The sequence below is a fragment of the Macaca mulatta genome, chromosome 13 (assembly GCF_049350105.2).
Source record: "Macaca mulatta isolate MMU2019108-1 chromosome 13, T2T-MMU8v2.0, whole genome shotgun sequence".
NCBI lineage: Eukaryota > Metazoa > Chordata > Mammalia > Primates > Cercopithecidae > Macaca > Macaca mulatta.
The window spans coordinates 75,611,659-75,900,016 of record NC_133418.1 but is presented as its reverse complement, the minus strand read 5'-3'; the positions used below and the strand labels follow the sequence as shown (position 1 = coordinate 75,900,016).

At 39.4% G+C, this 288,358-nt stretch overlaps 1 protein-coding gene and 1 pseudogene across 3 annotated transcripts; both read right to left on the bottom strand.

The window, feature by feature from the left end:
• Positions 1–14,142: 14,142 nt before the first annotated feature.
• Positions 14,143–15,465, bottom strand: LOC718352 (C-terminal-binding protein 2 pseudogene; annotated as a pseudogene).
• A 41,871-nt stretch (positions 15,466–57,336) lies between these two features.
• FSHR (follicle stimulating hormone receptor) lies at positions 57,337–248,256 on the bottom strand. Of its 3 annotated transcripts, none has more exons than XM_015112328.3 (10): positions 247,981–248,256; positions 157,541–157,612; positions 112,474–112,548; positions 109,861–109,932; positions 86,357–86,428; positions 84,768–84,845; positions 79,231–79,299; positions 79,048–79,122; positions 64,800–64,985; positions 57,337–60,308 (listed from the first exon to the last, which is right to left on the bottom strand). In XM_015112328.3, exons 1-10 carry the CDS (start codon positions 248,130–248,132, stop codon positions 59,075–59,077), a joined length of 2,085 nt encoding a protein of 694 aa, XP_014967814.1. In that variant the 5' UTR covers positions 248,133–248,256; the 3' UTR covers positions 57,337–59,074. The 3 variants fall into 3 exon arrangements, with proteins under 3 accessions (XP_014967814.1, XP_001114171.1, XP_028687517.1); XM_001114171.5 differs by having other exon boundaries at positions 109,861–109,935; positions 247,981–248,250; XM_028831684.2 differs by lacking the exon at positions 112,474–112,548 and having other exon boundaries at positions 109,861–109,935; positions 247,981–248,242.
• Between the last annotated feature and the right edge of the window lie 40,102 nt (positions 248,257–288,358).

Here is a 288,358-nt window from a genome sequence, read left to right as displayed (position 1 = left end):
AATGATACAAAAATGCCTACCTTGTCTTTAAATAAGGTAATGTCTGTTATGGTGCTGGAAAGGACAGGCATAGAGCAGGGGTGGGATCTTTGCAGACTCTTCTCACTGAAGGGAGTTGGGAGGGGCTCTCTGTAGTGGCTGGGAAAGAGGGAGTGAGGAGAGAGGCTGTTTTACTGAGAGGCTGAGAAACAGCCTCAGGACCACACTTCTCCTATAAGATGGGTCAGGATGCCCCCAGCAGGCTGGAGCCTCCTTTAAAGTTGAGGATCAGGCTCCTCTTGTCAGCCCAGGGACACCAGGTATGAGCTGCCATCCATTTTCTCTGGATCCTCCCAGGACTAACTGCCTCCAGGAAGGAGGAGACCTTCCTCCTGGAGCCCTGTGCAGCTCGGCTGTGAGACTTCCTTCTGGGAACAAAATTGTCTGAACAGGGGAGGGGCCCATCCTGAGACAGGCTGGAGGCACCTGCTGGGGCTACTGAGGCTGCCACCTTGGGCTGTAGATAAGGAGAGATGGCAGAGATAGTAGGAAGCCTTCCTGTTAGTGCCAACAAAAGAACAGCTGGGCACAGATAATGCAGCCTGTCATTTCCTAGCCTGGAGTGTGACAAGACTGGCTTTGTGTGACTCAAATTAATTCTGTGTGTGTCTGTGTGTCTGGTATTCAGTGGGGAAAGGCCATGGGAGGAGGGAGAGGCTGGGGCAGGACTGGGAATCTGACAAAGATAGTGTTTTGGGGCTTTCCCATTTCCTCTTTCTATGCCTCTTTCCCCTTCAGCTACCCAGCACCTTTGGAATTCCTCCATATCCCTTCCTTCAGTTGACCTGCAATGAGCTGGGGGTAGGATTATCCCAAGTTCTTCCTAGAATGATTATCTCTTAAGAGCCCAAGACAGGAAAAGTGAAGCAGCATCTGTTCAGGGGCCACCGCTTGCCAGCTGATGCTATCAGTGTGTCTGACATTCCAGGCAGATGGTATCAATACCCCTTGGGAAAAATCTTGCTGACATTGTAGTTTATCTTTTGGGGCCCTGAAGCCCTCATCTTTTTGCTTCTCTTGTTATACAGAGTTTGTAGGGAAAGCTTGTCATACAAGTTGCTGAAAATGATATCAAACACCTACTGTGTGCAATGCATTGTGCTCAACATACTTTCTAGTGATGGTTCAAGCTTTCACAGCAGATGTTTGGGATATCTATTTTTATCCCATTTTACCACTGAGAAAAATAGTCTCGGAGAAGGTAAGGGATGTGCCCAGGGTCATGCGGCTTGTTAAAAGGTACAAAACTGTCTGGTTTCAAAGTTTCCTCCTGCATGCTCTGATTTCTAGCTGGTTTTCTAAAACATCTTTGTAGATGAACAATGAATTATTGTATATAAGAAATGGGGTGCTATTTATGAGACAGAGTTTTGCAGTGCTTAACTCAAACATACCGTTCTCTATCCTTTTGGAAAACATTATGGTTCTGTATCAATAGTTAGAAAACCTAAACTGTAAGATCCCTACAAGCCTACTGTGCCTCCTTGACATAAGATGACACCCTATTGTTTTGGTACCATCATCAGCAAGCCTGTTCCCTTTTCCCTGCTCCCTCTGACCATCCAGTGTGAGTCAGTCTTACTTTTTTTTTTCCCCCCAAAACTATGCTATCTGCCATTTCTAAGCTGATATTCCACCAGGAGGATGTGGCAGTGGAGGCGAGAACCCTCAGATATGGAAGGATCAGAATTTCTGGAGAGATACATTTTTTTTAAAAAAAAAGCATATTCAATACTATAATTTGGCTTTAGTCACGATACTTAAATTGTGGTGATAATGTGTATGTATTAGTCCATTCTCACACTGCTAATAAAGACATACCCAAGACTGGGTACTTTATAAAGGAAAGAGATTTAATTGACTCACAGTTCTGCCTTGCTGGGGAGGCATCAAGAAACTTACAATCATGGTGGAAGGGGAAGCAAGCACATCCTTCTTCATATGGCAGCAAGGAGAAGTGTACAGCAAAGCTGGGGAAAATCCCGTTATAAAACCATCAGATCTCGGGAGAACTCACTATCATGAGAACATTATGGAGGAAACCACCTCCATGATTCAATTACTTCCGACCAGGTCCCTTACACGACACTTGGGGATTATGGGAACTACAGTTCGAGTTAAGATTTGGGTGAGGACACAGTGAAACCATATCATTTAAATAACATTAAAGGAATACATGAAATATCAGTTTATCAGAAAGGACCACGGATTAAAATTTTAAGAAGTATAGTAATTTACAACAAGTTTTGAAACATGAACATAAAGTGTCTTGCCTTTCTCAGAATATTTTAATTTTAACATGTGGCTATGACAAAGGAATGATGGGATTTCTACGGTGGGTCAGGTCAATGAGAGAAATGGAGGAGAGACATTTTAGGAGTCTCAATCAATTTAAGATCCTTCTATGACTCAATTTTGTATCCTTAATCTGATTGAGGGGTTTGTGCCTCATGGAGCAGGTTTGTCTTCATTCTCTTTGTAAATTATTACACTGTGCATATCTGCCTGGGAGATTTGCCTTCCACTTCCTTTGATAAACTAATATCTATCATTTTGGTCTCTCTATCAAAACTGAGGCAGATGAATTCTGTTCTAATATCCTGTGTCCTGTGCATGATCCATCTGATGTTGGCTGTTATACTTCAAGTACACTGTCTCTCTGAGTAGAGACACAGGAGTCTTAACAGTGATATGAGGATATCTACCACACCACACACCTGCCATAGCAGTGGGGTTTGGGGATGGCACAGCTGAAAAGGGCAGAGGATATCAGAGTGGGATGGGGGGATAAGTGGATGGAAGAAAGGGGCCTCATATCTCCCATGGTGATAGAGTTCTTTGGATGAGACTTTGACCCCATAAGAGCTGACTGCAGTATCCTAGGGACGGGGTATGATCTTTGGATCACATCAGCCCAAATCCTAAACCCACTGGCACATAACAAGGACAAGCTGCCCACCTAGAAAGAGCAGGAGGTGGCTTTCTGTGATGCTAATGCCTTGGCTCACACTGTGGAACCTCCAAAGCCTATCTTTCTCCTTGGCCCTGATTCAGCCTTTTCTCAGCTCCTTGCTGAGTTACAGCTCTATGTCCTGTTGAAGTAGAATATAAAGATGGGCTGAGCTGCCTAGGCTTATGCAGCTTTCAGAGGCAGAGCTCAGGCAGGAGCATAGGTTGCTTGATACCTGATGCTGGAAGTTCCAGAGAATGTTCCCATTGCCAAGAAATGCCTACCATAGTGTACACATTCTGCCTAGTGGAGAACTTCACTTACCCATTAGGGTGAGGGCCTCAGTGCAGAGCTCCAAGGCTCATAAACTCCTTCAGAACCTCAGCTTTGGTCTGTTGACTCCTTGCCTTTGAAGCAGCATCACACAGGGGCTGGGAAGCCTGTCCCTGGAGTGAGGGGACCGACATTTGAATATCTACGTTTAAATTGCAAGTTGTAACATGGTAAAACCCCATCTCTACTAAAAATACAAACATTGGCCTGGGTGTGGTGTCAGTTGCCTGTAATCCCAGCTACTCAGGAGGCTGAGGCATTAGAATCGCTTGTACCTGGGAGGCAGATGTTGCCGTGAATCGAGATCGTACCACTGTGCTCCAGCCTGGGCGTCGGAGTGAGACCCTGTGTCAAAAAAATATAATACAATATGTAAATTGCAAGTTGTATAACCTTCAGCAGGTGATTTGTTTCCTTGGCCTTAGTTTTCCTATCTGTAATTTGCGAGTAATGGCAACATGATTATGAGATAATCCATGTAAACCATAAGGCACATAATTAACTCTTTAACTGTTACTTTTGTCAAATTACTTTGTGGCAACCCACAGAGAGATATACTTGGCACTTAACAAACACAAAACCACAACCAAACACACATACACACAGACATACACACACACCACACACGTATACAAAACCTTCTACAAGTGACGGAGGTAGTGTGGGAGAAACTGTGTTGGGAACAGACCCTTAATTTGACAAACACAGAGTTAATAATATTCATGCTTATGTGATTTTAATACAATGAAGCACTGTCCCCTTCCAACGGAGTACACATTGTTCTATCTTCCTTGAAAGTATATTTTCCTAAAAGTAGCTTGGATTAGTGAGCAGGGGTCAGTGATAAGGAATCTCACTTAACTGGATATCCTGTTTGGGAACCATGTCTGATGTCCAGTTTCCTTACTCTACACCTCCCAACCCTTCGACCCTATCTACTATCTTGTTAATATTTACAGTTGCAGTTTGCTGTTCTGGTACAAAATGCCAGAAGTGTTCTCGAATTGCCTCATAAAATAAACTCAATTTAGAAAGCCTTATTCCCTAAGGATTTATTAGCTCTTCACACTCTGGAAGCCTAAAGTTTTTTTGAGCCAGTTAGTTGTGCACCCAAACCAGCTGAGTAATTCTACCCTTGAGATAATAGGCCAGTTGGAGGCAAGAGTTTTTAAGCTGCCAACAACTTCCCCTTTGGCTTAAGGTCACGTGTGTGTGTGTGTGTGTGTTTGTGGTAGAGGTGGGTGCTACTTTTCCCAGGGTGTAGCCATCCACGTATGCCCTGAAAGTCCAAAGGCTGACCCAGAAAGCCCGAAGTTTTAACCACTAGATGTTGGGAATAGGGGTGGGGCAGACATTTCTACAAATTCATTGCCCAAAATGACTTCCAGTAAAATTTATAAATTTTATAAAAGCTCTATATGTGGTCAGAAGGAGGATGGGGGTAAAGAGGAAAGGTCACACGTGAAGAGTTAAATCCCAGTGAGAGGGAACCTTGCTAATGTGGTCTCAAGGGGCTGGATGAATAATTGAGCTGAGAGCAGAGAAGGACATGTCAGAGTGGGTTGGTCAGGGAAGACTTCATGTCATAAAAAGACAAGATTTTAGTGGACCTGCAAGCTTGGGTTTATTTGGACAGGCAAAGAGGAAGAGTAAACACTTTGAAGATTATTAAAAAGACCTCCCTTTGGTTTGGATTTCAGCCAGGCCTTGTCTGCCATTGTAAGGTGAAACTTACCGATTTTAGAACTATGTTCAGTTTTAGCTACATACACTCAGATCAAGCATCTGGGAACATAAGGAAAAAAGGAATTATCAGAAAGCTATCTCTATCTCTTCCTACTTTTTACTCTCCCACCTAAGGCTTAAAAACTAAGTAACTAATGCTGGCTAAAGGAAAAATACTTGTAAGTTACGTATGTATTTAGTAGCAACCTATCTCCTGAATTTTTTGGGAGGTCGGGAGGTCCTTCGACATCTGGAAAACATCCTCAGATATGGAAGTCAGCTCCAAAGACCTCTGAGGGCAAAGGAAAAGAGCTGCCACAAGGCTTGTCTGTGAGACGACTCTGCAGGAAACAATAGCAGGGCCATCTTCTGACCAGAATCTATTTTGAATTAGAGTTTTGTGAAAATTGAGGTTGCTGATGTGGCAAAGCCCAGGCAGGGGAGGAATGAGGGTGGAGGGAGGGAGTGCTGCTTGAAGCTGACACTCCGAAAAGTTCCCCAAAAGAGGAAGAATATAGCAGAATCTATAGTCTGAAGCCACTCAGTGTAGAAGCAGTGTTGCATCTCACTGATGACCCTGGAATATCAGGAAAAGGCTAAAAGATGTACATTTTGTTCTGTGTAGTGAGTTAGAAAAGAGTCGTAGAAAGTTCTATAAAAGTTGGTCAACAATGTTGATAAATCAAAGGGGAAGTTTCAGATGTCCACATCGGAGAGAAGGGAGTGGGCCCGTGCTGAGAGCTTACTGTTAGGTGCTCTTAGCCATGGTGTCATTTGGTCATCACAACTCTGGTGAGGGATTCTTACTCCATTTTTCCTTTGGGGAAACTCAGGCTCAGAGATACTAGGTAACTTGCTTGTAGTCAAATAGTAGCTGAGGAAGGATTTGAACCCACTTCTTAGGACATTAGAAATCATGTCACCATTTATGTAGAAACTTTGTTTTTCAATGATGTGCAGGACAGGTTTTGTTGTTCCACTTTGTGGATCCTCTTCCAGGCTGCTTGAAATAATGCCATCTGAGGACAGGCACTGGCTTGGTTTAACATGATTAATCAGTGCCTTGTGCCTCCTGATATTTAATAAATGTTTTCCAAGGCTAGAAGGGGAATGAGAAGTGGTAATTCATTTACAATGACTTGCACATAATAAGAATTCAATAAATGTTATCTCTTGATGATAATGAAGATGACTAAATAATCTCTGCCCAAAAGGATTTCCTCTGACAGACTATTGATTTCTGCCAAAGAATCAGCCTAATAGGATAAAGGTTGTCATCTCAGCATTGTTAGTTATGAAGCATTTGTAAAATGAAGGTGAGGAAACAGGCTCTGTAGCCCAGACCTTAACTCCCTGTTCTGCTGTCTCCCAATAGTGCTAGAGGGCTCACCTCTTATGTAATGGAGGGAAAAGTATATCTATTAGTAGTTTTTGTTCTTTTAGGCAATGAGAAACATTAGAGGTTCTTCTCCTTCTAGAGCTAGGATAACTTTCTAAATATTCCTGTGGAAGTTTTCTTTAGGAATATACACAGCTTTTCAATTCTGCTGAGTGACAAATGTTCTCTTAGTAACAAGCTGTCCTTTTGCATAGCTGAAGCTCATCCTCACTTGACCAACCCCTCCATTCCTTTTGTGAAGACAAAATACTAGGCATAGTGAAGTTCCTATTTGCGGCTGAAGGAAGATGAGGGGACAGCATCTTTTAGCCTTGACTTCCACACAAGAACACCAGAAGGGGAATTAATTACCAGTTAGATTGTGCTGAAAGTAATTGCTAGAAAACTTCAGAGTGGGGACAGAATTGATGCTTGGGATAAAGTGGTCAGGTAGGTTTCTTGGAGGACACACTCCTGAACTAGTGGGGCCCAAAATAGTCCTCAAAGCAGATAAAAGCCAGACTTAAACTGTCTGAATCTCAACTCTACCACTTACTAGTGACCTTGGAAGCTTTCTGCATCTTTCTGTGTATCAGTTTCTTCATTTATAAAATAGGAATAATAGTAACACCTACTTCATAGATTGTTTTGAGGATGAAATGAATTGGTATATCTCAAGTGCTGAAAACAGTGCTATATACCTAGTAAAAGTCGAATAAATATTAGGTAATTTTATTAAAGACTGGGGAGGTTTAGGTAGTCAGAGAGGAGAAGCCAGATCTCAGAGGCAGGAAAGAGAATTTAGGTTAAATTTACCTTCCCTCCCAGCTGAGACAGGAGACCTGACTCTTCCCCTTCTCTGGTGACACAACCGAGGGCAAGATGTTTTCCTATTGACATCCCTGAAGACACAAGTGAGTGACTCTGGGCGGCTGCAAGCTGTTAAACAGTTTTCAGAAGAGCTTAGTTTGTTTTTTTGGAATATATTTGAGCCTGGGGAAATGCTGGCCCTGAGGGGCACGTTTGTTTCTTGTAGAAAACATGGCTTGTTGGAATTTCAAAAGACTTGACTACTCAGCTTCACTCAAAGCCAAGCTTGAGCCCAGCTATTGGTTTCCATATGAGACTTCAGGAAAGACCTGGGTCTCGCCCGAGGTTGGATCTGTTCTTAAGACACCATATGGGATCTTTTAAACATGCAATAGGCATTTATTGATCATCTTCAATGTGCCATGTTTCTGCCTTTGTGGAGCTCACAATTTATTAGGTGACATAGACAAGTAAAGAGGCAATTGCATTGTAATGTGACAAATGTTCTCATGTGAGAAGCGTAGGACACCATGGAAACAGTGGGAGATGCAGCTGGTCCAGTCCAGGATGATGGAAGAAGAAACATGTAAATGAAGACCCAAGGGAGGGCCAGGCATGGTGGCTCATGCCTGTAATTCCAGCACTTTGGGAGGCCAAGGTGGGCAGATCACCTGAGGTCAGGAGTTTGAGACCAGCCTGGCCAACATGGTGAAATGCTGTCTCTACTAAAATTACAAAAAATTAGCTGGACATGGTGACGCATGCCTGTAATCCCAGTTACTTGGGAGGCTGAGGCAGGAGAATCACTTGAATCCAGGAGACAGAGGTTGCAGTGAGCTGAGATTGGGGCACTGTACTCCAGCCTGGGCAACAAGAGTGAAATTCTGTCTCAAAAGACCTGGAGGAGGAGGATTTAGCCTAAAGCTGAGGGGTTTGGGGAAAGGGTGGGAGTGTGGAAAGTAGAAGGAATGTCTATGAGGCTGTGAGTACTGACCTGCTGATGTGGGCCAAGGTTAATACTGTGTGTGCATAGATGCATATGTGTTATATATATGTGTAAGGGGAAAGAAAGATGAGATGGGGTGGGGCAGTGTAGGATAGTCAAGAAAGACCTGATCTGGATTAAGGAGGAAAAAGTCAGTTTTTGTGTTGTCTTGCTGGCCAACTTTGGGTAAGTCCCTTCACTTATATGGAACTTGTTTTTTTTGTTTTTGTTTTTTTTTTTTTGAGACAGAGTCTCGCTCTGTCGCCCAGGCTGGAGTGCAGTGGCCGGATCTCAGCTCACTGCAAGCTCCTCCTCCCGGGGTTTACGCCATTCTCCTGCCTCAGCCTCCTGAGTAGCTGGGACTACAGGCGCCCGCCACCTCGCCCGGCTAGTTTTTTTTTTTGTATTTTTAGTAGAGACGGGGTTTCACCATGTTAGCCAGGATGGTCTTCGATCTCCTGACCTTGTGATCCGCCCGTCTCAGCCTCCCAAAGTGCTGGGATTACAGGCTTGAGCCACCGCGCCCGGCCATAGACTTGTAAAATGGAGAGAGTAATAATATAAATCTGGCCTATTTCCTAAGGCTATCTCATAATAGTACATCTGAAAGAGCTTAAAACATATAGTAGTACACATATTTAAGGAATTATCATTGTCATGTTACTATTTCATTTAGGAATCATGTTATGATTTCATTTAGACTATAAATCTGTAGTACTAGGAATATGTGAATGTGAATGATTAGGAATCATCATTATGAAGAGTATCTTTAATATTTACACTACTATCATTAGAGGCAGAGAAATAGAGCCTCTGTTTATGATGGTGGGTGGTGTTTGTAAATGGTTGACCAAGCTGTCCATTCCTCCTGCCCCCACTTCCTCCACCTACTTATACACAAAGGTGGTGACAGAATATATTAAAAAAATGGAGGCTGTGTTTCTCCAGATCCAATTTATAGAACAGCAATTCTTGTGATTACTTTTTCATTATTGGTTTATAGTTATTACTTGGTCAGATGGGTCAGGCAATGGCGGGAGCATTGTGGATGGTGGAATAATATGTTACAGCAGGGAGACTTCCCTGCAGAGGGATGATGGGGAGGACTTCAAAGACAAGCTCCAGAAATAGGGCATATGGAAGCCAATCTGGTTGTCAGAAAAGTCTATTAATCTTCCATTCTGACTGGAAGGCCACAATGTGAACTTGGCACATTATTCTCTTTCTCAAAGCCTCAGTTTCTTTATCTTTAAATTGGAAATAATAATACCAATTTTATATATAATAAGTATGTCAGATTTTATATAACTCATCAATAAATGACAGAACCAGTGAGATGACATAACTGGCTTACAGGATAATTCAAAGAACCACACGTAATATAGGCAATAAGGAATGCCGAAATGAATGTACAAATAAGTGCAAGCTGAGTCTATTAAAAGGCAACAATCGATTGCATTCCGCTGGGCAGATTCATTTGCATTTCAATGTATGAAAGTTATTTGCATCGTTGTCAGTTTTCTGCATTTTACAGTGTTGGGGAATAGCTAAAAATAATCATAACCCAGATTATGGCTTGTTTTCCATTTATAATACTCAGTAATCTTTTTGGTCCATTTTAGTCTTTTTTACAATTTTCCCTCAATTAAGAAGAGATAATGCATACAGAGTGCTTGACAAAGAGTAAGTGCTCAATCAACGCTAGCTATTATAAAAATCATTTAAATAATAGTAATAATAAAATTTTTCTGCACTGCTGGCAGAGTTATCTCTCCAAAGTACAGCTTTGGTCATGATAGCTTCTTCTCACATTCAGTGACTCATCATTGTCTCTGAAATAAATTCCACACTTCTTAGCTAGATATTTAAAGTTCTTTGATCTGTCTCCATCTAAACTTGCCAGTTTATTTCCTACACATAACTCTTTGCAAGGTCTGTCATGATGCCTAGAATTTCACCATTTGGGATCAATCTTTTTTGATATTGAAGAGTTTGGGGTCTTTAGGTGCTGCCTCTGTAGATGCAAATGTCACCAAGATAAGATTTTGCCCAGAAATGATCTGGCAGCAACATAGTCACCCAAATTAGCAAGTGTATTAGTATGCTTGGGCTGCCATAACAAAATGTTTAAGCTTGGGTGGCTTAAACAACAGACATTATTTTTCTCACAGTTCTAGAGGCTGGGAAGTCCATGATCAAGGTGCTAGCTGATTCGGTTTCTCATACTGGCTCTCTCCTTATGCAGATAGCCATCTTGTTGCTGTGTCCTCACATGGCCTTTCCTCTGTGCATGGGCAGGGAGAGATTTCTGATGCTTCTTCCCCTTTTGATAAGGACCCCAGTCCTATCATATTTAGGCCCCCACCCTTATGACCTCATTCAACCTTAATTACCTCCCTCAAGGTCTTATCTCCAAATACAGTTACATCAAGGGGTTGGCATTTCAACACGTGAAGTTTGAGGGACACAATTCAATCTATACAGCAACATACTAGAAGATAGAGTGTAGTCAAGAATGGAGACTGGGGGCTGAGTGCAGTGGCTCACATCTGTAATCCCAGCACTGGGAGCCAAGGTGGAAGGATCGCTTGAGCCGAGGAGTTCAAGACCAGCCTGGGCAACATGGCAAAATTCTATCTCTACAAAAAATACAAAAACTAGCTGGGCATCATGGCACATGCCTGTGGTCCCAGCTACTTGGAGGCTGAGGTGGGAGGATCACTTGAGCCCAGGAAGATGAGGCTGCCGTGAGCCGTGATTGTGACACTGAACTCAAGCCTGGGTGACAAAGTGAGACCCTGTCTCCAAGGGAAAAAGAAAAAAAAGAGAGAGAGAGAGAGAGAAACTGGGAAGGCTGACTTCACCATTGCTCCACAAAATTATTCTGCTGAATTTTCTTTGTGATGAGATCAACACACTCTTACTTGGAGGATTCTGAACCTGACTCCCATACCCCAGAACAGGAATCCTAGCTGGGGAAGATGAAGTGTGGGATTGGGTTCTCTTCTGCCACTCCCTCAGCCTCCAGTGGGTGTCTCACTTAAGCTGAAAACTGGGGACAGCTGCCTAGGACTGGCTGGGATTTTCACTGGAAGACAAACGCCCAGAAATGCTACTACGTTCTCTTAAAAAATTCTTCAGGTTCTGTAGTTTGCTCTTTTGAGTGGCTAAAACATATGATTTTCTTTGTTCATACATTTGATTTTTGTCCAGATGTGTTTATTTTAAAGTTTTCCATTCATACCACTCTTTAGGGACATTATAGGACATCATTTGGCTTAATTAAAACATCTAATCCATCACAACGCTAATAGGTTACAAAAACTGCAAAATAGATGCATGATTTAGGGGTAGCAAAACACTTGGAATTAACTAATGAAGTGTTCGATTTGGGAAAAGTATTTTATTTTTCAAAGTGTGTTATGTGCCAAACTCAATTACTAAGGTTTACAGGAAGACATTTAGGTAATTTCAGAAGCAATTTCAGTAGGTACTATCATATGAAATTGTCTGCTGAGTGGGTAGATATCACTTTCTGTTATTATGGTTTGTTTATTGGGAGCCAAGTGGGATGAGAGTGTTAAGTGGGGTGCACATGACGTTGAGGCAGTGAAACATAGTGAAAAAGAAAAAGCAACTGGATTTGGAGGTTAATAGACCAGAGCTTGTCACTAACTAGCTCTGTGACATTGGTTAAGTCCCTTAATTTTCTAGGCCACAGTTGACTTATCTGTAAAAATAATTGTTGATGACCTCTAAAGTTCTGTAGTAATTAGGATAGTTTTAGCTGTTGTAATAAACTCTGCAATTCCAGTGGCTCAATCTGATAGAAATAAACTTAAAAATACTTTTGACTGTTGAAGTTTTTTCTTTTGAAAATGAAATTTTAAATTGAAGTATGGGATGCATGCTGAAAAATGCACAAATCAAAACTGTGTAGCCCAGCTAACTTATGAAAAGGTGAATGCTCTTGTAACAGCATCCCAGGAACATTTTCTATAGCTCTCCAATCACTCCCCCTCCAAATTCTTCAAAGCAACCACCATCCCAACTTTGAAAATCATAACTTAGTTTTGCTAGTGCTCATATACTGTATAAATGAAATCATGTATTGCCATTGATATGCATAAAGTATGTATACTTTTGTGTTTAGCTTCTCTGAAAGAGCTATAATCAGATTCATACATACTGTTATATGTAGCAGCAATTCACTAATTTTGATTGTTCTGTAGTATTATATGAATACACCAAAATTTATCCATCCTCTGTTAATGGATATTTGGGTTTTTATGAATAATGCTGCTATGAACATTCTCAGACATTCATTTGGGGTTGTGTGTGTGTGTGTGTGTGGTCCATTTCTATTGGTACAGATTTAGGCATTGCATTGTTAAAAAAAAAAAAAAAGAAAAAGAAAAAAGCACTAACAGATTTCAAAGTGGTTGTGCGAGTTGATTCTTCCAACAGCGGGATATGAATGTTCCTGTTCCTCCTCATTCTCACCAGTGCTTGGTGGTGTTGACCTTTCTAATTTTAGCTACACTGATGGGAATAAAGTGACATCTCATTGTATTTTTAACTTACATTTCCATAAGGAGCTCATAAGGTTAGGTAAATTTCATATGTTTAAAAGCCATTTGAATATTCTTTTTGTTAAGTGACTGTGTAAGCTCCTTACCTATTTTTATGTTAGGTTGTTTATTATTTAGCAATCCAATATAAAAATAGGCATTCCTTATCTATTTGGCGTATGAGCTGTTTGTCAGCTCTAAGACACTGTATTTTAATTTTTACTGAAAACGGCAGTGAATGCTAAATGTCCAGCTTTACAATAAATACAGTAATGGCAACTCACACTAAAACAAAACACTTCCGATAGCCATTATTTTTCTGTTTAGGACAATTTTAAAATCTCTTTGGTTAAAAAAACAGGAATGTATGTATACAAAGGCTCAAAATAGGCCATCCTTTTAAACAGAAAGGCAAATGATTCACAGAAGACTATGAATAGAACATGTAACTAGTTGACACAGATCTAATAGGATTTGTTAGTCAGTCACATCTAACACATCTGAAGTGTTCTTGTATGAAGTATCACATGAAGAAAAGAAGACTCTATCGGTATCTAAAAAAGTAGGTTTGCTCATGGACAATCTGACAAGTTACCAGAAAAAGTATTTCCTGAGACATAAGGAAATGCAACATGATCTTCTTAAACCTTTTAGTTCAAGTCTTTCCACTCAATAAAATAGTAGAGGATCTGAAACTGAGAAAATATATTTGAGTACAAACAGCTTGTGAAACTCAACACTGTTTTTGCATCATTAGAGGGTTTTACTGAACAACCAACTTGTCTGCTCGATATGCATTTCAGATGTGAGAGACACTTCTCTGAACAGGAGCCTGTACTGTCTTCAATCCTGTGCATCGAGTGTCTACCACAGGCAAACAGTTTTCTCCCTATTTTGTAGTAATGCAATCTTCCTATTAGCAAAAAGAGGTAACCAGCCCCTGTAGACTGAAGGGACCAGAGTCACAGGATAAGGATTTCCTCTTAATTTTTATTTTGATGTTTGAACTCCTGATGCAACATTCTAGAACAGGGTGTTAGGACCTGCTATGCCCAAAGGACTGACAAAGGAAAAAGCTCTGTTTATTTTGTGTGATTTGATGGACAGATGAAAAACTTAACACACAATAACAGAAGTTGGTTGTTAATAAATCACATCCTAGTCTTTCAGCACTTCCGTAAGCAGATGACATTTTCAGTTTTCTAGCTCTTGTAGTTTTAACACTGCAACATCAATGATGCATATGTCCAGAATCAGTTAAAAAGACTGTCAAATTATTTTATTTTATCTATTTTTTTCACTGTCTCTTGGTCCCAAGTGTATCAGAAGGATTACCTTTTGGCATTCTCCGCTATTGCGTGTTGGGGTGCTCTCGATTGTCCCTGTGTTTTGTGGGCCGGTTGGGAGAGGGAGCTTGGGAAGGATGTGCCACTGTGTGGAGGTTGTGAGTCACTGGGATGCCTCCAAGGATGATCCCTTCCTTGGCTGCAGGGAGAGCTCCTGGAGCCACGCCCACGATGCCTGGGCAGATACCTGTATGTGGCACCACTGAGCTCGAGATGAATTGCTTGCTGTTCTATTACTGACCAAGGCGCTGATGTGACAAAGAATTCCTTGTTCACACAGTTTCTTAAGCTTTCTGAATGCAACCTGTGATGGCTCAGCAGATCTCGGTGGCAGCTGCCTCTCATCTCCAGCGACGCCTGCTTTCTGTACCAGGCAGTATGGGGAGTACAGATGAAATTCGGTACATCTTTCAACGGACCCTGAATAAAGCTAAAGGGCTCTGATTCCTGCATGTCGAGGGCTGCCCCTCTATCCTGCTTTCCTTGGGGGCCTGTCCTAAGGCTTTCTTGTCCACCAAGTTACCACGGGCTGCCTTCACAAGGAATTCTCCCTCCCTCATCTGATTTATAGTAAAGTCATTGGTGAGGTTGTGGTTATGTTCACTGAAACTGCAGTGCATGGAGAGGTGGTCACTCTGATACAGCAAATCCTGCAGGGCATAGACCCTCTGCAGGCCCAGGGGCTGCTCTATCCCACCTGCAAGTAGGGGTTATAAAATAAGACACTGAATCCGAAGGCCTTGGCTTGAACTGCAATCGCCTACTCCGTGCCACTGAAGCGGATGAGGCCCAGCGTCTTCCCAGGGATGCCGGCCGCTCCTGATCCACCTCTGCTCCATGCTCTGTACCTGCGTGCCTTCCCGCAGTGCCTAGTATAGCCACAGTTCCTCTGGTACAGATTGAGAATGTGGCAGATGGTGGAGTTGGCTGTTTCTTCCTTGGCTCGGAACGGATGTTGCACACAGCAATCCCGAGCTCACAGGCAGCCTTGATGTCCACATTGTCATGGCCAGTGCCTATCCGCAACAGTCACTCTCAGGGCCTTGAACTTCTCCAGGTCCTCCCTGGCGAAGGTGATTTTGCGGCATGTCATGGCGCCCACGGCTTCATTTAAAACCTTATGGTGGATCTCCTGCGTGGACTGTACATAAGAGAAGGCCACGGTGGCCAGGTCCTTCAGGATGGGCATGTCCACGGTGCAGTTGCGGTGGTCCAGCAGCACCACAGGGGGTGTGGTGCCCGGGGCCGTTCAGGACCTGGGGGCGGATACCTTCACAGATTCTGTCCAGTCACTGCCTCTTGACCTTGTGCTTATCCACAAGGGCCATTCTTATGGAACTGTGCAAATCTCAGATCAACAGGCAAAGCAATCCTGTAAGAACTTAGAGGAACTCGCGGGAGTCTGCGTGCATGACGCCACTATGAACCCAATATAAACCTGTCCACTAACTCTGTAGCCTGATGTGATTTTTCTCTCTACTTCACTTTGAATGTCCTAAAGATTTTGCTTTGTATTACTCTAGAGCTCATATATATTCACATTATTTTATCCTCATTGAAATTTGTACCCTATGGTACTATAAAATACCCTTCCCTGACTTGTTAAATACTTCTTAGCCTGAATTTAATTTTGTATAATATTCAGATTGTGATTTTCTTCTTTTTGTATGCATTTGCCTAACATGCTTTTGTCCATTCTATTATTTTCAGCTTTTATGAGAATCTATATTCAGCACAGAATTCAATTTTATGTTGTGGTATATTCTGAATGTCTTTATAAAGAGGTGGGTTTAACTCACATTTATTAGTATAACAAATATAACATCCCAATCCTCTATTTCTTTATTTAGTACCTATTGATTTTCTCCTATGGCCAATGGATAGAATGAGGGCATATCTTTTCCTCTCTGTTTCCTGCTCTGCCTCCTGGTACTACAATTATATTATCTTCTTACTATTTGCTTTTGTATTGTTCTATATAATTAGGTCTTTGATTTGATTTTTTTAAAGCTTATCCTTTATCCTCAGCAGAATCACTGTATCTACCATGCCTCTCATCTTTTTTTCTTCCTCTGTTGATTTTTGTTAGTTATAATAATTCTACATTGTCAGGGCATATAACATTCGCATTTTGTTCTGTCACTTCACTTGGCATTTGTTTTAAGTTTGGTAATCCATTTAAGCAAAGGGGTCTTTGTTTTACTTGTCTTTTTGTCATAACTTTTCTAGTAATCTTTTGGTTGGATGGCGTTTGGCTTCTAGTAGATTCCTCTTGCAAATAAGAGGGCTTATGCAAATAATCCAATTTGTCCATTTTATTTAAACCTAAATCACAGTTTCAAAGAATATAAAAATCCTTGGATCTCACCTTCTTTTCAGAAGGTTTCATAGGTGTTGTGCTACTCTCTTCTACCACTGAACATTGCTACAAAGAAATGTGAGGCCAGGCTATTTTCCCTCTTGACTTTGTGACTCTATTGTTGTTGTTGTTGTTGTTTAACCTAGACAGTTGCCTAACTAGAAGTGATGTGTTTTGTGATTGGTTTGGGGAGTGTATTTGACTTTCTCAGGCTGTTCTTAATTGGAAGTGGGTGGGGAGGGTTGCAGGGGTGGAGGAGAACACAGAATTAAGGAAGCTGATAGTTCTTGACTAAGTCCTAGCTGTTTTGGGCCAGTTCCTACAGGGGTTGTTATTTGGTTCCCTGGTCACTGCAGAGTGTAGGTCATAGTTGTGTTTGTATATATGGTCTTGATATTGTCCATTTGTATATTAAGTCTTTCAGTTTTTCTTTGCTCTTTTTTGGACATTCTCATTCTTTATTCTGGATATCCTTTAACTGTCTTCCATATCAATTTCCTTCTCTGAAGTCTTTTAAACTTTATTTCCACTTTTTTTTTTCTTTCCTTCATGTCTCCTTTTTATGTCTCATACTGTGTTAACTGGTGTTTATTTTCCCTTTTGCTCCTTCTAATTTTGCTTTTATTTCTGTGAGGGCTCTATTTTTTTTTCTTCTTTTCTGAATGCTTCCAGCCCATAATTAGCTCTTCCTGTTTTGCTCTTTCTTCCTTGAGTTCTTGCATATGAGCTTTGTGTTCATGTCTAACAGAGAACATTGTTTTTTAGTTCTTTTAAATTTCTATTACAATTTTCCTTTTCTCCGTGGCACTGTTCTATATTCTTTGCTTTTCTTTAGAAAGCATTTGCTTTTCTTTATTCTTTTCTTTTTTCTCCTCTTACCTTTGTATAAATTCTATGCTTTTTTAAAAAAATTACTCAGCTTTAAAAGAGGCAAACATTTCTTGACCCACTAGATGTGTAAGGGAGGAGCAAGGCTATTCAGATTAGTTATTTTTTTCTATGATCCAGGATTTTGTGTGTAATTTCATTTAGTCTTCACTCAATGAAGATAGCTCTATTACTTTTAATTTACTATTATTTTAAATACATTTCTCTATCTTCTTCTGATGCCATAGACACAGATGGAAAACATATGTTTCTTCATTTATCCCAGCTTCCCCTGTTTCTTGGATCTCACAGGTATACCCTCAGTTTGCATATCCCTGTTCTTCCTATTACAAACTAAAATTGGCATCACAGTGTGTGCCCCTCACTTTCAAGGAGTATATGTTGTTTCACACTTTTTGGAAGCTGCAGTTTAGTCTTTCTCTCTGGAATCTGTTTTCCGGCTCCTTCCTGCATGGCCTCTTCTAAATTACAATTGTTGTTTGCAGCTCTTGAATTTTTGTAGGGAGAGGTGGTGTGTATATCGGTGTCTGTCTGTGCTGCTATCACAGAATACTTGAGCCTGGGTAATTTATAGATGATGGAAATTTGTATCTCATAGTCTGGAGTCTGGGAAGTCTAGGATCAAGGCACCGGCAGGTTCAGTGTCTGGTGAGAGTCTGGTCTCTCTGGTCTCTGCTTCCATGATAGCTTTTTGTTGCTATGCCCTCTGGAGGGGACTAATGCTGTGTCCTCACATAGCCAAAGAAACAAAAGGGCAAAAAGGGTCAAATGCTGTATAAAGCCCCTTTAAAGGCCTTAATTTCATTCACAAAAGAGGAGCTCTCATGACCTAATCACCTCCTAAAGGCTTTACCACTTAATACTGCTGCATTGGAGATTAAGTTTGAACATGATATTTGGAGGCACACAGACTTTCAAACCATAGCATTTCACCCCTGGCCCCCCAAAGTTGAAGTCTTTCACATAATCAAAACACATTCTTTCTATCTCAGTAGCCCCTAAAGTCTTAACTCATTGCAGATTGAATTCAAAAGTCTGAAGTTCAGAGTCTTATCTAAATATCATCTAAATCAGATATGGCTGAGACTCAAGGTATTATTCATTCTGGGGCAAATTCCCCTCCAGCTGTGAGCCTATGAAATCAAACAAGCTATATGCTTCCAAGATACAATGTTGGAACAGGCATAGGATAGACATGCTCATTCTAACTGGGAGAAATAGGAAGGAAAAAAGGGGTAACAAGTCCCACGTAAGTCTAAAACCTAACAAGGCAAACAGCATTAAATCTTGGGGCTCAAAAATAATCTCTGACTCCATGTCCTAATTTTTAGATACTTGGATGGGGATTGTGTTCCTAAGGCTTCAGGGGACTCTGTTCCATGGCATTGCTGGGTACAGTCCATGCTATAGCTCTCATGGGTTGAGGCCTAGAACCTGTAGCTCTCTTGGGCTACACTTGGACATTGGTGGATCTACAGTTGTTCAGTCTTGGGGGAAGCCACACCCCTAAGGCTTCATAGGGAATCCCCTTAGTGGAGGCTCTCTGCAGTGGCCCTGACCCCATAGCTGTAATGGGCATTGCCTTAATGGGGATGCTCTGTGGTGGCCCATCTCTGTGGAAGTTCTCTGCCTGCGCCCCAGCTCTCTCCAAGGCACCATTTGGAATCTAGGTGGTGGTAACCATGCCTCCTCAACTTGTGCACTCTGCACCTGCAGAATCAGTACCTTGTGGACACCACCAAGGCTTATAGCTTGTGCCCTCTGGAATGGCAGCCCAAGCCACACCCAGGGTAGCTAAGGATTGCTGCATTAGCATGTGTGGAGCAGAAACTTGGGGTGGCTCTAGGCAGCAAGTCCCAAGTCCCATGCTACCCTGGGCTCGCCCCTTGAAACCATTCTGCTTTCAAAGCCCTGGTACTCTGACCTATGGTGAGAGTGGTAGCCTCAAACATCTCCAAAATACCTTTCAGGTCATTCTTCCATCATCTTGATGAAAGCACCCAACTTTCTTCTATTTATACTAATCTCCCTATCAAAATGTTTGCTTAGCTACATCCTTGGTGTTCTCTCCAGAATGTGTTTTCTCATTTTTACTTTACAGGCTGAGAATTTCCCAATTAAGTTCAGCATCCCTTTTGGTTAAAAATTGTGCCTTTAGTTTTTCTCTTTCTGCATTTTACTATAAGTAGTGAAGTAACAGCCATGCAGCCCCTTCAATACTTTGTTTAGAGATTTCTTCTGCCCAGTATCCTAGTTCTTCACTCTTAAGTTTCATCTTCCACAAAACACTAGGACAAAGACACCATTCAGTCAAGGACACAATTCGGTCTTTGCCACTTTATAACAAGGATGGCCTTTCGTTCAGTCTCCAATATCATATGTTAATACTTATTTCCATCTAAGACCTCATTAGAATGGTCTTTAGTGTCTTTATTTCTACCAACATTCTGTTCACAACCACTTAGATAATCTGAGAGAAATGAGGCTTTTTCTACAACTCTCCTCTTCTGAGCCCTCACCAGAATCTCCCTCAATGCTCCATTCACAGCAATTCAGGCTTTTTCTTGCCTGTTCCTCCAAACTCTTCCAGCCTCTGCCCATTACCCGGTTCCAAAGGCACATCCATCCACATTTTTAGTTATTTATTATAACAACATCCCACACTCAGTATCAGTTTTTATCTTAGTCTGTTGTGTTACTATAACAAAATGCCCGAGACTGGGTAATTTATAAATAACAGAAATCTATTTCTCACAGTGTGGAGGCTGGGAAGTCTGAGATTAAGGCACAAGTAGGTCTGATGCTTGGTGAAGGCCCAGTCTTTGCTTCGAAGATGATGCTTCGTTGCTGTGTTCTCACATGATAGAAGCTGGAAGGGCAAACTAGGCCAAGCTAGTTTCCTCCATTGAAAAATGTTCCTAATCCTATTCACAAGGGAGGAGCCCTCATGACCTAATCACCCCCTAAAGCCCCCACCTCTTAGTACTGTTGCATTGGAGATTAAGTTTCAGCATGAATTTTGGAGGGACACAAACATTCAAGGCAGGGATCTGAGGTTTTAACTGTCTTCCAGTTTTGCTGAAAGTGGATTTTCTTTTTGTTTCTCTTTGTTCTTGCCACTTTTGCATAATTTTGTATCTTTTTTTTTTTTTTTTGCAAGACAATTAGTAGGAAATGTTGCAATCTCTGAGAGTAGGAAATGTTGCAGCCTCCTCTGAGATCAAGATGGGACCACTATGCTCCTGCCACTCTTTGCCATCATGTTCAAATGATCATTTCAAGGTTCCCGTAGGAGGGCCAGGGAATGATGGCATCTGGCAGTGACTAGGAACGTCCCTCAGCGTGGCTGACTCAGAAGAAGAAAGTCTACCACTCCTGTGACTAGAAAATTTCCCTCTCTCATTTTTCTCTACTTCAGCTGGCATTTAAGTGATCACATCCATAGTCTTCATTTTTAAAAATCTGATTTATAAGATGTAACAATCTATTGTTTTCCCCTAGAAAAAAAAGTAATATTCTCTTTAACTTTTTGCTGTTAAATGGTAGAAAACAGACTACAAATCAGTGTTTGAGATAACATTTTGGGGAAAACCTGGGAATAAAGTTTGAACTTTGGTCATGCTTGATTGGTAGCAATGATAGTGAAAATATTTTATGATTTTTTTTTTCCTTGAATCAGCTTTTCTTATAAAATTATCTCAGATCTAGCCTGAAAAGAACAATGAAGAGATGAAGAGAAAGATGAAAGTAATCTATGGTATGTGATTTTTGAGAGGCTCTTGAAAACCCCCCTGGTCAAAAATGTGTCCTACGTGGGCTTTTCTTCCTGCTTGACTTTGCAAGGATAGCAATGAATTCCTTTGAGCCTCCTCCTGCAGTCCTTTTTCAAAATGCAGATTTTCACAGGTGAGGCAATGCACCAAGGACACGATTTTAACCAGCAGTGAGCTGATGATGAGCCTGTCTTCTCATCTGATTCACACAATGGTTTTTTGAACAAGATTTTCCCAAGAGTTTTTTGGCTCTTCCCTCAAGGGTGACAGCCACATTTTGTGACTGATACTGGATTAGCCCATCAATCCAATGGATTAAGCTATAATGCCAAGTTTGGCAACAAAGATGGGGTTGAATACTTTTACCTCTCTCCTTGTCGGGTTTGCGGTTTCATCTCCCTTCTGCTCAGGTGATTGGTCAAAGCCTGAGACTTTGATTAGCTTCAAAGGGAGGGGTGGAGTGGGGTTAATTATGTCTAAAAAGATCAGCACCCAATCTTTTTACCCTTTTTAATGGTCTCAGCTGTTTATCTCATTCGCACTTGTTAGTATGAGTATCTTTGTTGTAATATTTAGAAAAGGGAGAGAGTAAATAGGGGTCCTTTCTTTGACCTTGAACATTGATCCAACTCAGCCTTTAATTAGAGCTATGCACAAGCATAGAGCATTCTTATGCAGCTGAGAATAAAATGGTACCCTGATTTCCATTCTGCATTTGTTTTCTGTGAATACCTTCCTAGAACTTTGTTGGGAGGGACTAGGGGTAATTAACTGGGCAATATGAGGTCATTCTCTGGTTTCTGACCAAAATATTATTATATGTAATAATGGCAGCTGATACTCTCATCTTAACTTCTAAAGTAATCTCATTGAGAAATTGAGAAATAAAGACCAAGGGCAGGAAATGCTCTGTAGAAAGGGGGGTAAGCCCACCAGCTGAGCGAGAAAGGAGTCCTGGAACATGGGGCAGTGAACTAGGAGAACCTTTGGGGCAGATGAATGTGTGCGAGGATGTGGGTGGTGGGGTTGATTGCAGCAGAGGATGAAGTTTTTAAATCAGTGAATCGTCTTGTGATAACATATGGCTGATAGTATATAACTCCCTTGTTTACAACTCTATAGTGCCTCCCCATTGCTTGCTCTGATGATGAGGTCCAAACTTTTTAGCAAGAAACCTCAGCCTGGGTGCAGTGGCTCATTCCTGTAGTCCCAACACTTTGGGAGGGTCATCTGATGTCAGGAGTTCAAGACCAGCCTGACGTATCATGGCGAAACCCCATCTGTACTTAAAAAAAAATTAGCTGGGCATGGTGGCATATACCTGTAATCCCAGCTATCTGGGAGGCTGACGAAAGAGAATCTCTTGAACCCAGGAGGAGGAGGCACTGCATTCTAGCCTGGGCAACAGGGCAAGACACCATCTGAAAAAAAACAAAACAAAACAAAAAAAACAAACCTCTGCCTGATGTGGAGTCTGTCTCATGCTATGCCAAACCTCACACTGTTCCAGACTCACTGACCATTGATTCTTAGGCTAAGCAAATCCTGCATTGATTAAGGACCTCAAAATCATTTGTGCTGTTCCCGCTCAGAATTTGATCCCCCTGCAAATATCTACTTTTCTAGTATGTCCCTGTTTAATGTCACATTTCAGAGAAGTGTAGTAGATGTCCTCTGTTTAACCCACATAACTCAGGTGTGCAACACATATGAACTGCTGTATATTCAGTTTCTCAGCTTTCTTACTTTTAAGCCTTGTTTTGTCTAATGGTGGGGAAAACCCCCACAATCTTGCTAATCCATTAAACCCAATCACTTCCAAGATTTTCTCTGTAATTCCAGAATTAAATTTAGTCATTTGGGATGCTTCTTCTCACCTTTGGGTCTCCCTGGGGATACGTCTGATTCATGGGGGTGCTTGCAAAGTGTTAAGGCATTTGGGGGGATATCAAGTCCTTGGTCTCTAGCCACATAGTGTTTATTTCTGTGACTGCTTTTAGGTTTATCTCTAGTCATGGTGTCTGTCCTTCTGGTTTCTATCAAGGTGTGCCATCTTATCTGACCATGGAGGGGTGATGATTGTCAACAGAGACTTAAGAATGTTCTCATATCCTCCGTAGCAGGGCAGTCCACCACCCAACCTCTGTGAACATGTTGCTTTTCCTGGTGATAAGACATCCACGAAATATGCTGACTTTCCCTCTTACAGCTAACCCCTGGGACCATGTAAATATGTGCATTCATTCTTCAATTATTCTCCTTTTGAAGCATTATCATGGAGTAATCTGATACTCTGATTCCTTCAATGTTTTCTGATTGATCCTCAAATGTAGGTTTTGAGAACTCAGAAAGCTCTTACTTCTCCAGAAACCCAGCTCTTGCCAATGAAAGCTTTGGTTTCCAAGTCAGTTTGCTCTTATAGCAGATTTAAAAGTGTATTTTGGAACTCAAAATCTGTGAATGGACTGTTTCTTTGTCTTTGTATTCTTATTATAAAAATTCTGTTCATTTTTTAGAGTATAGAATTCCTTTGACTGTATAGGGGAGAGTCACTCTAAGAAATTGTGGGATATGGGGAGAAATACTTTGTTCAGGAAATTAATCCACCATGGAAGGCTGCTTCAATGTCAGGACTGGATCAGGCCTCACTGTTTTAGTCTGAAATTATGTATTGATGTGACTTGGGTGTCTATCCGTGTAACATTTGTGCGTCCCAACAAACTCTGAGCTTCATGAGAGATCTAAGACTGTATCTGTCTTGCTTACCACCAAAGCCTGAGCTTCTGGGTACAGGACTCGGCAGAGAATCGGTGTTCCACAAATTCCCAGTGAATAGTTGAATACTCTGGGGAGAGAGGAGAGATCAGTGCGGTAGCAGGAGGGTTCTGGTACCCAGGGGCAGAGTTGGGAGCTGAATGAATGGCTGCAGGTTAGTTTCTCTTGATGAGTGTGGTGGTGCTTGTAGTGCAGTGAGAGCTGAAATATCGCTGTGGAGCCCAGTGGTTCAGAATCTTTGTGCCCTACACAGATTTCAGACAGGCATTGGATTTCAACTGGGAGCACATCCTGGGGTAGTACCCGTGTTCATGTAGTAAAGGACAATAGTGGAAAATACCTCATCTGCATGTAAGTAGCACTATTTGCATCCAAATGTGGAAGTCTCCTTACAGACTACTCCCCTCCCCCCCCATAAACATGGACCTAGTGCAGTTCTGGCCCACTACAGAGGGAGCTGTAGGTTGTCATGGTGGGGAGAGGGCTTTGTAAAGTTCTGTGCTCTTCTGGGTAGCCCTGAGGTCAGAGGTTCCCTGCAGAACAAGCAGGCTTGCTTGAAGAAAACAAATAAGTTAAAAATAAGTGGATAATTCTTTTTCCTTATATCAGGTTGTCAGGAAATTGGTGAGTGTTGTGTGTGTTTTCATAATTTGAAAAGGATATCTGACTTTTTCTTGTCAGAATTGATTATTTTGGGATTTAAAAGGGAATACACTCCATCAGGGAGCAAAACTGTGGAAATTCCTGACGTGAAAGCAGATGGTGCAATTTCTTACTCATTCGGTTCTCAGGGAATCCTGGCACATTGCTGGTACTCCAGACAGAGGGATAATGTCATTAGAGTCACTGTGTCAATTTATTTTTCCCAGAAAAGGACACAGAGGAAAATGTAAGCATGGCTTAGCTAAATCTCTGCGTGACTGAAGCTCCAGAGGTAGGTGGCATGACATTGGCCTTGGAGCTTGACATCAGAGAGAGAGATCATTAGAAAATGAATTCAGAGACCAGGAGGGGATCTTCAAGGCCAGGGACCCAGCCTTAACTGAGGACCCAGCCACTCAGTTTACAGTGAGGAAACTGAGGCCCATAAAGTGAATTGACTTGATCAAGATGGCACAGTTACTTAATTAATGGGAGTGCTGTGATATTTTAATTAAATCATGGCTTCTCAAACACGTATTTTCATACAAATCGCATGGAAATCATGAAAAATGCAGATTCTAATTCAGGACATTAGAGCCATGGCCTAGAATCTGCATTTCTACCATTCTCCCAGGTGATACTGATGTTTCTCTTCCCTGGGCAATGCTATGATTTTAAAAAAATTATGTTACAGGGACCTAATCGCAAGCCATTCCTGAGTACCTCTTTCAGGAAGGATTGTTTTAAGACTTGGGAAGAAGGCTTAGGTGCCCAAGACGACTGACCTGGTGTGGATTCTCGCCACAGCATGCCCACTGAATAGAGGATGTCCTGTAAAATCAGAGAAGCCAGGTCTGGCTTATAAGGCTCTGACTGTTCAGCTCAATTTCTTCTCTTTCATTGTTGACTTTATCACTGTTTTCCTGCTTCTCCCATGGAATGCAATCTGAGAAAGATAGGATATATGTTAATTGTATAAAAGACTTTGCAATAACTCCTCCCCCCCACCAAAAAAAAAAAAAAAAAAAAAACAGAATAAAAGAGAGATTACTGGGTATTCAATGGGATTCTAGGTATTGTCTAGCATACTCATCTGGATTATCTGATGCTATAATGGTCTATTCCTCTCATTGTTTATAAGTGGTTTTTAAATCTCTTTAAGTTGTATAATAGAACCTAAGCATAATGCCAATGATTCTTTTCTCATGAAATGCAATGCATTATTGCCATGTGGATATTGACCACATCTATTTTAAAATTTATTTTAGCATTCCTGTTTGTCTATATGTTCTTTGAATTATTTGCATTGAGTGTAACATTTTACTGTTCTCTCATCAATTAATAGGTCATATAAAATATTTCACACAGGTTCCTTTTATGTTTTATATTTGTGCAAGAGTTATAATTTTACCCTTAAATTGTCCTTTAGAATGAACTTTGATTATTTGGCTGAATCCCTTCTCCAAAAGAGGTAAAATTGAACTAGGGTCTTAATTTTTCCACACTTATGTAACACTTAGAGTCACACCATCTTGTGGAGTCTCAAAGAATCTTACGTTACTGATGAGACAGCTGAATCTCAGAAAAATGAAGAGATTTACCCAGGCACACATGGCTAGGATGGGGTAGAGAAAGGAGTCTCCTTTTTCTCATACTACCCTTTAGTTATTGTGTATTTGAATGACTCAAGTCTTTCTTCACCATTGTCCTAATCAGTGAGTTGACCAAAGGTAGGAGGAGCATAGACATGTGGGAAGGGGCCCAAAGAACTGGTGCTCTTGGCCTGTTTTATTGACCCTTCTGGAGAAGAGGTCAAGAAAAATGTGAAGGCTTGTGCCTTGCTGTGGATAGATTTGTGTCTGCAGTTGTTTACCTGAGGCCTGTGGCCTGCAAAGATGCAGAGAGTGACCATGAAAAGTCTCTCTACAGCTAAATGGCTCAGCCCTTTTGCAGGTGGACATGGCCATAATGACAGTGGTGGAAATCATAAAAACTCTTGGAATGAGCATATGCTCTGGAGTCAGATTGACTTGAGTTTAAATTATGCTCTGTTTATTACAAATTGTATACCCTTGGTAGAGTTTCTTAACCTCCTCAGAACGTTGTGCTACCCCATTTTACAGATTAAAAAATAATCTCATAGAATTATTGTGAAGAATTTCTGAGATAACATGAAAAGCACAATGTAGTTCCTTGTCAGTATTCATTGAATGTTCTTTTCCTTTTTTTATCTTAACTTTTGCCAAGAAATATATTCATTTACATTCAACTCTCTTTACCCAGAAGAAAGTTAACCGCTCAATGACATTTATTGAACACTTGTTATGAATCCAGCCTGTGGCAGGGACTACAGGGTATACAGAAATGTAAACAGAAATGTAAATGTATTTGACCTGGAACAAATAAAGACATCAGTGCCTTGAGAATTTGGAGACATGAGGCATCAGTGAAGGTTGGAAAAGGTGGTTGTGGACACAGCATGGACAAAGGGAAGGTGGTGGGAACGAGCGTGACATGGGGAAGGAATTGGTTTAGTCCTCAGAGAGGGTATTGGTGGGGAGCAGTGGGAGCCCAGGTGGCGAAAGCAGGCCTGTGCAGGTTTGGAGAGAACCTTGCTTGCCAAGCTGAACAGCTAGGCCTTGCTACAATAGATGGCAGCAGCCCCTGGCGGGTTCTGAGCAGAGGAATAAGTAACATGCTTGGCAAGCCCAGATATTGTCCTCTGGAGTTTCTCTTATGGGACTCTTTGTTGTTGAGCTCCCTGAATTTCTCCTGGAGGTCAGAGATGTCAGTTGCTGCTCTGACACTGATTCAAAGGTTGACTCTGAGGAGTGATGAGGAGGCTGATTTTTTGTGGGAAGAGATGACGATTTAAATGCCCCATAGAGGCAGCTCCTCCAGATTCCTCTACATCACAATTTTTTTCTCTGAGTATCCATACTTTTGGTTACTTTGAACAGGAATATGTTATCTGTAATTTTTCATTATAAGTCTGATTATCTTTTTTTTTTTTTTTTTTGCTTTGCAGCCTTAATTTAATGAAAAAATATAATCTTGACTGCTAAAAAATTGAGCTTTGATACTTAAGTCCATGTTTTTCATTACCATTGTCATTTCCAGACAAGCCTCTTGATAATGGAATTTCATATGAGCACTTCATGAAGATTTTGACAAACCTCCATTCAAAACCAAGGCAATTTCAATGACTTAGGGAGCAAGCAGATGCTCTGGGCCTTGGGGAAAAGGGATAAGGGCGACCTCCTTTTTTTGTTTTTTTGAGTCTTGCTCTGTCACCCAGGCTGGAGTGTAGTGGCCCTTGGCTCACTGCATCCTCTGCCTCCTAGGTTCAAGCAATTCTCCTGCCTCAGCCTCTCGAATGGCTATGATTACAGGCACCCACCACCATGCCCGGCTAATTTTTGTAGAGATGAGCTTTCACCATGTTGGCCAGGCTGGTCTCGAACTCCTGACCTCAGGTGATCTGCCCGCCTCGGCCTCCCAAAGTGCTGGGATTACAGGCATGAGCCACCGCGCCCGGCCCTGTGACTTCCTTTTCATGGACATATAACTGCTGAGGGTTAGTGTCAGTGCAGGTATAGCAGGCAGATCATCATGACCTTGCACACATAGTTATCAGTGATTGAAGTGGGAGACACTGAGCCCTGGAACAAGGGGAGATAGAAAATATACATGAGCCACTTGGGAGGGTAGATGAGGAGCCATTTATGGAGATGAGATGTAGAATGCAACTGATAAATGATATTGATGGGAGCAAAGCCAGTGTAGCTGCCAGTCCCTAGAGTGACCAAGATGATAATGAAAAATAAAAATAACAGATATCCTTGCTGAGTATTTTACATCTACTATTTCATTTTTATCCTCACAACAACTCTGAAGGGTCGATATTATTAATTTGATTTTATAGAAAATGACAGATCTGCATTAAAACCCTGGTCTTTGTGAGGCTGACAGCTGACCTCTTCACGGCATTGCACTGCCTCCCTACGGAGACTTCTTCTAAGTAGAAGGGATCTTGACTTGAGATTAAACTCTTATTCTAGGGTTCAGATGAGTCCTAAGGAAAGGTGGGTTGTGCTTGCTGATAATCTATTTGCATGGGAGACTGGAGAGCGTCTGGGAATGAACAAGTGCTCAGTGAAAGAGCGAGCTGAGACCTATTAGCCAGATCAGAGTCTCCAGCTGAAATGGGGGACTGATTTGGAGTATAGAGACAGACCTCAGGCCATCTCTGGCTCAGTCTCCATGGAATGATACCTGGATATGAGGAATCGTAGGCTGATTGGACATCATCCTACGATGATACCAAGATCTGAGGGCTAAAAAATAAAGACTGGGTTAAATGAATCATCAAGGCCACCATAAAGTGATGAGGGAAATAAGATTCTTGTAACAGAGGTGGGAGGAGAGTTTTTTGAAAGGTTTGGATTAGAGAGGCACTCTGTGAACTGCCCATGAGAGGAAAGTGGATGGGGAGGGAAAGGGAATTTTATGAACCATGTCCCCATTCAGTGTTTGATAAACACAAGCGAAATTATTTTGAAAATACATTTTGGTTTCCTAGGCTGTATCTCTTTAACTGTGACTTCTCTCTGAGGTGTCTGCTAGGTTGGTCATGGTTTTTGTAGCTTTTATGCCAACAAACTTGATATTAGCCATGATAACTCATGTCTGCAGGGCACTTTTGTTTAAGTAGGCATTTTTAACCAGGAAAATCGGCCTGGTTCTTAGTTCAAAGAGTCATTAAATGTGAAGTATCCACAAAATTGAGAAAACAGAACCCTGTTATTTTTCCTTTTAACTTTCTATTTTTTAATTTACCGTTTCAATCTCTGTCTTTTTTTATTTTTCTGAGATAAGATCTTGCTCTGTCACACAGGCCGTAGTGCAGTGGCATGATCATGGCTCACTATGGCCTCGAACTCTTGGGCCCAAGTGATCCTTCCACCTGAGCCTCCTAAGTAGCTGGGACCACAGGCCTGTGCCACCATGCCCAGCTATTTTTAATTTTTTTTTTTTGGTCGATATGAGGTTTCCCTGTGTTGCCCAGTCTGATCTCAAACTCCTGGGGTGAAGTGATTCTCCTGTCTCAGCTTCTCAAAGTGCTGGGATTATAGGCATGAGCCACTGTGCTGGCTTTCCTCTCATTTCTCATAGTGATGTTAGTTCATGTTGCAGTGTAGCAGCAAGTTACAAAAGTTTGCTATTGCTTGAATTTCATCGAATTATAATTATACTGGCCATACCTTACCTGCTCTGGATACAAGAAACAATTTGTCTTTTTCTTGGACTCGACAAGAGGTGACCAGGACCAGTTTCGCATCCCACCACCAATCTTCCATCCCTGTAGAAAATATAACCTTGACCCAAATAGAAAAAGTTCTAAGAGATTCTTGAATGAGTGACCCAGTATTCATTAAGTCCCTTCTCTATTTGAATACCAGTCTCTGTGCCTCCCTTCTTGCCTGAATATTGGGGACCACATGTTAGTCCTCTGATAAATAACTGTACAGCAAAAGAGAAGAGACCTTGACAGTCATCAGAAGCATCAGAAGGTGGGACCCATCTCTGTCTTTCATATATGCCATTCCCCTTGTAACAAATATCCTTTTGCTATAATAAGATACACCATTTGGGTAACTCAATATCCCTAGATTCAGTTTATCTGTAAAATGAACGGGCTGAACTAGATGACTTCCAAACTATATTTTAAAGCTTTAATGTTCTAAGAGTCCATGGTTTCGGGCATAAACAATAGGCAATGAAGGTCTCCCCCTCATCTTCCATTATGCCACAGCCTATTGTAATTCTGGCACTGGTTTTGAATCCTCTGTTTAACAGAGTCCAACTTGATTCTTGATTCAGAGAGAACTCGATTCCATAGAGAACTGGAGTGAACAGTTCTCTCTCCTTGAATATTTTGACTAATTCAGATTTCTCTGTAAGGACACCCAGCTATCCAAATCGCTCCTGGGTCCTAATGGAAATATGAGAGCTCACGTAGGCAGAACAGGTCAAAATTAGTAGAATTTAGTTGAATAAAGGCAACTGGTGGGACCAGCCATTGATGTTGGTTGACACTGGTCACTTTCCCAGTGATTGTGGCAATAACTTGGGAACTCCACAGAACCAAGATCATAGAACATATGGGCACTAGGAACCTGGGATGGGAGAGGTGATGCCACAGAATGTTCAGCGGGAACGCAAACACAGGTGCTAAAGGTAAGAGTCTCTGGCTTCCTGTCTTGCTGAGGGAGAGTTAGGACCCACTGACCCAGGACAATCCTGGGTAGCTCGTGTCCTATCTCAGTCTCTTTAGGTCAGCTCTACCCACATGAAACCAGGGACAAGACCAGCTGTGTGTCACCTTGAGCAGTCTGATATAACTTCTCTTTCTAAGTCCTATGGTGGTCACTGAAAAATATCATCCAGGCATTGAGATGTGTAAATGCTATTTGAAAACTAGCACTTATTTTCTGGTGATAAAAGAATTGTCTTTTTTTCATTATTGTTCCATCAACTCCAACTCACAAAGGGGCTCAAAGAGCACTCAAATAATTGCCTGCTGTAGTAATAAAGAAGTTATAGTCTCTTTTGTTGTGATGGCAACAGAACATTTTAGGAATTTCAGCTCCCCTCTGGCTTTTCCACTTGTGATGTGTTTTGGGGGAGGGATTCTGGATCTGACTCTCTTTGTCCATTTTCTACAATTAAATTCCCCTGTAACTTTGTTCCAAGTAATTTAGATGAAGGGTCAAACTCATGTGCTAACTGGTCGATAGCACTAAAGTTTCTCTATGGTTTTGCCGGGAGGCACTTTTAAACAAGTTTCTGGGAGAATCCGGGGTTTAGCTGTTGTATTTGGTTCTGGCTTTTTGAAATACTTGCCTCTCCCCAGTCTTTCTTTTCCTGTTTGTTTCTCCATACTGTCAGGACCTGTCCTTAATTCAGCTCACCACACTTCATGCTGGCCTGTCTATCTTTCCAGCACACACACTGCACCATCACCAGGCCCTGGGACCTCAGCATGGATTCCTTTTGCTGCAGAAAACAGGTGGTTGGGGGAGGTGGTCACTCTGTCCCTTTAGGTTCCCTTCCAAGTTCTGCCAGAGACCACATAGGGGACACTTTTTGAGACTGTCTATTGATAGTTAGGTATTGATAATTACACCTGGACTGTAAGAACAAACCAGGACCAATCCAGGCAAACAGGGATGTATGGCCCCCACACCAGTGGACTAGGCATTCTTTGGCCCTAGGCCTTTAAATATGCCATTCTGGCTATCTGGAGTGATCTTCCCATATCTTATCCTGGTTAGTTCCTGCTCACACATTCTTCAGGTTCACTCCTGCTCACTCATTCATCACTCTAGATGATGACATTTCTTCTAAGAAGACTTCCCTGATCCTGCTGATTAGAGATCCTGCTTCCAAAATTTCCCCTTTCTCCTACCCCCTCCCCCCAAAAAATAATTAGAATCAATAAAACTTAATATTTGCTAGCAAAACAGGGCAACAATAGTCAATAATAATTTGATTGTACATTTACAAATAACTAAGAGTATAATTGTATTGTTTGTAACACAAAGGATAAATGCTTGAGGGGATGGATACCCTATCTTCCATGATGTGATTATTACACATTGCATACCTGTATCAAAACATCTCAGGGCCGGGCGCGGTGGCTCAAGCCTGTAATCCCAGCACTTTGGGAGGCCGAGACGGGCGGATCACGAGGTCAGGAGATCGAGACCATCCTGGCTAACACGGTGAAACCCCGTCTCTATTAAGAAATACAAAAAACTAGCTGGGCGAGGTGGCGGGCGCCTGTAGTCCCAGCTACTCGGGAGGCTGAGGCCGGAGAATGGCGTGAACCCGGGAGGCGGAGCTTGCAGTGAGCTGAGATCCGGCCACTGCACTCCAGCCTCGGTGACAGAGCGAGACTCCGTCTCAAAAAAAAAAAAAAAAAAAAATCTCAGGTACCTTGTAAATATATACACCTACTGTGTACCCACAAAAATCAAAATTAGAAATTAAAAATCAACAAAATTTCCCCTTCCCTATCACAGTCATCACACTATCACACACGTGCACATGTTCTTTCATGAGTGTGCACACAGGGCTCTGGGGCTGGGCACGATTTACCTTGTGTCTGCGGCACAGCAGCTAGCTTGTTGATTGCAGCTTAGTAAATATTTATTGAATGCTACACTGATTTCCCTCCTTCCTTCCCTCCCTCCCTCCCTCTCTCCTTCCTCTCTTCTGGTGCCTTGAGTCTTTAGTGTCCTCTATAGTATTTGCCGGTATTTAGTTTTGCTTTGGCTTACTTCTGGTTCCGCTGTTCCTCAATTTTTCTCCTCACCCTTCTTCTTTCCACCAAGCTCATCCTTTTCTTTTCTCTCCTTCCACTGTGTCCTGTGCTATGTAGCTTAAATTCTCTTCTATTTCCCCATCTTAAAATAGTGCCTAAGCTGAGTGGCTGGCTCCTTTTGTGAAAGTGCACTCCAAGAATACAAGTGTCTAGGCTATATGACTTTGGAATAAGAAAAATAGGATTCCAGAATTTGCTAGCTTGTAAGATCTCTGCTTCTATTTTGAGTCAGTGATGAATTCCCTTGAGCAGGTGTGCTTGTTTGTAAGTCTTTACCTTTGCTATCTCCCATTACAATTTGGTCCTTTCCATGACTGTACGTTTGAAGCAGGATGGCTGCTGGGATGCCTTCTATTCCTAATGATAAATGTCATGTGAATCTTCAAGCATGTTATCCTGCTTGGCATAGATATTCCTCGAAAAGATGAGGCTTATTTGGAAGGAGGCTATTCTGTAGAAATTGAGCTTTCTTCCCTGTGCTGCCCCTTTGGATTACACTTTCTTCCTTAGTAGAACTCCCTTTTTGAGTAGTTGTGCTCTTCGTTTATGTTTTCTTTTCCTGCCTTCATTTAGAGCCACAAATGAATCTGGTATTTCTGCTCACTTCTGGCTTATCTGAGCTTCTTTGCCACCTTACATGTTTTATCATGCGTGACTAAGAAGCCTGTATCCCCAAAACAGAAGGCTAGACATTGGTTTGCTGCAGCCAGCTGGCATTGGCCCATGAGCACCAATCCTGTGTATCTCTCAACTCAGCATTTGGTGACATCACATCAGTGGTTTGAAATCTGCCATAGTGGGAGTATTTACACCACGGAAATCAGCAAACTTGGCAAACGTTACAAATCGAGGGGGACGTGTGTATGCATGCGCCCACCTTGTTATTAAACATTTACCAGAAAACCACTCATTGGCTAAAGCATCAAAATTCTAGCTCTGTGCTGTCCAATATGGTAGTCACTAGCTATATGTGGGTATTTACATTTAAATTAATTAAAATGGAATACAATTAAAAATTCAGTTTCTCAGTCTCCCTGGCCATGTTCAAAATGCTTAATATTACAATCACATGTGGCTAAGTGGCTACTGTATAGGTACAGATATGGACTGTTTCTATTATGACAAAGTATTGTTATGACACCCCAGACTAGCTGTTTTGTATGTTGGATGTTTGGTATCATGGTCCAGTCTAAGGTATTAGGATTAGAATTGGGTGTGTGTTGTCTCCACAATTCACATATGCCAAAGGCTGTTTACAATCTATAGATTGGGGGTCAGCCATTTTTTTCTGTAAAGGCATACGAGTACATTTTTGGCTACATGGGCCATATAGTCTTTATTGAATGGTGTGTAACTATTCAACTTTGGTATCATGGTACAAAAGCACCTAGAGATGATACATAAAAACATAAGCCTATCTGTGTTTCAATAAAACTTTGTTTACAAAAGCAGGTAGGACACCAGATTTGGCCCATGGGCTATAATTTACTAACCCCTGACCTATGCAGATACCTGGTTTTTCAATGGAACTTAGAAATATATTTGAAAAATCCAATTTGGGTACATTTTAAATTGACCAAATTCATTCTATTTTAAAAATTCAGTATGCAAAATTTCAAACAGATACAAAAGTAAAGACAATAGTATAGTGAACCCACATGTACCCAGTCACCCAGTTTTGACAATTATCAATACAAGGCAAATCTTATTTTGGCTACCCGCCTTGTTATATTTTTCTTATGTATGAGAACATTGTATATTAAAATACAATTAAAAATTCAAAGATCGGTGGCTCAAGCCTGTAATCCCAGCACTTTGGGAGGCCGAGACGGGCGGATCACGAGGTCAGGAGATCGAGACCATCCTGGCTAACCCGGTGAAACCCCGTCTCTACTAAAAAATACAAAAAACTAGCCGGGCGAGGTGGCAGGCACCTGTAGTCCCAGCTACTCGGGAGGCGGAGGCAGGAGAATGGCGTAAACCCGGGAGGCGGAGCTTGCAGTGAGCTGAGATCCGGCCACTACACTCCAGCCTGGGCAACAGAGTGAGACTCCGTCTCAAAAAAAAAAAAAAAAAAAAAAAAAAAATTCAAAGATCATTTAATAAAATAGCCCTTTTAATCTACACAAATCAAACTTTGCATATTTTCAAAAGCAAGCTTATCTTATGCTATTTGATTATCATCAGTGACTCCTGGGAACCAGGCATTCTGAACTCATGCTCTAAAAGCATCTCTGCCTCCCAAGACAGGAGGCTCTCTCCACCTCGGGAGTGTGAGGCAGAATTGCACGTCATGGGGTTGCTTGCAGTATTAAAAATGAAATGGGCTCTGTGGAGCTTGCAGCAAAATGCTTCTGCCTCTTTGTATTATGTCAGCCCCTGGGCTATTCTTAAAGCCCAGTCCTTGTCTCTGGGGAGCAACACAGGCATATTACAACCCTGCTGTGAGCTTGGCAGCTGTTCAAATGCAGAACCCTCCTCCTCTTCTTTCCCTTGCACACCCTCCCCACTACTTTTGCTATGGAGAGGTCTCAAGGATGGGCTTTGAGTAGAGAGAATCATAGAGTCAAAGCAAGTTAGAATGGAAAAGCACGTTCATGAGCATATAGTTCAACTCTCACAATTTACATGTGCTTCAGAAAGGGCTCAGAGAAATGAATGATTTCCCTAAGGCCACACAGCCAGATTGCAGCAGAGCAAGGTCTAGGATTGAGTCTCCTGATTCCTAGTTCAGCATCGGGAAGGAAAAGAATGTGGAAGAGGGAGTCTTGTACCACATCACCAGCTACTTATTTACTCTGAGTTCTACTCACTTGGGCCCTGCTACTATCTTGTTTTCAGCTGGCTGTTAACTACCTAATCCCTGGCTAAAGCATGTCACCAACTCAAATAGCAGCTGATGGTGTTACATCTCTCAAAGAAGATTATGTTATAATAGCAGAGGCTTGGGCATAAGATCGATGCACTGATGCTAAGGAACAAGTGAGGCCTTTTAGTTGGTCCTTCCTTTTTGCAGTATCTGTCTCTCCTCCCGGCTCAAATCAAGATCTTTGAATGAGAAAACCTACCTCTTCTCTACCACATACACACACAGATACTACCCCACTGATAGCTTAGGAAGCTTCTTGTAACTCTAGGATAAGCTCTGTTTCCCAATGAATGATCCGCCCCCTCCCCGAATAGCTAGAGTCAAATTTAAATGACTCATGTCACGTTTAAACTTAAATCCAAGTGGCTTCTTCCTTCTCTGGACTTCATTTCATTAGAGAATGGATCAGTGACTGAATCAGCAAATTTGATGAGTGATTCCCAGTGTCCTATGCTGTTAAAACGTTAAGCCGATGATGACACTGCTCTGCTTAAAATGCTCCAAAGGCTTTCCATTTTCACTGGAATGAAAGGCAAATTCCTTCCGTTGGCCTCAAGGACATGCATGCTGGGCCCTGCCCACCTCTCCATTTTCCCCTCATGCCTGCTCCCCTTTGCAATGTATCTTCAGGAACTGAAAGCTGTTTCTCATCTCCGACTTTGCGCATGCTCTTCCTCTGCCCAGAACATCACTCCCTGGCTTTTCAACGGACTAATGTCACGTCCTGAGAAAAGCCTACACCAGATCCAAAATTAGCTTCATTAGGCTACATGACACATGCTCTTTTTGTGCCACTTATCACATACACTTGTTTGTGTTTTTGCTGACTTAACATTTTTTCTTCCTACATAGACTTCAGCTCCATGAGGGAGAAGGGCCACAGCTTGTTACTAAATACCTAAGCCTACCATTATTCCTGGCCAATCGATATTAGATATATTTTTCTAATTGTCTAATCTCTGCCCCTTGCAATTTTTAATTTTTCCCAATCAATTTGTAAACTCTTTGTGTTTAGGGACCAAGATTTCCACTTCTTGTGTTTTTACCACAGTACCTAGCACAGGGCTTATTTAATAATTGAACCTACAACTTGAGGAGAAATATACCCCCAACCCCACAAAAAAAGTAGACATTTCCTGACAATTAGGTACGGAGATATGTGGGGCAAGTAAATTCATTCTCAGTAGAAATGAGTTCATAAGACCTATATAATGTACTCCCAAAGCCAAGATTTGGTAATATAGTCCCCAAATATCTGAAAGTTGTGTTTAAAAATGCAGGTAAGGCTGTAACTGAAAAAACAAAACAAAACCCAAACACTGTTCTTACCATATAGAGAAGGGACCTTGGGAATCATAGCTCAGTGAGAAGATGTTCCTCTAACTTTGTAGTTATTCTATGTAGAATATAATAAAAATTTTTTTTGAAAAACTTTAATTTTTAGATCCATTTTAGATTCACAGCAAAATTAAGCAGAAAGCATAGGGCAGTATCACATACCCTCTGCCCCCCACACCCACAGCCTCCCCACTGCACCCACAGCTTCCCCCACCAGAGTGGCACATGTGTCACAATCGGGGGAGCTACATCAACGTGTTATCACCCAAGCCCATGGTTTACATTAGGGTTCACTCTTGGTGTTGTACATTCTATGGGTCTGGACAAATGAGTAATGATGTGTCTGCCATTATGGTGTCATGAGGAGTAGTTTCGCCGTTCCTAGAATCCTCTGTGCTCTTCCCTTCATCTCTCCTTCATCCCTAACCCCTGTTAAAATCTCCATAGATTTGCCTTTTTCAGAATGTCATATAGTTGAAATCATGTGATATGTAGCCTTTTAAGATAAGCGTCTTTTGCTTAGTAATATGCATGTAAGTTTCTTGTTGATACAAATTTTTAAAGCTTTAAGATTATCTAACCCAGCATTTCTTAAATGTGTGTTTCATTGGAAGGTCACTGAGCCTCTAGGTGAAAAAGTGATTCACGGCCAATTAGGTTGGAAAACCTGACTACCCTTTCCTCCTTTGGGAGGGTCAAGTTCATGCTGGCATTATTAGCATCATTTAACCCACCATTTGCCTCAGAGACTGTTCCAGAAAGAACTATTGATCACTTGCTACAGGACATGGTACATGAAGCTCTTATCTAACCCAGTGCCTTATTTTTTATCCCCCTTTCCGATTTGATTCCTGCCCAGACAGTGGCTCCCCTACATTATCTTTGACTATCCTGGTGGAAATAGTACCAGAAAGTACTTCATAAAGCAGTATTTTAGCAGTACCACATGTTCTGTGCCAAATTTATATGTCCAAATGTTGCTGTGGTAACAGCACAAACAGCCAAACACTAGATAACACAAACTGGCAGGGAGAACAAAAATTCCTTTTAATAAATTCATGGCTGCCTTAGACAAACCGAGCACTTTCACGGTATGTTAATTTAAGGTTGTGGAGGAATTGTGAAATGGTTAAAGACAGACTCACAAGTCTGAAAGTTTACCAGTGACTTATGCTATTTGAATAGATTTATGCATATGTCTATTCATATTGCATGGTTGTTGGTCATTTGAGTACGTGTCAAACAAGCTAACGCCAGAAACTGGCCAATATCTGCTAATTTTGTGCAAGTCTGACACTGTATTGATATTTCTGCTCAAGTCTGGTAGCTGGTCCATTCCTCTCCTGTCGTCTGAAGTGGGAGCTCTCACCATGTCACCTATTAGCAGTTGCCCCAATGGACAGTGTTCTGCTGTTCCGTGCTCTGAGTACATCCTCTTCCTTCTGTCTGCAACATCCTTCTTCCTCTTGATTGAAAAACATTCATCCTTCAAGGCCCAACGTAGGTGTCTCTTTTTGGTGAAGATTTGTGGGACTCCAACCTACCGTCTTCCACAGAACCTTCTGTGAAGAACCTTGTCTGATTTGTAATTACAGCTTTCATCTTTCTCACTGTTTCACAGTTTCTTGTCATGCTAGAATGCAAATTTCTTAAGGATAATTACAACATCATATTTCTCTACCCCAGAAATCAGCCCCATGCCTGGTGCACAGTAGACATTCTATAAACATTTGTTCAGTAAATGGATGAAAGAATGGATAAATCAATCACTCAAGTATATAAGTCCTTAAAATCAGCAATTAATGTTGGGACTGTGAACAAACACAAGTCTTATTGATTGCTTTTTAGGCTCAATAAGCATCAATTTGATGAGCTAATCCTTTCAAGTATAAGCATAATTTAGATTTTTAGGTTTCCAATGAAATGATCAAAACAGGCACACACTACTAATTCTCCTCCTAGTAACAAAAGCTGGTTGTTTCACAGTTTTAGCTAATGGCAAGGCATGAGTACACTTTTTTTTTCCTAATTCACTCCATCTTCCCTCAAATGTTTAGGAGTTGTTTCTTAATGTATAAAAATGACTTTATAAAGTTAAGCAAGAGTTGAGGTTTAGGGAAACAATATAGGCATTGGCTTTGCCTCTTTTTTACTAATAGCTATGTAACATGTCTCTCAAATTTTCTGGGTTTCATTACAGTTCACTTTAGTGCAGAATACGGCATGAGATGGTAATAGAGCATCTTGTTCTGTTGAATAAAAGAGATGAGGATAAGAATGTTGAAGTTTTTCTTTATGCCTTTCTTCACTCCCCCTTTGTTTTTTCTTCCCCTACAATAACATATAAGGCCCATCAGAGTAAGGCTATTGTCTTGTTTGGTTCCTGCTATATTCTCAGTACCTAGTCACTGTCTGGTATGTGGTCATTTCTTCAAAAATGTACTTAGAACAAATATGTGCTGACAGATGTGGTCAGAGTAGGAGAGAAGAAGAACATGAATCAGAGTAGTGACCTTGGAGAGAGAGGGAAAACTGGGATGATGAGCAATCAGTGCAGATGTAGCGCTGACTGTCTTGGTAGCTGATTAGATAGAGGGCATTGGGAAAGGAAGGAGTTAAAGTAGCAGCGGAGTGTGGAGCCTGATAGATTGAAATGATGAACAAAGAGAAGTGAAGTTGGGAGCAAAGTTGTGATCTCTGATTTGGGTATGTTGAGTTTGAAGTTCTAGTGGGAGATATCCACAAGACAATTAAAAATGTGAAACAAGGCCGGGCGCAGTGGCTCAGGCCTGTAATCCCAGCACTTTGGGAGGCCGAGGCGGGCGGATCATGAGGTCAAGAGATCGAGACCATCCTGGCCAACATGGTGAAACCGCATCTCTACTAAAAACACAAAAATTAGCAGGGTGTGGTGGCGGGCGCCTGTAGTCCCAGCAACTTGGGAGGCTGAGGCAGGAGAATCGCTTGAACCTCAGAGGTAGAGGTTGTAGTGAGCTGAGATCCTGCCATTGTACTCCAGCCTGGTGACAGAGCGAGACTCCATCTCAAAAAAAGAAAAAAAAGAAATGAAACTAGAGCTTAGAGTAGAAGTCAGGAGTGGATATACAGATACGATAGTTGAAATCATAAATGTGGTAGATTGTCAAAATAAAGCCAAAAAAAGGGAGCCCCAGGTTAGGTCCTTGGGAGATATATACGTTGTTGTGAGGCACGGGGAGATTAAAAACTAGAGGCATTGTCAGAGGGGTACAGGTCAAAGAATTAAAAATGGGAGAGGGTTTTAGGATGAGTACTTCGTCAATGGTGTTTAGGGCAGCAGAGAACCTCATGGTGTTTGCCTTAAAAAATAATTACAGAATTTTGTGTTTAAAATATGTATATTTGTTTACTATGATGGTAGCAGTTTCCATAAAATAATGAGTAGTGGGCAAAATCTAGATTGCTAAAGGACTGTTCAATGCTTATCTAAGATACTTCATATTACTTTTTGTAGCTTATAATAGATGTTCAAGAAATACTTGTTGTTTGAGAGTGAAATCAACATTCACATTCTTTTTAGAAGCAGCTATTTTTGTTTGGGGAGTACTTTCTAATATTGCCTCTGGAACAACTTTAATGAAAATGGAGTCCAGCACTTACCTGAAGTTGTGATTATTTACAACTATCTGCAATGTGGTTTGTCTCTAGTTTTCACTTAGAGCCTCACTGGATGTCAAGCTCCAGGCTCTAAGAGCAATCAGCTGACAGGCTGAAAATTATGTATATGTGAGTCTAAGTATATTTATATCGACTTAGTAGATGCCTAAATCTCAAAAGAATTTTAAAATTATGTCATGTTTTATGTAATGGAAAATTAACAATTTTATTTGTAAATTATTTCTGGAAGTTTGCTGAAAATAACATAAAGCCCATAGGCCCATAAGCCCATAGGCCCATAAGCCCATAGGCTTTAGCCCATAGGCTTGGGGTTAGATGGGGCGGGGGTGGGGGGGGGGTGGGGAGTGCAGTGCAGAGAAGAATGTAAGATTTACTGTGTAGCCTGCAGTTACTTGATTTCACCACTAGATGGTGATCTTGTATTAGCCTGGCAAGCTGCCCACTAACAAAGGATGGCATAAAGTGGACTACAGGTGGTTGAAATCTATTACATTGACACAGAAGCTTTTTTGATGTTGTGAAATAAAATGGCATTTGAAGTAATAAAAATTAGGGAATGGTAGTGTCCTTCTGACTGTGCAGACGATGATGAACTGAGAACACTTGAGTATCTAGTTAGAAACCTACAGTGGGGGAAATAGGGAGAATACTGTTTTAGGCAGCACAAAATCTACATCCTGGTTCACCTGTTGCTGCTTGTATCATATTTGGGAAATCATTTTCCTTCCAAGGACTTCAGTTGCTTCACCTGTAAAATGGGAGATGATGATATCTACCTTGTCAGGGGCTGTGCCAGTTTTCCCAAGACCTTTTTCTGTTGTTTTAGTGGTGGGGAAAAAGGTAGAGGTTTACTGTGTCTGCAGTGGGCAGTGGGAGAAGAAAGAAGGCACTAAGGAACCTTGGTTGGTCTTGGTCTACTTTTTTTTCTAATTTTCACTTTCTTCCTTGATCAGCTGGATGGAGTCTTAGTAAAAGATCTTTCTCTCACTAGGAGAACCTGGAGTGAGAGTCTTTGCTACAGACTGAGAGTGGAGAAAGGAATAGAGGAAAAAGCTGAAAGGGGAAATGTCCTATAAAGGCATTGTAGTGTGTGTGTGTGTGTGTGTGTCTGCATGTGTGTCTACTTAGGTCTAGAGCCACAGAAAGGCGGAGAAGTAGAACATGTTCATTGCTATTGGGGATTCCATTATTATTGATTAGTTGAGCCCCCTTAGTTGTCACTGAAGCCTCATTAAAAAGCCATGATGATGGTCTTGTGTCCCAATTTTACAGTTGAGGGACATAAGGAGAGCTTGTGATACAACTTTATTCAATGTTAAGGCCTTATTTTCAATCTGAGAGTCAATATAATTAATAATGGCAGTGGGTTTTATTTCATGCTTCATCAAAGGGTCTTGTATGTGGGACATCTTAGCCCATGTATGCAGACATAAATTATTTGGCTTATAAATTGATACTATTTTACTAGGAGAAAATAATGTCTTCAGTGGGGTAAATTTCTTGGAGGCTCAAGTTACAACTGTTTTTCTCAGTTTTTCACAGGACGTTATTCAAATGATAAATTGCCTTTGACAGAGAAAATGAATTTGATTCTGTCCTCTCTGATGCTGAAATTCCATAATGGAGCCACAGAAAGTGTCTTGCTCAGTTTCAGAGTAATTAGTGATTACCCAGAATTAACTGAAGGAACTGGATTGTATCCTTTCTGATAGGAGAACCCATGAAAGACTTTATCCTAACCATTGTCTATATCTTCTTATTAGAATAGAATAAAATAAAAATAGATGAAGATTTGATCTTTTCTGAAAGGAAAGGAACAGATACAGAGAGACGGGAGTTTGAAAGCATATGCTGAGAGAAAAAAATGAATTAGATTAGGGCAGGAACTGTACCCTATAGAGGATATGGTTTTGTAACTGTCTATTCATTCCCCTTATGAGTTTCTGTCTTTGAGAAATTTTTGTTGTTTTGTTTGTTTTGAGATGGGGTCTCACTTTGTTGCCCAGACCAGAAATAGACTGCAGTGGCATGATCATAACTCACTGTAACCTTGAACTCCTGAGCTCAGGTGATGCTCCTTCTGCCTCAGTGTCCTAAGTAGCCAGGAATACAGGCATGTACCATCACAACCAGCTAATTAAACAATTTTTTAAAAGACAGGGTCTTCCTATGTTGCCCAGGCTGGTCTTGAACTCCTGGCCTCAAGCAGTCCTCTCGCCTCGGCCTTCCAAAGTGCTGGGATTATAGGCATGAACCACTGTGCCTGTCCTGAGAAATGGCTAAAAGTAGTCAAATATTCTCTCTCTCGTACTCCTGGTGGAGTTTGATCAAATTTGATTCTGAAACTCTCTCTTCGGTTTGACGATGGTCAGGAAAGCTGTGTAGACTGAGTTCAGCTAGAATATACTTAGTTCTGTACTTAGCCAAGATAAACTTTTTAAAACAAACTGTGAGATAGAGATTATTAATGACCAAGTTTTTATTATGTGGCCTTACTATTTTGGAGTCCCATATGGCTCAAGTGTTTGCATATTGTTGGTTTTCTTTTCTGAACCCAACAATGGAGAACAGCAGCAGGAAAACATTGGCAGATCTCAACCATTTTCATGAGCTAACGTGAAAATGTGAGAACTCTTAGGAAGATGAATGTGTTTGGCTGCCAGGCTGGGAGAAATGACAGCCTGGAGACGAGGAAAGCCAGAGACATCCAAGGGATTGGGTGGCAGAAAGCTTTCTAGTGTTTTCTTTCTTTTCCCCACAGTACTCTGGGTGACTGGTTGCCTCGATCTGTGGCAGGAAAGCAATAGAATAGGCAGAAGTGGCAGGGCAGCATCAGGGCTGCTCTGGAGCCAAAATGTGAAGCTAGTAGTGACGACACCTGGATGCCTCCTGAGCATTCTTGCCTTCTCTTTCCACCCAGTGGAGGAGGAAATTACACAGGCTTTTTGTTCTTAAGAACATGCCTGGTGATGAGAGGCCAGAGAATGTCTGGTGGAGTGGTGGTGGGGTTTGGAGAATGGCTAAATTCATATTGCAACCTTTGAGACTTTGTACCTTGAAGACCATCCTCCTCCAACTCACACAGAGAAAGGGCAAGTCCTAAGTTTTTACCCCTCTCCCACGTAGACGTTATTTGCAAAATCAGTAGATAGTCTAAAGAAATAAAAGATAAGCTTACGAGAAAAAATGGTAAGATGTGAGTAGTAAGAGTTCCTTGAAAGTAACTTAACAAAATAAATAAGCTCAACCAGAGGAAATGGAATGGGCAATAATTTAACAAACAAGAATAGTAATTATTCTTAGAAACATAAAGGAGAATCTTGAAACAAACAGGGAGAAGCAAATATGAAGAACAAACTGGAGATATTGAGGGTCTAAACATAACTGCTGAAATTACTCAATAGATGGACCACATATCAGAATGCATACAGCAAAATAACATATCGGTAGACTGAAATACTGAAACCAGGAACTTCCTCAGAAGACATTGGAAAAGGATAGAGAGATATAAAGAATACAAGTCAACAAATATGGAGGACTGAAGTTGAAGTGTAAATACCCTTCCAAGAGCATCATGTAGGAAGAAAAATAGACCTCAAATGGAAAGGACACAGGAGTGCTGAATAGGAGAGGTGACCTCCTCACAGAGATGTTCTACAGTAACATTAAAGTATATTAAAGAAAACTAGAACATTCTAAAAGGCTTCAAAGATAAAAAGCATATTACCCAAAAGGAACATGAAAATTAGATTACAATCATAATTTTCAACAGTTATGTTAGATGTGGGAAAGCAACAATTTAATATCTTCAAAGTGTTGAAGAAGAAAAGACAGTAAAACTAAAATTTCATGATGGGCACAATTATTACTATAATGTGAAATTGAAATACAGATATTTTGAGGCATACAATGTAGCATAATAATTGCTACCATTTTGAAAGAACCCTGGAGTTAAGTGAATTAAGTGAATTTTGGATGAAGCAATTAAATCCAATTAAATCCAAAAGGATGCAATGACTCCAGGAGGAAAGGTGAATAAATAATGAACAAACACAGAATGCACATTATTTTGAGTACACAAAGATTTATCTTTAAAAATTAACCATGAAATTAGCTCACAAAGGATTTATTGAATCCAAAGTCAGCCTCAGACCAGTTTTTCAACTATAAGGAAACAGTTCAACAATCAAAAATAATTAAAAGCAACTTATATATTTATTGGCATTTCTTAAAGAATGGTGCAACGGTCATTCTTATATGTATGTGTCTTCTTGTGCATAAGACTAAGTCTTCCTTGGGGCATATTCCTAGAAGTGAATATTCTAAGTCTTCCTTGGGGCATATTTGGCCAGAGTGCAGTGGCGTGATATCGGCTCACTGCAACCTTTCTACCTCTGCCTCCTGGGTTCAAGCGATTCTCCTGCCTCAGCCTTCTGAGTAGCTGGGATCATAGGCACACACCACCACACCTAGGTAATTTTTGCATTTTTAGTAAAGACGGGGTTTTACCATGTTGGCCAGGATGGTCTTGATCTCTTGATCTCATGATCTGCCCACCTTGGCCTCCCAAAGTGCTGGGATTACAGGCGTGAGCCACCGCGCCCAGCCGGTATGTGCATTTTTACTATAGCCAAATTGATCTCTAAAGTTCTACAAATCCCTACCCATGAACTAAAGTTTGGAATTTCATTGCATTGTATTGACTTTATACATTCATTTGGGAGTGAATTGATACGTTTGTAATATTGAAAATTCACATTGATGAAAATAATTTATCTCCTCATTTATTTACGTCTTCTCTCAATAAGTTTTACATTTTCTTGTGAGAGTCTTGTCCTTATTCTATGTACTCTTATGTTATTGTATGTACTCTTATAGTTATTGCTATTGTGAGGATTTTTCCCTTTTTCTACTGGATTTTCTAATTGTTACTAAAGGAACACAGATTTCTTTTGTGGATTTAAAATAAGTTGAGGTATAATTTACGTACAACAAAATGCATGGATATTAAGTGTTCATTTGATTGGTTTGATAATTGTTTACATCTGTGTAACTGCCACACAAAACATAGACTATTTCCATTATTATAGAAAGTTCTCCTTTTCAGTCAACCCTTTATCCCTGAGATGACCCTTTTGGACTTACATCATTGTGCATCAGTTTTTCCTGTTCTTGAACTTTATATTTATGGAAAAATACAGTATTTACTCTTTGGTTCTGCCTTTATTCACTTAATATAGTATTTTTGAGATTGATTCGTCATTATGTGGTGTATATCGGTAATTTATTCAGTTTTTATGACTGAGCAGTATTCCATAGTATAAATATACCACAATTTATTTATCTATTCACCTTCTGATGGACATTTAGGTGCTTTTCCAGTTTTTGGTTTTTATGAGTAAGACTGCTGTATACCTATCTTTTTGTTATGTATATTCAAAATTTCTCTTGTATAAGTAACTAGAAGTGGAGCTGCTGGGTCCTATAGTAGATGGGTTTGCCCTCCCTTATTTGTTGGGTTATCTTTCTATTGTTTATTTGCAGGAGTTTTTTATGTATTCTGGATATGAATCGTGGGTTAGAGGTGTCTTGAGTGTGTTTTTTTTTTTTTTTTTTTGGCTTTGCCCTGCCTTTTCATTTTCTTAATGTGTCTTTTGATGAACAGAAATGTTTAATCTTGATCAAGCCCAATTTATCAATTTTTTTATACATTATTGCTTTTTGAGTCCTGACTAGGAAATCTTGGCTTGCTATAAACTTGTAAAGACAGTTTCACAGAAAAGTTTTATAGTTTTAGCTTTCAGAAGCTAAAAGATGTATTTCTGTCTTTATTGTGTTTTCATTCAATCATTGCCATTTCATTTTTAGCATATATTTCCTAAAATATTTTTTCTACATCTAAAGTTATTACATCTCTTTCCTTATCTAAAGCATCACAAGGACTTATATCCTTATCTCTTATAGTCCCCATTTCCCTATGGCTTTACTTCTCTTCGCAGGTCTGAGGCGGACAACTCTTGTAGTCATTGCATTCTGGAAAACCATCTCTGTCCTTGCATTTGAACAATGTTGGCAGAAAGGGGTCACAGTTGTGCCCTCTAGGGTTATAGCTGCATTTTGCTAAGCTATTTCTGTTGATAATCATGCCTGGCTGCTGGGTCCTCTGTGATTGACTGTTAGACAGGGGCTCACACTGGGCTCTGGCGCAAGAGGAGTGTGAGTCATGTGACGTGGCTGGGTTGCTGTTTAATGCTCCTTCATTTCCTTTTGACTGTTTCTTCTCCTTAAGCACCCATGTCCCCAAAGCTTTAATGCTGCCCATCTGCCTACCCAGTAAGCGCTGATTCCACGCGAGTTCACTCTGGCTCCCCAGTGCCCAGACTCTTCTACCTGCATCACATAAGCCCTGTGTGCACCCATTCCCTAAGGGTAAAGCGGTGTGGTGGAAGGAGCTCAGCTAATTAAATCACATTAGTTAGAGACCGTTCCCAACAACATTTGTATTTCAGCTGCACCCATATTCATGATGATTAGGTAGTTTTTGACATGCTTTCATATACTCCAACTCACACATTCTTTCCAAAACAGGGTGAAGGGTAGAGTTCAAACTTCAAACTAGTTCAAACTATATCTTTGGACATGTTTCATGCTCTTTCCACCAGCATGCATCTGATTGATAAGATGGGGATTTCAGGTGTTGTAAGGTACTGATATGAAGGTGATATGAAGGAGATTCTGGTTTTTTTTTTTTTTTTTTTTGAGATGGAGTCATGCTGTTGTTGCCCAGGCTGGAGTGCAATGGCGCGATCTCAGCTCACTACAACCTCTGCCTCCTGGGTTCCAGCAATTCTCCTGCCTCAGGTTCCTGAGTAGCTGAGATTACAGGCACCTGCCACCATGGCTGGCTAATTTTTGTATTTTTAGTAGAGACAGGGTTTCACCATGTTGTCCAGGCTGGTCTTGAACTGCTGACCTTAGGTGATCCACCTGGCTCGGCCTCCCAAAGTGCTGGGATTACAGGCGTGAGCCACCACCCCCGGGCCATGGAGGAGATTCTGAATCAGTGTGAGGAAGCAGGTAAGGGAAAGAGGAGAACAGGGGATGGGGAGTAGTGAGCTTCAACCTCCTTGGAATCTCAAGTAGAGGACACTGCTGAACAGACATCTAATCTGTAGGTCACAGTGACCTAACTAATTCATCCACAGTTGGCAAAGTGCACATTAATTGTAAATTTCCTTCCTCTTTGGTCATTAAGTGATATAAGCACAGACCTCCTTTTCATTCTGTTGAGGCTCAGAAACGTAAGGATTCTGCAGCATCTTAGGAAAATAATCTGAGAGTTGTAGGCAATGGTAAGCTTTGTAAATATTTACTAGACTTGGAGTAAGTGGTAGAATACACGAAACCAGAATTTGTTGCCATATATACTGCAGAGGCACACTGGAAGGTAGAAGGGATTGTGGAAAGTATAGTGCTTTGCAACTAGACAGATCCTTGACCACCCTGTCTCAGGTAGCATCCACTCCTTCCCAGATCCTCCTGATGACATCCCTCCTTCATTTACTTATATTAAGAGCAGTGTCCCAATCTGTTATATAGCTTCTTTCTTGTTTATTATCTGTCTTTCCCACCAGAATGCAAGCTCCATTTGGGCAGTGGCCACCTTGTTTGTTGTGTACCTGTCTGTATCCATGAAGTCTGACATAATGCCTGGCATATACTATGAGCTCAATAACTATTGAGTGAATGAAATAATGAGAAAATCCTGTTTGATCACTTGCCAGCCATATAATGCTAGTCAATTTTTTCCACTTCACTTTCTGCATCTGTGAAATTGGATAACACAAATACTCACCTTGTAACACTGTTGGAATAAAATGGCATAAACTCGTAGCATAATATTGGAAGTGTTAGGGCTCAGAACGTGATAGCCCACAGTATGGTGTCTTGGTGTGATGAATGCTTTGAACTGAAGGAAACTGAAAGAGCTTCAGAAGCAAAGTCTCTCTGGCCTTCTCCCACCTTTCTTTCTCCTGCTCTCCTTTCTTCCCCAAGGCAGACTAGAGAAACTAGAATTCCTCTTTCTCAAGGTGAGTCACAGAAACTAGAACTCCTCTTCCCTAAAGACAGCCATAAAGCCTAGGCATATTAGTCTAAACTTCCCCTGCCTTTCTGTGTAGGGGCTGGCCATAAAGAAATTCTCTGACCTATCTTGTCTGATACATGATCACGAGACCCTCATTCCAGAATGAGTCCTGCCCTAAACCCAGGAGAAAGAACTGTCACAGAGAGAGGCAAAGAAGAATGTGAACAGACAGATCTTGCTGGGTTTCTTCCCTCTGCCTGCTACCATTAGACCATACCCTTTTTGTCCAATCAAATTTGACATAGCTGTCCATTCTTCACTGAATCTGAGCATACAAATGGACAGTTTTCCTTGATATTTGGGTCTTAATTTCTGAAGGCTCCTGTGACACGTACAACTTTGATCAAATAAATTCTTATGTTTTCTCCTATTAATCTTTCTCTGCCAACCCTAGGCGGGTTGAGGAAACTTTCTCTTTGATAGGCACATCATAAGAGCTGAACTAATATTAGCTCCTTTACTTCCTAAGATGAACCTCTGTTTGAGTGCCTGTGCCAGTCAGTAGAAGAAATCAGATGGGCTATTCTCATTTTGCCTCCAATGAATATATTGTTTTGAAGCAGGTAAATGCATGTGTAAAACTCCAGGCAGGGCATCCTTCTCTCTCACCAGGCACAGTGCCCTGCCTGGTAAAACTGAATTTGGTAAAACCCTCTGTGCTCTCATAGTAACTTGCTCAAATGACCACACAGATGGAATTATGTTTACTTGTCTATTTCCTGAGCTGGTCTGTGTGGGGGAAAGAAGACATTTTACTAATTTTGTAATCCTGCTGCCTAGCACGGTGCCTGCTTCCTAGTGCTTAGTCAGTGGACCTTCAATGAAAAGTGATATTTGAGCTGAGTTTTATAGATAAAGAGGGCATATGCAGGGTGCATGGCATGAGCAAAGGCATGGCAGCCTAAAAGGCAAGGCCTGCTCCTGGAGGAAAGTTGAGGAGGTTGGTAGAATAGCAAGGGAGGAGGGAGTTGGCTTCTGAAGGTGAAGACTTCAGAGGTGATGGGGCGATTTCTGGACATTTCAGGATTGGGATTGTGGCTACAAGTTGCCCAGGTCTATGAAAGTGTAAAGCACTGGGAATGGGTAAGTCAAAGTATCGTGAAGCTGAGGTCCAGGCTGTGTGATCCATGATAATGCTGAAGTCGTCAGGAAAGTGCAGAAGTGGGGAAGGAGATGGCAACTGAGTTAAGTGCCAAGGGTTCTAATAATAAATATGGAATGATCTGAATGGCAGAGCCATGGCCAAAGTGCATGTGTCCCAGGTGAAGGTGACAACACTGGCCTGCAAGCTGTGCTTTGAATGGTTTTCTCAGTAGTGGGGGAAGAAGAACACTGACTCACCTCTACTTCTTCATGAAGACCACCACTCACATCTGCAGGACTCAGACAAGGGTGCAAGTGGAAGTCCTGCCCTGTGCAGTTCCTTTTCTCTGTGTACCCTGGTTGCACTGAGCATGCATTATGCCACTCCGGCCTGCACCTCTGAGTTCCATTTACACCCTGCAAACAGCCATCCTTAGGCCTGTGAGGTGCACACTGAGGGCATAATGCATCCTTGGGTGGAGAGAGTCAAGGCAGACTTTGAGTACTCAGGAGATTTTGTGGCCTCAAGTATCAGAGCATGTTCAGTGCAAATTTGGGTGCTCATGTCCCCTTGGCCTCATGGTCTCCCAGATTCCTTGCCTGTGGGTGAGGTATGGCTAGAAGAGGGCAAGAGAGAGCAGGATCCTCTAAAGTATGGTGTCTAGGAAGGGGACCACACGTCTGCCCTCAACTTTCTTCACTTAGAAACTGACATCTAAATGTGAAATGCCTGATTGCAGCAGAGAAAATAGCCATGGCCATGCCATGGTCTTATTCTTTCCCAGCAAATGGTCTCTTTTAGGGATGAACAAAGACACACTTAAATTAAAGGTTATTCTCCTCTGGAGGAAACACCTTAGGGCTGTCAAATTCCTTAAACACACTGGCTCACAGTCAAGTTTGGCCCATGAGTTAGGGCTCTCCTGAGCCATAGTACATTTCATGGACTCTTGTTTTTCTCTCTCCCTGGCTTCTGCTGAGCTCAACCGCATGCCAGTCAGAGAGTGCCCTGTGCTTGGAATCAGGAGACGAAAGGTATTACAGGGAATTAGAAAAAGCTCTGCTCACTGGAGCACCGGGCTTTGCTTTGTGACTCTATTTTCCTTGTTCATCTGATTAAATTCACACCATCAAGGATTCAGCAAGGACAGTGAGCATCAGCTGTGTAAGAATACAGTCCCTGGTCAGCTGCTGGCCTAGTCTTGCTGCCAGAAGTGTCTGATCTAGGTTGCTGCCCTTATTCATGTTAAGGCTGGTGATTTGAATTCTGCACTTATTCTGCCATTGTTTAGCTGCACAACCTAGGTAGGTCACTTAACCTTTGAATGGTAATTTCTTCTTTTATAACAAGGAAACCCTATCCTCCTTTCTACCTCACAGGAATGTTTTGAGGACCTAATGAGCCAATGCAAGCCAATGTCTTCTGGAATGTGTAAAAAAGCCCATCGCAATATAGGAGATTATTATCACTGTGGTGTGAACCATTTATCATATTCTTTTGAAAGTGACAGCCCCACAGGAGAGCAGCTTTGCTGTGGGGTGGGTGGAGAGATGGTGGCAGGAAAGAGTTAGAGTGAGGGCTGGGAAACCAGGAGAGTGGAAAAGGGGGAGGATGAGGTACAGCAAGCTGTTAAAGGAAATGAAAAGTGACTGAAATTCAAGATCTCCTAGTGTTAAATACAAGGCTAGGCAATCTACACACACAAGCTCAATTAATACTTATTACAACCTTTCAGGTATCTTTTTTTATTCTTCATAAGCCTGCTTCCACCCTTTTAGAAATAGAGAAATTGAAATGATCTAGCTTCCTGTATTTTTCTTGTCTTTATTTCTTGCTACTCTCCCTCACCCCCTTTTCTCTGCTCCAGCCACACTCATCTTGTTTTTCTGGAGCAAACCAGGTTCACTGTCCCTGGGCTTTTGCACTTGCTGTTCCCTTTGCCTGGAACACTCTTCCCTCAATATCCACATGTCTCACTTTCCATTCCCTCCAGGTCTACTCAAGTCACGTTCTCAGGGAGGCCCCCAATGTCGCATATCATATCCCTCTTCCCTGATTTATTTTTTGTCACCAGCACTTGTGACTGCCTAGCACTAATGCATTTTACTTAGTTTGTATGTCATCGGTCACCTCTACTAGACTATAGAGTTTCCAAGGACAGACATTTTTATTTACTACTTTGTATCCAGTGACTGGAATAGTGCTTGGTTTAAAGTAGGCACTCAATAAATATTTGTTGAATAAGGGAACGCATAAGTGGAAAATAGAGTTGTGTGGGCTTGTTCAGAGTTAGTTTTTGATTTCTCTAGGTGGCTCCCAGTGATATAATTTACCCCAACACCAAATATTTGTATAGTTCCAAATACTGACCCGTATGTCTTTGGTTAGATTCTGTCTCACAAATAAGTTTCTTGAATGTTGATCTAAAACTATTCACTGAAATACACAGAAAACTGCCTTACACATTCCAGACTTCCTAGGAAGGAGGACTTGGCACACCAGCCCAACTGATCCGTAGTCGATGCTCCAACAGTGCAAGGTGGACGGAGGGCTTCCTGGCTCATTTCCTAAAGAAGCCTTGGCTTGTGGCACCAGGAAGCCTAGGCTGACTAGCTCACACTGCACGGGGAATAGATGGAGATGAGAATTTTTCAGGGGTCTCTGTGAGGATGTGGTATATGAAGGTTTCCCATTACTTCACACACAGAGGCAGTCTATTCTTCATGATATTTTCCACATTTTCTTTTTTTTCCCCTCCCTCCCTTCCTTCATTCATTCCCTCTCTTCTTCCCTTACCCACTTCTCTTATTCTTTCCTTTTTGCTTCCCTTCCCTATGCTTTCTGTGAAAAGGAAATCACCTAAATCTCTTTTGGACAGAGAGCATTTGCATTACCCTATGGATATTAGAGGAAAATGCAAGAGTGGAGTTAAAGGCCAGGAGTTCTGTACCTCCTATGGTGGTCACCAGGAGTCAGTGCACCCAACTTTTTTCCTCCCAGTGGCACATTCAGAGATTAGAAATCAATACAAATGGATGTGGAAGAAGGTGAATTCTCATAGCTCTTTCAAAGTCTTAGAAAATCACCCCTGGTATTAATTACTTAAAATGGGAAGATTTTTAGGCTGACTCCTCAATTCAAAGGGGCTGGCTCTGTTTAAGTGTGGACTCTGTGTGTGTGTGTGCGTGCGCATGTGTGCATGTGCATGATTGATGTATGTGCTGCCAAGTCCCATGCTTTAAGGGGAGAATTATAAGGAAGAGCTCTGGTTTGAAGTTACAGCTGAGTTCCAATCCTTACTCGATTACTATGAATTATATTACCTTGGACAAGTCATTTCTCTTTATTCTCCTGATTTCTCATCTTTGAATGAAGGCCTTGGATAAATAAGTCACTGGTTTCCTTCAGTCCTGAAATTCCATGACTGTGCATTAGAGAGTTAAGCCAGACTGTCCTAGGTAGTGGATGCTGCTGGTCACAGTTTTCACACTTGATAGGCTCATCCTCCAACCCAACTTGCAACGACAGATAAGAATAATTCTTCCAACTCCTGAACCACCATGTCTTCTAACTTGTTCAGGTGCAGGAGGCAGGTAGTTATTTGGGTGGCCAACTCTCACTAGGTGCCCTGGATGTCCTTCACCTTCACATTCCGCAGGCTGCCTGATTTCCAGAATAGGAACACAAAGCTGTTTGGTAGCTTCATTCTTTGGAGATGGGAATCTTGTGGTACAGGTTTTGCTGCCTGTGAAACAACAACTTTTAAATATTCACTGGCCAAACTACATCTTTGAGCAACTCATTAATACCTGGCAGTTTAAATGGCCCTTGCTAATGATAAATGGAGGGGAAATTGCCTGAAAGTTCTCTAAGTGCAGAGCTGAAAATGTCCTTTGCTTCTTATTATGTGGACAGTATAACTACAAATAAGATAATTGTTTATATTCTTCTTTTGTGTGTGTTTAAGGAATGTCCCAGGATTCAAGGAATCCTGTGATATAAAATAACAAAAGGAAAGGAAGCAAGAGCATAACAAATCAATTGCTCTTACGAACTTTGGGGTTTAGTATATTTTTGAAGCTTATATATTCCAGAACAAAATGATCAGGGGCCGTGACTGATGCTGTTGGGAAGGATAGAATACGATGAAGACCTTGTCTCATGCAGAGGATCAAGCTGTCTTTACATTTTCTGAGGTCTGACATGGGGAGGCTTTAAATATCTTCAGAAATATTTTTCCATTACTCACTTTTTGAACTAGATGTGGGGATCCCAGACCATGGTATGTGGAGCCATGGGAAACCTAGACCATCATGGTATGTCTATTGGGTTTTTCTACTGGGATCTAAGACTGAGCTCATTCAGTGTTCTGAATTGAACTCTTTGCAACAAGTTGAAAAGATTTTCTTAAGACAAAGCTAAACAAGTAACTGCACAAAGGACATGGTCAGGGCCTGGCTTTCTTTCACATTGCCCCTTTCCTTGATATTTGTCTTGCCATTCTTTCTTTTCCTCATGTCTCTTCCTTCCTATCCTAGTGCATTTCTTTTATTTGTTACTTCTTTTTTCTCTTGTCTCTTTTCTTTCTTTTTTTCCTTTTCCACTCCTATTCCCAAATAGGATTTCATGGACAATGTATGACTCTAGTGGTTGCCTTTAGATCTAAGTAGTCTCTAGGGTTTGTATCAGGGACAGACTACAAGGAGAGGAGCTGCACTGCAGGCTATAACGGAGGGAGGGTGACAGAGGGATGAAGACGGGAGATATGAGGTGTAAAGATGCCATATGTATCCTGACCTTGAATACCACTGGCTTCATCCCATGAGAGAGGATTTGGGTTGACTCAGGTTGGAGGATGAAGTTGCCTACCCATTCATCCCCCTCTTCTAGTACCTGCTTCCACCTTCCTGACCGACAGAACTTGCCTTTCACTATAGAGGCTGATTGTGGCAGAGGCTCATTTTGTGACCTCTGTTGCAACCAGGGCAACAATCTTAGATAATGAATAGAAAGGAAGGCATTCTTGTGGCCTTTAATGAGACATTTTATTCCCTTTGAAAAGAGAGATGCACAGAAGAAAAGACATCTCTTGTTCCTGGATTTGGTCATGTCTGCTTGGGGCATCTGGAACTGCTATAGCAACCTACTATCATGAGGGAAGATGTGGCTGAAGACTGCAAAGATGGCAGAGCAAAAAGATGGAAAATGTCCTGGGTCTTTGAGATCATCGAGCTGCCAATCCAAGTCTGGAGCATTTTATGTAACTGACCTTATTGTTTAGGCTTTTTTTTTTTTTTTTTTTTTTTTTTTTTTAAAGAGTTCTCCTACTTGCCACTGAAAGCACCTTGATGAGGGCCAGCGAAAATAACCTTATAGTTGAGCTTTATTTTGTGTGGACATTTATTTAGTCTCTTTAATGGATTCAGTTATAATTTAAACAACACATCTATATATTAGTCTTCTTTCTTCAATGTCCCTTAGTATGCAATAGCTGAAAGTTTATTCTCTGCTTATGCCTTTACAAACTTTTGTAATAAAATACTTTATGAACCTAAAGGTGTGGCCATTAGTTTCGATGATCTTTTTCGGATTTTTCTAATGCCACGTGATACTGACTAAATAAGGCAGAGTGCTGCCTGTGATAAGAGTTGCGGTGTCTTGGTGGTGCAAGTGCAGGGGACTTTTCCTCTTACTCTCTTCCTCCCTCCGTTTACTCTTCCAGAAACAAGGTATGAAGGGTTCCCCATGATCAGCACATGAAGCCGTGTAGTGAAATACTACTCTCCAGTGCCCCCCATTCCATCCCCTTCACCAAAACTACTTCATCTGTATGCGACAAGATAAAAACTGTTGATCAGCTTGTGTACCCAGTTCGTCTCTTCACTCTGTCCCATTCACTCTGGACTTACCCATTCAGTTGCCTTGCTCCAACCCTGCCAAGGAGGATCCTACCCTGTCAGATTTTCTTGGGATTTAGTCAAAGGAGTATATGGAGGAAAGTGCGGGGAGAACGGAAGACAAAATGAGAGGCTTTCCAGGATGGGGCTGAAGGAATTTATGATGGGTGAAAATTTGAGGAAATAGATATGGGAGCAGATCCAGTGTGTGGTCAGGGATAGGAGGCAAAGATTTCATTTTGTACCAGGATGGCCAAATGAAATGTTCACAGCCAATATCCATCCTGAGAGATCAGTACTTGTTATTGATATTTTCAGTATTACACATGGAGATATGGGTACTTTAAGGAATCTCTGGGAGCTATTGTACTCTTCATGGTTTTTGAGATTTGCAATACAAACTTAAAAAATAGAAAAAACTAACTTGTATTAATCTGAAACTTCTTGCGTGGCCGTGTGTGTGTGTTTTCCCTCTGGGTCACCACTATGGGACTGAATTGCCACTCCAGGAGGTACAACTTTAAGGGTGTTACCTGTATAAACACCTTTAGGGGGAAGAGTGATTGATGTACTGGATTTCAATAGCTTTTATTATAATACAGAAAGTGTAGGATGTTTTTCTTTCTCTTCAGATTTGTCTAAAGGATTTAGAAGCACTGAATTTAGCTACCCATAAATATGTTTGCTCATTTGAGAAAAGTCTCATCTCTTACCAGGAAGTATTATAGTGATGGAAAAAATGTCTTCTGAGTGTTTCTTGCTGTATATTTGTCTCTGAACACATTCTTGCCTCTGAGACCCGTGATTTCTTAAACCGATGTGTCATCAGCAGCTATGTTGTAGAATAATTAATACTCTATCGTATTTTTAATTTAGCTGCAACTTGCTTTTGAGTCCAAATTCAGAAATACATTGCCTCTGGTCAAAAATAAGGAAGATGAATGACTGCAGATGGAGCTGGGACAGCCCAGCAGTGCAGCAAATGAGTGTGTGGGGGATGGGGAGAAAACGCTAGCTGAAAGCCCTTTATTTTTGTATAGTTCTAGATCAGTGCCCTCCAATTGAAAAATACTGCAATCCATAAATGCAAGCCACGTATGTAATTAAAAATTTTCTTGTAGCTACATTAAAAAATGTAAAAATAAATAAGTGAAACTAATTTGTAAATGTATTTGTCCTGATACCTCAAAAACAATATTGTCCTAATATGTAATCAATAAAATAGTTACTGAGCTATTTTACAATTTTTCATATGAAGTATTTGGAATCCCATGTGTATTTTACACTTACAGCACATCTAAATTCAGGCTAGCCATGGTCCAAGTGTCTAATAGCCACACGTGGCTAGCAGCCACTGTGCCAGACAGTAAAACTCTAGATTATTTACAAGGACAATTATTTTATTTTGCACTTGATGCTCACAGTATATCAATATGGTGCCAGGTCAGATGGGAGGAGACGATTGCTTTTTCTTCTGGCTCTGTAAGAACTTCCTCATTAATGCTTTTGGGATCAGCTTTTAAAAAGGTTGCCAAACGGTAAGAGGAGGAAGGACTGGCTTCTGACATTGAAAGAGCAGACTCAGAGCTTTGTGTGCTAGCCAAGGCTCAGAGCTTGGTGGAATTTATAGTTGGTATTTATGACCGAAAATATCCAGATGGGGTCATTTATAAAATAGATGTGGGTAGTATGGTTATTTATCAAGAGCAATATGCTATAATGGAATGAGTTCTAGACTGAGGTTCAGGAGAAGGCACTAGACCAGGCACAGGTCTGGGAGGAGAGAAGTGAACCAACATTTACCACACCAGTTACAGCACTAGGCACTTCACAACCATTTTCTTATCTACTTCTTACAATAAGCTCAAAAGTTAGCTATATAACCAGCTCTAGGTTACAGAAATGGCAGCTGAGCCTAGTGAGGTCAGGTCCTGGCTTATTGTGGAGTCCTAAGAAAATCTCAGTGCTGTCTGATTCCAAACTGCTGTGTTCTTAACATTACAATCCATATGCACGTCATATAATAGGTGTTAGGGTTCAAGCGGAGAAGCAGAACCAGTGATATATTTGCATGCATGTAAATACATATAGGTGGTAAATATTTGTTACAGGCTTACACAGTTGTGGGGAGCTGGTTAACCTGTCTTTGTAAGGATGTCTCCACAGCTGATGCCAGAGCTAGAAGTCCTCAGGGTGGGCGATCATAAAGGGAAGATCACAGCATGCTGGAAGCAGCAGCACAGGTAGAATTCCACAAGCACACCCTGAGCCCTGCTTACTTTCTTGTTGCCTCTGACCTTGGTGATGAAAGTGCCCTGCAGAGGTTGGACCCTTTTTCATGGAACTTAACAAATATACCTGGCCCAGGATGAGTCTGAGAACCTGAAGGAGGATCCAGGGAAAGGTGGAGCAATTGGAGACCCAGCCGCTGCTTTACAGCAGTAAGCTGAGTCAGCATCAGCAACAGTGTGCTGAGCTACAAAATGGCTGCCGTTTTCCTCTGCCCTCCTGTTTTCCTAGAGTCTTCACTATGGCCCACTCTAATTGGAAACACATGAGGAAGGGAATTCTGGGAAATGTATTTTAGCCTGTCTACACTGATGCATAACAAAGGCTTCAAATGGGTGTTCAGTAAATATTTGTTGAATGAATGAATGAATGAATACCATGGTGCTTCTCTTGGAAATTCTCTGGGAGTTGGAATACCTAATCCTGGCTCTGCCTCTGACAAACCAAACAATTTTGAACAAGTCACTTAACTCTGAGTCTTAGTTTCCTCATTTGTAAAACTCCAAGAATAATCCCTGTCCTGCTTATTTAACAGGGATCAGTTGAGATAATCTGAACAAAAGCACTTTGTACATAATGTTCAAAAACAACATATATAAGGATAAAACATGTAATATAGTATTGTATTCTTTAATTATTGTTGTTACTAATAATTCAGCTTCCCAATGTATCACATGGAATTAATAGTTCCTGACCAATTTACCTTAAAGGTATGCCAGGAAGCTTAAATTAGATGAGATATGTAGAACCACTGTCAGCTATCTGTGGCATACCCTTCAAAGGCAAGGCTGAATTATCATTCAACACTCAGATACATTTTCACATTGTGTTTTACTTTTGGGCTAAATGACTTAGAGGGACAAGTATGTAACTGGAACCATTGGTGACTCTGTGAGCTGAAGAGCAGTGGCCATTCCTTGGATGGGAGTTGTGGGCAGTGGATGAGGTTTCTGTCCTATAAATTTGGGCTTGCATTTCATAGCAGCCAAACTTGCTCAGCAGAATGAAGAAATCTCTGCGAAAGTTTTTGGTAAAGATGGCATAGAGGAAGGGGTTGGCACAGGAGTTGATGGGGTAAAAGAGGACCAGCAGGATCTTCGCTTTGGACACAGTGATGAGGGGCACCTTGAGGGAGGCAGAAATGGCAAAGAAAGAAATGGGTGCCATGCAGAGGAAGTCAGTGAAGATGAGCATGGCCATGCGCTTGGCGATCCTGGTGTCACTAGAGGAGGACACGATGTTGGGGTTCCGCACTGTGAGGTAGATGTGGGTATAGCAGCCACAGATGACCACAAAAGCCAGGACATTGAGCACAAGGAGGGACATGACATACAACTGTGACAAAGGGCTGTCAATATCCATGGGCAGGCAGATGCTCACCTTCATGTAGCTGCTGATGCCAAAGATGGGAAAGAGGGCAGCTGCAAAAGCAAAAATCCAGCCCATCACCATGACACTGGCAGCATGGCGGAGCTGCACCTTGCAGTCCAGCTGCATGGCATGGGTGATGGTATGCCATCTTTCCAAGGTGATAGCTGTCAGAGTGTAGACTGACAGCTCACTGGCAAACACAGTGAAAAAGCCAGCAGCATCACAGCCTGCCCCAGTTTGCCAGTCAATGGCATAGTTGTGATACTGGCTTTTGGTGTGGATATCAACTGATGCAATAAGCAGCAGGTAGATTCCAATGCAGAGATCAGCAAAGGCCAGGTTGCACATAAGGAACCTGGGGACCGTGAGTTTATATTGGCTGGTAGTTAGGATCACCAGCACTATGATGTTCCCAGTGATGGCCAGGATGCTGATAAACCATATCAGGACTCTGAGGATGTTGTACCCCATGATATCTTCACATGGGTTGAATGCATCTGGCTTAGGGGAACAGGTCACGTCAGCCACTTCATTGCATAAGTCATAGTCAAACTCACTGTACATCATGTCAAATCCTCTGCTGTAACCGGGCTCATTGTCTTCTGCCAGAGAGGCTCTCCGACCCCTAGCCTGAGTCATATAATCAACTTCTTGCCTTAAAATAGATTTGTTGCAAATTGGATGAAGCTCAGAACTAGAAAAATACAAAAAGAAATAGAATCAACATCTCAGATCCAGAATAGCAAATACATCACTGTCTTTGTGCAGGGTAGAAATGATGGGTTTCCTCCCGAGATTTTTTGTTTCTTCTCACATCGTATCTGCCCTTGAGGCTAAGCTCAAGGGTTAATGCTGCTTACTGTAAATGAATATAACAACTTGTATATATATTACTAGAGTTGGATGGCCCACTGGGGAAACCATCTTGCCACAACCTGAATGTGGGGAGGAAGGCGCCTGAGACTAAGCCTTGCTGTTAAGTGAAAATAATTTACAGACCTGGTATCAACTCTACCCTTTTCCTTCTCTCATCTTGATCCAGCTATCTCTTAATATGCCTGAGTAGGAGATATTCCTATTCTTCTACACTCAAATCACTGGAAGATCCAGACTGTTCTCTCACTCAAATGAGAACTTATTTGCTTCTCTTATCTACATAAATTAGGTGATCAAAATCTAGTTAGTTCCCAGCCAGCCCCTGTTCCCTGGCTCTTTGGTTCTCAGGCTATTAGGAGGCCAGCTAATTTGCCTGCAATGCTACCAGGGTCTTTCCTGTTCTTTATTATCTCACTTTCTGGGGGCTACAATAGACCTCAGACATGTGTTTGTCTGCAAGGTAAGCCTGGCTGTCTCATATTAGTTTCCTAGTGAGTGCCCCAAAGAGCAAGTGCAAGTTGCAAAAGGACCTAATTTATTCTAAGAATGTAACTCATCCTCGGGGCAGCCTAGGTCTCCTTGGGCTCACTTTGCTGTCTTGGTTTTCCCTTTAAACACAAATGTACAAGGGGCCTTGTGAACAGCATAGAGGTACTTACAGAGGGATTTGAATGAAATCCAGGTGATAAATATTCAATCCATGAGTATACCTATAAATATTCTACCCCAGAGTAGTCTATCAATACTCTGGATGTAGAGACATGGAAGGTATTCAGTTTGGAAGTAAAGGCTTATGGAATGGGAATAACCCTTACATTGGGACATTTTTGGATGAAAAAAAAAATCACACATACACAGGCATACCTTTCCCTCCTTCCCCAAGGGGCAAGTTCACATCTATATTAAGTTGACTGTATTTTTATTAAACCTTGACATAACCTCAGATATAAGCGGGGAAGTGAATATTAAAACCCTCATAAGGAGGAAAGAAGTGGCTAGGGGAGTGGAGGAGGTAAAGACTCCATTTGATGCTAAAGGATGAGTCTCACCAGGTGTTCCAACCTATTATACATGGACTGAACTTTTCCCCATCTCTGCCCATCCTCTCTTCTCTCACCCCTGGGAAGTGAATTGAATTGCCAGGAAGTCATTTTCCCTTGGCCTAAGGGATTCTTTTTGTTTGTTTAAGGCTCAATGATGAACATATACAGAATTGAAAGTCAATGGAAACAGAGCCCAGAAAATGTTTTGATTTAGTCAGTGGTCTTCCAAGGAAGGTGAGGCAAGCTCCATAATGGGCGTAGAGGGCATAAGAGGGTTATCTTGTGGTCCTTAGTCTAATTCCCAACTCTTAAACCCTGTTATGAACTAGCTGCAGCCTGATTCCAGGAAGAGAAAGTAAGTAACCTGGTACTTGCTGACTGCAGTGTGGTTCATTGGATTGAGATCTTACTTAACTCTCTAGAAACAGGCTTCACTTCCTGGGACTTATGGTTGGCGTCTGTGAAGATTCTTATTGTTGTTGCTGCTGTCCACATATTTTAAATATTGTGCTTCCCTTTTCTGAAACAGAAGTGACCCACTGACATGAAGTAAGGAAAAAAGTAAATAACTTATGTCTCTGAGATAAGAACAGAAACAAAAGTGGAAACCGAGGGACATCAAACCTTGCCTCCACAGTACTTTGGAAAATCCTAACTATCATAAGGATTTGGAAATTCAGTTTAGGGCCAGTTTAAAAAGTGGCACTCTTGGACTCTGATCAGTCAGTGAACAGATGCTTGCGGGTGGTGTAGCAGTGTCCCAGAGCCTGAGCTTTGGAGGCAGGCAGAGCAGATCTGGATTTGTTTGGTCAGTGTAGGTCAGGTTATTTAGTATCTCTGAGCCTCAGTTTCTGTCTCTGTGAGAAACGAATAATAATCATGTTACCTTTGTGGAAATTAAATGAGATAAAGATACAAAGTATTACAGTGCTTGGCAGTGAATACTCAGCAAATGTCAGCAGTATGAAGACAAATGGTGGTTATTTATGGAATTCTTGTGGAGGTATAGGCCATGTGTGGGTACTTAGAAGCATATGCCACAGCATGTCAATTTAATATTGAATCGTGAAGAAATGGCCTTCACAGCATTGTGTTGTGAAGAAACAACTTGTATTGTTAAATACAATAAAAATTGAAGAATAAAATGAGAGTAAAGTAATGCAAACTGAATACAGAATTATGACAAGGAAATATCTGGTTCAATGACAAATGAAGAGTGTAGTTGATAGGAACTTTTGGGAAGAGCCCAGGAAGAGTCCAGGAGGACCACTGGCCAAAGTTTTAGTCACAGGGGCCTCATGTTTATACTCTGGGCATTATTTCCAAATGAGGATCAGAATAATTTCATCATACAAGTTAAAACTTGAATCCCACTACTAAACCACACCTACTGTGATATACAATGAAATGATACTATCAAAGGAATAAATCTGAAATTATCTTCTGAATAACATAATTATTTTGTGGTGTTTGTGTGTGTGAATTTGATGAATACAAAAATCAAATACCCATTGCTAAAAATAAAAAACGAAAACCATCTATCACAATTTTTGTTACTCCATTTTGGCACGTTGTGGAAGAACCACATTCCCCTCCTTGCTGTACCCCAACAGGCCTGGATGGTGAGTTACAGCAGCAACCTAGAGGGATGAGAGCAGAGTGGTCTGGAGGGATCAGAGAAGACCTCATGTCCTGGGACAATATAAGGCAGATGTGGAGATGCCAATTGGGAGAGCCTTGAGGCTATGTCTAGAGGAGTCTGAGTAATACGATGAGATAACAAATTATTGGGGTGTGTTGGAACTGGGCCAAATAGCACACTGCAAGCTGCTCTCACAGTGATCTTAACATTTTCTTCTTTTTTTTAAAGACAGGGTCTCACTCTGCTGCCCAGGCTGGAGTACAGTGGCACGATGATGGCTCACTGCAGCCTCAACCACCTGGGCTCAAGCAATCCTCCCACTTCAGCCTCCCGAGTAGCTAAGCCTACAGGCATGTGCCACCACACATGGCTAATTTTCTTCATTTTTTTGTAGAGACGAGGTCCCACCACATTACCCAGGTTGGTCTCAAACTCCTGGGCTCAAGGAGTTGTTCCGCCTTGGCCTCCCAAAGTGCTGGGATTACGGGTGTGAGCCACCTCGCCTGGCCAATCTTAATGTTCTTTATTTCTCCTTCGGGGTATTCAGTTCCAGGGACTTGGTGCAAAATTGGTATCTTTCTCACTCTGGATAGAATAATTCTTACGTGGAATATAAAAGAGGCAAGCCACTGCTTCAGCCCAGGACCTTAAGAATTCTGGTTGTCAGGGAGAAATTTCCTGGCTCTTGAGCTCATCTATGAAGTGTGCCCATTCTGGATAATATCCCAGTGATGCATGCAGATTCTGAAAAACAGCTATTTTTCTACAAATCCTTCAGAAGGGTCTGAGGAGAGACTCCCAGCTACTTGGAAAACATTTTGAGTGCAACTACATGGTGTGGCTTATGTAGGTGAGCTCAGAGGAGAGTGAGAGCTTTTAGAACTTTCATACTAAGTAAATTCTTACCTCCAATGCATCGTTTAAATGTCTGGGGCGTGCATACAATCTCCAAGGCGACTTTCTGTTTACTCTCTCCAGATCCTTTCTATGATTACCTCAGTTTTTTAACCAGTTAGGTACTAGGACTTGTCTCTGTTTAGATCATCCTCTTTAAGTCTGGGCTTCCTTGAACCTGGCTTTCTTTGAAAGCCAAAGTAATGAGATGTCTTAATCTTTCTCCTCCCTGTGAGGTAGTAAGATTCCAAGGTGGATTAGAGAGGCTTAGAGTGATTGGGATGTGCTGCAGATGTGTACATCAGTCTCTGGCATGGCATTTATGCATCTCCCTGCCAAACATGACATGGATGGGGCATTTATGAAGTGCAGAGTTTGGGACTTGAAAGATTAAATCTATAAAGGTACAAGGGTAAGAGGGAACAGATATTATGCACCAACTCTGAGTCAGGCACTATGCTTAGTATTTTTCATGTTTTCTCATTTAGTACTTGGTATATGTTCTGCCCCATGGGTAGCCCTGTCCTGTGAGCCCATTTTCAAAGAAATGAAAGAGTGCAAGCATTCCTCACTCTCCACAAAACTGAATTTTTGACCCAAAATGTGCCAAAGGGCTTGAGACAGGGAACTCTCTGCAAGTAGATTCTCTTCATGTCGCAGATATGTAGAAATTATGGACTAAGTTCAACATTGGGGAAATCCCTGAGCAGGGCTCAAAGGATAGACTCACATTTGCCGTCTCCAGTTTGCAAAGGCACAGCAATGGCTGGGATAGGTGAGGCTGGCTTCCATGAGGGCAACAAGCTTTTCCAGACTAGGAAGCTTTTTTAAGTTGTAAGTCGACCTGGCCCTCAGCTTCTTAAGATTTTCTAAGCCATAGCTAGGCAGGGAGTGGATCCTTGTTCTTGAAATATCTCTATAAAGAGAAAAGGTAAATATAATAGGATTACTATGGACCTGAAATTTTTTGCTCTTGGTTAGCAGGCAAAATAGCAGACACTCTAGTGGTATTCTTACGTGGATGAGGAGAGAGACTCCAGTTCCTCCAACACACCTTGGCCAGATCAATACTTGGCTAATGGGACATTTGGTTCTGTAGGAGTCCTGGTCCTTCTGTTCCTGGTAGGAGGAGTTAGATAATAGGCCATTCTGATTCCTGGATATACTTACATCCTGGCTAATTTGGGATGTAAGTGTTGCTGGTGAGTAGAATTAGCCACCTTCCCTTCTACAGTCTATTTGTACCTGCTAATTTGCATGGGACTAAGGGATTGAGACCATTTGTCTGTACCATAAAACTAGCTATAAAAATATTTCTGATGAGCTAGAGTAGAATCTGTGGCCAAATTTCAGGAAAAAGGACAAGAAGGAAATATACTACAAGAGGAAGAAGAGTCTGGCAGGCAGTAGGGGCAGTGTTGGCACAAAGTCCAAGTGGCAGTGCAGAGTGGTGGTTACGAACTTGGCATCTACAGCAGACCTGCCTGCACATCTACCTTGCCCCTCTGCCTGTTAGATTTATGACCTTGGTCAAGTATGTCACTTCTCCATGTTTCAGTTTCCTCAGCTGTAAAATGGGAAGACAAAAATCCTATCTACTTCAGAGGGTTGTTGTGAAAATTAGATGAGTTAAAGTACATAAAGAATGTCCTGACCAACAGAAACACTTAATGGCTGGCAACTATTCTTCATAAATATAACACAGACAGAAAGAGAGAGAGACAGTTATTCTTGTTTGGTAGGAAAGTCTCTGTCCAGTAGACCTCAGCACAAATGACCAGTTTAACCAGGTCTCTGCCCCTGATGGGCTGCAAGTTCCATCCTTCCTGGCAGCAGCACCAGTGATGTGGGTGCTTTTCTGGCAGCACCACTGGTAGTTGCAAACTTCAAAACCAAGACTGGCTGGTGAGAACAAGGAGATTTAAATGGCACCAGCTTGGACCTGTTGGGGCCAACAGCTTGGCCATGAGTGGGTGCTTCTGATGGGGGTGGTAGCAAGTGATGACCAGGATGAGTTCATTTCAGCACCCTTGGGGACCCTTGTATATACTTGAGGAAGAAGAATCTTTAATGTTGGCACTCCCTGTAAATCAAAGCAGTAGACACTCAGAGTAATGAAACTTGGGGGTGTGAATATATATTTGCTACCCCATATGCTCTCACAATCTGGTGAAAATTACATTTTCAAAGTCTTGTTTTCATTGTATAATTATCTTGCTCAAAAATTTATAATGCCTTCCTATTGTCCAGTGAAACCCATCCCTAACTACTGCCTTATTTGTCACTTCCATTTCCCAAGCACATTTATACTAGTTGTTTATACTTGATGTCACTGTTTCCTCATCTCACAATTCAATTGAGTTTCTCTTTAGCCTCTGGGGAAATAATATTCACTAAAGCCATGTCTTAGTTCTGATCTCCTTTATTTTGTAGTTACATTTCACAGGTAGAATGCTCCTTCTTTCTGAGATACTCTCTTTCTTGGCATTATATTCTACTCAACATATTTTCCTCTGATATCTCCGTTGACTTCTTTCTGATGTTTTTTTTTGTTGTTGTTTTACTTCTCTTTTATCTGTTCTTTAAATTTTGGCATTTCTCTATACCTAGACCCCTTCTGACTATACCCAATCTTTTCAGGTGATCTCTTTCATTCCCTTAGTTTCACATACCAGGCATGTGCTGATGGCTTCCAAAATGTGTATCCCTATTCAGATCCTACTCCTGAACTCCAGGTCCAGATAATCAGTTGTTTTTTGAACTCCACCATTTTGATGATTTGCATCAAAACTGAACTTACCATCTTTCTTGTAAATATGTTCTTCCTTGTTTTCTCCATCTCAGCAAATGACCCTTCCAATTTCCCCTGTTTTTCATAATGGAAACCTGGGTGCCATCCTTGACTCTCTCATCGACATCGGTGTCTTGTTCTCTCAAGCCTAACTTTTAAACGTGTTTCAAATCAGCCTACTTCCCTCTTCTTCTGTTACTTTGGTTTAAGTCACCACAATCTCTGCCTAGACAAATGCATTGGTCTCATAACTGTCCTTATGACCATCTATTGCAATCTTAGTACTGCAGATGGAAAAAATGCCTATGAGATTACCCTTTAATGATTCCCCATTGCTCTTAGGATGAAGAACAAGTCATTGTATACAGTGTGTTGATCATTTGCCTGTTGTCTCTCACATCCATGTCATGCCCTTCTCTATGCTCTTCTTAGGAGGGATGATCCCTGCAGTTCCATTTCCCAGGTACCACCTTACCAATCAGCTTTCAATTGTGTTTAGCAAATGGCACTAGCAGGAGATTGGAGGGTAGGTAAAAGAGCATATCTCATCCCTCCTCTGTCTCAGGCAGCAACGGAGTCTTCTCCGTGACTCCAGCTCTCGTTGAACAGATCCTTGGAGGATCCAGCTTCTACTAGTTGCCCCAGTTTCTGGACATCAGTAAGATGACTTCCTCATTTGTTCCTCAAGTCCTAGAGTTAGTAGTGGTTACTATTGCCAGTCTCTGGACTGCTGATCCCCTGTTTGATATTCAGGAAGATTTACATTTTCAGAACAATTACCTTTATGTTACGTGTGTGTATGTTTGTATGTGTGTGTATTGTACACATAGTCCCCTCTTTGTTAGCTGTTAATTAGATCAAATCTCCTATATACTTAATGATTTTTTTGCTTTGTTCTGTCACTACTGAGAAAATTATATTAAAATCTCCAACTATGATTTTGGATTCCTATACTTCTAGTTTTGTCAATTTTTGCTCTATGTATGTTTGATGACTTCTTAAGGCTCATACAAATCTAGAAATTTTATACCTTCCTGGCAATTTTCTGTATATCTAGTAATACTTGTCTCCTAACTCCTTGGAAGTTTCTTCTTATTTGCTGGTTCCTCCGTGACCTCCAACTTGAGGAGTGCCCATGAACTCAGTGCCCAGACTTCTTTTCTCCATCTTCACTTATTCTGCAGGTGAGCTCATCCAGTCTTATGACATAAATACAACTTATATGCTGATGGCGCTAAAATTTGTATTTCTAGGTTGCTTCTTTTTCTTGAAATCCAGACTCATATTTACTTGCCTCCTTATCTTCACTTAGTTGTCTAATAGGCAGGTCAGACTTTGGATAATAAAAATGGCCTTCCTGATCTTTTCTGAAAATCTGTTCCACCTTTCCAGTTGTTCATGCAAAAACTTTGATGCCTACCTTGACTCCTTTCTTTCTCTCATACCCTACATCAAAATTCTCAGAAACACTTCTTGACTTTATATACCACATACATCTGGAATCTAATTACTTCTCACAACACTCATTGCTATCACCACAAGGTAAACATTCTGGTGGTCCAGGGCATCTTGTCTAGCTCCCTCCCTATTATGATTCTTCAGATTTGGGGTCCCTGGAGATCAGAGTCTGGTCCATGAACCCTTGTGTCTGTGATGAATCTTTGCTGTCTGCTGCTGTCTCTGCCTTCTCTCCATTTATACTTCCTATTGTTTTAGAGATTTCCAACTTTTTTATTGGCTGCAGGAGATCTTGTTCCTCTCTTTTGGCAACCCCTCTTCTAGCCAGTTCTGTTAATGACACTTGCCCTGTTTTCTGTGACCAAGTTCTTATCTGGCATTTGGGTTCCTCTTTTTTTCTCAAATGTGGAAAGAACAAAGGCTGAGACTCAACTCCCTGTTTTGTCTATAACAATTCAGGCAGGACTCACTCCAAGAAACATGATGAAAAAAACATTTTAGAAGTCCTTTAGGAACAATTTAGACCAAGGCCATCATTGCCTCTCCTGAACATTTTTCACATTTTTCAAAATAAGCAATACAAAGCAGATTATTTTTCTTAATTATGCCTCCCTCTTAGGTTTACAGCATAAAAATTGGATTAATTGAAGATTGTAAAGAGAAACAAATTTTTATACTACATAGAATATCATTCTGTTATCTCATGTACTCTGTGGTGGATTAAAGATGACTGCAAATTCTTTGACACTTTTCCATCGAGGGTCTGTTTGTTCTCCCCTTGAATCTGGGCAGAACTGTGATGTCTTTGGATAAAAGAATATGATAGAAATGTTGCTATTCATTATAGATCTAGTCTTTAAGAGCACTGACATCTTCTCCTTGGTCTTACAGAGTCTTCAGCTGCCATGAAAAATCTCTGAATACCCTAAGGCTGCCATATTGGTAAAAGCCTAAACCATGCAGAGAGGTCCTGGAGAATGAGAAACCGTATGGACAGAGTTAGAGAAGACACAACACAGACACACACACACACAAACACACCCAATAAACACAGATGTGTGAGGCACATAAGTGATGGGGACAACTTGGAAGTGGACCCCCCTCCCGGCCCCCACCCTGGCCCCAGTCAGCCACCCGAGCTGACATTGCATGGATCAGGGCCCGCCATCCAAATGTCTGACACACAAAATTGTGATCAAAATGGAATGGTTGTTTTAAGCCATTAAATTTTAATGAGGCAATAGAGAACCAAAACAAACCCCATTGAGGTCTCCATAATGTTTAACAGTTGAAGAGATAATTTTTCCTTGAAAACCAGTAAGAGTGCAATAGGATATAGTCTGTATACTTTTTGCCTCTCTTACCACTGACTATCTTTTGCTTTATGCACTATTTGTATTTTATCTCTCCTTGAAGGTAGAAGTCTGTAGCATTCTCAGCAGTGCCTTTCATGTAGTAAGTACCCAGAAACTTATTGCTTTGTTTGAAGATGTACTGGGGAGTGACACTGGAGAAGGATTAGGAAAGGAAATAGATCACCCCAGCCAACTGTGATATTCTCTGACTTCCACAAATTGCAGAATCTTGCACCTTGTGTTTTGTCTTCTATTGTTTCCTATGATTGTCTTTTCATTTATATTTGCTTGTCTCCTCAGCCAGATTTCAAGTGCCCTGAGAGCAGATATTATTAAGGGACTTTTGTCTTCTGTATCATTTCTGGCATGGATTTGGGCTCACGAAATCTATTCAGTAAGTAGTTGTCTCAAAAGCAGACATGACTCACCATTGTACTAAAAATGAGAGGCTGGAAAAAATTTTACGAAAGAGCTAATTCTAAGGGGAGATGAATGAAAGGCAGACCGAGAAATCCAGAAATCTAGACTTAAAGTGAGCTCAGGAAAATGGTGCCTCTGCAGCAGGTAAGTATGTGTGGCTGAGAATATCAAAGTTACCAAGAAAGGGAGCAACCTTGTGCAGTGTCAACAAGGAGGCAGACATGCCTTGGGGAGTAAGCAGAATGATACACTGGATGGATTGATTTGAATGCAATCCAGTGTTTAGGTGTTAGATTGGGAAGCCTCCTTGGTAAACTTCATTGCCTTTCCATTGCTTGGTGTTCTGGAGCTAGCTTGTTATTTTCAATTCCTTCTTACCACAGCTAGAAGACATATGTGCTGCTGTCATTTGCACATGATGGCTTTGCTGCTGTGAGACGAATGCATCTTGTCAGTGTCCTGGGATTGAGATCTTTCATTGGTGGATGCTGATGAGGGAGCTCTTGTTAGGAAAGAGGCAAAGTCACTTAAAGTTCAATAAAGCAAATTTTTAAGCAAAAGTGGTTCCTGGATGACAGGGAAATAAAAGTCTTTGTGGAGGTGTTTACTTAAAGCTTACTGTCTGAAGGGATCAAACATGGAACCTGTCAAGACTTCCAAATTTTGAAATGACAGAAAATACAACATATCTCTAGTATCTCCATAGATTTAGAAAATTCCATAGAAATTTATATTACCAGGGACAAAGATGGGGTAAGTAGATCTTGTTCAGATCTTGGCTGGAGACTTACCTACAGTATATTCCCTTTTTTGCTCTCTTCTCTTAAAACATGCACACTGTATCATACACACACAGGTCTATTTGCTGGCTACAGTTCTTCCACATGGCCTAAAAATCTGATGTTTGATTTTAATTCCTTTATGAAAACACTCTCCATTTTTATGATGCAAATATACATGGGTGTTGGGGGGAGTAACAAAAAAAGACCTCAGTTATTCACATCTTCATGGGAGTACATTATTGTGACCATGATAATTAATTTTAAGTGTCAACTTGAGGGGATTAAAGAATATTCAGATAGTTGTTAAAGCACTCTGTCTGGGTGTCTCAGAGTATTTCCAGAAGAGACTGGCATGTGAATCCATGGGCTAAATAAGGAAGATATGCCCTCTCCCAGAAGCTGGGACCCCCTTCTTCTCCTACCCTTAGACATCAGAACTCCAGGTTATCAGGCTTTTGGACTCAGGGATTTGTACCAGTTTCCCTCCCCAACCCCCTTGGATTCTCAGGACTTTGACTTCAGACTGAGAGTTTTACCATCAATTTCCCTGGTTCTCAGGCCTCTTCCCAATCTAACACCTAAGCATTGGATTGCATTCAAGTCAATCCATCCAATATATCATTCTGCTTACTCCCCAAGGCACGTCTGTCTCCTTATTGACACAGGCATGTCAGACCTCTTGCTTGGACTGAGAGTTAGACCAATGGCCTCCCTGATTCTGAAGCTTTCAAGTTTGGACCAAGCCATGCTATAGCTTCCCTAGTTCTCCAGATTGCAGATAGCCTATCATGGACTCCTCAGCCTCCATACTCATGTGAGCCAATGCCCCTAAGAAATTCTCTCTTCTCTTATTTCCTTGAGCAGTGGTTCATAGTTCTCCTTGAAGAGGTCCTTCACATCCCTTATAAGATGTATTCCTAGGTATTTTTATTCTTTCTGTAGCAATTGTGAATGGTAGTTCACTCATGATTTGGCTCTCTGTTTGTCTATTGTTGGTGTATAGGAATACTTGTGATTTTTGCACATTGATTTTGTATCCTGAGACTTTGCTGAAGTTGTTTATCAGCTTAAGGAGATTTTGGGCAGAGACGATGGGGTTTTCTAAATATACAATCATGTCATCTCTCTGCAGACAGAGACAATTTGACTTCCTCTCTTCCTATTTGAATACCCTTTATTTCTTTCTCTTGCCTGATTGTCCTGGCCAGAACTTCCAACACTATGTTGAAGAGGAGTGATGAGAGGGCATCTTTATATTGGGCCGGTTTTCAAAGAGTAAGCTTCCAGCTTTTGCTCATTCAGTATGATATTGGCTGGGGGTTTGTCATAAATAGCTCTTATTATTTTGAGATATGTTCTCTTAATACCTAGATTATTGAGAGTTTTTAGCATGAAGTGGTGTTGAATTTTGTTGAAGGCCTTTTCTGCATCTATTGAGATAATCATGTGGTTTTTGTCATTGGTTCTGTTTATGTGTTGGATTACTTTTATTGACTTGCATATGTTGAACCAGCCTTGCATCCCAGGGATGAAGCCGGCTTGATCATAGTGGATAAGCTTTTTGATGTGTTGCTGCATTTGGTTTGCCAGTATTTTATTGAGAATTTTCGCATTGATGTTCATCAGGGATATTGGCCTGAAATTTTCCTTTTTTCTTTCTTTTTTTTTTTTTGTCTCTGCCAGGTTTTGGTATCAGGATGATACTGTCCTCATAAAATGAGTTAGGGAGGAGTCCCTCTTTTTTCTATCATTTGGAATAGTTTGAGAAGGAATGGTACCAGCTCCTTTTTGTACCTCTGGTAGAATTTGGCTGTGAATCTGTCTGGTCCTGGGCGTTTTTTGGTTGGTAGGCTATTAATTACTGCCTCAATTTCAGAACTTGTTATTGGTCTATTCAATGATTCAACTTCTTCCTGGTTTAGTCTTGGGAAGGGTGTATGTGTCCAGGAATTTATCCATTTCTTCTGGATTTTCTAGTTTATTTGCTTAGAGGTGTTTATAGTATTCTCTGATGGTAGTTTGTATTTCTGTGGGATCAGTGGTGGTATCTCCTTTATCATTTTTTATTGTGTCTATTTGATTATTCTCTTTTCTTCTTCATTAGTCTGGCTCGCAGTCTATCTATTTTGTTATTCTTTTCCAAAAGCCAGCTCCTGGATTCACTGATGTTTTTGAGGGTTTTTTCATGTCTCTATGTCCTTTAGTTATACCTAATGTAGATGATGGGTTGATGGGTGCAGTAAACCACCATGGCACGTGAATACCTGTGTAACAAACCTGCATGTTCTGCACATGTATCCCAGAACTTTAATAATAAAATCCCCTCTCCTCTCTCTCTCTCTCTCTCTCTCTCTCTCGTTTCTGTCTTTGAAGAACCTTGACTAATACAATGGCTATTTCCTAAAGATAGGCTTAGAGAGAGGCCCAAAAAATAAATCATTACACAGTGAGGGGTATTTAGAATAGTTATTCTGGGCAACCATACTTCAAGGAGTAAAGAGAACCATGGGATGGGATTAGATCTCAGAGCCTTGATAGTCAGGCAGAAGAGTTTAGTATTTATATGAGCAGAAGAATGGTTTTATTCAAAGGTGGATTTTTGTAAGATTACTCTTGAGAACCCTGATACCAGCATATGGTATGTGTTCAATAAATAGTTGGTAAACTAATGGAAGGGGAAAGGATTGAGGGTAGGAAGGGGACAAAGTGGCTATTGCAGAAATTCAGGCCTAGGATGACAGAGGTTGTCTCCTCCCACACTATCGCTTCCCATGTTAAAAGTCATTGTGTGATATGATGACAAGGATTTATTAGGCATCTGCTCTATGTTACTGTAGCCATTTGTGAAAATTTCTGCAGTGCTTATTGTGCTGGGAAGTAACATTCATCCCTTGGCCAGATGCATTACAGTAGGTACTGTTTTTCATTTTTACATCTATTTCTTACCCCTTGCCAGACACACAGTAGGTGTTTAATCAGCATCCACTAAATGTATGTCATATAAGACTTGATGCCTTCAATGAGTACTTGAGAATGTTTATTTACTTATTCCTGCCCTTGTTTACTTACTTATTCCTGCCCTTGTGAATGTTTACTTACTTATTCCTGCCCTTACTTATTCCTGCCCTTGTGCCTGGAACTGGCGGGCTGGAAAAGGGGGAAGGGGTAGTTGTGGGCTGGTGTTTTTAAACTTTATCTTTCAGGCTGGTCTGTTCTAATGATTTTGGTCTTTCTTTTAAAAATACCACTTTTAACATTGCAACGCATGCTATATTCAGACAGTGAGTAGTTTTGAGAATTTAAATGCTGAAAAGACCAATGGAGACCCCATGGGATTATGACTTGCACAGAAGAGATTTAGTAATTTAAAATTGTTTCAACATTGTTAGGACTTCCTTTTGAGATACAGAGTAGCAAGAGAGACTGCATGGGTAGGAAGGTAGTAAGAAGCCGAGGCAGGAGAGGCAGGAGTTAAAAAGCACTCTGTGCCCCATTTAATAAAGTGTGTTATAGCCAGTGCCACAAATTTGATTTGAACAATTTCTATTTTTCCCAGCAAAGATGTTATTACAGGTCAATCATTTCCATAAGTGAGAGCACATTTTTGTGTATACTACACTGACAGATGGTTAGAAGACCTCTCTTTCATGATCCCAGGCTGGATAAAAAGGCAATTTACTATCTATAGAACTGTGGGTACACTGGTAATGGAAGAGAATCATTCTTATACAAATAACTCAGTGTTTGAATCTGAACTATCAAATGAATCTGAGCTATAGCCAAATCAATTTGATAAACCATCAGAATATGATTGTACTGGCTCCAGTCTGCAAAGGCAATGCATTAAATTTTCCCCACAGGAAACTGTTTCCTAAAGAAACAGCAATTGCTCGATTGCTTAAAAAAAACAACCTTGAGTGAGTTCAGAATATCAGGTAAAAACTCAGATGGCTGCTGATGTTCAAGGTCAAGACTCGTAAGGGGGAAATGAGGATGCTGAGCTGCTCCTCTGAAGCTTGTTTGTGTGCTGCTGGCTTTCTCTGCGTCTATCTTTCTTTGCAATGGAACAGTGCACCCGTGCACCTTCAGGTGTTCAGAGGTTCCCTATTCTTCACTCAACTAGAAATTTTGCCTTCAGGAAAGGAACTATCATCAGTTTGAGTGTGTGCCCCTTAGTTTTCTTAGAATTCCTTGCATATATCCACTGGGGAAAAAGGCCTGAGCCAGTGATGGGGGAAGATTCACCACAGTTGGCTTGTGGAGGAGATATTTTGGAGACTGAGCAAGGCTTCCCAATTCCCAACACTGGTCCTAGGGCAGCGATTCTCAGAGAGCACTCTGGACCAGCAGCATCAGTTTTACTAGGAAGATGTTAGAGATACAAGTTATCAGGCCACAACCCTGACCTACTGAATCAAAAATGCTAAAGGTAGGGGCTGGGTGTTACAACTCACACCTGTAATTCCAGTGCTTTGGGAGTCCAAGGCGGGAGAATCACTTGAGGCCAGGAGTTTGAGATCAGCATTGATAACGTAGTAAGACCCTGTCTCTACAATAACAGAAATGGCCAGGTGTGGTGGTACACGCTTGTAGTCCCAGCTACTCAGAAAGCTGAGGCAGGAGGATCGCTAGAGTTCAGGAGTTTAAGGCTGCTGTGAGCTATGATGGCACCACTGCACTCCAGCATGAGTGATTTAAAAAACCCCAACCCCCCCACCCCCCAAAAAAACCCCATCCAACTCTGAAGATGCTGCTCTAGGGCAGCTGAGAACCACTCGCAGCTGAGGTGGCTCATAGCCGAGTCTACTCTGGGAATTGCTCTCAGCTGACTTACTCCTCCCCAGGAGTTTGGCTCCTCCCCAGGGACAGCCTGCACCCAGTGATTCTTGATATGGAGGACTTGCCCCTTACCTTAATTCAGTACAATCTTGAAGGACCATCTTAACTCCAGATCTCCCCATGGGATCAGCTGAGCCTTTTGCTGCAAATGCATTACCCTGATTCTGCTTCCATCAAGCATTCCCTGTACATTCTGAAAGCACCCTCCAGTAAACCTCCTGCATGCAGATATATCACAGTCTTTTTTGGTGTATGTGGGAGTGGGGACAGCAATCTGACCCAAGGTACAGTCAAGGTCAGCATGATCTGCACCTACTGTGATCTGAATAGCCTACGCATACTCCTGTTCTCACCTCTTACCTCGTCACCTGAGTGGGCTGGTCTACTGCACACCTGCACAGGCACCTCTCAGGCCAGGCTTTAGATGGTTTAGTGTATCTGGTTGCAGAAGTGGGATGTGGAATAGGTTATTCGTCTTCTTGCATCTCAAGTCAGTAGGAGGAGAGGCTTGAAGAACATCTATGGACTAATCTGAAAGCCCCAGAAAGGGTGGCTTGATGTTAAGGTGAACAATTCTTTTGGCCCCAGAGGGAGGAGAGGAAATTAGAAATTATAGGCCGGGCTTCCAGCCAGGATCCTGCACTGAGATGAAAATATGTGGGAATGTATTATCACTCTCTACCTTTTTAAGTCATGGAGAGTGCTTCCTAATTCCATGGAATTTCTGTAAATTTTATTCACTTAATTCTAGACAGATGTGTTCCTGTGGTAAGAAGGATAAAACAATGGGCCTATAACTTGAGGACCGTGCAGAATTGCTTCCGATGCTTTCACAGAGGTTCTCTTCTTGCCTGTATTCACAGTGGGGCTGGATGGGGGATTCAAGTTTTGTGTTCTCTGTTAAACATTCTTATGAGATACATTGTGCAGTGTCTTAGCCTGAAATCTGCTTGTGCAACCTCAGGAGATGTTCTTCTGTGCCATGTTTATGTAACATTGACTCGTGTTCTTAGACTGGGAGGCTGGTGTTAATAGTTATTTTCCTCTCTATTTTAGCTCACAACCAGTTGCAGGGGGCCTCACCGAATAACTTTTAGATGTTGAATTAAACGTATTTATGGCAACATGGTATGGTGGGAACACATGGAATGTGAGGCAGAAGACCTAGTTTCTGGTCCAGACTGCCCCTTCTAGTTGCAGTGTGATCTTTAACAGATCACTTCCCTCCTCTGGTTCTGATTTCTTCAGCTGGATAACGAAGGAGTTGGGGGATCTCATCCAACTTCACTATTCTCAGGAGCAGGTAGTAGGTTAAGATGCTATAGATTCAATATTGTACCTGGTACAGGTCACATATGGAAACCCACCCATCACTTAAATATTCATCCATGAACAGATAGAGATGCCTACTTAGGAACATTCAACACTTTTAGGGCTTTTTGCTAAGTGAAACTGACATGCTGCTATTGTGGGGGTCAAAGACATCGAAAGTACTTGTCAAAATTCATTTGTCTCCCAAGCACTCTAGGAACAGGGAACATGAACTAAGCAGTACAAGTTTTGAGTATTTTGTATACTTGAGTGCACTTGAATCCATGGACTATATGCCCAACACTCTCCATTTGTTAGCCTTGGGTCCTTCCTTGTACTTCATAGATATATCATGACTTGATATATTAAGTTGTATATTTAATGTATTGCCTGACTCCTCTCTATCCCCACCTCCAATGAGAATATAAGCTTTCTATGAGGAAGAATTTTCCTTTGTTTCCTGCATGGCACAGGATCAGTCTTGCTTAAAAATGTATTTGATGAGTGAAAAAATATTAATGTGTTTGTGTTTTATGCTTCAAATAATAGGAAATAGGTATTTTTTGGCCGTTTTTTAGGTGAGGAAACTGAGGCTTAGAGAGGTAAGAATTGGTCTAAACCAAGGAAGTCTGCTCTATATCTCTGCTTTAATCACACTGATACTCCATTTGCATAGGTTGTCTATCTCAAACCAGGCATTCTCAAATAATCTTTGAACATGGTCAGGATGAGAAATCTACCCTAAAGTGTATATTTATTTCTTCAAAGCAGCAGAATCTCACGTATGGATCACAACACACCCTTTATCATTAATAATAAATATTTAAAATTCTGACTCTCCATACGAGGTCTAATTCTAGAGGTATACAGGCTCCAGCCTGAAGGAGAATATTAGCTATTTGGTGAAGACAAAAGTGACACATATAGATGGTTGGTGGGTAGGTGGGTAGATAACCACACATAGTAGCATATGCCAACTGCCAAATAAGACGTTCAGGTGGGTGGCTCCTAAATGCCTGACTTGACTTCAGGCAGATTACGTAAGGATCCTTTAGTAAAATTGTAGATTTATTAACATGCTTATCTATTTCTCTGCTCACCATTCCTTCTTGTACCTCATTCTCTCCTTTTGGGTTCCTTTCTTCATTCTTGAAGTACTTTCTTCAGTAAATGTAGTAGGTCTTGCTTAGAGGCCAGGAACACATTTTTAAAAAGCCTTTTTGTGATTGTGATGCAGATTGTCCCCCCACCAAAGAAGCCATAAAGGCCATGAGAGCCACGGGAAGAAGTCGCTGATGGTGAGGTTGTCAGAGAGACTTGCGGAGGTAGAACTTTGGAATGATCCTTGATGGAAGGGGAAGTATAGGCAAGAAGAGAAGATGGGAATGTCACTTTTGGAGGGAAAGATGGAAGTAAGGAAATGACAAGAGGAGAGGTGCTGATGCAGGACTATGAGGCACAGAATGTATCACAAGGGATTTGGAAAGAGGATCCAAAAATAATGTATATATAGGTCTCATTGGATTGAAGGAAGCTCCTGGGTGTTGAGGATGATGGAGAATTGTGCTTTCCTTTCCAGGGAAGAGACACATAGTCGAGTGGATGTGGGTCTGTACCATGAGTTAGATCAGTTTAAATCCCTGCTGTAACTCTTGTATAACCTTGAGTGAGTGAATTAACCTCTCCAGGGAAGCCAGTTTTTCCTTCTGTAAAATGGGAATAAGAGGTCCTACCGCAGGGGGTGATTATAAGGATTAAACAAGAAAATGCATCTTAGCTTCTTAGAACATCATCTGACACTCTGTGCATGCTCATTACATGTTATTATTAGTATTGCTTTTTTATGGAGAGTTAGACTGTGGATAAGCCTTAAATTGTCTCTCTAAATCGTGGCAGATGACATGAATAAAAATTGAACTTGATGGCCAGTGGTGCCTTGGAAGCTTCTCCCCTAGCTGCAGAGTTGACTTCTAACTTACACAAACTGAGCTCTTACACACAGAAATGGGGAAAGCTACTCACAGAATGACTGGTCCAGAGGCTCCGTGGAAAACATCATTAGGCAATTCTTCTAAATTATTATTATCGCTTAGATTCCTGGGGATGGGGTTGAGGAAAGAAGGAAAACACAAAGCCACATAAATATTGCTGTTATAAGAGCCATTTCCCTTTAAATGGGCTGGAAGAATAGTCAGGGCTACTTACAGCTCATCTAGTTGGGTTCCATTGAATGCACAGTTGTGTATTTCTTGAATCCCATTCTTATTCAGCCATCTGAAATAAAAGGCTTATTATAAAACCAATAATGTCAGATGCAAACAATACAGGGGTTTCATAATTGGAAGCACTGAGCAAGGGCAGACAGCACAGGTTAGAGGCATAAAGAAAATGCCACCTTTAAAGCCTGGGGACACGGGTGGGAGGAAGACTGATTTATTGCTGTATAATCTTTTGTAACTTTTGAAGTTTGTATTATGTGCATGTATTACCTCTTCAAAGGAATAAATGAAATTTAAGTTTGAAAAGGCACACTTAGGCAGAGCAGCCTGGATTCTATAACTAAGGTCTTTACACACATCATTTGTGTATAGAGAAGCAATGCGGGGAGCGACAGATCTTTCTCATCCTGAAGGACAGGAATCATACAATTATTGAACAAGTGTTTATAAGACAGAGAAAGAACGTTTTGTGTCACCTTTCTCTAAGGCCTGAAGCCTTTCACCCGTGATCACCCACAGCAGCAGGCCTGGCTGTCATCAAAAGTGATCTAATTAAGTTGTCAGACAACCTGAACATCTCCTGTGACCCATAGGGACCTGGTTATTGGAGGTTTGTGGAGGTGGCTCTGGGTTAAGCCAGAAAGGAAGAGAAATCAATTACAGAGAATGTGGGCTGTGGCAGGGCAAGGTGATGTGAATGGGCATGGGAGGAGGTTCTGGGGGAGGTGGAGATGGGTGTAGAACAGCCATCCTGATTGTGCTAAGAAGGTCAGTGAGCAGGGTTCCCTGGACAGTGGAGCCCAAGGACACCTTGGGCTATAGCTCTGCCTTGCTCTGCTCCTGAGTGGATCTGAAAGCAAAAACAGATACCAAGGTCAGGAGAGCTTAGCCCGAAGAGCCTCTGACCACCTGCTCCTGTTTTGCTGTCAGGTTCTTTACCCTGTCTGGCTTAGTGGGTTTGCAAATAACACTGTTCAGAAAGCTGACCCAGAGAAGCTCCTGTGTGTCCAGGACTCTTTCCTGGCCTGCCATGGGCAGCCAGAAAACACTTAAAGTCACAGCGGAACAACTGTATGTCTTTCTCCTCCTCTTGAAAATTAATTAGCTAAAGAAATCCAGAAAAGGGCAATGTAAATCTTTTAAAACATCCACAACCAGTTGGTGGGTTCTGATGGCAAAGAAGTTGCTATGCACCCCCATGCCATTTGAGAAAGCCTATCCCAGGCACATCCGGACTCCTGACTGTTGCAGGATAGTGGAAGTTGCTGGGGCAGCTGTGGGATGTGGATCCCTGGGGGATTTGGATCAAATACAGGATTCAGCAAACTTTTTCTGTAAAGGGCCTGATAGTAAAGTTTAGGTTTTATGGGCCAAAAGGCAAAAATAAAAAATATTATGTAAGTACTTTAGGTACTTATGAAACAATTTCCACAATTTTTTATTGACCAAATTCAAAGTGTAATAATTATTTTTTTTGTAATATAGGTGTAATATTAAGAGAATTTTTACTGGGAGATAACATTTTGCTTAACTTAGATCCATTGTTAGTGTTTGCTGTCTTAGCTCATGAGCTGGATTTAGCCTCTGGGTTATATGTAGTTGGCTGATCCTTAATCCATACAGGCTCCACCTATTTGCCTGTCGATTAGATAATTGATATTTCTTGCATATAACTGTCCTGTAAATCGATGTTGCTATAATCAAATAAAACATAAACTAATTTTAAATAATTATTGTATTCAAATTTCCCTTTGTCTTTATGGATTATCTCAATCAACAGATACCATCATGTGGGGAGGAGGATGGTATTTCATGCTATCAACAGTGGATCATCACACGCATAAAAAATTATGTTCAGAACTGCTGCCCTTGGGTTTACGTTAGTCTGTGGGAATCTAAAACTAGTAACGAAGGGAAACTGACATTTATTACATGCACCCCTGGTCTCTTAAGAGAGGAAGTACCTATATGAAAACCAGATGATGATGATGATGATGACCACAACAACCTCGGCAGAACATCAACTAAGGAATAACTGCATCACAGGCTTACCTTAACCCTTTTGTGTCCTTGGGAACGAGGCCAGTGTGCTCACTCAGCAGAGGCTCAGGAAGCTACAGAAGCACACTCTGCTCTCACCCTAAAGAGTAGAGGTGCTGGGGACTTGGCCCTTTAAAACTCATTGAGGGGCAGGCAAGGGAGATGGGCTGACTGAGGAACAGAGGAAGCATGTATGAAGCAGGCCTCTCCTGAGGCCAGAGTGCTGGGAGCTGTCATGCATGTCGCCTCGTTTTATTTCTTCTGAATTAGGACATTCTCCTGGCTGGCCATAGCTGAGTGCTTTCCCCATTCAGGCACTCTGCTTACCTGGGCTCAGTGCGGGTTGGGAAGGGCTCAGAAGCCTCTACATAGTGGGTTTTTATTGCTCACTTCTCTGATTCACTAGGCTAGTGTCTGATAATCCTTCACTGCTGGTTGCTTTAAAAATATATTTACTTTTAGAACAGGGCCTCAGAATTTTTTTCAACTTTCAGTTGCAGGGGAGCATGTACAGGTGTTTTACATAGGTAGTCTGCATGTCATGGGGTTTGGTGTACAAATAATTCCATCACCTGGGTGATAAGCGTAGTACCCAATAGATATTTTTTCTGATCCTCTCGCTCCTCCCTCAAGTAGGCCCCAGTGTCTGTTGTTCCCTTCCTAGAATCCATGTGTTCTCATTGTTTAGTTCTTACTTATAAGAGAGAACATGTGGTATTTGGTTTTCTGTTCCTGTGTTAGTTTGCTTAGAATTGCTTAGAATTGACCTCCAGCTCTATCCATGTTGCTGCAAAGGATATGATCTTGTTCTTTTTTATAGCTGTGTAGTATTTCCAGAATTTTGAAAATGGCTATCCATAGAATACTTTGACAGTCATCAGTGCCATTTGCCATGCTTTTTTTTTTTTTTCCCCTGAGTGTGCTTAAATGTCCCCATAGGAAGAAAGCACCCCTGCATCGAAGCTGCTAAACTAGAAACGATTGGAGACTTAAGTTGTGTTAAGTATGAATTACATGATTTTATTGTCTATGGATTAAGGGACAGCCAAAATAAGAACAATAGATACTGTTTCCACAAAAGTGAATTTATCCTTTAGAGAGATGTTTGAGAAACATTCACTCTTGAAAGAAAACTCCTTTCCTGAAAAGTGTGTTCCTAAATTCTGAGAAATTAGGGTACATGAACAGGAGTTAGGAAAAAGCAGACAGGATCTATATGTTTCTTTTGTAGCTTTGGGTTTGCAAAGCTATGTCAGAAGTTCTTACTTCCTCGGGTTCTTTGCCTCTACTTGGGGAGAGTTGAGACCAGGTCACTTAAAGTGCTTTGCCTTCTGTCTTACGGTTGGACAAAAAAATCAGGTCAGTGATACTGTGAGAGCAATATAAACACACTATGCAAAACTACGAGAATGATATGAGCATACTCCCACTTAATTATATATTTTCTATAAAAAATTGAATGTTTGCCACATTATAACATTTATTTTAAGTCTCCGTATTTAAAATAAACATAGATGAACATATTTTAAGAAAGACCCAAATAAACATAAACATCCAGGTATAACTAATTACATTTATCACTAATCTCCCTCTGTGAAGTAGCCCGGGAATCTTTTACTGTTACATTTGTTTCACAATTCAGCAGGTCAATACGACTTATGTATTGACTGTTTTGCACAAGCTCTTTGTATTATTATTTTTTTAATTTTAATTTTTTATTTCTATTTTATTTTATTTTTTATTATTATTTTTTGAGACGGAGTCTCACTCTGTTGTCCAGGCTGGAGTGCAGTGACGCAATCTCCGTTCACTGCAAACTCTGCCTCCCAAGTTCAAGCGATTCCCCTGCCTCAGCCTCTTGAGTAGCGGGGAATACAGACGCCTGCCACCATGCCCAGCTAATTTTTTTTTTTTTGTATTTTTAGTAGAGATGGGGTTTCACTGTATTAGATAGGATGGTCTCAACCTCCTGACCTCGTGATCCGCCCGCCTTGGTCTCCCAGAGTGCTTGGATTACAGGCATGAGCCATCGCGCCTGACCAATTATTTTTATTTTTATAAAAGGTGAGTGGTCTTCATGGTCTTTATTATTCTGTTCCCTCTGCCTGCCCCTTGCCAACTCCCAAGCTAACTACCCTCATCTCTAAAAGCCTATTTTAAAAACATTTTCTTAGCTTGCTTTCCCTTATTTAACTCTTCCTTTAACTCTTGCATCACAGACCAGTCAGATTAAATTATTCCTTCTTTACTCTTAGAATAAGTGCTTTTTTTCCCTTTGTATATCATTCATTCTGATTGCATTTTAGTTTATTCCTTTTGCTTTCTCTTGCTCACCCTTTCTGTACCCGATCACCTCATCTCAACACACACACACACACACACACTTCAAATATCATGAGCTTACGTGAAATGATTCGGTATCACTCACCTATAACTTTTGTTCTAATTATGTATTTTGAATACATTCCTTTGATTTAATTGTATTGTTCCCTGCATACATTCCATTTCTATGCTAATCTGTTTTCAAACTTTTTCCATTGTTCTCTGTAATTAATTTACATCAAATACAGAGCTTAGCTTTACTCATCAAAGTGTCATAATCTCTCTACTATTTCTTTTTTCTTTTAACAACTGGGTCTCTGAATCATATAATTGAAGAGGGCTAAAATTCTTTATGGGCTGGAATTTACCTTTTGTACATATAGGCATATTTTAAAAACTCATACTGTTGTATTTTTTAAAAAACACAACAATTTGTGAAATCGACAAAATAAATGCTTTTCATATCTTACGGAAGTGATTGCAATTACTGGGTCTCCAAATGCCATTCTGTGCATCTAACTTTCATGGATCCCAGGCATACTTAGGTAAGCCATACTGTCCTATTTCTTGGCCATCCTGGTGAGTGGATAAACTGCTACAGGGGCTACTGGCATAAATGACTAGAAGGTCTTTCATTAACAACACAGAGTGCATTTAAAAGGATTTCCCAAAAGTCGGAGAGAGGAACTCAAGCTCATTAAAAAATGTGATTGTTTCAAGAAAATGAGAAGTCATCTTATGCTCAGCATGGGCCTCAGCAGGAGCTGCTTGACATGGTTATGAGGGAATTGCCTTATCTTCCTGATTGGGCCTCCTTCCTGATCTTTTTCTTGGGGCAACAAAAGCCTTGCCAGGCAATAACTAGCTTTGTTGATGCATGAGTTATTCTGTCCTTTGGAACAGATGTTGTACACAGGGGACCATCATTCAAACAGCAATTTTAAATACTTGAATCACACCACAGAGTCATAAATTATTAACATGACTCCACATTGTGATTCTGAAATGTAAAGACGAGAGAAAAACGCAGAACCGGAGAGTGATTTAAGTGGAGAAATGCCAAAGTTACCCAAACACAAAAGGAGCATCCAATTATGAGAAAGAGATCACTAAATGAAAAATTAAATGTTACTCTGTTGGATTTTTTTTCCCCTTACTTACAGAATCACACTTTCAAAACTCAGCCCCACGAAAGAATTTCTTTCAATTGTGTGGATGTTTATGTTATCTTGAATATCTCTAGAAGAAAGTACAGACAAATAAGATATATACATCAGCCCTACTCATGTAACCTTCCAACATTTAGTTTAACTGGCATGATGTGGTCTTTAGCTGAGGCAATGTATTAATATAATTAGTTGTTGTTAAGAAGATGGTCAGCTCATCAGCTCAAAGTTGGGAGAAAAAATTGTCTCTAATTTATCTTTAGTATGTTCTTACAAATGGAATTGCAGACATTCAGTCTTTTTTTTTCTTTCTTTTTTATTTGAGACAGGGTCTCTTGCTCTGTCACCCAGGCTGGAGTGCAGTGGTGCCATCACAACTCACTGTAGCCTCAACCTCCCAGGCTCAAGTGATCCTGCCACCTCAGCCTCTGGAATAGCTGGGACTACAGGTGTGCACCACCATGCCTAGCTGATTTTTGTATTTTTTCGTAAAGTCAGGGTTTCACCATGTTGCCCAAGCTTGTCTCAAACCCTTGTGCTTAAGTGATCCGTCTGCCTTGGCTTCCCACAGTGCTGGATTATAGCCATTGGCCACTGTGTGTGGCCCACTTTTTTCTTCTGAAGGTTTTCTTAAATAATTTCACCTTAATGTAACAACACTTAAGTTGACCTTTCACCTCCTGTCTAACTTCTTTGGTTATCTTAGTTGGGCCTTCTCCTCATGTCAACCCCCTTCTTACAACTAGTTTCCTTCTGACTATTTTCCTTGGGTCTCCGAATGGTTTTATCATTGATTTTTATTTTTCTGAATGAAAGATGAGGAAAGTCTCATTTTCTGTTTGTATTCCTTATTTCCCCCATCAATCTTCCCTGTTAGGTCTGATCTAACATGTAGAAGTAAATATGGAAGTAACAGCTGTAGAAGTAATGTAGTGAACAGCTTGGAACAATTTGAGAAATTCTGAAAGATTTTCGTATTTTCTTCTTTCTCTTCTCCCTCCCTGCTTAGCTCCTTCCTCTCTCCTAACTCCTTACACCCCTTCCGCATCTCTTCCTTTTGGATCTGTCCATATTCTTACAATTTCACTATTGGAAATAATTGCCATTATATGCTACCTTTCCTCTTTCTTTTTCAAAATACAAATACCTTGGGAAAAGGCAAACACAACCTGTCATTAACTCTTTAATGTGAATGTGTTAGATAGTTTCTTTGTGCCCAGGGCAGCATAGAAATTCTAGAAAGGAGAGGATAGGATGCTGGCATAGAGGGGGTGTTGTGTATGTGTGTGGAGGGCAGTAATTAAAGCACCAAATAGTGAAAAAATGAGCAACTTTTTGATTTTGCTATATGCTGGTTTTGTGAACAATACTCTTATTGAGGGGTCTGTCAATTTCCTCCAAACTGATATTGACTGGCCTGCAGGTGAAATCAAAGACCTCACTTCTGGCCTCCCTATCTTTGCTAACTCAGAGCAATGCCTTTGGAGGCTGTAGACGACACAACGCATATTAAAGACCCAGATGGCCGTTGGGCAAGACAGATACTGAGTAAACAGTTGGTAGTCGCTCAAGGAAAAAACTTACAGTAAAACCTTTTGGAAAGAATGAATCTTGTGAACATCTGGAAGGTGCTTAATACCTGTGTTGGATATTAACCTAGAGAGAAACAAAATGAGAGTTAGTGAAAATGAATGGCTCTAACAACTTGTTAGAGCATGAACTTTCCAGAATAAAAATATCAATTTTGAACCATCAGAAAAAACCTGTGAGAAAAGCCCATATATACCTGAATTATGCTCATGTTTTCTATTTTAAGGTTCATTCCAGGGTCTTAAAAGCTGTTGATTCCTTAGAGAAAAGAAACTTAGACTTCAGTCACAAGAGGATTAGGATGCCACAGTATACATTAAAAAAAAGTAAAGATTGATAAGTTAATCTGACCCTAAAGCAACTTCCAACTAGTAACAACATTTCTTAAATTTTCCCTTATTTCATCCTACTTGTTGGAAAACTCCCTTCTCCACTCAAAGTGATTCTCTTGGGATTACAGCATGAGATTCCATGCCCTATGACCCTAGGGTATGCATGTGACCTAAGTTGGGCCAATCAGACTCTCTCCTGGGAAGTAGTTAGAGATTGGTTAGAGCTTCTGCTGTCATTATCCTTAAGAGGTGGTATTAAATTTCTACAGCTGAAAATTTCAGACCTACCCTGGATCCTTCCCAAGGTCTGGCTGTATTGGCCTGGCTTCCCCAGGAAGCAGAACCTGAGAAGAAGGCTAGCTATTGGTAATATAGTTGATAGCATGTTTTCAGAGCATTCAGGACAGGGAGTGAAACTGGAAGGAGGTGAAGCTAAGCAATACTACCGCTACTGGTGATTAGTTCCTAATCCCAAGGCCTTGATTTAGGATGTTTAAAAAATGGACCTCAGAACTGTTGATCTGAGTGAGGGAGAGTAGTGAGGGAAGGATGTGTCCATAGAATTCCTATTTCCTATTGGTGAAAGGTGATCCTATGGTGTTAATTCCTCACTTATGGCTTGCACATTTGTAAGCACCCAGTGAGTTCCTGATGGGCATCTCTCACAGTGGTGCCCGAGAAGCCCCAGAGTAGGAAGTGAGAGGTCTACAAAGATAGGCTGGGTGTCATCCAGTTGCACTTGAATGAAGTTGGATGAAATTTGGGTGGAACTGGCTGCCACAAGAATGGTGAGGGTTTTTAGAGGCACACACGAATTATTGGACACATTGTTCTTTGTCATTTCCCTCACTCCTGTGAGTTACCTGAAATCCTTATACTACCTCTCTACTCCCATTTCACTTTTCCGTATGTGACTTAAGCTGAAGGTGGTGATAGTTGCATGCAACCTAAAGAACCCTCATTGATATATTCATCATTGTGAAGGGCCATATGTCCTTTTGGGCTTATGACTCAAGAAGATTTGGTGCCTTGTTCTCTGCCTCTGTATTTAGAGAGGAAGTGAATGCAGTCTGTGGGTTCTCAGTGATGGTTCTCAGATTTGTTTTTTCTTTTTTCCTCTCTTGATTCCCTAATGTCCACATAGAAGCTGTCTTGGGCAATTCTTGTAATTACTTCAACAGACCTTGAGTTGGTCTCCTTCTGCTTTTTATCCAGGAAAAGAGGTTCTTTTCTGAAGGATTTGTTGTGTTGTTAATGTGCTGAAAAATTATATACAGAAAAATAAACTCTTTTTCAGTGTAGAGGTCCATGAGAGTAAGACAAATACATATAGCTCTGTAACCATGAGCTCAATACAGACATAGAATAGTGCCACCACTTTCTAAATTCCCTTGTATTTCCCCTTTGTAGTTCATCTCTTCATCTACTTCATATCCCTGGCAACCACCGATCAGTTTTCTGTTTCTATAATTTTGCCTTTTCCAAAATGTTACTTCAATGGAATCATCTACGATGTCCCCCACTACAGCCCAAAGATGCTGTCCACACCACACAGCCACTGCCCGGGCAGTGGGGAGGGGTGGTGTCAGTGATTCAGGACTGTCTTTTCTATCTTCAGTGCCTCTTTCAGTGATAGGAAGTTAAAACCAGGTACTGTGAGTGCTCACTTTATTTTTAGTTCTCATGAAGGTTTTTTTTTTTTCTTTTTTTTTTTTTCCTGTGTAGAGAGCTGTTAATTTGGTGTCTTTGCACGGGAGACAATTGGTGGAGCTTTCTATTCACCCTCTTGCTCTGTCTCTATCAGTGGAATCATCTAGAGTGCAACTTTTGGGTCTGGCTTCTTTCACTTAGCCTAACTCCCTATTTCTCTTTCTTCTTTCACAGCAAAGCTTCTAGAAAGAGTTGTCTGCACAGGCTGTCTTCATTTTCTCATATCCCATTGATCTTCAACCTGCTCCAATCTATTTTCATCCCATAACTCGTAACTGAAACTGTGATCGTCATGCCAAAGTCTACAAACTCACTAACTACCAAATGTAACAAACACTTTAAACTTTAAACAGTCACTTTATTAGCCTCTCTGGATCATTTAGTATTTTTTTCCAGACTCTTTTCTATTGGTTTCTGTCATTTTGCACTCTTTTGTTTCTGCTCCTTCTCCTATTACTCCTTTTTAGCATTCTTTGTTGATTCCTTTTCCTCTATTTGTAGTCTGGGCCTTTTGTTTATCTTCTCTATAGTCTCACTACATAGATCTTGCTTCCTGTGATTTTAAGTAGTATCAATATTGTGACTCCTAGATTCATACTTGCTCTCTGACCTCGCTAGTCTATTGCTAATTAAAGCTTACTTTGCATATCCTCCTGAATGTCTCATTGACATAGCCAACTAAACTTGTTCCCCCCATTATCATCTCCACCAAATGACTTCTTCGCAATTATTCTCCATAGATTGAATTGCCATCCATCAATTTTAATTTGACAGTTAAAGTTGGCTTGGCTTCTTCTTTCTCACGTTCCGATATCCAGCCCATCTCAAAGTCCTCTTAGATTCCATTTCCAAAATATGTCTTGGCTTTATGCAGTTTTGTCCATCTCCACTGACACCATTCCCAAAAGACCCTCTGAATGTCTGCAATATTATCCTCCTCTTCTTTTCCAATGCATTCTCCATAGAGGGCTCTGGGCATTCTTTTCAAAAATGTAAATCAGATTGTTTTACTCCTTTGCTGTTAAGGCTTTAGTTCTTTCCCATAAAACTTAGAGTAAAATTTATACTCCTTACTGCCTACTCTTGGACCTTTATATTATGCGATTTCTCCAGTGTGTTTTAGCCCCTGTGGCTTCCTCTCAGTTCCTCAACTATATTAAGTTCTTTCCTTTCTCCAGATATTTGCATGTACTTTCTCTAGAAGGCTAACCATCCATTCTTCACCTGGCCAACTTCAACTCACCCTTCAGAGTTTAGTTACACATGTCATTTCTTCAGAGAGGAGCTCCATATATTCTAATCTAAATTAGGGCTCCTGATTTATTCTCAATATGACTGCATCTGTTTTACCACTCCTCAAAAGTCTGAGCCATATATTATTTTGTGTTATTTATCCAATGTCTGCCTCTTCAACCAGATTGTGAATCATATGAGGGCAAGATTCATGGTTTTCCTGAAAACCCAATGTTGGCACAGTAGTTGATGCATATAATGTGCTCAGTGTTTGCCAAGCTCTTTATGCCAGGTAATATGCTATGTGTTGTCAAGAGATGAACTCACAAGGAATTATTCACTGCCTATGTTTATTACAGCTTACTCATTCAACGTTATATGGGTAGCAACTTCCCCATCTCTCTTAGTGAATGAATAAGTTTCATATAATTGAAAGAATGAAGAATTCATGATTGCTCAATAATAAAGTTACAAGTGCATCATTTAACATCAATTGCATGAGCTTCCGTAGCCACTGTACTTATGGAATATCTATAGATATCTGTAGATGCACATTGAGATCTTTGGTCTTTATAGGAAAGAAAACACACTGCAAAAAATGACTAAAATTATTCCAGTAGTGCTGAGTTTAAGGCACTTAAAAAGATCTAGTGACCATCAAGTGAGATGGATTATTGGTGATAATTCTGTAGCTGAGACTCTCTATAACCCCAAGATAATACAGGAAATGGAGTTCGGATGAACACTTAGTTTTCAATTCATTTTTCTCCTCTGATCAATAAATTCATGTCTGATGGAGGCTGGAAGTGGGTAATCAGCTAGGAACTGTATGTCTCAATGGGTTTGCTTTTGTCAAATGACTGTTTGCTGCAAAATTATTTTGATTCACTCAACCGTGGTTTATCTTCAAAAAACAGTTAAAGGCCTGAGGGTAAAATGTCAGTGAATTTAAGTTCTGCCAGTGGGTCTTTTAAGGAAAGGTAACTGACTCAGAGTTTTCCCTCTCTACAGTCAGTTTTACATTCTAAGCTGGTGTTAGTGTCTTTCATGTCTGATTGTCCTTAATCTTTAGGTTGTAATAATTAAAGTGAGCTTCTCTCCCATCAGGATAAACTTAGTGGGGTCCTGTAATTGCTGGGAACCATTCTCACCTATTGTGCCATAGGATAATATGCTTGCCTTTCATAAACAGGTGACCCTGAGACTCTGAGGCTCGTTGTCCTAAACATCATTAATGCTTTTATTAAGCTTCAGTAGTGTTGATGGGCTCTTATTTTTTCTTGAGTTAACAGGGTCTGTGTTTGCTTGTGTTGCACTGGACTATGTGCCATCCTTCCAATAAAATCTCTATTTTATCCAAGGAGGAAGCCAGAGACAATGTGCTGGTTTCAGGGAGTTTGTGAGTGCGTTAAGACTAGCACAGGTGAAACACTCAGAATGGTCTAGTGGCAAACTGTATGCTACTGATTGTGAATGCCTTATGAGTTCAGAGAAGGGGCTGGAGGAACAATATGGGCTGGAGTATCCAAGAACTGCTTATAGGAAGAGGAAAAAAGTCAGGTGTCTTAGAAAGTACAGAGCCTTTTGGCCTAAACTAAGAGTAGCAACTGTGCATATCCAGACGACACAAGGTGGATGAAAGGACGGGAAGCAGAGAAAAATAAAATTAAAAGGCAGGGAGGAGGCAGGATTCCAGAAAATTTAAAGCTAGGTGAAAAAGCATGGTAAATAAACCATGGGCTTGATGGGCAAGCATTAGAAGCCACTTTATGAAGTTGCAAGGGGAAGCAAGAATACTTTAGGGTTCCCTGAGCAGAGGTGGCCCATGTTTTCACCAGCCCATCACCTCAGGACTTCACAGCAGTAATCAGACCAAACTGATGGTGGTTGAGAACCAACTGTGGAGATGAATACTTAAACTACTGGAGTAAGAAAAGTAAGCCAGGAAAAAGGACAAGACATCCTGTCTTATCACATATGTCAACCAAGAATACATTTTTTTTTTTTTTTTTTTTTTTTTTTTTTTTTTTACCTCTGTTCCATACCAAATCTACCATGGCATGGAATGATCAATTCTGAGACTGTGTGAAACAGCTCTCTCTTAGTCTAGGACTTAAGTTCAGCCACAGAGTTCATGCTATGGCTTGAATAGATCATTGAGATGCTACAGGCAAATTTGATTAAGGGAGAGGATGCTGCCAGTTGCATGTCCAGTTTATCCTTTTTGCCAAAGCACATTTCCCAGTAACCAAGGCTGAGGGTTTGAAGTGAACTCTTTTCTCTACCTACTAATTGGTTTCCTATGATACAGGATTTGTTTGCTTTTAAGCCATTTGATTCTTTTATTCTTTTACATTTTTAATTACATTTTTAAAGTCTGTTTCATAGAGTTGAAGTTGACTCCTTCCTCCTGACCATTCTGAGAGAAGTTACGGCAATGATGGATAAGACTAGAAAGAGTGGGCTGAGCTTAATTATATACAGTTGATTCTCATTATCCACAGCAGTATGTTCTAAAAGTCACCTCAAACATGGAATTAGTGAATCACTGGCCCCATGGGAAATTCAGGGTTCGATTCCTATGAGCCTTTGGTGGCAAAATTTTTGTCATGGCTTGATCAATATACAACCTGGTTTTATGTGTGTTTCTATTCAAAGACACCTTATTTAATACTTGTTGATTCATTAACACAACTCATGTTCTGGAGTATATAACTTGTGTCTGAAGGAAGCTTATCTAACACATATATTTTCGGCACATCACAGCCTTCTTGAAGTTAGGAACCCTAGACAGCACTTCAGCACTACACATGGAGGCCATTTTAAACAATGACATCACCAACAAAAAGCACAAACATGGAGATAAAAGGCCCTAGATAGACCATGCAAAGGACACCTGCTTTTCAGCATGACAGCTGAAACAAGGCGGCAGGATGCGAAGTCGTTCAACCTCAGTTGGGAACCTATGTCAAGACACTGAAATTTTTGTCTTTCTGCACAAGCACATGTCCAAGAATAATGCAAAAGTGTTTCAAGTATTGATTTTGGGTTGCAAATACATTTTAGCAGTAGATTAATTAGCAAATACAGAATCTGCAAATAATGAGGATCAACTGTATATGAAGACTCCCTACTTTACGAGGCTTGCTAATACTGATATTTCTATTAATTACAGATCCTTCTTAACTGGGAATTTGTATGTCTATATACAACATAATAAAAGATGCTAACATATGCTTTCTGAATCATTAAATAAACATTGGGCTAGGTATAGCATCACAGAATCGTGGAGTTACATGGCAGAGCATGTAAGAAGGTGTATGAAAAAAGTCTTCAATGTAAGGTTTAGAGACCCTGGGTTCCAGTGGTCTCCCTAGCTACTGGATAATACCAAACAGTTCACTTATCTTTTTAGAGTCTCAGTTTCTCTCTATAAAATGATTTTGTTTAAGAAATTATGTGAGATAGTAGGAGAGCCTGGTTTCGTGCCTTTTCAATCTCGTGTTTTCAAAACTAGAACTATTTAATTCTCATATTTAACTGGAACTCTTTGTCTCAGTCTCCATGGAAACCAAACTCCGTAGTAATCAGGGGAAATTTAAGGAGCTCAAGGGTAACATTTCCTAGAGGTCAGTCCTATCGGCTTGGCTACAGATTCTGTTCTGACCTAGCATCCTACATTTGCAATCAGCCTCTGTTTTTGAGCAGGGCATATAGCATAGCTTCAAAGATTATAGCTCTGGTGCCAGATGGTCTGGTTTCAAGTTCTCCTGGCCTTACCATTTTTAAAGAGGTGTAGCCTTAGGGGTTTGTTGAAGTCCCCAGGGCTCAGATCTCTTATATTTTACACAGGGAAATAAGATTTACCTTGTAGGAAAACTTAGCCCCACGTCCAGGAACTGTTACTGCTGTGGTCATGCTCCAGCCTTATATTCCAGTCGCCATATCTGAGACTCTGATTTCCTCCATCCACTAGGAACTGGGTCATGTCTTATATCTCCCTATATTTCGGGTGCCGAAATGCTGTTTCCCTGAGTCCCTGGGGGACCTACATGACACTTGAGTGGGCTGGTCTGTTACCTTCTACCTGAGACTCCTTGAGCTCTGCTGAAAACATGGAAGCCACAGTGGACTTTCCCAGATTCCTCCTGCCCTTGTTCTCTAATTGCCTTCTGCTTTCTTCTGATAAACCTACCTGGATCAACCTTTTTACCTGTCTCACTCTGTTTAGCCTCTGGCTCCTGGCTTTTCTGATCAGGATCATACTATCACTTAGAGGTTTGTTGAAGTTAACGAAAATTACTACCCAGAGTTGATAAATTAAAGATGACTTACACATTTTTTTTTTTTTTTTTTTTTTTTTACAAAAAGACAAGTGATCTAAATTTGTTGAGTTTTTCTATGACAAATGGCTGTCAGAAATAATGGTACAAAGCAGATATTTTCTAATTAGACACACTTGATTTGTCTTGTTAAGTGAAAGGTGATATATTAATGAGGAGGAAGGCAATAGGGTTCGAAAAAAAAATCTGTGCTATGGATAAAGCATTGGGAAAAATGTGTGGAAATTGTTAGTTTTTTGCTGAAAGTGATGAATGCCATTATGTATGAGAACTCTCATAGTATATATTTTAAACATAAGGAAATGCAATTTTCTAACCAGTTTGTTTTTCATGGAGTTTTGAATGCTTTCATTAAAAATATAAAAAATTCAACATTTTCCAGGTAGTTTCCAGGTACTAGTAAAATTCAGTTAGTGTATTTTTTCCCTAACGACAGCCAGAACATCTGACTGACATTAGGGAAAAAATATACTAGCTGAATTTTACAAAAGTATTTGCATAAAAGGGGTATAAACACTACGTTTGATGACTCAGCGAGTATATGTATAGAGCTGTTCTTCCATTGGATCTACCTATTTTAGTGAAATTTTGTTCTCAGCTTTGACAGCTGTTAAAATCTAATATTACAATGACCTCTAAAACTAAGGATTAAAACAATAATGAAGCACATCCCATGAAATTTCTTTCTCTAAAATATTGTTATTATATTTAGTGAGAGCACAACAGGCTTTTGTGCTATGTGAAATGGTATATAAGAGAAGATGAAAATGTCGAAGCATATTATTCATCTTGATTTCATTCTTTAAAATATTTTTGTGTATGGTAATGCACACAAGACTGCAGTCATATGTGTATCTACTTTATCAATAAACTTATTTGGAGACATATGCTTTGTTTGTGTGTTTGTTCACTGATGGGGTGAGGAGTCAAGATCGTACTGTCCAGTGCATAGGATACTTTGCTTGGGAAGAGAAGCCTGTGATTCTGAAGAGCTGCCAGGTGGAAATGGGTGGAAATGGTAATAGATATGTGCTGTTCTGTTCTGGAAAGTAGATATGGGATTCATAATAATAATGGTCAACATTTACTGAATACTTCCTATGTACCAGGTACCGCACCAAGCACTTACTATTGATTATTTAATGTATTCCTCTCCATTACCTTAGGAGACAGGTACCGTTACCATCCTCATATTAGAGTTGAGGATGCTCAGCTGACAGAAGTCCAGTAGCTTTCTCAAAGCCACATAAGGAGAAGCAGAGCTAGAGGCTGAATTTAGATCTTTCTTAATGTAATATGTGGGTGCTTATTGTTGTCTTACCTTAAAGACAGATTCTAATTCATTATGAGAGTTGCCCAAGAAGAAATTGATTGTACTGATAAGCATGTGGTTCCCTATCTATGCAACCATAGAGTTACTATGTCCAAGTAACTGTATTGAAGGGTTTAGGAAGGCCTTGGCCTCCGTAACCTCTACGATGCCTTCCAACTTAGAAACTGAGCATTTCTCTAGAAACGGTATTTCCAGAAGTACAAACACTTTGTTTATGGATGAAATGCTACAATGCTCAAATACGTTTGGGGAATTCTGGGTTAATAAGTTAATAACGTTAATTAAGCAGCTTCTTTCCTGCAGGATTCTCAGAGACTTCACCATGATATTATTTATTATAAATTTCCAAGAGAAGGAAATAGTATGCTTGCTTTCCCCAGACATAGTGACTTTGGACTCCCACTTCATTATATAGTATATCATGAGTTTCGTGTTTCCTAGTTCAACCTTGGAAGCTCTGCTAAAAGCTAAAGCATTCATGCCAACTTCTTTTACTGTAGACTAATTATTTAAAAAGGCTATTCTATTAGGACATGGTTGGTAAACTCTCTCTTAGGAAGAGTGTTCCATCAGTCAGCACACTCCATTCTTCTACCATGATGTATATCAGAAAGTTCACAATACACAAAATCAGAACTGTATTGGTAAAAGGGCAGACTATGTCCAGTGAACTTTGGTTTACTCTCCACCAGCAAGTTTGCACATTTTATGACGGACCTCTTAGATTATAACTAGGGGAGGTAAAGCAAGGGACTCTGTATAACTACGCTAGGGTTGTAAATGGTATCAGTCACAAGGTCAGTTTCCTACCCCTAGTCCAACAATTAACTTCTACATATAACCAGATTACGGTAACAAGAATCATGGCAAACTAAGTCAAAAGGGAACTAAACCTAGGAGAAATCTTTGAGAAAATAGGCCTGACTTGAATGTAAAAAATAAATAAATGAAAGTTTGTGATGGGCTACCATGTAGCTGTCACTATTGATGTTGTTTGTGCTTTTAACTTGGAGCAAGCTATAGGGTACCTCTGTGGCTAAGGCAGAGCTCAGTGTAGCCAATGTCATAGTTGGAGTTTTCCCTGAGACACAACGGTAGAAGAAATGTCACATTCCAGGTTTCTGGAAACCATTTGCACAATTCTTAACCTCTCATGCACATTGGACAGTGTGGAGAGTTAAATTCGGGGAGAGACTTTGTGAGAAGGGTTTCTGGAGAAAGCTGTAGATTTTTCCTTTCCTATTCCTGTACCATGGAAAGGGTGGGGGCTGCTTGCTCCTTCACTTAGGTTGAAAGAGGAACTTTAAAAAGATCATGCAGAAAGTTTCATAGCTGCCCCCTCCAGCTTGGCGAACACAGTGACCAGTGTCTGAATTTGGACTGAGTGAGAGGCTGGCTAAAGTGGCAATAGACCAGAACGCTGCTAACTGAAAAGGAACCACACTCCTAGAGGTCACAAATCTGACCCAGATTTTTCTCCTAAGAAAAAAAGACTTGAAAATAAACTTGCCTTATTATTTGTGTAGCACATACCTGACAAAGGTATTTCATATGATCTCATTTGACTTTACAGTAGGCTTCTAAGGTGAGCATACTTATGATTACCATTTTACTGACAAGAGAGGCAAGGCTCAGAGAGAGTAACTGACCTGCTCAAAATCTCTAGATCTGAGCCAGAAATAATAATGGTTAATACTAACCTATTTCATTGCTACAAGCTAGACACCATTGTACATGCCTTACCTGTATTAAAGTCATTTAATCCTGCCCATAACCCTATGAAGAAGGTACTATTATAAGCTCTATTTTATAGATAAGAAAACTGAGGCTTGGAGAGGTCAAATTATTATAGCTTGTCTGGTAGAAAGTAGAACAGATGGAACCTGAACCCGGGCACTCTGGCTCCCCTGCCTCTTGGTGATGTTGCTTCTAACATACTGCATTGGCTGTATAAGAACTTTTAAAACCTAAAGATATCTCTAGGTGAGATTCACAGCAAACAGAGTTGCCAAGCAGCAACCTTTTGAGACCTTCTTGGTTGCTGATGTTAGAATAACTTTAATCAAAGTACCAATTTGTGGCAAGCAATTACTTTTAAATTACATAAGGGAGTTGCAAAAGAGTTAATATTTTAAACAGTTTGCACACCCTTCCCACAACTCATTTCTAATAGTAATTATTTAGAAAGCTATTTCTTAGGTACACTTCAACTTAGCCCAAGAAGATGATCACAAATTCCAAGTGGCAAACATATTAATAAGGTGTCAATATTGTGCTCTGAGTACTGGGCACACTGACGTTGGCTTCATCCACATTCTACATCTCTCTAGCTGTGCTGTGTTGGAATGCAGGATTAACTGGGTTGGAATCTGACATTCCTGCTTTCAGTTCCCAATTCTATCAACTCTGTAATCTCTGAGTTTCAAAGACCTCATCTGTAGATTGGAAAAAATGCATCCCTCACTGTTTTAGAAGATTGGAAGGTAACTTGTGTGAACAGAATGCTTAGTTCAGAGTCTGCCATCTAGTAGATGCTCAGTAAGCTCAGTGTCCCTGGGCCTTCTTCCTCAGTATAATTTCTTTCTTTTTTTTTATTATGATACTTTAAGTTCTAGGGTACATGTGCACAACATGCAGGTTTGTTACATATGTATACATGTGCCATGTTGGTGTGCTGCACCCATTAACCCCAGTATAATTTCTTAATCCCATTTTGTAAGTTCGGGGAATTCAGTCAGCATTTCTGAACCTCAAGCTTCTTATCTGTAAAATGGAGCCACCAGTAAAAATTTCACAGGTCTTTTGTAAGACTAGTTAATTAATACAAAGTAAAAGTGCTTTCTGCATTATGATTTGTTACTTATGCCCATATCATCCAGCAATGCCTTAATACAACTAGCAGTGCTTGCATTTGTTCATTGCTTTTAAGTTTCAACATGTTCCCACACCCAGTTTCATTTTGCCCCTTCCTTCCTTTTTTCTCTTTACAATAACCTTTTATTAAGAAATGAGGTAGTTTTTTTTTTTTGTCCATTTTCCTTGAGGCCCAGTGTATTAGTCCATTCTCATGCTGCTATGAAGAAATACCTGAGATTGGGTAACTTATAAAAGAGAGAGGTTTAATTGACTCACAGTTCCTCAGGGCTGAGGAGGCCTCAGGAAACTTACAGTCATGGAGAAAGGGGGAGCAAACACGCCGTCTTCACATGGTGGCAGCAAGAAGTGCCAAGCAAAGGGGAAAAGCCCATTACAATACCATCAGATCTTGTGAGAACTCGCTCACTATCACAAGAACAGCATGGAGGGTAGCAGCCCCCATGATTCAACTGCTTCCCATGAGGTCCCTCCCCAACATTGGGGATTATAGTTCAGATTACAAATCAAGATGATATTTGGGTGGGGACACAGAGCCAGACCATATCACCCCAGGAGGCCCTGTTACTTGCTTACAAGTTCTCACAGGCAGGGCCAGGGCTGGAACCTGGGTCTTTGGCTTTCCTGTAAAGAAAAGAGCTTATCCCTGATGTCTGGCTGAATGAATCTGTGTCTATGTGGCTCCCGTGGTTTGGTCATTGTCCAGAGAGACCACGATGGATGATCATTGTGAGGGAGGTTGCCTAGTTGCTTCCCTTGCAAGTCCTTCAAGCATGCCAGGCTCTCTCTTCTTAGCACTGCTATCTTTGAATTCCAAATGGGTGAGGGAAAAGCTCACTGCCTCTTGAACTAGATGTTATTTGTGGATTGTTTGCTGTGGGTGAGCTCGTGATTAAACCACAGCAGAACATTTTTGTGATGTCTGTTGAAGATGAAAATACTCTTCTGTGGAGCATTTGTCACTTCAGTGTTCACACTCTGTGACGCCCCAAGATATTTCTCTAAAAACAGCAGCTGCTCCCCTCTCTCTACCCAAACAAAAAGGTTTCAACCACTCCGTCCCACATTCTCATGAAGGGTCACTGTGTGCAGACCCTGTATTCTGTGGGGGCCTAGAGATTAAATTGGACACGGCCCTTGCTCTGGATTGGATGTCAGTGGAATCTAGTGGGGAAATCTCCAGCTACTTCATGGTTTCCTGGTCCTGATCTGGCTGACTTGTGAGTCCTGGATGCATTCCTCCTGCATATTTGCCCTTGGGGAAGACAACGTCCTTCCCAGAAGGATAAATCAACAGTTTGGGGGCAGCTGGAACAATTCAGCTAAAACGTTCCTGTACCAGGATCTTATAGCCTAAGAACACATGTTATGAAAGATAAAGTAGAAGAGATGAACAAATAGATGGAAGCAAGGAAAAAGTGGGTCTCTCTCAGCAAGTATTTCAGAGTGGGGCGAGAACCAGGTGCAAGAATCTGGATCACAGCCAGGTTTCTATAAAAGAAAAAAATGAGTAATCCTCCCTCCCTGCGCTGGGGATATAGTGATGGAGAAAACGTGGTCCTCCACCCCCACCCCCTGGAGTAGTGCAGAATCTGGTTGAGTTAACCTGAGTGACACTCTCCTTTCTCTCTATGTCCTGACTACCCTTGCTGCCCTGCCCTGCCTCCTCTGGCCCATCCCCATGGAGATGGGTAGCTTTTAATGTGTGGCCTGTCCCACGGATAATTGCAAATCTAAAAGGGTCTGTAAGGACAAATATACCTTTTAAACCTCCCAATATGAGGCTTTAGTAGTGGAATAAGAGGCAGCAGTTTATTTTCCATGGGGGTGTGGGGTATTTGCCTAATGTCTCTTTAGTTTCCACTGTCCAAGCTGTCATTCTGCTTGTGCCCCAGGCAGGCCCTGCCAAGGATTTCTCCTTCCCAGGCCAGCTCTAATGACTGCTGGGTGCTTTCTGCCTCTTAAACATCATTTCCACATCCAGTGCCTCTCAGGCTCTGCTGAGGTGGTGGTTCTCATTTGTCAGGGACTGGGGTGGCAGGGATACATCTATGACTGTCCTTTAGCTCTAGGAGGTGCACTTTAGCTGTACTTAATTTATGAGTAATTTACAGCTGATTTAAGCTTCTCACTGCTTCTGCATGATCTCAACATTTGAATCCTGGGGAAGAGGAGCTGGGAAGTGAAGTGGTCCACAAGATGCTAAATGTTCTTATCTTACAGAATTACTTCCTCTTTCCATACAGGGCCCCTCATGTGGGGCTCGAATATGATGATCTCAGGACAGGCAGTGATACTGGGAGCCCCAGATTCATGAAGATCACAGTTCAGAAACTAAGCACTTGAGGGCTAGAGTAGATCTTAGAGGATTTTCCATTTTCCTCATTTGACTAGGCTCTTGAAGCATATTTTGTTATTTTCAGTTTGCAGATAAAGAAACGGAGACCTGAAGAGATTAGTATATCACTGGTTGATGGGGGGTGTCTGATGAGGATGATATAGCAATAAGAAAAAAATTAGAGCTGAGCTTTACTAGGCTAATCTGAGACTTGCTTCTCACCTAATCCTCTCTAGACTTGTCCTTATATCTGATTTCTGGTGATGAAAGAGAGACAGGTCTTATTTCAAAATTAATGAGGTAAGGATACAACTACCTTGTAAGAAGGCATATCCTATGAAAATAAAAGTGCATCGAATCTGCAAATGGGTAGAGTAGGTGGTCACCTATGTGCTATTTGAGTGGGTCCTGTAGAAATTTTCTTCCCTCTTGGAAGTCCCCCTGCCATGGAGTCCATCACTACCAACTCTTGGATTTAGCATTACCTTTTTCAGGTTCCTCTTTCAAAAATGCAAATTCTTCTTGAAAGGAGAATATCAGAATCTGAATATGTTGATATAAATTGATGGATCAAGTGATCTCTTTGCTGATGGAAAGAACTTGGGCTTCTTTCAGGAGAACACATACTGAACAGGTTAGAGGAGAACAGGGAGGAAGGGTAAGCAGCATGAAAATTGTCACCACCTTTACAGTCAAGAGATAGTCCTTGCCTCCTGGAGATGACATGCTTGGGCTGAAATCTCATCTTGAACATCAGTGTTCTGGAAGGAAAAACTGGCCACATTTTCCTAGAGTTGACAACAGTAGGCAAAGTTGGCTCTGCCAGACAGATTACTGATAAAAGAAGCAATTGTAAATCTCGATTGTGCCCAAACATCCTTGTAGTCATGGCAACATCCTTAGATACTTGCAACACTCCCAGCCGGGGAGATGGCTAATAATTTCTTCACTGTAATCACAGTCCTGTATAAGATGACTGGATTCTCGAGGAGTGATATCTGCAGGATGACTCTGTGTAGGAAGTGCTTAGGAGGAGGTACTGGGGGAAGAGAGGCTTTTAGGGGTTACTGAAGGTGAGTGGGAAAAAAAAATCGCTGCAACCACTTAGATACATGTCTGACCCACACGTAAAACATATTCCAGTGATTCTGTTTTAGAAGTGTGTCCCCATCGAACCATGCCTTTCTATCCCTCTAGGTGCCACCATTACTGTATCCCTGGATTATGTCAACAGCCCTGTGACGGTTAATATTGAGTGTCAACTTGAATGGATTGAAGGATGCAAAGTATTGATCTTGGGTGTGTTTGTAAAAGTGTTGCCAAAGGAGATTAACATTTGAGTCAGCGGGCTGGGAAAGGCAGACCCACCCTTAATCTGGGTGGGTATCATCTGATCAGCTGCTAGCATGGCCAGCATATAAAGCAGGCAGAAAAACGTGAAAAGGTTAGACTGGCTTAGCCTCCCAGGCTATATCTTTCTCCCATGCTGGATACTTCCTGCCCTCAAACATTAGACTACAAGTTCTTCAGCTTTGGGACTCAGACTGGCTTCCTTTCTCCTCAGCTTGCAGATGGCCTATTGAAGGACCTTGTGATTGTGTGAGTTAATACTACCTAATAAACTCCCCTTTATGTATACATCTAACGTATTAGTTCTGTCCCTCTAGAAAACCCTGACCAATACATGCCCCTTAACAGGTCTCCCTATAGTATAGTCTGTACCCTGCTATTGGTCAACTTACAGTCCAAATCATTCTCATTACGTCACTCTGCTGCTCAAGAATGTGTTATAACTTATTTTTTCCTACTGCCTTAGGCCTAAACTTCTCTGCCTTAATTTTTCTCCCAATCTTACCCAACCCAATCCATCCAAATCTAGTCATACTCATTCCCAGTACACACCTTCTTTTTAGTTGGGACTCAGTTTCTTTTCATCCTTTATAATCTCCATGGTTCTTTCATTTTATACATTTACAGTACTCACTTCTGTCTTTCACCGGAAATTTATTCTTCTTTTATGTCTTTCCAAATCATATTTGTCACTGAAGTTCCAGCTGTGTTACCTCCAAGAAGCCCACAACAAGCTTTCCCTAACTAGTCTGGCCTAAGGCACTGGGTCAGTCTTGTCACTCAGGATCAGTGACAGCTCTACAGACATATTGCTATTTCCAGAGGTTAACGTTTGATAGTCTTTTCTCCCCAAAGGACTGAGCTCCTTGAAGTGAGAGCTGTCCATTGATATCTCCTATATCTCATACAAGCCATCCCTTTCATCCTTTCTCAACCACCCTTTCTAAAGCATGACTCTCTACTTTTCCTGCTTTATTTTTCTTCATAGCACCATCACCACCTGACATTATCCAATATTGTTTGACAGGACAAATGAAGCCTCTGCCCTTATAGAGCTTACATTTTAGTTGGAGAGACTAACAGCTACAACAAAGCCTGGGGTGTAGTATGACCTCAGTATTTGATTGTTGAATGATTGGCTGAGTGAATGAGTACTTACTGATTGGTCAATTCACTTCAAAAAGGATGGAGGAGAAATGGGGAGCCACCAGGCCTTTCCACCATGCACATGGCTACCATAACTTCTAAAAATGAGTCCAAGTATGGCTCTTTTTCCAACATCATAGAGAAGAAAACATAGCTAAGCACCAAAAGTAGAAAAAGGATTCATTTTGTAGGGACATTGCATCCTCCTGTCGGAAGAACCCTATAACCAAGGACTATAGACAAGTCAGCTTACATCTCCTATAAAATGGCTGTGTGTTCCACCTACCCTGTGGATTGTTCAGGTTCAAAAGCAGCAAAGGATGGTAAGTGTTAAATTATAAACAAACATAAAAATGGGAGGCATTATTCAACCAGCTGTTTGTGTAAAAAACTGGAATTATTTTGAATGGGGATGGCAAGGGAGTTTGTGGACCACTAGTGTGGAAAATAAAATAAACATAAAAGGGTTAAGAACTTTGAGAATTCTGCAGGATAATGTGGTTTTGCTTGTTGGAAGGACCTTTTTGGATATGTCAGGCGTTCTGTAAGAAGGCTCCTTTTGTCTTTTGAGAAACATGAATGATGTGTTTCTGTGACAGAATGCTGAGTAGTAGATTTTGTCCTAAAGAAGCAGTTAAAGAGGCCTTCAAAACCTTAGGAATAATGGAAAGGAAAAGAGACATCATCACTACCATCACCACCATCATCATGATCATCATCAAATCAGAAACATTTATTGTGACTGGATGATATACCAGAAGCTTTACAATCAGTATCTCTTTTAATCCTACACCAGTCTTAAAAGGTAGTAATTATCATAATTTTATTTTTTCCTTTTTTTTTTTTAAGCAGAGGAGAGAGCTGAGGTACAAAGAGATGAAGTCTCTTGCATGGGCACCCTTAACTAGTAAATGTTAGGATCAGGAATTTAATAAGAATGGATAACATTTGTTGTGAATTTTCTGAATGTCAATCATTTGTCTAAACATTTGTTTTAACTCAATGAACACAACTCAGTGATGCAGGCAATGTTAAGATTTCTACTTTTCAGAAAGAAAAGTTAAGCCAATTATGCAAGCTTATGCAGCTAATAAGGGAAGGAGCTGAGACCTGTGCCCAGACAGGTGGCACTGACGTGCTTCCTTGCTACTCTGAGCTGCCTCTTGACTCCCTGCCCTCTGTCTCTTTGCTGTGCTACCTCCAAAAGCAGTTCAGCTTTTATAACCAGAAAAGCTACTTTTAATACTCCTACCAAATTAAATTTAAGGGACGAACACAGAAAAGAGAGAGAGGGACTTAGCAGAGGGTTGGGAAAGAAACAGCCCGGATTGCTAAGGGGAGTCCCAGTGAAGAATCTCCTGGAATTGTTCCCACCTGAAGAAAGGAGATGTCGTGGCAGCCATTAACAGTAATCAAATGAGGTCTAACAGGCCCACATCTGAGTGGAAGATGGTTGTCAGTGGGGTATGGGGGTGGGGCCTACGGCACTATGTGGAAGGTTTGCTAAAATGGAATTATGGTTTATTGAGCAGCAAAGAGAAACATCCAGCTGCCTGAGAATTACTTTGACAGGATGCAAAGGCAAGAAAATATTGTGTAAACGTTATTTACAGATCAATAGATAATCTTTCATACACAAAAGGTCAGCTCCAGGAAGGCAGAGCAGTAAAGAAAGAAATATTGCCTGTAAATACAATATTGACTCAAAAAAATCCAGCCAGATGAATCCTTTGATGCATATTCTTCAAGTTAAAGAACATTTCTTTATTCATGAGTTTTTTTTTCCTAACCACTTAAGGTTCCTCAGTGAAGCATGAAGGCATTGATGAAGAGCACTGATTTCTAGTTGTCTTGAATTCTGTGCCATCAAATGAGCAGCATGAAATGGCATCAACAGGGAGAACTTCAGAACAACCTTTTTAAGTACACGTGTGCAGCAATTAGGACGTTCAAGTCAAATAGCAACTCACCCCTACCCCTTGTAATCTCCTGCTTCAGTGGCTGTGATGATTAACATTTATCCTGGCTTAAGAAAAAAAAAATGAAACAAAACCAACAACTCAATCCTACTGGTCCCCACTGAATTCCTTCATCCATTTTGCATTTTTTTCTTTGTCTTGAAGCAAGTAGTTCATCATCCCAAAGAATATCTGAAATCGTTGCCATCTACCTCTACCTGGCTGCTGTGGATCATGAAGGTGTGAGGACTGCTGCTCAGATGAAAATAAGCATGGAAGATATGCTATGGACTGAACTGTGTTCTCTCAAAACTCAATTGTTAAAACTCTAATCCCCACTGTAACTGTATTTGGAAGTAGAACTTCTGGTAGGTAATTAAGGTTAAATGAGGTCATAAGAGTAGGGCTCTAACCTGTTAGGATTATTGTCATTATATAAGAAAAGACACCAGAAACTCACTCTTGCTCACTCAAGTCTCTCTTTGGCCTTTCTCTCCACCCATGTCTCTCTCTCTCTATCTCCCCTACCCAACCTACTTTCTCACTGTCACTCTTTGTACTATTTGAGGACACACGGAGAAGGCAGTTGTCTGCCAGCCAGGAACCAAATTGGCTAGTACCTCTTGGACTTCCCAGTCTCTAGAACTGTCAGAAATTAATTTGTGTTGTTTAATTTATTCAGCATATGGCATTTTGTTATGGCAGCCCAAGCTAACTAGTGTAAGATGGAAGCTTAACTAGGTTTTGTTTCCCTGACAAAATCTTTCAGATTTAGAGGACCACCTATGAGTTTAGGTGATCCCTCTAAGCAGTTTGGAAAATATTTCAAAGTTCTAGAGTCTTAGCCCTGAATATATATTACATATATAATATACAATATATATAATATTGTATATTATATATGTATATATTATATATGTATATATGTATATTGTATATTATATATGTATATATTATATATATAATAAATTTTATATATATATAATTTATTTATTTATTTATTGCATAGAAGTGCCTTTGGAGGGCAGAGTTGCCATACACTGAGGAGGAGTACACAGCTGGGAAAGGTCCACCCTGGACAATAAGTCAAAGCCTTAAGATAGACAACTCTTAGTCTCAACTACCTAATGGGATATTTACATAACAGTGGATGTGCAAACATTTCGTACAGTGTAGAATTACATAACTGCTATGAACTGAACGTTTGTGTCCTCCCCAAATCTATATGTTGGAATCTAACCCTCAATGTGATGATATTTAGAGGTGGAGCCTTTGAAAGGTAATTAGAGTTAGATAAGATCATAAGGGTAAGACCCTCATGATAGGATGAATGCCCTTACAAAAACAGGAGGAGACATGGGATCTCTCTCTGTGTGTATATGCACCAAGGTAAGGCCATGTGAAGATACAATGGAAAGATGGCTATCTGCAAACCAGGAAGAGGGCCCTTATCAAGAACTGGCCAGCTGGCATCCTGATCTTGGGCTTCCAGCCTCCAGCACCATGATTTATTGTTTAAGCTACACAAGCTACAGTTGTCTGTTAGAGCAGCCCAAACTGGCTAAGACAATCATATGTTATTTTTCAGAGCAATCAAGGAGAATCCCTTGACAGTGACATAATCCCTTCCAAATCCTTACTTGTGCTTTTCTTTCTTCAGTTAAGGAAGAGGTTTAAAATGACTTGAGAACAATAACCTTCTCTCAGAAAAAGATAGGGCTGGAATTGGTCACCTCCAACTTTGTGTGAACTTGATACAGGACTGAGGACTACTCAACACCCCAAAGTGAGACAAAAGAACACAAAGAGGATGGACTTAGTGGCAGATGGCACAGATTTCAGCCTTTTTCAGAGGCAAAGGCATAGCTGTGTTTCCTCTGTTCTGCCAAGGATCTCCCTCTCTCCCTTCCTCTGTCTGGAGCTGTGCTTTCCATGCCCACATCCTTACAAGTTCAAGTATCTCTCCTGCCCTCATGTCCTAAGGGAAGGGCCAAGGGGGTTCTCATTAATAAGAACAAATGGTGCTGGCTGCAAGATGTTGGCCAATAATGAGGTCAAATTCTGAATCCTTTGGCTTCAAATTTTGCAATGATTCCTCATTTCTCATTTACCTGTTTCCAATCCACCATTCTCAGATATGCTGTTATTATCATAGGCTAGGGATATCTATGTGAAGGGCTGGTTTTCTTCTTGGGTTTGTCCTTGGCAGGGGTGCTTTGCATTAGCCATATGTGATAGTTTGTGAATGAAAGTGCCTCTGGGGATGCCTCTCCATGTCCTAGAGAGTATTTGTTCTGTCACTGAAGGCTCTATGATTCCCATATTCCACTTTGGCATTTTCTAAAACAAAGGAAGAGAAGGATCTAGAAGGGAGAGATGGAGTTGGGAGAAAGGAAGAAAGAATGAAGGGTAACAGGCACTAATAATTTTATATTTCTATAGTTCTTTATAGTTTTTATACAAAAAAAATTTGCAAAGTGATTTTTTATTAAAGGCACAATCTTATTTGGTTTTTATAGCCACTCGATTTATAGATAAGGAAACTGAGGTTTAGAGAAAGTAATTAACCAGCTAGCTAATAAATATCAATGTTCTATTTGGATTCCAGTCCTCCTGAAATCATAGCTTTTCATATATAGTTTCTTTTCCATTCTGTTCATTTAACTGCAAAGGCATGCTCCAACTTCCTCTTTTTGAACCCATGCCAAGCACTTGTAGGTAAAAGCTGAAAGTCTTAATCGTCAGCATAATTATTCAACACTTACTAGAATTTTCCTGAGGATGGGCTGGTAGACGTTGAGTATTCAACCAGAAATAATTATTCTACAAATACATTTATTAATGTTTTTGAGCACTTCGTAGTTGCCAAAATATTTTCATATCTAAATCTTGTTTGAGGCTCATATAAGCCATGTGTGTCTCTCAGAAGTCCAGTGATTGGCCCAAGATTTCTCAACTATTGAATGATGGAGTCAGGATGAATCCCTAGATTTTCTGATTCTGAGGTTCGTGCCTTTTCTGTTACCACGTATTTCCTCCACTGCTATGTGCCTAGTCATGTTAGCCTCTGCAGAGAGCATAGCACAGATTCTGTCCCTAAGGAACATGATCAACTTGGAGATCAAGACTCCCAAACCTGAAAGTAGAAGAGCTCATAACCCTAACCTCTAAGCAGGACTGGCTACATAATTTGTGGGATACAGTATAAATGAAAATGCAGAGCCTCTTGTTTAAGTATTTCAAGATGGTGACAGCAGAGAATGAAACCCAGCAGTCCTCTGAGTGTGGGGGCCCTCCTGAGCACAAAGCCCTATACAATGCACTTGTGTGCCATGAAGCCAGCCTACCTCTGACAGTAACTCAGAGGCAGATGACCTTATTTCTTTTTCAGACCCTTTCTTGGGTACCTATCAGAGAGCAGAAGTTCCAGGTCATACGGACTGTCCTCTATTAAGTCTTTTATTCCCTCAGTTGTCACTCAGAGAGCTAAGGCACATCATGGCCCAGTGTTTCTTATTATACCTGTTAAGTCCAGTTCTTATGAATGAAAATTTAGGCACAGAATCACAATATCATTAATAGCTAATATTTAGTGAGCATCTACTATCAGAGGCCTAGGGCAAAAATGTTTAAATATTTTAAACTGATTGCAAAAGTGGCTTCAATTCTGTATCCTTCTCTATCCCTCGTGCTGTGACTTTGCAGCTTTTCCCATCAAGAAGTAGCATCTTCACCTTTTGAATCCGGATGATTCAGTGAAATGTTTTGGCCAATAGAATGCATCAGAAGAGATGGTGTGCTAATTCAGGATCTTGGCCTTAAGATGCTTGCAATCTTCAGCTGTCTCTCTTAGAACTGTGGGATTACCATGAAAATAAGCCTACTATGCTACCCTGCTAGAAATGAGTGTCTCTTGGAGGAAGGCTGAGTCATCCCAGTTGAGACCATCCGGAGTGGCCAACCTCCAGTTGACCTGCCAATTAACAATAGATGTATGAATGAGCTTAGCTGAGGTCGGGCAGACATAGTCCAGATCAGCAGAACCATTCCACTGATCAACTCACAGACAGATAAAAAATGATAAATAGTTGTTGCTTTAAGCCTCTATCTTTGGGAAGTGGTTGGTTTTGTATGATTATGATGCTAATAGATAACAGATATGCAAGCATTGTTATTTCCATTCTCTTGATGAGGAAATATGCGAGGTTAAGTCCCGACCTGTGATCAGTAGCTAGTAAATAAACCCAGAAAGTTTAACTCCAGAGACCAAATTCTTATCTGTTATTTTTTGGGGTCCTATTATAACACTCATGACTCTGTCAAGCACTCAGCTAATCTGAAAGCCATTTGAGTGGAGGAAGCAGTGCTTTTGCTGATAGGGGCAGGCCCAAAAGATAGAGCTGAAACACTAGGAGTCTCTGCTGATAATATATCACGTTAAGTTATTAACCAAAACACAAAATAAACAAAATAAAATGCTGTAATTTATCAAGGGAAAAATGCATATATGCAGAACAAGAGAGACAATGGCTTTGAAGTCAAGGTCACAAGCTAAATGCTAGCAGAAATTTTGATTGCATCTCGTTAACACTAAATTATGACTGAGTTCTGTAAGAGGTTCAAGTGACAGTCCCATTAATGCAAATGGAATTTCTTATGTCTGTTTTTGCAAATGAAAACAAAATACAATTATATTAGCAGAATTTGCTCATTCAACTAAACTAAAATCCATCACCAAGTATCTCTCCACCTCCACTTCTGCCCCCCACCACCATCCTTGATCAAAAGTAATTGCTCCCCAGAGTATCAAGTGGGCCTTTTGGTAAAATAGGGTTGCACAGTTTAATCATAGTGGGGGTACCAAAGTACATGAGTTCTTACAGATATCGGAGGTTGGGAAGGTTCTGGAAGGCCTCAGGGTTGATGTTGAGCAGGTTGTTGGCCTTTTCAATTCTACTGTAAAAGATGAAAAAACATACTAGTGATCTTGATGGTAAGGAATGCTGTAGTATTTTTCACATTTTACAGAGTAAAATAATAAATCATTAATTGTATCCACTCATCCACCCATCTATTCATCCATCCATCCATCCATCCATTTCAATAAATACTGAGGGAGCATGCAGTGCCTTTTATTACACTAAGCTGTGCAAACTAAATATTAACCCTGTCTCCCCACTGTTTCATTCTCATTACCTGGGCCCTGTCCACTGGAGGCAAACACAGCATTGGCTGGGTGAGTTCTCGTCACCCTGAGCAGAGCTGCATCTTTAACCAGTAAGAATCTCCCAGGGTTGGAGGAGGCTGAGAGGTTAGGAATGAGACTGGGGAAATGAGCTTTTGTCTGGTCAGGAGGCAAGAGAAAAAGGAATGAAAGTAATGAAAAAGAGCAATGAAAAATGGAAAAGAGGTGAAAAGAAAAGGAAAAAGAGTGAGGGGCCAAAAGATATTGGAGGAAAAGAGAGTGAAATGGCAAAGAAAAAGAAAGTTGGGAGAAAAACAATCGATATCTTTTTGCTTTTAACCATGAAATCCAAGCATACAGTAGCTGGGAATGGCCACTGATTCCCTTTATGTAGTAGACTGAGGCTGCTCACTCAGAGCTCATGGAAAGCAGTGACTTCTGCTCTGTGTTGGCCTGTGCTGTGTCTTGATCAACAGTCTGAAAGTGAGCATGTTCACATTTGGATTCCAACACAGAAAGCCTGCCCTTTCCTTGTCTTGCCGGATCAATGTGTATTTGCAGAGATGCTCTCTGTTAATTACTTCCTCCCTGTTTCATTAGCTTTTATGTTGCTGTAACCTGTAGCTACCCAGATCTAAGTACCAGGCAATTAATCATTTTAAGTACAGTCAGTGCTACATGGAGGTGAGCACCTCTTCATGCAAGGAAGAGATGAAAGACCCAAACCATTACCTTCACTGTCCATTGAAATGTATCAAGGGATGCCTGTTTGACCTTGCCCAGAAGGCTGGCTGCCCTTTGGTTCATTTCTCTGATAATCTCTGTGGGTTCTTCCCAACTAGGCCAAGCAGAAAGAGAAGAAAGGAAGAAGCATGAAGGTAATGGAGAGGGGGAGGGTGAACATTGAGTGCAGAGGCAATGAGGAAAAATGAAGATGGGAGGCAGAGTGGGTAGAAGGAAGTAAAAGGGAGAGGGGGGATTGCCAAATGAACAGACTGAGTGTCATTCCTAAAGAAATTCACACACATGCCCGTGCACACACACACATGTGTGTGTATTTGTCCCCTACTGATACTTGGCAAATGCTAAAAACAAAATTCATCCTTGTTAAAAAGATAAAAAAGAGTCAAAATATTAATGTTCAAGTTCTTATTTGCATGTGGATTTGGCCAGGTGACCTTAGAGAAGTCTTACAAATTCTCTGTGCCTTTCCTTCTTCATCTGTAAAATTAGGAGGTAGTTCATTGGCTTTGCTAAATGTGTTCCATGGGAATTTTGTGAGATGGTAATCGACAGTCTCTAAAAAAACTTTCCAGTGATGTTAGTTGACAAACACTTATACAGTATCTTTCTTGGAGATTCTAAATGCGTATTAGCATATTATAAACTCTGAAAAATTTTCCTATAATAAGCAAATCTATGTAATTTTATTTACCTAATATTTCCTAATCTTATTTACCTAATATTTCCTAATCTTATTTGACCTTTTTAAAAAATACCTAATAATTTCCTGAGTTTTTAGTGATATACAGAATATATTTTGAAAAATTGTTGACCAGTCTCTAAAGTCTCTACTGGCTTTGACATTCTATGATTCTATGAATTAATTTATAGTAATTTTAAACTGGTATGAAACAGAAGTGGATCTGTGTGAGCAGTGCTATTATGTAAAACTGGAACATCAGCAAGAGAAAGTAAATTTGGCTGAAGTAGCGGAGGAACCAAGGATCATTATAACATACTCACTCTAGGCCAGTCCATATGCTGGATTTAATTGGCATTTATCATCTCCTTTATTCATCACAGTAATCCTATGATATATGTAATTTTATTATTCCAGTTTTACAGATGAGAAAACTAAGTCTCAGATAGTTACCTGTCTTGGCTAAGGTTTCATGGTAAATATATGGTATAGGCTAGTAGTCAGACCAGGACTAACCAACTTCAATTACATCATGTGGGACTTATTTTGGGCTTTGACTAGAATAGCTTTAAATGGAAGGATGACGTGGAGGTGCTTGCACATAGCTACTGGGCAAAGTTCTTGAGTCTATGATGCAAAATGATGACAGGCAGGCAACAGGTTGAGACTAGCCTCTGAGCTGGTGCCTGGATCACCAGACAGAGACATGTTACAGTGACTTTTAGGCTGATTTGGACATCTTAAAATGACAATCTAGGGATCTGAGGAATATAGAATATATTCGTGGAATATATTCTCAAGAATATAGAAGAACTTTAAGGGTTTTTTTTTTTTTTTTTTTTTTTTCAAGAATGGCCATGAGCAAATCCCCAGGCTTCTTGCTTACATTTCGTGTAATTTGGGAAGGCTGGAGAACACATCTGCCTCTATCACCTCCAAGACATCATTCTGAGAGATCTCTCTGTGGAGAAAAAAAATATATATGTATATATATAAGTGAAGCCAGTTCAGTTACACTCCTTGAATATTTTTAGGGCTCAGGATAGAGCCTTGTGCCTGGGAGGATTCATGAGACACACAAAACTCCTTTCCTACCTTCAAAGAAGTCAGCTGTAGTAATGAGACAAAACTAACATACTGGAGGCTGAAACTTAAAGAACAATGGGAGAATAAGTTGAAGGCCATGGTTCACCTTGGAGATTATCCAGTCTATAGATGTAGAAAATGAGGTCCAGGAAGGAAGAGATTTGCTTAAAGATATTTAGGAAATAATACAGGATGAGAACAAAATTTAAGTTCCCTAGACCACGGGTCAGTAAACTTTTTTTTTTTTTTTTTTTTTTTTTTTTTTTTTTATACAGGGCTCAATAGTAAATATTTTTTTGCCCTTGCTGTGGTTATTTGGTCTCTATCACAACTGCTCAACTGACATTGTAGCCCAAATGTAACCAAAGGTAACACATGAATGAATTAGCCTGACTGTGTTCCAATAAAACTTTATCCATAAAAACAGGTGTCAGGCTGGATTTGACCCATTGGCTGTAGTTCAGTGACACTGCCCTAGATCGTGGAGTTGTTTTCTCTCTGCTAATTGGGCTTTGGGAGATGAGGACCTCAATCCAGTCTCTTTTAAAAGAAACATATGTTTGTTGGTCCCATGAATGTCTAATGTAGGAACAGAAAGCCAAACACCGCATATTCTCACTTACAAGTGGGAGCTGAACAATGAGAACACATGGACACAGGGAGGGGAACAACACACACTGGGGCCTGTCAGGGGGTAGGATTGAGGAAGGGAGAGTATTAGGAAAAATAGCTAATGCATGCTGGCCTTAATACCTAGGTGATGGGTTGATAAGTGCAGCAAACCACCATGACACACATTTGCCTGTGTAACAAACCTGCACATCCTGCACATGTACCCTGGAACTTAAAAATTAAGAAAAATAATAAAATAAACATAGATTTAAATCCCTTTCCACTCCGTGCCATTACTTAGATGGAGGTTGTTGCATGGCCATGGCCATTAATGATATCTTGGCTTAGAATACACAGAAAAGATTCCTCAAGTCTCAGTGTTTTTTTCTCCCAGAGTAATTTGAGGGCAGAATAGAATGAAGTCCACTAGGCAGAAGCCCAGAGGTTGTGAAGAGAGAGGGCAGCTTAATCAGTTAATATTTATAAAGTATTTCACAGATGAAATGTGCTATTATTAGGCCTCCTGAGGAAGACTCTTATGCAGTTTTAATGCGGCAGCTGAGAGTGTCTTAGGAAATCTCACAGGCAGCATGCATTCAAATTGGCTGAGGTAGAAGAGCTGTCTGCTGGCCTAGGATTTAGCGGAAGGGTTCTAGAAAGGCTCTTGATCTAGAGAAAGGCCTGGAGGGGAGGCAAAAAAAGAAGGCCCATGGGGGAGGGGAAGTGTGACTGTGAGCAGCAGCAGTCTGCTGTTGCATCTGTGACTGGTGTATCTGTGACTGGGGGCTGGTGACATCTGTGGCTTGTTAACCCAGTGGGGGCAGGGCCATTTCTCAGAAGCCCCCATGAATGAGGAGACATTTTGTGAGAAGAGCTCCTCTTATTCCATAATAACATCTTTCATGATTTATTTGGTAAATTAAAGTCCTCACCATTTGCACAGTTGAACATAGATAAGGGTGGGGTATGTGTTTTTCTAAATATGTATTATATATACACACACACACATGTGTATATATATACGTATGTGTATATATATGTATATACATATTTAGAAAAACACATACCCCACCCTTATCTATATTCTATGTATATATGTGTATATATGTATATATTATCTATATTCTACTTATATATGTATATGTATATATCTACATACATGCATATATACATATATGTATACATATATATATATAGAGAGAGAGAGAGAGAGAATGAACATCATGCTGGCTATTGGCCATTTATTATTTCACTCTGTGTCCCATAAGTACAGGGACATCTGGGAGGTACAGAATTGAGAAGAAGGGGGAAAGGGATGGAAGAAGGAGGCCTTTATTTGAATGCAGTAGAGTGAAAGAATGGCACAGGTAGAGAATAAGGAATTCAGGAAAAGGCTAGCTGATAGGAAGGGCTCAAATGCAAATAAGGCCATCTCCTCCAAAAGCTATTTCCAGGTTCCCTAGCAGTTAGCAGTACATTTGGTCACCACTCGTAGAGATATTATGTCCTTGCCGAAATTCACATATTGAGAATTCCCTTATCTGGATTTGTTTTTCAAAAAGAACTAGAAATTATTAGAACAAACAAAGTAAAGAAACGCTTCTAAATTAGTGATTTCAGAAAGTAGTCCATATTTGACGGTCTCAACTTCAAAGACAGTACCGGGTGTTAGAGTTGGGTAGGGGGATGCCTTTGGGCTGACAAGGGTTGGGGGCAGGTGAACAGGGTACAGTCATGGAAAAGTCCTTCATTGAGAAATTTAGACATCTTATTCCGATCTAACCCAATTCTGTCTCTAGTTATTACTATTATAATTTATGGGGTGTTTACTGTTTATCAGCCACTTTACCCACATACTCTGTAATCCTTTTGACATGCCTGCGAGGTTGGTATTTTGGTCTCCACATTAGTAAATGGCCCCGCCTGCGTGAGGGACCAACTGTGACTGACAGAAGGGCTCACACACTTTCTTCTACCCGCCCTGCCTCCCATGCCATATTGAGCACCCCTCTGGACCTTGGATTCTTTGTTGTAAAATAAGGGGATAGATGAGATCATTCGTCTTTTCCAGAACAGTGCAAGGAGCCTTCATCCTCAAGCACGGAAGCTCTGTAGAAGAGAATTTTCAGAGATGAGTCTCTCCTTTACTTGTCTTCTAGGATGGCACTTCCCAAATGTTAACACACATGAGAATCACCTGGAGATCTTTTTAGAATGCAGATTCTCATTGGGAAGGTCTTGAGTGGGGCCTGAGGTCCTGCATTTCTAATAGTCGGGGTGCTGGTCATACTTTGTATTGCAAGGTCCTTTAGGGAAATAGTAATAATATGCTATCAGACTTTTTGCCCCAATGTACATATTCATAGGTGGATATGCAGAGTGTGATAGAAGAGCTCCAGGGGAATGAAGTAGTTGGTTTAGAAAAATCTGCATTCCCTCTGAAAAGCCTGCTTTTACTCTACCAGCATTGAAGTTTTCCTATTGTCTAGCTTCTCACAAGATCTTTTCCATTTCTCAGTTAAAGCAATCACCACCATGTTTTGTTATTGCTTTTTTTGGTGCTTGTCTAATTCATGTTTTTGTATCTCTAGCATGTAGTTATAAGTTGATGTGTAGTTAGTGCTCTATAAACGATTACTGGATGAATGAATGGATCAAAGGGTAGACTAAGGAAAAGAAATCTTAAGGCCTATGAAAGTCATCTGCTAAACTGAAGGAAGTGAAGTTTGTGGCATTATTTCACCCCCTTTTCTGCAGGCAACATGTCTAAGTCCAGCAGGTGACAGCCCAGCCTAGCTTGTCTATGAGTTAGGATTTTGTTCCAGGGAATTTTACTAAAACAGAGTATAGCATGCAAGTAACACATTCAAATATTTGGTCTGCTGAACATATAGTATATGGATACCTTTATCTGTGCCTCTCTGGGTCACAGCTCTCTCCCTAGGCCTTCTCTGGCTATCAGATGAGGTCCTTGAACTGACAAAACACCCATAGAAAATAAAACAGGAGAGAGGACTGGTGACTATAGGGGTTCATTGAGTATCTGACCAGGGGTTAGAGAAGATGACTTTTAAGGGCCCGTCTATACATGAGATTCCATGTTTGTATGAAGGATAGGGACATGTGCTTGCATGAGGAACTGGGGGTTATCAAGGCATTCTCTCTGGAGTGAGTTTCAGAGCCATTATCAAATTCCTTTCCTTCAAATATACAAGTACATTTGATGGAGGGGTGGGGTGTAGGGTTTTTTCCAATATTGCGGACTTTAGGGAGCGAATGAGCATATTGAATTTGGTCTGCTCCAGCATAAAGTTTCAACCTGTTATAGAGTCATATTAATTTGTTCACTGTTACAGTTGATACTCATATGTCAAGTGCTAAACTGATTCTGAGTAGAATTGTTACTGGTTTATTGGATACAAAGAACTCTGAAGAGCTGTGACCAGTAGTTAAAGGCCTCACTTGGATTTCCATGACATGAATTGGAGAACAGGATGGCACGTGTATACCTATGTAATCAATCTGCATGTTCTGCATATCATGTATCCCAGAATTTAAAGTAAAATTTTAAAAAATGAAAATAAGGGCCGGGTGCAGTGGCTTATACTTGTAATTCCAGTACTGTGGGAGGCCAAGACAGGTGGATCACTTGAGGTCAGGAGTTTGAGAGCAGCCTGACCAACATGGTGAAACCCCATCTCTACTAAAAATACAAAATTAGCCAGGTATGGTGGTGCACGCCTGTAATCCCAGCTACTCAGGAGGTTGAGGCAGGGGAATCACTTGAACCTGGGAGGAGGAGTTTGCAGTGAGCTGAGATTGTGCCTAAACTCCAGATTTTGGTGAGTAAATAATATATCCCTGAAATGAATAAGATAAAAAATAAAAATAAAAGAATAAGCATCAAAAACTCACAGGAACTTCTTTTTCACTTTGTTTCTGATAGAGGTGATATAGTCCCCTCTGGGTCTTTCCCATCTTTTCCCTCCTCCCTTGCCTCTCTCTTCACAGAGCATTTTTCTCTAATATATCCAAAATATTTCTCCCTAACTCAGTAAATTGAGATTAAATTGCATTAAAATATCTGTAATAGTCACTGAATCAAATTTCTTTCTTTTGTTTTTAATAAGCTCAAACTAAATTTAGTTGACTGTTTTCCTTTCCTGAGTCCCCAGTGGTTAAGGATTTCCATAGACCCTCTATTACCGCCCCTTGTATATTGCATTGGGTTTGCATTCTGCTTTGTTTCCCTCACTAGGCTAAGAACTGCTGGAGGACAGTGACATTGCCCTTTATCTTAATATTCCTGCTCCCAGTCAAATGTTTGCTGAATGAATGAATTATCTTTGAAAGATTATAAAAGATTTTCCACCTTTGCTTTTGTACAATAAAGCCATGTTCCTGAAAACTTGCAGTAAACAGAGTATTTGCAAATCAAATTGTGTATTCACACAGGAGGGAAGCTTCTTAGCGGAAAACTTGGAGTGAATCTTTAAGAGAGTGGAGAACTAATTCAACAAATGTTCAATGAATTTTGATTAAGAAGCTTGTGTATTTCAGGCACTGAGATCAGTGCCGGGAATCTAAAGATGAATAAAATGGATCCTCATCTCTAACTCAGCGAGACTAGTATTCTAGGCTTTCCTTAACTGGTGCTATCTGTATTTGATGGGGTACATTTTAGTTACTAGAAAAAATAAAACTTTTGGTATATTGCTTTTCAATATAACAAGATAGAGTATGTGCATATAATAATTCATACTGTATATGTAACATATGTTGTATACCTTGTGATACTGAAATGTAATCTGCATATAATATAATTATAATATGTATAATACATATATATCGTATATAAGAAGGCAGGTGAAAATTCCCATGAAAATATGTTCCAGAAAAGTTCATAAAGCTCTCAAAATACACACTTCCACTCTCCTTTAGAATTCCCTTAATGTTAGATCCAGAGACTTTACAATAAAGTCGAGACCTGAGTTTGAGTCCTGCTTCCATTTTCTCCTAGCTCAATAACTGTGGGCACCTGTGAGAGTCTCTCTGAGCTTCAGTTCCTCGTCTATAAGACGGGAATAATAACTACCTCAAAGGGTTGTCAAAGGAATTAAATAAGAAGGTATTTGTGAAAGTGCAGTTCTTGGCACATGGTAAATTCTAATGTCAACATACCTGCTGATAGCCTGCCTTCCTCTCTTTGTGGAGTTGGGGACTAAATTCATGTGCAGCTGGGAGATCTTGTGACAGTCAACCACTGTGCTGAGGGAAAACTCTACTGACATAGGTCCTAGGGAAATTCAGGTTGTTCCCTTAACCTCACCTATAGAATCATTTAAATACTTAAACCAGGCTATGTTACTATTCCGAACCCCAGCCCCGTTCTAAGTCCTATAGTGAGGTTGGCTATCTGGTCTGCTGACCACATAAAGGAGATTAGGTAGAGCATGTGTGTGCCTCAACATGGATTGTCTCCACCACTGAAATCACAACCTAAAAAGTATGCTCTTCCCTTTAGGAGAGGGTCAGTTCAAGGTGGGACATGTTAGGGTGTGGTGAGGATGTTGCCAAAGGACTCCTTTTGCCTCCTCAGATGACCGCCAGTGGTGCTATCCTTTCCTGACATGCCTGAGAATGTCTTGTCTTCCCAGATCTGCTTCCTTCTCATAGGCAAGATGAGTTCTTGCTAGAGTCATCCTAAAGATATCCCCAAAATGAGACGGAGATAAAAGTGCCTTCAGTGGCTCAGCCTAATTCAGAAATTTGAATTAAATGCTCTTGCTTTCAAATACATCAACAACAAACTATTGTGTTCATTTTTAGTTTTACCTTAATTTAAACTTTAATCTAAAATTTGATATAATATGTTTCCCTTGCTTATCTCAGCAGATGAGGAAAGAGACTAAAAATCTCACTCATAATAGTTAATGTTTATTAAGCACTTACGTGTCAGGCAATTTTTCAGTGCTTCACATTTATTAATTTGCTTAATCCTCACAACAACCTCGTGAGCTAAGTGCCATCCTTAGCCCCATTTACAGATGAGCATGACACACAGAAGTTAAGTAATTTCCCCAATAGCACACATAAGTCAAAGTTCCAAGCAGCAACTCATATAATCACCATTTAGTACATTTTCTGTGCAAATATGAAGGATATAAGATGGCAAATAGTTCTGCCCTTATCTTACAAACATCTGCAGTTTATTCATATGCATGAAAAGTTGCGAGTGCCGAGTAAACAGAAGTGGAGGACAGGATGCCAAGTGCCCAACACACCTGAGTAAACAATTCAATACATTTTATTATTTTCCCCTATACACCATATTTCCCCCAATGCACTGTCTCTAAATGTCACCATTTCTTAACTCCGTCTTGGTGTCCCTCAAGCTTTTCCTGTTGACGCCCCCTGTAGCCCCTCAGTTAGGACCTCTCTGCTGATGAATTACACATCACCAGAATGAGCTTCCCTCTTGAGACCAGCATCCTTGTCTGCAACAACCTGAGGGATACATGTTTTGTGAACCCATCACAGACAGTCAGTCTAGAGCAGCTTGATTCTTTTCCTCTCCCAACTCTCTTCCCCTCCTCAGTCACAACTCCAGCCAACGGCTCCCTCTGATATCCCTACTGGCCCACTGGACTAACCTAAGTTTTTAATTCTGAGACCATCTCTGACTTCTCTGCACCATTTTGTGTTCAAACAGATCTTAAATTCTCTCAATTACTCTCTTCTGTATTTCTTGCAAACCTACCTTTATTTCCTACCCTCATTGTCAGCTTTGCAATTGCCACCAGACCATCCGTTCTTAACAGTCATGTGGTGACTCAGGAGTGGTTTGATGTTGGTCATGGGTCATCTGTTTTCAAACAAATTAAGTGTACCAATTATTTACTTAATATTTGGGAAATATTTAAGTTTATGTACATAATATGCAAGAGTAAGAATGAAGGGATGAGTAGAGAAAATAGTGAAGTGGAAGCTGGTGGCCTATGAGTCTATCCCTACCTGGACACAGGGGTGCAGCTAGTTCTTGTGCTTGGGAGCCATGCATAGGATGATTATCTGGGAAAGCAAATGGAATTGAAAGAAGATGATAAAAAGTGAAGGAAGGTCCGCGCACAGTGGCTCACGCCTATAATCCCAGCACTTTGGGAGGCCGAGGTGGGCCGATCACTTGACATCAGGAGTTTCAGACCAACCTGGCCAACATGGTGAAACCCCATCTCTACTAAAAATACAAATACTAGCCAGGTTTGGTGGTGGAGGCCTGTAGTCTGAGCTGCTCAAGAGGCTGAGGCATGAGTATCACTTGAGCCCAGGAGGGAGAGGTTGCAGTGAGCTGAGATCGCGCCACTGCACTCCAGCCTGAGTGAGAGAGCGAAACTCTGTCTCCAAAAATAAGTGAAGGAAGGACAAAGATTTTCTGGAGGTAGAGCCAGATTAGAGTTGGAAGCTCGAAAAGGTAGTCAATTTCTTTCTTAAACAGGAATTTACTGAGTTCCCAGTGATGAAAGACATGGAGTTGGTATGTAGTAAGGGAGTGGATATGCTGTGTAGAAGAGAAAGGAAAGGCATGTTGATCAGGTCGTTTGGGTTTGATGTGACCTGACAGCTTTGGCAGAGGCAAAAGAAAGTGAGGTGCGAGGTTGGAGTAGCCTTTGACACTCAAGAGACAGGGACAGTAAAGTGTCCATAGGTTAGGGACACTTGTAAGTTTGAGTTGCGTAACTCAAGGCTGCAGGAATAATGATGACAATGATAATAATTAACCTTTATTAGACATTTGCTGTGTAGCAGGCACAGTGCTAAATGCTCTGCCTGGGTAATGTCACTAATGGCTTTGTCTCATTAGGGCTCTGCTGACTCATATTTGTCTTGGTTGACACACATGTGTGAGTGGCAGCGTGAACCTGGAAGCCAGACAGGCCTAGATTCAAATTCTAGCTTTATCATTGCCCAGTCATGTGACCTTGGACAAGTCAATTAATACTCATGACATTTATTTTAATGGGGATAATTATACCCGCCTGTCAGGGTTTTTGTGTGAATTATGGAGATAATATATGGTATGGAATAGATTGCTAACTGTCCTCCAAAATCAGTTTCCCTCCTCTTATTCCTGGGGGTAGAGCTGGACTACATTTCCTGGCCAGTCTTATTGTTAGTTGCCGCATTGTGAGAAGAAAGCTCTTCCTGTGGAAGGTGAACAAAAGTGATATGTGCTATTTCAGGCCTGGTCCTTCACCTACCATTGTGCTTCTCCATACACTGTCTCCTTTTTAATTGTTGGTTGGAGGTGCCCAGAACAACCTTGAAAACCATAACTGAAGATGGCAAAGCTGCTTTTGCCCTGGGGTCTTAAATAAAATGCTGAGAAATACCAACCTGGACTACTCGATGAGAAAGAAAGAAACTTGCTATGAAAGTCCCTGTCATTTTGGAGTCTGTTGTCATCTATCCTACTCTGATACCTAAGGTAGGAGTCTAGAACCCTGTGTGGTTGCTAGTACTTGTTCAGCAAATGTTCCTCACATCAGGGCAGAGTAAGAGTTTTACATCTACCATCTGGTGAAGTGGGTACATACAGTAGGTGTTAAGTACATTCTTATTGATGGATTAATTAGTATTGCTTGGCCAATTTGAAGAAAAGAAATAACCAAAAAGTCTTCCTAAAAACGAAATCTATATTTGACCTAACTTAGCTGGAAACTACTCTTCTTCAGTGACACAGTATTTACTACCTGTGATTGAGTTGCCTTGCCTCTTGTGAGCACACATGATGGCTGCTGTTTATTGAATTATGGGCCCTCGTCTGTTTTATTCCCTTTTTCAACTGTTTCATGAAAAAACAACAACAAAACTCAGCATGCTAGAAAGAACAACTGTTTAACAATGCGGACTACTAAATCCATTAGCACACATAGCCTGAGAGAGTGTTAAGGTTAAGAAATTTGAACCCCCAGCTCTCTAAGCTCCAGAAATGCAAAACTGCATAAGGAAAGGTCTCTTGAGTGGGCCAAAGGAAGCCCTTCATCACTTTGGCAAGTCACTGGAGCTTTCTGAGATCCGTCTTCCTCTGTAAGATGTGTGAAGATCCTCTGTCCCTCAGTACATTTTATACTCAATGTAGTTATGCATGTTATGCTCCAGGATAAAAGCACATAGTGTTATGCAAAGGTCGTCCTGCTTACTATTATTTTTATTATTTCACTGGAGTCAGGAGGCCTAGGTTCTAGTCCTGACTCTGCCACTAATGAACCACTCTCCTTGAGTCAAATCAGTTACCTTCCCTGGGCCTTTGTTCCTCATCCATAAAACAACACTGTTGATCCAAATGATCTCCAGGGTCCCTGCTAGCCCTGGAATTCTGTGATTTTAATTATTTCTGTGATTCTGTTATTAAAAGGCAGCCAGCCTCATCTTTGGCAGTCCTCTATGACAGCCAGCTTTCATTTTTAACAAGCTGGGGTGAGGTGGGGCTCCATGCGGCATCCTTCTTACGGCACTGCATCTTTGGGAGTAGCTCTGTGGTGCACCCATGAGGGAGCAGCAGCAGTGTAGCCAGCAAGGAGCATTTACCACTTGAAGGCCTGGACAAGTGTTAGAAAGGACCCCTGGCCTGAGCCATTATTCTCTTGAAGACAGACATATGTTTTATTGTCAGCTTAAAGAGGGCTCCATTGATACCCCCTACAAGCCAGTAAGCCAGTGTTGATTTCCTCCTTGACATATGTATTGAGCCTCTTGCTAAAGAAATAGCAAGTGTGTGTGTGTGTGTGTGTCTGTGTCTGTGTGTATTATTGGAGGCTGTCCTGTCCACTGCTGCCACCACAGAGCACCCAAAACCATCCTTAATAATTCTCTCTGGGTTCGATTGTGCCTTTTTGATACCATACCTGTAACATAATCCCCCCCTTCCCTAAATGGCTTTCCTCCTGCTTCCAGCCTCTGTTTTCACTCTGTAATTTATAATTACTCTATTTTTTATGCCCCTCCATTTTACACCTCATTAACTCTTATCTTAGCATGAAAGAGCTTCCTTTATGAGCCGCAGTGAAGGAGCAACAAGGAGTTCACATTTGGCTGCTTTTGTATTTGAGTCACATTGATGGGCTTATTTTCCCCTTTGGAAACCTTGAGTGTAGTACCCTTATAAGTGCCCTGCATGCAAAGCTGTTATCCACCCTGCCCTTTGCAACCATTCAGAAATTTAGGGGTCTGTATTCTCTGACTCCATATTTAACTGGTTTTATATCTATTTCTGAACAGTAGTTATCCCCCATTCTACCCCTAAATTATAGGCAAAAGCCCTACTCCTGCACCTCCTTTGTCTCCTGTTGGTCCTGAGACTGTCCATATTTTTACAGCAAAGGGACCTGCAAGGTGAAGAAAAAGGAATGATTTTTAAATGCTTCCTATTTTATGAGACTACCAATGCCTAGAGAAAAATGCCACCGTTCTAGGGAAGAATAAGAAGAGTGGATTATTTTTTAACATGAATCTTTCATGTTAGTGATTTCGCCAGTTAGGCCACCCAAGATGTTGGGGATCAACAACCTGGTTCAGTATATGTTCTGGCCTCTGCTGTACCTTTGGGACCCTTTGTTTAAATAAAAACTTAGAGAGTAGCAGCACAAACGGTGGAATGGCTCCTGTTGAGGATGGAGGGTGCTGGCTCTATGCGGAGGGAGAAGAGAAACCAGATCTCATTCCTCATGTTAGCAGCTTCTGAAGGGGTCCTCTGTACCCCTATTGATGTGCATAATTTAATTGTGAAGTATGCATTTGTCCTTTACTAAAATAATTTCAGGTGATGAGGATCCTGTTAGACACCTTTTAGAAATTTTGTTTTGGTTTTCCAATGACCCTGAAATTAGAATTTCAGAGTAATCAGCAAAGGAAGAGATTTTATCAGCTATCTCCTAGATTTATTTTCCTACACATGTCCCCCTTCCCTTTTTTCAACACATAAAGTAACAAAGGTATAAGAAGCTGTAATTACATGGCTAATTAATAATGGAGCTGATCTAGGTTAAGATGTTCTTGATGTATGATGATAGGAGTGCATATGCATTAATCCGCTCTAGTTCCAGGGGTCTTCTTGCTGGAGCTGTAGAACCAATGGGTTAAAGCTATTACTTCCAGGGAAGGAGGTATCTAGGTTACAAACCAGGCAGCAGAGGTAGCATTGTAGATCCATATAAGCACTTACTAGCTGTGTGAAGCTGACAAAGTTGTTTAGCCTCTCTGAGCCTCAGTTTTCTTGTCTTTGAAATGGGGATAATGGTATTTACCTTTATAAAACTTTGTGAGAATTCCTTATGAAATAGTTACATGTTAAGTATCTGAAGCTTAGTAAGTGCTAAAGGAATGATATTTATAATTATTGTTACTATTTTCTACTAGCGTCAAGTCTAGTGACTGTAAATCCCTTAGGGTCATGGACTTTGTTATATTCATAGGTTGTGTCTGTGCACCCAGCCGGTACTCAATAAATGTGTATTGAATGAACAAATGACATCCTCAGGGCTTGAAGTCCTTTGCCTTATATTGAGTCAAGTAAACATATACTTTACCCTCCCACCTGACTGGTGGAGTGGGAAAGAAACACCATTCCAATTTTAAGGCCCAACGTTTAATGTTTTCTCCAAGGAAGCCTTTCCTAATCTTCCAGAATTAAGACATTTTCCCTTCTCAGAGCTTGCCTAGCACGTTACTTTTGCCTTTATCAGAGCATTTTATCATAGTCAGGCTGTCACACCAGCTGCACTTCTGTTTGTAGGCCCCTGAGTGCTGGAGCTGTGGCAACTGTCACGTTCTCCATAATACCAGGCGCCTCAAATCACACTTGGCAGGCTCTCAATTTTTATTCAGTTGGAGGGAGCAGGAATTAACAATACTTTGGTATTTTTGGTGCCAAATCTCAAATTCCTTTGCAAGCCTCTTCTTCATACATATTCAAAAGAACATAGTTTCTGCCTTCAAGGAGCATCTAATTTAATAGAAATTGTACTCTCTTTGGAGTACATAGTGACAAGAGAGACTGGCTTTCAATGTTTCCTGCTAATAGCTTGGGACATAGCAGGTGCTCAGTAAGTGATTATTGATGGGTGAAATAAATGAAAAACACAAAAGCTGTCACTTTATTTGCTAGTGAAGAATAATAAGGCACAGAAAAGCGAGGTGATTTACCCAAGGCCGCACAGCAAGTTAAAGATAGAAGGAGGAGCAGAATCCGGGTCTGCCATCTCCTGTGCTGGTGTTCCTTCAAGCACACAGTGCAGTATCCTGGTGTTATGGATCCTATCCCCAGTTTTCAGCTGTGAATAGCCACCCTCTTCCTGCTTGTCCATGATATGTTGTCTTTATTTATTTTTTCCTAAAAATATAAGTATTTGGAGAAAAAGAATACCTTCTGACCAAATGTGCCTTTGGTGGAAATTCTGAGGACCAATTTATTACATCAAATCCTTGTTGAGATTTCAGAATTCATTTGAACACATTAGTTTTATAATTTGCATATCTAATTATGTTTTCCTCTGTCACCAACCACAAGCAATTTTCCCCCTTTTAGGATCGTTGTGTCTTTAAATGTAAGACAGAAGACACAGGAATTACCATAGCAACTTGCTTTCCAATTAGACTGCAATTGCTGACAATCAATATGATTAGACAAGGTCAGTGACTGAGTAAGCCCAATAGTACTTAAAGAGAGCTAGAGATGTGCAGGGACAATGAGGAAATGTGAAAACTATTGGAAATCTCTCCCCAGAGTTGAGTGTGATTTTTTTCATTGCTTGCTGCTTGTATAACCTAAAGATATGTCTTATAGTAGCAACAGTTTATAACCTGCCAAGAAGAACCTGAGAATGGATTCTAAAGGATGTTCTGTTATGGTTGGTTTTTCTTTCTTCTAACACCCAAACACTGTGCAAAAGTAAGGGGGACAATCATCAATTTGAAAGTGAGAATAAGTAGTAGCTGAAAGGGGAGTTGATAAAGAGGCCAACACAGGAGGGCTGTTTTCAAATAAGGAACGAGGGCATTTGAGAGGAAAACCAATGGTCCGCAACCAAGCTGCCTGCACTGGGGGCTGTGTGCAAGCTGGAGGCTGGCATACAGCATCAGGGAAAGCATGGCGGGCCTTTCACCTTGCATCCCTGGGCCCCTTTGAGAGCCCTCCTCCACCCTGTTTCCCTATACTAGTCTCTGCTGTGAGAAAAAAAAAATCATTTACCCACAAATGCCAGTGTCTGAGGACTAAAGTCTGATTGGAGGGGAGGGGATTACATTTTAATAGGGAACAAAGCTTTAATAAGAGAATTGTCAGGAATACAGGGCACAAAGGAGCAGGGACTAGAGATATTGTTAGAGCTTTAAGTCCTTTCTGGAGCCCCTTATATCACATATGTCATCCGTTATGATTTTATAGCAGGCTGGATATAAATGAGCTTTAGGTCCTCAGCCACTGAAGGAAAAGATGAAGTGAGGTAATTGTTGTAGTGGCTGAACTGTAGACACCTCTCAGGCACGGTGCAACACCACAGAAAGTAAACACAAAGCCAGCTATCGGGGAGCATTTGTGTTAAAGAAACAACACCCAGAGTCTAGAGGGCTCAAATGTTTAATATCCGTAGGAGAACTTATAGTGATTGACTTTCTGCTTGCCACTCCCTCCCTCTCCCCTTCCCCAGTTATTCTTCATCTGAGGACTGAGTAGGAGGAAGCCAGTTCTAATACAGGAAAGGATGAGAGCTGGAGCTCATGAAAGCTGGTGAGATGAGGCCTTGGATTTTCAGAGTATTGCCTGACCCCCCTTCCACGGTCCCAAGGAGTTTAGAAAAGTCTGATCAGCAAAGCATGTGGTTAACTTCCCCAAATCTCCTCTATTACAGAGTCACTGTGACCCTGTGGATACCTTTAGAGCAAAGTGGTGTATGCAGGTGTCAATAGCTGGCATTGAGTTTTAGTTTTCCACCTGCTTATTAGTGATGTGGCCTGGGACAAGACCCTTTAGTTCTCCAAACCTCAAGTGTAAAGTGAGTAAAAAACTGTCTCTTATCTATTTCATATGATCAACATAAAGGTTAAATTATGTCTGTGAAAGCATTTGGTAAATTGTAAAGCATTTAACACATAAACACCTTTTTGGAATGGTTAGAATGATTATTATCCCTGGTGTTATTACAGTTACTTTTCTTTGATGATACTGTGATTCCCTGCCCCATTCTCTATTCCCTTTTCTCCTTTCCATTATGCTTTTCTTCCAGACACCCATTTTTGAGATGAAACTCATCATCGACTTGATAAATGGACTCCCCGAGCTATTAGTCTAGACCTAGCATTTCTCACCCCTGGAGAAATAGATGGAAGGGTAGATGGAAGGTGGCATTTAACACAGAAGATGGTGTTTGAAGGTGGAATTTGGGCATTAGGAGTAAGCCAGCGAAGGTGTTTTATTTTAACATTCTCTTTTGTGGCAACCACCTCTCCCACCCCAGGGCCCCTCACGCAATGCTGGAGATGGGGCTGCTTCCTCTGCCTACACAGGTGGCTACCCAGTGTCACATTCAACGTGTTTCAATGTCTTTAAGCAGCAAGCCTGGTCTTTATAGGCTTTATACAAAGCATTGCTCTTTTAGAACTTGGGATGACTGTGTTAAACTCTGTTCTTTATTGCTGCTGAAGGCAAATCACTGATAATTATAGGAGAGGGAGGGGGACAGAAATGTTAACAATGTCCTAAAGAGGTCCTTGTATGCAACTAGCTCCCACAGGCATGGTTTTCTTAGGTGCTTTATTTGATTTCACATTGCCTTTCATTTTAAAAGGGTCTCTGCCAGTGACAGAAGAGACCAAGGACAACTGGCATGTTATGTATGTATTAACATCATGCCCATCCAAGGGGCAAAGCCATGAAGTGTAACTCCTCAGTGGTATCCTCTTTTCTGCCTCCCTGTTTTGGATCCTGTTTTGGATCCAGGGGCCTTCGTGGCTATGCCTATCTTGGCTGTAACCACCCCTCCACTCCACCCAACTTCCCTAAGTGGCATTTAAGGCTCTTGATCCACCTTGACTCCTAATCCTCTATCAAAACAGCCTGTGAGATCATCATATCACAGAATTACAGAACTACAGAATAACGCTTAGTGAGAGAAGGGACCTAAGAGATTATTTATTTTGACTCTCTCAAGAATCTAAGGCCTCAAGAAGGTGACTGGTCCCAGTTGCTCAAAACCACTCATGGGTGCTGGTGGTTTATATGTTACTATTTACAGGCAACAGCTTTGCATTTTAATAAAGGACTACAGTCCTTAAGCCATGAGAAAGATGAAAATTTCAAGCACTCTGGCAAGCCAGTAGGAGGAGAAATCTTTGAGCAAGTAGAGCTTTAGATAGGTATTTCTTAGATCATAAAATGTAGAACTTAGTAACTTTCATTTGAGGTGAACATCATTAGCAAGTTAAAGCATGTAGATTTCATTTGAAAAGTTGAGCAACACTTCCTTACTTCCTCTTTCTTTCTTCTCAAACCCATGATGGATACATGGATAGGTAGATATAGATACTGTATCTGTTAGATTCTAACAAAAAGAAAGGTAGATATATGTACCATATATTTTAGATTCTCTATTATGGACATGAACCAACATCTTTAGTCATGATTATTTATAGTTCAGGGACACTCCCATTGGAAACGTGTATCCAAATTGTGATGAGAGGTACAGTGGCTGATTTTGTTCTCAAGGAAATTATTTTTCTTCCTCTTTTGGGGTCTGAAATTTATTACTACCAAAAAAAAAGATTACACTTGTTTTCTTTGATCTCTGTTTCATCATCTCCAGTCATCCTTTTTTATGTTCATTTATTTTATTTACTCTCCACTTAAATATTGTTATATATAGATACATATATCCTTATTTATATGGATATATTTTATATATAAATATAAAAATTTATGTTCTATATTGTTATATCTTACATATCTATATTTGCATCTGTATATCTATATCTATATATAAATACATAGGGCACAGTCAGGGCTGCAGCTTTGGACAAATTGGCCTTTGGTATGTGTTCTCAGCATCTTGTTTCTATAATGTCTTCCCTCTTTCTAGCATTTCTTCTTTGTCTAGATGCTCAGTACCATCAGACAGCCCCAGTCTGTCAAAGTACAACGTAATCTAAACTATGTCTTTTACTAATTTATTGGTTGCCTCTCTCTGACATTTTCCTGTCTTTAAAGGAGAGGGTGATAAACTATCACAAAGACTAAATTTAGTGATGTTGGGAGTTCTGGCTGACATGGAAGTCTAAGAGAAAAGCCCCTCCAGATCCAGACACAGAAATGCTGAATAAAATATGTCAAACATTTTTTTTAAAACTTTTAGAAAATTTAGAAACTATAAAAGTAACTCCATCTTCAATATGGTCAGAATGCTGAGCACGCATTGAAGCAAAAAACCAAGGAACAATTTAAATTAGCATTGTGGCTGGGTCTTGGAACTTCAAAACCCACTTGGGAAGACGAGCCCAAGTTCCAGAGTTCTTTGAGAAGAATTAGAGATGAACTACTTGCATAAAGCCTGGAGTAAGGAAAAGCTTCCCGTTAGAGAAACTGGGGACTCTAAACCAGGGAAAACATCAAAGCAGTATCCTGAGGCCCTTGGTGGAAATAGACACCTGCAAATATTTATAACATCAGGCCAGTGACACATGGTTATGTTGGGTGAGAATTCACAGCATCCACTAGGTACAGTGACCTCAAGAAACTAATTTAAATGTTGTAACAGAACTGGAGAAAATTAAAATGCTTGATAGCAGCAAATGTTCGGATATTTTCACACCTAAAGCATGGGATTCCTATTGAACACACTTCAACTTTCCTGCTTCTCACCCACTTCATGGGATGAGGGTACATGTTACAAACCATAAAAGGAAATACCGTACTAGAGAGAATATTTGCACTTCAATAACCAAGGAGTTTTAAGAAGCTGCAGCAGATTTTAAAAGGAGCACTTTGAAGTGCTCAAAGAGATATAGAAAGATATAGAAATTATAAGAAAAACAAGAAATTTGAAAAAGAACGGATTTGAAAAATAATGGAAAATACTAATACAAGAATATAACGTTAAGGTAATTAAACACTCAATAAATGGATTGAATAATAGAACGGCTATAAATAATGAAATTAATGAATTGGAAAATGGATGAGACAATCACTCATGATATTGCTCACAAATAAAAAGGTGTTAAATTGGAAAGACAAGTAAAGAGACATGGAGGATAGCGTAAGAAATTCCAACATAGTCCTAACAGGAAATCCAGAAGGAGAGAATGACAAAAGAGCAAGAGGATAAAAATAACAACAAGAACATTTCTAGAATTGAGGAAAGGCTGCCTCAGTTTAAGGAAATCATTAAACCACAAGCATTAAAAAAATCCACACTCAATAGTGAAACTATGAAGATAAAAATCTGAAAACCCACCAGAGAGGAAAGACAAATTAGACTGACAGCTGACTCCACATAAGCAACAAGAGATATCAAAAGATAATAGAGTTATGTGCTGAATAGAAATTAGAGTCAACCCAGATTTATGAGTTCATTAATAGTTCAGGAGGAATAAAGAAGATATTTTCGGATATTCAATAACTGAAGAGACCTTACCACTCATAAATTTTAATTAAAAGGACAATTAAACAATTTTTTTCAACAAGAAGAAAATTAGACCCAGAAGAAACAAATAGAGTTTAAGAAGCAAAGTCTCTGGCAAGTAATAGTAATATTAAATTCTTATACAGTTAAAAATAATACTAGTTTTTGGCTGGGCACAGTGGCTCACGCCTGTAATCCCAGCACTTTTGGAGGCTGAGGTGGGCGGATCATGAGGTCAGGAGATAGACACCATCCTGGCTAACACGCTGAAACCCTGTCTCTACTAAAAATACAAAAAATTAGCCAGCGTGGTGGCAGGTGCCTGTAGTCCCAGCTACTCAGGAGGCTGAGGCAGGGGAATGGTGTGAACCTGGGAGGTGGAACTTGCAGTGAGCCAAGATCAAGTCACTGCACTCCAGCCTGGGCGACAGAGCAAGACTGTCTCCAAACAAACAAACAAATAAATAAATAAATGAATAAATAATACTAGTTTTGAGGAATTTAAAAACAAGATACAACTAAAACACTGAACAAAAACGACATAGAAAATTGCAAGAGGGAGACTAGAATGAAAGCATTCTAAGACTCTCATGTTGTTCAGATAGAACAAAGTGACACTGATTAATTTTGAGACTTCATAAATATATTTCTAAGAATTACAAAGTAACTATAACATAATATGAATAGAACATGTAACTTCCAGAACAATAGAGAAGGAGAAAAGGAGGGCTAAAGAAATTGTAATGATAACATTTCAAGCCCTAACAGGAAAGATGTTATTGTACATGTATTTGTGAACATGTGTGCATATGTGCTGGATGAGGATGTCTTCTGAGACTTCAAAAAATATTCCATGAGGCCCTGTACATGTCCTAACTAAATCTACAGTACAGTTTTCACACATCCACAGACTCAGAATGACTTTTTTTTTTTCTTACAGGTTATTTTGTTGCAGCAAGTGCAAATATACATGTTGCTGCACTCAACAGATTCTTTTTCTGTGGGAAACCAGGCTGCAGATGCCTCTAGGGACCCTTTTACATATTTGTTTTCTGGCCAGGTTTTAAAGAAGCCCAGAGTCTTTCTTTTTCTTGTGTTACAAAGCTTGTATTCTGAAGATGTGATGTCTTTTACATTGATTTCTCTCTGATGATATTCAACATCTGTTGACTACAATGATAACATATCACAGAGTCCCTTTCAGAAAAGTCTCCATATGCAGCACTGTCTAAACTCAGCCTTCGTGGAGGAGGGCACAGAGCAGTACACAAAGAGCAACAGTGCTCTACGTTCTTGTTATCTTTCCAAAATGATTAACAAAAATTTACTTTTCTCATCAAAGTGTCTTCTTGGTGATTTTTTTTTTTTTTTTTTTTTTACTCGGCAAGGCTTTTGGCTCAGACTAGAGGTGACATGTTCCTCGCAGGCTTCTCCTTTTTCCCAAACTGGTAGCTGACAGTCATGTGTGAGTTCTGCTTTCCTTGATCTCTGAATTCTTCCTTGTTTCTTTTACTATTTTAATGGCCATCAGTTTCCTCTAGAACATTTTGTAGGTCTATAGTTAAGTGAAAAAAGTTGGTTATAAAAGAGCATGTGTAATACAATTTTGTTATATGTGTAAGTAGAAAAAAAGTTGTGGAAAGCTGTTCATCAAAATATTAACCATGGATGTCTTATGGTGGAATTACGTAAAATTTTTATTCTTTATAACTTTCTACATTGGTGATTTTTTCTATAGCAGGCATGTATTACTTTCATAATCATAAAAAAGTCCTATCTTAATTGTGAAAAACAAAATCTGAAGCATTTCCAAAAGAGGCAGCATTCCTGAATCCACAACTTGGAGAGTCTGTAGGTTATCAAAGGAAGGCATACAGTGAATACACAGAGGTGTTCTGTGAAACAATGTGTATACTGGAGTTTGCTGTGCTACCTGAAAATCAAATTTGATGTCCACTTTGTTTTTCCTATTCAACTGCAATCAGGTTTATTTTAGAAAAAGGCCTGGTGAAGTATTTTAGAAAAAGGCCTGGTGAAGTGTTTTAGAGGTGGCCATGGAGATATTGTGAGATGGTTGGACCAGCATAGACTTCTATCTTGTAGACTATGTACCTCAGACCAGAGGAGTGAGCTTTCTTAGAAGAGTACCTCCCTATCCTTCTAACCCTGCTCTATTTTTTCTCCCTGACCACCTCCCGAACTTATCATCTTACTTTCTATATAAGTTACTCAATTTTTAAAGAAAGGTTTATTGTTAATTTATCTGTCTCCTGTTCCAAGAATATAAACCATATGAAGGCAAGGATCTCTGTCTGTTTTGTCAATGTTGTCTGTAGCATCTAGTACACAGTAGGTGCTCTGTAAATATGTGTTGACAGTAGGAAGGAATAAATATGAAATTGTTGTCTATATGGAGAGAGGTATGGTACAGTGCAGGCAAGGCAATGGCATGAGTAGAGATAAGAAGCTAAGAAAAAGAATAGCATGGGTGTGGGGCCATGGGAAGTCTGACCTGGCAGCAGGGAGGGTCCTTGAAGATGAATAATAGCAAACAAAGTTTAGTGATTGAACGGGGAAAAGATGATAAAAGGGGCTGGAAAATAAAACAGAAGAGAATCAAAATAAGGAGTGAGCATACTCAAGGGGATGTGCTGAGAGCAGTGCAGGACTTCCTGACATGACATTAAATCAGGACTCCAGCAATGATTGATGCAGAAGCATTGATTAATTTACTGGAAAGGAAAAGTGGACACTGGTATGAGATTTGGAATAGGAATGGGAAAGATGGTTTCTTTCATTGTCAGTCTGTGATAATATTACCTGGGCTAAACATTCAGAGTTTAAAGGCTTTGCATTTGGAATTATTTTGTCTTCAAACTACCTGACAATGCAAGACAGCTATGTTCATGCAGAAACAGAACACTTAGAGAGACACAGACCTTTTTCTTCAGGCTTCTTTGAAACTCTAATTAAATGAAATGGATCTGTGCCTTGTGCTTAGCTCTGATTTTTTTCATACAGTGCATCTGGGAGGTACACTGTGAATATGCATTTGAGTATTTTGGTGATGCTCATTTGTGATGAGTATGGATAGAAATAGAACTCACTCAGTATAAAATGTTTACATGCTACAATGAACACGCCTTTGCTGTTTCTGAAAAGAGACAGCAAACCTTTTTGCTTAGCCTAGCTTCTGAGGATGACATGTCAGGGAGCTCCTCCTGCCATGCAGAAATCATGAATTATACTAGAAAATGGAAATTGTAATTAGGATAGGCAGGACCGAGACCCTGGCTTCTTTCCAGATATATGCATATCTGTTATAAGATTTCCAAGCTGCATGAAGAATTATTTTAGTCTTCATGTTGTTTGATTGATGGTCCTACAGGATTTTATTTTATGATTTCTAGATTATTCTGAGGAAGGCCCAGGATAGGTCTTGGGTCTTTCAATTCTATTGAAAGGGAGTCCGAGGAGATCTATACCAGGCAATGCATTATTTCCTTGAGATTATTCCCTTGACATCCCTACTTGAAAGGAAGAAGTTAGACTCTCTCGGCCTTAGGGAACTGCCTTCCTTTCTCAGCATGAGACATTTAAAGAAATGAAAAAAAAAGAAAACACACTGGAGAAATGGAGCAATGATAGTAGCCTAAAGTACCTTAACCAGGTTGGGTGTGATGGCTCATGTCTTTTATCCTAGCACATTGGGAGGCCAAGGCCAGCGGATTGCCTGAGCCTAGGAGTTCGAGACCAACCTGGCAACATAGTGGGACCGTGTCTCTATAATAAATACAAAAACCAGGCCAGGCGCGGTGGCTCATGCCTGTAATCCCAGCACTTTGGGAGGCCAAGGCGGGCAGATCATGAGGTCAGGAGATCGAGACCATCCTGGCCAACACAGTGAAACCCCGTCTCGACTAAAAAAAATACAAAAAAAATTAGCCGGGTGTGGTGGCGGGCGCCTGTAGTCCCAGCTACTTGGGAGGCTGAGGCCGGCCTGTAGTCCCAGGTACTTGGGAGGCTGAGGTGGGTGAATCATCTGAGCCCAGGGAGGCTGGGGCTACAGTGAGCCGTGATTACAACCTGCCCACTAGGTACATAGCCATTCATTGTAGAAGTATTTATAGGGACATAGACAAGGAAAGTGCACATTCTTCTATATCATGTTGCATACTATAGAGTCCAGAGATGCTTTTGAAAACTTACCTTCCAATGTTTTTCTCCCCAGTGACTTAGTTCTGGGGCATTAAACGTGTGACTGGTCAGCCACCCCAGTCATTAAGGATTATTTGAAATGAGAACCAAACCAGACTAGATATCAGTGGGAGAAGGAGAAGATTTTGCATGCTAAAGAAGGAATGATAGAACAAGAGCAGAGAAACACAACGTCTTAAAACAGGATCATCAGAGCAATGGGATAAGTCTCACAAGGGGCAGGGAAAATAATTTGACAAAGGTAGGAGTCAAAGTTCAATTCCCTTAATAAAGAGTTGAAGAATTCATTGCCATTAACATTTTCTCCTCTATGTAGGATGATCACAGAAACCCACATGGGTTTATATATTACTGTAGTTTTGAATTCTTTCACAGGACATAGTTTGGCTTTTAATCACTCATTAGTGAACACTGGAGCAGCAATTTCCTTTTTTCATGACTTCAAATGGTACATAGTAAGCTCTAAAGAGCCAAATGTATCTATGAGGTTTGTCATTCCTAGACTCCAGGGACAGGAGGAGGTTAGTGCTAGAGAGACAGAGGTTAATGAGGAAGGCCTGAAGATGTGGCATATTTGGTTCCATCAAACCTTTCCATTTTCATACAAATAGAGGATTGCTAAGAGGGAGAGACTAGCTATAGTGTATGTCATCCATAAACTTACTGACCAGGCACAGTGTATTATTTTATGCCTGACACTGACAACAGTTTATGAAAAAAGGAAGAATATAGCAGATCCTATAGCATTGGAAGAAGCATACCAGGACCATCCAAGATTTCCACAAATGAGCAAACCAAGCTTGAGAATAGCCATCATTCACCTGACTTCCTCTAGGGGACATCAGGAAAACACTGTTGTTTTTTCAATAGGAGCAGACTATTTCCCTTTGTGGCTTCATTCCTTTCCAAGTCTAAGGAAGGACTGAGAAATTTTACTGTATCCTCAGCAAGGAGAAGCAGTTCTTAGAGCTAAGGGCTCTGGTTGCACTCAGCTATCCCAGGTATGGTTTGCCACTTCTCCTGTGTGCTTCTGACTGGGGTGGGCAGGGTAGGGGGTGGGGCAGTGGTATGCACATTTACTATTTACTCAGTATAGAAACTGAACGATTAATAATAGCCCTAAAGTGAATTTTATATGTACCCTGATTTGACTATGTAATTAGGCTGAGATAAATGGGCACCTATAAATCTGTCATTTCTCTGGTTCCCGTAAGCCAAACCTAAGTTATGTCTATTCTTTGGAGACCTCACTTGACAATGGCTCTACTAAGTCAATGACACTAAGCAATTTTAGATGTAGTTTGAATCTGTCTATTCTATACTGACTCCTGCACTATCAAGACATTGATGGACACATTCCTAGCATCTTGCCTAGAGAATCATGGGTGGGGCATAAAAAAGATGTTCTGATGAATTCAGATACAGTCATGCCAGTGCATGAAGCAGCTTCTTTTCTTCTATTCCTGTTTGAACGTTCAGAGCTCAGTGAGAGCCCACTATGCATAATGTGATCAAATGACAAGGATTGTGGGGGCCTGCAACCTCTTTAAGAAGACCTCAGATTCCCATTATGACTTTGAATCTGTTTTGTTAATGTCTGCCACTCGGAACACTTTCCCCTCTCTTCTTTGATAATGGATATCCTACTGTCTCCATAAAACCTTCTCTTGCTTGTCTGCCTGACATAGATCTAACTCCCACCTCTTTCAACTTCTTTGGCACCAAAGATCTGGACAGCAACATTTAGGGGTTGCTTATATTCTGGTTTATACTCTGTTTTACATGAATTCCAATTTCTATAACTACATTATAAATTTCTTGGGGGTTAGAACCAAATCCTATCTGTTCTTTTAGCTCCTAATATGGAAGACTGGCAGCGATGAATGGATAGCTAGATTGATAAAAACAGCTTAGGAGCTACTAATAAGAATGAATATGAGAATGTAAGTGATGTGCTGTTTTTTCTGATTATGTAAAGTCATAAACAGTTGGGGGACTCACATTTTCAGTTGGTGAGGAGCACCTATTTTGTTTATTACTGTTTCCTCCAGGAACCCTCTCGCCCTCCCACTTTCCCTCATTCCTTTTATACACCACACTTAAAATTGGTGGCGTAACCTTGTTCAAGAATGTGCAAAACGGGAACATGGTAATGAACTCTTGTTGCTGCTATAAACTTGATGAATGGCTTGTGGAGGAAGGGCATTAAGTGGCAATCTCAGTCCAGTGATTAGCTCTGCGGCATTCCTCCTTTGGAACTCATGTAGACCAGCGTAGATTTCATTCTGCTCTAGGTTTCCTGTGGGCTCCATCAGGTGTGCAGAAATGCTACTGGGCCTTGGCTGGAGGGGAAAGGAGCAAAGAAAGTCTTTCTGGTTTTTTTTTCCCCCCAGCACTCTTACTGCCTGCTTTCATCTCACCTCCCCCAACCCACTTCACTCACAATTTTAGCTGTGTTTGATCTAGAAGAAACCTTATGTGCTAGCTTGCCCTGCACTTTCCCTCTGACTTTTGCCCACCTCAGACTGCCAGGACATAATGGCTATATTTAGACTTGTGCTTCTTCCCTGAGATACAGATTTTCTGTCATAAGAGGGAGTGCTCAGGCTCAATTAGCCCAGATGAACCATACAATGGGCTCCTGAAACAGTTGAATGTGAATTGCATTTTTCAGTGTCCAGCTGTGTTTCCAGAGCACCAAGAGAGGGGCTTTCAGAAACTGCAACAGTACTTTTATAAGTGACTAATTGTACGAAAAACTGAGGACCATTTTAGCAATTAAATGTGATCTGGCAATGACAAAGAGAATATGAAAACTGTTTTTTTTTCCCCCCCATAATCTATCATTTGGCTAATAGCAATGAATTATGTGTTTGTTCTGTGCTTTTCTCTGATTGTTTCCTGTGTATTTTATCAACAACTACACTGAAGCAGAGGCTGTGTGCCATTTCTCTTGTATCCACTACCACACAGGTCCCAACACAGGAATTGTATTTCATAGACCAGGAGCATTGGCTTCACCTGAGAGCTGGTTTAGGCAGCAGAATCTTAGGGCCCACCCAGACCTACTCAATCAGAATCTCCCAGTGATTTGTATGCACGTTAAATTTTGAAATGCTTTACGTAGGAGACATTGAACAGGAACTCATGAAATGCTCATTGAATTTAACTAAAAGAAAAATCCTCTCTTGCGGAGACGAAATCCTGTATCTTGGCTAAGAGGTTCTGGTTGAATCTACATGTCACTAGAATGTTAATTTCAAGGGAAGGCAGAGAGAGGTAGGCAAAAACAAAAACAAAAAAAGCCAATAAGTCTAGTTGACTTAGGAAATTGTCTTTAAAAAAATGTTTTGCTGGCACAGCTTGGGTCAACTTTTATTAATGGATACGCCTTATTGGAGCATTTTCTCTTTGGCGTGGAAAAGGTCAGCTTTGCACTTGGATTTTTACTGCTTGGAATAGACATCCATCCACTTCTAAAACATCCTTTTTTTTCCCCAGTGCCAAGTGCTCAAGGCTGAGTGGGAAGTATGAGAAATGTTGAGCAAAAACATGTGCATATGAAGGTTACATACTTGGCAGAAATTTAAGGGTAATTGTTTTCTTCAGACTTGGACACACTTACTATTTTGTACTGACATGACTATAAGACTCTCAAGATCTAATTTCTTTTAATAGATGAGAGGCAACATGGCACAAAACAAAACATTGTATGGAGAAAATGCACAGGATGTGGTGTCAGAGAAAACTCACCTACATGACTTCCTGGATGTTGATCTCAGGCCAGTTACCAAATTTCCTGAGCTTCATTTCCTTACCTGTGACATAGGCACAAATACTTGTCCCAGCTACTACTTAAAGGTTGGTATGGGAGATTAATGAGCTAATAGGTATATGAGGCATTTTGAAATTATAAAATAAGATAGCCACACGAAGATATTCATGCTACTACTACAAATAAAATGGATGATAACTCTGAATTTGTGTTTATGTATGTCCTACTTCTCTCCATTAGGAAGCAAGGTTATCATTGTCCTATATCCTATATTATCTGGGCTACATTTCTACATTCATAAATATCTCAGAATAGTAGATTAATGCATGAACTTTGGAGTAAGAATGCCTGGGTTGAAATCCTGGCTTCATCACTTATCAACTGTGTGCTGCTGATGGGCAAGTCACTTCACGACTTTGGCTTCAACCTTCTCACTGTAAGATTAGGATGATAATAAGATTCTTATCAAATAAGACAATGCATATAAAGCGGCTTAGCTCAGTTTCTGGCAAAATAATCACACAACAAATGACAGCTGTGATTATTGTTGTTGTTAAGCATTATGAGAACTCCTTGAGTGCAGGGACTGTGTATCTTCATCTTTATTGCTCACAGCATCTATCAGTGACTACCACATAAGTTTCATCAAATCATGTCCTCATCTAATTAGCACACATTTTATAGATCAAGAAGAATTTGTTGAATCATTGATTGGTGGATGGATTATGCTTCTCTTATTTGGCTTGGTCTGTCTTATAGTTGCTCACAAGCAGAACAGAGCAAACACAGCAGTGTATTTGTGTGTCAGAAGGAGCTGTACTCAGCCCGAGGAAGCTCATTAGCTCCACAAGCTTCATCCCACAGATATACAGGGACTGATGAAAGTCACAATCTTTTACTCTGTGAACCTTGATAAATCACTTGATGAATTAGGGGGTGTCATTCATCAGCCTGCACTTGTCTTGAGTATTTGACTGAAGTCTATAAATCTCTTTGTTTTAAAAAGCCTCAACCAGTGATCTCAGATTTTGCCTCATATCCTTAAAGTTAGCATGGAACTTACTCTCTTTGTAGGATTGTTGTTGTTGTTTTGGGACTTGGTGCTGCAGTAAACCACTACCCTCTTTCTCCCAAATCAAATATCTGCTTTACTAAATGAAAAGTTACATCTCAACTGTTTTAACTTGGTTGGACTGAGAGGTTATATGTACATGTGGAGAGAAGCAGTAAAGGAAATTTAAAGGAAGGTATAAAAGGAGTACATTTTAAACAAATATGTGATGACTGACACCTCAGTTTTCAACATTCAGTAAAGAAAAACTTCAGTAAAAAATAATAAAACAACCTGAGTTTTCCACCTGGTCAGAGAGTGAGAAGCCCATCCTCAAAAGATGGGATCTCTAAAGCACTAATGTCAGTGTGCTTACAGGACGATCATCCTGCTCTCAAATTTAAGTGTGTGTACACACAGACTTTGCAGTCCAAACAAGTAAGTCAGCCAGGATATGGTTTTTCATGTATTAAAGCAGATGTCCTTAAGCATATGTTCCACACTAATTAAAATCCTGCCATTAGCAATTCAATCCTTTGGATTGGTCATTATTCACTTTATGACTTTTACAAAAGGCAAATTTTGTTGGAGGAGCCAGTTCACAAATTCCTTAGACTTTTGATGTCAATAAATTCTTCAGATGCTGTTATCCTTACTGGGAAAGAAGAATTACGAACAAGATTTAAAAACCTGAGAGCTTGACTAAAGAAAGATGAGGTGATGGACATTTTATTAGGTTGATTGTACTATCATTTCACAAATATGTACATATATCAAAACTTCAGGTTTACAGCTTATTTATTGTTATTATTTTTTGAGATGGAGTCTTGCTTTGTTGTCTAGGCTGGGGTGCAGTGGCATGATCTCAGCTCACTGCAAACTCCGCCTCCCAGGTTCAAGTGATTCTCCTGCCTCAGCCTCCTAAGTAGCTGGGTTTACAGGTGCCCACCACCATACCCAGCTATTTTATTTTTTCTGAATTTTTAGTAGAGACGGGCTTTCACCATGTTGGCCAGGCTGGTCTCGAACTACTGACCTCAAGTGATCTGACAGTCTCAGCCTCCCAAAGTGCTGGGATTACAGGTGTGAGCCACTGTGGCCAGCCTGTACAGCTGAAATAGATACAATTTTTGTATGTCAGTCATACCTCAAGAAGACTGGAAAGAAAAAGTTGAGGATGATAAAAAAAAAAAGTAAAAAAAATTAAAAAGTGGTTTTCTTATACAAAAAAAAGTTGGGCTCTGAAAAATTGGGAAAGGAATCAAGAGGTGGAGACTACAAATTAATAAACTTCACCTGCCATTATTATCCCAGTGTGCCTAACCCTGTGCTGGGTGCTTTGGAGGAATATGAGAAGAGGGAAAGGGCAGGATTAGTAGTCAGTGTGTAGTCAAGCTGAGACACTATGAATGGGAAACAGAGCAAACGTGCTCTCATTATTCATACCTTGCATTTGCACTCACTTTTAACTTTTCAAAGCATGCTCACTTCCAAGTGCAAATTACATCTTTATAAAACATTTGGCATCAACAATTGCTATCTCTCTGCCCAGACTCTCTCAGAACCTCAGACCCACTGGAATGGCTAACTTCTGCTTCATTCATTTAGGCTCCTCTGGCATTTACCCCTAGCTCCTGTACTTTTCCTCTCTGCCTGTTTAACTTCTGGAATGGTTATATATAAAAACACATCTTTGGTCATTTGATTGCTGTGTAGGCTGGCCAGGGTGAATCTAAGCACTGCAGGGGAGGTTTATGAAGTGTAAGATTCAGGTAATTTATTTGTTGAAAGGTGGACAGGCAAGTAGGTCCATATTCTATTTGAATCTTTTACTGTTTAAAGCATCTTATTAAGTCATAAACAGCCCAGATGGATGCGGTTGTGATAGGCAAGGGCTAAATGAGGAAATAAAAATAAATAGTTTGTGCATTGATTGAAGCTTACCTTTATATTGCTTCTTTTTATTTTAACTCCATCTATTAAAAAGAGCTAGAAAAGTCCCCAGACCAGAGCCACAAGGATATTTTTAACTCAAGTATTATGCTGCCTTAATTGTATCTTCACTGGATAGACAAAAATATTGAGTTACTGGCAAGGAGGAAAAAAAGAGACCAGTTCATTTTCTGGTATATCTCTGAGCACTGGCAAATGTAATTCACTGGAAGGTCTCACACATAGCTTGCTTTATCAAGGAGAGTCCAAAGGGAAAGTGTGGCTGAAGCAGAAGTTGTAAAAGGTAGATAAGATGACCTCACTTGGCTGTTGAGTAGAAAATGGAAGAAGATTGTGTTTGATAGCAAGTCAGAAATGCCTTGAGTAACCTCTGTCATATCTTAGCACCTGGGAGTCTTAGTTGCTGAATGACAGATACCAAGCAGAAGTCACTAGGACCATGAATGCTTGGAACATCAAATGGCCAAGAGGGTGGAGGATATCAGAGAGGAAAGATGTAAATGAGGGCATATCTGTGCTCTCCCAAGCAAGGGAGCACCTATGACATACATCTTCATTATTATAAGCTTATTAGCTCACAGTGGGCCTCTCACTTGCATTCTTCTTGTATTTTCTTCCTTATAATCCCTTTCAGTCAAGGCAACCGCACTCTGTCCTCATGGATAAAGCATAAGTGACTGAAGTGTGAAGAGTTATTATGAGTATAGGGTTGGGGACATCTATAAAATTACAAATCTCAAGAACTCTGCTTTCTTTACCAGTCTCATATAGCCCCTACTCTAATATATAAGAAGAAATAAAAACTAAACCCAAATGAAAGAAGCAAAAAATCCAAACATAAATACAAAGCTAATGAATTATTCCCTTTCTGATCTGGGCAGTTCTTAGATATTGTAGAGTTTATTTTAAGGACACACCTAGCAAGTTAAAAATAGGGAGACTTAATGGAAACACTAAAACCACATCAACCCAAAAAGTGACAAGAAAAGAGCTTCTTGTGTTCTTCGTTGAAGCAATAAATACAACAAAAATAGTTATTTTCAGAATATTTATGGAGAACAGGAAATGAATGACATAAGGACTTTCACCTTCTAGACACTAACTCATGTTTAACCTTGGTCAATAATAACAACTTAATTGGCCCAAATCTTACATTTCCCAACTGATGACTAAATTAATTTGCAACTTAACAGCCAGCTTAGTTTGCAAGCCCTTGTACTAAAGCTACTCTTAGCAGGAACTTTACCCAGAAATGAGTTTGCAGGCTGGAACTTGAAAGCAAAATAGCTCCAAGAAGAGGTTTCCTTCACTCTGTGACTATAGGAGTAGAAAATGACTCTAGGTTCTGGTTTGTGACAGTTCCAGGGTCTTAGGCACAGACATCCTTTCCTCTAATAACAAATGTTACCAAAGGAAGCTAATAGCTTTAATTTTCCTGTCAATCCCTCTTTTACTTTAGTAGGAACATGTAGGAAAATGGTAGATTCCAACTAAAAGGAGCCTTGTGTAGCAGAAAGGACCAGACTACCTTGGGTTTAAATCTTAGCTTCACCACATAAGGATCCTCTGAGGTTGCTTGGCTTCTTACCTTTTGTGAACGTCAGTATCCCTGTCTCTAAAGTATGGATTAACTGAGATGTAGTACTTAGAACACCTGTCCCAGAATAGGTGTGGAATAATTGCTGATTTTAAAAATCAACTTTGTTAAAGTATAATTTGACAAATAATAAAATGCATTCATTTTAACTCTTCCATCTGTTACTACTACCACAATCAAGATATAAAATATCTTCACCACGTTAAAAAAGTTTCCTTGTCTGCCTTCCCAGACAATCCCTATCACCACCCCGGGAACTAAGCAACTGCTAATCTTTCTGTTACCATAGATTAGATTTTCTTCTTTTTTTGAGTTTCATATAAATAGAATCATATGGTATACCTTCTGTGTCTGGCTTTTTGCTTACTATAATGCTTTTAAGAGACTTAACCATGTTGTTTTATGTATTAGCAGTGTATTCTTTTTTATTACTGTTCAGTATTAAATTGTGTGGGTATCATACCATTTGTTTACCCATTGGCCTGCTGATGGATATTTGAGTGATTTTCTGTTTGGGACTATTATGAATAAATCTGTTATGAACATTCTTGCAGTCTGTGTGTGGAAATACATGTATTTATTTCTATTGGGTCAATATAAGAAACTGACAAATTCTTTACCAAAGAGGTTGTACAATTTTAAATTCTCACTAAGGGCGTATGAGAGTTCCAGTTGCTCCACAGCCTCACCAGTAACCTAGTATTATCAGCTTTTAATTTTGCCCATTTTAGTGCGTATGTAATAGTATTTCATTATGGTTTTAAATTGCATTTTGCTAATGATTAATGATGAGCATCTTTTCATATGCTTATTGCTCATTCATGTATCTTTTTTTGTGAAGTATCTGTTCAGATATTTTGCCCATTTTAAATTAGATTGTGTGTCTACTTATTTTTTACTTTTTTATGTATAGAAAGATATATTATTGATACAAGTCCTTCTTCAGATAGATGTATTGCAAATATTTTCTCTCATTATGTGGTTTGGTTGTCATTTTCTTGATAGTGTCTTTTCTTTACATTTTTTAATTGTCTTTTGAAAAGCAGAAGTTTTTTCTTTCAGTGAAGTCCAAAATAACACTTTTATTTTATGCTTAATGTGTTCTACTTAAGGAATCTTTGCCTATCCCGTGATTGTAAAATATTTTCTCCTAACAGTTTTAAAATGTTAGTTTTTGCATTTAAGTCAATTATCCACTTAAAGTTAAATTTTGTGTATAACATGAGGTAAGGTTTGGGGTTTATTGTTTTCCCCATATGGATACAAAGTTGATTCAGCATAATTTTTGGAAAAAAACTATTCTTTCCCTGTTGAATTCTATAATACAAACTTTTTCGGGATATAGATGATGAGAGAACATTTCCTAACTCATTTTATAATACAGGTAGAACAAAATCAAACGACAAGAAAATAAGCATACAAACTAATATTGCTACAAATATAGATAAAGCATTTTAAACAAAGTATTAGCAAATCAAAATTTGCGTGTATGGACAATTTTTAACAAATACAAATCGGATTATGTCATTTCGTTGCTCAAAACATCCCATTTAATCCTAATCACACTAAATATGACACCAAACTATGTCCCCATGGTCTATCAGGTACTATATGACCTCACTCCCAGCTTCCTCTTTGATCTTATGTCCTGCCAACCTCCTCTTTGTTTTATTCTTCTCCAGCTACAACATGTAGATACACTTTACATGCATGCTCATGAATGTTCTTTGTACAAATTGGATTCTGACTAAATTATCATCTACCTCAGTGTCTTTCAACCTAGATGTACATTAGAATCATCAAGGGAGCTTTAAAAAATGATTAATGCTTAGACCTCACCCTGGACAAATGGAATAAAAATCTCTGGAAATGATATTTGGGCATGTACATTATTTTTAAAGTTCTCCAGGGGATTCTAAAGTGCAATCTAAGAAGAGAACCACTCAACGTCATTTCCTTGTTATTCCCAGAGACTCAAATCCCCTCTTCCCATTCCGAGATCTAACTAGTCTAACATTGGCCTTTCATTTTTTTTTACCAGGAGCCAGTATAATCATCAGCCTCTCCTTTTTGCTTTGAGTAAGTGGGACTCAAGGCTGCTTTGCCCATTAACTCTCAGAATCACAGAAGGTTGGCTTAGGAAGGAACTTAACTCATGTAACAAGGAGGTGCTCAGAGGGGCAAAGCTGAGTGGAACCCAAATTTTCTAGCACTTTTGCAGTTACAGTTTTAGTTACCTGATTTACTTCCTTTCCTTTTATCTGTGCTGAGTGAGCCTGAAGAACTGAGAATTGGGAAGATCCTCAACTTTTTTAATGTGCTTGCAACAATTCTCATTCAATAAATCTTTTTCTCTAAAAGTCCCTCTGTTAAGTTAACTTTTCTTTCCTCAGTAATCTGGGGGTGGAGGCTGGAGTGTCAGACTAGTGTTCTCATTTTTATATGCAAATAAATCACTCGATTATATTTTTTGTCCTTATGTTATCATGAATATTTCAAATGAATTTTATGTGGTTCATATTTATGGTTTGGGAGCTATTTCACATTTTGGCTTATTGCCGCCTCATCTGCATATACCATATCTCAGCTGATGTTGATTGGTCTCATTTACATATTCATCATGCTCCTATTTCCAAAGATATTTTGTTATAAACTAGCTTTCCCCCCACCTCCAGTGTTATAATAACACATAGATGTGTTTTTAAATTGAACTCATTTCCATACATAATTTTTCTGGTTACCATAAATCACCACATTGTCACCTACTCCCCCCACCCTATTCAATGTAATCTTCACACTTTATACCAAGCTGACATATGGCTCCGAAGTAATTAAAGACAATGTAAACAGTTTACAGTGCACTTTGCAAAGCCACTTCACGTTGCAGAGAGTTTAATGGTTTCTTTTTTCCCCCAACAAGTCTCAAAGCAATGAAGAATAGGGAGGTTTGAGATAGTGATACCGATAAAAGCTAAGGTGTGAATAGTGGACATTTCATTTCTAATGGAGAAACTTCCTGGTTCTTAAAACAAACAAACAGAATGGTCCTTTCCCTGTTGACTTCTGATAGAAGTAGAGGAGGCTGGGTTAAACTGGACTAATAAATGAGGAAGACTCATCAGCAACGGTTGGGGAATTTTTTTCCCAATCATTTTAACAAGAGGATGGGGGTAAGAAATAAATTCATCAAATGCCAGTGTTGTGCCAGATACTGAGATTGAGTATAAAGGGCCTTGACAACTCTTTGAAATAGACCTTAGTATTAACATTTTTCCAGATTAGGGAGATGAGGATTAGAGAGGTTGAAACACTTGTACAACATAGAGACAGATCTAAAGAGAGAAGAAAGTAAAGATGTGTGAACTCAGCATCTCTGCAGACTAGTCTAGTTCCATGTAGGTGAGGTGCATTCTATTCTGCAATATCTTTTTCTATTGCTTACCCATTGTGTGACCTTAGACACAGAATTTGATCTATTTAAGCCTGTTTCCTTATCTATAACATAGCACTAACAATGTTACCTATCTCCTGTGCGACTGGGAGGATGAAAAAGTGATGAATGTAGCTCTGTGGGTGGACCCCAGCAAGCATGCTCCCAGGTCAACCTAGTAGCTGTGTGCCCATGTCTTGGCTGAAGGAATAGCCCACAGATTGCTGCTGGCAGACATGCCTCCAAGCCTGGCTAAGCAGGCTTGCACCCACATCCTAAATCTAAGAAACAGCCCCAGAATCCATCCAAAGAAGACACACACACCCACCCACATCAGCCAATAGCCCATCCAACCATGTCCAAGGCCTACACAACATCCCTGTGGGCCACCCCAAGAAGACATACCCCCAGGCCAGCCAAGTCGCTATGTGCCTACATCTGGACCTGAGAGATATCCCCAGGTAGGCATGCTCTCAAGCCAGTGGAGCACCCATGCCCCCATGTCTTCGGTCAGAATAACAGCCACATTGCCCCAACCCCAGTGAGCCAGACCCTGAGTTGGCCAACTCACTGTGTGCACACTGTGTGTACCTGTGACCTGACGAACAGTCTAGCAAGCCCACCCCTAGTAAAGCCACAGCACAACAACTGCAGACTCTCTCAGCTTAGGCTGCTGAGACACTTACAAACATTACTAGCATGGATTACAGCAAAAGAAATGACACAGATACTATGCTGTTGTATCCACCTAGAATCAAAGTCAAAGCACCTCACCAAAACAACACCCCATGACTCATCCAAATGAATGTCTTTTCTTATAAAACCTACTTCATAAAATTGGAAGAGGTGACTGACCAGATGCATAAAAATCAATGTAGGGATACATCAAAGATGAAATAGCAAGGAAACATGACACCTTAAAGGAACACAATGATTCTCCAGTCACAGACCCTAATTATAAAGAAATATATAAAATGCCAGAAAAAGAATTGAAAATAAGAATTAAGGAAACTCAGTGAGATACAAGAGAATACAGATAGACAATTTAATCAAATCAGGAAAACAACGCATAACTTGAATGAGAAATTTGGCAAAGCGATAGCACAAAAAAGAGCCAAACAGAAATCTTACAGCTGAAGAAGTCAATAAGATATAAAAGGAACCAGTTGAGAGCTTCAATAACAGATTGACCAAGCAGAAGAAAAAAATATCTGAACTTGAAGATAGATCTTTTGAAAGAGCACAGGCAACAATAAATAAATAATAAACAGTGATGAAGAAAGTCTACAGAATTTATGAGGCATAGTTAACCAAATAAATATTCATATTATAGGAATTTCAGAAGAGAAAGGAAAAGGCATAAAAAGCATATTTAATAAAATAATAGCTGAAATTTTCTCATGTCTTGGGAGAGAGATGAACATCCAGATCCAGGAAGCTCAAAAAAAAAAAAAAAAAAAAAAACAAAAAAAAAAACCCAAACAACAACAACAACAACAACAAAAAAACAACCCAAATAGAGTCAACCCCAAAAGTCCTTTCCAAGGCACATTACAGTCAAATAGTCAAAAGTCAAAGAAAAAGAGAAACTTTTAAAAACAGGAAGAGAAAAGCCTCAAGTCACACATTAAAAAATCCACATTGGATGAAGAGTAGACTTCTTAGCACAAACCCTACAGGCCAGGGGAGAATAGGATGATATATTCAAAGTAAGATTACTAAAAGAAAAAAGCTGCAAGACAAGAATACTATACCCAGCAAAGCTACATTTCAGAAATGAAGGAGAAATAAAATATTTCATGGACAAGAAAAAAAAATAAGGGAGTTGATCACAACTAGATATGCCAAAAGGAGTATTACATCTGGAAGTAAAAGGATGGAAACCAACATCATGACAACATGCAAAACTCTAAAACTCACTTTTAGAACTGATACACAAAAGACAAAGAGAAAGGAATCAAGCCTATCACTACAGAAAACCACCTAATTGCAATAACTAAAAATAAGAGAGGAAGTAAGAAACAAATGATATACAAAACAAGCAGAAAACAATTAATGGCAGGAGTAAGTCCTCACCTATTAATAATCTTGAATGTAAATAGATTAAATTCCCCATTTAAAACATACAGACTAGTGAAAGAGATTTTTTGAAAGACCCAAATATATGCTGCCTACAAGAAACTTACTTTACCTGTAAAGATACATAGACTGAAAGTGAAGGGATTGAAGAAAGATATTCCTTATAAACAAAACCCAAAAGTGAGCAGGAATAGCTATACTTACATCAGAAAAACAGACTTAAGTTTAAAGATGTAGAAAGAGACACAAATTAACATTATAAAATAATAAAAGGATCAATTCAGCAAGAAATCATTAAAATTGGAATATATATATATATATGTATATATATTTTTACCCAACACCAGAGCCCACAGATATAAAAAGTAAATATTATTAGACCTAAAGGGAGAGATAGACCACAATGCATTAGTAATTGGAGACTTCAACACCCCACTCTCAGCATTGGAGAGATTGTTTAGAGTGAAAATCAGCAAAGAAACATTGGATTTAAACTGCACCACAGACCAAACAAACACTTACAGAACATTTCATCCACCAGCTGCAGAATACACATTCTTATCATCAGCAAATGAAACACTTTTCAGAATCGGCCATATTGTTAGGACAATAAACAAGTCTCAAAAAATTTAAAAAAATATCAAAATTATATCAACTACCTTATAATACCACAATGGAATAAACCTAGAAATCAATAACAAGAGAAACATTTGAAAGCATACACTACATGGAAATTAAACAGCACATTTCTGAATGATCAATGGGTAAAGAGGAAATGAAGAATAAAATTTAAATCTTTCTTAAAACAAATGAAAATGAAAACACAAAATACCAAAACCTGTGGGACAGAGCAAAAGCAGAATTAAGAGGCAAGTTTATAGCATTAACCCCCCATATGAAAAGACAAGAAAGATTTCCCAGCCTCAAATAAACCAATTAACAGTGCAACTCAAGGAACTAAAAAAGCAAGAACGAACCGCACCAAAAATTAGTAGAACAGAAAAATAATAAATATCAGAGCAGAAATAAATGAAATTAACAGTAAAATAATAACACGAGATCAATGAAATAAAAAGTTGCTTTTCTGAAATGATAAGCCAAATGAACAAACCATTAGCTAGACTAACAAGGGAGAATTCTCAAATAAAATCAGAAATGAAAAACATATACAATCACAGTAGCAGTAGTAGTAACATTGCAGTGGTTACCAAAAATATACAAAGGATCATTAAAGATTGCTATGAACAAGTATACACCAATAAATTTGAAAACCTGGATACATTCCTAGACATACACAACCCACCAAGATTGAACCAAGAATAAATAGAAAGTCTGAATAGACCAATAATAAGCAAAAAGTTTGAACAGGTAATTGAAAATCTCCCAGTAAAGAAAAGCCCAGGACCAGATGGCTTCACCACTGAATTCTACAGAACCTTTGGAAAATAATTAATACCGATTTTTCTCAAACTGTTCTAAAAATTGAAACAGAGGGAACTCTTTCTAACCTATTCTCATAGGCCAGCATTGCTCAGATACCAGACAAGGACATAACAAAAAAAAAAAAAAAAAAAAAAAAAAAAAAAAAGAAAACATAGGCCAATATTCCTGATGAGGACAGATGCAAAAATCCACAACAAAATCCTAGTAATCCAAAACCAATAAGACATCAAAGAGATAATACAAGAGAATTAAGTGGGATTTATCTGAGAAATGCAAGAATGTTTTAACATATGCAAATTTGTAAACACGATACATTACAGCAACAGAATGAAGGACAAAATTCATATGGCCATGTCAATAAATATAGAAGAAGCATTTGGTAAAATTTAACATGCTTTCATGATAAAAACTCTCAATTAGGTACAGAAGGAAAGTACCTCATCACAATAAAGGCCATATATGACAGACCTTCAGCTAATATCATATGGACTGAGGGAAAGCCGAAAACTTTTTCTCTTAAGAACTGGAATAATACAATAATTTCCACCATCACCACTCTTATTCAACATAGTATTGAAAGTTCAAACCAGAGCAATTAGGCAAGAGGAAGAAATGAAGGGCATCCAAATTTGAAAAGAGGAAGTCAAATTGTCCCTGTTTTCAAATGACATATATACAGAAAAACTGGCCAGGCACAATGGTTCATGCTTGTAATCCCAGCACTTTGGGAGGCTGAGGCAGGCGGATCATGAGGTCAGGAGATTGAGACCATCCTGTTCAACATGGTGAAACCCTGTCTCTATTAAAATACAAAAAGTTAGCTAGGCATGGTGACTACTCGGGAGGCTGAGGCAGGGAAATCGCTGGAACCAGGGGGCAGAGGTTGCAGTGAGCAGAGATCGTGCCACTGTACTCCAGCTTGGTGACAGAGTAATACTCTGTCTCCATATCCCCCTCCCACCAAAAAACAAAACCAAACGAAAAAAAAACAACCTTTAAGACTGATAAACAAATTCAGTTAAGTCGAAGGATACAAAATCAACCAACAAAAATCAGTAGCATGTCTATCCACTAGCAAGAAACTAGTTGAAAAAAAAAAAGAAGGCCATTCCATTTACAAAATCTACAAAACAAAACAAAACCCCAGGAATAAATTTAACTCAGGAGGAAAAAGGCCTTTACAGGGGAAACCACAAAACATTCAGGAGATAAATTGAAAAGGATACAAACCAATGGAAAAATATACCAATCTCATGGATGTGAAGAATTAATATTGTTAAAATGACCTTACTAACTAAAGCAATCTAAAGATTCAATGCAATTACTATCAAAGTACCAATGCAGTTCTAGGCACAGTGGCCCATACTTGGAACTCCAGCACTTCGGGTGATTGGTGCAGAATGATCACTTGATTCCAGGAGTTCAGGACCAGGCTGGACAACATAGTGCCCATCTATTTAAGAAAATAAAAAAAATAGCTGAGTATGGTGGCACACACCTGTAGTACTAGTTACTTGGGAGGCTAAGGTAGGAAGGAAGATTGCTTGAGCCCAGGAGTTTGAGGCTGCAGTGAGCCATGATCACACTCCTGCCTAAGACCTTGTCTCTAAAAATTAAAAAAAAAATGTAAAAAGCAAACAACAATGCTGTCATTCACAGAAACAGAAAAAAATTATTTAGGCTTGTTTGGGAGGATTTGCTCGGTCTTTTGCCACTGTACCCTGCTTTGAGAAAATCATATCTTGGAAAAACCCTAAATTAAACCAGCTTAATATGAACTGAGTGTTTGCAGTAACAAAAGTTTTCTCTTTTTTTTTTTTTTTTTTTTTTTTTGAGACGGAAGTCTTGCTCTTTCGCCCAGGCCGGACCGCAGTGGCACAATCTCGGCTCACTGCAAGCTCTGCCTCCCGGGTTCACGCCATTCTCCTGCCTCAGCCTCCTGAGTAGCTGGGACTATAGGCGGCCGCCACCGCGCCCTGCTAATTTTTTATATTTTCAGTAAAGACGGGATTTCACTGTATTAGCCAGGATGGTCTCGATATCCTGACCTCGTGATCTGCCCGCCTCAGCCCCCTAAAGTGCTGGGATTACAGGCGTGAGCCACCGCGCCCAGCCAAGTCTTCTGTTTTCAAAGGAAATCTTCATCAGTGCTGTAAATATATCAAAGACCTATTTGCACTCTGATGTTTCTTGTAGCACTATCCACAATAGCCAAGGTATGGAATCAACTTACATGTTCACAAATAAAGAAATGGATAAAGAAAATGCTATGTATATTATATATAATATATATATATGTATGTGACACACACAATGGAATACTATTTAGTGATGAAAGGGAGCAAAATTCTATCATTCACAGCAACATAGATAATCTTGGAGGATATTATGTTAAGTGAAATAAGTTAGGCACAGAAAGGGAAATACTACATGTTCTCATTCATACGTGGAAGCTAACAAATTTGACCTCAAAGAAGCAGAGAGTAGAATAGTGGTTATTGGAGGCAGGGAAGTCTATGTGGGAGGGGGTACCCAAATATTGGTTAATAGATATAAAAGTACAGCAAAATAGGAGGAATAAGTTCTAATGTTTTATAGCACTATAGGGCAACTATAATTAACAACAATTTGCTGTGTATTTTCAAATATGTAGAAGAGCAGATTTTGAATGTTTCTGAAACAAAGAGATGATAAATATATGAGGTGTGAGATATGATCATTACCGAATGTATATATGTATCAAAATAGTACACTATATTCAATTATTTTACAATTATTTTGTGTTGCAATTATTATAAATATGTACAATTATGTGTCAATCAAAAATTATAAAAGAAAAAAGGAAAAACTGTGGAACAATAACAAAAAGAAAAAAGTGGTAAGGCATGAGGAGTTGTGTGTGTGTGTGTGTGTGCGCGCGCATGCCTGGTGGGGCAAATATGGAAGATGACATCATTTATGAATTTAGAAAATGTTACTCTATGATGAAAAAGGATGAGGGAGAGGGAAGATCATGCTGGTAAATGGGGACAGCACAAGCTGAAGGCTGTTGTAGTTACACAAGTGCTCTGGTTTAAAAGTTTTTTTCCTCCCCAAATTTCCTATTCAAACTCAATCTCCACTCCAACTTTGGGAAATGTGGCCTTTTGAGAGTGGTTTAGGGCCCACACCACAAGGGCCCCATCCTTATGAAGAGATTAATGTTGCCATTTAAAAGGGCTTTTGGGAGTGGGTTCTCTCTCTTCTGCCATGTAGGGACATGTTTGTCCCCTTTTGCCCTTCCACCTTCCACCATGTGAGGACTCAGCAAGAAAGCCCTCACCAGATGCTGGAGCCTTGATTTTGGACTTTCAAGTCTCCATAACTGTGAGAAAATAAATTTCTGTTCCTTGTAAATTATCTAGTCTGCAGTATTTTCTTATAGCAGCACAAATGGACTAAGATACCAAGGAAAGATTGTGGTAGCTGGAGAAAGAGATTAGTGGATAGGTTAGAGGTGTAACAAGAAGGTAAAAACAACAGGATCTGGTGTTATACTTCAGTATGAAGTTTCTAAATTCTGATCTTGGCTTTAAAGAATAGTCAAGGGATCTGAGAAACTGTAAATTCTGAGTACAATCTGATAAATGTGCTGTTAATATTATGAATACAGGGTTATGGTTTGGAAGAACTTGGAAAGTTCTGGAAAAGCTCTGTAGAAAAGTAAGCTTTTCATCTGGTCCCTGAATGACAAGCAGGATTTTATGAAGTGAAATTTTAGACAGAGGGACAGTATCTACATAAGAACAGTGTGAAAGTATATTTTGTTCCTTTGTTTATTTGTTGATTCATTCCCCTGCAATTATTTTTGATCCCTTTATGTGCCAGACATTGTCCAAAGAACAAGCTGTCACATTCTAAATACGCAATATGATGTCTGGTAATAATAGTGCTTGGGGAATAGAAAATTGTTCCACCTGGTGAGAGTGTAAGGTACACAGTACATATGGTGGGAGATCAAGGGTTTTGATTCCTGTGCCAGGAACTTATGACTTAAGTCTGTAGCGAGGAGGATCCCTAGAAGTTCTTCTGCAAGAGAATTTGAACAGTGCAAGTCTGGCAGCAGAGTGGCAGGAAGATTGGAGCTGGGATAGGCATAGAAGCTTCATACAGTAGGCTATGTAGTGCTGATGAGACTTTGGGTCTAATAGCAACAGGAATGAGAAGAGGGCTGGATATCAGAGTACATCTGAGAGGCAGTCAGTAGGACTGGAAGAGCACCTTGGCATAAGGGATAGAGAATGCACCCGAGTCAAGGGAGACTGGATTTTCCTTGTTTGGGAACCTGGGCAGATGGTGACATTATTCACTGGGCAACATGGGAAGATGAGAAATTTAAAAATAAAGATAAGCTAGTTCTGAATATGTTGAATTTCAGGTATTTGCAGTTCACTCAAATTTAGATGTTTAGGCATCTTTCCAATTCAAAACAAGAATTATGGCCTCACAAGAGAGGTGGAGGTTGCAGATGAAAGTTTAGGAACCCTGGTAATAAGACATTATCTGACAACTGGTCATTTGAGGGTAGAGCTAGAAGAAAAGAAAATGGCCAAAAATAGAGCCCTAGAATACCTAAATTTTTGAAGGGCAGTTGAAGAACAAGAGAGATGAAGAGAACTGGATATGGAGCAATCTGGGAGGTTAATAGGGAGGCAGGAGAGTGTGGTATCCCAGAAGTTAAGTGGGGAAAGGGCATTGAGGAGAATGACATTAATGATTAATGAAATTTAAAGACTACATATAAGGTAAGTAGAAGAGGATAAAGTAGAAGTCATTGGATCTTGTAGCGATGGTATTTTTGAGATCTTCAATAGAATAATTTAATAGTGTTGAAGAATTTTTGGCCAAATAATGAGTGGGCAGGCTAAGAAGTGATTGAAAAGAGAGGATAGAGAGGTAGTGAATGTAGGCAACTCTTTCAACACAGTGGTCTTGATGGGGAAGAGAGAAAAAGGTAGCATAATAGGAAGGTAGAATTTATACAGAAAACTTTTCTTTGATTCTTTCCAATATGGATAGGTGAAAGTTGGTCACATGTGCAGAATGAATGAAAAGGACTTTGTGATTTGCGGAGAGGGAGATACTGAAGAAAAAGCCAATATTTATTAAGTTCAGGAAACTGATTAACAACTAGAAGAACACAAGTGAAGGAGATAAGTCTGGAAAGGAGATGAGAACTTCTTGGTGACCAAGAGTGTAAGGTGAGACAATGGACAAAGGTGAGCACGGAGACTGAGGAATACCCAAGTCTCCTCAGGTTCAGTTCAGTGCTGGGCCCTCTGCTAGAAAATGCTTTGAAGCCTTTTGGTATATAAAAAAAAAGACCAATTTTATTTTGGCATATCACTGTGTCAGTTCAGGCTGATTAATGAAGACATGAGGTAAAAATGTACAACCGTGTCTGGGCAAGTTGTGTTACTGAGCCAGCTGCTGTGTCTCTTGGATTGTTGCTCTGTCAGCTCAGCTCAACCATTCATATCGTCACAGGAAGGTCTTGCTTGAGGCTGAATACCCAATGAGGGGTCATTCATTGCTGGATTAAACTTGATTAAAGTAGCTTATTTGTGACATCTGAAATGTCTGTCTTTAGAATTCTACGAACTTATAGTGATGTTTAGGGACACAGGGATATCCAATAGTCATTTCGTCTACGTTAACTCCAGGCAAGGGAATGGTGAATTCATCCAGGAATACATCTTGAGCACAAAGCTCGCCAACTCTACTGTTTCCCTGGTTTCCTTGGTGAACTCTGTTCAGGTTTGTGTCCCCATCTTCTAATCCCTGTGATAGTTGAATGTCCTCAGTGAGGTAAACCCGGAAGATTACAGGTCTTAAATTGGGCTCTCCTCCAACATGGGGATAGAAATTGGAAATCACATAAGCCCCTTTTAAAAACTCCTCTCTTAATACACAGAGGAGGAAACCAAGGCCTTGAAAGGTAAAATGCTTTAATCAAGGTTATGCAGTAATTTTATATTAAAACTAACACTGAAACCAGGATTCTGCCCACCCTCCTTTAAGCAGGTGGCTTAATTGCTGGAACATAATGACATCTTCTATACTTTGTGATTCTTTTGTTAATGGGTTCCTTTTTTGCTTCTTCAAACTCCAGGAAGTACTATTCTTAAAGGGATATAAAATAACCAAAAAGATAAATTTAATGACTTCAAGAAAGAAACACATGAACTAAAGGTTTTCTTTCTTGCCTTGCTTTCATTCCCTTCTGTATATACTCTGTCTATTCATTGCTATACTCACTGGTGTTAAAGTCATGAATCCTGCCTGTCTCACCGCAGAGAAGAATGTATTTCCCCGGCCCTGAATGCCCAGGAGGTGGTACCAAGAGCCTTAAAAGGGAGGGAGGATTACTTTAAGTGTGGGAGGATTTGCTCTGCCTTTTACTACTGCACCCTGCTTTGAGAAAACCATGTCTTCGAAAAACTCTAAATTAAACTAGCCCCCAATGTGAACTGAATGTCTGCAGTAACGAAGGGGGCTTCTCTTCAAAGGAAATCTTAATCAGTGCTGTAAACTTTTCTAGTACTTTGAAATGTTTATATATCAATTACTACTGGCCTGCATATATACCTTGGAAACAAGAAATCTAGAGAATCTCTACAGCATAAATGTTAAGTCCTACTGTCAATTAAAAATTAATCATAAATAGTAGAAAGTATCTTTGAAAGAGATTGGATGTCTGCAGAAAAAAAAGAGGCTTTGGTTTATGAAAATTCCATTCACAGGTACTCTGGGAGCAACCCCTTATTTGAGAAATGACAAAAATTGCTTGGATTGCTCTTTTGCTCATTTCAATGGCCTCACTGAAAGACTCCACACTATCATTTAGGAACCATGGTAACACAATAAAATGTGAGGAGATGCAGAAAGTTTGGCTGACCATGTCAGTTCGGCTACTAAGTGCAGATAATCATACTAGATGTGGTCTGAAGTTACTCCCTATAGCCCCCTTGAGGCATTCACTCACAGCAGTGCCAGGTACATACATTTTCTCCAGGTCCCCAAATCCTGAAAATGCACCTTTTTGGATGACTCGAAGCTTGGTGAGGACAAACCTCCTGCAAAGAGAGTAGAAATAAAATATCACAACCTATTTATTAGTAAGTAATTGAGTTGCTAATGTATTAATATCAGCAAACAGCTAACATATACTAAGTGCTTGCCATAAAGTAATGTTGAAATTTGCTTTTACATTCTCTCTTTTCATCCTGTCTACAAGTAGTGATACTGGCACTATTACTCTTTCCATTTTGCATAAGGAAACTAGAGTTTAGGGAGAATAAAAAACTTACCCGGGGTCACATGGCTGATACATGACAGAGATGGAATATGAACCTTGCTTGTTCCCACTACCCTATGTTGCCTTCTGTAGCCCTGTGTGAGGCCTGTTCTCTTTCTCTACTCCAACCCCCATTACCTCTTCCTTTATTGTCATTCTCAGCTGACCTTGACTCCTATTCCAAGATGAAAATGAAATCAATAGAAGAAAATGTCCTTATACTTTCACAGGGCTCACTGCCTGATCAACCTGCCTGCACCTGTGCTTTACACACATTGCCTTCTTTCCTGGTACTGTGAGTGAACTGTCCAGGGTCCTAAGAATAGCTTCTCCAGTATACACTAGGTCTCTTTCCCTCTCTGCTAGTCTCAGTAACCACTATGACAATTTTCCACTTTCTTAGACACATTTCATTTACCTTTTCCCCCTTCTTTCCTGGATTCTGCTTACTAATATAAAAACATGCCATAATGTCTCTCATCTAAAAAAAAGTCTTCTCTTAACCTCAGCTGCCTTCAGCTTTTGCCATTTTCTTCTGCTCAAAATATTTGTCTCACACTTGCCTCAAAATTCCTTCCAATGGCTCCTCATTGCACTAAGGGAGAAATCAAAATTGTTTACAAAGGCCTTCAGTGCCCTACAAGAGCTTTCTGCTCTTTATTTCCATAGACCCTGCATTCTCAATTTTGACAACTACCCTTTGATCATTCTGGTCTTGTCACAGCATCCTCTAGCAATTCCTTGAACATGCCAGGTTCTTTCTGGCTTAATGTTTCCACATTTGCAGTTCTTTCTGTTTGGAACATTTCTCTCCCAGATATCCTCATGGGTTGTTATCTCAGAACCCCATGTGCTCACATGTTACCATTTTAGTGAAGCTTTCCCTAACCACCTATTTAAAATGATAATCTCCCAAACTTGGCCCAGACCCTCTTTCCCGCTGCTTAAATTTTTCTTCATAGCAATTCTGACATGTTATATCTTCTGTTTATTTGTGTATCCATTTATTTGTTTCTTCCTCATAACTAGAATTCAAGCTCCATGAGGGCAAAAATGTTTGCCTGATTTGTTATGATTGTATACTAAATGCCTAGAGCAGTGCTTAACGTGATAGATGGTCAATAAATATTTGAATGACTGAATTGAATGGCTGTTGAGCACTCTGAAAATTCTAGGTTTGAGGTTGAAGTTACAGTTGACCCCTTGAAAATCTTTATAATAAGAATATGATTCTTTCCCCAGCCTTCTTCCCTCTGGCTTTTTCTTGCTTTGTAACTGATTAATAGGGATTTGGTTTTCTTTTGTCTTTAACACATCCTTTTATAAGGCAGTCTGTGAGGAGGAATTATAATCAAATACCATGGACTTGGATAGTTTCATAAATATTTTATTGTTTTAACCTTCTGTTATTTATTGGTGTTGGTGAAATTTCTGTTTCAGACAGAGCTGCTACTCAGGCAATCAGGTCTTTTCTTTCACCTTGTTTGTGCTTGGCTGCTAGGTGTACCAACCCTATGGTGAGGAATCAGAGAGAACCTTGTGTGCTGTTGCTGCCCTGGAGGAGTTTATATACTTGCTGTGAAGGCAATACCAGAAACCTTGAAATTGCCAGAAAACAGTTGAGGGCTACAGTTGATATAATAGCAATAAATTCTTTACAAGGATTAAGATGAGAAAGATCCCAAAGTACACAAATATATAACAGAAATACTGTCAAGAGTAGACGAATTTTGAACCCAAGCCTCAAAAATATTAGATCATACTAAAAGCATTGTCTTTATTAAGCCATTTAAATAAAAGGTGATTTAATTTAAGATAACAGAAGATTATCTAATTCTAGAATATGCATGCAAAATGAATCGAAGTTAGCTCAACACCCTACCTTAATTGTACTCACAACCTTAGTTAATACGTACAAGTTCCTTTTGTTCCTATTTAACGCAGGACAGAATAATGATGAAAATAAACCAATAAAGGAAGATAATAAAGTTGCTTTAAACTACTCAACACTCTAAAAGTTTCAAGGAAATTGAAACATTAAAGTAAAATATTAATTAATGAGATGCATGGAGACTGTGGTCTTGAATAACAAACTCTTCTATTTAAGAACGTCAACTAGAAAGCATTTGATTCAGCCCCAGCAGTGTGCATGTTTTTCTAAAATTTTCAAGGACTATGTCTGTATTAAGTGGTTCAAGCTTATTAACATAATTAAATATTTTTGACGCTTAAAATCTTCATTGACCTCTGTTTCCTGAAATGTTATAAACAAGATAATCTGAAGATATTTTCACGAAAAATTACCCAGAAGTCTTCTATAAAACATTACAAATATTATTTTAAATGCATAGTAGAGCTTGCAAGGATATGAGAAATCCCCAGGGGCTCAAAGTAAAGCAGCTGAATACCAGATGGAACCCTGAGCAGTGGTGAATGCAAACCAGAATTCTAAGCAGGTAAACTAAAACCAAGGTACCCTGGGGGAGTTTGTGAACTTGGAGGCTAAGGGATTTACATCTTGATACCAAACTGGCACATGAAATGAAATGTGGAGGATGGAATATAAAGATACATTTTCGTCTCATACACGTTCTGGAAAGGTATAGAAAATGGAGAACCAACAATTTAAATTACAATGAAATAACATCCAGAAATCTTTCATAACTTATAAAAGATATAAATCCTCAGATCCAGAGATCTCAACAAATCCCAGGGAGGAAAACACAAATCCACTGCCAGACATCTATAAATTAAAACTGTAGAGCCATTAAAGAAGATATTTTAAATGCAAGTGGAGGGGAAAAGATAGACTACCTTCACATAAAAAATAATTAGAAAACCTTGTAAAAATGTCTTCAAAATTATTAGATTAATGCCAATTTAAAATTCTACAATGTAGAAAATTACTCAAATGTGAGGGTAAAACAAAATTACTTCAGAACAAATTTAATTAGCTATGAATAAACTTCTAGAAAAATAATTTCTTTAAAGGATAAGAAAATTTAATCCAGGAGGAAGGCACCAAATGCAAGAAGGAATAGTGAATGAAGAAATTAGTGTTTCTTATTGAATAGGTGAGTGTCTTAGTTCATTTGTGTTGCTATAAAGTAATACTTGAAACTAAATAATTTATAAAGAAAAGCTTTATTTCACTCATGGTTCTGCAGGCTGTGCAAGAAGCATGGCATCAGCAACTGCTTCTGGCGAGGGCCTCAGAAAGCTTCCACTCATGGCAGTAGGGGAAGGAGAATGGGCATCACATGGCAATTGATGAAGGATGAGGAAGGGAAGGGAGATGCCAGGCTCTTTTCAACAATCAGCTCTTGTGAAAACTAATAGAGTGAGAATTCACTCATTACTGTAAGGATGGCACCAAGCCGCTTATGAGGCATCTGCCCCCGTGACACAGTCACCTCCCACTAGGTCACATTTTCAACACTGGATATTAAATTTCAACATGAGATTTGCAGGAAACAATTACAAGTGGGTTGTCATAATGGCTAGAAGCCCCACCAAGTCAATAAAGAACACTAAAAACATATTGACCAAGAACTAGGTTACAAAGAAAATTAGTATTAAAAAATTACTTTCTTTGGTGATGATGCAATTAAATTACTTAGAAATCAGTAATAAATATAATTAATTCTCCTCTTCTAGTACACATACACCCATGTGGAAAAACCAAAAGCAAAGCAAAGCAAACCAACCAACCAAACAAACACACACCCTTTTAAGTCATACATGGGTCAAAGAAGAAATCACAATTATAATTAGGAATTATTTGGATTGACCTACAATGAAAATACAACATATTAAACTCATGGGATATAGGTAAATTGCTACCTATAACAGAAATGTATAGATTTAAATTACTGTACCAGAAAGGAAAGCAAAAAATTAGATTAAAAATTAATGAGCTAAGCTTCCAATGCAATAAACTACTAAAAGAAAAATAGAATTGTGGAAACAGAAAATTATGAACCCAATAATTTTTATTCCATTTTTTGCTAGAACTTAAACTTGGAAGTTGTTTAATAAGAAACATTGGTAAAATCAAAGACTGTTGATAGAGATGGTCGAGGAGGTAAACATTAAGTTAGACATTATAATTTCATATTAGATACAGCTTAAGTTTAGCCTACACTACCATGCTATTTTGCAGTTATAAGGTTAAGTTTCTCTTTAAGTTTATCGCTAACATGGGTAAGGAGATTTCTACTAGTAGCAAAGGGTTTACTAAAATGGTTTCATGGACTCTTATAATTTTAACACTGAAAATGATTGTTATAGAGAACTACACTTATTTGAATGTTTACTGAAGAAATCTGGATTTACCACTTAACATTGTAAACTCTGCTTATTATAGAAGGCTTATTTCAACCAGCAACCTTCTGATAATTCACTATGACTTTGTTGATCTAGTTCTAATTAACAAATTCAGAAGGTATGTGTACATTTCCTTTAAATCAGAAACATGGGTAAAGGCATTATATTTGATAAATTTTCATTTTAGAAATAAAGTAAATGAGAGTATAATAAAGTTTAGAATACTTTGCACCACAATTAACATCTTACTGTTGCTTTCACATTTCCCACTCAGAACTAGAACAAGACAAGAATGCCCACTCTTACTACTTTTATTCATAATTGTACTGGAAGTTCTAGTCAGAGCAAGTAGGCAAGAGAAAGAAATAAAGGTCATCCAAATTGGAAAAGAAGAAGGCAAATTGTCCCTGCTTGCAGATTACATGATCTTATATATAGAAAAACCTAAAGACTCTATCAACAACCTCTTAGAACTGATAAATGAATTAAATAAAGTTGTGGGATAAAAAATTAATATACAAAATCAGTAGAATTTCAATACATAAACAACATGCTGGCTGAAAGAGAAATCAAGAAGGCAATCTCGTTTACAATAGCTACAAAAAATACCCAGGAATAAATTTAACCAAAGACATGAAAGACCTCCACAAGGGAAACTACAAAACACTAATTAAAGACATTAAAGAAGATACAAATGTAAAGACATCCCATAGTCATGGATCAGAATAATTAATATTGTTAAAATGACTATACTACCTAAAGCAATCTACAGATTCAATGCAATCCCTATCAAAATGGCAATGACATTCTTGATAGAAATTAAAAAATCTTAACATTTTATGGAACCACAAAAGATACTGAATAACCAAAGCATTCTAAGCAAAAAGAGCAAAACTATATGCATCACATTCTCAGACTTCAAAATATACTACAAAGCTATAGTAACCAAAACAACAAGGTATTGGCACAAAAATAGACACATAGACCAGAAGAACAGATTAGAGAACCCAGGAATTAATCCATGTATTGACATCCAACTAATTTTTGACAAAGGTGTCAAGAACACTCTGGGGAAAGGACAGTCTTTTCAATAAATGCTGCTGGGAAAATCGTATATCCCTATGCAGAAGAATGAAACTATACTCCCACCTCTCATTCTATATAGAAATGACCTCAAAATGAATCAGATACCTAAATGTAAGACCTGAAATGATAAAACTACTAGAAGAAAATGTAGAAGTGCTTCAGAGCATTGGTCTGGACAAAGGTTTTCTGAGTAAGACTTCAAAAGCACAGGAAACAAAAGGAAAAATAAATGGGATTATATCAAACCAAAAAGTTTCTTCATAGTAAAGAAAACAACCAACAGAATGAAAAGATAACCTATAGAATGGGAGAAAATATTAGCCAGCTACTCATTTGACAGAGTAACTGAAACATATCAACAGCAAAAAAACTCAGCAAATCACCACCAACAGAAAAGTTGCTTAAGAAAACAAGCAAATGATCTGAACAGACATTTCCCAAAAGAAGACATATAAATGACCAGCAAATATATAAAAACATGTTCCCTAATCATCAGGAAAGTGCAAATTAAAACCACAATGAGATACTGTCTTACCAAAATTAGGATGGCTATCCTCAAAAGGACAACAAAATAACAAATGTTGGTGAGGATGAAGAGAAAAGGGAACATTTAAATTCTGTTGTTGGGATAGTAAACTAGTAGAGACACTATAAAAAACAGTATGAAGGTTCATCAAAAAATGCAAATAGAGCTACCATATGATCCAGCAATCCTGCTACTTGGAATTTATCCCAAAAGAAAGGAAATTACTATATCAAAGAGACATCAGCCGTGCGTGGTGGCTCATGCCTGTAATCCCAGCACTTTGGGAGGCCAAGGGGGGCGGATCACGAGGTCAGGAGATCAAGACCATCCTGGCTAACAAGATGAAACCCCATCTCTACTAAAAATACAAAAAAAAAAAAAATTAGCTGGGCGTGGTGGCGGGCACCTGTAGTCCCAGCTACTTGGGAGGCTGAGGCAGGAGAATGGTGTGAACGCAGGAGGCGGAGCTTGCAGTGAGCCGAGATTGCACCACTGCACTCCAGCCTGGGCAACTGAGCGAGACTCCGTCTCAAAAAAAAAAAAAAAAAAAAGAGACATCTACACTTCCATGTTTATTGCAGCACTACCCCAATAGCCAAGGTGTGGAATCAACCTAGTTGTCCAACAACAGATGAATGGATAAAGCAAATGTTGTATATATACATAATGGAATACTGTTTAGTCACAGAATAAAATCCTTAGCCATAGAATAAAATCCTGTCATTTGCAGAAACATGGGTGGAATCGGAGGACATTATGTTAAATGAAACAAGCCAGGGACAGAAAGTTGAACACTGTATATTCTCACTAATATATCAAAGCTAGAAAAAGTTGATCTCATAGAAGTACAAAGTGTAGCAGAGGATACTAGAGGCTGGGAAGGGTATGGGGAAGAGAAGGATGAGGAGAGATTTGTTAAAGGATACAAAATTATAGCTAGATAGGAAGAATAATTGCTAGTGTTCTATATCACTGTAGGATGACTATAGTTAACAATATATAATTTCAAATAAAAAAGGATATTGACATTCCCAACACAAATAAATGAAAAATGTTTGAGATGATGGGTATGCTAATCACTCTGTTCTGATCACTTTACATTATATGCATTGAAACATCACTATGTTCCCCATAAATATGTAAAATTATTATTTGTAAATTATAAAAAATAAAAATCACATTGCAAGACTTAAATTTGCAATTTAAAGAGGAAACCTAAAAGAGTAGAAAGAAAGAATAAAGATAAGAAAAAATGAATTAAAAATAGCAATAAAGAGGATCAACAATACCAAAAGCTAGTTCTTTGGAAAGATTAAGACTAGAAAGAATATTTGTTCATAATCAGCAAAGAGTAAAAACTGAGAGAGAATAAAAGCCCCCAAACAATTAGAGGCCTGAAAGATGGCACTTAACTATGGATATAACAGATTTAAATTAGAGAACTCTAAGAACAATTTTATAACATTACTTTTTTTTTCTTTTGAGACAGTTTTGCTCTGTCATCCAGGCTGGAGTGTAGTGGCATAATAATGGCTTATTGCAGCCTTGACTTCCTGGGCTTAATTGAGCCTGCCTCTCAAGCAGCTGAGACTACAGCATGCACCACCACACCTGGCTGACTTTTGTTTTTGTTTGTTTGGTTTTTTTTGGTAGAGACAGGGTTTTGCCATGTTGCCCAGGCTGGTCTTCAATTCCTCAACTAGAGTGATCCACCTGTCTTGACTTCCCAAAGTGCTGGGATTACAGGCATGAGATATCACACCTAGACTAACAGATTTGAAAAATCAGAAAACATGGATAATTTTTACAGAAATATATGCTTACAAAAATTGATTCATGAAGATATAGAAAAGTGAATAAATCTGTAATTATTAACAAATTGGGTTGGTAATTTAACAGCTGTCCACTAAAAAATAAGGTCAGTACCATATGATGTTAGAAGTAAATTCTACCCCTTCAAAGGAACAAAAAAATCCCAATCTTATATAAACTATTCCACAGACTAGTGTATTAGTCCCTTTTCACACTGCTGATAAAGACATACCCAATACTGGGCAATTTACAAAAGAAAGAGGTTTAATAGGACTTACAGTTCCGTGTGGCTAGGAAGGCCTCACAATCATGGCAGAAGGCAAGGAGGAGCAAGTCACATCCTACATGGATGGCAGCAGGCAAAGAAAGAGAGCTTGTGCAGGGGAACTCCTCTTTTTAAAATAATCAGATCTCATAAGACTTAGTCACTATCTTGAGAACAGCATAGGAAAAACCTGCCCCCATGATTCAATTACCTCCCACTGGGTGCTTCCCATAATACATGGAAATTCAAGATAAGAGCTGGGTGGGGGACACAGAGCCAAACCATATCATTCTGTCCCTGGCCTCTCCCAAATCTCATGTCCTTACATTTCAAAACCAATTAAGCCTTCCCTACAGACCACCAAAAGTCTTAACTCATTTCAGCATTAACTCAAAAGTCCACAATCCAGACTCTCATCTGAGTCAAGGCCAGCCCCTTCTGCCTATGAGCCTGTAGAATCAAAAGCAAGTTAGTTACTTCCTAGATACAATGGGGTACAGGTATTGGGTAAATACAGCCATTCCAAATGGGAGAGATTGGCCAGAACAAAGGGGATACAGGCCCCATGCAAGTCCGAAATCCAGTGGGGCACTCAAATCTTTAAAACTCCAAAATGATCTCCTTTGACTCCATGTCTCACATCCAGGTCACAGTAATGCAAGAGGTGGGTTCGCATGATCTTGGGCAACTCTGCCCATGTGGCTTTGCAGGGTACAGCCTCCCTCCCAGCTGTCTTCATGGGCTGGTATTGAGTGTCAGTGGCTTTCCCAGGCACATGGTGCAAACCGTTGGTGGATCTACCATTCTGGGGTCTGGAGGATGGTGGCCCTCTTCTCACAGCTCCACTGGGCAGTGCTTCAGTAAGGATTCTGCGTCAGGGTCCCACTGCATATTTCCCTTCCATACTGCCCTAGCAGATGTTCTCTATGAGGGCCTCTCCCCTGCAGCAGACTTCTGCCTGGGCATCCAGGTGTTTCCATACATCTTCTGAAATCTAGGTGGAGGTTTCCAAACTTCAATTCTTGACTTCTGTATACCTGCAGGTTCAACACCACGTGAAAGCTGCCAAGGCTTGGGGCTTGCACCCTCTGAAGCTATGGCCTGAGCTCTATCTTGGCCTCTTCAGCCACAGCTGGAGCAGCTGGAACACAGGGCACTAAGTCCTGAGGCTGCACACAGTATGGGGACCTTGATCCTGGCCCATGAAACCACTTTTTCCTTCTAGGCCTCTGGGCCTGTGATGAGAGCAGCTGCTGTGAAGATCTCTAATATGCCCTGGAGACATTTTCCCCATTGTCTTGGGTATTAACATTCGGCTCCTTGTTGCTTATGCAAATTTATGCAGCCAGCTTGACTATCTCCTCAGAAATTGGGATTTTCTTTTCTATTGTGTTGTCAGCCTGCAAATTTTCTGAACTTTTATGCTCTGATTATTTTATAAAACTGAATGTCTTTAACAGCACCCAAGTCAACTCTTGAATGCTTTGCTGCTTAGAAATTTCTTCTGCCAGATACCCTATATCATCTCTCAAGTTCAAAGTTCCACAAATCTCTAGGGCAGGGGCAAAGCACCACCAGTCTTTTTGCTAAAACATAACAATAGTCACCTTTGTTCTGGTTCCCAACAAGTTCCTCATCTCCATCTGAGACCACCTCAGCCTAGACCTTATTGTTCATATCACTCTTAGCATTTTTGTGAAAGTCATTCAACAAGTCTCTAGGAAGTTCCAAACTTTCCCACATTTTCCTGTCTTCTGCCTGTTTCCAACCTCTGCCTATTACCCAGTTCCAAAGTCACTTCCACATTTTCAGGGGTGTTTTCGGCAATGCCCCACTTTACTGGTATCAATTTACTGTTTTAGTCCATTTTCATGCTGCTGATAAAGAGATTTCTGAGACTGGGCAATTTACAAAAGAAAGAGATTTAATGGACTTACAGTTCCATTTGGCTGAGGAGGCCTCACAGTCATGGTGGAAAGCAAGGAGGAGCAAGTCATATCTTACACGGATGGCAGCATGCAAAGAGAGAGCTTGTGCAGGGAAACTTCTCTTTTTAAAACCATCTGATCTCGTGAGACTTATTCACTACCATGAGAACACCACGGGAAAGACCTGCCCCCATGATTCAATTACATCCCACTAGGTCCCTCCTATACTAGCCAAACAATATCAGCTAGTTAAAGAGGGAATGCTCTCCAACCCTTTTTATGTGGTTAGTGTAACATTGGTAACAAAACTAGACAGGGACAATAAAAGAAAGGAAATAATATAGGGACAATATGCACTTAGTGGAGTTAAATAAATAATACATTATTATCAGCTTAAATGTGTCACAGAATTCAAGAGCTGCTAAATATTAGACAGCTCTTTCAAAGAAAATTTTCATATAAATAGAAAAAGCCACATGATTTTCTTAATAGAAATAGAAAATGTATTTGATAATAATGGAAATCCATCATGATAAAAGTTCTTGAAAAAGAAAATTCTTACTCTGATAAGGGGTAATTCTATTAAACACTAAAATAAGTATCATACTGAATGGAGAAATTTTAGACATATTCCACTTAAAATTGGAATGAGACAATGATGCTGTTCCCTCCTCTATTTGATACTGTGCTGGATACCCTAGCCTACACAATAAGAATAGAGAAAGAAAAAGATACATCATAATTACTACACAATAAGAATAGAAAGCGAAAAAGATATGTCAGAATTACTGATGAAAAACTATCATTACCCACAGAAAAAATCATTGTTTACACACACAAAAAAGCCTATTCTGTAACCAATCTAAGACATCACTATGACAGCTAATAAGAAAGTCTAGTCAGACAGCTGGGTATATGATTAGTGAACAAAAATAATCCCCCCATATTATTTTAAACTATATCAATTACAGTGACCACAAAAGTTATACTATATAAAGAAATTCGTCTAAGAAAAAAACAGGCTCCAGGATTTAGGAGAAGTAATCAAATACTTAATTGAAAAAAAGTTAAAACCCCCAAACAAACAGAAATCAGCACATTTATAAATGGGAAGTTTCAATATTGTGAAGATTATCAGTTTTAATGCACATCAATATATAAATTAAATGCAAAACCCATCTAAAGCACAGTTTTTTGTTTGTTTTTGTATGGGTATGTGGAAATTGACTGGCTGATTAATAGTCATATGGAAGAGCAAGTTTTAAAGAATAGCCAAAGCAATTTTAAAGAAGTAGAACAAGATTGAGGGGATTGGCATACCAGGAAATATGATTTTTCTAAAGTTAGAGTGATTAAAATATTGTGATATTGACAGGGATTTAAATAAATAGACCAATGGAGGAAAATAAAGAGCATGGAAATAAACCACAAACAAAAGATTATGATAAATGACAGTGAATCATCAAAAATCCATGGTGGAAGACATGGACTAATCAATAAAGGATGCTAAGACTATTGATTTTCCTTGTGGAGTAACCTAAGACCTTCACTTATTACCATATTCAATCTTAATTCCAATTTTACTAAAGATATAAATGGGAAAAATTAAGACTTTAAAATTTTTAAATAAAACATCTATTCAGAAGACTTTTTTTTAAAAAAAAGATGCAAAAATTTTGCACTAAAATTGAAAATTAATAAATTTAAGTACATTTAACTTAAAATTTCTGTAAAACAAAGATACACAAACTGAACTGTAGTTTATGTATAAGCTTTAGACTGGAGAAAGATATTTGCAATAAATGCAAATAAAGTATATAAAGAAATTTGCTAAATAATAAGAGAAATACAAACAACCCAGTAGAAAAATTTGCAAAAGATATGAATAGGCAATTTATAGAAGACAAAATGCAAAAGATCAATAAATGTGTAAAATAAAGTTCATCTTCAATAGTAATCAAGAAGTGTAAATAATACTTTGACACCATTATTCACCATTATATTGGCGAACATTGAAAGGAAAATCTCACAGTATCCATGCTGGTGAGGCATTGGAACAGTAGGATATTTTCTACAGTCTTGATGGAAGGGTAATTTGCTACAACTGCTTTCAAGAGTGATTTGTCAATATGTATTAAAGTAGAAGATACAAAATGTCCTTGGACCCAGTTATTCCATGTCCTTCTCTCTGCCACATGTGCACCTGGGGACAGACAAAACATTAATTACGGAAGCATCATTACTATACCAAAAAATTGGAAACACCTTAAGTACCCTGAAATATGAACATGAATACACATTAATACACTGTGGTATATTGACACAATGCCAAATTTTAAAATGAAAAAAGGAGTAAGCTGAGCTGCATGCAATCAGCTGGAAAAATTTCCAAAGTATAATGTTGAGAGCAAAACCCAAAAAGTTGATGAGATGTCTGTACAACATGAACAGAATGAGATAATTTTTATAAACATGCAAAATAATATAGTATGTTATTTTGTATTAATCATGTATTTTTCTTTTGTATTTTTGATGCTTTGACATCTTCTGGCTTTGCTGACCCTGAAGAAACTGCCCCTCCCAGTGGTGGTGGTGAATTCACAGAGACAGCAAACAACTGGTCTGTGAATGCACCTTTCATATGCAAACCAACTAATCCAAAGTCTATACTCCCAGCCACCTCCTTTACAGGGTTCTTAACTCTCTGGGCTATTATTCCTCTACCCTAATTACCTAGGTGCAGGTATCTGACAACTAGGGACATCCCCTACACTTCAGAGTTTGCCGAAGTTATTCAAACTAGCCAATCTTAACCTGTTTACCTGGTCTCTGGCTGCTTGTTCCTGTGGAAAGACAGTAAGAGTTTCCCCCTTACTTTCTCTGTCTTCTGATTGACCCTGCCGCTTCTTTGTGTTCCTCCCCCTGCCCCAGGGTGTGATTCCTTTCTCTTGAGATCTGTGAGTATAACAAGTTATCTTTTCAATGGTAGTTGTCTCTTGATTTGTTGACCTCACCATTATACAGGCATAGTAACAAAAACTATATTTTAAAACATGTTTAAAGATGCATATATATCTATTAAAAAATTCTGGAGATGATCAACACCAAAATCAGTATAGTCACTTCTGTGACAAGAGAAGAGGTACGTAGTTGTATCTAAGGTATCTTATATTAAAAAGAAAAACTAAGCAATTATAACCAAGTGTTAAGATTTGGCAAAGCTAAGTGGTGTCTGATGGGCATTTATTATAATATTCTCTATACTTCATGCTTGAAATATTTCATAATTAATTTTCAAGATTGAAATTCTCACCAGAGCATATCCCAAGCATCATTTATTAATTCATTTGTTTTAAAACAGCTATTTAAAAGTATCATCACACCCTTCTTGTCAGATAGTACCTTTACCCCCCTCTGTAAGGGGTATAAAGTGCCTGAATGATTTCTGTAAAGATTAAATAATTCACCAAGATGACACTAAAAAAAAATTTTGTCACTATACTGCAGGTTACTTAATGTTTCTTACATGATAAATGGGGTGGGTGGAATTTACATTTTCTTCCCTGAAATTGGGAAGCTTTATGATTCCCTTAAACTCTGTCTCTGTTAGAAATATTTCATACTTTGGGCAGTCCATTCACCCTTGGCCAAATTTAATTTCCCTTTCTGGCTTAAAGGAGAATGGTTTAAAAGATTCCATAAAAAAGCTTTCTGGCAGTCTGGAAGACAGCCAATATTCTTTTTGAGAAAGCTGCCTTTTTATGATGGCCCAAGTGTAAATGACACTGGGCTCTGTGTTCTTTGAATTTCACACAAGTTTAAAAGTTAAAGTGAGAACAGCTTTGCAAAGGATATGCAGAAAAACAATTGATTATCTTCCTGGCCTCAAAATGCTAAGAGTATTGTGCTTCACACTCTTTTAGGTCAAACTCTTATTAACTTTCTGGTCAAACTCTTATTAACTGGCCAAACTCTTATTAACTCATATTAACTTTCTGGGAATATACTTAGGAATACACTTTCTGGGAATATACTTAGGAAAATGACCCAAAGAGGTAGATTGAACTAAATTAGGAAATAATCCAGATAAAAATAGAATCTAAATAACTAGAAGTGGCTATTTATTATGATCCAGAAGATGATTACCCCACTTCTAAAATCATGTGGACATCTAATTGGTTGCATTTCTCATGTTGTTACACATGGGTTTTGAAGCCAAGTGGGGCAGGGAAGAGCAGTTGACAGATAGGAAGAGGGACTTTCATACATAATTTGACTTAAATTAAACATCAGCATTAGCTGTCATCCACCTTCAGGGTATGCAAATAAATGCAAAAGATTCACCAGGGGTCCTTCTGTGGTTCAGACATTTGTCCCCTCCAAACCTCATTTCGAAATTTGATCCCCAAAGTTGGAGGTGGGGCTCAATGGGAAGTGTTCGGGTCACGGGGGTGGATTCCTCATGAATAGAGTAATGCTTTCGTTTGGAGAGGGTGAATGAGTTCTTGGTCTCTTCCCCCAAGTTGGTAGCTATAAAGAGACTGGCACCTGCCCCTGCTGCCTTGCTTCTTCTCTTGCCATGGGATCTCTGCACATGCTAGCTCAGCTTCATCTTTTGCCATGAGTATAAGCAGTCTGAGGCCCTCAGCAGAGACAGATGCCCTGAGCTTTCCAACCATCCGAATCATGAACCAAATAAACCCTTCTATCTTTATTTATTCCCCAGCCTCAGGTACTCCTTTATAGCAACACAAAATGGACTAAGACAGGTGGCAGAGTCTCCCAGTGATGATTCTTGAAAGAGAAGTGTCATTGTTCTCTGCGTCCCTCTTCCATGGTATAGAAGGGGTGGTTGTCATTCACCTTAAGCCAAATGTGGGAAGTATTAGGAGAACTAATTACAGAGGGTGACATGCATTTCCTGCGATTTGGGGTGCTGTACTAGAACATGACTCAGGTCTGAACTCTAAAGAAAAGTGGCCAGTTGCTTTGAGAGAGAGAGAATCAGGTCCACAGGCAATTGGGAGAAGATGTGAATTTTCCCATGAGTCGGACTTGGACTCAGTAGAAGGGATCTGGACTGCTCATCCTAAGAAAAGTGAATTTGTCTGTAGAGTGAATTGATTCCAAATTAGTGGTTGTGTGGCGTGAACTGCTGGAAACCAGTGGGAGGAGGTATTACTCTTCTCAGGAATTGCAGATGGAGGGAGGTCTCCAGTGTGAGGAAACCAGAAAAACTCACAGGAGCTCCCTTGAGAATACAAATTAGCTTTTGGGTATCTGCTACAATCAGAGAGCTCCAAAGCCAGACGACCACTGTTCCATTAGTGTTAAATCCATCTCCTTTTCCCCTCTAATCTTTCTCCCTCTTGGGTCCAACCTAGGTGGGGCCAGAAGAAACAGCAACTGGAGGAGGATGTAGGATAGGGAAGAAAGAAGAAACTCCTTCTTCCTCACCATTTATGGGCCTCCAAACTTGAAGCAGGTCCATGTAGTGGAATACAGAAGTTCAAAATAGGGTGAAAGAATAGGGCTTTAATATTAGATGGCACTGGCTTTTACTGCATTTATGAAACTGGAACAGCTATGGTGCTTGCTCAAAGGTTCTTCTGAGAAGAAATGAGTCAACACAGTGGATTTGCCTCCATCTTGGTTGGTATATTATGATTTCTGAGTTTTAAAAAAGCCTTCTCCAAGCCATTCTTTGTAATGTTTTATCTGTGGGAGAAAAAGTATTATAGACTTAAATGGGAGAGGGGATAGAAAGACATGAAAAACATTCTTACTTCTATTTTCCTCCCTCTTATTTAGCTATTACATAGGCTGTTGAGCAATTCAGAAGAGAGAGGGAAATTAGACTTTACCTCTAGGCAGGATTTCAGTTATCCAAGAAACATTTGCAAGTCAGGGCCCCCAGTCACAGGGATTTTCAACATAATACCAGAATGGCTGGCCAAAGGAGGGGAGATCCAATTGTCTAGATATTCAGTCTCTATCAGATCATTTATTCAGCTAAACATTCAGACAATCTATCTCATGTAGATGCATCCATAGGCCACTGTGTCACTTAACTTATTATAGGATGTTTTGTTTTGGAGAGAAAGTTTATGTTTACAAGATAGAAACACATGAGGCAGGCACCACTCCAAGCCCAGCTCTAATCACACTCCATTGTCCCCTGAGTCTCCCTCCGTGATTTCCCCTCAGAAACCTTTCCAGAGTGTGATTCTTCACTTTTATTGTCTCCCAGTGAACAAATGCTTTGTAATAGCTGTTTTGAATCTGCTTTCCTTTTATTTCCATTTATGTCCTCTTATCTCAACATCTGTGGTAGGCTGATGAAAGGGATATAGGCACTACTGCTTGCTGTATATCACTCCTGACTTTATCTCCTCCTTCATACAACCTTTGCATAGTGGTTGTGGAGACTCTTCTTCCTGACTCCCCGCTCCCTTGTTTGCATCGGCTGGTTATGGAATTGTTCTCTTTATCACATTTTATCATCTGATCACTTTCATCTTCTTTCCTGAATCTGAAACCTGATTTATAAGCCATTTATTTTTAAATGGCTTTTGGATAAAGAAGCCACATGGTGAAGAGAAAAGATCAGTAGGGTTGAAAATTAGAAGTCTGAGCTCCATTCTGGCTCTGCTACAAGGTACATACGTGACTTGGAAAAGTCAAGTCCCATTTGTAAACTGTAGAGGTTGGACCAGATGCTCTCTAAGGACTCTAAGATCAATTTTACAACGTGGTTATATAGTGGAATCCTCTTCAAGTGCTCTCCCATTTCAGCCTTACTCTGTTTAAAGTAATAGAGATAATTTTGTGTCAAGTGCTCAACACAGAATGAAGCCCATCTTAGGGGATGACTGAATAGTAGCCAGTCCTTTTACTCTTGTCAAGGTCAACATCTCCTGAGCCTGCACCTTCCCCCCCCACTTATGTTACCACCCAGGACTGAACTTCATGCCCTCATGTCTGCAGCCTTGGCTGTGCCTAGTAACAGGTCTTCCTCCTCTGGTTTATAGTGTCCAATCTGTCTCACACACCATGATTGGTGTGCTCCTCCTAAGCACTTCTTGCCATAACACTCTTCTACTCAGCAGCAAGACAAAGCAAAAGCCAACAAAAATGAAAAACATTCAAAGCCCCTTCAGTTGCTCATGACTGCCTCTAAAAATCTTAATTCATTTGTCATTTACTTTAAACACCTCACAATCTGTCTCCACTTTCTTTTCAACCAAAGGTTCTACTACTTCCTACATATAAACTCAACTCTAGCCAGGTTCTCACCATTTATTGGCTTGTGTTTCTTTTGTACTAAAATCCCATAGGTCTAGATTCTCTGTCCCTAAGTATATGGGATGGTTCCATAGAACAGGAATCTGTCTGGATTCCCAAGGGCCTAGTCAGTGCTTTGCATATTTCAGGTATTAATAAATATTAGAGAATGGAGGTGATATTAATTAATATTAATAAATATTAGAAAATAGTTCCATAGAACAGGAATTTGTCTGGATTCCCAAGGGCCTAGTCAGTGCTTTGCATATTCCCGGTATTAATAAATATTAGAAAATGGGGAGTGATGTTTATACTGGCAATTGCCCTAAGCTTAAGGCATTTTAGCATCTCATTCTTTAAACCATAGAAAGTTTTAGGCCCTTTAAAATTATCCTAACCGTACAAATCAGTTTTGTTTGAAACAGCACCTAGAGCATATATGAATAATGAAAAAGGAATCTAACTTTCTAAGAATTTAATACAGACTTGGTGAAAAATATAGAAAGGTATTCTTAGGATATGGGAGAGCAGTTGTCATAAAGTAAAAACTACAAATGATTGGCCCATGAATGTAATCCAGCCCAAGATATGCTTTTATTTCAGCCCATACTACATTATAGAGAAATTTAAATAGGTGCCAGCACTTTACATTGTGAGAGTTCATCTAAAATTGCAGATGTATGGCTTCTCTTAAAGACAGAAGATCTAGCAACACTGAGCTGCATTCTCACATAATCGCAATTGGCTATAGTTGATGATGGGTGACACCTTATACATGGCATAAGTTGTCAGTTAGTCAGAGTCCTTGCTGATCTGTTCTTCTGTCTTGTAACTTAAGACTTTGAGTCTGAGATTTCTGGTACCTGAAAAGCTAGTCCTAAAGGGCTTCAGAACTCAGTGATTCTCAACTCTAGCTTCATTTTATAACCACCTGGGGAAAATTTTTCATACTATAAATGCCTGAGCCTCTCTCCTGGAGGTGGGTGTGCTATCAGGCATCCTTATTTTATTTCTTATTAAAAAAAATTTTTTTTTTGAGACCAAGTCTTGCTGTGTCACCCAGGCTGGAGTGCAATGGTACAATCTCGGCTCACTGCAAACTCCACATCCCAGGTTCAAGCAATTCTCCCACCTCAGCCTCCCAGGTAGCTGGGATTACAGGTGCCTGCCACCATGTCCAGCTAATTTTTCTATTTTTAGTAGAGACGAGGTTTCACCATGTTGGCCGTGGTTGGTCAGGCTGGTCTCGAACTCCTGATCTCAGGTGATCTGCCTGCCTTGGCCTCCCAAAGTGCTGGGATTATAGGTGTGAGGCACCGCACCTGGCCCAGGCATCCTTATTTTAAAAGATCCCCAGGTGATTTTCATGCGTGGTCAAGACTGAGAACACCTGCTTTAGTAGGATGGCATAAGGAGCCAGCAGCAAGTTGCTCTGATCTGTAGTTTAGGGACCCTGTGGGCATGATGGAAAAGGTTTTTTTTTTTCCCCCCCCAAATGAACTCCTATCCCAAATCTCTCTCCTTTCAGTCATAGATCAAGGCATTGGAATAAGAACACAAATAAATAGGACATATACACATTCTATTGGAGGTCCTCTTCTTTGTTCAATGGAGGTTAGGCTTTTTGGTAACTGGGGCCATATCAGGGTGGAAAGGACTCTTCTACCTCAGGTGTATATAGTACATAAATGAGGGTAGTGTTTATAACAGTAAACAGGAAGAGCACTGGATGGAATTGAGATAAGAAAGCCAGAGAGGGGAGTCCAACATGAAGAACCAGAATTTGATATTGAAAGAGTCAGAGAGCATTCACTTGTTCTTTTGACAAATATTCACTGTGTTCCTATTCATATGTCTGACACTGCTCTAGGCCCTGAGGACATAGTGATAAAAAAATACAAAGTATCTGCCTTAATTAGCTTATGTTCTAGCCAGAGAAATAAGCAATCAGAAATAGTTTGAAAAAATAAAAGCATGTATAGTCATAAGGCAATTACTTGGAATGAAAAGAAGATCAATCATGCATAAAGTAATAGAGATAAAAAAGAAACAGTCCTTTAAAAATTACATACGTATCCATAGATGGGTGGTAGATGGATGGATGGAGACAGAGGGAGGGAGCAAGGGAAGGAGACAGATGTGGGAGAGGACTAATGTGTACTGTATTCATTTACAAATTATTTATTGAACATCTACTACATGACACACATTAAGTTTCTCAGAAAAAGATAGTGATAAGACAGACACATTTCCTTCTCTGCTAATTTTAATTATATATATATATATATATATATATATGTAGTCTAATAACTATAGTATAGAGTGTGTGGTGATGATGACAGTGGTGGCATTTAGTACTTGCTGTATCAGGTACTGTGCTAAATATTTCACTTGCATTATCTAATGTAATCCTCAAAATCATCTTGTGAAGTAGGTAACTATCCATACTTGTGTCCACTTATAGATGAGGGCACTGAGCTAAGCATGGTTTGTTCATTGATCAAGGACACAATCAGAAAGTGGCAGATGTAGTTCTAAAGCCCGTCTGGTCCCAAAGCCCATGCTCACAAGTCTGCATGTGTATGTGATGCAGAGGGATAAGAGAATGGGACCCAGGGCTGGTAAAGTTTTAATGAGGGCAAGCAGAATGAGTGATAACAAAACAGTTCTGGAGCTTAGATGTTTATTTTATTTTATTTTATTTTTATTTTTATTTTTTGAGACGGAGTGTCGCTCTGTTGCCCAGGCTGGAGTGCAGTGGTGCAATCTCGGCTCACTGCAAGCTCCGCCTGCCGGGTTCACGCCATTCTCCTGCCTCAGCCTCCCGAGTAGCTGGGACTACAGGCGCCCGCCACCACGCCCAGCTAATTTTTTTTTTTTTTTTTAAGTAGAGCCGGGGTTTCACCGTGTTAGCCAGGATGGTCTCGATCTCCTGAGCTTGTGATCCGCCCGTCTCAGCCTCCCAAAGTGCTGGGATTACAGGCGTGAGCCACCGCGCCCGGCCAGATGTTTCTTTAGAAAGTAGGACCCGGTAAGCTAATTCAAAAGAAAGACAGCAGTCATCTGAGGTTGTGCTGGGACTTTGAGGAAACACAAAGATGCCCCAAGAAGGGGAAAGAAGAAATTTTACCAGAAATTCTTCAGAAAGACAGTCTGGTATAAAATTAAATCAGAACTGAATTTTTGTTACTCTGCATTCTGCACCTTGGTTGGGATAATTCAGGGATGCCCTTACTTTTACTCTGTCAGCGTGGGTAAACAGAATTTGACTTTAATGATTCACTGTAGCTTCAGGCAGAATGACAAACGCATTGTGCCTCTATAAGCAGTTTTTTAGGTGCCCTCAGTTAGTATCCACCTGATTTAACTGTGAATTTTATTGACAATATTTAGCTCAAGATGCAATAATGCGAGGTGAATGTCACATAAAGGTTGGTTTGGGACTACTTCTGCTTAGATATAGGAGGATTAACTAGGGATAAACTTCCTTTTAGAGTCCATGAACTCTGGCTGACTGACAGTCACCGAGAATGAAGCCACAAGGAAAGCTGATCACTGCTCTATGAGCCAAAGATCAATTTAGGTCTTTCATAATGCACTTAAAACTATTTTCCGTATTCTATTTAAAAGTTTCACACATTTAATCAGAAAACATATGCATTGAATAATTATCTTTTACTGTGTAAAATGCAAATGTTGAACGTTCAAATGAACTGTTAGAAATAAGAACCAATGCATAAAACTATAATAGATTCAGAGAAAAGTGAACAAGACTTAGTGCTCAGAATGCAATCGTGCATCCAAATTCACTTCTAAGATAATAAACATTTATTATATGAGTTTGAGGAATGATTTATTTAATTAATCTTTGTGGTGATAACCTGATGATATCTACACCTATTCCTTAAGAACAACATGTATTTTGACAGAGGGAAAGATTCCCTGAAAAATTTAATTTCCTCTGTAGTGATGGAATGAAAGCATTTTTTTTTTTAGCATTGTTTGTTTCAAATATGAACCAGAGATTTTTACCAGAAATCAAGATAAATAACTGTTTTGCATCAGAAGAACAAAAAATAATATCAAGGACACATTCTGTTTCTTTAGATACTATTAGAACAGAGCAAGTTCTGAATAAATAGCATACATGTTGAAATGGAGGAAAAGCAGTTTGTCTTTTATAATAATTGGTAAAAATAAATAGCAATGGCCAACAGAAACACAGAGACTCTTCATTAAAAAATACTGAAATCTATAAATGCTCATCTCTAGAGTAACTGAGTGTGACAAAACAAGAGCTCATCCAGTTTGTAATGCAACAATAATATAATAGGATCAAAACCTTGTGTTTAACAAAGAAAGCATATCTCCAATTTCTAGAAAACAGTGATATATTTCATGTTACTCTAAGAATGAGGTGCGTGTCATGATTTTTGACAGTACCTAATTTGACAGCAGCTATTGATCTAAGAAATAAATATTCCTGTTAAAAGGGGTCTTTGCACTAATATAAGTCTGAAAAATGATAGTGGAAAGTTGAGTCACTGCTGGTGGTGATGCAGATTTACATAGTATGCACCAGGCTTTTCTAATCCTGAACTGTGTGTGCAAAGCATGCCGATTCTAGCTAGTGGGGACACTGACCACTTGAAAAAGACTTACCTGTGGCTAAAAGACAAAAAGACCAGGGGAAATGAACATTTATTGAAGACCTATCATGTACAGCCATTTTCCAGGGTTGTTTATCACACGATCTTGCTTTTAGTTCTCATTGCAGTGCAACAAAGCAAGTGTTTTTTCTTTTAAACTAACATACAGTAAAATCGAGTGTGTGTGTGTTTGCGTGTGTAAAACTCTATGAGTTTGAACATGTGCGTAGATTCATGTAACCACCACAATCAGGATACAGAACAGCTGCATCACCACAAAACTCCCTTGGACTGACATTTTGAGGAAACACTGTCCATCCACTTTTAACTGCTGGTAATGACCAATCTGTTCTCTGTTACTATACTTTTGTCTTTTCTAAAATGTCATATAAATGGTATCATACAGCATATAACATTTGAGACTGGCTTCTTTCAGTTCACTTGAGATTCATCTGTTTAGTTGTATAGGTCAATAAATAGTTTGTTCCTTTTTGTTGCTGAGTAGTACTCCATTGTATGAATATAGCACGGTTTGTTTACCCATCCACCTGTTGAAGTACTTTTGGGTTGTTCTTGTTTTGGGGTGATTATGAACAGAGCTGCTATAAACACATATATGGAGGTTTCTTATGAATAGAACTTTTCATTTTTCATGATAAATATATAGGAGTGAAATTACTGGGTCATATGATAAATATGTTTAGCTATATAAAAAGTTGCTAAATTGTTTTCCAGAGCAGCTGTACCACACTGGTTTCTCAGGAGGTATTTATGAGAGTTCCAGGTGCTCTACATCCTTGTGAGCATGCAGTAGTCAGTTTTGTTTTGAGCTGTTCTGATAGCTATGAAGTTTCATCACATTGTGCTTTTAATTAATTGCTTAATGGCTACATTATTTCCTTAGTGTTGAGCATCTTCTTTTGTGCTTGTCATTCTTATATGTTTTTTTCATGAAGTGACTGAGTCTTTCCCATGATTAAAAACATTTTTTTTCTTGTTTTCTTTCTGGAATTTTGAGAATTCTTTATATATACTAGATATAAGTCCTTTTTTAGACATAGGGTTTTTTACAAATATTTTCTCCTGATCTGTAGTTTGTCTTTCATTTTCTTGATAGTAGCTTACATAAAACAAAAGTTTTACATTTTGATAAAGTCCAACTTACCTTTTTTTTAATGGATTGTGTTTTTGATGTCGTGTTTTAAAACTCTTTGCCTAAAATCATGGAAATTTTCTCTGATGTTTTCTTCTAAATGTTTTATAGCTTTTATGTTTTACATTTAGATTTATGATACAATTTGGGTTAATTTTTGTGTATGGTATGAGGTTTAGAACATTAAAAAAATTTTTTTTGAGACATGGTCTTGTTCTGTCACTCAGGCTAGAGTACAGCGGCATGATCATGGCTCTCTGTAGTCTTGACCTCCCAAGTTCAAGTGATCCTTTCCCCTCAGCCTCCTTAGTAGCTGGGACTACAGGTGTGTGCCACCATGCCTGGCTAATTTTTGTATTTTTTGTTGGGATGGGGTCTCACCATGTTGCCCAGTCTGGTCTTGAACTCCTGATCTCAAGTGATCTGCCCAACTTGGCCTGCCAAAGTGCTGGGATTATAGGCCTGAGCCACCATGCCCAGCCAATAACAATTTTTTTAAATAGCATATCCTCCAATGCTCTTTGTTTAAAAATACTATCCTTTTGCTGATGAATTACATTAGATTCCTGTCAAAAATTAATTAGCTATAATTGTGTGGGTCTATTCGATTAAATGGATAGGTCTATGAGTCTTTTTGCCAATGTTATATTTTCTTGATTATTGCAGTTTTATAGTAAGTCTTTAAATTGGTTAATGTGAGTTCTGTGATTTGGTTCTTCTTTGTCAAAATTATTTTGACTGTTTTAATCCCTTTACCTTTTCATATAAATTTTAGAATCAGCTAATCTGTATCTACAAAAAAATCCCGCAGGGATTTTGTTTGGAATTGTGTTAACCTACAGATCAGTTTGGAGAGAATTAACTATAGTGAATTCTCTGATTATGAACACAACACAGTATGGCTTTCCATTAATTAGGTCTTCTTTGATTTCTTTTATCAGCATTTTGTGGCTTTCAGGATACAGATACCGTATCTATTTTAATAGGTTTACAACTAAGTATTTCAATTTTTTGAGCAACTGTAAGTGATGTTAGATTTTATTTTTGGTTGCTAATTGTTTGCTGCTGAATTCAAATAAAAAAAATTTTTACATGTTGACCTTGCATCCTGCGAATTTGTTTAACTCGCTTTGTAGTTATAAGAGCATTTTTTTGGAGACCCATTGCGTGGTTTTTCTGTGTAGACAATCAGGTAATTTATGAACAAAGACAATTTTATTCCTGTGTTTCTAATCTGAATGCCTTTTATTTTTCTCTCTTGCCCTATTATACTAGCAAGAGCTTCTAGTACTATGTGAATAGAAGTTGTGAGAGTGGACATTCTTGCTTTTTATGTTTCACAATTAAGTATGATGTTTGTGGTAGATGTCCTTTATCAAGCTAATAAAGTTTTCTTCTATCCCTAGTTTGCTGAATGCTTAACCATGAATAGATACTGGATTATTTTCAAATGTTTTTTCTCCTTTAATTGATTTAATCTTGTTTTTATTTTTTAGTCTTTTAATTACATTGTATAAATTATAGTGTTTGCTTTTGAATTTATTATTTTATTTTTATTTTCATTTTTGAGACAGTCTCCCTCTGTCACCCAGGCTGGAGTGCAGTGGGTGATCTCGGCTCACTGCAACCTCCATCTCCTGGATTCAAGTGATTTTACTGCTTCAGCCTCCCAAGTAACTGGGATTACAGATGTGCACCACCATGCCCAGCTGATTTTTCTATTTTTAGTAGAGATAGGGTTTCACTATTGTGGCCAAGCTGTTCTTGCATTCCTGACCTCAAATAGTCCACCTGCCTCAGCTCCCAAAGTGCTGGGATTACAAGCATGAGCCCCCACGCCCATCTTAGCTTTTGAATTTCAACAGTCTTGCATTCTTGGAATAAACCCCATTTGACCATTGTGAATAATTCTTACTTTATGTTGCTGGATTGCTTTCAATCTTGCTAATATGTCTTCAGCGATTTTTCATTCATTTTCATGAAGGAATATTTGTCCATCGTTTTCCTCTGTTGTACTATTTCTGTCTAATTTTGATATCAGAGTAATGCTGGCTTTATAACATGAACTGGGAAATGTCATTTAGATTTAGTTGGCTGGTAATGTGGTTCATTCTTCTGTATCCTTACTGACTTTGTCTACTTGTTCATTTGATTGCTGAGATAGGAGTGTTAAAACCTCCAAATAGAGGTGTACATGTGTCTATTCCTCATTTCAGTTGTATCAGTTTGTGATTCATATATGTTGAAGAAATGTTGTTAGGTGCATAGACATTTAAATCATTGTCTTCTTGACCCTTTTGTCATTCTGTAATGTCCCTCTTTTTTCATGGTAATTTTTCCTTGCTCTGAAGTCTATGTTATCTGATATTAGTATAGCTACTAGAGCTATCTTTTGATTTGTGTTTACATAGCATGACATGGTCTCTCTTTTTACATCCTTTTTCGAACCTTTCTAAAACCATTTATTTATTTATTTGTTTGTTTGTTTGTTTGTTTTTGAGATGGAGCCTTGCTCTGTCACCCAGGCTGGCTGGAGTTCAATGGCACGATCTCAGCTTACTGCAACATGTGCCTCCCGGGTTCAAGCAATCCTCCCGCCTCATCCACCCAAGCAGCTAGGATTACAGGTGTCTGCCACCACGCCTGGCTAATTTTTAAATATTTTTATTAGAGACTGTGTTTCACCATGTTGACCAGGCTGGTCTTGAACTCCTGACCTCAGATGATCCACCCAACTTGACCTTCCAAATTGCTAGGATTATAGGCATGAGCTACTGCGCCTGGCTAAACCTTTATAAAACATCATATTTAAAGTGGATTTATTTTACATAGCACATAGTTGAATATCTTTGTTATAACTAGTGTCTTCAGATCATTTACGCGTAATTATTAATATCTTTAGATTTAGGTCTATTGCTTTCTAATTTGTTTCCTGTTTATTTCCTCTGTATTTCATTAGTTTCCTCCTTTCTTCCTTCTTTTGGATTATTTAAATATATTTCTTTCAAATTGTGTTTGACTACATATCTTCAAATAAATTTTTAAGTAGTTGCTTTAGGGATTAAACTTTTAGGATTCACTTAAATTAATATTTTATTATTTCAATGGTAATACAGAAACCTTGCTACCACCATTAAACTCCTCCCTCCAAGTTGTAATTGTCATAGGCATTTTATTTGCAAATGTTAAAAATCGCATCAGATAAGGTTACTGTTTTTGCTTTCAACTGCCAAATACATATTTAAATAATTTAAGAGGGGAGAAGAATAGTTTACTGTCTTTACCTAGATATTTTAGACATTTTGCCATTTCTGTTGCATTTTCTTTATTATTTATGTTGTTTCATTTTCGTATAATTTTTCTTCACGATTTCCCAGGCAACAAATTATTGGTTTTCATTATTTTGAGAAAGTCTTATTTTACCTCTATTTTTGAAGTCTATTTTCACAGGACATATAATTTGGAGTCGAAATATCTTTTCATTTAGAACTTTAAAATGTTGTTCTGTGAATGGAAAAAAACCCCACAACATTCTGACTTATAGGATTCAGAGAAAGCAGTGCTTTGAGGAAAATGTATAGCTACAAATGCCTATGTAAAAAAGAAGAAAAATCTCCAGTCAGTAACTTAAACTTTTACTTTAAGAAATTAGAGAAACAGAAGAAATAACAATAAACAATAAAGATTAGAAGAGAAATAAAATAGAGCATAGAAAAACAATATAAAAAATGAATTAAACCAAAAGGTGTTTCTTCAATATAATTTGACAGTTTCACAAAACTAGCTAGAATGACTAAAAAATGAAGAGAGAAACTCAAATTACTAAAATCAGGAATAAAAGATGGGACATTGTTATCCCTTATAGAACAAAAAGGATTATGTGAATACTATGTAGTATTGTATGCCAACAAACTAGATAACCTAGGTGAAGTGGACAAAATCCCAGAAGGAATTTGTCCATTTAATGTAGGAAACAGAAGATAATATCTAGACTTATAATAAATAAAGGAACTGAATTAGTAATCAGAAAGCTTCTCACAAAAAGAGTCCAGAACTGGATGACTTCACTGAGAATTCTACCAAATGTTTAAAGAAGAATTAACAAAAATCCTTCACAAAAATCTTCTAAAATATGGAAAAGAATTGAGTAGTTTTCAATTCATTCTATGAATATTACTCTGATACCAAAATCGGACAAAGACATCCCAAGAAGCCTACAGACCAATAACCCTTATGAATAAAGATGTAAAAATCGTCTAGAAAATACTAGAAAACCAAATTCAGCAACAACAACAAGAAAAAAGATTATATACTGTGATTCATGGAATTTATCCCACAAATGCAAGGTTGGTTTAGCTAGTGAATATCAATCTTTATTTACACTATGTTAATAAAATAAAGCACTAAAATGATATTATCTCAATAGATGCTGAGAAGGCATTTGAAACAATACAACACTGTTCCATGATTTAAAAAAATACTCAACAAAGTAGAAATAAAAACATACTTCCTCAAACTGAAAAAGGGCATTTACAAAACCCCCAAAGCTAACAGCATACTTAACTGTGTAAGACTGAAAGCTTTCCATATAACATCAAGAACAACATAAAGACATCTACTCTTACCATTTTAATTCAATAATGTTCTGGAGGCTCTAGACAGAACAACTGGAAAAAAAGATGAAATAAAAGGCATTCAGATTGAAAAAAAAAAAAGAAGTAAAATGATATCTATAACAGGAATACAGAAAATTCTAAAGAATCCACACACGTACACACACACACACACACACACACACACACACACACATACACATGCACACACACTACTAGAGCTAATAAAGGAGTCCAGAAAGGTTGTAGGATGCAAGAGCAATATGCAAAACTCAATGTATTTCTGTACACTTGCAATAAGCAATTGAAAATCAAAAAGTAGTTCCATTTACAGTAGAATGAAAAGGAATGAAATACTTAAGAATAAATTTAATAAAATTGGTATTAAACTTATACTCTAAAAACTACAAAGCATTTTTGAAAGAAGTTAAGGAAGGCCTAAAAAAATGGTAAGATATCACTTTTGTTGGAGTGGAAGACAATTACTGTTAAGATGGCAATACACTCCAAATTTATCTACAGTTTTAATATAATTTCTATCAAAACCCTAGCTGCTTTTATTTTTCTTTGCAGAAATTGAGAAGTTGATTCTAAAATTTACACAAATATGCAAGAAACCCATAATGGTCAAAATAATTTTGACTCACACTTCCTGATTTCAAAATTCACTACAGAGCTACAGTAATAAGATGTGATAGTAGTGGCACAAAGACAAACATACAAGTCAATGGAATACAATTGAGAGACTGGAAATAAGCCCATCCACTTATGAGCAACTGATTTTTGACAAGGGTGACAAGACATTTTAATAGGGGAAAGAATAGTCTTTTCAATAAATGGTGCTGGGACAACTAAATAGGTGCATTCAAAAGAAGGAAATTGAATCCCTACCTCACATCCTTGGTGAAAATTAACTCAAAATTGATCAAAGATCGAATTGTAAGAGCGAAAACTATAAAACTCTTTGAAGAAAATATAAAAGTAAATATCTGTGACCTTGGATTAGTCAATTGTTTCTTAAATATGATGCCCAAAGCATAAACAACAAAAGAAAAAGTAGATAAGTTGGAATTCATCAAAGTTAAAAATATTTGTGCATCAGAGGACACTATCAAGACAGCAAAAAGACAACCCATAAAATAAAATATTTGCAAATCATGTATCTGATAAAAGACTTTTATCAAGAATATATGAAGAACTGGTACAACTCAACAACAAAGGGACAACCCAGTTTTAAAATGGGTGAAGATTTGAAAATATATTTCTCCAGTAAAGATATACAAATAGCCAACAGACATATGAAAAGATGCTCAATATCATTAATCATTAGGGAAATGCAGATAAAAATATCACAATGAAATGCCACTTTACATTCACTAGGATGACTGTAATTAAAAAGACAATAATAAGTGTTGATGAGTATGAAGAGAAATTCGAATGCTCTCACATTGGTAATAGAAATGTAAATTAATGTAGCTGCATTAGCAAACAGTTTGACAGTTCCTCAAGAAGTTAAACATTGAGTTCCCATATAATCCAGAAATAGTACTCATATGTATTTATTCAAGAGTATTAAAAACATACATTCATAAAAAATGGATGTTCATAGAAGCGTCATTCACAATAGTCAAAAGTGGAAAACACCCAAATGTTCATCAATGAATGAATGAATGAACATAATGTAGTATGGTCATACAATGAAATACCACTTGACCATTACAAGGAATGAAGTCCTGTTAAATGATATAACATAGATGAACCTTGAAGACATTATGCTAAGTGAAAAACAGAGATAATAGGCCATATTGTATATGATTATATTTACATGAAATGCCTATAATGAGCAAATATATAGAGACAAAAAGTAAATTACTGGTGGCCAGTGGCTAGGGAGAGAAGGAAATAGGGATTGATTGCCAATGATATGGGGTTTCTTTACAGGGTGATGAAAATATTCTGGGATTAGATAATAGAGATGGTTGCAAAACCTAGCAAATGTACTAAAAATCACTAACCTTCACGTAAAAAGAGTGAATTTTATGGTATATGAATATCTCCAATAAAATATTACAACTACTACTAATACTAAAATGTTCAATTTCTTTCTGGCATCCATGGTGATATAGTTTATATATTTTTCTCTACCAAAATCTCATGTTGAATCGTAATCACCAGTATTGGAGGTGGGGCCTGGTGGAAGGTGCCTGGATCATTGGTGATTTTCTTATGAATGGTTTAGCACCATCCCCTCAGTGCTGTCCTTGTGATAGTGAATAAGTTCTCATGAGATCTGACAGTTTAAAAGTGGGTGGCACCACTTTCTTGCTCCTGCTCTGGCCATGTGACATGCCTACTCCCACTTCACCTGCCATGATTATAAGTTTCCCAAGACCTCCCCAGAAGCCAAGCAATAGTCAGCACTGTGCGTCTTGTAAATCCTGCAGAACTATAAACCAATTAAATCTCTTTTCTTTATAAATTATCCAGTCTCAGTTATTGCTTTATAGCAATGCAAGAATGACCTAATACACATGATTTCTGATGAGGAATCCATGGTCATTTGCTTTATTGTTTTCTTATATAAAATGTTCTGTTTTTCTGCTTTCAGTAAATTCTTTTTTTCTGTTTAGTTTCCATCAGTTTGATTGTATTGTACTGGGCATAGATTTCTTTGAATTTTTCTCATTTGGAATTTTTTAATCTGTAGATTTGAATCTGTGGGTCTATGTCTTTCATCAGATATGAGAATTGTAGAATTTCTATTGATCTATCTTCAAGCTCACTGACTTTTTTTCTGTCATATTTATTACTCTGTTGAGCCCACTAGGGAACTTTAAAATTTTGGCTTTTGTCTTTTTCAGTGCAAGGCCAAGATGAAAGGTTTCCACAGCAAAGAACAGGAAATGAATTATCTCATTCAAGGATGAGAGGAAAACATAGTTTATCTTGGATGAACTACTGTGCTAGAGAGCTAAGAAGGAATGAGGTGAAGATTTTCAAACCTTCTGCCCCCTGAGGGAGGGCTGTGCATTGCCTGAGTGAAGAACCAACTTGGAAAATGTATCTCTGAGCAAAGTCTGGAATAGAATAAAGTTAGCACGGAGAAAAATGTTCTGAGGCAGTTCACCACTGCACTGTGCGAGGTACTGGTTTTTGAAGTTTAACATCGGTCCTGGAGGGGAGAGGAAAGAAGGAAACTAGAAAAGTAAGTTTTAAACTTAATTTTAAATTTTAATTGATAAATTGCTGGATTGATCTAATTGTGTTTTGTTGTTAGATTCAATTCATAATAAAGAAATTTAGTTTTAAGAAAAATAAGTCTTTTTATTTGCACACATGGATTTTTATCTTATAAATTTATACCCTGCCCAAATTTTTATTAAGTTTTAAAAATATTTGGTATCTGCCATTATATATCTATATTATCATTCATTCATCCAATAAACATTTATAGAAATGCAAGTTTTGATAAGTATATTGCTAGTAGGGTTACCAAATAAAATACAGATTACCCCAAATAATTTATTTTAGTTTAAGTGTGCACAGATATTTAATGGGGCATACTTACATTAAAAATCGTTCCTGGTTTGTTTGAAATTTAAATTTGTAATTGGGTGTACTGTTTTTATTTGCAAAATCTGGCAAGTACTAAAATACAAGGAAAACAAGCTGTATTCTCTGTCTTTAATGTATTCACAGGCTAGTGGAGTAAACATGCATAAAAATAATTATAAAGGAACATGATAAATTTAGTGATAGAGATAAGTAAAGATACAGAAAAACTGAAGGCGGGACACTTGATTCAATCTTAGAGGATAGAATGGGGTGATATAGAGATCGTTTCCTAGAAGAAGTGATGCTTGGATTAAATCACAAAGTGTAAACAGAATTTGACCATGTGAAAGGGAGGAATGAAAAAAGACATTTAAAGTTCAGGGAACTATCTGTGGGAGGTGGGAGCCAGTATATTGTCTTCAGTGAAAGACAGGTACCAGATTTTGGAGAATCTCTATGCCAGGTTACAGAGATTTGGTCTTGCTACTTGAATGGAGAGGAAGGCCTGAGGTAAAATAGAGCAGAGAAAGAACATATTAAGAAAAGGGAATAATGTGTGTGTGGTGTGTGAGTGTATATATGTGTACATATATCTATATATATTATCCATATATTATATAGGTGTATGTGTGTATACATATATATCTGCAACACACACACACACACACATACCCCACACACATACACACATTAGAGCTAGCAGGACTTGGCGATTCATTTGAATATGGTAAGTGTGGAAAAAAGAATCACACATCTCCAGTATCATATGTAAGATACCTCTATGAGATCTGTGATGGGTGTCTGTGGTAGGGTGAATTGTATTTCTCCCCCAAAATATGTTGAAGTCCTTGATATGGTTTAAATGTATCCCCACCCAAATCTCATCTTGAATTGTAGCTCCCATAATTCCCACATGTTGTTGGAGAGACCCGGTGGAAGATAACTGAATCATGGGGGCGGTTTCCCCATACTGTTCTCATGGTATTGAATAGGTCTCATGAGATCTGATGGTTTTATGAAGGGTTTCCTCTTTTGCTTGGCTCTTATTCTCTCTCTTGCTGCTGCCATGTAAGACTTGCCTTTTGTCTTGTGCCATGGTCGTGAGGCCTTCCCAGCCATGTGGAACTTTGAGTCCATTAAACCTCTTTTTCTTTATAAATTAACCAGTATCAGGTATATCTTTATTAGCAGTGTGAGAACAGATTAATGCAGTTCTAAACTCCCATACCTGTGAACATGACTTTATTTGAAAATAGGGTGTTTGCAAATAGTATAAAGTTCAGATTATGTCATACTTGATTAGGGTGGGCCCTAATCCAATATGACTGATGTCTATATAAAAATAGAAAATAGACATACAGGGAAAAGAATGCCATGTGAAGACACACAGAAAGACAGCCATATGGAAATGGAAGAGATTGGAGTGATGCATCTGTAGGCCATGGAATGCCAAAGATTGCTGGCCATCACCAGAAGCTAAGAAAGAGGTATGGAACTGTTGTTCCCTTAGAAGCTTCAGGAGGAATTTATGCTAATCCTACCCTAATTTTAGCGTTCTAACCTCCAGAACTGTGAAAGAATATATTTCTGTTGTTTTAATCCACCCAGTTTGTGGTACTTTATTGTGGCATCTATAGGCTGTTAATATAATGTCTAAGGAGCAGTTGGCTTTATAAATCCAAAGCTAGGGGAAGAAAATGAACTATAAATGAATATTTATAAGCATTAATAATAATAATGGTAATAGCTCACTTTCATAGGGCTTACTCCATTGCAGGCTCTTTTACACATATTAACTCATGTAATCTTCACAACAAACCCATTACATAGGTGCTATGATCATTCCAGTTTTTAGATGATGAGGCCTAAGCACAAAGCATTGAAATTACTTGTGTAAAGTTGCAAAGCTAGATAGAAGGTGGTAGTGCCATAATTCAGTTCTAGGAACATGCTCTAGCATCCATGCTCTTGGCATTTTGCTTTCCTGCTTGTAAATGTTAATTGATACCAAAAAGAGGGTGGGATTATACCCAGAGGCAGACAATGAGTATTAGCTAGTCAAACTCCAGAAATTCACAATACTTTCTCCTTTGATTTCTTCAATTTCAGAGGCTGCAAAATAAAATACTCAATTGTTCAGTCATCCTTGTAGCTCAGGTGGCCATGTAAGACATTTCTTATGGAAGGCCTTGGAAAAGAATTTTCATTCTGAAAAAAGGAAAGTCTCAAGACTAGAAAGTCTTTTTGTGTCTCCCAAAAATCCTTACCCAGTTTTCCTACCTGGATGAGATGCATGCATGCATTCAGCACCCATCCTGTGATCCTGAAGATGGAAGACAAATACTAAGGAAAAGTGCAACAGAGAGAGGAATAGATCTCAGATCCCTGATCAGATCCTTGAATAGTTAACTCTGGTTGTCTACAGCTGGGCCTTTTGTTACCTAAGAAAAATGTAGCACTATCAATCTAAACCATTATTATTCTAGGTTTCTATCACTTGCACCTGAAGGCAATTCCACCTGATACATTGAGAGTGTATTTATAGTGAAGGAAGCACTGAGGAAAGCTGATCCAAAGGAAGGGACCAGGGAAGAAGATTAAGAAAGAATGATTAGGGAGCTTCAGGAAGAACTGGAAAGTGATGTGTTAAGAAATCAAAGGAGGTAGAGAATTTTTAAAAGGCTAGTGATAAAAATGGCAAGTGCATCAAAGAGATGTAATAAGATAAAAATGGAAATGTATATGAATGGGCATAATCATTGAGAGGTCATTGGTGACTTTATTAGAAACAATTTCTGTGCATTGTTGGGGAAAACATTTGATTGCATTGTATTGAGGAAAGATGTGGAAAAGTTAAGGAAATAAAGACAGCAAATGTAAAATGACCTTCCAAAAATTTTGGATGAACCAGGGAAGAGATGTTGGAGGGTAGCTAGAGGGAAAGAAAGTCAAAGAAAAACTTTTTTTTCCTGCCCAGTTGTGACAGCCTCAAACATGTTATAGGCTGGGAAAGAAAGAGCAAGTTAGGAAAGCAGGGAAGTATGATAGTGTGGAGTCCCTCCAGAACTGGGAGTGGATGGGTTTAAGGGGATTAGAAAAGACACTAATCTTGAACAGGTCTGGAGGACTCTTGTCCACTGAGACTAGAGAAAATTAAATAGAGAAGGGTACGATTATAGCTAATTCTAATGATAAGAAAGCAGAAAATGACGAGAGAAAGAGATTATGTCAAAGGGCTCAATTTTCTAAATTATAAAGAAGGCAAGAACATTTACTTCAAGTGTGGGGGTAGGATTCAGAATAACATATGAGGAAAGTAGTAGGGATTTAGCACCTAAATGAAGGGGGTCTTTGTCCATTGTCTGTTGCTTGGAACAGAATATGTGAAACAAAATATCTGAAACGTTTCCTTATAGATTTCAGGAATCTGAAAAATCCATAAACAATCTGAAGGAATCTGAAATCTATAAAGAAAAGAAATTTCTTTCTTACATTTATGGAGTCTGAGAAGTTCAAGGTCGAGGGGCTACATCTGATGAGGGCCTTCTTGCTGGTGGGGACTCTGTAGAGTCTGAAGGTGGCATAGGTATTATATGGCAATAGGACTGAGTGTGCTAAAGCCATCAGTCCCACTGAAGCTCCCATTACAGCCCTCATGACCTAATCACCTTTTAAAGGCCCTACTTCTCAATACTGCCACATTGGGGATTAATTTTCAGCATGAGTTTTGGAGGGGACAAATATTCAAACATAGCAAAGGGAATCAACAAAGAAGCTAATCAAGGGAAGCTAAACATGATGGGCAGTGCAGAGGGCCACCTATAGTACAGGATTTTATATAAATTTTTATATTTCTGGCTATTTGCCCAGGTATGTGCACTTCAACCAGCAGTGAATAGTGATCTGGGCATGAGGAGAATAAGTTGAGCTGTGTCAGTGATCTATAGTCATCCTCCTTTGGGACTTTGCTGGGAAGGTGTGGAGGCAGCATAGAAGTACAAAAAATTTGATAATGCTGACAAGACAATAAAGCAGAAGTTCTTCAAGGGAGTATAAATCTATAAAAGGGAGGAAGGCCAAGAGGCATGTGACAGCCTGCAAGAAAACTAAGACACTATGGGGTTGGAGTTCGGCCAGGAGGTCAAAATCAAGATGTATGGTGTTAACAAAAATGTGAGAGTTGGTAAGTTAGGAAGTATGGATCATCGAATAGACAAGTACAGTTAAATGCTCACTAGGGTGGACCAGTACTGGGCAATATATAGAAGGATGTGCTCTGAAAGTGAGTGCTAAAGTTCAGTAAAGTGAAAGTCTTTAACAGAATTAACATAGTCCAGTAAATAGAAAGTCAATTGTTGAATGGATTAGCTTCATGGATATTTAAATCTAGGATGATGTACATCCTAGATGAAAGTACATAATCTATTACTGAGTTGTACCGAAGTAATATAATATTATAGATTTATTTCTTTAATTCCAACATGTAAATATTTCTACAAAAATCTCCATGATTTTCAAGATTTCTGCCACCTAAACAATTTGTTATTCTTTGGCATAAAGGTAGAGTGAGATAAAGGATTGAAAGACATGTTGAAATCAGATTGTGAAAGCTTTTATTCTCTCTCAGTGTTTCTTGACTTTTTCTCCCATTATTGCTTCCCTAAGGCACTTTTTAGACAGACATTTTTTCTCTAATCTTCCCCCTTCCCCCATGAAAATTTAATACCACAGTTATATTGTATATCTGTTTATGTACTGTATGTATATCTGTTATTTATAATAAAAGGAGTAAGAACTGTCTTATCTTCCCTCTCCTCCCCAAAACAATTTTTGCCTCCTTGGGAGCAATATTGCTCTATTGAGAAGAAATGTCCTAGGTTTGGACATTGCTTGGAAGAAAATAGGAGCCCCTGAGGATATCTAGGAAGGGATTGATATAGGAATGCTGGTGTGGCTCCCCTTATAATTTGAAAGATCCTCTCTTCTGTAGAAATTAAAGGATTGTAAATAAACTCAGGCTCACATCAAAAAGTAGCATTGGCAAATCTCTCACAAAACAGTCATAATACAAGATTTAGAAACAAATGTAAGGCCTATTTCAGGTAGAAGTACAGAGGCCTCCTCCGCTTGTCTTCTAAACCAAGAACTCAGAATTTGCCTTGCAGAACCCCTTGTGGTTAGATGTGAACCTCAGCACGGATCTAGGGGCAGGGGGCAGCCAATAGCTGACATCCAAGGATGTCAAAGGGCACATTCTGAGATGGCATCCCTATAGAACTGATGGCCTGTCTCTAATGACTGGCTCATTGGTACAGTGAGACCCCCATCCCTATCCTTTAAATTGAGGGCAAAAATGGCAGGAAGGAGAAGGACAAAGTCTCTAAAGAATGTGTCGGATTCCCTTGGTCTTACTGGAATAACCTATATGAGGGTCAGGTTTTCCTCTCATGATGATCGGGGATGATAAAGACTACAGTCATGACTCTATCTATGCCCTGGATGAAATTCGGAATAAAGACAGATCATTTTATTGTACTGTGAGTAGAGGACAATAGGTGCTTTGTTTGGTTTTCTTTTAGTGTGACTTGGTGCCCGCTGGTTTTCCCCAAAGCTCAAATGCCGTGGATTATTGTGACTAGGTAGGCTATGTTTTTTTTCTTCTTCTTCTTTTTTTTTTTAATCCTCTAAAAAGACATTGAAAGAATTCACTATTATCATTGCAATTTCAGTTTGTAAAGGCTTGGGGGAGATGATAGTATCAGTAATCATGCCAGTAAGAGTATAGAAAAGGTCATTATCTAGCAAACTCTTACCTGGAGGAAGATTAGAGTAGATTTAATCTTTGCAAAATGCTGACCCTAGGCCCAATGGCCCTCGGAAGAAAAAGGGTAATACTTGAAGCTGGCAAGTTGCTTTTCTTCAGCCTCACAGCAGGCTGATCAAATTAAAAGGCACACCTTGACTTTCTGGTCAGCCATTGCCACTTCCTCAGCACAGGCGGAGGATAGCTATGTGTTGGGTAGAAACAGGTGTTGCCACTGAGAGGCCCCCTGAACCAGAACTCTTTGTGAAGGGGGAAGAGTTTCCTTTGTTTGGTCAGAGTTCAAAGCAATTCACTGTAGAAAGTTATTCTGAGAGCCATTCTGTTTCCTTTCTCTCTTATGTCCATCAAGGCTTTTCTTTTAGATAGAAAAACAGAAAAGCTTAAGAAAAAGAAAATGTTCTTGTTCAGTCTTTTCTTTGCATTCTAGTCGAGTTGTAATCTTGACAGAACCAAGCTGACTTGCAAAATTAAGTGGAAAATGGTTTGCAGAAAGAAACCATGTTCCAAAGGGCATGTGGAGTGGCATGAGAAAGAGGTTGGAAGATGACAAGAATGTAAAGAGGACCAAAGTTGCTTCAGTTGGGTGTTTTTTTGGTTCTTCTCTATCTCTCATTGCCATCCTCAATACAGCAGGGTAGAGAGAGAAGGGAGTAGTCAACCCCATCCCAGCCCAGTATTTCCACCATTTCTGCTTAACCCCAAGTGCACCCTCTTGGTATGGGGTGGGAAAGAGATGGGGTCGGGGGTGGGCAGGTAGAGAATGAGAAGGGCTTGGCAATAGAGACTTGTGAATTAAAGGTAAGAATATCCAGGCAACGAAAATACCTGTTTTGAGTTGAGAAATCCATAGATATCAAAACTTTGGAGGAAGGGGCTCATACCATCGATTCTGGATAGGGTGAGGGCAGGGAGTGAGTACTAAGAACAGTCACACTTTGTACTTTTCACACAAACACAAACACAAAGCACAATGTTTGAGTGTGTTTTCCCCAATGTAATCTAGGTTATCTGAATGTTAAGAACAGCCTTGAAAAGTGAAAAAGGGAGCCTGTATTGAAAACAAGGGGCAGTTTACTCCCCTTTGCCTTGGTGTGCTTGGGGAGTGCTGCTTGCATTGGTATATCTCAATCATGTTGCATTGAAAAACTCCCCTCCTTCGTTTTCTCCACCACCTGCTGCATCCCCAGTTACTCCTGAGCCTAGATACCTCTTTCTTCAGTTCAAGGGCAAGGTGGGGGTTCCAAGGAAGCTCACTTTAAGTTTCTTAATGCCTTAGAAAGTCAGGCCCCTCCCCTTTTGTGCTTAAAAAACAAAGGTTGGCAATTAAACTTCAAGAGTCACGAGGCTGGGCAAAAATAAATGGAAAAGATTTAAATGAGAAAAGCAACTAAGTCTCTGCTTTCTCAGAAAGATCAGGCTCCGCAAGCTGATTCTCATCAATGTGCCCTGTTGGCTCTCGTTTCCCAAAGGCCCATCCCAGTCTCCACCTTGATACATTCAGTCTTTCAGGACAAAGCACTGCTGTCTTTGTGGGCCAAGCTCTCCTGCCAGGCAGCTGGGAGCTGCCCCACTCAAGGCCACTGAGCAGACAAACAAAGCTCTGGGAAGAGGTGCATCTGGATGCTTTGACCTCTCTCCACCATGTGAGGCTGGCTATATGTTCCAAGTCGATGGAGGTTGAAGAACACTAACTCAGACAAGAGTTTCATGGCAAGGTGAGGGTTCCCCACCCCCCCCCCCCCAATCAGCAAGCTAGACCTTACTCCCAAAAGTAAACTGGGCAGTCATAAGAAAATCACTCAATCCCTCTGGATCTCAGTTTTCTTCTCTGTAAAATGGGCATAAGACTATCTGCTCTGCCTTCTGAGCAGCTTATTAGGAAGGCCAAAGGAGGGAATATTTAAGAGGTATTAGAGACAACTTTCAAGTGTAATGTCAGGAGTATGAAGAGAAGACTCTCTACCTGCCTGTCTCTCCTTCCTGAGACCTCAGGCCTGAAATACCTTTAAAAGGAGGCAAGCCTTACTGCTTACCAACAAGATGACATTTGAAATGCAAACACTCCAGGGAGAAGATATGCAAGGGCAGACTTATACCTAGGAGTGAGTGACTATATCAGCGATGTCTCTGGGAGCAAGTTTGATGGAGGAAGGAGAGAGAGAGAGATAGAGAGAGAGAGAAAGAGAGAGAGAGAGAGAGAGAGAGAGCTCCTGCTCCTGCATTTGGCCCACAGATTGGGGATGTGAGTGCATGGGGGAGGGCAATGATAGGGAAAAGCTGAAATTCCAGAATCACCTTCAATAATTTTACAGTTTGACTGGAAATAGTTCCTGCCATTCAGGGATTTTCTTCAGAGGTACAGATTGAAATCAATTAAGAGAAGAAAGACATATTTTGCCCTATTCTGCTCTTTACTTTTATACCATATAAAGAGACAGGTTACTAAATTCAACCAAACTGCAGGCTTGTGAGCATGGAGCAATGTTCTTGACACTGAATCTATGTCACTGGCTGTTACCTACATTTTGCTCATTAGGACTCATTCAGATAAATATATTCAGTGTGGTTAATTCTTCAAAGCATCGCTTGCCTGTTGGTTGTGGCTCCCTCTAATCCAGAGCTTCCTAACCCTGTACCGCTTCACAATGATGGTCTATGAGAAGGCTACATATGTGCAAGATGGCAATTCCCTCAGATCTCTGCAGCTCTGTGGGGTCTGGAGCAGCCTCTCGCCTTAAGCATCCTGTTGCTGACCATAATGAGCCATATCTTTATTACACTAATTTGCTTGTGCCATTGTGTGAAAAAGAAAAGTTGGAAAGCATTATTGTAATCTGTTTTCTACAATATCTAAAGACAACTTTTTAAATGAAAATCTCATTTCATCATTACCTTTCAATGACTCCTTATCACCTGTAGAATAAAGTTCAAACTCCTCACCATTTATGAACAATTCCTGTATGGTCTGGCTCCTGCTTTAGCCCCTAGTCCTGTCTTCTGATCACCTTAAGCTACTTGCTGTTTCTTGAATGCACTATTTTATTCTTAGCTCCACTTTTTTTACATGCTATTCCCTCTCCTTGAAATAGCCTTCTTTCCTAGTTCTCAAGGGGATTTCTTCTCTTCTTTTAAAATTTATCTTTCACATTATCTCCTTGGGGCAAGTGCCTCGGACCTGCTTAGGCTCTGCTCAGATCACCATGCTGCCTTGCACACACCCATCATATAGCAGTTATCTTACTGCTGTGACTCTTGACTGACCTGGCTGTTTCACTCTGTTTTAATTAGCCTCAGGAAAGCAGGTTCTATATTTCACTCATTTTGTGTCTTAAAAATTACAGCTGTTTAATGAGTACTTACTGGAAAATAATTAATCCATCTATGATGGTAAAGAGAAACAATTTGGTTATAGAATGAAAACTGATTGACAATGGCTAATCACAAAATTGATATTAATAGTCATTACCTTTTTTTGGGAATCTACCCCATGGCAAAAACTATTGGTAGGCTTTATATTCTTATGTTGTAGTCCTTTTGACAGCCCTGCAAAGTAAGAACTACTATTCCCAGTTTTATAGGTGAGGAAAATGAGGTTGAAAGAGACTAGGTGACTTTCACAAATTCACATAATTTCTTAACAGCAGAGATGAAGTTCAGACAAAAGTATTCCTGACTCTAATGCGAGATCTCGTTCTCCTCCCAACCCATGGCTTTCAAATGAATATTGAAATATATTTTGAGTACACATTCCTTACCTGGACACATCAGTATTATGATCATGAATGTTTTCTGTTGACCAAGAGGTGCCCAGTGCAAACATTATTTCTGGGTGTGTCTGTGAGGATGTTTCTGGATAAGATTAACATTGGACTCAGTGGGCTCAGTAGATTGCCTTCTCTAATGTGAATGGCCATCATCCAATCTGTTGAGGGCCTGAATAGAACAAAAATGTTGAGGAGGATAAATTCATCCCTTTTGCTTCCTGCCTGCTTTCTTGAGCTGCTGGGACGTTGGTCTTTTCTTAACTTTTAACTGAGATTTACACCATCAATTCCCCTGCTTCTGAGGTCTTCAGATTCAAACTGAAACTACACTACTGGCTTTCCTGGGTCTCTAGCTGACAGACTGTAGACTGTGAGACTTCTCAGTCTCCATGATCACGTGAGTCAATTCCTTATAATACATCTCTTCCTATATGTATATTCTATTGCTTTGGTTTCTCTGGAGAACCCTGACCTAATAAAAGTACATGTCCACACCTGGGTGTATTTGTCCTCTGACTCTTACGTGTCTTTGCCCCTGTCACTCCTTATTTTTCCCTACTCTGGTCAACCAAGCTCAGCTTAGAGTTCTGGTACCTTTGGATCTGGCTATAAACTAGGCAGAAGGCTGGGGGCCCACCGAGTTTCAACTATGTTTCACCTATAATTCTCCTGCCAAGAGCCTCTCATGGAAAAACTGAGCATGGGAGTTTTCAAAAATGGAAGCAAAGCAGAACAAGGCATGTTTGTAAAGGGAGAATAAAGAGACTTGCGTTAGTGCAGGGTGGCTTTTGAGAACATTTAGACTGCGCAGGAGTGGAGGGGTGAATTGCCGCCTGGAAGCAGCGAAAATGAATGGGGTTGAGAGGATATATTCAAGGGATAGTTAAAAATGAGTCAAAAGTTTTAAATATCTAATTAGGTAGGAGGCTTTAAAGAGTCCTTTATATATTCATTATCTAAACATATATAACCTAATATGTGTCATGAGGGGAACAAAGGGACAGTTAGGACCAAATTTTTCCCTTTGTGGTGCTCATAGTCCAGAAAAGCAGATGGCATTAAGCACACCTGCTGGGCTTAAAATGTCAGAGGAGATGTCTTCACCAAGGGAGGGGACAGCAGAGGAAGCAAATCTGCCTGGGATTCTGGGAATGAGACGGGAAGAGGTATGCAGGGAATACCTTGGAGATCTCTGTAGATAAATGTGAGTATATTTGGTTGTGCATAAAAGGATGAGCAAAAATTCCTATCCAGAGAGATGGGCAGTGTGTTCTAGGCTAAGGGCAAAGTTGAGAACTTTGATGAGACTGGGAAGAGTGAGTGGCTTGGTGTTGCAGGAGCAGAGTGGGTGGGGGACAGAGGAAAGAGACACTTGAGAGGGGAGTTGGTTTGAAGAGCTGCCTTTTATGCCCATCGAAAAATGTGGAGAAATGCCATGAGAGATGAAGTCTCATTTAAGTGTTATAGCTGGGTCGGGGAGAGAGGAGGTGCCACTGCCAGATTTATGCTCTTTCATACAGATAATTCTGACTACAGCATAGAGACAGACTGTAGTGTGCAAAGCTGCATGGTGAGAGAGCCTCCCCTGAGGTCAAGCGCATGGTGGACATAGTGGTTGTTCTGTTCATACAAAGGGTAGTGGACTTGGGGGACAGTGTAGTGAAACAGGGCATGTCTAGTTTTAGCTATGGGGACCAGACATACTGAAGGCTGGTCAAATAAAGAGACAACTACCTGCCGTGGAACTTTTCCTGCACCTACCACAATCCTGCATAGTTCAATATCACATCTTCTAAAAACCTTCTGCAGTATCTCAGAAATTGCTTTTTCCTTTACGCTATTATGATGGGGAGATGAGAAGCAACTCTGCTAAATCAGGAACATGAAAATAAAATTTTAAATTAGGAAAAGGATAAGATATCCTTCTGTAAAAAAGAGTAAATTCTTTCCACTTCTAAGAAATCAAGACAAATCTGTTTTGATGGGACTAGAGATAAAGAGTAAGAAAAAAACCATCCAGAATGAGAGTTTGGGCAGGCTGTGCAGGTGTCAGATCATGTGAGAGCACTTGAGAGGCAGGGTCAGGACAGTTGCATGAGGAGGCCAAGAAGAGTGCATTTGGGAGCAGAGTTTGCATGTTAATATTTTGTAAACTGAGTCGTGCAGGAATTCTCATGTTTTTATGTTGCCGATGCCCTTCATATTTAATATGTCATTACCCAGTAACAACAGCCAACGTTAACATGGTGTTTCCTATATGCCAAGCATGGTACTAAGTGTTTTTACCTGTTTTAGCTTATTTAATCCTCTCAGTATCCCATGAAGTAGGAACAATCTCCATCCACATTTTATAAGTACAAAAACTGAGGCCCATAGCAGATAAATCCTGGGAAGTGGTGGTCTAAAGATTTGAACATGGGCTGTCTGGTCCGAATGCTGACTCTCTTAACCACTTAATATACTGCTTCTGCATACTAAAGTTCAGTAAGACTTTATATGAAGAACACTTGAATTGTAAATCATTGATTTCTAGGTGGGGATACTACATCCATCGATATTCCATAAAAGTAAATCATCTGGCACAGTTCAGCAAAAAGGAAGGGATGGAGTTTCAACATCTAGTTAGTTGTTAGTTGACTGCATATTTGTCACCCTCATCATGTTTTCAGCCTCTTGAGGATCGAGGATCCTATTTCCTCTCTTTCCCTGTGACAGCTGGTAAAGGATTTTGCAAAAAGTAGGTGCTTATAAATGCCTATTAGTCAATTTTTCACAGTTTCCCACTCTTGTCAGACTCAGCAAGCTGCAATTCCTCCCATGGTGTGGAGTTGCTGCTGAAGAATAGCTGCCCAGCCAGGGACAACATTTCCAGCCCTCTTGTATCCAGCTGGGGCTGTTTGGAATTCTGGCAATGGAATTGGGTCTAAGAGTCACCCAGACAAATGGAGATTTTGTTGGAAGGAAAATTAATTTTTGTTATATGAAGCCACTGTAATTTAAGGGGGCTGTTTGTTACAGCAGCTAGCTTACCCTTATTAACATACAGTGGTTAATAAGTTTCTTCAAATGGAACCTTATTAATGGAATCAGGTTCTTTAAATGGAAAACTGGAGTCCTGCTTTATGTATGGGCTGTGGCCATGTGGCTTAACTGGGGGCAGAAATACCTCTGCAGACTTGCCTTTGTCTGGATTAGTTCAGTTGTTACTATCTTGTCCTTATCAAGCCATTAGGACACATGAGAGCCATGTTCTATATGTTGGAGAGAATGGCAGCCCCAGAGCCCTTCTTTGACAGACAAAGGGCCATTGTATAACCAGGCATTACTTTATTCCTTCCCAATAGCTGTTCTGCCTCCTGAGTTCTTTTTTGGCCTGCCCTGTGAGGGAAACAGGTGAGGGAAATTTTTGTTTTAATCCACTGTCCATTCTTCTCCCCAGGTGTTTTCGCCTTTAAAATGCTTTTGGTCTTTGAATTCAGACCGATCATAGTTTTTGCCAAAAGAATAATCATCTACTTGCAGCTCAGCTGGTCACTTCATTTCTCCAGCCGGCCGAGGAAAGTATTATTATTAGACAATTTTTCTTCTCTCTAAGGGGAAAGAGCAGTGATTTGTTCCTCTGTTCAGGTCTCAAAAGAAGGTGAAAAACATACTTTTTCTGGTGGCTTTTGTCTGAACAGCCCGCACAGTGGTGGAAGGAGCCGTTGTTGCCTGGATGGCGGGTTTATTGATTGAGATCATATATGACGGGGCCTCTCTTGACACCGCTCTGCAGCTGGTGCTCCCCACGGCTCCTCAGCAAGTGTCCATTATGAGTTTTCACAGAAGGCTCTGGGAACCATAATGGCTTAGTTGGCAGGGAAAATCTCCATATTCTTTATACTTTCCTACTGAGCTCTGCTTCTGCAATGTATCTTTATCCCCCCTCAGTAATTATTTCTTGCTCTCAAATGGTACATTGTCTTTACAAAGTGATTCCATGTGGATCATCCCATGGGATTCTCACAAAAATCTTGGTGAAGGAAGTAGGGCTGACAATATTGTCCATAACTTATAGAAGAGGGAACTGAGGAAAGATAAAATAATTTACTCAAGGTAACACAGCTTCCAAGCAGCAGAGTACCAACTAGAATCTCTTATACATTATTTTTTTTCACCTCATGGTGTCACTTCTCATGGAATATGAAATAAATGCTTTGGTTATGTATGTGAACTTCCTTTAATTGGAGTCTGAAAACTCAGCAAAGAGAAAAATCCCATCCTAACTGTTACATTTCCATTCACAAAACTGCAACTAGGTATGAACAAAGTGCTTCAGGGTAATGTATATACATTATAATAAGACAGTGAAGTTGATTAAGGGAATTTTTTTTTCCTAATAGAATACACAAATGGAACATACACAATAGAATACCCACACAATAGAACACACAAATATTTATGATGAAACAATAATGTGTGGGACTTGCTTTAAAATAATGCAGTAGAGGAGGATTTGGGGAAAGTTGGTAAACATAGATGAAACAAGATTAACCATTTACTGATAATTATTGAAGCTGGGTCTTAGGTACACTGGGGTTATTATGTTTGTTTCTGTACATTTTTGAATATGTTAAAAATTTCAAAACAAAATGCTAAACCTTTAAAGATGCATTGATAGGTAGAGAAACCCATGTCTTTGAAGTCTTTAAGCAGAAGAAGCAGATCACTTTGTGAGTATATTAAAGAGAGTGTTAGTTAGATGAGAGGATCCCTGCAACCACTAGAACTATTGCTGACCGCTATTTAAGTTTTATTTTGGAGAGAGAAACTTCCTAATAGTTAACTAACAAGTAAGACTGTCTTGCCCCTATAAACTTTTGTGAACAATGCTTTATTAAGTTTTTAAGTTGCACCAAGATATTTTTGTGAGCTGGCCATGCTGCATATTTGAAAGATACATTAGTGCAAAATGGGCCATTAGAGATCCAGTCCTGAAAACTTTTATTCCTGACACAAGCCCCAAATGCCCAGGTTGGAGGAAGCAATTGGAGGGAAAAGAAAAGCCTCCATGAATGTGGAAGGAAAAGAAAACGGGCCAGTTAATAGACCAAGTATGAGGAACAGGAAGGATGGGAGCCACAGCAGCGCTCCACAGGTTATGACTAAAGAGGTGAAAATGGAGACACTGTGGTAAGGGTACTCTTCACTACCAGCCTTGACTACCAGGGACCTTGAGCAGATGGCACAGCACCTCCAGACATGTGGGGCTCCAAGTCCCCAGAGCTGTTCTGCCAGACAGGGCTAAGCCATTTTAATACATTGTTTATCTCACTGCCAAAACATGGATTGGAAATCTCTGGCAGATGGCTGTATGCGGCTCTGTGCAAGTGTGGTAGGCACCAGGGGTGAGAGTTTGAGCCCTAAAAAAGCTAAATTCTAAGCTCCTATGAATTCTTATATCCCTGGTGTGGAATTTAAAAGGATGATTATTTACATTTACGAAAATTGTTAATCCAGCCACATACCCACTTTGTGTTCTAGGAAGCGGTGGATTTGCACAGACAAGAAGAGAGCTAAGGTTAGCTCAGCAGGTTAGGAAACAAGATTTAAATAAAAAAACATTCAAATCTTTTTTGTTTTTGTTTTTTCTTTTGCCCAAATGCATTTTTCCCTTTTAGTTTAACCCGTGAGAACAAGATTTTGTTCATTTTTTATTTTCCCCCTAAACAATTAGTTTTAATTGAATTGAATAATCCTATTAGAGATGTAGCTTCTAGTTTTCTATTTTGACAGTGACATTTTGTAGACAGTGGTTTCTGAATTTAAACTGTGCCAAAAAAGGCCTCAGGACACTTTGGGGGAAGTCTTGGCACCTAGGTACATAGACTCCCACAAATGCCAGATATGTTGGCAGTAAACTCTGCCCCTCTATTGATTATAAGTAAAGCTCCTTAAATGTTTTCATGCCCATTGCCTTCTGTCATCCTCAAGTGACTTCAGAATTGTCTCAAGTGAGTCTTGTCACCCCCATTAAGAACATGGAATAATTAAGGCTTAGAGAAGTGGCAGTTTGTCAAGAGCTATTTTCCAGCTTCCAGGTCACACCAGCAAACCATGCTGCTTCTCCACCTGGCTGGATGGTTATACTCCTATCCTCTCTCACTGAAGACTTGCTTTCCAGAAAATTCATCTTCTTACTCCCCTCCTTGGTTACCACAGGATGACACAGAGACCGCTGTGCAAACAATTAACTTTGGCACCCCAGCATCACCACATCGCCAGTACAACCACCTGCACTTAGGGAGGCTTTGCTGGCTTTCACACCCTAGGGCTGAGCATGGTGATTGGGGACTGATCAACTCTACATTCTAGGGAGCTTCTGTGGACTCACACATTCATTGTAGACCAAAACAATATTCTCCCAATGCATTGCTTTTACATAACATGTCAGAACCAGCTTGCTATGATTTCCTTTGTTTATAAACCACAGTCTTGGCCATTGTGGAAGTGCTTCAAAGAAAAAAAAAAGAATGAATGAGAAGGTTTTCACATTAACTGGAAGTTCCATCTTCAGACAGGCTGTAACACTAAACAGCCATATAACCTTGAGTAAGTGAACTACTGTTTCTGAAATCTTAGTTGCCGCAACTATGAAAAATAAAAAGAGTAAAAACCCTCGTAGCATTACTGTGGTACTCAAAAGGAACAATATGTGTGAAAATACCTTGGAAAGTGTGATAAAGACAATAGTAACAATTACAGTACTTTTATACTGTTGAAGAAGCCAGAAGTTGGGATGGTTTCTCTCTCACTCTGCCTTAGGGAAACTGAGGCACTCAGAATTCAAATAAAAGCAGAAATTGTTGCGGGGGGACAAAAGCATACTAGGCTCAGAGATGAATATTGTTACAATGATCATACAACCTTTGATAGTGGTAGAATCAATGTGGTATGAGGAAATGAGGATCCTTTGAAAGGTAGGAACATATACAGAAAAAGCGATCATTGCCTAGTGCTAAAACCAAAGGGCTAGAATTAGGTTTAAACTATTTGGTTGAAAAGTTTGGCCCCATTCCTGCCCTTAGAACATGATCCAATGAAAGCCCAGTTCTGGTGGACAAGATGTGCATGGAAAGGAGCTGGCTCACTTAAATCTTACAATGGTGAGTGGAGAAAATCTGGCATACAGGATGAAGAGGAGAAAGAAGGACTTGGCCACTGTATGACCCTTTACAGGATCCAACGAGGCCACCTGGAGGCACCAGAGCAGAGAGAGAATGTTGCCTCTGGACACACTCCCTTAATACCTCTGGAAATGTTTTGAACACCAACTCCGAACACAGCATTTTTTAGATGTGAAACATGTCCCTGTGATGCTTACTGTTACCTCACACCAAGGTCAAGGTCATTCAGCACATGTTTATTGAACACCTTCTATGGACCAGACACTATTCTAGCTTTGTGGAAAGATGGAAAAACGGCCAGTGTGGTCATGATTTTTATAGACTGTGTAATCTGGTAAACCAATACTTGTAATTTGGAATAAGTGGTAGGGTGAAAACAAATATGGGGCTGTTTTTGAGAAGATGGGGAAACTATAAGGAAAAGTTTCTCTTAGATGTGGCTTATTTTAGGTAATTTTTTAGTGATGGAGCTGAGATTTGAACCTAGGTGCCACATGCTGCTAGAGACAGTCTTCTTAAACCATGCTCTGCTGTATCATGAAAAGGGTAAAGAAATCATGCTGTCATGATCTACTGGCCCTGTTGCATCATTAGTAAGAATCAGCTGTAGTGCCAAGGTGTCTTCATTCATTTTGCTGACTGATGGAGGTCCAGTTATGGTGCAAAGTGCTGGAGCTAAAAGATGAATATGATATAAATGTTACTCTCAAGGACCTCAATCTAGCAGCAAGAGAGAAAACTGCAATTTGGTGTGATATGTGCATGACATAAGTGAAGAGTTGGTTATTGAAACCCAGCAAAAGGGCATCTAACTGAGCCTTGTGGGGACTTGAAGCTTTCTAAGAGGAAGTGGCTCTATGCGGAATCCGAATCCTGCATTTGATTCAGAATGAAACATGTCATCAGGGCAGAGGAGAGAGGGAGGAGACTATTTTGGGTAAGGGGAGCATCTCATATCAAAACCTGTAAGTAAGTGAGATCTTGGCATTTTTTTAGTAATTGTAGCAGAGTCATCATGGGTAGAGCAGAGTGGGGAGGAGTTTGTGAGAACTGAGTCTGACGTGTGAGCAGGAGTCAAATCAAGAAGGCTTTTATTAGGCTATATTGGGAAATTTGGACTTAGACCTGGAGGAAAATAGGGAACCCTGAGAGGTTTTAAGCAAGGGACTAAAGTGTCTGAAGTTTTCTCCACTGCCATATGCTGGGGATGAGATAACGGCTGACCTAGGAGTTTGAAGGCTCTGACACTTATGTTACTTAGAGGCAATGTGGTAAGGTGGAGGAGGTGGTCTTTAGCCTTAGGCAGATGAGAGTTTTAGTCTTCGTTAGGCTACTCGTAAGCTATGTGTTCTCTGAACCTTAGTTTTCTCCTCTGTAAAATAAGAATAAAAATAGGACTTCCTAATAAAGCTGTTGTGAGGATTAAATGAGGCAATGTAAATGCACATTTCTTAGCACTGTGCCTAACACATGGCTAAGTACTTGATAAATGATAGTTGAAAATGTCAGCTAGAATGTTTCTTAACCTCCAAATACGTAACCAATAGCTTTTTGTGTACCCACATTTTGCTACCATTATTCTTTAAATTTTTTTAAATTTAAATTTTATTTTTAATTGACAAATAATGGGGTGTAATATGATAGTTTGATGCATGTATACATTGTAGAATGGTCAAATCAGAGTTCTTAGTGTTAACTCTGTTATTTCAAGATTATGGCCTCTTTTCCCAACATCTGCTTTATTGGCTCAATTAGAAGACAAAACAGAAATAAAGGAGCATTCACTCCCTACCCCATTCTATTTCTCTTTGAGACTTTGATATGAATGGAAACATTTTCAATCCAGCTAGCTCTAAGAGGAAAAAGACAGCTTGGGAGAGGGAAGCTCTTCCCCTTCTTTGCCTACCATTGTATAAAACATGGCCCCCCGGCACTTGGTGAGCCCAGTCAGTGTTAGCTAGAATTGTTATAGGCCTGGTTAGAGTTTGGCCGTCTAAAGAGCAGATCAAGAAAAAATGTTCACAGGAGAAATCTACTTCTGTTTTAGATTAAAAAACAAATCACTGAGGGCAACTATGGAATATCTAGTTTCTATGTTTAATATTCACCCTCCCAGACTTCTCAGCTGCACTTTCCAAATTAAAGCAATCCTTTCCCTGGCCACCACACACATCTTTGCGTCTCTGGTGTGTCATCAGCATCATTAGGGGGAACTTCTCTAGTGAATGGGACGCATCATACGTATTTAATGTGATAGAGCTTGCTCTGGCTCTACTATCAGCATAATCATAGTGTACTGATGACAAGGTGGACACAAAGAAAAATTAGTTTCTAAGTGGATAGTCATTTTGTCTTTTGCTTTTCTGGAATTCAGTCTGACTCATAAAAATTAGCAGCTGCTCCTATTCATGCTGAGGATCTATAAGAGTTCCAAAGACTGGGGTTTTATTCTAGGTAAATGGAGTGTCCTGTTTGGAAGCACTGTGCAATGAAGCTGAAGGAGAATAAAAAAGGGTCAATGATATCAAAAGCCCAGTAATTGTGTACCAATGAGTTACATAAAATATAACAGCACCAAGGAGAAATATTTTAACCTCCTCACTCCTGCCTCGCTTTCTGTTTTTAAAATTTCTTTTCTATGTGCTCTTTGCTGTTTAATTGGCTTGACCAATCTTGAAAGGGAATTATTTCAATTGTTTCACTGAGATCGTGTTATCATTTGTATGTACCTCCATAAGCTCGATTTTACATGACAGTGATGCTCACCCATTGTAGCAAATGGATAGAAAACCCAACACAAAGGAGATTTATATAATTATTTTAGGGAACTATAAAGGAGTACCACAGTTTAATCACTTAGCAAATATTGCTGAGCCCTGAACTACAAACTGGTGTATGGGATTCAGATGATTTAAAGGTGTCTGGGCCTACCTGATGAGTAGGTGTAGCCAATGGCCCTGAGGCATCTCTTTGAAAATGTTAATTTGATGGATGGTTGGGGGAAAAGAGTAAAAGCTAAGAAGGTGTCTATCCACTCCAAGGTGGTGGACTTGTGCCTGAGCATTCTGCAAGAGGGGCTCCAGGTAGGAGTTGAGAGATGTATTCCCAGGAGGAAAAGAGGAAGGAGGGGGAGGGAGCACAGAGGTTTCAGAGACACAGCCAAGGCAAGAGGCTTCTGTGAGTGGATGGCTGAATGGGGTGGAAGGGGAGAAAAGATGCTTTCTCCCCCTCCTCAACTCAACTAGTGAGCTCATTCACAAAGGGGTGACGGCACTAGTTGCACCTTGAGAAACAGTGGCTTTTACATCCCTGTGGCTCTCACATGGCAGCAGTGGGACTGGAGAGGTGTCATGTGAAGTGGCTTCATGTGATACAGGAATAATACAGGGTAGTCATGGGAGAATAGAAAATTCCAGGCAGCAGTTTCACATGACTAGCAAAAAGGAAACTCTGAAATAGCTGCATAAGCTAGAGGCTGATAAGACTTTGGAAACCAGGATGTGGGCCACTTTGGCCAAGACCAACTGGACCCAATGAGGTACTAGATTTGACCTAGGACATCATCATATGCTCATTAACATAGTCAATCACACACCCACCAGCACCATGTCAGTTCCAGGAATACCCACATTTGGTGTTAAAGTGGGTGGCACCACAGCTCTGAGAAATCTTCACCTTTTTCCAGAAATCTTCATGAATATTCCACCCCTTGGTTTTAAAGAAACCCATAAAGATAGGAGCCAAACCCCTTTGCATGGGATTTTCTCTCTTGAGTACACCTGCACTCCCTTTTCTTGACTATGTACTTTTTGCTGTGCAATATATCTCTGTACTTTCACTATTTTCCCACTTCTTGAATTCCTTCTTGTGATGGTGTCAAGAGCCTAGACAGCAACAGGATCAAGGTGCCACCAGCGTTTGGGGACCTCCACGTTACATGGGCAGTGGACATCAGTGAGCAGGAGAAGACTACTTCTGCACACATGACCTGTACCCCGGAAATTTCCAGTGTTATTCAGAGATCCTTTAAGAATGAAGACTGATATTATTGGGGAATGAGATAGTGGGGCAAGAAGCATTTGTATTTCACTGTTACTTCAAAGTGATGTTTTGCTACTGTGCTTGTGAGTGTGAGCAAATTTAGGTTACATATATTGGTAAGCAGTGTTCCATAGGCAAACAATACATACTTTGGCCAAATGCTGAGACAAGAAGGATCATTTTTTTTTTTCATCCTAGTCATTTTTTCTTCTCTAGAAACTTACATGCTGGAAACCTAAAATATTTTCTTAATTTCCCTTTCAAGCCCATCAATTCAATTTATCCAGCACCTGCAAAAATTTTTTTCTTTCCTTTTTTGCAATGGCACATTTTAGATCCCTGGTTTGTTTCACTTTCTTTGACAAAATCTGTTATCACTGAATTATCTTGCGGATTTTTGTGCCAATATTATGCAAACATTTAGAACAGATTACCACTGAAATCCCAGGTAACGTATATCACCCTTGGACAATCTCCCTTTGCAGTTGTTGTGATTGCAATTATCAATATAAAACAAGTGGACAGAAGTACAAAAATGAAGAAAGGAATCTAGACTCAGAGTGTGTGTCTGATTTCACACTTAGAGCTTTGTGAGCCAGCATGTTGCACAACCTGGCTGAGCCTCAGTTTGCCCATCTGCAAACTGGGACTAATAATAGTCTCTACATTGTAGGGTTACTGTGAGAAATTAATGAGAGAATGTGATTACCGCAAGTGGCAGTGGCAGTTGCAGGCACATAGTGGGCTGTATAATGGCTTTTTAAAACAGAAGGTGGCCAGGCGCGGTGGCTCACACCTGTAATCCCAGCACTTTGGGAGTTCAGGGCAGGTGGATCAATTGAGGTTAGGAGTTCAAGACCCACCTGGCCAACATGGTGAAACCCCATCTCTACTAAAAATACGAAAAATTGTCTGGGCATGGTGGCGCACACCTGTAATCTCAGCTACTCTGAGAATCACTGGGACTGGGGAAGGCGAAGGTTGCAGTGAGCTGAGATTGTGCCACTGCACTCCAGCCTGGGCAACAGAGTGAGACTCCATCTCAAAACATAAAAAATAAATAATAAAAATAAAAAATAAAAAGGAGGAAAGGAAACTGTTGCAACCCTATGCTTTAGGTACAGATTTTCATCTCCTAAGTCAGGATGGTAGTGAAATTCATTATAAATCAAAATTTGAGGAAAAATGTATTATGTTGCCCTGTGGATAATACTGATGAATTCTGCTTTCTGTTGCTGGACAGGATGGTCTTTTGTTGACCATTTAAATAACTCTGAAACTTTAAAATAAGTCAGGGAAGAATCTAGCATTTTGAATTGTATTGATACAGTGATATAATATTACGTCCTTGAAAGAGCTAGAATTTGTTGGTGTAAGTTACACTCCACAGGACTCTAGCAATCTCTAGAATCAAGAGATATTGTGCTCTAGTTGAAATAGGGCAGACCTGGAGTTTGACACAGTTTCTAGGTTCAAATCCTGGCTCATTGTCATACCAATTATACTTTGGACATGTTATACAACCTCTCTGGCCTCACTCTTTTCCATGAAAAGAGGCTACAAGGCCAGCTCTTTGAAAAGTTGTTTTAAAAGAGCTTACCACATTTCCTGACCTATAGTAGATGCTGAGTATATCTCTGTTTCTTTTCCACTTTGCTTCCATAGTTTTAGGTCTAAACCAATATTATAACCGTACAGGTTGAGCAAATATTAGAATATGAGAGTAAGATGCATTGTGATATACTAGGAGGACACTAGTGATTTTGGGTTTTTCTTCATAGCTTAATAAATTATCAGGAATTAGAAGTCCTGTGGAGACTTTCAGATAGCAAGTGATAATAAACCAAATTATTCTAGCTAACATGGTCATCCTTTGAAAGAAAAATTGCTAAAGCATGTGACAAGCTGTTTTGGATATGTGGCCAGTGAAGTTCTTGTGTGTCAGGGAATAATGTGCTGCCACTTACCGAGCAGCTTCTACATGCCAGACGCTGCCGAGGGATTTCCATAACCTACCTTTGGGCTTCAAAGTTTGACCACTTTGGATCAGAGTCTATTTCATTATTTATAAAGTGTATACCTTTGGGCAAGTCATTTAACCTCCCTGACCTTCAGTGTTCTCATCAGTACAAAATAATAATCTCTATTTTCCTTTGTGGGAACCAAATAAGATAAAGCCAAAGTGTTTTGTAAACTGTAAAGTGCCCTGTAAATGATAGCTATTATGAATTAAAAGAGCTCCCAGGAACAGAAATCAGGCCTGTATTGATGTCTCTAAAAGTCCCTAGTCCTGTGCATCTCTAGAGTTGAAAGCAATGTGGGAAGTGGGCTAATTGTTTATTAGATGTCTACTAGATTCCAGATATTCTTTGGGAGCTTTCCCATACATGGCTGAGGTTCTGGGTATCAGTGACAGACTTCTATATGACTTATTGACTTCCTTTGCCCTGCAGTTGTCATTCTGGATACCTTGGTGCTTATATAGACAGGAACTCAAGGAAGAGCTATGTGTATAGCAACTTTAACTCCAACACCGGAGTTTGTCACCCAAAAACTGGTTGCCACCACATCAAAGTTCCTGAGCCTTTCACTTTTAATGGCAAATACTTCTTTTTTCTTAAGAAAAATATCCATAAGGTAGTGTTTCTTCTCTGCCTCAACCTTTCGTGATCTATATCTTCAGGACAAAAATAAACAAACACCCTTTCTCTTGAACAGGATGTTTTTCTAGTTATTTATTTATTTAAGAAAACTGTCATCCAAAGCACTTCAGTAAAATCTCCTTTTGTATTTACCTCCTGATAACCGCTCAGCCAGGCAACATGCATGCCACTACAAATTGCTCATAACTAAAGATTCAGAGCCCTTGCTGTAAGTTGTTTTCTTTTGTCCAGTTTTTGGTGCTTTCCAAATCCTGGCATTGATGGTGAGAGAGGTGAACTTTTCCTTTTTCAGCTTTAGGATAAAATATGCTTTGCCTAAAGCATATTCTGAGCATTTTCCTTTGTACCTTCATGGTGGAAAGAAAGAGCTGAAAACAGACTGACAGACCTACACGGGCATTTTCTTGGCTTACATGGGAATGAGCTGGAGCCTTACTGATTTTGCTGTCAGAACTGTCATCTTCCTAATGCATAGAGTGGGGATGGCTCTAGACTTCTCTACGAATGGATTCACAGAGTGACAATAAACTTAAGAAACAGTGAATCGGCTTCCATGGTTACTACAGTCGGGGTCTTCTTTCACTTGTCTATTGCTCTCAATTCTCATTACCCAAATGTCTGATCACTTCTTCCTTGAAAATGTGTCTTGGATACACTCTTTCTTCTTCATTTCTAGTTTTATCCTGGCTGAGAGTCTTGGATACCTCATGACTAAATAACCATAATGGCCTGCATTCTGTCTCCTCCTTTTTACTAGTCTCTCCCTTTTCCAATTTGTCTTGGACACTTACTTTCAAGAGAACACTCCAAAAACATGATTTCCAGCTCCTGCTCCAGGGTGTGCAATAGCTTTCCATTGTCTATTATATGGAAGCTATTATTCTCTGCCTCACTTTTAAAGTCTCTCCTGGTGAAGAGGGCTGGCTCACTTCTGCTAAAGATTGACACCCAGGATCTTGGGTTCCATTCTTGGCCTTGCCAAATCCTGACTCTGTCTTTGGGAAGGTCATGTCACCCTTGTAAATCTCAACTGCTACATTTATTAAATGAAGGATGTCTTGTGGTTATGAAGATATATTGGAGTCTATCTGCTTAGCCCTCTCTCATCCTCTTCTCCAAGAACTGTAGTGTTCCTCTTCCCTTGCTTTCCTCCCTCCCTCCTTTCCTTTATCCATCCTCACCTCCTTCCTTCCTTTCATCCATACTTTGGTTTGAGATGAGAAACATCCAAGGCATAAAGAATTTAAATGACTTGTATACCTGAGTCACATAGAGTCTATTTTCCCTATCAGGTCTATAAACTCTGTTTTAAAAGGAATCATGATTTCATATCTCAAAATAACTAAAAGTGAGAATTTAAAATGTTCTCAGCCAGGTGCGGTGGTTCACACCTATAATCCTAGCACTTTGGGAGGCTGAGGTGGGCAGATTGCTTGAGACCAGTCTGGGCAACATGGCAAAACCCTGTCTCTACAAGAAATGCAATCATTAGCCAGTCATGGTGGCTCACGCCGGTAGTCCCAGCTACTAGGGAGGCTGAGGCAGGAGTATTGCTTGAGCCCAGGAGGTTCAGGTTGCAGTGAGCTGTGATCACATCACTGCACTCCAGCCTGGGTGGCAGAGTGAGACCCCATCTAAAATTAAAAAAAAAGAAACCAAAAAAACAAAATGTTCTCATCACAAATAAATGGCAAATATTTGAGGCGATGTATATGTTAATTAGCTTTATTTGATAATTCCACGATGTATACATGTATTGAAGCATCACATTGTTCCCCATACATTTATATAATGATTGTCAATTAAAAATAAAATACAACTTTAAAATAAAAAGAATCATCCCCTTCAAGCAAGATTCAGATAACACAGACTTCTATTCAGTGTTACTCCCCATGGGAGAGAGAGAAAGGATTCAGTAGAAGCACTGGGAGAGGACAAAGCAAGGAAGAACAATGCAGAATGTTAACAATAAAATGAGTAGTTATCATCAGAGGAGGCAGGGTTCTCTCTACATCTTCACTAGACATACTAGGATATGTGGCTTAAGTTTGTAGCTGTAGGGATCTTGCTTAGCTATTAGGAGGGTTTTTTAAAACTATTACTGAGTTATAATATAACTCTTCAAGAGCTCTTGAGTTTTCTTTTCTTTTCTTTTTTTGAGACAGAGTTTTGCTCTGTCTCCCAGGCTGGAGTGCAGTGGCATGATCTCGGCTCACTGCATCCTCCACCTCCCGGGTTTAAGCAGTTCTGTCTCAGCCTCCCAAGTAGCTGGGATTACAGGTGCCCACCACCATGCCTGGCTAATTTTTTTTAAAAAAATTTTATTTTTAGTAGAGATGAGGTTTCACTATCTTGGCCAGGCTGATCTTGAACTCCTGACCTCGTGATCCACCCGCCTCAGCCTCTCAAAGTGCTGGGATTACAGGCATGAGCCACCGCGCCTGGCTGAGTTTTAAGTACAACTTTTAGCATAATATGATAAGGGCAAGGGATGGGCAAAAGTTTATCCTGGGTGGTATCAGAAAACAAAAATATAATTAATATTACGTTCATATCCAAATCACAATCTTTAGGCTATAGAATTATTTTTAAAAGTATAAAGACCTGTCTTTCCTAGTTTTACACCTGTCTCCTCATCTTCATCCTCCCTGCTTTGTTTCTCCTGTGTTCTTTCTCAACCGGAAATTGTAGCTCCATTTTTTTTTTTAATTGTTCAGGTTTATAACCCTATAACAATTTTGACACTATTTTCTTTCACGTCCCCAGTTAGATTTGTCAGTATTCTTGTTGTCACTACCTTCAAACTATGCTCAGAATCTGACCCCTTCTCATCACCTCTGTTATCACGTTTATGTGATCCATCATCTCTCAAATGGATTATTTTAATAGTCTCCTAAATGATCTTCCGGCTTCTCCTTTGACCTCCTTTAGTCAACAATAATTTTCTTGGCCGGGCGCGGTGGCTCAAGCCTGTAATCCCAGCACTTTGGGAGGCCGAGACGGGTGGATCACGAGGTCAGGAGATCGAGACCATCCTGGCTAACACGGTGAAACCCCATCTCTACTAAAAAATACAAAAAACAAAAAAAAACCAATAATTTTCTTAAAGCTTTAATCAGATCACATCCTCTCAATAGCTTCCTGCCTCATCCTGAAAGAAAACTGGTGTCCTTACAGGGGTCCACTGGCCCCTCATTACATGCAACCTTCTCTGTTACTCTCTGACCTTGTCTTACACTAATCCCTGTCCACTCATCCATTCCTGTCATCTGTCACTAACTTGTTTGTTGTTCCTAGTACAAACAGATGTGTTCCTGTCCCAGAGTCACTGCTCTTGCTTGTCTGTTATCCCTCGGACACCCACATGGTTCAGTCCTTCAACATATATAGTCTTTACTCAACTGGTTCTTTATCTGATGGGCTTCCTGGACAGTGTATCTACCACGTCTGACCCTCCCTATTCCCTTTCCTTGTTTCATTACTTTTTTAGTAGTGTACATCACCATCTAGCATAGGGATGCTCAATCTTTTGGCTTCCTCGGACCACACTGGAACAAGAGGAATTGTCTCAGGCCATACATAAAATACACCAGCACTAACAATAGCTGGTCAGCTAAAATAATCACAAAAAAATCTCCTAATGTTTTAAGAAAGTTTACAAGTTTGTGTTGGGTTACGTTCAAAGCTATCCTGGGCGTCATGAAGCCCGTGAGCTGCAGGTTGAACTCTTGATCTAGCATATTATATATCTTATTACCTATTTTTCATGTTCATTATCAGTCATCTGCTATAGAACATAAAGTCCTTGAGAGCTGATAATGTCTTCCTATAGTCAGCTCTGTTCTCTGCTGTATCTCCAGCATATAGAGATATACACAATCATATACAGCACATACAATCAGTAAGTAGTTATTGAATTAGTGAATGAATTGATGCTGTACAATCTCTGCTTTCTTCTTTTCTTAGGAAATAACATCCAATTACCTGAGGAATCTAAAATCCATCACTGCCTCAAATTTGCAGGACTGTTGTTGGTTGTAAATATTGGACGTAGATAAGGAAAGCCAGGACCAGCCATACACTTAAATTTGAAGTGTTCCTAACTCCACAGTCTTGCCACTAGCTGTCATGGTACAGATGAAATGTCAGTTGCTAACAGACCTAAAGACTAGGAAACTGTGGATGGCTGATGAGTTCAGTTAACCTCTGCTATTTCTCCTCCTGGAGCAGGGTCTAGAGGGCAAACTATCCACAAATAGACACTGGGTCTTCTAGCTTATTCCTGCTGCCACTTAATCATAACAAGCCAGAAGAAAGAGTCTGGTAAGAGAAGCAGAATTTCCACTAGCCATGTGGGATTCCTAGAATCACAAATGACAAAGCAGTAAAGGATCTTTGGAATGGTAAGTTGGGAAGGTGTCTTAGTCTGTTTTGTGGTGCTATAACAGAATATCTGAGACTGGGTAATTGAAAAAGAACAGAGGTTTATTTGTTATAGTTTTGGGGGCTAAAAAGTCCAAGAGTGAAGGTCCCATGTCTGGCAAGGGCCTTTGTGCTTCCTTATCCCATGGGGGAGGGTGGAAAGGCAAGAGAGCACATGCGTGTGCACACACAAAAGAAAGAGAAGGGGGAGAGAGAGAAAGAGGGCAAGAAGAGATGGAACTCACTTGGATAACAAACCCCATTCCTGCAATAATGCAATAATATAACAATATTAATCCATTTATGAGGGTTCTCTGCCCTCATGACCTAAACACTTCCCATTAGGCCCCGCTTCATACCACTGTTGCACTGGGGATTACGTTTCCCACACATAAACTTTGGGGGACATATTCAAATAATAGCAAAAAAGAGTAAACTAGACATGAAACTGATGGTAATATCAAATGATTGAATTACCTCAGTTATAGTAATTTCCAGGGCTCAAGTTTTCCTTCTGTTTAGTGGAATTGGAAGGGACTGGGGATCACTATGTTCAATTCTGTCACTGAATAGAGGAATAAACTGAGGCCTAGAGATATTAGATGCTTTTCTTAGGTTATATAATGATGTGCTCTTGGTACTGCAACCACAGCCTGGGTCTCCTCACTTCTAATCTTGGGCTTATTCCTTGTCCTAGGACACACCTCTCAAGATAGAATGTGAAGGTTTCAGAGATGGTTTGCAGGCCTCCCTCACAAGGAACCATCCATGTAATACCTCTGCTTCCTAAATTCATCAGACAGAAAGAGTATTCACTTCTGTAAGCTGGTAGAGAAAGAGTGGGCAACGAAGGATGAATTTGGGAAAACCCAGTGGAAGGAAAGGGAAGCATGTGGGAAAGACAGAATAATAATGTTGGGTGAAAGAGTCAGGTGTAGTGGCTCATGCCTCCAATCCCAGCCGTTTGGGAGGCCGAGGCTGGTGGATCACCTGAGGTCAGGAGTTTGAGACCAGCCTGGCCAACATGGCGAAACCCTGTTGCTACTAAAAATATAAAAATTAGCTGTGCATGGTGGTGTGCACCTGTAATTCCAGCTACTTGGGAGGCTGAAGCAGGAGAATTGCTTGAACCCGGGAGGTGGAGATTGCAGTGAGCCGAGATTATACCACTGCACCCTGGACAACAGAGCGAGACTTCATCTAAAAAAAAAAAAAAAAAAAAAAGTCTTACAGTAGCAAAATAACTGAAATATCTGAGCATATAAAAGAGTAGAGATGAGAAGTAGCAAGAAAAGTGCATCATGGAGAAAAAGGAAAAAGAAATTTAACATGCCCTTTCTTTCCTCCTTCTGAAATATCTTGTTTCTTTCTCAGTGACCACCACAATACACACACACACACACACACCCCGTGTACACACAAATACAACTTTTCACCTTCCCTTATCTAAATCATCCAAGGCACAGGTCTACTGACATCCACATGATGAAGCTTTCCTACTGTGATACATGCTCTCATCTTGCCAATCCTGCCTCTGCTACTTGTCTTCTCTGAATTCCCCTAAGACTTGTGTATCTCTTGTTACACATTGATTTGTACATGATTTTTTTCTTTTCTTTTAAGATGAAGTGTCACTCTGTTCCCTAGGCTGGAGTGCAGTGGTGCAATCTCTACTCACTGCAACCTCCGCTTCCCAGGTTCAAGCAATTCTCAGGCCTCAGCCTCCCAAGTAGAAGGGATTACATGATACCTGGCTAATTTTCGTATTTTTAGTAGAGATGGGGTTATGCCATGTTGGCCAGATTGGTCTTGAACTCTTGACCGGAAGTGATCCACCCACCTCAGCCTCCCAAGTGCTGGGATTACAGGCGTGATCCACTGTGCCTAGCCAATTTATGCTTGAACTCAAATCTGTGTCTAGTTAGTTTTTCTGTGCTTCACAGTGACTACCTCAGTGCATGTTGAATAGACACTTGTTGAATAAATGAGTGAATGAATGGGAGGATTTTCTTAAACTAATAAAGTAAAATTAAAAGCATTTATAGCTGATACCACACACACAAATGGAGCAATACTGAGAAAAAAAGCTTGAAAAAGATTTTACTAAGAAAGCTATACCATGCACAAAATAAAGGAACATAATATTAAGGGTAAAAACAAAAGAGTAACAGGAACCTAAACCTTAGAGAGAGCTGGGGCCTGGAAAAAAAATGCTAATACCTACAAAGCTGACTTTTCATCTTTATTCAGGTCAAGAAGAAAAGTAAGGGATGATCAGCCTGCTGCTACTGTAACACTTACAGATAACAACGCTAAAGTACCTGTCTTCTGTTTGACTTCTACCTTCTTAATCAGGGAGAATTGTCCAGGAAGGTGTCAAATGGTCTTTTTTTTTTTCTGTAAAAATGAAGCTCAATATGTGGGAGGAGAGAGGACAGAAACAGCTAGCTGCTTTAAATGAGTCTCTGATTCAGACATAGATGAGTGGCATCTCAAAGCTCTGGAAAAACATGGACATGTGGATAGGAAACTCCTTAATCTTTGAAGAATGATGAAAAAAGAAATGATATCAGAAGACTGGAGAATGACATGTAATGGTTCAATTTTTCAGAAGGTAGAAAACAGTTTTTAGAAATTTTAGACCAGGAAATTTAACCTCACTCTTTTTTCACAATCCTAATTTCACATCCTCATCTCTGAGGGTTGTTAAAGCATATGAATCATCCAGATTGTTTATCTGTTTTCTTTTTTTTTCCAGTTATCTGTTTCAAATTCATTTAAAATTTATGTCCCAAATGATACTTTTGTTTTCACTATCCCTTCCCCCTGCTCATTTTGCTCCTCATACAGCCCAGTAAATGCTACTGCCTTCCACTGAATTGCTCATGTCAGAGTTGGGTGTTTTCGTTGAAGCTGGCCTCTTCCTCACACCTCACGTTACGCATTAACACCTAACCACCTAAGGTCACCCATCAACACCTAATGATTCTGAGTCATCTCTTGCCTCCCTGCCCTCACAGCCAGGCCAGATACCCTGGTTTCTATTTAGTTTCTAGTTAGTAGGGGCTGCTAATTAACCTATTCACAGGATGACTTCCATGTGCTCAGAACGCTATGGAATGCAGACCTTCAGTACTAGAATAGTCAATAATTGGAATCATTTGTGTATTTCTGATTCTGATAGGATGATAAGTGCTTCTCTATGTGGAGGGCTCACTGGAAGCACTCAATCAGTCCTCACTGATGCAAGCAGCAGATCCAGAGACAGATGGGCCTTTTTATGTACAAGTCAGGGAAATAACACAATGTTAGGATTCTTGGTTATTCTGGAGCTGAAGATGTAGTGTGGTGTCCATCACTGACTGGGAGCTCCAAATCCCAAGATACTAACTGAACATTTTCAACATTCTAGAGCTGTGTTTTCAAATATAAAGGATACACAAATATAAATATGAGATGATGTGTTACCTCAAAAGCCTTTAGTTTATATAGTATTCTCAGAAATTAGAATCCCAACGCACCTTCAAAATTCTGTACAATATGGTCTGGCAGACCCTACTGAGGTTGAACTTCAGGAAACTTAGAGTTGTAAAACCTGATTATTTTAAAATGTTTGAGTTCAGGAAATTAGGACAATTTATAATTTCAAGTTTTTCAGAGGGAGAAAATTCTTCTATTTCTCCATTTCCTTAACATGCTTTATTTTGTTTTGTTTTATATCTTATTTGTGCTACATTATAAACTCTTTCTCAAAGGACTGTGATGACTTTAAATGGATATGAGAAATGTCTCGAGATCTTACTTCCTGGGTTCAAATCCTGGATATACCACTTAAGCAAGTTACTTAATTATGTTGTGCCTCAGTTGCTTTATCTGAGAAAGAGGATAATAGAGAGGTCTGCCCTGATGTTTTGTTAGGAGGAATAAATAAGGTAGTACAAGAAAGCACTTAGAGCTGTGCCTGATACACAGTACATACTTAATATGTGTGAGCCCAATTATTTGCCTGTATTGCTATCATGTGTGGAGTCTCTGCTCTCCCATTTTGCTGTCTGTCCTTGGGTAAATAGCTTAATCTCAGTGTCCTCAATGGCTAGGAGGACCTGGACTCCCTGATCATTCCAAGTTCTGGCCTTGATTATCCAGTGAATGGAACACTCTGGACTTCCTTCTGCTCTCATGATAGCCATTCTGTCAGCCTAGAGAAGTAAATTTAAGATAGTTCAATCCAATCCAATTCAGTTCAACTCATCAATTCAGTTTAGTGCAAGTCGTTAATTTCATTTATTCAAAAATATCTCTTGAGGTTTAAGAAATGCATAACAGTTTCAGACCTATGTTCCTACAAATCTGAATGACTTTTTTAGGTTTACATCTTTCTTAGTGGAGAGAAAATAAGAGACTTTATCCCTCAGGGGCTTAAGGGTCTTCTTTAAACAATATTTAGGAAAATGACATTTACCCAGTTGCTCAGAAATGTACTTCTGATTTCTAAATGGTTCTAATTATTCCCTACTGCCGAGGGACGTTCCTCGAGGCTGGCCAACCTTCCCTGCAGGGTGTAGCAGACAAGCTACTCAACTTAGGTGAGAACAAGAAGGGGGCTGTTACAGAGTACAAACTACAGCAAAATAAACAAAGCCCCAATTACGATTCCAGGAAGGTAAATGGGGGTTTCTATTTAGTACAAAAAAAAACTGATTTCTCCTGGAGTGTTACTTATACCATAATGATTATTGGAAGGAAGACAGCTTAACAGAGTGATGCAAAAATAAAATTAGACGAGCCGCATATCAGTAGCTGGTGGACTGCTCACCTTAAAGGAGAGCTAGAAAAACACAATAAATGGGGAGATAGGTTATTTAAAACATTTTGGCAATTTTTATTATTTATACTCAGTCCTTTATTCATTTGTTATTTTCTTTTTTTTAAATTTATTTTTTTTTATTATTATACTTTAAGTTCTAGGGTACATGTGCATAACGTGCAGGTTTGTTACATATGTATAATTGTGCCATGTTGCTGTGCTGCACCCATCAACTCGTCAGCACCCATCAACTCGTCATTTACATCAGGTATAACTCCCAATGCAATCCCTCCCCCCCCCCGCCTCCCCATGATAGGCCCCGGTGTGTGATGTTCCTCTTTAAAAGAAAGATGAGTTGAAGACCAACAAACTAGATGATAAATTCAAGTTAATTCTAGGAAAAGTTATTTATATCTAATTGGAGCCTATTGGCTTTTATGCATAAAAGGCTAAATTAGCACCATGTTTAAGTAAGTCAGAAACATAGGATGTTGAATCCAAAGACCCTCTAAGCATAGTGTGATCTGAGCCAGTCCCTATTCCAGGCAATAAAAACAAACAAATAAATAAATAATCAATTATTTGCTGAAAGACATTTATATTTCTCAATTGCAAACTAAGGCAGAGTTTGTATTCAGTTACAGAGATTTGAGAAGCCATTTATTTCACCTCTCTATATTTCTCTGTACCACATTTTGGTTCTTTCTACCTAAACTTCCACAAATTCTTAAAAGAACTGCATTAATTCTTGCTGTATTATCTTGAATGTAAAAATCTGACATGGAAATGCTTCAACTACCCTCTCCCCAACTCAAGCACTGTACTTGACACATTTCTAGAAATAAAATCGATAATTCAGAGAAAATATCATTTCCTTCAGGAACAAAAACAATTTCTTTGATTTGCTCCTGTTTGAATAGTTCTCTAGAAGTTCTTTCTACCTACTATGCATTCTCTCTTACTATCATATATTTAATTCCTTTTTTATACCCAGCACATGTCTCACCCTTTCAAGGAAGTGCCCCATCCTTTGTTTATTCTAGTGTAGTTACTTCTTTTAAAGAACTTCTGCAGGACTCAAATATTGCTCTGCCCATCCTATCCTTATGTTATCACGTGACAACTTGAAAAGCCTTGTTCTGTTTTTCTGTGTTTGTGCCGTGTGTGTGCCTATTCTCTTTAGCTGCATTAAAAGAGTCTATGTGTCAGGGCTGCATCCTTGGCTCTTAAATCCCAGCAAATGGCTGTTTACACTATAAGTGTTTAATAAAGATGTGTTGCCTGTAGTTATACATCCTGGGTGATGTACTGCTTTGTATAGAGTCTCAGTGATTTGCTGTGAAGATGGTGAACTCAGGGCTTTGATATAACTTTTGGCTTGTTTTCCATTTGGTACAAGTGCATGCACTCTGTTGTTGAAATTACTTCAGTCAATGGTCAGGACTGTAAATACTCAGGGAAAAGGTCATTTTTGTTTCTATCCTGCTTAGAAGAAAATAAATGTGTTCTTTCCCTTTAATCTAATAAATCAAAGCAGCACTGGAAATCATCCTTTCAGTTATAATTCTATTTCAATGTGTTGCTCACCATATCACACTGTTTAAGAAACTGTTATATCTGCCAAAAAGAACAATTATTGGCCTTATTTTGCAGGTGATAGAGCCATTACCATTCACCAGACCGATATTTAGGGCATGCATACTGAATTATTTTACTCTAATAATGCACATGGGACACATTAAGGTAAAAAATGGGATAAGTAACTTCATTTCAATAACATTTATTTCCTCCTGGCTTGCCCAAATGTTCTCTTTTGTTCAAGGGCACACCAAGAACTTCAAAGATGATAATCCTGGGTACCTAACCACTTTGCTTCTTTCAACCACAACCCCCTTACTCTCTGCTTTGCTTGGTGAAGAATGTAGTTGTGGGATTGACTTCCAGAATGACAGTTTAAGGAGCTCTGCTGTCCTGTTCCATAGTGAAACTGATAAAAATTACAAAAACCAAACAAAAACTATTCAGAGTTTCTTGAAATGGTCCTAAGGGCAAAAGACAAAGGAGAACACATTTATTCAAGAACACTTATTAAAACTCAGTAAAAAAAAAAGAAAAAAAGGCAAGTTTGTGGTATTTGAACCAAGACCACTTGTTGCCTCTCTCCTCTCACCTCAGAGTGGGTGGAGACCCCACTGCAGATAGCTGCAGTAAAGAACGCAGAGTTCCCTCTTCCCTAGCTCCTAACTATAGGACTTTCTTCCCAAGATAAGGAGGACTTCAGCGTTTCTCATCCTTATCCCAGCTGCCCGTTGCTGAGGCTAAGTCCTATGCAACAGCAGTTAACAGGTTGGGGTTCCCTTCTTCTGACCAAGCCACACTTGTTCAAGCAAGGCTACCTTGACCATGACCTGCTGAGAATATGGATCTCTGATAGCTCTTGTCCCAGTTCATGAGGCACTGAATCCAAGTCAGGAGAGTCAAGTTATAAGATCTCACGCTACAAACCACTCAACTGCAAAACACTGCTCAACGAAATAAAAGAGGACACAAATGAATGGAAGAACACTCCATGCTCATAGATAGGAAGAATCAATATTGACAAAATGGCCATACTGCCCAACGGAATTTATAGATTCAGTGCCATCCCTGTTAAGCTACCAATGACTTTCTTCACAGAATTGGAAAAAACTACTTTAAAGTTCATATGGAACCGAAACAGAACCCGCATTGCCAAGACAATCCTAAGCAAAAAGAACAAAGCTGGAGGCATCATGCTACCTGACTTCAAACTATACTAGGAGGCTACAGTAATCAAAACAGCACAGTACTGGTATCAAAACAGAGATACAGACCAATGGAACAGAGCAGAGCCCTCAGAAATAATACCACACATCTACAACCATCTGATCTTTGACAAACCTGACAAAAACAAGAAATAGGGAAAGGATTCCAAGATTCCCTATTTAATAAATGGTGCTGGGAAAACTGGCTAGCCATATGTAAAAGCTGAAACTGGATACCTTCCTTACACCTTATACAAAAATTAATTCAAGATGGATTAAAGACTCAAATATTAGACCTAAAACCATAAAAACCCTAGAAGAAAACCTAGGCAATACCATTCAGGACATAGGCATGGACAAGGACTTCATGACTAAAACACCAAAAGCAATGGCAACAAAAACAACAATTGACAAATGGGATCTAATTAAACTAAAGAGCTTCTGCACAGCAAAAAAACTACCACCACAATGAACAGGCAACCTACAGAATGGAAGAAAATGTTTACAATCTACCCATCTGACAAAGGGCTAATATCCAGAATCTACAAAGAACTTGAACACATTTACAAGAAAAAATCAAACAATCCCATCAAAAAGTGGGCAAAGGATATGAACAGACACTTCTCAAAAGAAGACATTTATGCAGCCAACAGACACATGAAAAAATGCTCATCATCACTGGCCATCAGAGAAATACAAATCAAAACCATAATGACATACCATCTCACACCAGTTAGAATGGCGATCATTAAAAGTCAGGAAACAACAGGTGCTGGAGAGGATGTGGAGAAATAGGAACACTTTTACACTGTTGGTGGGACTGTAAACTAGTTCAACCATTGTGGAATATGGCGTGGCGATTCCTCAAGGATCTAGAACCAGAAATACCATTTGACCCAGCCATCCCATTACTGGATATATAGCGAAAGGATTATAAATCATGCTGCTGTAAAGACACATGCACATGTATGTTTATTGTGGCACTATTCAAAATAGCAAAGACTTGGAACCAACCCAAATGTCCACCAATGACAGACTGGATTAAGAACCATGGAATAGTATACAGCCATAAAAAAGGATGAGTTCATGTCCTTTGTAGGGACATGGATGAAGCTGGAAACCATCATTCTGAACAAACTATTGGAAGGACAGAAAACCAAACACTGCGTGCTCTCACTCATAGGTGGGAATTGAACAATGAGAACACTTGGACACAGGAAGGGGAACATCACACACCAGGGCCTGTTGTGGGGTGGGAGGAGCGGGTAGGGATAGCATTAGAAGATATACCTAATGTAAACGTCAAGTTAATGGGTACAGCACACCAACATGGCACATGTACACATATGTAACAAACCTGCATGTTGTGCACATGTACCCTAGAATTTACAGTATATCTATGTATCTATATATCTATATCTATATCTATATCTACATAAAATATCTCAAGCTAACCCTTCCATTGACTGCTTAGCTCCTAGAGTGATGGTGTCTGAGAGAAGCCTGACATTTCTGAGCCCAGCTAAGAGATTTTGATTTGGAGGAGAAGCAGGCTATAAAACAGATTACGGGTCATTTTCCCCCCCGACGTAACTGACTTTGTTTGCAATAGAATGTGGAGAAGTTTAAGCCTAAGATCATGCTTGAGAACGATAGAGGTTATGGTGAAAGGTAATTGGGAAATTCATTGAGTTAATGAAGCTCTAATTTAGGCCAGCTAGATAGAACTGAGTAAACCATACAGCTCGAAGGAGCCATCTGGGAGTCAGAACAAATATCAAGCACTAGCCTCAGAATGATTTCTTTGAAGAAGCCATAATATGATTAAATTAATTTGCAGAGGAATTTATGCCCCAGGGAATTGTTGAGAACAATAGCACTGTCTGATTGCAATTAGTGAAGACAAACAACTAGGTATAGTCAGGGAAACTGTGGAAGAGAGCCCTATCTTTACTACCATTATCCCAGGGGACTGAGCAATCCAAAGCTATACCTCCTTAAAGAGTAACATTAGAGGCTTTCACTAAATTAACCCACAAGGTCACTAAATAAACAAAAATAACAAGCCATGTAAGGGGGAACCAATATGCAGAATGCTATAATATATTATATAAAATGTGAAGTTTTCAGCAAACAAGTTACAAGGCATGAAAGAAACAAAGTATAACCTATACACTGGAAAGAAAGCAGGCGACAGAAACTGCCAATGAGAGTGATCAGATGCCATATTTAGCAAAAAAAAAAAAAAAAAAAAAAAGATTTCAAGGTATCCATAATAAATGTATGAGTAAAGGAAAACATGATTAAGGAAATAAAGGCATAATGATATTGCAACAAATAATGACTGTCAATGAAGAAATTAAAAATATTTTAAAAATCAAATAAAATTCTGGAGTTAAACAGTAAAATAACTAATCACTAGAGGAGTTCCATAGTAGATTTGAACTTGGAGAGGACATATTTAGCCAACTTGAAGATAGATCAATAGATATTATTCAAGCCAAAGAACAGAGAGAAAAAAGAATGAAGAAAAATGAAGAAGCCTTAGAGAAATGTGGGGCAAAATTAAGTACACCAATATAAGCATAATGGGAATTGTAGAAGGAGAGGAGAGAAAGAAATAAAAAAATGAAGAAATAATGGCTGAAAACTCAAAAATGTTAAAAAAAAAATGCCTTATACATCTAGGAAGCTTGATAAACTGCTGTAGGAGATAACTTCAAGAGACCCATAGACAGACACGTCATAGTAAAAATTCTGAAAAATCAAAGACAAAAAGAGAATCTTGAGAAGAGTAAGAGAAAAATGACATTACTTGTAAGGAAATCCAGTAGGATTATCAGCTCACTTCTCTTGAAATTTTTGGAGGACAGAGGCCGTGGGATCACATATTTAAAGTGTTCAAAGGAAAAAAATGTCAACCAAGAATACTATATTAATATAAACTATCTTTCAAAAATTAAGGCAAAAAGTTTTACAAGATAAATATAAATTCGGAAAATTTGTTGGTAGAAGACATGCTTTATAATAAATACTAAAGGAAATTCTTCAGACTAAAGCTAATGACTCCAATGGTAATTTGGATCTACACCAGAAATGGTAGTTAAGTAATCTAAAAAGACTCTATAAATACATATTTTTCTCCTTTCCTCTCTTATCTGATAGGAAACAGAGTTATATAGGCATAGCAATCTCTCTCACACACACATACACACAAACACACACACAATGGAATTAATCTATCAAAAATCTGAAGCTTATCCTTGTGAGATAATATGTATATGGTAAATCTTAGAGCAACCATCTAAATAACAAAATTAGAAAACTTAGTAAAATATTAAAGAAATTAAAGAGCAACATTAGAAAATATTCACTTAATGAAAAAGAAAATAGTGAAGAAAGTAGAGAAAAAATGGTGATACATAAAAACAAAATGGTGAATGTAAATCCAACTATATCAGTAATAACGTGAATAGATTAAACAATCCAATTGTAAGACAGAGATTTTTTAAACTAAGTAAATACAATCCAACTATGGGACACACATACTAGATTCTATAACACAAATAAAGAGGTATGTCATGCAAATAGCAACCACAGATGCTTAAATAGCATCCAACAGAAGAGATGTTAAAGCGAAAAATGTTACTGGAGACAAAGAGGAATAATTTATAATATTAAAAAGGTCAATCCATCAAGAAGATATAGCAACAATAAACATATATGTATTCATATGTACCTAATAACAGAGCACCAAAATAACTGGGGCAAAAATCAGCAGGAATTAAGGGAGAAATAGATGTCAAAATAATACTTGAAGATGTCAGTACTTATTTTCAATAATGGATACAACAACTAGACAGAATATCAAGGATATAAAATACTTGAGCAATGTTATAAATCAATTAGACCTAACAGACAGGCATATAGATTAGTTAATTCAACAATAGGAGATACATATTCTTCTTAAGTTCACATGGAACATTCTCCAGGATAGACCATATGCTAAGCCATTTTAAAAAACTTCACTATTTTTGATTGAATAGAAATAATACAAAGTATGTGTTCCAACTGCAATGAAATGGAATAAATAATAAATATTAGGAAAAAAATTTGGGAACTCACAAATATGTCAAAATTCACCAGCACAGTATTCTGTAACAAAGGATAATAAATTTTTAAAAAAGGAAAAGAGAAAACACTTTGAGATGCATGAAAATTAAGACATAACATACTAAACTTATAGAATCCAGCTAAGGTAATGCTTATAGAAAAGTTTATAGCTATTAATACCTATATTTGAAAAAAAGATCTCAAATTAATAACCCAACCTTCATCAAAGATCCTGGGAAAAGAAGAGCAAATTAAAGCAAGCTAAAGGAAGGAAATAAAGATTGTAGTTGACCCTTGAACAATGTGGAGGTTAGGTTTACCAACACCCATGCAATAAAAAAATTCACATGTAACTTTGAATCCTCTAAAACTTAACTACTAATAGCCTACTGTTGACCAAAAGCCTTACTAATAACAATTAACACATTTTGTATCTATATTATATACTGTATTCTTACAATAAAGTAAGCTAGAGAAAAGAAAATATTGAGAAACTTTTAAGAAAGATGGGATATGTTTGCTATTTATTAAGTGAAATGGATCATTGTAAAGATATTTATCCTTATCATCTTCACATTGAGTAGGCTGAGGGGAGGAGGAAGACAAGGGGTTGGTCTTGTTGTCTTGGGGGGCTGGCAGAGGTGGAAGAAAATCTACATATAAGTGGCCCCACATAGTTCATCCATGTTATTCTATGGTCAAGTGTCAACAGAAATTAATAAAATGAAGAATAAAAAAATAGACCCCAAAAGCTAGTTCTTTGAAAAGATTAAAAAAAGATGACAAACTTTAGATAGAATGACCAAGAAGAAAAGATAGTAGACTCAAATTAGTAGAATCAGAAATGCAAGATATGATATTACTACTCACCTTAAAGAAAACGAATTTAAAGGAATATTTTTACAAATGCACACCAACAAGTTAGATAATTTATAACTTAGATAAACTGGGAAAATCACTGGAAAGACACAAACTACTGAAACTGACTCAAGAAGAAATAAATAATATAAATAGATTGTATCAACTGAAGAAATTAGAATTAGCAGTCAAAAAACTACTTCCAAAGAAAATGCCAGATCCAAATGGCTTCACTGTTGAATTCTACCAAATATTTAATGAAGAATAAATACCAATTATTCACAAACTCTTCCCAAAAGTAAAAAGTGAGAAAATACTTTTGCACTCATTCTATGAGGCCAGTGTTACTCTGATATCAAAACCAGACAAAACATCACAAGCAAATAAAACTACAGACTAGTATCTCTTATGAATGTAAATTTAAAAATCCTCAATAAAATATTCAAAAACTGAATCCAGCAGCATATAAAAATAATTATATATCATGTTTAATTAATTGAGTTTTATTCCAGGGGTGGCAAAGTTGGTTTAATATCCAAAAATCAATTAATGTAATGTATTAAATCAGTATAAAATAAAACAAATATAATTGTCTCAACTGACACATGTAAAGCTTTTGACAAAATCTAACACCTTTTCTTCGTAAGAATACTTAACAAAAATAGAAGGAAACTTCCTCAATCTGATTAAAAGGCATCTATGAAAAAACCACCGCTAACATCACACGTAATGATGAGAGATTGGATGATTTTCCTTAAGATCAGGGCCAAGACAATGATGTGCACTCCCGCTACTTCCATTCAACACTGTACTGAAGGTTCTGGCTAAAGTAATTCGACAAGAAAAAGTAATAAAAGGTATACAGACTAGAAAGAAGTTAAACTAATTCTATTCACAGAGGATATATTCCTGTACAGGGAAAGTCCTATGGAATCCACTAAAAATTATTAGAACTAATAAATGAGTTCAGCACGTCTCCAGGATACAAAATCAATATACCAAAATCAATTGTAGTTCTCTTTACTTGTGAGGAACAAATTAAAAATAAGAGAAAAATTTCATTCACGAGAGTATTATGAAAAATGAGCTTAGGAATAGGTTTAACAAAAGAAGTGCAAAACTTATATCTTGAAAGCTATCAAATAATCCTTGAAAGAAAATTAAAATAGATGGGAAAATATTACATATTCATAGGTCAGAAGACTTAATATTGTTAAGATGGCAATACTCCCTAAACTAGTCTATAGGTTCAATGCAATCCCTGTTAGTATCCTAGTTGATTTCTTTGTAGAAATTGACAGGCTGATTCTAAAATATATATGGAATTTCAAGAGATTCTAAATAGCTACCATCCTGAAGGGGAACAAAGTTGGAGGATTGTACTTTCTGACTTCAAATCTTATTAGAAAGAAATAGTAATGAAGACAGTGTGATACTGACACAAGGATAGGTATGTAAGTAAATGGAATAGAAATAATCAGAGTCTAGAAATAAACTCATATATCTATCTTCAACTGATTTTCAATACGGTTCCCAATTGTTTAGTAAGGGACAATTAAATATTCACATGCAAGATTGAAGTTGGATACTTACCAAGCATCATATACAAAAATTAACTAAAAATGGAGAAAAGACCCACATGTAAGAGCTAAAATTATACAACTCCCAGAAGAATCCATAAAGATATAAATCTTCTTAATCTTGGATTTGGCAAAGGATTATTGGATATGACACCAATAGCACAAACAATAGAATGAAAAAAACACATTGAATGTTATCAAAACTTAAAACCTTTATGCTTCAAAGGATACCTTCAAAAAAGTGAAAAGCCTCACATAATGGGACAAAAATATTTGTAAATTATACATGTGATAAGGGATTTATATCTAATAGACATTTAGGGAAGAGATATAAATGTCCAATAAGCACATGAAAAGATGCTTGGCATCATTAGTCATCAGGAAAAGGCAAATAAAAACCACAGTGAGATAGCACTTTATACTCAAGAGGATTGCTGGAATCAAGAAGTCAGATATTAAGCAATTATAATGATGTGAAAAAATAATAAAGCTCATACACTGTTCGTGGGAATGTAAAATGGCTCAGCCACTTTGGAAAAATAGCCTGGTGATACCCTAAATTAGGATTAAACATGACTCAGCTATTGCACTCCTAGGTATATACCAACAAAACTGAAAACGTATGTCAACACTAAAACTTGTACACAAATGTTTAAAACAGCATCATTCATAATAGCCCAAAAGTGAAAACAACCCAAAAGTCCATCAACAGATGAACAGATAAACGAAATGTGGCATATCCATACAATTAAATATATTTCGACCCTTAAAATAGTAGAGAACTGATACATTATAATTTGAAGGAACCTTGAAAATATTATGCTAAGTGAAAGAAGAAGGTAACAAAAGACTTCATATTGTATGATCCCACTCATATGAAAGTCCAGAATAGAGAAATAAATAGAGACAGAAAGTAGATTAGTGCTTGCTCAGGGAGGAATGGAGGATGGGAAGGAAGAAGAATGATAGCTAACATGTATGGGTTTCTCTTTACATTTTCTATTTCTGATAAAAATGTTTTAAAGTTGACAATGGTGATGGTCACACATATCTGTGAATATACGAAAAGCCATTGAAATGCACACTTTAAATGAGAAGATTGTATTATATGTGAATTATATCTCAAAGCTATTTTTTTTTAAACAATGCAAAAGTAAAACAAAATACCAGTGGAATTCTAATGCACATAGTATCTGGAAGGTGCTCCCTTGGGTGTGTGGGGTATGAGATAAGGGTGGTAGTGGGAGGTCGTCTGTGCAATAGCAAGCTTAAAATTGTTGGCTTTGGCAAGAAAGGACAAACAATACATTTAACTACCTACAAAATCTTAGACAAATCATTTCCTTTCACTGGGCTTCATTTTTCATTCCTAAAACAAGGGGAAGGGGGTAGTATATACTGTCTCAAGCTCATCTGGCAAAGTTTTCTAATTTGAAGAACAATGCAGATTTTCACAGGAGGCTTGGCCCACATAGAACTTTAAAAAGGCATTTTGGTGTCTACCATCTATTTTGGATTGTACATAGTACCTTTCTCAACCCTTCAGTTCCTTTGGGTATATATGGAGACTGATTTGCCGAAGCCTATTTTCAGTTAGCTACATTTTACTAAATCAGAGTTTCCTGAAGTGTGGAAGGTAGAATACTTATGAGTTATACACAGTTGGACTGCCTCTGAGAGCCTTTAATAGGTATGTGCGTGTGAATCTCTAGAATGAGGGTATAGCATGAAGCATTTTCCAAACCAAGCTGCCCGTGGAAGACCTTTTAAAAATTTACTTTTTATGGAGTGTCATGAAATTAGGGTTGTGAGGTATATACTTGGAGAAATGCTAAAGTGTCAGTCTTTATAAGGTAAAACATTTTTAACTTACAAGAATTTTTTTTTTTGTTTTTTGTTTTTGTTTTTTTTTTTGAGACGGTGTCTCACTCTCTCTCCCAGTCTGGAGTACAGTGGCGCGATCTTGGCTCACTGCAAGCTCTGTCTCCCAGGTTCACGCCATTCTCCTGCCTCAGCCTCCCGAGTAGCTGGGACTACAGGTGCCTCCCACCACACCCACCTAATTTTTTGTATTTTTTAGTAGAGACAGGGTTTCACCGTGTTAGCCAGGATGGTCTCGATCTCCTGACCTCGTGATCCGCCCACCTCGGCCTCCCAAAGTGCTGGGATTACAGGCGTGAGCCACTGCACCCGGCCCCAAGAAATTTTATGTTTTAAATGCAGAGTATTTGAAATTAGGGCAATCTTTAAGGCTCCAAGTATTGATTTACTAATGGTGGTATTGTGACAAGTAGCAGAGGATATATTTGGGGGCAACTGAGCCAGCTTAGTGCTTCTCAGGTTGTACTACATAGAGAACTATGGATTTGTTAGGGCGGCTTTGAACTAAATAGTACATCACATCTGATGTAGTTTGAATATTCGTCCCCATCCAATTCTCATGTTAAAGTGCAATCCTCAATTTTGGAGGTAGGGCCTGCTGGGAGGTGTTTGGGTTATGGAGGTGGATCCTTCACGGATGGCTTGGGTCATCCCCTTGGTGATAAGTGAGCTATTGGCTTGAGTTCACACAAATCTGGTCGTTTGAAAGTGTGTGGCATTGCCCCTGCACCCCCATCCCCAACCTATTCTCTCTCTTGCTCCTGCTTTTGCCATGTGATGTATAAGCTCCCACTTGGTTTTCTGTCATGAATAAAAGCTCCCTGAAGTCTTCCCAGAAACTGAGTGATGTCAGCTGTATGCTTCCTGCACAGCCTGCTGAACTATGAGCCAATTCGACCTCTTTTCATCATAAATTACCCAGCCTCAGGTATTTATACTGCAAGAATGACCTAATACTAGAAAAATTAGCCAGGCATGGTGGTGCATGCCTGTAATCCCAGCCACCCAAGAGACTGAGGCAGGAGAATCGCTTGAACCCAGGAGGCCGAGGTTGCAGTGAGCCGAGATCACACCATTGCACTACGTCCAGCCTGGGCAACAGAGCGAGACTCCACCTCAAAAAAAAAAAAAAAAAAAAAAAGAAAAAAATAAGAATGGTCTAATACAACATCTAAAATGAGAAAACGAAGGTACAGTTCCCCATATCTAGAAATAAATCTTAGAAAAGGCTATGAGGTCATGATAGATCAATAGATCAATAATTTTTTTTTTCCTGAACTCTACGAGATTTTTAAAATACCATCATCAAGTTTCATCTAATTCAATGAGGAGCATTTAGGGAGTATTTACAGTGATTCCTGAGCCTCCATTAAGTACTTCGTTTTCACATGGCATTCACTTCTGCTAAGCCTCTACATCTGCAGAAGATCAGCTACTCAACCTGCAGAAAGTCAACTACTGGGCACCATCTTCATAAGAAATGTGTACAAGGCAAAATAAAGTTGGAGCCAGCCCTATCTACCGCCCACTCTATAGATAGGCATGCATGTTGTTCAAACAGCTCCTTGACATTAGCCAGCTTTTGATTACTTTGTAATTTATTTCTGGAAATTGTCATTGCATTTACTTTTTAGTCCTATTTATTCACAACCCCACTGATTCTTTCTCTCTCCTCTTCATGGAGTAGTTACTCATACCCATCTGTGTTAGGCTGTTCTTGCATTGCCATTAAAAAAATACCTGAGACTGTAATTTATACGGAAAAGAGGTTTAATTGGTTCATGGTTCTGCAGGCTATACAGGAAGTGTGTGGTGCTGGCATCTGCTTGGCTTCTGCAGAGGCCTCAGGGAGCTTTTACTCATAATGAAAGTTGAAGGAGGAACAGGAATCTCACATGGCAGAGCAGGAGCAAGGTAGCAGGGAGATACCACACTTTACAACAACCCAACTTCACGAGAAGTCACTCACTATCAAGAGAACAGCACCAAGCCATGAAAGATCCACTCCCATGACCCAAATACCTCCCACCAGGCCCCACCTCCAACAATGGGGATTACATTTCGATGTGAGATTTAGAGAGGACACACATCCGAATTATGTTGCCAACCCTGGCTGGGTGTAGGAGAAGAGTGCAGTGCTAATCTTCAGCTTACTGTATATGGGAGACAAAATAATACATTAGTAAAGATGAGTCCAGCATTTTAAGTCCAGCAGATGTAGATGCTCAGATGAAGAGTTTAGACTTTTACTTTAGGAGTTCAGAGTAAAAAGAGGTCCACTGTCTCTTTTTTTCCTGGTTCATACAAAGAACAGGCATGTTAAAATCAGGTATATAAGAGATGTCAATTTCAATTCTGATGCTGAGAAGCTGAGTGACTTTGGGCTAGTTCTTAAATTTTATTTTCCTTATTTCCAAACTAGGGACAGTAATAGCTACAGTGCAAAATTGTTGGGCAAGGTGCTATAGGTGGCATGCAGCATAGTGGCACAGTAAGGCTTAGTAGACGTTTGTTACATTCAGTCTTTCCTTCTAGTTATTATTTGCTTGAGAAGCCCTTTCATTTATTCTTTCAACTCATGTATGTATTGAGTGTTTATTCTGTGCCAGGGACTATTCAACATGTTGAAATCTTTGCCATCATTCAACTTTAGTTCTAGTTTCTAGTGGTGGGGAGGAAAGTAAAGAAATGAAAACATTCCAGTTGTAGTAAGTTTATGAAAGAAATGAAAGTGTCATACACTAGAGCAATGGGATGTGCTATTACAGTGGAGTGGTCAAAAAGACCCTTCTAAGGAGGTGGCATTTAGGTAGAGACTGAAAAGATGAAAAGTCATCTCGTGCCATCCCATCATGCTGAAAGATGTGAAGAGGAGAGAGAAAAATAGATCTAAGGTAGGAAAGAGCCAGTGTTTCAGAAGAGTAGAAAGGGGTCTAGGGTGACAGGAAGAGGTCAAATCATGGGGTGCCTTGTAGTCATGGCAAAGCACATTAACTCCAAAAGGAAAGATATTTTGTCTGTTTTGTTCGCTGCTGACTCTCTAGCACTTCAAACAGTGCTTGTCATAGTAGGCAGTCACAAAACATGAGTGTAATAAATTTTATTCTAAATGAAGTTCTATGTAATTGGATGTCATATGCCTTTGAAATGTCTCTCTAGCTGCTGCATAGGGGATAGACTGTTAATTCAAGAGAAACAAGGGAATGGAAAAGGTAGGGGACATTGCAGTAGCCCAGGTGAGGGATGATGGTGAATTAAGCTAGAGTGGTGCTAGGGGAGATACAGATAAGTGGAGACTTTGGAGCTACATTTTATGTGTCAAATCCCCAGCACCTGTTGATGGACTGGATTTGGGAGTGAGAGTTTGGTGACATGTGCATTTATACAGATGACGAAGGCTGGGAGAAGAGATTCTGTGGGGCTTGAGGGGAGGCAATTAAGTGTACTATTTTCTATTTGTTGGTTTTGAGATGCTTGTAAAAGTGTCAAGTAGAGCAGTCAAGGTTTCAGTTGAATATTACATGTCTTGGGCTCCATAAGGCAGTCAGAAATGGCACACATATTCTGGATGTAGGTGATATTTAAAACTGTCTGGATGAGCTCACCATACAGAGAGAACAGATACACGACAGAAGAAGGTCCAGGATGAAGCCTGGGAACTCCAACATTTAGAGGCTGAGAAGCAATAGAGGACTTAGCAGAGGAGATCAAAGTTTCGCCTCAGCTATAGGAAAAAAAAACTAGTGTGGAATCACAGAAACTGAAAGTCAAAAGAGAAACGCGTGTCAAGTACTCGAATGGTCACTGCGTGGAGTGTTCCTGAGAGGTGTATAACTTGTGAATAGAGAAGTGACCACAGAATCTGTCTCATGAATTGAGCACTTTCCTCTTATATTCCAAATTGTAAAATGTGATATAATCACTGTATAAAACATATGGAAGATAAAGAGAAATTTATTGATACCTGTGACAAGAAGAATTTTCAGCTCAGTGGAACCATGGAGACAGAGCCAGACTGAGTGGGTGAATAATGAACGGGAATTCCTGGGTAGAAATGGCGTATTAAACAAACAACTATTTGTTTCCTCCTGAAACTCCATTGAGAAGACAATAAGGGAATTTGGTTTTTAAATGAATAAAGCAACAAGGACAGAAGAACAAGAGCAAGAAAATTTTCGGTTTGCAAAGAGAGAGAAATGTGGTTCTGGAACTAGTACTGACAGCATCCCAGAAAGCTGAATTAAAATCTGCATTTCACAATATATTCCTCTGCTTTGCAAGCACAGTAAAGTTTAAGAAGTGATACTTGGTAGACTCTAGAAAATGGAAGCCAAAGTGATTTATACTGCACCATCCCTAAAACACTTAGGGTTTGGAGGCACTGGTATCTCTAGGAGTGGGGCAGGGGTGGAAATCGGGTAAAATTGATAAAATAAAGAGGATTGGTGGAAAGTATATTTAAGAGGCAGCCAGACTTTCCTCTCAGAACAGTCAGGGGAGTGCCCCTACCCACCTGAGCAACACCCCAAAGATTTATTTTTTAGGGAGCATAAAACAGGGAGTTTCTGGACTTGAGGATGCCAGATACCACTTACGACTGCTGGATGTTGAGACCCTAGCCCTTTTCACAGCCACCACAATGCTGGTAGTCAGGACTTCATCCTCCAGTAGGAGTTTGGAAGAATTTTCTCCAGGAAATTCAACCAGCCCCAGTCAAGACATAAAGATTTTGATGCAGCAATTCCCCGACAAACAGCCTAGCTGTTTTTTTGACTGAGTTTCTTACATCTTCTGCTGCTGCTCTTGTTGCTCTTCTTCCTCTGGAATCTTACCCCAAACATTTGCTTCCAGAGCCACTTTGTAATTTTCCTATCTGACTAGCATAACTGTTTGCGCTTCTTTCCCCTTATTTCTAGTATTTGTTTGGGGGAATGAGATGCCATTCCAAGACTGTGTTCTTATTAAAGGAGTTCAGCAGATTTTCACAATCAGGGGCCTGATAAGCAATTTTGCTACTGGATTCCAGATGAGCTCTTTGGTGTTCATCATAATTGCAATATTTTCTTTCATTGCTTTTCCAGTTTGTTTTCTAACTTAAAACAATGTTTCTTGTTGCATTTTCTACTGTACTCTCCAATGTATTTACTGACAGAAATGCTACCTTGCTTGCCCACAAAACAAACAGAAATTACATGAAGGTTTCTTCCTTTCCTGCCCTGATGAGAAATTAGCCTTGATGGGTACATGGTAGTGGCAAGGGTTTGGTGCTGACTGTGGATAACTGCTCAGGCTGTGATCTGATGGTGGACAGTGATCATTCTTTTGCATTTAATTTGGTTTTCTATCCTAAAGCTAATATAACCATGCCAAATAGTTTGAAATTTAAAGGACAAGGAAATTACTTATAAGTTCAAGAGCATTCTGTAATTCCTTATTACTGTCTCCCTTATGCCAAAGCAGAATTTCTTAAGGGGTGTCATTTTTGGAGGGCTATGGGCTTTGTTAAGATTAGCTCTGGTCTTTTACTAGATTCAAGATTATCCCAGCTGCTTTGGGGGAAGTTGGCATACACAGCCCATTGACAGGTAAACTTTTACCCAACAACGTAAAATAGTATTTATGAATACGAGCAGTTTTGGAAAAACGGTGAAGTTGGCAAAACAATGCAGCCTACGTTTTCCTTTGGTGCTCTTATCTATCTTCTGTGTTAACTTCTTTTATCCAAACTGAAAAGATTCAGTCTCTTGTATTTTGACAATTTGTAAACTTCTAGTCAAACTTAAATATTTGGACATCTTTCCATTGAACCCTATCATTAATTTGCTGATTGTTCATTATATTTTAGTTCAGGTCTGTGCCCTTCCTGTAAAATAAAGCAAAGGTTTGCTATCTTTAAAGCAATGGAATATTTTGAAAGTGGCTCTGTATAGCCCCTGAAATCATCCCAGGGTGGTCAAGAAGGCAAATCTAGATAGGACGGGCCAGTGGCTGTCTTCTCATCACCGCTCTTCTGGCATCACGCAGGCAGGTATCCATTTTTTCTAGCTCTCACAATCTATGATTTCAGATTGCACAAAGCAACATGCAATTAGTTGTCAAATTAGTGATTTTGACAATGACTATTCTGAGTTCTGAGAGAGATACTGATAGTTGCGGGTAAGAGCAAGGAAAAACATTGTCATTGCTTGTTTGAATTCTTTTTTAGCAACTTCATGAGGACAGGGATCTTGCCTTTCCTATTGATTGTTTTCTCTCCAGTACCTAATATCGACCCTTGCACATATATAATTAATAAATATTTGCTGTTCAAAGAAAACTTCATGAAAAATAGCATCTTTTCTTTGGTCTCAAAGGTGAGTAATATTGGAGTAGGAGAATGTATTCAGGCTGGAGAAAATAGTACTTGAGCAGGGGAATATAAAACATATTTGGAAGCTGACGAGTAGAAAATAGCACATAGAGCATAGGGTTGAGAGGATGGAAGAGAAGAGATGAGACAGAAGAGTTAATTTGAGGCCAACATACAGAGGATCTTAATGCCAAACTTGTGATTTTGGATTTTTGTTCTGAATTTGGGCATTGGTGCCCACAGAGGAATTAAACCAGTACAAGATCTCAGAGCAGGAATCTGGGAGGGAAGAAGATGGAAAGCTCAGAGACCAATTCAGAGGCTACTATTGTGAGACGATGAGGAACCACAAGAGGCAATGCCATCTTCTAGGGATGTAATCCTACCTTACAAACCAAAATGTTGTAGACTTTCTTAAAGGGGACAGAATATTTGAAACTGAAGCCACTTCAGAAAGTCTAGTGCTCATATAAGGGGCCTTTCTTTCTTGTGTCCTTATTCCAAGAGAATTCAGGAGGGATTCAGTGCTCAGAGACCTGTCAGCTGCTGTTTAGTTATGAAACCATTGCTGGAGATAGGATCCCTCATAAATTCTTTGTTTTAAACCCCTCAACAAATTAAAAATATCAAGAGAGAGAGAGAGATGTTTGTGTGGGGGTTTTCCATGCTGCATCTCAAAATAACAGAACATATTCAGCCCAAGGGAAACATGCTCACTCCCTAAATCCCACAAGCGAGATCAGAGGAGCATAAGGATTACACAGCTGCCAGAATCTGATGCCTAGAGAAAGCCTATTGGTTTGGGGAAGTTTGGTGCCTGAAGATACTTGTAAAATCAAAGCATTTGAGATTTGAAAAAATCTCAGCATCATTTTACATCAAATTTTCATCAAGTTTGATGAAACTATTGATGAATTTTCTCTCAATATCCTCAATTTGTTGATTTTTCCATTTCATCGAAACAGTTAAACTTTTGAGGTCCCTATTTCTTAGAGGTTTTCATCAAGCTTGCCATTAGAAAGATACAAAAATGGGCTCAGCTGGCATTCTTCATGGTTTCTGACACAGGACTCTGTGATAACTCTATGTTGGCTCTTGCTGAGAAAGGTCTGAGAGACGAGATGAAAAAAAGGACTCATGTCACTCTGAAGACTAAAAGTATAATTGAATTCAAGGGCGTAGCACGGGTTTGGCTGCTTTATTCAAATATTATTTTGCGTATCCTTTGAAGATTTTCAGATCAGCCAGCCTATTTCATACGAAAGAACAAGGTAATGGCATGTTCAGGTCAGAGATACAAAACATGCTCTGAGATACTCCATGGAGAGGTCAGATTAAGAACAAACATCCATATCTCATTATAGTCAGATCCTAGGCAATTAAAAATAATTACTCTCTTTCCTAGCTGACCTTGTGGGCTATATAAGCTAAAATCTAGTCTAAACAAAGCTAAATTGGAGACTCTAAATCTAAGAGCCTAAAGAAAAAGTATAGTCCAATCAACCACAGTGACTAGATAACCCAATTAGTGGCTTTGGAGAAAGATAATCAAAAGTTAAATGAATTTCCCATTTGCTGCCACAATGTCCTACTTTTGAAGCATAGGCTTCTTATAATAGAGGGCTTGGGTGAGGAAGGATAGCTTGCACCTTTAGGTAAACAAGGGGGTTTTATCATTACCAAGCAAGTGCAGTTCTCTGCTATCAAACCCCTACTCTTCAATTGCTAATAATGACTCTGTAAATTATAGCTGTTAGCCAATTCTCAGGATGGAGTTCATCTTCTACTTTAAAGGATTCTTTCCCTGCAATGCAATTTCCACTTTTTCTCTTTCCAGGTGCTGCATTCTATAGCTGTTCCTTTAGTCGTTTTTTTTTTTTTTTTTTTACTCTTCTGCAGGGAATATAAACCGCCCTTTCCCCCAGCCCAATTAAATTCCAAATGTTGGACATAGACATATCATTTCTCACAAAAGTAGGTGCAGGATTTTATGTCAAGAGAAAGAATTATGTATATATTAGTGTGAACGTTGTGCTGTTTGTTTCTGTCAAAGAAGTATCTAAACAAGGCTATAGGAGACTCCAAACATGGGCACTCAGGGCAATTTGCACAGTGGGGTGTTCGGTTTTGATAATAAGACAGAACTATAACAATCAAAATACAACTGAGGAATACAGAAAACTTAAAAATTCAGGATCTAGAATATGACCTTAATTGGCAAAAATTGTATATTTTGAACGTTTCTGTCTGGTTTAAAGTGATTTTGTTTGGGCAAAATCACTTTCCTCTTTTCAATATTTTTGTTAGGTATAGAGAGGCAAGTATTATTACATAAGTCAAGAGAATTGAATGATGTGCCTAGAGTATAGAATATTCAACTTTTAACTTAGTAGACCTTGTTTCTAGTCAACGTTTCTTTCTTTCTGTATAAATTAATGGATTCTGGAATGACACACAGGAATTTTCTTAAAACAAACACATAAAAAGGCAAGGAAAATAAGAAAGCTATCAAATCCTATAGTAGTTCATTGCAGGAGAAAGCAATAATCATCTTTTATAAGAATCTTTTATTCAATACTGAGGAGCAGAGCAAGTAAACAGATGTAATTCCTCCTGATTTATCGAATCATTTGTTCTACCTGTAATTGAGGGTCCAGAATACACATCGTATTGAACCAGACACACTAAGGTGTTCAAAGAACATTCTCACTACAGTTGAGGAAATAAGACACACATGAAAAATTAAATGCAAGGCAAGATTAAGTGTGAAATGAACTGCACCAGTGTTTGAATGAAAGCAAGCTTAAATAAAGACAGAGTGGTAAGGGAAGACTTCATGAAAGTGGCAACCTTTGAGCGAGATTATAATAAGTAGGTTGAATTTCAAGAGACAAAGAATAAACTGAGAATAGTACAAACAAGAGGCATAACGTAAAGACACAGAGAGGTAGAAAAGCACAAAGTATGCTTGAGAGCAACGCCATATCAGCCTTGTGGAGTAGGCTCCTGCTGAAGAATACAGAGAGGTAAAGTCAGAAAGATGAGCTATTGAATGATTTTGAAGTGGGAAATCACAACATTGTGGCAGTGATGTTTTATGGAGGAAATAGAATGACAGTGTGCAGGCTAGTTTGGAGAAAAGAGGGATTGATAAGAAAGAGATAAATTAGGAAGTAATTATATAATCCAGGATTTAGATTGTCAGGACCCAAGCAAAGATGACAATTTTTTTAAAAAAGAATATTATTATTAGTAGCAGAAATATGAAAGGAGCTTGTAAACTGATTAGATGGGTGACCAGAAAAGTTTGAAACCTTTATGTTGAGGAGAAGTAAACTGTCAACATTCAACAAATGAGGAAGTTAGGAATGGTTTTCGTAGTTTTGTAATCCATTGTTTGATCTTCTCTTTCTTTACCTCAGAACAGGTAATACCTAGTTACCTCATGGTTACCTACAGTCTATACTTCAGAACCATCTCCTTCATGAGAACACAGTGCACTTTTAAATACCTACTTCTCAGGCACAAAGCAATAAAAACCCATCCAAGGGTCCTTTTCTAGCTGTGATATTGAGCACTGAATTTGAGAGTCAGGAGGCCTGGGTTGTGGTTTAGACTTTAGAAGGAATTTATCCTGATGGCTGGGGTTGGATAGACCAGCCTTTCCCAAAGTGTGCTCTGTGAAATGTTAATCCTCAGAATGCTCTTAGAAAAGTGACTCAGTTTGCAAACATCAAAAACTCTGTTTCACTCTTAGACATCACAGAACGCCTTGGCATAGCAAAGGCTACCCTTTTTGTACAAAATTGATATATCCCTAAGAACTAAGGACCTATTAAAGACTAACCTAGATGCACTTTAAAATTCCTAATAATAATAATCTGTGGTTATGGAATATGGAGATCTAAACCAGGACAAGAAAATAAGGAATGTAAGGCAAGGAAAGAAAATGAAAAGAGGAAAAGATAATTCGATAATTCGAAGTAAATGCTAGTGAAATGAGATTGCAATGAGATATGGGAACTTGCTATGAGGATAAGGTTTAACACAGACAGCCTATAATATAATCCCAGGACAGGTTTCCTTAAGACAAGAATGACCTTTTCTTCTTTAGTATTATAATCATCTGACCCTGCTGAAGAAAAACATCATTGCGTCCATACTGTTGCTTAGACTTCAAATTTCAGATGTAGAATGGGTGTTTGCATTCTCCTTAGGAATTCTAACTCCAGGAAGTGTAAAGTAAGATCAAAGGCACTTTTCTAGATCCACTGACTGCCTCTAGGTGAAGCTGAGTTTCTAGGATAAGTCAGAAACCAAAATTCCTTTGACTATGGTCAGAATGAACCTGCTCTGTGAGTTCTTGGCAAATATGGACAGCATTAAGGGACACATTTTCTTACCCAGAAAGTAAGTCCATGGAGATTAAGTGCTATGTACACTGGGAGGAGATTATTATTAAACAAACAGGAGGTTGTAAACTACCTCAGAGTTATAGAGATCTTTATATCAATTTTCCAAATCAGTCTCATATCTCTTGACTGACTTGGTCCTCACGAAAGCCCTCTGTGGTAGATAATTTTTGCCTAATATTTTACAGTTGAGAGCAACATTATCATCAATAATAACAGCATGAGAGACATTGTGCAAAGTGTTTTACCCACATTGTCTCATGTAATCCTCATAGCAGCTCTGCCGGTTAGGCATACATGGTGATTTCCACTATACAGCCAAAGGTCCAGATAACAGAGCTAAATTTAATGCAACATCCTAGGTTTAAACTCAGGTCTCTCAAATTCTAAACACTCTGCCATCTCTAACTCATCAGAACCAGCTAAAGGCTGCCCGTGAGTGACCCTGCTCCATACATTAGTACTTTCTCCACAGTGCCATGCTGCCTCAGGCTGCCTAAACCCCACTCAAACTAGTAATATTTAATCCACTCTCTCAGCTATAGTCTAAATCAGAAGTGGGCAATACACAGTCTATGGGCCAAATTTGGCTTGCCCCATGTTTTTCTATGGCCGATGAGCTAAAAATCTTTCTCACCGTTTTACATGGTTGAAAAAAATCAAAATAATGCTTTTTTTGTGACATGACAATTACATGAAATTCAGATTTCTGTGTTCATAAATAAAGTTTTCTTGGAACATGTCTGTGTTCATTTACATGTTGTTTATGGCTGCTTTTCTGCTACTGTGATAGAGGTGAGTAGTTGCAAGAGATTGTATAGCCCATAAAGCTGACTTCTGGTTTAAAATGTAAAGGACTATTTTCTTTTTTTTTCCAGAATAAGAAAGGTATAGAGTCAGATGATGTTCATTTCACACAGCATACAGAGGAGATATAAAAGACTCAAATTTGGATCCCAGCTCTGCTGTCCAGGAGCTGCAGGGATAATTGCCCAAGCTACTCAACTTTTTTGTGCTTTGGTTTGTCTTATTTGGAAAACAGAGCAATAATTCTAAACTTGCAGATTTTGGTGAAGTTTTAATGAAGTAGTGTGTACAAAACATAGTGCATAAAGCAAATAGTAGGAGCCCCTTAGTAAATGAAATCTACTTGCCTGTTGATGGTGCTTCTGTTCTTTTAGCATTAATATCAGCATGGGCAGATCATAGGAAATTAGCAATCTTTCGTGATAGCTGGCAGATGTATCAAATGAAATGAAACTGCTGCAAGGTCAATGGCATGATAGGATAAAAATGTACATAGTAAAATGTAGGAATTGTTTTCCACCTGGTGAGCCTGAGTAACAATGAGGCTTTGATATGTTGATGGATTAAGCAATTGCAGTCAATGAAGTCCAATAATCCATCCACCTACACCTCATGTAATCATCATTAAAGTTGATACCCAAATTTGGAAGACTGTAAGGTAAATTAAGGATACTTAGTTGAACAGGCCATTTCATTCCTCTTCTGCCATTTACTTAGATAACCTTGATTCAGTCTTTTTAAGGAAGCAAAAATAAAGATAATTGCTCTTTCATTCTAACAGTATGTCCGAGTTCTAATTCACTTGACATTGTATCTGCTCTTCAGTGATTAACACACTGACCTCAAATAATTTTCCTTTTTAAAAATCTAATGGAAAAAGCAGCATTTCTCTCCTTATCTCAGTATACCTTTCCAGGAAGATTGCAAAGCCAAACCCTAGGATGGTCCACCTCAAGCCGTACCAATGAGTGTGCAGACGACAGAATCTTCTTAAGATTGGGTATTTGGGAGAGCTTCTAAAGGTCTTAACTATACTCCTTCCTTAGGTGGAGGAAAATGCCAACAGCTGGCAAGAACTTTCTTTCTCTTTCTTAGTTTTATGCAACTTTGTCCTCTGTTACATACACTGAAGTAAACAATTGACCTAGAGTTAGCCTTTGTCAAGAAAGTGAAATTTGTTTCTGGTGCTCTATTCATCGCCCTCTCTCCCATAATCTCTTTCCACACTGTCTCAACACCTCATACTCTCTTTCCTTAGTTGCAAAATGCTCTTGGCCAGAGATGTGTTTTAGTTATTTATACGTTAGCATTACTTTTTTTCAAAAATTCGTTATCTTGCTCCTCTCATAGTAATTCATACAAATATACTCCCTGAAGCTTTAGGGTGTGGGGGTGGATTTTCTTTCTTTTCCCCCTTCTTTCTCCATCTCTTTCTCTTTTTTGGCCTATGTTTTCTTTGCAGAATGAAAAAAGAAAATCTCTCTTCTGGTAATGATATTTCAGAAAGCAGACAGGCTAATGTGGAATCACCCTAAAATTAAAACTTCTTTGGGGCTGTTTGTTTTACCAACTGGATGGCACGGCTTGACCCACATAGAAACATTGGAAGAAGTGGAGTAGGTCCAGGAGAGGTGGAAATTAGGATGTAGGGGGCATCTATATCTTCTAGTGTTCACGACAATTCAACCAAGAAGGCTGTATTAAAATGGCTTCAAAAATGAGGAACTTGGCCGGGCGCGGTGGCTCAAGCCTGTAATCCCAGCACTTTGGGAGGCCGAGACGGGCGGATCACGAGGTCAGGAGATCGAGACCATCCTGGCTAACACGGTGAAACCCTGTCTGTACTAAAAAATACAAAAAACTAGCCGGGCGAGGTGGCGGGCGCCTGTAGTCCCAGCTACTCGGGAGGCTGAGGCAGGAGAATGGTCTAAACCCGGGAGGCGGAGCTTGCAGTGACCTGAGATCCGGCCACTGCACCCCAGCCTGGGCAACAGAGCAAGACTCTGTCTCAAAAAAAAAAAAAAAAAAAATGAGGAACTTGAGGCTCAGAAGGGGTTAAGTAATCATTGAAATCATAAGTCACTTAGGAGCAAATGACTTATAGGAGCTCAGGTACATTGGCCTTCTCCTGTGCTTATATTTACCTAATAAACGAGATGGTTCTTTGTGCATGGCACATTCTTTAGCATAATCAGGAGTAGCTGTCTAATCTGAGACAGTGTAGCCAAAACACAGAGCTGGCCAGTTATTTTCCCTGCCTCTGCAGCTGCCTCTCGATAAGGACTGAAGACTTGAGATGTTAAGGGGAAATGTGGCAAGCAGAATCAACCAGGTCTGCAAGTCTGCAACTCATTGTCCCTGAGTGAAAATCTGAAATGCAACACCAACATGTTTCAGTGTCAATATGGCAATTGGTGAACTAAAGAGATGACCACCTTCTTCAATTAAATGCAAATTATCCATAGCTTTAAGTGACAAAGGTTGAAACAGGCTTCTGTTTAAAATCCTTGCAACAAAAACACAGAGGGTATCTAAAATCCGAGTCCCAACTTGCTAGTTCTCAGAGAAAGCAGTAACTGCACAATTAAACAGGCTTGCCTCACTGTTGCTCTAATGGAGTCAGACACAGGGGGTTGGGAAACAAAACAAAACAAAACAAAACAGTAGACTGTGAGTCAAAAGGCCTGATTTCTACTTTTGGCTAAATCTCAACTCATCACGAGAGTCTGAAAAATCCTCTTTACTCTTCAGACACCAGATTCCTAATTTGCAAAAGAAAGAGATAGAGTGAGATGGTGTCTAAATTCTTGGCCAACTCTAGGAGTCTACTTCCTGTTAAAATAGTTAAGTAAATTTCTAAATTATTAATCACATTTTTTTCCAGTTGTGTAAAATATTATCCTGTATTTCTCCCTCTCTCTGTGTCTTTCCTATCTTTCTTTCTTTCTTCACGCCCTTTCTCTTCTCTACCACCTCCTTTTTACCCCTAAAAGCAGAATCTCAGTTCAGGAATTATTTCCTGGTGCCTTCAAAGCCACAAAGACTCTGGCCTTTTAGATTCAGTGTCCTCGGGAGACATACCTTGTGTATTCTGTTTAGATCAAAGCCGCCTTTCTGCCTCCAATTCTGGGTCTCCTAAGTTTCTACTTTGCCTTCATTTTCCTTTTCTGGTTCCACTAAAGAGAGTATGAAACCCAAGAGCAAATGCATTGAAAAGACTAAAAACTTTTCCCTTTGCCTTTGGATTTGGGTTCTCACACTGCCGTTCTCTGACAAATGCTGATACAAACTCTCATCTAAGATTCTTGGAAAGCCACAGGCAGGAGGGTTGGGCTGGGGAGTTTGTTGTTTTATTCAGGACTTCGGTCAAGGGGCAGAAATATTTCAGCCTAACAGATATCAGCCTAATGTAAAAATAATAATAGTACTCAATGCACAAATGCCAGCCATGCAGTTGTTCCCGCTCCCTCTGATACTCACAGTTCAACCGCATTCCTCGGGAGGTCAGAAGGAATCTCTGTCACCTTGCTCTCTTGGCAGAGAAAAACCCTGTTAGAGCAGTGACAGATCCGATGATGACATCCTGAGCCCAAGCTCAGGAATGCCAGCAAAGAGACCAGGAGCAGGGCCATAATTACACATCCATCCACCTGCTTTCTTCCTGCATTTGCAGAGAAAAACCTCCACAGATCTCAGAAGCTCCACACAGTGCCCTTATGAGAAGAGATCTGACTTGAGAACTGGTAGGGTCACGTGACGCACCAAGGGATGCTTTTTTTTGGTTACTTCCAGGCAAGATAAGCTACTCTGTTTTCCTTCAAGATTGGGTTTCTTACACCCTGACCTAAGGAACACAGCAAATAGAACCGTTAGGCATGTCTGGAATAGTTTGCATTATTTCATTGCAAAAGTCTCCTTGCTGTTCACCATTCTCTTCTCAACAGAGTAACATGATTGACTTTCTCCAAAAAAGACACAACACACAATATGACACATCACTAAGAGGGGTACTAATAAGTGAAGGGCCAGGACCTTCAGTCTTCAGCATCTATTTCTTCCACCAGCCTACCTGAGAGAAAACCAGCCCTTTTGGGTTGCATTCAATGATCCTCTTTTTTGCTGTAATTATGCCAAAAATGGCACTATTCAGAAACAGGCAGATGCGTTAGCAAACCCTAGGCAGATTTCCGTAGGTGGGAGGTACTTCTGATAGGGTTATCTGTAAGAATAATTGAACTGAGTGACCTAAGAAATGGGCTATTTCTAGTGGAGATTTAGTAAATGCCAGCACGTCCACCCCCTCATGCATATCCTGCCTGCCTTCTGGCATTTCCAGGCTCTGAAGATTGCCCTTGCCTTTTGGCAGTTGGCATAAATGAATTTATTTAATCTATGCTTTTAACTTAGTTTTAAATGTTCCCTGAGGTGACAGCCCAGCACTTTTGTTGGCATTCCTCTCCTTGATGGTGAGGGATCTGAGGAACGTTTGGCAACAATTTTAGAAAAGTGGCTTTGTACTTTCAATTCTAGAATCTATGAAGATTAAAAGGCAGAGTATTCTGTAAGATCCTGCCCACAACTTATTACCTGCTAAAATTAGTTTCAATACTATCTTTAGATAATTAGTTGCGTAAAATTGAGCTTCATGAAAATATTAAAAATACATACCTATCCCACCTCTCCTTCCCTCTCGCCTGCTTTACCAAGGAAAACCATGTAATGAGTGATTAAATTATTAAGAAAAAAACAGAAGCAAGTGATTTGGGGAGTAAAGTTGATCCCCAGATTTTTCTGGGAGCAACTGGTTTATTCTAATTCTGGAATTGGCAGACAAAGGCCGTATTCATATGGACTTCATATTTTTAACAAATTGGCTAACATGAACAGTTAAATTAGTTTGTTCATCAACTGATCCAAGGAAATATAGTCTTTCAGATGTGGAAGGAAGTTAATTCAATCAACCAACTAATGCTTAAGTTTAAGTAATAATATTAATTTAAAAGGATTTTCTCATCTGTACTTGAATAACTCCAGTGACAAGAAACCCACTACCAATTAAACCTTTTACCCAATTCCTCTGCCCCATAATCCCCCTCCTAGCTTTTGGAGAGTTCTGTAATTAGTCTTTGTATAATAAGCACAAATCTTTTTAAGATTGAGATTTTTATTTTAAATGCTATGTCATATTCACAACTTACAGGTAACATAAATGTAATTTATTAAGCATAATAATGCAACAAACAATTGCGGGCTAGAGAATAAAGGACATAGCCTGTGCTGTTGCATCTACTTAGTTGATGTTCCTTTATTACCTTCTTGTGTTGCTATGCCCAAGGTGACCATTAATCTGAATTTTGTGGTTATTATTTCATTTGTCTTGTAAAATTAATCATCACAAAATGCATGTATCTCCAAAGAATATATTATTTAATTTCTTGCTTGTTTTTAGATTTTACACAAAGTCTATCACTCTTTAAGTAGTATTTTGCTACTTACTATTTTACACTAACTAGACATTTTAAAGAAATAACCATGTTGTTATGTGTATCTGTAGTTTATTGATTTTGTGTCTGTTATGTGTACCTGTAGTTTATTAATATTATACTACTGTATAATAGTTATGTTCCATTGCATAAATATACCATAATTTATGTTTTCATTCTCCTGTAAGTTTTAAAATCCTGAGGTGGTGAAAATATTATTTTATATTTTCTCTAAAATTTTTTAGTTTCGCTCTGTACATTTTAGCCTTTGATCTATTTGGCATGGATATTTATGGTGTGAGTAAAGGACTCAATTTGTTTTTTATCTGATGGCATAATGGTTTTATCCACATGGATAAACATTTGTCCCAAAACCATTTATTGAATGGTCCCTCTTTTCTTCTCTCACTTGTAAAACTACCATTCTCATATCTCAAGTAACTATTTTGCGTGGGTTTGTGTCTAAGCTTTTTTATATTCCACTGTTGTTTTTTCTACATTACATCAATGTTATACTGTCTTAATTACTACAACTTTAAAGTAAGTCTTGATATACAGCAAGAAAATACTTCTATCTTATTTCTTATAGCAGTATCTTGCCTATTTTGGACCTATGACTGAATTTTAGAATCAGATTATTAAACTCCTTGAAAACACCCTGGTATAATTTGTTTGGAATTATACTGATTACATAGATTAATTTAGGCGGAAATTATCACCTTTAAGATAACGAGTCTTCTTATCCATGAATATGGTATAGCACCATGTTGTTTAAGCCTTTCTTTGATGTCTTCAAATAAAACTTTATACTTTCTTCCATATATGTCCTAATACCTTAAATGTGTTTCCTGATAACATCCTGTTTTATGCTGTTATAAATGAAAACAATATTTAAAGTGACATTTTATGTTTGTGGTCGTACTACAAAAATGCAATTAATTTTGGAATATTTACCTTATATCTAAATTACCTTATTACATTTTCTATGCAGACAATTCTATCCATATCCAAATAATTCTATGTATGTGTATGTGTGTATGTGTACAGAGTTTCTTTCCTTTCAATTCATTCTTCCCTTCCTCCTTTTCTTCCCCGACTCCAACTTCCCTTTCTTCTCTTTCTCCTTCTACTCTTCCTTTATTATTATTATTTTTTTGACATGGAGTTTCATTCTTGTCACCCAGGCCAGAGTGCAGTGATGTGATCTCGGCTCACTGCAACCTCTGCCTCCTGGGTTCAAGCGATTCTCCTTCCTCAGCGTCCTGAGTAGCTGGGATTACAGGCACCCAACACCATGCTCAGCTAATGTTTGTATTTTTAATAGAGATGGGTTTTACCACGTTGGCCAGGCTGGTCTCGAGCTCCTGACCTCAGGTGATCCACCTGCCTTGGCCTCCCAAAGTTCTGGGATTACAGGTGTGAGCCACTGCCCGTGAGCTACAATAATAATTTTATACTATTAAACTACTCATTTCCTAATATTTTATTTAGAAAATTTGCATCTATGTTCATAAGTTATTTGTAACTTAGTTATGAGTAATTTTTAGTGCATAATTATTAATTTCTGAGTTTTCTTTCTCATGTTGTCCTTGTATAGTTTGGTGTCATAGTTACATTTGCCTTACAGTCTGAATTGGGGTATAATCCCCCTCATTTTATTCTTAGAGAAAAAACTGTTTCAGATTAAAGTAATATATTCCTTTAAAGTCTGCTTGTATTTGCCTAAAAAAACATTTGAGCCTTGGTTTATATTTGTGTGTATATGTGTGTGTCTGTGTGCATGTTTGTGTGTGTTAGTGTATGTATGAAACTTTAAACATACTGATTCAACTTCTTTTTTTTTTTTTTTTTTTTTTTTTTTTGAGACGGAGTCTGGCTCTGTCACCCAGGCTGGAGTGCAGTGGCGCGATCTCTGCTCACTGCAAGCTCCGCCTCCCGGGTTCACGCCATTCTCCTGGCTCAGCCTCCCGAGTAGCTGGGACTACAGGCTCCCGCCACCTCGCCTGGCTAGTTTTTTGTACTTTTTTTTTAGTAGAGACGGGGTTTCACCGTGTTAGCCAGGATGGTCTCGATCTCCTGACCTCGTGATCCGCCCGTCTCAGCCTCCCAAAGTGCTGGGATTACAGGCTTGAGCCACCGCGCCCGGCCTGATTCAACTTCTTTATTGTCATTAGATGATTCAGGCTTTCTATTTCTTCTTAGATTTATTATAGTTTTTCTAGGAATTTTTCATTTTACTTAAGTTTTAGAATTTAGTCTCACAAAGGTTTTTAGTATTCTCTTTTTAAATCTATTCTAAACAATTTCTAGTCTTGTTTATTTCTGTTTAGTTTCTTTTCATTAATCAACCTTTCCAAAATTCTCTTTATTTTACTTGTTCTTTCAAAGAACCAACTTTTGCCTTTAGCCTTTGCTGATCCAATTCTATCTTTATGTTTTGTTTCCACGATTTTTGCTCTTACTTTTTCCTTTTTTTTTTTTTTTTTTTTTTTTTTTTTTTTTTTTTTTTGAGACAGAGTCTCGCTCTGTCGCCCAGGCTGGAGTGCAGTGGCACGATCTCCGCTCACTGCAAACTCCGCCGCTTCCCAGGTTCACACCATTCTCCTGCCTCAGCCTCCCTAGAAGCTGGGACTACAGGCGCCCACCACCACGCCCCGCTAATTTTTTTGTATTTTTAGTAGAGATGGGGTTTCACAGTGTTGCCAGGGTGGTCTCGATCTTTTGACCTCGCGATCCGCCCGCCTCGGCCTCCCAAATTGCTGGGATTACAGGCGTGAGCCACCGCGCCAGGACTATTTTTCCCTTTTTTGTTGTCGCTTTCTAAAACCTTTTATTTATATGTCAGATTATTAGTTTTCAGCCTTTTTTCCTTTCTAATAATATACTAAAGCCGTAAATTTTTCTGTAATTTCTGCCTTGGCTCTCTTCTACAAGTATTGATAGGTAGATCTTTCATTACAATTTATTTTTAAATATTTCTCAATTTCCCATTACAATTTCTTCTTTGGCACATAGATAATTGAGAGAAGTGTTTTTGAAATTTACAAACTTCAGAAATATTTAAATTTATGTTTTTTATTATTTACCTCCACCTTAATTGCATAATGGTAGGAGAATGTGGTCTGTGTTGATTCTATTTTTCCTCCATACATATTGAGATGTGTTTTATGGTTTAGGACACAAGTTAATTTTTACAAATACTTAATGTGAGTTTGAGAAGAATCAACATTCTCTGTTTACTTGTTTCCAGGTTCTATTTTTGCCTTATACATTCAGCTTATTTTCCTAAAATCTATATATTTACTAACATTTTAAGTTTTACTTAAACTAATTGAAGTATTTCTGTTGAAATTTCACATGATCAGGATGATACAAGTCTCTATAATTCTGTTAGTTTTTCTTTATGTATTTCAAGGCTGTTTTCTTTGGGCCATGAACATTTAGAATGGTATACCTGGTGAATTAAACCTTCTATCTTTTGTCACATCTTACTTTACTCATAATACTGCCTTTTATCTTGAAGTCTATTTTATGTGATATTAATATAGATATATCAGCTTTTTCTACCTTTGTACTTTCAACCTTTCTGTGTCTTTATGTTCTAGGCATTTTAACTGAATTTTGTGTTTTAATCCATTTCTACAATCTCATTCTTTTAACAGGTGAGCTTAGTCATTTACATTTTATTGCTCTATATAATACTGATCTATATAAATGTTTGTTTTTCTACTATGCAACATGCTTTCTATTTGTTCTAGTTTTACATGCTTTGTTTTCGTTTTATGCTGTTTGTTTTATTTCCTGAGATTTTGTGTGCTGTTTTTTTAAATTGCTTTTTGTTTTCTTGTTTTATTTTGTTCCATTTACTGTTTTGCAAGTTTTATAATTTCTTTATAAATGTTTATGGTTACTCTCAAATTTTTATCTTTGACTTTATGCTTTTACCGTATACTTATACCTTTTACTTAATACAGTTTAATTTTATCAGTATTCTAACTCCCCTTCTAATAAATGCATAAACTTTATGTTTTTAAGGCTATTTGCTGATTAGGTAACATGCATTTATTGTTGTCTAGGATCTTAGTTTTACCGTTATTATAAACCCTCATTATTTTATAGATTCAATATTGGTTTAGATTCCTTGACACTTTGAACCATGTCACTGGAACTCCTAGGAGTTTATTTTCATTTGCCTTTGCAGATACTGTACTGCAAAGCCTTGAGAAGCATTGTGTATAACCAAATATAATCTCATTTCAAAAAAAGCCCCCAATAATTAAAGACAACTAACCTCACAGATATGCTAGTAAATGTTCAACAACCAGCTCTCCAGAAAAAACTGATTTGTAGCATTTGTTAATTTCCGTGGTGTAACCTCTCCCTCTGCAGCTTATATCAAGTTACCCAGGTGATGCCAACCAGCTTGCAAAATTCCCATTTAGCAATCTGTTCTTGTGAGCTGGTAGGAGCTGGCTCCAGCACATCACCAGCTATTTTGTACTTTTTGAATCATCTTTTTTACTTGTTGAGGCAATCTCCAATTCCTTCAGCCATGCCTTATCTGACGTAGTTTTAAATGTGCTGCACTTAGTCTAGATTTTCATTCTAGAATAACGTCCAACCTCAGTTGCTTTAACATGGCTAAAACTTACAATGTTGTTCTGGGTTGTTTAACTCCATCTTAAGTTGTATGAGCTTTATGAGAGTCTGGCCAGACAGAAGTGTTTTAGGGCGTGAATGTATATGGCCTGCCCTCTGAAGCAGCTATCTGAAGTTGTATTTGGCTACAGTATTAGATGTAGAAGGGAGGGAAAGAAAAAAAAAACCTCCTCTCTGATATAAAAGGGAATCATGTATAGAAAACAAGGCTTTAACATCTTAGCAGGAGATTGGTGGTGATAAACTGGAATGAAATGCCTTATTACTAAGTGTTCAACCTTAAAAATTATGTGGAATATAGATCTTTTTTCTACCTCTGTAAATCTCCCACCTGACTACCTTTATTCTTTTAAACTTATCACTAGCACTCCTTGTGTGTCCTCACAATTTTTCTACTTTATGAAGAACTTCCTTTTGAGGTTATTTTCTAGTGATTCCTTATCTCAGAGGACACCTTGCATTTGGCACTGCCTTCAGGTTGCTCAGACTTCCATAGGGATTAAGAACTATGCAAACATTAGGTGGTGATGATTATGATGGTTATGATTATGATTGACATCTTAGGAATCTATCTGTTAGGAATTGTATTGGAAAGTCGAGGTCCATTTTAGCTACATGATTTTATAACTTAAAGTTTCCTAAATCTCAAAGATCTCAAATCTCAACAATGAGGCAGTAGCTCGTTTTTGCACCACAGGGCTGGAGGACTAAATAGATCTTTCAGGCAGATTTTATTTCTTGGACTTTCATGGTTTCATAGAACTGTATATAATTCTTCATCAGGGAAGATCTGTCACCAGTTAGACAATTGAACTGGTTTAGAAACAAATCTGTGAAATTAATTTCCGGGTCATTTTTTTTCTTTTAAGGGTAGTCATATGAAGATAAGGTCTCTGGGGTCAATGGGAAAACACCTGTGTATCTATTTGGCTGGAAAGAAAGCCATTCTAACAGTGGTAAAAGTTGCTATATAAAAAATAAAGTCCTACAAGTAGGAGTGTAGAACGAATTGAGGTAGAAACATTTGTACTAAAGACTTTTCTGTCAAAAGGAAACTTAATCTAAAGAACATTTTCTTATGTATTGAAACAGTTAGAGTTTGATACTTAACAAACACCACCAAATCATCATGTCTGAAAACAACCAATATTCATTTCATTTGTGATTCTGGGGGCCAGCAGTTTGGTCTGGGTTCAGTTGAGCATTTTTAGACTTGGCTGGGGTCAGCTATTGAGTCAGTTGGGATCTGGCTGGTGCCAGATGACTTTGCCCGGGATAACTTAGCTATGCTTCACATTCCCCCGCAGACTGCCTTGGTGGTATTCATCTGATGGCATTTCCAGAGGCTCAGAACTGCCATACCATGCATAACTTTTGCTGTGATCTATTGGTCATACCAAGTCACAAAACCCAGACCAGATTCAAGGAGTCAACCAGATTCTGTTGACGCCACCTCTTGAGGAGAGAAACACAATGTCACATTGCAAAGTGGTGTGCAAACAAAGGTAGAAATAACGACAGCCACTTCTGCCAACAATTTACCACAGGTACCCAAGCTCTTAGAGGGCATCCTTGTCCATGCTAGGTAATCTTTGCTTTCTTTATTATTGTTTTTCAAAGTACAAGTTAGGCCAACCAATAGAGAGACTGACAACAGTAATGTTGAAGACTCATTTTCAGCTTTTAGAAATTTGTTCAATTACTAACTAAGCATGTTGATGTCCCAAGAGGGAAAATAATGTAGGTTGGTCTTTTTAAAATTATAACATTATGAAGGGACCAAAGACATTTATTTGCCATTCAGAAATTCTTATTTGGTAGGTTTATATTTATTTTTAAAAACAAGTTCCTTTTCTATTTAATACATTATTATCCTGTATTTTCAATTGTTTCTGTGAATCTAATGTAGGATTACTATAATATTATAGGCTTTAAAATGTATACTGTGAGATTTATGGCAGAAATTAAAATTCTTTGTAATATGGTGAGACCGTAAAGATATAGCTTGTGAATGTTTAGTACAACATGATCATCTTTGAACACTAAATATTTCCAGTTAGCATCCTTAAATTCACATTATTATTAATATTAGAACATTGTTCTTAGTACACTTGTCTTTTACACATTAAGCTTTCATATTTTATTGCTTTATCATGTAATTTATATATTATACCAAATAAATTATACCACATAATATAAATTATTATATTATGCCATATAATAAAAATTAAGGATAGAACATATAGATAGAATTAGATGGGATTATATAAATGTACCAGGATATTATATAGGAGGCTAGCATACCAGCTCTACAACCAGCCACACCTGGCCTGTTGGGGCATGACACACCTTTAGTTTACTGAGAGGACAGTCATGTAAGCCATAATGTTAATGAACCCTCTTGGACTGAGCAGTGCACGACTTGCACAATTGCACCTGGCTGTCATGCACTTAGGGTCTTAGGATGAGTGCTGGTGATGAGTACTGGACCTGTGGAGGGTAAGCTCATTGGATACTGGCAGTGGAGGCTGAGGAGAGGCACTGGACAGAGAACTCACAGTGTTGGGAGGAGGTCAACAACCAGCAAAGGAAGGGGCAGTATGCTGGAGTTGGAGACCTGGGCTCCAGTCATAGCTTTGTCATTTTTGTAGAATCTCAGGACATTGCAATTATCTGGAAGTGCATTTCTTCTTCTCCAAAATGGGGGTGTGAACACTTACAGGGTTCTCACGAAGACAAAATGAGAGAAGCATGTGGAAATACTGTAAGAGAGACTGGTGTGAATGTATGATATTATTCTGCTCACAGCTGTTGTCATGAAAGGGAGAAGTAGACTGCTCATCAGTGCAAAAGTGGGCCTTTTCAATGGCAATTTTTCAGTTTGCTTACGTGGTGAAGGGGTGTGCAGACAACCCTGACCATATGGATATTTGGACCTCCACACCACTGACCCTGCCTGAACTGGCTGCCACAATTCTGCCATTGGCAACACATATCTTCACTCACCTGCACTTCCCTTCTGCTTTATTTTATTCTGTCTTTATTTTATTACCATTTTAATTGAGTAAAGAGTGAAGTCCCAGAGAAACAAATAATAGAGGAAAAGAAAAACTGATTTTTTTTTTTATTATACTTTATGTTCTAGGGTACATGGGCACAACGTGCGGTTTGTTACGTATGTATACATGTGCCATGTTGGTGTGCTGCACCCATTAACTCGTCATTTACATTAGGTATATCTCGTAATGCTATCCCTCCCCCCACCCCACGAAAGGCCCCGGTGTGTGATGTTCCCCTTCCTGTGTCCAAGTGATCTCATTGTTCAGTTCCCACCTATGAGTGAGAACATGCGGTGTTTGGTTTTCTGTTCTCGCCATAGTTTGCTGAGAATGATGGTTTCCAGCTGCCTCCATGTCCCTGCAAAGGACACAAACTCATCCTTTTTTATGGCTGCATAGTATTCCATGGTGTACATGTGCCACATTTTCTTAATCCAGTCTATCATTGATGGACATTTGGGTTGGTTCCAAGTCTTTGCTATTGTGAATAGTGCCACAATAAACATACGTGTGCATGTGTCTTTATAGCAGCATGATTTATAATCCTTTGGGTATATACCCAGTAATGGGATGGCTGGGTCAAATGGTATTTCTGGTTCTAGATCCTTGAGGAATCGCCACACTGTCTTCCACAATGGTTGAACTAGTTTACAGAGTTTACAGTCCCACCAACAGTGTAAAAGTGTTCCTATTTCTCCACATTCTCTCCAGCACCTGTCGTTTCCTGACTTTTTAATGATTGCCATTCTAACTGGTATGAGATGGTATCTCATTGTGATTTTGATTTGCATTTCTCTGATGGCCAGTGATAATGAGCATTTTTTCATGTGTCTGTTGGCTGCATAAATGTCTTCTTTTGAGAAGTGTCTGTTCATAGTGAACAGGCAACCTACAGAATGGGAGAAAATTTTTGCAATCTACTCATCTGACAAAGGGCTAATATCCAGCACCTACAAAGAACTCAAACAAATTTACAAGAAAGAAACAAACAACCCCATCAAAAACTGGGCAAAGGATATGCACTTCCCTTTAGAAACCCATTCTCCCACTCAGGACTTGAGGAGGTCAGAGCTGAGCTATTGTAGGCAGAGTGAAGATTGACCTTCTTTGACTTGCCCTTGACCACTTTGGATAACAAGTGAAGTGTATGGGCCAATTTACACAACAAAAATGTTACTGTGAAAAGTAATCACAGGTGGGGGAAAAATGTAATTGTAAGCTTGTTGGGGAATTTGGTGCTGCTTTTAGATGAACAAAGTGGATTCTGAAATTCTCAGATTAGTTTAATTTCTTGTAGAGAGAAGTCTTGGTCTCTTTTAAAAATAAAATGTAGTAAATCTGCATCACATTTTGTTTGTAGCAAATGATCTATAGGTCACTGTTTTTATTCCCACATGTCTAGATTTCAGAGTAAGCAGAAATTGAAGCGGGGCATGTTTGGGAATTGGGGTACACTAATATGGAAGTCATATGTCTTATGTTTTGACGTAAGGAGCCAGTGGGAAGATGGGGAGCAGTAGTTCCTGATTTGACCAGGGAAAGTGTTCTAAAAATCTCAGGGCAGATAAATGTTCTCAGGAATACTTATAGTAAGACCAGTATTAATACAGATCTATACCCAATAGCTGCAAAAGAAGACTGGCCCTAGGAGTTGATGTGTGTCAGTCCAGGATAATGCCCCTTCCCTTGGAAAACTCAAACATTTAGCCATGATAACATGACTGAATACCACAACATTCTTTATTTCACAGGCATATAATCAAATTAAAGTGTAGCACCATACTTAGTAGCTAACTATGTATGCTGTAGTGCTTGAGAAAACACTGATTTTAAGCTGAGCTGGCAGTGAAGATAAATAGATTTGGCAATTTTCTAGTTGATCTGGTTCTTGCACTCACTTAAACCTCTCAATCAAAATCCTAGTTAAACAAAATATTTTAAATATGTATATATATGCAGCATATACACATATTCAACACATAACAGCATCTCAGGGTAGGGTCATTGTTTGTGAAAGCGGGAGTGTCAGTTTTCAGCAACACAGCACTGCAAGCTGAAAATCCAAGGCCTATTTTCTATTTTTATACTTTGGAATGAAGAAAAATAATACTGTGTTTCCATTATTTATGAACATGGTTAAAAAAAAGAGCGAAGCGGTGAAATTTCACTGCTTTCAAAGAATAATTTATTTTGGTTCCACACGGGGCCTTTAGCCTTTCCTCATAATCTCCCCTTCCCTGTGGGTACCTCAGGCAACCCTGGTGGTGTGAAATCTTGGCTCCTGCTGGGAAAGGGGAAAGAGAGCTGGCAGGCTCTGGCTGGGAGTGTTCCCTGAGCTTGGGAGGCAACCGATTAATTGATCAGAAATTTATTGAAGGGTTGCAGGCAAAACTGAGGTATAAAATGGAGACTTTGTCCTCAAGGAGTTTACTGACACAGGAGAGATGAGATCAATGCGTATAAAAAGAGGAGCCCATTTATAAGATATGGAGAGTCACATACCTAAATTCTTCAGAATTCAGATTTAGGCTACGAAATAGCTTCTACTTATTTTGTGCTAATTTTGTGCTAGACATCAGGCTACATACCTTACATAATCTCTGATCCTCATACCAGCCCTACAAGGCAGCTCTGATTATTCTCATTTTGTGGATGGAAAGGGTGAGGCTTAGAGAGGTTAAGTGAATGTGCCCTAGGTCACACAGCTGGTAAGTGATAAGCCCAGGCTTCAAACACAAGTGTGATGGTTTTCAAGCCAGCACCCACTCCTTGGGGGCAGCTCTGTCCTAGAAAGCCAGAGCAGCAGGCAGTTGGACCGAGGGACTGAGAAGCAGCAGGCTGAGGCTGATTGACTGTCAGGCTGACACTGACTTCTGCAGGACTGCACAGCCACCCTTCCTGGGGAGAAGAGTCCCTCCCTCGGTTGCCTTGGTGGCCCAGGAAGACTATGGTCCCTCTTTTGTTTCTGCCAGATGGTCCTACTGAATCATTTCCACCTCATTGTGGCTAAATTACCTGCATTAATTCTATATTTTTATTTCTGTGGCTCTGAAATAATGGGAAATAGCTCAGTTTTAATGCTAGTTTTTAGAGTGAGGTTTCTAAAGAAATGATTTAGCTTACCTTGTAAACCAGAACAATTTTGAGAGTGAAAGGAGACTCTATTAGTAATTACTGCCAGGAGTATCCCAGGCATCCAGGACTTAAAATCATTCTACCAATATGGGATCAAAGAATATAGTTAACATGGAAATGAGACCCACATTATTCAGACAAAAATGTCTTTAGGGCATCAAGCAGCCAAATAGAAGTGAACTCCATTGACAGTAGTAGTAGTTATCTGCTGCCTGATGTTAGAGCACAAATTTGGGCAGCTTAGTCCTCAACCTTCACCCACCCCTTACTAAGCCAAGGCAGCCCTGATTTACTGTGTCAGGGTGACATTGTTTTGTGGAAACCTCTTGCTTACTGCCAAAGTTAGTGAATTTGCACTGTTCTAACTTACAGGATTTAAATAACTTCTAATACTTGAAGGGCTTTTACCTCTTTTCTGCTTAAAGTTTACAAATTGGACTGCGATCACAAATACTGAGGTTTACCCACATAGAAATTCTGGCAAGAATCTGAAAAAAATCACAAACTGACAAGCTGGGCTCCAAAAGAAAGAAAGGAGGTGAGGCATGGGGAGGGAAGAATGGGAGGATGGGAGGAGGAAGGGAAGGAGAGAGGACAGTCTAGGTGATTTTAAAGCAACATGATACAGGAACATCTTCCAATGTGACAGTGGCCTTCTAACACAAGACTTCTCTTTTCAATCCCTGACCCTCTTGTCATTTGTTCTTTTCAGGTTGACAAATGGGTGTTGGTTTATGGCAGCATCATTGATCAAATGACACGTTGTCTTGTATTATGTCTGGTAATAAAAAAAGACATAAAAATGCTTCTTGGAATAACTTGACAGTGTCAATTTAGATAGTAACTTCCAGTCCTAAATCTCTCTGGGAATGAAAACAAATTCCACTGATCTAAAACCAAGGTGTTTTTCATTACTAATGCTGCAAATAGCGCTTACTCTGAGATGAGATGGTCGTCAACAGTTTTTATCAGACTACCCCAATGAGGGTGGAGTTTTCCAAAGAGAGCCTCAATAAGGTCAACATTTCTTTAGTGTCTCTTATTTTATATTATAAATGTATGCAAATTTTACATTCTCTTTTACAGTAGAGTCATGTTTATTTTACTATCAAATTTCTCAAAATATTTTTAGTCACATATATGTGCAGAGATGAAAAGATGAGCCATTTTTATTCTGTGGCTTCATGTTTCCCCTTGGCATCATGCCAGGCCCTTCATTCTCAGAATGTGGGGATGAAACCGCCCCAGAGCAGCTGACAGAAGGGAAGAGTTAATTATTTTAAGGGTTTATAGACATAGATTTTTGATGATAAAAGTCAACTGCAAATCTGAAAATACTAATTTTATTTCAAAGCTTTAAAAAATACTTTATTAAACTAGAAGCAAAGTATTGAATAAGGAAGTTACTCTGATGATGTTATTACAAATATTAGCTGACAAGGAAGACAGGGAGAGGATACACAGAGAAAAATAGTGTACTAAAGTCTTTGTACGGACCAAATAAAACCTGTAGTGACTCTTTTCTCCCAAAATATTCCATTTTCCATAAGTATTTCCTTGGTTTTTATCAGAAAGATAATTTACAATTTTGAACTTCAGGATAAGTAGAAGTAAAATGAAGTCACAAAATTGTATGTGAAAATTTTTTTTTTTTTTTTTTTTTTTGAGATGGAGTCTCACTCTTATTGCCCAGGCTGGGAGGCTGAAGTGCAGTGGTGTGATCATAGCTCACTGCAACCTCCACCTCACAGGCTTAAGTGATCCTCCTGCCTTAGCCTCACAAGTAGCTAGGACTACAGGCATGTGCCACCATACCCAGCTAGTTTTTAAATGTTTAGTAGAGATGAGGTCTTGCTGTGTTGCCCAGGCTGGTCTTGAACTCCTGGCCTCAAATGATTCTCCCACCTTGGCCTCCCAAAGTGCTAGGAGTGAGCCACCGCACCTGGCTGAGGACTCTTTTTCTTTTCTTTTCTTTTCTTTTTTTTTTGAGATGGAGTCTCGCTCTGTCACCCAGGCTGGAGTGCAGTGGTGCAATCTCGGCTCACTGCAAGTTCCGCCTCCCAGGTTCACGCCATTCTCCTGCCTCAGCCTCCCGAGTAGCTGGGACTACAGGCACCCACCACCATGCCTGGCTAATTTTTTGTATTTTTATCAGAGACGGGGTTTCACTGTGTTAGCCAGGATGGTCTCGATCTCCTGACCTTGTGATCTGCCTGCCTCGGCCTCCCAAAGTGCTGGGATTACAGGCGTGAGCCACCATGCCCAGCCGAGGACTCTTAATAACTCTGAATTTACCCTTCTGTTTTTGTTGCTGGAGACTTGCTTTTATTTCTGAGGTAAAGGCAGATGAGTATGAACTTTGGCATTCTTGGAGTAGACTTAAAACAGAAAACAGATGTACTTTCAAACAAATTGATTTTCTGGTAAGAACAATTAACCTCAGTATAAATCTGTTGACATAATATGGTCCTTCATTATACATTACTGTCAGCATCCTAAAAACAACAGCAGCAACAAACAGAAAACCAAAAACGAATGATCACCTTAAAGCCAAAACAAAACACAATAAAACTGAAGATGTGGATAACATTAAAGGAAAAAGGCAAACTTGATTTTAGTTAACATTGTCTTACTTTTTGAAATTTCAAATAAGTGTGTTGATGTATGTAATTACATTTATTTTCACAGTGAAATTCGTTTACAATCATTTAGTCACTGGAGTCCAGTCTTGCTTGACACATGAAAGATTTTTGTCCCAAGAATGTGTAGCACCGTTTCCACCATACGCTTTGAGAATGATTGAAAACACAAAGGCCATATCCGCCATTTTAGTGCTCTTCATTCATTGTCCATATCTCTATTGAGTCTCTGCTACGTCTTAGGCACTCTGCTTGATGCTGAGTAATTTAAAATGGATGGAACATACTCCCTGTCCTCTTATCTCATAGTCTAGAGTACAGACAGTGAGGGTGTGCTGGATTCTGTTAGGTGAACTTGGCCAAAGCTGGAAATTTTATTTCCCAGGACAATAACCTTCTCTGACTGTCTTTTTGAAAGAGGTTGCTTGAGATTTGCTTATAGAAACGAAGTAGAATTCATTACTCTCAGAAGGCTGTCACCATCGGCTATGGTGATAGATAGATGCAGAGGTGCACCTCCTCTTCCCCTCCAATTTGTCTTCAAACAGTGGCCCCAGGCCTACCACCAGGTTCTTGGCTGGGGACACACCAAAACTGCATCTTCTGCACAGGCAACTCTTCCCAGGAAAAACAATTTTTGTTGACTTCATGAGCTCTCCTTTTGTGATTTCACTTTGGTGGCTTTTTCCATTTCATTTCAAGCTCCTGCTGGTTGACCCACACCTTTGCTTCAGGGCATCTGGTTAGTGACCAATTTTTTTTGACCATCCAACTCTCCCTTCCAAATTTTCTCTTCCCCAGCTCCTCCCATATTTGTGTAAGGGCTAACATCTACAATACATTTTTTATTCCCGTAATACTTATAGTGAATATAATTTTCTGTCTGAATCCTATACAAACCCTTACAAGAGGATGTTATAATGAAGACAAGTAGTGGGCATTAAGGAAGGTCAGAAAGGAATGACATCTCACCCATATTGGGTGGTGCCACAAGTCTGATCAGGGAAGGCTTCTAGGACTAGGTGAGGCAGGTCTGGCAAAGCTGGTAAGGGCATTCCAGAGAGATGGTATGTGATATGATTTGGCTCTGTGTCCCCACCCAAATCTCATCTTGTAGCTCCCATAATTCCCATGTGTTATGGAAGGGACCTGGTATGAGATTATTGAATTATGGGGGTGAGTCTTTCCTATGCTGTTCTTGTGATAGCGAATGGGTCTTACAATATCTGATGGTTTTAAAAAATGCGAGTTGCCCTGCACAAGCTCTCTCTCTGCCTACTGCTATCCATGTTAAATGTCATTTGCTCCTCCTTGCCTTCCACTATGATTGTGAGGCCTCCCCAGCTATGTGGAACTGTAACTTCTTTTGTAAATCTCCCAGTCTCTGGTGTGTCTTGATGAGCAGTGTGAAAATGGACTAATACAGTAAACTGGTACCAGTAGAGTACGGCATGCTGAAAAGATACCTGAAAATGTGGAAGCGACTTTGGAACTGGGTAACAGGCAGAGGTTGGAACAGTTTGGAGGGCTTGGAAGAAGACAGGAAAATGTGGAAAACTTCCTAGAGACTCATTGAATGGCTTTGACAAAAATGCTGATAGTGATATAAACTATAAGGTCTAGGCTGAGGTGGCGTCAGATGGAGATGAGGAACTTTTTGGGAACTGGAGCACAGGTGACTCTTGTTATGTTTCAGCAAAGAGTCTGGCAGCATTTTGTCTCTTTCCTAGAGATTTGTGAAACTTTGAACTTGAGAGAGATAGCTTAGGGTATCTGGTGGAAGAAATTTCTAAGCAGCAAAGCATTCAAGAGTTGACTTGGGTGTTGTTAAAGGCATTCAGTTTTAAAAGAGAAACGGAGCATAAGTGTTTGGAAAATTTGTAGCCTGACAATGCAATATAAAAGAAAATCCCATTTTCTGAGGAGAAATTCAAGCTGGCTGCAAAAATTTGCATAAGTAACAAGGAGCTGAATATTAATCACCAAGACAATGGGCATGTCTCCAGGGCATGTCAGAGACCTTTGTGGCAGCCGCAGAGGTTTAAGAGGAAAAAGTAGTTTCAAGGGCTAGCCCAGGGTCCCTGTGATGTGTGCAGCCTAGGGACTTGGTGCCCCGCATCTCAGTCACTCCAGCCATGGCTGAAAGGGGCCAAGGTAGAGCTCAGGCTGTGACTTTAGAGGGTGCGAGCCTCAAGCCTTGGCAGCTTCCAGGTTGTGTTAAGCCTGTGAGTCCACAAAAGTGAAGAATTGAGGTTTTGGAACTTCTGCTTAGATTTCAGAAGAAATGTGGTGTCGGAGTCCCCACACAGAGTGCCTACTAGGGCACCACTTAGTGGAGCTGTGAGAAGAGGGCCACTGTCCTCCAGACCCCAGAATGGTAGATCCATTGACAGCTTGCATCGTGCACCTGGAAAAGCCACAGACACCCAACGCCAGCCCATGAAGGCAGCTGGGAGGGAGGCTGTAACCTGTAAAGCCACAGAGGTGGAGCTGCCCAAAATTATGGGAACCTACCTTTTGCATCAATGTGACCTGGATGTGAGACATTGAGTCAAAGGAGATCATTTTGGAGCTTTAAGATTTGACGGCCCTGCTGGATTTCGGACTTGCATAGGGCCTGTAGCCCCTTTGTTTTGGCCAATATCTCCCATTTGGAATGGCTGTATTTACCCAATGGCTGTACCCCCATTGTATCTAGGAAGTAATTAACTTGCTTTTGATTTTATAGGCTCCTAGGCAGAAAGAACTTGCATTGTCTTGGATGAGAGTTTGGACTGTAGACTTTTGAGTTAATGACTTTGGGGGACAGTTGGGGAGGCATGATTGGTTTTGAAATGTGAAGACATGAGATTTGGGAGGGGCCGGGGCAGAATGATATGGTTTGGCTCTGTGTTCCCACCCAAATCTCATCTTGCAGCTCCCATAATTCCCATGTCTTGTGGGAGGTACCTGGTGGGAGATGATTGAATTATGGGGTGGGTCTTTCCCATGCTGTTTTCATGATAGTGAATGGGTCTTATGAGATCTGATGGTTTTAAAGAACGGGACTTGCCCTGCACAAGCTCTCTCTTTGCCTGCCACCATCCATGTAAGACGGCACTTGTTCCTCCTTACCTTCCACTATGATTGTGAGGCCTCTCCAGCCGTGTGGAACTGTAAGTCCAATGAAACCTCTTTCTTTTGTAAATTGCCCAGTCCTGGGTATGTCTTTATCAGCAGTGTGAAAATGGATTAATACATTAATCCAATCTTGTGGAGCTGCAAATAATTCTATATGACCAGATCACGAGACATATGTGGAGAGGTGTGGTGAGAGTTAAGTTTGGAGAGGTTATACAGGAGGCAGATCATAAAATTATTTTATACCTGACCAAGGAGTCTGTTTTATGGACAATGGGTGACCTTGAAGTGGTTTTATGGACAATGGGGGACCTTGAAGTAAGGAAGAGACTGATGAGGAGTACTTTGGAAAATTTCTCTGGCAGTTATATAGAGGCTGAATGGTAGATAAGCAAAATTAAAATCAGGGGGCCAAGAAGAAGCCTGTTACATCAGTCCAAATTAAAACAAAATGCAAATCTCACTGACACAGAGGAAGAGGGACAGAAGAGAAAGAGGGAATGTTACCCTATGATGGGCTGAAGCATGAAATCTGTGCAAGATGCTGAGAAGGAGAGGTCAGAGAAGTTGACGGAGAATCAGAAAAGAGTGGGAACAAAGGGAGGGGAGAACTATAACAGAGGAAAGTGGTCAATAGTATAAGGAAATTAGGAGGTTAAAGAACTGCCCATTCTTTTTCAACCATGTAGGTAACATTGGTGACCATAGGTGAAGTAGTTCCTGTTGTATTTGTTTTATTTTTCTTTCACTAGCCTTCTGGACATGGAAACTCTTGAGGAAATTGCATTGTAAATACAGCGAATCTCTGCAGTTAAGGGAACGAAACACCCTTAGCTCTGGCAAACAGCTAACTTTTCTCAATCACAAGTCCAAAGAGGCTGATCAAGGTCTAGAAGCCTCCTTTTCCTCTGACCTATTGCCCCCAATAGAACTCAATTCTGACTTGTATATGTGGCCAGCCATTTAAAACGTTTTAATAGCTTGTCAATAAATTGAATGATGATGGAGAGAAGTGGGAAAAGAGATGGCTTTTCCTAAATCTGAAGTTTGCTTTGTCTCGACCTCTTTAGACAGAAATAGTGTGTTTTGATTTTCTGAGTGAGCCATCATCATTTTTCATGAGGCCACACATGGGGTGATTCTCCATTGCTCTCTGCTGTAGGACTCATAGGCACTTGCCCTCAACCCAGGTGACCCTGAAGAAGAAACTTCACCATGTCAATGGGAAAGACCACAGAGGCTTAAACCAGAGGATAAACTTTCTCTTCATTACTAGTAGATGAAGTTAATTATTCAGTTCACAGAAATTCACTTTATGATTTGCGTTCTCCTGATATTTTTAACAAATGTTAATTTCGTCTTTTTCGTTTCTAAAAATCTATCTATTTAGTTTGTAAAGAGTGGGAAAAGCTATAGTTTCCATGGAGCAATCTCTTCCTCCCGCAGAGCCTGTGACTGAAGAGTGGCTTTTGCTACGTCCTTGTGTGTTAACCCAGTTGCTCTAGGTTAACCAGTAGCTTGTTCCAGAGAAGGAGCAATATGAGGCACCAAAAACTTTCCTCTTCTACAGACAGATTATGAACCTGGAAATGGCTACTCACACTTTGACATCCTGCTGTTAAAATGCAACCTTCCCAACCTGCCTAGCACCTCCCCACCACACACTCACAGCATTCACCCACAAATGGCTACCCAGTAGACTTTAACTGCTTTGGGCGAAGGGGCCATGTTTTATTGACCTTTGTATCTCTAATTCCAAGCATGTGTCTGGCACATTTATCATATAAATGGTAAATGTAACTGGAAAAGCCCCCTTATTTTGTTCCTAAAAGGGGTACTAAATGTTTCATGCATAATTTTTTTTGAAAATCCATCTTTCTCCTAGTTTTCTTTTCCAGAGGGGCTCCCCAAGGAAGGCTTAGAGGTTCTTCAGACTAATCTTGGTAGTCACTTGTTATCCTGTCTACCAACTCAGCTCTAAACCATTGTTTTCCCCCAATGCCACATTATCACGTTATCTTATAATTCATTTCTCCCAGTTGCTGGTGAGCAGTCTTCTCTTCAAAAGTACAGCTAAGACCAGATTCATTTATGGATTGCTGATGAAGTAATAGAAGCACCACCCCAAGTATAATGTACATTGTCACAGCAGTGGCCGCTTCTGCGACCCACAGACACTAATCCGTGAGCCTGAGAAGGTTTTATTTCCACTTCAATATGAACTTCCATTTGTTTCAAGGGAACTCTAGAAAAGTCAGTGGCAGTAGTCAACAATGTATTTTCCCAAGTCTGCAGTATTCTTATTTAAATAATGCCATGTAAGGAGCATTAATTATTAAACTTGCTTGTTAGAACAGTTATCAAAATCTTTAAGGGCACATCCCGGCTTACCATGGATGGATCAAATTTACCCAACTAATAAATGCAAACCTCAGTCTACACCATCTGCATTCACATTTGTGGGGGAATCACAGTTTTCTCTGGGAACAATCGTTGGCAGTTCCATGATTTCTGTGTAATCCTGTTGATTTCTCCAGAACTGAGGAAGTCGGTGTCAAAAGTTTCTGATTCCTAAATACCAGTTTTGTTGTTAAAGTACAATCACAACATTTAAAGTTTGTCTTGATTGGTACCCCATTATGGAAGTATTTATTGAATCAAATAGATTTTAGAATCTTGTGATTAAAAACAAAACCTTTCTCTCAATAATTGCTTCTCAAACAATGGCAAATTGAGCAAATGGTAAAGGCTAGAGAAGTTCCTCTAAAATTCTGCATTGTCAGCACGTTGTTATTGTTGCTGTTGTCATTTGAAAATAGGAAGTGGTAGTATTTCATCTTAATAGAGAAGAAAAATGGCCCTTGATTCTTCCCTGTTCTTGTGTACCCTCTTCCCTTTCTAATCATATACATAATGTGAGAATCCCCTGCTTCTAGATGTCTTACTCAGATGAAGCAGAGTGTTTTAATGCGAAAAGCATAAACTGGGAGATCCATAACTTCTCCCCATGATTTTGGACAAAAATGTTTGGGCTACAGTTTCCTTATCTATTCAGAGAGGGTGATGAGGTTTGTCTTCTCAGGGTAAAACAAAACAATTAGATGTAGGACTCACAGTCATTATTTTACTTACTGGTGAACCTCTCTTGGGGAAATCTGGGTGCTGGGAAATAGATGGTTCTATATCTGTGGGTGGGGTACACAGAAAAAGGAGTGTGGGCCAATGTTTAGGTTCCAGTGGAAAGGTGCTGAGAATGGAGCCTCGGCATGTATTTGAGAGATGGACCAAGGACCAAGATGGACTCCAGGACCAAGGTTTTCAATAGTGGAGAGTCCTTGAAAGAGCTGTGCCACTCCCTACATACTGGATGCTAGGAAATGAGCATACGTGGTCTGTGATTCTCAGACTGGAGCTCATGGACAAAAACTTTTAATGTTTCATAAAAGAATGTTTTAAAAATTATGTTGCATTTCAGTTATAATGCATTGCATGACAGGCATATTTAGGCATTTTAAAGATCACTCATTCCAAGAATGGAACACAGTTTCCATGTGGACATTTACATTTGTTTTTATAAATGTTATTTTCACTAAATGAAAGTCAAATGATGTCGAGGGGGTGATGCATTAATGAAAGTGTCACAGGAAGAAATGTGATGGGAGAGCTGAGCCATCAGAGGGCGGAAGGACAGACATGCCCGTCAAATTCACAATATGCTCCTGCACAGGCACTCCAAAATTGTACAGACACCCTCTACAGATCCCATCTTTGAACAGGCCAAACTGTCACCGCTCATTCCTTGTAAGCATGGCCAGGCACATGAAATGAGACCTGCTTCTGGCAATCAGGATTTTCAATAATGCTGGAATCATAACCTTATTTTCAAGCAAACAAGACAGCATTACAGAGTTATCAAATGACGCTTAATTAAAATTGGCACTTGAAGATTGTTTGTTGGCAATGTTTTGGAAAAATATGAGGTCTATTTGTTGTGAACCAGCAAGCCAAGCTTTGAAATAATTAATAACATACTTATGCTAACAGGCATTATCTGAATTACTGAAGCCAAAATACCAACAAAAAATTATTCAGTAGAGAACCTGACCTGAGGCTCATCTTTTTCCTATTAAAACCAATACTGAAGATCTAGTTTCAGCAGAACAACATGCTTTATCACAGTGAATTAATGTTTTTAATTTGAATTTTATTGGTCTTATAGTTTAGTTATTACATATTTTTAATGTATATGTTTGGTTTTGGTTTAATGATTTTAGAAGGAGTTTATAGCTAGTTTTAGTCAGTACTGGCTATCCACAGGAATGTTTTTCTCTTTCAAAGGGCGTTATGTATCATTCAAATTTGGGAGGCACTGGTATAGGGGTTAAGAGCACAGAGTTTAAAATCAGACCTGGGTTCAAAACCGGAGCTCTCACACTTAAACACTGTGTAAACTTGAATGTGTTATTTAATTGAACTGTGTTTCATTTTCCTGATCTGCTAAGGTTGATATAATAAAAGCAATAATCATTATCATAATGACTTACAATGACTTACATCATTGGAATAAGTAAAATAATAGCTCCCCAGTATAAAGATCTCTGGCATATAGTAAGTGCTTAATAAAAGGGAGTCATTATCATCATCATCATTTTTTAAACTTTGGTCTGAGAGACCCAAGAGTTGGCACAGCCAGATAAGGAGGTAAGAGATGCAGGAGGAACAGCTGCTAGGAGTCGCTGCTTTCAACAGGAAACATTTTTTAAGAGTCATTGGACTGCAGCAGCTGTAGGAACTACCATTATCTCTGGAAGCACCTGAGGATGTTCTGTCTGTAGACACCTCATTGCCTGGAGTCCCACCCCCTCTAACAGCACTATAGCATTAGTCACCTCTGGAGAGGAAAGCACTTGTTTGAGCCCTTGTCTCCTGGACTGATGCATCCAGAACTGGTTGACCTTCTCAGCACAGCTCCCTGCTGTGTACTCCCACAGTCACCCCTTGCATCTATCCCTGTGTATGGATTTTCAGGTCTTGACTCTTGATTTTCCTCATTTTATGTCTGTTGTGGCCATTCAAGGGACATCCTAGCCTCATCCATTGTGTTTCCTGGGACCCATGTGGCTGCCATTCCCTCTGGGTTTCCTCAGATCCCAAAAGGGGAAAGCAGAGCCTTCTTATGGGGATGAGATGGCTGGTGGGAGGGATTCATGGTGTAAATTATTTTCTCCTGTTGTTCTCCTCGTTTAATGCCCGGGGTTTGTTGAAACATATCTTGAAGATATATTTCACAGAACTAACAGAAGTCCTGATCGAATTGCTCAGTGGGGTTCCTTCAACTCTAGCCTACTCCTGCAGTTGCTGCTATCACAAGTTTCTCAGATTTGGTTAGGACATCTCAGAGCTACTGCCTAGTGAATCTGGGGAGAGAATGGGGACTGAAGTTGTGTGAATATCAAAGGGCAAAGCTGATCTTGATGGAAAGGAGGCAGAATCCTATATGGACAATGGAGAGAGAAGAAAAAGGGTAGGCTGTTTCAGCCTTGCAGATCACATAGAATGTTCACTGTGATGATTTAAAAACAAAACAAAACAAAAAAACAACAAAAAAAAACCACTTGCAAACCTGGTTGAACTCCCAGAGAAATCCAGCCTGATTCCTAATCATGCGGTCTGTGGTGAGATTTGCTGATGTGGGCATCTGGTTAGAGTTGCATTAACATGTAGTACACATACCCACTCTCTTCCCAAACTGCAAAACCCTCTGGACAAATTTTTTTCCTCCTCTTCTTTTTCCTAGAACATCTCAAAGCCTTTCTGTGATCCCAAAGGGTATGAATTATTCACCATATATAGCATCAAGCTTTAAAGAGCTTACTTTTAAAAAAGTAAAACTGCCCAAACCACCCAATAATTTGCTTCTGCCTTCATTTTCATTAACTGAACAACATCTTTAGAATTATTACTCACTTTCCTTCCTGGCCATCTTTTTGTTGGTTTGGTTCTCTTTTTTACTTCAACATTCCCCCTCCCCATGCACCACCAAGAATGTAGAGGATTCATCCTTGTCTTGCCTCTGGCATGTCCAGGCCAAGGGTGTGGTTTATACATGTAGTCAGGTTTCCATGTAAATGTCATCATCTTCACTTTAAATACCTTCCTAACCATACATGGAAAGACATAATATCTCTCTTGCATAGTATCAGCCCAGCTGCAACTTCTGCTGACAGAAGGTATTGACCACCTACCTGCATTCCTTTAACATTTCTTAAGATTCAGGAAGCATCTGCAGCTTAGGTTTGCATTCCAACACTGCCATCAACAGAAGTAGGGACTTTGGCCAATAGTGGAGTCTTTCTGAGCCCCAGTTTTCTCATTTGCAAAAGACTATGATAACTATCCAGCAGCATGGTGAAGGTTAGAGACACGATGCCTACCCAGCATCACCTAGCATAGAGAAAGTATCTAACTAGTGGTATAAATATTTTTCTTTTTTAAAATTTTTGGTTTTTTTAAGACAAGGTCTTGCTTGGTTGTCCAGGCTAGAGTACAGTGGCATGATCATGGCTCACTGCAGCCTCAACCTCCCAGGCTCAAGCAATCCACCTACCTCAGCATCCTGAGTAGCTGGGACTACAGGTATGAACTACAATGCCTGGCTAATTTTTTAAAGAAAATTTTGTAGAGAGGAGATCTCACTATGGTTGTCCAGGCTGGTCTTGAAATCCTGGGGTCAAGTGATCCTGCTGCCTTGGCCTCCCAAAGTGTTGGGATTACAGGAGTGAGCTAACACATCTGGCCTAAATAATTTTCTTGATCAAGCTGGGTGTGGTGGTATGTACCTATAGTCCCAGTGACTTGGGATGCTGAGGTGGGAGGATCCCTTGAGCCTAGGACTTCAAGTCCAGCTTGGGCAATACAGTGAGACTCCTTCTCTTAAAACAAAATTACTTTATTTATTATCCATAGTCCAGATTAATGATATTTTAGCTCCTGGCTTCACCAATTGCAGCCTTCACATATTAAAAAAAAAAAAAAAAAAAGAAAAGAAAAAACAAAACAAAAAACCTGGCATGATCCTTTTGTGTTTGCAACAGGACACAGCATATGCTAAATGCATTTGTAAGTGAATACTAAGACCAAGAGACAGTAGCAACTTGAAAAGAAACCTTATACCTTGAGTGTTAGAAGTTCAGGAGCTAATAGTAATCAGATTTGAGTTCAAATTCTGTCTTGGCCACTTACTTGACCAGGTGACTTTGGGCAATTGATTTCATGTGGGAATCATTTCATCTTCCTAAACTGATTTTCTCATGTGTGAAATAGGGACCATACAAGCACCTAATGTAGGAGTTCAGTCAGGGTGGTAGGTGAAATTGTAAAATAGACACAAACCTTCTTGGAAGGCCAGAAGGTTTTGCAGAAGCCTTAAGATAGGGTTCTGGCTGAAGGCAGCCTAATCCTCTTACCTTGAGCTGATAGCTTAGAGTAGGTACAAAGGAATGTAAGGGAGTTTATCTAAAGAGCTTGTTTACTCATGTGGTCCTAAGACTGGACTTTGATCATTTGTAGGACTGCTCTCTCTGGGGGAGGGCAACTGGGTTAATTACCCACAGGTGCGTTGATTGGAAGCCTTTGTCATTAAATATGTGCTGAACAAATGCCCGTGAAGTCAGCTAGTCAGTGTGCGCAGCTGCCACAACTCTTTCTGTGAGTGGCCTGGCCCCCTGGCCCGCTCTTTCACTGAGTATCGGTGTCTGAGTACATTATTCATCCATCATGCAGCCTGGCATACCCAGTTGCTTTTGTGATGATTAAATAAGATATTGGATATAAAGTATTTAGTCCAGTTTTTGACACAGGATAAATGTTTGCTTTTAAACTGTGACTTTTACACAGTATGGCTGGCCATTTTGTGTTTTCTCCACAGCTATAGAGAAATGTTGAAAATGTGTGATGGGGAAAAAGGAAATGCCACAGGCAAAGTGATCTAGTGTTTTCCAGAACAACTTCTTCAGTTTTTTCCTCCTTTTATTATGAAGCATTTAATATTTATAAATTAAGCAACATGTGAGCTATAAATCAGAAGAAGAAACATATTACCTAGGAAGGTGCTGTTCATGATAGTTACTTAAATCCTTGAAACGTCTGTAATTTTTCTTGATTTCATTTCCCTGCCTTACTCAGAGGTAACCACTATCTTTGACTGTTTTTTATTCCCTTGCTTTTCTTCATAGAATTACCACATATGTATGTATCCCTAAACAACATATTGTTTAGTTTTGTTCTTTTTGGGCTTTATGAAAATGGTGTTACACTGTGTTTATTCCTGTGAAATTTGCTTTTCTCAGAAAACATTTCTTTCTAAGATTCAAATAAGAGTGTCTGTGGCTGTTGTTCTTTTGTTTTATTGCTGCATAGTATTTCATTATATGGGCAATCTATAATTAACTATCCTCCTGTCAATGTAGATCTAGAGTGTTTACAGGATCTTTTTTGTTATGAATCACCATAAATATAAACCTGCTGTACATGTTTCCTGTGATTCTTTAAGTTGTGCTGTTCAATAGGATAACCACTAGACACATGGCTATTGAGCGCTTGAAATGTGGCAAGTTAGAATTGGTACATACTCTACGTATGAAATACACATCAGCCATTAAAGACTTAGTACAAAAAATGTAAAATATCTAATTAATATTTTTCATATATTGATTGCATGTTGAAATGATAGTTTCTTATATTGGGTTAAATGAACTACATTACATTTATTATTAAGAGTAATTTCACATTTTTTACTATTTTGAATATATCTATGGAACATTTTAAGTTTCTTGTGTGGCTTGTATTACGTTTCTGTTTGACAGTGCTGCTTTAGGGTATGGATAATGTATTCTTAGGAGTGGAACTTCTGAATCTGAGGGTAATGTACATCAGTTTTACAAGATGAGGTTAATTTTACTTCCAAATGGTTGTACTAATTTGAATTCTCATTATTAGTGTGTAATCCTCATTGCTCTACATTCCTTTCATACTTGGTATTATCTGATTTTTAAATTTTTGTCATATTGGTGATTGCAAATTGAATTTCATTTGTCTTATTTTGAAGTTCTCTGATTACCATTTCAGGTAAATTTTTTTCCCACATATTCCTTAGTCATTTGATTTTCTTCTTCTGGAAAATGCTTGTTAATATATTTTGACCATTTTTATGTGGGGTTTTGCCTTTTACTTGTATTTTTGCAGGCATTTTAAAATGGAATATTTGTTCTAATATTCCTCACAGTTTATGGCTCATATTTTCATTTTCTTCCTGGAATATTTTGATGAGTGAAAGTTCTTTTTTTGTCATTTTAAAATTATACTTTAAGTTCTGAGGTACATGTACAGAACGTGTGGGTTTGTTACATAGGTATACACATGCCATGGGGGTTTGCTGCACCCATCAACCCATCATCTACATTAGGTATTTCTCCTAATGCTATCCTGCCTCAGCCCTTCCCCCTCCGACAAGTCCCAGTGTATGATGTTCCCCTCCATGTGTCCATGTGTTCTCATTGTTCAACTCACACTTATGAGTGAAAACATGTGGTGTTTGGTATTCTGTTCTTGTGTTACTATGCTGAGAATGGTTTCCAGCTTCATCCATGTCCCTGTAAAGGATATGAACTCATCCTTTTTTATGGCTGCATAGTATTCCATGGTGTATATGTGCCACATTTTTTTTTAAATCAGGTCCTTCGTGGATGGGCATTTGGGTTGGTTCCAAGTCTTTCCTATTGTGAATAGTGCTGCAGTAAACAAACATGTGCATGTGTATTTATAGTAGAATGATTTATAATCCTTTGGGTATATACCCAGTAATGGGATTGCTGGGTCAAATGGTATTTCTACTTCTAGATCCTTGAGGAATTGCTACACTGTCTTCCACAATGGTTGAACTAATATACACTCCCACCAACAGTGTAAAAGCATTCTTATTTCTCCACATCCTCTCCAGCCTCTGTTGTTTCCTGACTTTTTAAATAATTGCCATTCTGACTGGCGTGAGGTAGTATCTCATTGTGGTTATGATTTGCATTTCTCTAATGACCAGTGATGATGAGCTTTTTTTCATATGTTTGCTGGCTTCTTTTGAGGCGTGTCTATTCATATCCTTTGCCTGTATCCTTTTTGATGTTTTTTTTTTTTCTTGTAAATTTGTTTAAGTTCTTTGTAGATTCTGGATATTTATAAATTGCAAAAATTTTCTCCCAATCTGTAGGTTGCCTGTTCACTCTGATGATAGTTTCTTTTGCCGTACAGAAGTTGTTTCATTTAATCAGATCCCATTTGTCTATTTTGGCTTTTGTTGCCATTGCTTTTGGTGTTTTAGTCATGAAGTCTTTGCCCATGCCTGTGTCCTAAATGGTATTGCCTAGATTTTCTTCTAGGGTTTTTATGGTTTTAAGTCTTATGGTTAAGTCTTTAATCCATCTTAAGTTAATTTTTGTATAAGGTGTAAGGAAGGGATCCAGTTTCAGCTTTCTCCATATGGCTAGCCAGTTTCCCCAACACCATTTATTAAATAGGGAATCCTTTCCCATTGCTTGTTTTTGTCAGGTTTGTCAAAGATCAGATGGTTGTAGATGTGTGACATTATTTCTGAGGCCTCTATTCTGTTCCATTGGTCTATATCTCTGTTTTGGTACCAGTCCCATGCTTTTTTGGTTACTGTAGGCTTGTAGTATAGTTTGAAGTTGGGTAGTGTGATGTCTCTAGCTTTGTTCTTTTTGCTGAGGACTGTCGTGGCTATGCGGGCTCTTTTTTGGTTCCATTTGAAATTTAAAGTAGGTTTTTCCAATTCTGTGAAGAAAGTCAATGGTAGCTAGACTGGGATAGCATTGAATATATAAATTACTTTGGACAGTATGGCTATTTTGATGATATTGATTCTCCTATCCATGAGCTTGGAATGTTTTTCCATTTGTTTGTGTCTTCTCTTACTTCTTTGAGCAATGGTTTGTACTTTTCCTTGAAGAGGAGAACTTCCTTGAAAGTTGGATTCCTAGGTATTTTATTCTCTTTGTAGTAATTGTGAATGGGGGTTCACTCATGATTTGGCTCTGTTTGCCTATTATTGGTGTATAGGAATGCTTGTGATTTTTGCACATTGATTTTGTATCCTGAGTCTTTGCTGAAGTTGCTTATCAGCTTAAGGTGATTTGGGGATGAGAAAATAGGGTTTTCTAAATAAACAATCATGTCATTTGCAAACAGAGACCATTTGACTTCCTCTTTTCCTAATTGAATACCCTGTATTTCTTTCATTTGCCTGATTGCCCTGGACAGAACTTCCAATACTACATTGAATAGGAGTGATGAGAGAGGGCATCCTTGCCTTGTGCCGCTTTTCAAAGGGAATCCTTCCAGTTTTTGCCCATTCAGTATGATATTGGCTGTGGGTTTGTCAAAATAGCTCTTATTATTTTGAGATATGTTCCATCAATACCTCATTTGTTGAGAATTTTTAGCATGAAGGGCTGTTGAGTATTGTCGGAGGCCTTTTCTGCATCTATTGAAATAATCATCTGGTTTTTTTCATTGGTTCTGTTTATGTGATGGATTACACTTACTGATTTGCATGTCGAACCAGCCCTGCATCCCAGGGATGAAGCTGTCTTGATCATGGTGGAAAAGCGTTTTGATGTGCTGCTGGATTGGTTTGCCATTATTTTATTGAGGTTTTTCACATCGATGTTCATCAGGGATACTGGCCTGAAATTTTTGTTGTTGCTGTTGTTACGTCTCTGCCAGGTTTTGGTATCAGGATGATGCTGGCCTTATAAAATGAGTTAGGGAAGATTCCCTCTTTCTCTATTGTTTGGAATAGTTTCAGAAGGAATGGTACCAGCTCCTCTTTGTACCTCTGGTAGAATTCAGCTGTGAATTGTCTGGTCCTGGACTTTTGTTTGTTGGTAGGCTATTAATTGCTGCCTCAATTTCAGAACTTGTTATTGGTCTATTCAGGGAATCGACTTCTTCCTGGTTTAGACTTGGGAGGATGTATGTGTCCAGGAATGTATTGATTTTTTTCTAGATTTTCTAATTTGTTTGCATAGAGGTGTTTATAGTTCTGTGTGGTAGTTTGTATTTCTGTGGGATTGGTGTTGATATCCCCTTTATCATTTCTTATTGCATCTATTTGATTCTTCTCTGTTTTAGTCTTTATTAGTCTGGCTAGTGGCCTATGTATTTTGTTGATCTTTCCAAAAATCAGCTCCTGCACTCATTGATTATTTTTTTTTGGAGGACTTTTTTGTCTATATCTCCTTCAGTTCTGCTCTGATCTTAGTTATTTCTTGTCTTCTGCTAGCTTTTGAATTTGTTTGCTCTTGATTCTCTAGTTATTTTAATTGTGATGTTAGCGTGTCAACTTCAGATCTTTCCTGCTCTCTCGTGGGCATTTTATTCTATAAATTTCCCTCTACACACTGCTTTAAATGTGTCCCAGAGAGTCTGGTATGTTGTGTCTTTGTTCTCATTGGTTTCAAAGAACATCTTTATTTCTGCCTTCATTTCGTTATTTACCCAGTAGTCATGCAGGAGCAGGTTGTTCAGTTTCCATGTAGATGTGCAGTTTTTTTTTTTTTTTTTTGAGACGGAGTCTGGCTCTGTCACCCAGGCTGGAGTGCAGTAGCGCGATCTCGGCTCACTGCAAGCTCCGCCTCCCGGGTTCACGCCATTCTCCTGCCTCAGCCTCCCGAGTAGCTGGGACTACAGGCGCCCGCCACCTCGCCCGGCTAGTTTTTTGTATTTTTTAGTAGAGACGGGGTTTCACCGTGTTAGCCAGGATGGTCTCGATCTCCTGACTTCGTGATCTGCCCGTCTCAGCCTCCCAAAGTGCTGGGATTACAGGCTTGAGCCACTGCGCCCGGCCGATGTGCAGTTTTGAGTGAGTTTCTTAATACTGAGTTCTAATTTGATTGCACTGTGGTCTGAGAGACTGTTACGATTTCTGTTCTTTTTCATTTTCTGAAGAGTGTTTTACTTCCAATTATGTGGTCAATTTTAGAAAAAGTGTGATGTGGTGCTCAGAAGAATGCATATTCTGTTGATTTTGGGTGGAGCATTCTCTAGATGTCTATTAGGTCTGCTTGCTCCATAGCTGAGTTCAAGTCCTGGATATCCTTGGTAATTTTGTGTCTCGTTGATCTATTATTGACAGTGGGGTGTTAAAGTCTCCCACTATTATCGTGTGGGAGTCTAAATCTCTTTGTAGGTCTCTAAGGACTTGCTTTATGAATCTGGGTGCTCCTGTATTGAGTGCATATATACTTAGTATAGTGAGCTCTTCTTGTTGCATTGATCCCTTTACCATTGTGTAATGCCCTTCTTTGTCTCTTTTGATCTTTATTGGTTTAAAGTCTGTTTTATCAGAGACTAGCATTGCAACCCCTGCTTTTTGTTTGCTTTCCATTTGCTTGGTAGATCTTCCTCCGTCCCTTTATTTTGAGCCTATGTGTGTCTTTGCACGTGAGATGGGTCTCCTGAATAGATCACATCAGTGGGTCTTGACTCTTTACTCAATTTGCCAGTCTGTGTCTTTTAATTGAGGCATTTAGCCCGTTTATGTTTAAGGTTAATATTGTTATGTGTGAATTTGATCCTGCCATTATGATGCTAGCTGGTTATTTTGTACGTTAGTTGATGCAGTTTCTTCATAGTGATGGTCTTTACAATTTGGTATGTTTTTGCAGTAGCTGGTACTGGTTGTTCCTTTCCGTGTTTAGTGCTTCCTTCAGGTGCTCTTGTAGGACAGGCCTGGTGGTGACAAAATCTCTCAGCATTTCCTTATCTGTAAACTATTTTCTTTCTCCTTCACTTATGAAGCTTAGTTTGGCTGGATATGAAATTCTGGGTTGAAAATTCTTTTCTTTAAGAATGTTGAATATTGGCCCCCACTCTTTCCTGGCTTGTAGGGTTTCTGCTGAGGGATCTGCTGTTAGTCGGATGGGCTTCCCTTGGTGGGTAACCTGACCTTTCTCTCTGGTTACCCTTAACATATTTTTCTTCATTTCAACCTTTGTGAATCTGACAATTATGTGTCTTGGGGTTGCTCTTCTCGAGGAATATCTTTGTGGTGTTCTCTGTATTTCCTGAATTTGAGTGTTGGCCTGCCTTGCTAGGTTGGGGAAGTTCTCCTGGATAATATCTTGAAGAGTGTTTTCCAGCTTGGTTCCATTCTCCCCATCATTTTCAGGTACACCAATCAAAAGTAGATTTGGTCTTTTCACATAGTCCCATATTTCTTGGAGGCTTTGTTCTTTTCAGTCTTTGTTTTCAAATATTGTCTTCTCACTTTATTTCATTGAGTTGATCTTCAATGTCTGATATCCTTTCTTCCACTATGAATTTGGCTATTGATACTTGCGTATGCTTCATGAAGTTCTTGTGCTGTGTTTTTCAGCTCCATCAGGTCATTTATGTTCTTCTCTGAACTGGTTATTCTAGTTAGCAATTTGTCTAAACTTTTTTCAAGGTTCTTAGCTTCCTTGCATTGGGTTAGAACATGCTCCTTAACTTGGAGGAATTTGTTATTACCCACCTCTGAAGCCTACTTTTGCCAATTTTTCAAATTCATTCTCCATCCAGTTTTGTTCCCTTGCTGGCAAGGAGTTGTGATCCTTTGGAGGAGAAGAGCCATTCTGGTTTTTGGAATTTTCATGCTTTTTGTGCTGGTTTCTCCCCATCTTCATGGATTTATCTACCTTTGGTCTTTGAAGTCGGTGTCCTTCAGATGGGGTCTCTGAGTGGACGTCCTTTTGTTGATGTTGATACTATTCCTTTCTGTTTGTTAGTTTTCTTTTTAAAAGCCAGGCCCCTCTGCTGCAGATCTGCTGGAGTTTGCTGGAGGTCCATTCCAGACCCTGTTTGCCTGGGTATCGCCAGTGGAGGCTGTAGAACAACAAAGACTGCTGCTTGTTCCTAGCTCTGGAAGCTTTGTTCCAGAGTGGCACCCCCCAGATGCCAGCCAGAGCTCTCCTGTGTGAGGTGCCTGTCAGCCCCTACTGGGAGGTGTCTCCTAGTCAGGATCCATGGGGGTCAGGGATCCACTTGAGGTGGCAGTCTGTCCGTTATCAGAGCTCCAGCACTGTGCTGGTAGATCTGCTGCCCTCTTCAGAGATGCCAGGTAGGGACGTTTAAGTCTGCTGAAGCTGCGCCCACAACCACCCCTTCCCCAAGGTGCTCTGTTCCAGGGACGTGGGGGTATTATGTATAAGTCCCTGACTGGGGCTGCAGCATTTTTTTCAGAGATGCCCTGCCCAGAGAGGAGGCAGTCTGGCCACAGGGGCCTTGCTGAGCTGGGGTGGGATCCGCCCAGTTCAAACTTCCTGGCAGCTTTGTCTACACTGTGAGGGTGAAACCACCTACTCAAGCCTTAGCAATGGCGGATGCGCCTTCCCCACCAAGCTCGAGCGTCACAGGTCCATCTCAGACTGCTGCTGTGCCCGCAGCAAGAATTTCAAGCCAGTGGATCTTAGCTTGCTGGGCTCTGTGGGAGTGGGACATGTCTGGTTACTCCTCAGTCAGCATTACTACTTCTTCCTTAGCTTCCTACCCCTACTAGTGAGTTGGCCCCAAACTCAGTCCTTGGATCTCTCTTCTTTTCTGTCTACACTCACTCTCTTGATGATGTCACCAAGTTGCATAGCTTTATAAACCGGCCATTTACTGATGACTGTCAAATATTTAATCTCTAACTGTGGCACTCCTCTGAACTCCAGATTTATATATTGGACTGCCTACATGATATCTCTCCTGCGTGTCTAATTGACATCCAAAGGTTGACTTGTCTAAAGTGGAGCTTCTGTTCCTCCCACAGCCTCTCCTTTTAGGAAATAGCAATCCATCTTTCTGGCTGTTTGGACCAAAAAACCTTGGCATCTTGCTTAATACTTTTCATCCAATCCGTCAGCAAATCCCATGGACTCTACTTCGCTGTAAATCCGGAACCCAGCCATTTCTCATCACTTTGACTGCTACCACCAAGTTCCAAGCCACTGTGATTTCCCACTTAGTTTTGTAATAGCTCCCTAACTTGTCTCCTGGCATTTGTTTTGACTCTTCAGTCTATTGGCAGCATAAATGTCAGAGTGGTATTTTGAAAATACAAATCGGGCCAAATTCTCTTCCAATATAATCCTTTCTCACTGATAGTAAAAAATGAACATTTCTTATAATATATTTGGGGTCCACCTGATCTGGCATCCCATATCTCTCAGACCTTATTGCCTGCTATGCTCCTTCAGGGTCATTCTGCTTCAGCTACATCACCCACCTTGGTGAAACAATCTAGGCATCCATGAATCCCAGGCCCTTATGCTTTCCTGTTTCCTGTGCCTGCAATGCTTTCCCTCCAAGTACCACATGGCTCCCTCCATGACCTCTTCCGGGTCTTCACTGAAATCTTTCTTTCTCCATGCCCTACCTATCTAAAATTGATACTTTTTCCTACTCTACTGCCTTTCCTCATTTATGGTTTGATTTATTCTCCTTATTATTTATCATAATCTAATATACTATATGCCTTACTTATTTATTGTCTGTCTTCTTCCAGCAGAATATAAAGTGCATGAGGTAGTGGTCTCTGTTAACATTTGTAAAGATTCCATGTGTGCCTGAAAACAAAGTGTTAGCTACAACATTCTTCATATTCATATTCATTCTTCATATTCATTGAGCTTGCTAATATTTAAATCTTCACTATGCTTACTAATTTTTGGTCTGTTTGATTTATACATCACTGAGAATGTTAATACCTCCTACAAAATGGAAGAATTTGCCAGTTTTTCCTCATAGTTCCTTTAGTTTTTGTGCTACATATTTTGGGATATCTTAGGGTAATATAAGTTTAGAATTATTACATGTCTCAGGAAAACTGAACCTTTTTTTTTTTTTTCATTATGGTGCAATCTTTAACTCTGGTTTTACATGTATTTGTGGGAAAGCCTATTTTGACTGGTATGATATTGATATACCAGATAGATATCTAGGTTAGTTTGCCTGGTATGCTTATTTTATCTCTTTATTTAAACATTTCTGCTGCTTTTATTGTGAGGCTTGTTTCATCTAATGGGTGTATATTACTTGAATTTTTATAATCAAGTCTGACGGTTCATGCCATTTACCCAGAGTTCAGTCCATTCTCATCTACTGCAATTTCTAAAATATTTTGATTTATTTTTACCTTATTTTTAAGCTTTCTATTTGTGTCCCTCTTTCTGTCTCAGATTTTCCTCCTTTCTTTTCTTTGAATCAATTTATTTCCCCCTATTCCACTATCTACTCTTCCTCATACATATTTGGAAGAGATATACTCTCCTTCTATTTTTAATTAAAAAACTTAACATCCACACTTCTTATACTTAAGTCTAAATTAAGAGTTTTTCCTCCCCTTCAAAAATATAAAATTTATAGAATATTCTATTTATTATCAGATAAATTTATAGAAAGAATGCATGGACTGTAAGAGGGATATGCAGGAATAAGAAGGTTCGGCACTCACTCTCTCTCCTACATCTCTTTCATATTTTTCTCCATAGAATTTATCATCACTTGACTTTGTCATTTGCTTATTGGCTGCCTTTCTCCTCTAACATGCAAATTTCACAGGGACAAAAATTTTTAACAGTTTGTTTACTCTTGTTTACTCAATGCATCAAATAATTCCTGTTTATAATAAGTGCTCAGCAAATATAGTTACTTTTATGAATGCTTCAATTGCAAACACACACTTCAAGCCTACGTGATGTTGTTGCTTAGCCTTTTAAACTCTTTTATTTATTCTTAACATCACTAATTATATCCCTTAGAAGTTTTGGGGAGGTCTGTGGATAGCAAAGTCTCCAGAGGCACCTGCTCAAGTGATGCAGGAACTTGATATCTGGAAGGAGGAATGAGGAGCTGGACAGTAGTGCTGTGGGAATCACAAACAAAACAGGACAGTGGGAACCAAATTTCTGTGATGGTGCTAGTACTTTAACACCTCCTGGAGGAGGTGCCCATAGAAACCCCTGTTACAGCTGCATTTCTGACTGTCTATGTATTTGAATTTTTGGCCCCACGGATCCTATGTCATTGATCACTAAGCCTTTATTCTATTTGGCTGTCAGAATGCCATCCAATCCCCATCACTTGGCTCTGGCAAGAAAGCTTTTTCATTCAAATAGCAAAGAAGAAAAAAATCTTTTGCTACCTCTCCCTCTCCCACTTGTTTTCTCCATGTGTCTACTTACTTGTTTCTCAAAGGTAGGGGAGGGATAGACTTGCCTTTCCCAGCACCCCCTTAAGGTCCTGAAACCACTTCTAAAAGGGGAGGTCCAGTGGCTAAATATATTTGCATAGTTCACAGAGTTAGCATTTTGGCAATTGCCTGTTTTTCATTTTTATTCTTAAATGTCTATTCTTCCACTCTCTGCCTGTCAGCATGACTCCTGATGTTTGTGTGGCAGGGCTGCATTTGAACAAGGCAAAGGAACAAAGCTGTGTGGTCAGTGAGCCACAGGTTTACAACCTTCTGTAGAAATGACTGTATCTTTGGGTGTTTCTTTCCTTGGGGGTTACTACTGCTGCCTAATCCCCTCTGACAATTGAACTCATAAGAATTATTTCCCAAGTCTTAGTTGTGAGAGTCAAGGAGGTAGCCAAGGTTGTCTAGGCAATCCCCACCTAGCTTTATAACTAAAGGATTGTTTCTGTCTTCAGAGCTGCTTCTAAAGTCAAGGAAAGAAGGCACTCATAATTTATCTGAGTGTTAAGAGTCAAAGTTCATTGAGTCATAGAGTATTTCAACATTCAGACTGATACTCTGGCAGTGGATATCCTACCTCCTGGGAACAGCGAAACAGAAGACAGAGTGCTCTCCTTCCCTGGTCACTTTGCCTTGCTTTTGTGTATGCAAATACACTTCCTTCCCTAGTCATTTGGTTCCACGATGTTCCAGAAGGAAGAAATATCAGAAGCCATTATGCATTTATTTTTTCTCTTTTATTTAAGAAAATTCCATTTTGCTACACTCAGAATAAAAGAAACAAATACATGAGGCGGAGATGAGACTAATTATAGATAGTAAGTAAGCAAATAGCTGTGAGTCATAGAGGAAACTAAAAAATGTGTTGACCATGGATAGTAAGTTAGTAACTTGAGAGGCACAGTAGACCTAACAGAATTTGTAGAACTTTTTTGTTGAATATAGATCAAAGTGATGGAACAAAAAAGAATGTGACTTGTTGATAGAAGATGGTGGAAAGCAAAGTATATGTCAAAAATCCCCAAAGCACAAATTATGTCACCTCCAGATTGATAACTTATGCCATATCTGAACTGTCATGTACCTCCATTCTGGCACATGTGTCCTCTGTCCAAGACACACACTCTTAACTACTTAGAGTGCTATGGGCCACTTACCATGTAGCCAAATAAAAAATTGTCTGGTAGTCTTAGCAAGAAAAGGTCATCACTCTCCACTGTCTTTTTTCTTTGTTTGCTAGCCCTCAAATGTTTATTATATAAACATTCAGTTTCATTGTGTTTCCTTCTGTATCTCATCAGTAAGGAGTTTGCCGAGGGAGTCTCTGGAGTCAAGATAAATAGGAGACTTGAAGTTCTATAAGGCTGAACATACATTATGTGAAAGTTGTGGATGTTAGATGTGAGGTCCTCAAAAACAAATCTGTTCATGCCTGCTTTGTCTAGCTCAGCAGAGTTGTGGACTATTGATGAGGGGTTGGTCTACTCTGATGTCCTCTTTTCTCTGGAAATTGTTCTTTCTCCACTATATTCTGTGATCCTAGTAGGACTTTCTATCATAGCACCCAGTCTCACTGGCCACTGGGATAGACATGTGACCAAGACCAGCAATTTCCTTAGAGTATCCATAGTGCCTGACTGCCTCTGCATTTATGAACAGAAAACTATGAACTGAGGTTTGGCTCTCCTGCCTGAGAGGGCATCACTGTCTATAGAAGGAGGGAATAAAATCAGAGAAAGTAGGTTTAAGAGCTGGATGTACAAGTAAATGATCATGTCAGGATCAACTTCTTAGGCTAGTTCTCATTGGTCCCAGAGCTTCCCTTGTTCCCTTAGTGAAACTTTTGTTTCTGTGAGCACATCTAGTTTAACAGGACAATAAGGCTCTTTTAGTATGAGCCACTTTCTGTTGAGTTTCTGTTACATAATATACATTTCTGAAAAAGTAGAAATCACTCATTAGAAGTAGGGTGTTATCAGGCCCTACAATTTGGAATTGTTTGACTTCAGGTGGTGTGTGATTTATAGGATTCCCTTCTTGTGGGCTGGGAAAATGGGATTATTGTTATATGATCCCATATCAGATGGCTGAATGCTTGCCTTTCATCTCTTGGTGTCATATACCAATTAAACATACCAAGACAGAGCCATTAAGGACTTGGAAAACAATTGTAGGTTTATTAGAGGATGTTGGTTTTTTTCTTAGTTATATGGGAGTCCAAGTAAAGAAAAAAGTCTTATTACTAGCTGACATGACTAAAATTATAAAAGGAATAACATTCAGTATTGTTGGGATAAGCCCTATCCACTTGTCACCATCATCCTTCTTGGTCTTGTTCAAACTCCGTCTCCTGCATGAAGTGTTTCCTAACTACTCTAGCCCACACATTCATTTCTTTATGGGTTAATTCCTCAAATATTTACTTTGTACCTACTGTGCATCAGAAATTGGGCAAGGTGCCAGACATTTCTACCAACTCTATTGTTTCTAGGACATAATTCTTTTAATAACAGTTTATTTACTGATGTTTCCATTGAAGAACATAATGAAACCTGAAATCAGTGGCAGCTGAGGGAAGGAACTCTGGCCTTGTGATAGTCTGTTAATACAGAAGAACCACAAAAAGCAAGATACACATTGGGCAACATTAATTGAGTACCTACTATGCAAATCTGACATGACTTCTGCCCTTGGGGAGGGAGTTCTTAGATTCCGGGAGAATGGTTAGAGTCACACACGGGGGTCATTGTGAATTATCAGGAAAACTGGCTTCTGGGTTTCTCTTCACAGGGATTATATATTCATTCTCTCCTAAAAGCAAATCGGGCCAAGGAACCGATGATGTATTCTGAACATTTGGGTAAATGCCAAAGCTACAAAATCACCTTGTGAACAGGAAGAAACCTTTCTTGCTGCTGCATAAAATTTCTTTGTGGGGTTGGTATTCAAATCTCTCTCTATTACACATTTCCTAGTTCTCTGTGTTCTTAAAATAAGATTACCAAGAGTCAATTCCAATGGCCACATAAATTTGTAAGTTTACTATGTTATTCATTCATTTGTTTCTTCAAGTATTTATTAACTCATGCTGTGTAGTGAGTTGTTTGCCAGGTGAACCATAGACAGCATAGAACTGAAAGTGAGGAAACTTAAATTACTGATCCTGTTTTGCGGCTGAGTGACTGTGTGACCCTGGGTGAATCATGAAAATGCTTTGAATCTCAATTTATTTATCTGTACTTCACAACTACATAATTAGCCAGGAACATACATGAAATAGATATCTGTGAGTTCAAAATGACATAAATGGTCAAATAAATGGGGAAAAGAAGCAGATTAGAATAACTTCAAATAAATGTAGAAAGACTTAGATAAGATTATCATTAGATGAGTGCTGCAGACAAGATCCACAAGTAAATGCTGAAACTTTACACGGGATATTTGGATAGCCTCAAAGTATCTCCCCCAAATATT

Excerpts from the sequence above, each read along its gene's own strand:
- FSHR (XM_001114171.5), bottom strand. The coding sequence starts at position 248,132 with ATGGCCCTGCTCCTGGTCTCTTTGCTGGCATTCCTGAGCTTGGGCTCA. Across the intron at positions 112,549-157,540 it reads TTTGGGGACCTGGAGAAAAT|AGAGATCTCTCAGAATGATG; the intron begins GTATGTACCTGG and ends TTTTCTCCACAG. Across the intron at positions 60,309-64,799 it reads GCAAACTGGAGACGGCAAAT|TTCTGAGCTTCATCCAATTT; the intron begins GTGAGTCTATCC and ends GTATTTTTCTAG.